This window comes from Symphodus melops, assembly GCF_947650265.1.
Source record: "Symphodus melops genome assembly, chromosome: 3".
Classification (NCBI taxonomy): Eukaryota; Metazoa; Chordata; class Actinopteri; order Labriformes; family Labridae; genus Symphodus; species Symphodus melops.
In genome coordinates, this window is record NC_136693.1 from 12,078,793 (window position 1) to 12,367,150 (window position 288,358).

Genomic DNA, 288,358 nt, shown 5'->3' on the forward strand with positions numbered 1-288,358 from the left:
AAAGAGACAAAAAGTCAGTGAAAAAAAAGAGACAGACAGACAGACAGACAGACAGACAGACAGACAGACAGACAGACAGACAGACAGACAGACAGACAGACAGACAGACAGACAGACAGACAGACAGACAGACAGACAGACAGACAGACAGACAGACAGACAGACAGACAGACAGACAGACAGACAGACAAAGTTAGTCAGTCAAAAAAAGAGACAAAAAGTCAGTCAAAAAAAGAGAGAAAAAGTCAATCGGAAAAAAAAGAGAAAAAGTCAGTCAAAAAAAGAGACAAAAAGTCAGTGAAAAAAAAGAGACAAAAAGTCAGTGAAAAAAAAGAGACAGACAGACAGACAGACAGACAGACAGACAGACAGACAGACAGACAGACAGACAGACAGACAGACAGACAGACAGACAGACAGACAGACAGACAGACAGACAGACAGACAGACAGACAGACAGACAGACAGACAGACAGACAGACAGACAGACAGACAGACAGACAGACAGACAGACAGACAGACAGACAGACAGACAGACAGACAGACAGACAGACAGACAGACAGACAGACAGACAGACAGACAGACAAAGTTAGTCAGTCAAAAAAAGAGACAAAAAGTCAGTCAAAAAAAGAGAGAAAAAGTCAATCAAAAAAAAAAGAGAAAAAGTCAGTCAAAAAAAGAGACAAAAAGTCAGTGAAAAAAAAGAGACAAAAAGTCAGTGAAAAAAAAGAGAGAAAAAGTCAGTGGAAAAAAAGAGAGAAAAAGTCAGTGGAAAAAAAGAGAGAAAAAGTCAGTGGAAAAAAAAAAGAGAAAAAGTCAGTCAGTCAGTCAGTCAGTCAGTCAGTCCACTGACTTTTTCTCTTTTTTTTTCACTGACTTTTTCTCTCTTTTTTTTCACTGACTTTTTGTCTCTTTTTTTGACTGACTTTTTCTCTTTTTTTTTCGATTGACTTTTTCTCTTTTTTTTTCGATTGACTTTTTCTCTCTTTTTTTGACTGACTTTTTGTCTCTTTTTTTGACTGACTAACTTTGTCAGTCAGTCAGTCAGTCAGTCAGTCAGTCAGTCAGTCAGTCAGTCAGTCAGTCAGTCAGTCAGTCAGTCAGTCAGTCAGTCAGTCAGTCAGTCAGTCAGACAGACAGACAGACAGACAGACAGACAGACAGACAGACAGACAGACAGACAGACAGACAGACAGACAGACAGACAGACAGACAGACAGACAGACAGACAGACAGACAGACAGACAGACAGACAGACAGACAGACAGACAGACAGACAGACAGACAGACAGACAGACAGACAGACAGACAGACAGACAGACAGACAGACAGACAGAAAAAGTTAGTCAGTCAAAAAAAGAGACAAAAAGTCAGTCAAAAAAAGAGACAAAAAGTCAGTGAAAAAAAAGAGAGAAAAAGTCAGTGAAAAAAAAGAGACAAAAAGTCATTGAAAAAAAAGAGACAAAAAGTCTGTGAAATAAGAGAGAAAAAGTCAGTCGAAAAAAAAAGAGAAAAAGTCAGTTAAAAAAAAGAGAGAAAAAGTCAGTCAAAAAAAAGAGAGAAAAAGTCAGTCAAAAAAAAGAGAGAAAAAGTCATTGAAAAAAAAGAGACAAAAAGTCCGTGAAATAAGAGAGAAAAAGTCAGTCGAAAAAAAAAGAGAAAAAGTCAGTTAAAAAAAGAGAGAAAAAGTCAGTCAAAAAAAGAGACAAAAAGTCAGTGAAAAAAAAGAGACAAAAAGTCAGTGAAAAAAAAGAGAGAAAAAGTCAGTGAAAAAAAAGAGAGAAAAAGTCAGTGAAAAAAAAGAGACAAAAAGTCAGTGAAATAAGAGAGAAAAAGTCAGTGAAATAAGAGAGAAAAAGTCAGTGGAAAAAAAAAAGAGAAAAAGTCAGTCAAAAAAAAGAGAAAAAGTCAGTCAGTCAGTCAGTCAGTCAGTCAGTCAGTCAGACAGTCAGACAGACAGACAGACAGACAGACAGAAAAAGTTAGTCAGTCAAAAAAAGAGACAAAAAGTCAGTCAAAAAAAGAGACAAAAAGTCAGTGAAAAAAAAGAGAGAAAAAGTCAGTGAAAAAAAAGAGACAAAAAGTCATAGAAAAAAAAGAGACAAAAAGTCATAGAAAAAAAAGAGACAAAAAGTCATAGAAAAAAAAGAGAGAAAAAGTCAGTGAAATAAGAGAGAAAAAGTCAGTGAAATAAGAGAAAAAAAGTCAGTCGGAAAAAAAAAGAGAAAAAGTCAGTCAAAAAAGAGAGAAAAAGTCAGACAGACAGACAGACAGACAGACAGACAGACAGACAGACAAAGTTAGTCAGTCAAAAAAAGAGAAAAAGTCAGTGAAAAAAAAGACAAAAAGTCAGTCAAAAAAAGAGAGAAAAAGTCAGTCGAAAAAAAAAGAGAAAAAGTCAGTCAAAAAAAGAGACAAGTCAGTGAAAAAAAAGAGACAAAAAGTCAGTGAAAAAAAAGAGACAAAAAGTCATTGAAAAAAAAGAGACAAAAAGTCAGTGAAATAAGAGAGAAAAAGTCAGTGAAATAAGAGAGAAAAAGTCAGTCGAAAAAAAAAAGAGAAAAAGTCAGTCAAAAAAGAGAGAAAAAGTCAGTCAAAAAAAGAGAGAAAAAGTCAGTCGAAAAAAAAAGAGAAAAAGTCAGTCAAAAAAAGAGACAAAAAGTCAGTGAAAAAAAAGAGACAAAAAGTCATTGAAAAAAAAGAGACAAAACGTCAGTGAAAAAAAAGAGACAAAAAGTCAGTGAAAAAAAAGACAAAAAGTCAGTCAAAAAAATAGACAAAAAGTCAGTCGAAAAAAAAGAGAAAACGTCAGTGAAAAAAAGAGAGAAAACGTCAGTGAAAAAAAAGAGAGAAAAAGTCATTGAAAAAAAAGAGAGAAAAAGTCATTGAAAAAAAAGAGACAAAAAGTCCGTGAAATAAGAGAGAAAAAGTCAGTCGAAAAAAAAAGAGAAAAAGTCAGTTAAAAAAAAGAGAGAAAAAGTCAGTTAAAAAAAAGAGAGAAAAAGTCAGTCAAAAAAAAGAGAGAAAAAGTCAGTCAGTCAGTCAGTCAGTCAGTCAGTCAGTCAGTCAGTCAGTCAGTCAGTCAGTCAGTCAGTCAGTCAGTCAGTCAGTCAGTCAGTCAGTCAGTCAGACAGTCAGACAGACAGACAGACAGAAAAAGTTAGTCAGTCAAAAAAAGAGACAAAAAGTCAGTCAAAAAAAGAGACAAAAAGTCAGTGAAAAAAAAGAGAGAAAAAGTCAGTGAAAAAAAAGAGACAAAAAGTCATTGAAAAAAAAGAGACAAAAAGTCCGTGAAATAAGAGAGAAAAAGTCAGTCGAAAAAAAAAAGAGAAAAAGTCAGTCAAAAAAAAGAGACAAAAAGTCAGTCAAAAAAAAGAGAGAAAAAGTCAGTCAAAAAAAAAGAGAAAAAGTCAGTCAGTCAGTCAGTCAGTCAGACAGTCAGACAGACAGACAGAAAAAGTTAGTCAGTCAAAAAAAGAGACAAAAAGTCAGTCAAAAAAAGAGACAAAAAGTCAGTGAAAAAAAAGAGACAAAAAGTCATTGAAAAAAAAGAGACAAAAAGTCCGTGAAATAAGAGACAAAAAGTCCGTGAAATAAGAGAGAAAAAGTCAGTCGAAAAAAAAAGAGAAAAAGTCAGTTAAAAAAAAGAGAGAAAAAGTCAGTCAAAAAAAAGAGAGAAAAAGAGAGAAAAAGTCAGTCAGTCAGTCAGTCAGTCAGTCAGTCAGTCAGTCAGTCAGTCAGTCAGTCAGTCAGTCAGTCAGTCAGTCAGACAGACAGACAGACAGACAGACAGACAGACAGACAGACAGACAGACAGACAGACAGACAGACAGACAGACAGACAGACAGACAGACAGACAGACAGACAGACAGACAGACAGACAGACAGACAGACAGACAGACAGACAGACAGACAGACAGACAGACAGACAGACAGACAGACAGACAGACAGACAGACAGACAGACAGACAGACAAAGTTAGTCAGTCAAAAAAAGAGACAAAAAGTCAGTCAAAAAAAGAGACAAAAAGTCAGACAGACAGACAGACAGACAGACAGACAGACAGACAGACAGACAGACAGACAGACAGACAGACAGACAGACAGACAGACAGACAGACAGACAGACAGACAGACAGACAGACAGACAGACAGACAGACAGACAGACAGACAGACAGACAGACAGACAGACAGACAGAAAAAGTTAGTCAGTCAAATAAAGAGACAAAAAGTCAGTCAAAAAAAGAGAGAAAAAGTCAATCGGAAAAAAAAGAGAAAAAGTCAGTCAAAAAAAGAGACAAAAAGTCAGTGAAAAAAAAGAGACAAAAAGTCCGTGAAATAAGAGAGAAAAAGTCAGTCGAAAAAAAAAGAGAAAAAGTCAGTTAAAAAAAAGAAAGAAAAAGTCAGTCAAAAAAAAGAGAGAAAAAGTCAGTCAAAAAAAAGAGAGAAAAAGTCATTGAAAAAAAAGAGACAAAAAGTCCGTGAAATAAGAGAGAAAAAGTCAGTCGAAAAAAAAAGAGAAAAAGTCAGTTAAAAAAAAGAGAGAAAAAGTCAGTCAAAAAAAGAGAGAAAAAGTCAGTCAAAAAAAGAGACAAAAAGTCAGTGAAAAAAAAGAGACAAAAAGTCAGTGAAAAAAAAGAGAGAAAAAGTCAGTGAAAAAAAAGAGAGAAAAAGTCAGTGAAAAAAAAGAGACAAAAAGTCAGTGAAATAAGAGAGAAAAAGTCAGTGAAATAAGAGAGAAAAAGTCAGTGGAAAAAAAAAAGAGAAAAAGTCAGTCAAAAAAAAGAGAAAAAGTCAGTCAGTCAGTCAGTCAGTCAGTCAGTCAGTCAGACAGTCAGACAGACAGACAGACAGACAGACAGAAAAAGTTAGTCAGTCAAAAAAAGAGACAAAAAGTCAGTCAAAAAAAGAGACAAAAAGTCAGTGAAAAAAAAGAGAGAAAAAGTCAGTGAAAAAAAAGAGACAAAAAGTCATTGAAAAAAAAGAGACAAAAAGTCCGTGAAATAAGAGAGAAAAAGTCAGTCGAAAAAAAAAGAGAAAAAGTCAGTTAAAAAAAAGAGAGAAAAAGTCAGTCAAAAAAAAGAGAGAAAAAGTCAGTCAAAAAAAAGAGAGAAAAAGTCAGTCAGTCAGTCAGTCAGTCAGTCAGTCAGTCAGTCAGTCAGTCAGTCAGTCAGTCAGTCAGTCAGTCAGTCAGTCAGTCAGTCAGTCAGTCAGTCAGTCAGACAGACAGACAGACAGACAGACAGACAGACAGACAGACAGACAGACAGACAGACAGACAGACAGACAGACAGACAGACAGACAGACAGACAGACAGACAGACAGACAGACAGACAGACAGACAGACAGACAGACAGACAGACAGACAGACAGACAGACAGACAGACAGACAGACAGACAGACAGACAGACAGACAGACAGACAGACAGACAGACAGACAGACAAAGTTAGTCAGTCAAAAAAAGAGAAAAAGTCAGTGAAAAAAAAGACAAAAAGTCAGTCAAAAAAAGAGAGAAAAAGTCAGTCGAAAAAAAAAGAGACAAGTCAGTGAAAAAAAAGAGACAAGTCAGTGAAAAAAAAGAGACAAAAAGTCAGTGAAAAAAAAGAGACAAAAAGTCATTGAAAAAAAAGAGACAAAAAGTCAGTGAAATAAGAGAGAAAAAGTCAGTGAAATAAGAGAAAAAAAGTCAGTCGAAAAAAAAAAGAGAAAAAGTCAGTCAAAAAAAAGAGAAAAAGTCAGTGAAAAAAAAGACAAAAAGTCAGTCAAAAAAAGAGAGAAAAAGTCAGTCGAAAAAAAAGAGAAAACGTCAGTGAAAAAAAGAGACAAAAAGTCAGTGAAAAAAAAGAGACAAAAAGTCAGTGAAAAAAAAGAGACAAAAAGTCAGTGAAAAAAAAGAGACAAAAAGTCAGTGAAATAAGAGCGAAAAAGTCAGTGAAATAAGAGAGAAAAAGTCAGTCAAAAAAAGAGAGAAAAAGTTAGTCAAAAAAAGAGAGAAAAAGTCAGTCGAAAAAAAAAGAGAAAAAGTCAGTGAAAAAAAGAGACAAAACGTCAGTGAAAAAAAAGAGACAAAACGTCAGTGAAAAAAAAGAGACAAAAAGTCATAGAAAAAAAAGAGACAAAAAGTCATAGAAAAAAAAGAGAGAAAAAGTCAGTGAAATAAGAGAAAAAAAGTCAGTCGAAAAAAAAAAGAGAAAAAGTCAGTCAAAAAAGAGAGAAAAAGTCAGACAGACAGACAGACAGACAGACAGACAGACAGACAGACAGACAGACAGACAGACAGACAGACAGACAGACAGACAGACAGACAGACAGACAGACAGACAGACAGACAGACAGACAGACAGACAGACAGACAGACAGACAGACAGACAGACAGACAGACAGACAGACAGACAGACAGACAGACAGACAGAAAAAGTTAGTCAGTCAAAAAAAGAGACAAAAAGTCAGTCAAAAAAAGAGACAAAAAGTCAGTGAAAAAAAAGAGAGAAAAAGTCAGTGAAAAAAAAGAGACAAAAAGTCATTGAAAAAAAAGAGACAAAAAGTCCGTGAAATAAGAGAGAAAAAGTCAGTCGAAAAAAAAAGAGAAAAAGTCAGTTAAAAAAAAGAGAGAAAAAGTCAGTCAAAAAAAAGAGAGAAAAAGTCAGTCAAAAAAAAGAGAGAAAAAGTCATTGAAAAAAAAGAGACAAAAAGTCCGTGAAATAAGAGAGAAAAAGTCAGTCGAAAAAAAAAGAGAAAAAGTCAGTTAAAAAAAAGAGAGAAAAAGTCAGTCAAAAAAAGAGAGAAAAAGTCAGTCAAAAAAAGAGACAAAAAGTCAGTGAAAAAAAAGAGAGAAAAAGTCAGTGAAAAAAAAGAGAGAAAAAGTCAGTGAAAAAAAAGAGACAAAAAGTCAGTGAAATAAGAGAGAAAAAGTCAGTGAAATAAGAGAGAAAAAGTCAGTGGAAAAAAAAAAGAGAAAAAGTCAGTCAAAAAAAAGAGAAAAAGTCAGTCAGTCAGTCAGTCAGTCAGTCAGTCAGTCAGACAGTCAGACAGACAGACAGACAGACAGACAGACAGAAAAAGTTAGTCAGTCAAAAAAAGAGACAAAAAGTCAGTCAAAAAAAGAGACAAAAAGTCAGTGAAAAAAAAGAGAGAAAAAGTCAGTGAAAAAAAAGAGACAAAAAGTCATTGAAAAAAAAGAGACAAAAAGTCCGTGAAATAAGAGAGAAAAAGTCAGTCGAAAAAAAAAAGAGAAAAAGTCAGTCAAAAAAAAGAGACAAAAAGTCAGTCAAAAAAAAGAGAGAAAAAGTCAGTCAAAAAAAAAGAGAAAAAGTCAGTCAGTCAGTCAGTCAGTCAGACAGTCAGACAGACAGAAAAAGTTAGTCAGTCAAAAAAAGAGACAAAAAGTCAGTCAAAAAAAGAGACAAAAAGTCAGTGAAAAAAAAGAGACAAAAAGTCAGTGAAAAAAAAGAGACAAAAAGTCCGTGAAATAAGAGAGAAAAAGTCAGTCGAAAAAAAAAGAGAAAAAGTCAGTTAAAAAAAAGAGAGAAAAAGTCAGTCAAAAAAAAGAGAGAAAAAGTCAGTCAAAAAAAAGAGAGAAAAAGTCAGTCAGTCAGTCAGTCAGTCAGTCAGTCAGTCAGTCAGTCAGTCAGTCAGTCAGTCAGTCAGTCAGTCAGTCAGTCAGTCAGACAGACAGACAGACAGACAGACAGACAGACAGACAGACAGACAGACAGACAGACAGACAGACAGACAGACAGACAGACAGACAGACAGACAGACAGACAGACAGACAGACAGACAGACAGACAGACAGACAGACAGACAGACAGACAGACAGACAGACAGACAGACAGACAGACAGACAGACAAAGTTAGTCAGTCAAAAAAAGAGAAAAAGTCAGTGAAAAAAAAGACAAAAAGTCAGTCAAAAAAAGAGAGAAAAAGTCAGTCGAAAAAAAAAGAGACAAGTCAGTGAAAAAAAAGAGACAAGTCAGTGAAAAAAAAGAGACAAAAAGTCAGTGAAAAAAAAGAGACAAAAAGTCATTGAAAAAAAAGAGACAAAAAGTCAGTGAAATAAGAGAGAAAAAGTCAGTGAAATAAGAGAAAAAAAGTCAGTCGAAAAAAAAAAGAGAAAAAGTCAGTCAAAAAAAAGAGAAAAAGTCAGTGAAAAAAAAGACAAAAAGTCAGTCAAAAAAAGAGAGAAAAAGTCAGTCGAAAAAAAAGAGAAAACGTCAGTGAAAAAAAGAGACAAAAAGTCAGTGAAAAAAAAGAGACAAAAAGTCAGTGAAAAAAAAGAGACAAAAAGTCAGTGAAAAAAAAGAGACAAAAAGTCAGTGAAATAAGAGAGAAAAAGTCAGTGAAATAAGAGAGAAAAAGTCAGTCAAAAAAAGAGAGAAAAAGTCAGTCAAAAAAAGAGAGAAAAAGTCAGTCGAAAAAAAAAGAGAAAAAGTCAGTGAAAAAAAGAGACAAAAAGTCAGTGAAAAAAAAGAGACAAAACGTCAGTGAAAAAAAAGAGACAAAAAGTCATAGAAAAAAAAGAGACAAAAAGTCATAGAAAAAAAAGAGAGAAAAAGTCAGTGAAATAAGAGAGAAAAAGTCAGTGAAATAAGAGAGAAAAAGTCAGTGAAATAAGAGAAAAAAAGTCAGTCAAAAAAGAGAGAAAAAGTCAGACAGACAGACAGACAGACAGACAGACAGACAGACAGACAGACAGACAGACAGACAGACAGACAGACAGACAGACAGACAGACAGACAGACAGACAGACAGACAGACAGACAGACAGACAGACAGACAGACAGACAGACAGACAGACAGACAGACAGACAGACAGACAGACAGACAGACAGACAGACAGACAGACAGACAAAGTTAGTCAGTCAAAAAAAGAGAAAAAGTCAGTGAAAAAAAAGACAAAAAGTCAGTCAAAAAAAGAGAGAAAAAGTCAGTCGAAAAAAAAAGAGACAAGTCAGTGAAAAAAAAGAGACAAGTCAGTGAAAAAAAAGAGACAAAAAGTCAGTGAAAAAAAAGAGACAAAAAGTCATTGAAAAAAAAGAGACAAAAAGTCAGTGAAATAAGAGAGAAAAAGTCAGTGAAATAAGAGAAAAAAAGTCAGTCGAAAAAAAAAAGAGAAAAAGTCAGTCAAAAAAAAGAGAAAAAGTCAGTGAAAAAAAAGACAAAAAATCAGTCAAAAAAAGAGAGAAAAAGTCAGTCGAAAAAAAAGAGACAAAAAGTCAGTGAAAAAAAAGAGACAAAAAGTCAGTGAAATAAGAGAGAAAAAGTCAGTGAAATAAGAGAGAAAAAGTCAGTCAAAAAAAGAGAGAAAAAGTCAGTCAAAAAAAGAGAGAAAAAGTCAGTCGAAAAAAAAAGAGAAAAAGTCAGTGAAAAAAAGAGACAAAAAGTCAGTGAAAAAAAAGAGACAAAACGTCAGTGAAAAAAAAGAGACAAAAAGTCATAGAAAAAAAAGAGACAAAAAGTCATAGAAAAAAAAGAGAGAAAAAGTCAGTGAAATAAGAGAGAAAAAGTCAGTGAAATAAGAGAAAAAAAGTCAGTCGAAAAAAAAAAGAGAAAAAGTCAGTCAAAAAAGAGAGAAAAAGTCAGACAGACAGACAGACAGACAGACAGACAGACAGACAGACAGACAGACAGACAGACAGACAGACAGAAAAAGTTAGTCAGTCAAAAAAAGAGACAAAAAGTCAGTCAAAAAAAGAGACAAAAAGTCAGTGAAAAAAAAGAGAGAAAAAGTCAGTGAAAAAAAAGAGACAAAAAGTCATTGAAAAAAAAGAGACAAAAAGTCCGTGAAATAAGAGAGAAAAAGTCAGTCGAAAAAAAAAGAGAAAAAGTCAGTTAAAAAAAAGAGAGAAAAAGTCAGTCAAAAAAAAGAGAGAAAAAGTCAGTCAAAAAAAAGAGAGAAAAAGTCATTGAAAAAAAAGAGACAAAAAGTCCGTGAAATAAGAGAGAAAAAGTCAGTCGAAAAAAAAAGAGAAAAAGTCAGTTAAAAAAAAGAGAGAAAAAGTCAGTCAAAAAAAGAGAGAAAAAGTCAGTCAAAAAAAGAGACAAAAAGTCAGTGAAAAAAAAGAGACAAAAAGTCAGTGAAAAAAAAGAGAGAAAAAGTCAGTGAAAAAAAAGAGAGAAAAAGTCAGTGAAAAAAAAGAGACAAAAAGTCAGTGAAATAAGAGAGAAAAAGTCAGTGAAATAAGAGAGAAAAAGTCAGTGGAAAAAAAAAAGAGAAAAAGTCAGTCAAAAAAAAGAGAAAAAGTCAGTCAGTCAGTCAGTCAGTCAGTCAGTCAGTCAGACAGTCAGACAGACAGACAGACAGACAGACAGAAAAAGTTAGTCAGTCAAAAAAAGAGACAAAAAGTCAGTCAAAAAAAGAGACAAAAAGTCAGTGAAAAAAAAGAGAGAAAAAGTCAGTGAAAAAAAAGAGACAAAAAGTCATTGAAAAAAAAGAGACAAAAAGTCCGTGAAATAAGAGAGAAAAAGTCAGTCGAAAAAAAAAAGAGAAAAAGTCAGTCAAAAAAAAGAGACAAAAAGTCAGTCAAAAAAAAGAGAGAAAAAGTCAGTCAAAAAAAAAGAGAAAAAGTCAGTCAGTCAGTCAGTCAGTCAGACAGTCAGACAGACAGAAAAAGTTAGTCAGTCAAAAAAAGAGACAAAAAGTCAGTCAAAAAAAGAGACAAAAAGTCAGTGAAAAAAAAGAGACAAAAAGTCATTGAAAAAAAAGAGACAAAAAGTCCGTGAAATAAGAGAAAAAGTCAGTCGAAAAAAAAAGAGAAAAAGTCAGTTAAAAAAAAGAGAGAAAAAGTCAGTCAAAAAAAAGAGAGAAAAAGTCAGTCAAAAAAAGAGACAAAAAGTCAGTGAAAAAAAAGAGACAAAAAGTCAGTGAAAAAAAAGAGAGAAAAAGTCAGTGAAAAAAAAGAGAGAAAAAGTCAGTGAAAAAAAAGAGACAAAAAGTCAGTGAAATAAGAGAGAAAAAGTCAGTGAAATAAGAGAGAAAAAGTCAGTGGAAAAAAAAAAGAGAAAAAGTCAGTCAAAAAAAAGAGAAAAAGTCAGTCAGTCAGTCAGTCAGTCAGTCAGACAGTCAGACAGACAGACAGACAGAAAAAGTTAGTCAGTCAAAAAAAGAGACAAAAAGTCAGTAAAAAAAAGAGAGAAAAAGTCAGTGAAAAAAAAGAGACAAAAAGTCATTGAAAAAAAAGAGACAAAAAGTCCGTGAAATAAGAGAGAAAAAGTCAGTCGAAAAAAAAAGAGAAAAAGTCAGTTAAAAAAAAGAGAGAAAAAGTCAGTCAAAAAAAAGAGAGAAAAAGTCAGTCAAAAAAAAGAGAGAAAAAGTCAGTCAGTCAGTCAGTCAGTCAGTCAGTCAGTCAGTCAGTCAGTCAGTCAGTCAGTCAGTCAGTCAGTCAGTCAGTCAGTCAGTCAGTCAGTCAGACAGACAGACAGACAGACAGACAGACAGACAGACAGACAGACAGACAGACAGACAGACAGACAGACAGACAGACAGACAGACAGACAGACAGACAGACAGACAGACAGACAGACAGACAGACAGACAGACAGACAGACAGACAGACAGACAGACAGACAGACAGACAGACAGACAGACAGACAGACAGACAGACAGACAGACAGAAAAAGTTAGTCAGTCAAAAAAAGAGACAAAAAGTCAGTCAAAAAAAGAGACAAAAAGTCAGTGAAAAAAAAGAGAGAAAAAGTCAGTGAAAAAAAAGAGACAAAAAGTCATTGAAAAAAAAGAGACAAAAAGTCCGTGAAATAAGAGAGAAAAAGTCAGTCGAAAAAAAAAGAGAAAAAGTCAGTTAAAAAAAAGAGAGAAAAAGTCAGTCAAAAAAAAGAGAGAAAAAGTCAGTCAAAAAAAAGAGAGAAAAAGTCATTGAAAAAAAAGAGACAAAAAGTCCGTGAAATAAGAGAGAAAAAGTCAGTCGAAAAAAAAAGAGAAAAAGTCAGTTAAAAAAAAGAGAGAAAAAGTCAGTCAAAAAAAGAGAGAAAAAGTCAGTCAAAAAAAGAGACAAAAAGTCAGTGAAAAAAAAGAGACAAAAAGTCAGTGAAAAAAAAGAGAGAAAAAGTCAGTGAAAAAAAAGAGAGAAAAAGTCAGTGAAAAAAAAGAGACAAAAAGTCAGTGAAATAAGAGAGAAAAAGTCAGTGAAATAAGAGAGAAAAAGTCAGTGGAAAAAAAAAAGAGAAAAAGTCAGTCAAAAAAAAGAGAAAAAGTCAGTCAGTCAGTCAGTCAGTCAGTCAGTCAGTCAGACAGTCAGACAGACAGACAGACAGACAGACAGAAAAAGTTAGTCAGTCAAAAAAAGAGACAAAAAGTCAGTCAAAAAAAGAGACAAAAAGTCAGTGAAAAAAAAGAGAGAAAAAGTCAGTGAAAAAAAAGAGACAAAAAGTCATTGAAAAAAAAGAGACAAAAAGTCCGTGAAATAAGAGAGAAAAAGTCAGTCGAAAAAAAAAAGAGAAAAAGTCAGTCAAAAAAAAGAGACAAAAAGTCAGTCAAAAAAAAGAGAGAAAAAGTCAGTCAAAAAAAAAGAGAAAAAGTCAGTCAGTCAGTCAGTCAGTCAGACAGTCAGACAGACAGAAAAAGTTAGTCAGTCAAAAAAAGAGACAAAAAGTCAGTCAAAAAAAGAGACAAAAAGTCAGTGAAAAAAAAGAGACAAAAAGTCATTGAAAAAAAAGAGACAAAAAGTCCGTGAAATAAGAGAGAAAAAGTCAGTCGAAAAAAAAAGAGAAAAAGTCAGTTAAAAAAAAGAGAGAAAAAGTCAGTCAAAAAAAAGAGAGAAAAAGTCAGTCAAAAAAAAGAGAGAAAAAGTCAGTCAGTCAGTCAGTCAGTCAGTCAGTCAGTCAGTCAGTCAGTCAGTCAGTCAGTCAGTCAGTCAGTCAGTCAGTCAGTCAGTCAGTCAGTCAGTCAGTCAGTCAGTCAGTCAGTCAGTCAGTCAGTCAGTCAGACAGACAGACAGACAGACAGACAGACAGACAGACAGACAGACAGACAGACAGACAGACAGACAGACAGACAGACAGACAGACAGACAGACAGACAGACAGACAGACAGACAGACAGACAGACAGACAGACAGACAGACAGACAGACAGACAGACAGACAGACAGACAGACAGACAGACAGACAGACAGACAGACAGACAGACAGAAAAAGTTAGTCAGTCAAAAAAAGAGACAAAAAGTCAGTCAAAAAAAGAGACAAAAAGTCAGTGAAAAAAAAGAGAGAAAAAGTCAGTGAAAAAAAAGAGACAAAAAGTCATTGAAAAAAAAGAGACAAAAAGTCCGTGAAATAAGAGAGAAAAAGTCAGTCGAAAAAAAAAGAGAAAAAGTCAGTTAAAAAAAAGAGAGAAAAAGTCAGTCAAAAAAAAGAGAGAAAAAGTCAGTCAAAAAAAAGAGAGAAAAAGTCATTGAAAAAAAAGAGACAAAAAGTCCGTGAAATAAGAGAGAAAAAGTCAGTCGAAAAAAAAAGAGAAAAAGTCAGTTAAAAAAAAGAGAGAAAAAGTCAGTCAAAAAAAGAGAGAAAAAGTCAGTCAAAAAAAGAGACAAAAAGTCAGTGAAAAAAAAGAGACAAAAAGTCAGTGAAAAAAAAGAGAGAAAAAGTCAGTGAAAAAAAAGAGAGAAAAAGTCAGTGAAAAAAAAGAGACAAAAAGTCAGTGAAATAAGAGAGAAAAAGTCAGTGAAATAAGAGAGAAAAAGTCAGTGGAAAAAAAAAAGAGAAAAAGTCAGTCAAAAAAAAGAGAAAAAGTCAGTCAGTCAGTCAGTCAGTCAGTCAGTCAGTCAGACAGTCAGACAGACAGACAGACAGACAGACAGAAAAAGTTAGTCAGTCAAAAAAAGAGACAAAAAGTCAGTCAAAAAAAGAGACAAAAAGTCAGTGAAAAAAAAGAGAGAAAAAGTCAGTGAAAAAAAAGAGACAAAAAGTCATTGAAAAAAAAGAGACAAAAAGTCCGTGAAATAAGAGAGAAAAAGTCAGTCGAAAAAAAAAAGAGAAAAAGTCAGTCAAAAAAAAGAGACAAAAAGTCAGTCAAAAAAAAGAGAGAAAAAGTCAGTCAAAAAAAAAGAGAAAAAGTCAGTCAGTCAGTCAGTCAGTCAGACAGTCAGACAGACAGAAAAAGTTAGTCAGTCAAAAAAAGAGACAAAAAGTCAGTCAAAAAAAGAGACAAAAAGTCAGTGAAAAAAAAGAGACAAAAAGTCATTGAAAAAAAAGAGACAAAAAGTCCGTGAAATAAGAGAGAAAAAGTCAGTCGAAAAAAAAAGAGAAAAAGTCAGTTAAAAAAAAGAGAGAAAAAGTCAGTCAAAAAAAAGAGAGAAAAAGTCAGTCAAAAAAAAGAGAGAAAAAGTCAGTCAGTCAGTCAGTCAGTCAGTCAGTCAGTCAGTCAGTCAGTCAGTCAGTCAGTCAGTCAGTCAGTCAGTCAGTCAGTCAGACAGACAGACAGACAGACAGACAGACAGACAGACAGACAGACAGACAGACAGACAGACAGACAGACAGACAGACAGACAGACAGACAGACAGACAGACAGACAGACAGACAGACAGACAGACAGACAGACAGACAGACAGACAGACAGACAGACAGACAGACAGACAGACAGACAGACAGACAGACAGACAGACAGACAGACAGACAGACAGACAGACAGACAGACAGACAGACAGACAGACAGACAGACAGACAGACAAAGTTAGTCAGTCAAAAAAAGAGAAAAAGTCAGTGAAAAAAAAGACAAAAAGTCAGTCAAAAAAAGAGAGAAAAAGTCAGTCGAAAAAAAAAGAGACAAGTCAGTGAAAAAAAAGAGACAAGTCAGTGAAAAAAAAGAGACAAAAAGTCAGTGAAAAAAAAGAGACAAAAAGTCATTGAAAAAAAAGAGACAAAAAGTCAGTGAAATAAGAGAGAAAAAGTCAGTGAAATAAGAGAAAAAAAGTCAGTCGAAAAAAAAAAGAGAAAAAGTCAGTCAAAAAAAAGAGAAAAAGTCAGTGAAAAAAAAGACAAAAAGTCAGTCAAAAAAAGAGAGAAAAAGTCAGTCGAAAAAAAAGAGAAAACGTCAGTGAAAAAAAGAGACAAAAAGTCAGTGAAAAAAAAGAGACAAAAAGTCAGTGAAAAAAAAGAGACAAAAAGTCAGTGAAAAAAAAGAGACAAAAAGTCAGTGAAATAAGAGAGAAAAAGTCAGTGAAATAAGAGAGAAAAAGTCAGTCAAAAAAAGAGAGAAAAAGTCAGTCAAAAAAAGAGAGAAAAAGTCAGTCGAAAAAAAAAGAGAAAAAGTCAGTGAAAAAAAGAGACAAAAAGTCAGTGAAAAAAAAGAGACAAAACGTCAGTGAAAAAAAAGAGACAAAAAGTCATAGAAAAAAAAGAGACAAAAAGTCATAGAAAAAAAAGAGAGAAAAAGTCAGTGAAATAAGAGAGAAAAAGTCAGTGAAATAAGAGAAAAAAAGTCAGTCGAAAAAAAAAAGAGAAAAAGTCAGTCAAAAAAGAGAGAAAAAGTCAGACAGACAGACAGACAGACAGACAGACAGACAGACAGACAGACAGACAGACAGACAGACAGACAGACAGACAGACAGACAGACAGACAGACAGACAGACAGACAGACAGACAGACAGACAGACAGACAGACAGACAGACAGACAGACAGACAGACAGACAGACAGACAGACAGACAGACAGACAAAGTTAGTCAGTCAAAAAAAGAGAAAAAGTCAGTGAAAAAAAAGACAAAAAGTCAGTCGAAAAAAAAAGAGACAAGTCAGTGAAAAAAAAGAGACAAGTCAGTGAAAAAAAAGAGACAAAAAGTCATTGAAAAAAAAGAGACAAAAAGTCATTGAAAAAAAAGAGACAAAAAGTCAGTGAAATAAGAGAGAAAAAGTCAGTGAAATAAGAGAAAAAAAGTCAGTCGAAAAAAAAAAGAGAAAAAGTCAGTCAAAAAAAAGAGAAAAAGTCAGTGAAAAAAAAGACAAAAAGTCAGTGAAAAAAAGAGAGAAAAAGTCAGTCGAAAAAAAAGAGAAAACGTCAGTGAAAAAAAGAGACAAAAAGTCAGTGAAAAAAAAGAGACAAAAAGTCAGTGAAAAAAAAGAGACAAAAAGTCAGTGAAATAAGAGAGAAAAAGTCAGTGAAATAAGAGAGAAAAAGTCAGTCAAAAAAAGAGAGAAAAAGTCAGTCAAAAAAAGAGAGAAAAAGTCAGTCGAAAAAAAAAGAGAAAAAGTCAGTGAAAAAAAGAGACAAAAAGTCAGTGAAAAAAAAGAGACAAAACGTCAGTGAAAAAAAAGAGACAAAAAGTCATAGAAAAAAAAGAGACAAAAAGTCATAGAAAAAAAAGAGACAAAAAGTCATAGAAAAAAAAGAGACAAAAAGTCATAGAAAAAAAAGAGAGAAAAAGTCAGTGAAATAAGAGAGAAAAAGTCAGTGAAATAAGAGAGAAAAAGTCAGTGAAATAAGAGAAAAAAAGTCAGTCGACAAAAAAAAGAGAAAAAGTCAGTCAAAAAAGAGAGAAAAAGTCAGGCAGGCAGGCAGGCAGGCAGGCAGGCAGGCAGGCAGGCAGGCAGGCAGGCAGGCAGGCAGGCAGGCAGGCAGGCAGGCAGGCAGGCAGGCAGGCAGGCAGGCAGGCAGGCAGGCAGGCAGGCAGGCAGGCAGGCAGGCAGGCAGGCAGGCAGGCAGGCAGGCAGGCAGGCAGGCAGGCAGGCAGGCAGGCAGGCAGGCAGGCAGGCAGGCAGGCAGGCAGGCAGGCAGGCAGGCAGGCAGGCAGGCAGGCAGGCAGGCAGGCAGGCAGGCAGGCAGGCAGGCAGGCAGGCAGGCAGGCAGGCAGGCAGGCAGGCAGGCAGGCAGGCAGGCAGGCAGGCAGGCAGGCAGGCAGGCAGGCAGGCAGGCAGGCAGGCAGGCAGGCAGGCAGGCAGGCAGGCAGGCAGGCAGGCAGGCAGGCAGGCAGGCAGGCAGGCAGGCAGGCAGGCAGGCAGGCAGGCAGGCAGGCAGGCAGGCAGGCAGGCAGGCAGGCAGGCAGGCAGGCAGGCAGGCAGGCAGGCAGGCAGGCAGGCAGGCAGGCAGGCAGGCAGGCAGGCAGGCAGGCAGGCAGGCAGGCAGGCAGGCAGGCAGGCAGGCAGGCAGGCAGGCAGGCAGGCAGGCAGGCAGGCAGGCAGGCAGGCAGGCAGGCAGGCAGGCAGGCAGGCAGGCAGGCAGGCAGGCAGGCAGGCAGGCAGGCAGGCAGGCAGGCAGGCAGGCAGGCAGGCAGGCAGGCAGGCAGGCAGGCAGGCAGGCAGGCAGGCAGGCAGGCAGGCAGGCAGGCAGGCAGGCAGGCAGGCAGGCAGGCAGGCAGGCAGGCAGGCAGGCAGGCAGGCAGGCAGGCAGGCAGGCAGGCAGGCAGGCAGGCAGGCAGGCAGGCAGGCAGGCAGGCAGGCAGGCAGGCAGGCAGGCAGGCAGGCAGGCAGGCAGGCAGGCAGGCAGGCAGGCAGGCAGGCAGGCAGGCAGGCAGGCAGGCAGGCAGGCAGGCAGGCAGGCAGGCAGGCAGGCAGGCAGGCAGGCAGGCAGGCAGGCAGGCAGGCAGGCAGGCAGGCAGGCAGGCAGGCAGGCAGGCAGGCAGGCAGGCAGGCAGGCAGGCAGGCAGGCAGGCAGGCAGGCAGGCAGGCAGGCAGGCAGGCAGGCAGGCAGGCAGGCAGGCAGGCAGGCAGGCAGGCAGGCAGGCAGGCAGGCAGGCAGGCAGGCAGGCAGGCAGGCAGGCAGGCAGGCAGGCAGGCAGGCAGGCAGGCAGGCAGGCAGGCAGGCAGGCAGGCAGGCAGGCAGGCAGGCAGGCAGGCAGGCAGGCAGGCAGGCAGGCAGGCAGGCAGGCAGGCAGGCAGGCAGGCAGGCAGGCAGGCAGGCAGGCAGGCAGGCAGGCAGGCAGGCAGGCAGGCAGACAGACAGACAGACAGACAGACAGACAGACAGACAGACAGACAGACAGACAGACAGACAGACAGACAGACAGACAGACAGACAGACAGACAGACAGACAGACAGACAGACAGACAGACAGACAGACAGACAGACAAAGTTAGTCAGTCAAAAAAAGAGAAAAAGTCAGTGAAAAAAAGACAAAAAGTCAGTCAAAAAAAGAGAGAAAAAGTCAGTCGAAAAAAAAAGAGACAAGTCAGTGAAAAAAAAGAGACAAGTCAGTGAAAAAAAAGAGACAAAAAGTCAGTGAAAAAAAAGAGACAAAAAGTCATTGAAAAAAAAGAGACAAAAAGTCAGTGAAATAAGAGAGAAAAAGTCAGTGAAATAAGAGAAAAAAAGTCAGTCGAAAAAAAAAAGAGAAAAAGTCAGTCAAAAAAAAGAGAAAAAGTCAGTGAAAAAAAAGACAAAAAGTCAGTCAAAAAAAGAGAGAAAAAGTCAGTCGAAAAAAAAGAGAAAACGTCAGTGAAAAAAAGAGACAAAAAGTCAGTGAAAAAAAAGAGACAAAAAGTCAGTGAAAAAAAAGAGACAAAAAGTCAGTGAAAAAAAAGAGACAAAAAGTCAGTGAAATAAGAGAGAAAAAGTCAGTGAAATAAGAGAGAAAAAGTCAGTCAAAAAAAGAGAGAAAAAGTCAGTCAAAAAAAGAGAGAAAAAGTCAGTCGAAAAAAAAAGAGAAAAAGTCAGTGAAAAAAAGAGACAAAAAGTCAGTGAAAAAAAAGAGACAAAACGTCAGTGAAAAAAAAGAGACAAAAAGTCATAGAAAAAAAAGAGACAAAAAGTCATAGAAAAAAAAGAGAGAAAAAGTCAGTGAAATAAGAGAGAAAAAGTCAGTGAAATAAGAGAAAAAAAGTCAGTCGAAAAAAAAAAGAGAAAAAGTCAGTCAAAAAAGAGAGAAAAAGACAGACAGACAGACAGACAGACAGACAGACAGACAGACAGACAGACAGACAGACAGACAGACAGACAGACAGACAGACAGACAGACAGACAGACAGACAGACAGACAGACAGACAGACAGACAGACAGACAGACAGACAGACAGACAGACAGACAGACAGACAGACAGACAGACAGACAGACAGACAGACAGACAGACAGACAGACAGACAGACAGACAGACAGACAGACAGACAGACAGACAGACAGACAGACAGACAGACAGACAGACAGACAGACAGACAGACAGACAGACAGACAGAGAAAAAAATAGAAAGAAAAGAAAGAAAGAAAAAGTCAGTCAGTTAGTCAAAAAAAGAGAGAAAAAGTCAGTCAGTCAAAAAAAGAGAAAAAGTCAGTCAGTCAAAAAGAGAAAAGTCAGTCAGTCAGTCGGTCGGTCGGACGGACGGACAGACGGACAGATGGACAGACGGACAGACAGACAGACAAAAAGAAAGAGAGAAAAAAGACAGTCAGTAAGTAAGTGAAAGTCAGTCAAAAAGAGAGAAAAAGTAAGTCAGTCAAAAAAAGAGAGAAAAAGTCAGTCAAAAAAAGAAAGAGAGTCAGTCAGTCAGTCAGACAGTCAGACAGTCAGACAGACAGACAAAGAAAGAAAAAAGTACAAAGAAAAAAATAGAAAGAAAAGAAAGAGAGAAAAAGTCAGTCAGTTAGTCAAAAAAAGAGAGAAAGTCAGTCAGTCAGTCAAAAAAAGAGAGAAAAAGTCAGTCAAAAAAAAGAGAGAAAAAGTCAGTCAGTCAAAAAGAGAAAAAAAGAAAGAGTCAGTAAGTAAGTGAAAGTCAGTCAGTCAAAGAAAGAGAGAAAAAGTCAGTCAGTCAGTCAGTCAGTCAGACAGACAGAAAAAAAGAAAAAAAGAAAGAGAAAAAAAGACAGAGTCAGTAAGTAAGTGAAAGTCAGTCAAAAAAAGAGAGAAAAAGTCAGTCAGTCAAAAAAAGAGAGAAAAAGTCAGTCAGTCAAAAAGAGAGAAAAGTCAGTCAGTCGGTCGGTCGGTCGGACGGACGGACGGACGGACAGACGGACAGACGGACAGACGGACAGACAGACATCATCGTCAAAGGAGGAGAACTTAAGAAACAACATTAATGGCACTGCGAGCAGGGTCAGTTTGGAGTGTTTTTGCAGCTACAAGCTTCTTCAATTCTGCAGCATTTTGGGTGAGTGAACAAATGTCAGAGTGCTGATTTTTTTGTTGAGGTAGTTGTGCTGGCTCCACTGTCAAAGGACTTGGAGTGAAAAGAGATGATGTGTTAATGTTTGAAGTAATTTCTGTCTAAATTGGGGATTTATGGGGTTTAAAATTAAAAATTAAAAGGGATTTATGGGGTTTAAAATTAAAAATTAAAAGGGGTTCAGAATAAAGGGTTGAAACATGGGGGTTTTTGGGATTTAAAATATGCTTTGATGTTGTTTTTGGGGTTCAAAAAGGGATTTTAAACAGGCTCTAGTGCTGTTTATGGGGTTTAAAATATGCTGTTTAAGAAATTAAATATGCAGTTTTTGGGGTTTAAATATGGAGTTACAAAGGGGTTGAAGAAGAAGAAGAAGTAGAAGAAGAAGAAGAAGAAGAAGAAGAAGAAGTAGAAGTAGAAGTAGAAGAAGAAGTAGAAGAAGAAGAAGAAGAAGAAGAAGTAGAAGTAGAAGTAGAAGTAGAAGTAGAAGAAGAAGAAGAAGAAGAAGAAGAAGAAGTCTGTGGGTCTGTGGAGATGATGTGAAAGGCTGATGGTAGTACTCTAAGATCTGCTACTCTGATGATTCAGAAGGCACATGATTAGTTCATGTGCATGGGGGGAAGTTAAAGATTACAATCTGTTTAAAATAATTTTGAAGAATGTTCAGTCTGTTGATAAGTTTTCTGTTGTTAAATGGTTAAGTTTTAGTTTCTGTTGATAAGTTTTTGTTTTATGAAGTTACAAGCAGGTGAAATGGTGAAGAGTTTTTGAATAAAATTCAATAGAGAATAACATAGAGAATAAAACAAGAGGATAAAAATAGAAATAATAAAATAGAGAAATAATATCATCTGCAAAGCCAAGGTGTTGGTGAAAAATGACTGGTGTGTTAAAATTGTATTGTTAAAAAATGTATGGGATTGAATTGAATAGTGACTGCATGGATAAAGGGGGGACACTGAAATATGTTAATCATACATTGAGGACATCTAAAATATGATATGAAATGGTTATATTGTTGATGTTTTGTTTGTGCAAAGATACTGGTTTGTGATTTCTCTCCTAGGATAGTATTGGGGAGACCAGTGTGAACATGATGGACTGTCCAGAGATTCCTTCTGCCTAAAGGACGTGAATATTCAAATGTAGGCGAGTGGAGGATATCCTGATGGACAGTGGACTGAATGAGGAGATCATGATGAAAGTTCTTCAATGAAAAATCTTTGCAGTCCAATGGAAGAAGCTGACACTCCTACAAAGCAATATTTTAATGTCTTTTCTCTACTCTCATCTATTCTTCTTTTCTTTTATTATTTTACAGTAGATGTTTAGTGTGATATATTATTTAGATTTAGTATTGATGTTTTTGGAAACTGTGTAAGATGTATGTATTAAGACCTCAGGTGTTTTATTTCTTTTCTCGATCCTTAGGGAAAGTGGTGTTAGGTAAGGACAGGTTCATTGAAAGGTGCGATGGGTCGACCAGCCTGACTTTGAACAATTTTTGATTTTATTTCTGAGGTTCTTAATGTATGCATTTGTATATCATTTAATAAAGTAATTTGATTTTGTTTGTAATTTAATTGTTTTAAGAGTACTGAAAAGTGGTCGCCATGGGCAGTGGGGCCGTGAGAGAATTTTCCTATCTAGATTGTTTGATGGTATTTGAAAGATGTCTGCTTGATGGGTTTTTCGCTCTCACACTCTAAAAAATTTTAAGGTTAGTCATGGTCAGAGGGTTATGTTATAAGTATTTTGTGTGTTAGTCTTTTTCGAGACTAAAGTCTCGAAGGGGGGAATATGTAGTGTATAATACATGCAATACTATGTGATATAAACATTTGTGTGAACTGTAAGTGTACTGCTAAAGTGTGATCTTATGTTAAAGTAATTAGTGGTCTCAAGAAGAGCTTGGTTTAACATCAACAAGCATGCAGTGGTTTATTAGGGGTCGTTTCTTTAGGACTGATTAGGATAACATTTGGGTCTGAACATGAGTAAACAGGTGTTGATCCCGAGAAAGAGATCATAAAAGTCATCCCTGCATGGAATTGTAAATCTTAAGGCCCTAAGTTCAGAATAAGTTTAAGGAGTTTAACAGTTGTTGTCCTAAGTCCAAATATGGACATGGATGGTTTTCTGTTTTCTTTGACCAATGCTGTATAAGTATGAGTGTCTTTCTTTGTTCGAGAGAGCTCACATTTGGCTGGTGACTCTCCCAGGTACCATGGCAAACCTGGACTGATGCTGTTTCTTGACTTTGTAAATAAATGTCTTACATTACAAGCAAGTCAGTGTCAGTGGATTTTTCTTCATCATCTACACATCATCAAGAGAACTTAAGAAACAACCAAAGAAAGAAAGAAACAACGAAAGAACGACAGAACGACAGAAAGAAAGAAAGAAAGAAAGAAAGAAAGAAAGAAAGAAAGAAAGAAAGAAAGAAAGAAAGAAAGAAAGAAAGAAAGAAAGAAAGAAAGAAAGAAAGAAAGAAAGAAAGAAAGAAAATACAAAGACTTACATATCCATTTTTGGAGAACGGATCTTGAAGATATGGGAAGAGTGTCACGATCCCTTGTGCGTAACTGGCCCGAACACTTGTTGGTGGAACTCTCCTATTGAAAGAAAATATTCATTAGGCTTTGTTTACAATTCATCCAATCAATTTAAATTGTGGACTTTTATTGATTTTTACCCGTATAAATCTGTCATTTCTGCCACCAAAATGTTAACCATCTGCCTGCGTGCTGCATCTGACAGAGTTTTAGTTTTGTCATACTCTTCGAAGATTTCTTCACCCTTTGGATTTGACCTCAGAACAGTTTCAACTCACTGCAATTAACAATTGTAAACATTTCTTTCAAAACTTGTATGAGCAAATGAAATATTATTTGTGTAAGCATTTTAAGTATATACTGATTTTTAAATATGCACAGGTTTTGGAAGAAAAATAGTTCAAGAACTGGTGAGCCAACAATATATTTCTATAGTTGGTTTACCTGTTTTGCTTCATCATGATCAAGTGCTCTCAAGCCCCTCTTCCTGTTCTTTGTGGATGCGCGAATAAAAATTGAATCTGAACGGGAAGAAGCTGGTGATGCTGATGGGTCAGATGTTGAAGCTGATGATGCTGATGGGTCTGGCAATACTGATGACTCTGATTCCTCAGCAACCAAATTAATTTCTAGATGTAAAAATTGAAATCAAAATCCAAATAAATACTTTATATACTAACTGAAGTCCTCAAAACAATGACATGATAAATAAAAAAACCCTTTAAGGTCTGTTGTAAAAAAAACCCTATAGGTAAATAATTAGAAGTTAGCTTTACGAGATTTTTTAGCCTATTGTTACTAGCCAGAAATAAAATAATCAGTGTTAGCCATTATCATACTATTTGTATATCTACTGTACCATGACAAATTCAAGGATTATACTCGTTTAAGTTTGTTGCTTTTACACACACGCATGCACGCACCTTGAAATTCGACCAAAAACACTTTAACAAAGCAGACATTCATCACCATTATCTGTTTTAGTCCTGCTAAAGCGACACACTAGCATAAATTATTTTTCTACTTTTTCTTACCCACCAAAAAAAACCGTGTCTTATCGTTGCCGCTCGGTATGGAAAATCAACCGAGCAAGGCACAGACAAACTGCTGTTTGTCTGTCTTCGCTTTCTGTGGTTTAACAACAACAAAAATACCTGCAACATTATGAGTCGTATGCTATCACAGTGAGGTTTGGCTTAAAGCAAGCTAAATAAACCTGTAAGCTACTTGCGATATCTGGTTCGGTTAGCATAACGTTAGCCTACAGTGCTACAGTGGCTTATCAGTAATACAATAACTTAAAACAATTCGAAAAGTAGTAACGCACGCCACGGTCTGACGCAGTTTCTCTTTCGGTCTGGACATGTGGGCATGTCTAAGCATGTTGGGGGCGGGATAACTAACACTTGATAAGTGTCACATCCAGGTTCAGAGTTCAGAGTGGTTAACATACAAAAAAAATTGTCATGCATGAAGGACAAAAAAACCTCAATGGGGAGGCCTTTTTGAAAATTTCAAAGGGGCGCCACAGTCATTTAGCCACGCCCACTTTTTATACCAACATGGTGAGTTTTATCTTTCCACTGGGATCATGTGTGTGATGTTTGATGAATGTATGACTATGGGTGCATCCCAAGTGTCTTATTTGCACCGAGTGTCCTCCGAGTTGTCTCCTCCACTTGCGTCTTAGCCCCGCCCACCAGAGATGCACGGAGGAAACGAAGCCGAGGAGAGAGGACCGAGGAAAACAGCTTTAAGACACATGAGACGTCGCTTCCTCGACAGCGTCACATGACGCGACATCAGCTGATCACGTTCAGCTGTCAATCAGCCTAACAGCTGTTTATGTCCACACAAACACGCACTGTATTGTCTCTCATCAAACACACACACTGTATTATTTCTAATCAAACACACACAGTTACAGTGTTTAGTGTCTTTACCTGAGAAAAAAAAACCCACCTGAAGAACAACCTGCAGTCTACTCATAACCAAAAGCAAAGTTTCTACTGACTAAAAGATTTCATTTTGAATTGTCTATAATTATTTATTATTATTAAACAGTTTTGACTTAACCTAGCCTGTATTTAGACAACGAACTCTGTATTTTATAAACAGATATTTATGTGTCAGGATACTGAAAATGATTGATTAGAATCTAAATGATGAAACGTTCAGAAGATAAATAAGTGAGAATATAAAACGGAATCCTCTTCGTCAGACTCTTTTTAATCCCAGCTCATCACAGACCGACTCTTTACAAACTCACTGATGTTCATCATCTGTTTAAATGTCCCACGCTCCGTTTAGCGTCTTTTTAATGTCCGTCTTTTCTCCGGTATTAAACTCTGCTCATGTTGAGAAGTTTCACTGAAGTCTGATCCTGTACAGCGTCCAATCAGTGAGTGATATACGAGAAGGGGGCGTGTATGTCAGTGAAAAGACTTCCGTGAAGTCAGCTCGCGTGTCTCCTCGGTCATCGCTCCTCGGATCAGCCTCCTCTCTCCTCGATCCTCTCTCCTCCGTTCGCTATAAGAGCTTTGGGACGATCCTCAACATGGCGGCTTTGGAACTACTTCCGGTTCGGTCGAGGACCGAGGAGACTGCAAATAAGACACTTGGGATCCACCCTATGGGTGTAAGAGGATTTTATGTGAGATTTTGCATGCTTAATGTGCATAAAAATTTTCATGCACGTACGATGAAAAAACCTCAATGAGGAGGCCCTATTGAAAATTTGAGGGGGGCACCACTGAGTCATTTTGCACATTTTTTTTACGAAATGGTGAAAATATCAAATTTTTCGCCAGACCTGATGACGTTGGAGATTTTGATGAGTTTTCATTCACGTTCAAGCCGTCAAAAGTGGCTCCAAAGTGGCGGAAGAAAAAAAAAAAGGTGAAAAAAAAATAATTCGAAAAACAATAGGGTCCTTCGCACTGGTCAGTGCTTCGGTCCCTCAATCATTTGAAAAACAATAGGGTCCTTCACACTGGTCAGTGCTTCGGTCCCTAATAAAAGTACTAAATATTTGTATAGGTTTTTTTTTTCTCCACAATTTTCTTCTAAACGAGAGAGTGAACGAGAAATGTCTGTGTACATATACAAATGTCCTTTTTTAAAATTTATTTATTTATTTTTACAATTCGATTTCCCTAAAACATGTCTGCATTACTAACTGCTTTCGTGCAAAAAGCAATGAATTCAATAGGATATTTGAAAATACTGATTTAGATGCACAGCTCTCTTGTAAGTTCAGGGGCATGGGCTGTATGGTACTGTCACGAGTTAGCAGGTAGGAAGCAGGAGGAGGATCCAAGTGCAGAATAACTTAATTTATTTGAACAAAAAGGGCAAAAACTTACTTAAATAACAGAAATCCAAAAATCACGATGAGAAACACAGGGAGCAGGGAGATGAGACACATTCCAGGACAACGACAAACCATGAGACAATGACAATGAACCAACAAGAAACTCAGGCAAACACAGAGACTAAATAGACAGGGGATAATCAGACACAGGTGATACTAACGAGACAGGTGAGGAACATCAGGGTAATCACAAAGGCGGGAAACATAAGGAACAAAGAACACAAGACCAGAACACTGAGGACAAGTACAAAGTAAACCCTAACACTGACACCACCACCAAAACCAGATCTACAAAATAAAACAGGAAACACTAAAGACTAGACTTAAAACACAAGACAGGAAATAAACTAACAGGCAACATAGGAGGACACAGGGAAACACACTCAAGACTAAAGTAAACACAAGACTTACTTTACAGGTACAGCAGAGATGGAAAGTTGGTAAACTTAACTGCTTGTCCTCAATCACATGACTTATGGGCAGCTTACAGTAGGTTAAAAACAACCCACACAGTGGCCAATTAATCATTGTTTGGCTGTGGCTCTGGAGTCACAGTGGGTCATCCACTTATCGCAGACTTGACGATTCAATCCCACGTCAAGGAACCAGGACACTAAGCTCTGGACTGCTGCTTTGTGACTGTGTAAGAGTGCAAACGAGATGCTTATTGTTCAGCACTGAAGATCACATGATAGAAATGTTTTACGATGCTGGAGGAAAGGTAATAATTTATGCCTGATTAAGACCAACTAAAACCTGTTTATTAACCTAGTTGTTCTGTTCATTGAGTTTTATTATAACCCACACATTTTAAGAAGATATAAACTGTTTTAATGGGATCACCACTTGTTTCAGCAGCTGCTTGGATGGAGGGCATAAAATTGCTGCAAGAGTTATAAAAACGTTGGAGTTCTGCTGGAACTGTGAGTGCTAAAGATCCAAAAAAAGACTTTATGAGGCTTGGCACCTGCAGAAAGACAGGTTTTTTTTAAATCTGGATCAGTTTGCTTCCAACTAAAATATAACATCCTTGCCCTGTAGGTGTCAGTGTGATAGTTCAATGAGCTCGAAGGCAATTAATCACTGTCAAAGATTACAACTAAGAGGAAGTGAAAGGAAGCTAGAGCAGGCGGAAAAATCTGACCTTTCTTTTAATCAACAACTATATGATAACATATGCTGGATAATTAACAGGAGGCTATTTTCTTAATATTGCTGAGTATTGTATAGGTACTCAGACAATTGTAGGTGTGCACACTCATTTTCGTATCCATTACCCTGCTCAGGTTAAGAGGTCGCTTGGGGAGATTTTTTTAAATTTATTTTAGAAAAGATCGTAATGATTTTATGTGGGCATCTGACCGGCAGATTAGGACACAAACTGTTCTAAGCTGAAGAGATGAAAGACTGAAGAAAATACAACAATCTTTATTACAGTTTCAGCACCTTCAGTAAGCTGTGATTCAGCAGGAGGAGGCTCTCTGAGGAGGAGACAATAACATTGAGTCACCTTGCTGCATTGTGAGCCTCTGGCAGCCGAGAGGCAGAATTCAGCAGCAGCAGAGACCGTACCGCAGAGCTGCACTGGACTGCATCAACTATAGTATGTGTGTGTTTGTGTGTAAATTAGAATTAGAAGTGTGTGTGTGTTGTTGTTGTGTGAGAAGTGGGGATGATAATAAATCATAGCAAGGTCAAATAACGGCAATTGTTAGGGGATAAGAAATGATTACACTGCAGTATGTGTGATGTGCTTCATTTTTACTAGTTGCAGAATACACACCTAGTTAATAACGCACCAAATTACTCCAAATATAAGTTGAGCGATATCAATAAAACAGCTGTATTATTGATTAATCCAGAAAGTATTTATGTATGACTGTTGTAGATCTCTATTGTCTGCTTTACCCTATAATGTAAAACACTGATTGCAAAAAATGCAGCCTATAGTAAGCATGTGCTCATTCTATGTGACGCATGTATAGCTGCTTGGCATAGACTGATGGTGTCTTCTTTAGGTTGTCAATTGAGATAAGCCAGTGATATCATTCAAATGAATCCCATCATTTTAAGACTCATCAAACCAATCTGTGCCTCCCTGTGCCATGTAGAAACAGGCTGTTATTTAAAATATGTCTACCAACTTATTTATTCTGTTTTGCATTCCTTTGAAGCATATAAACTTAATTATTCATTCCTTATTCTGAGTCCATATGAACAGAGGCATGTTCATGCACTGTAAGAAACATATTGAAGCTGGGGAAATCCTTTCATTCTTTGTCTCTTCTGTCGGGTACATACAGCTTTGGAGGGTTCGGTGTCTGAGCAGCATCTCACGCCAGTGTTTTTTTTTTGAGGGGGGGAAATGTCTTATCTCTCACTGTGTTTGAAGAGCGCTGCCTTAAACCACAGGAGAATGTTAAAACAAAGCCTCCCAAAAGGGAATCACAGATCAAATATTTATTATGTTGACAGAGTTTTGTTGCTCCATGCTCACTGATGTAAACCACATAGTGTTGTCTTTTCAGAGAGGTTAAAACATTGTAAAAAGATACTCTCCTGTTACAGCATTATGTTTCACTGAAATAAATGACATATTTATAGAAGAGTGCATGACATGTCAAAGTGAGGTTGCTTTTTGCGTCTCATGCAAAGTAACCCCTGTGTCAACATTACTGTGACTTTGAACACAAAGCACAAGTGAAATTTATGGGCAGCATCGGTAAATTGGGCAGGTCCGTTCGATGCTGTGTAAGCATTATTGTAATGTGTCATGGTCAGACAGGCCTTCTGTCCTCAAAGCCTGACTGCAATCAAGGTTAAAAACTTCATCAAAAGCTTCCGTTACAATTCATGACTAGACAGCATCTCATACATGCTGCCATGCTCCGCTTGAAGAACACTTCAGTGACACTTTGTCTGACACACCCACCCACACACACACACACACACACACACAAGCTGCTTTACAGAGCCCCTGTAACACTGACATGCTTTTAATTTACTTGTAATCTGCTTAAGCTTGAAACATGAATTCGATATACAAAGATTTGTTGCTTGCTTTTTGGTTCTCAACTGTGGTTGTACGGTTCATTTTTTAATCAAACCCATGTTAGGTCAGGAATACATTCTGAATAGAGTTGTGGTTGATTCTGCATTTTTCAGAGAGAGACAAATCTGATCATGTAATATCACATGACAAAAAATGTTACTTATGGCACTTGCATAGGAGGTTATTATTGCAAAGGCAGGAGATATCTGCATCATCACACAACTTTGAAGCTTATGCCTCTTAAAACTGGTTTAAAAACATAATTGAAGGAGAGTATTTTGCAATGTTAATCTATAATTCTTTTGAATAATTGGTCTTTGGTAGGTTAGGTGTTTTTAAATAAAAAAAAAACATTTGACATCATTACTAAATTCAATTAACACATTCCAAGTAATTGAATATTGGTCTGGGTTAAAATGTAGCAATGCCTAATAGCCTAACACAAATATGTGAAAATATTTAAATGATCTACACCAGACTGACTGCTCCTCGGAAGTATAGGCTAGTGTTAGAGAGGTGTTTTCTTCAGCTGAAATTCATTAAAAGCATAGTTGTGTAAATGGTCTGAGCTTTGGCATTCTTCCCCTTTAAATAAACTATGCAGCCCTAGCGGCGGTGGTATTAACTGAGCTCCCAGGGAAAGTCTGCGGAGAGAGGGAGAGGGGGGGGACAAGCCAAGCCGGAGACGAGAGATCATGGCGGCACCTCTCGGACGGGACACCCTACCTGACTACTGGTCATACGGAGTTTGTAGAGATGGCCGCGTCTTCTTTATAAAGTGAGCCGGGTTAAACTACTTTGCGTTTCACTTGGAATTATTACCGTACGTTTTTGTTTTTTGTTGTTGCTTTATTTTCTTTCAGTAACAGGTGTCTTTCTTGCAGCGATAAAACTCATAGCACTACTTGGCTACATCCACGCACTGGTGAACCTGTTAACTCGGGACACATGATACGGTCAGGTACGCGACAAATAATCTGATTTGGAGGATACCGAAGGGACATTTCTGTGCTGCAGTGTGCTTCCCTGTCGGTGGCGGGCTCGCTCAATGTGTTTCTGCTCGTGTTATAGATTTGCCAAGAGGATGGGAAGAGGGCTTCACGGACGAAGGAGCCAGCTACTTCATCAAGTGAGTCGACTCGTGAGCGCATTTGCGTACTATGACCGTGCAGACTTTTGATCCCTTTGCTTTTCCATTTCTCTCTTTTTCTTTCTTTCACTCTGCAGTGCTGACACGATTCTTTGCACTGAGTTGCAGTCAAATAGTGGCACTCAAACTAGATCAAAAGGCTGTACTTTCAACAAAACATAAGGTTAGGGTTGACACAGAAACACACCGGCATATGGATTAACACACTGGGGTCCCATCGGATAGGTGAAACCAATTACCTCTGCCTGCATTGAGAATGGAAAGTGGCAGTGCCTTGCAGGACAGGAAGAAGCCTATTAAAATTCTCCTCACATCCTTCTTGCAGGACCTCTACTCTCTCCATTAGATAGGTGTACAGCCTTGTTGTGTGTGTGAGAGTGTGTGCGTTAGAGAGACTGTAAAGGTTGCAGGAGAGGGGTGTGACCATGTATTGACAGAGATGTATGACATGATTACATTATTGAAGCAGAGAGGAGAGCCTTTCCAAAGTCACAGACAGCAGCGAGAAGTTTTTTTGGATAGATTTGAACATGTCCTTCACACATTAAAATGTGAAGAAATCAGGTTAATGGAAGACACAACAAAATCAATGCAGCACAGACACCTCAAGTCTGTTATGTTTAACTATTTAACTCAAGGTCTATGTGCATTACACCAGGGCTTTAACAATAACTGTTCTGATTGAGTAAACTGCCCATTGTTATGATTAATTTATTAATACTTTAGTCATTTACCTGTCAAAAAGTTTTTAAAAAAAGAAGGTCACTACAGTTTGTTTTTTTTAGTTTTCTGTAGCTTTGTCTCCAAGTATTGTCTTTTCATTGCATCATTTTTCTGCAATCATTTCAAAACTTTAATGTTCAGAAATGACAAAAAGCAGTTCATCACATTTGGGAAACTGCAACAAGAACATGTTGACTTCTTTAAACAAAGAAATTCTGCATTTGCTTATTTGCATTTTTTTTCACAATTTGATTGAATTCTTTTACTTGAAATTAGAACATTTAGAAAATCTCCAGGAAACTCATGAAAAAGAGATTTTTAATCTCAATGAGTTTTCTCTTCCTGGTTAAATAAAGGTTTAATAATAATAATAATTATAATAATAAAAGAAAATAAGAGAAATTCAAGGACACGTGCAACAAGTAAATGTTGTAAGTAAGCTGATAAGTAAGCATAATGATGAAAATAGAAAGTCTTTATTAGTGTTACGTTACGACAATGACTCCTCCCACTGTGGCTTGATTAGGGTTTTGTTGTTCCACCACCAGTTGTCCAGTCATGGATCTTTTAGTTTGCCCCATTTGTTCCAGACAGAGGACCATGGAGACCTGCTGTAGCTGCAGTCTCTCTGAGGTCCGAGTTACTGAGAGGATGTCTTTGCTCAACAACCTGCAGAGCTCTGCAGACACACCTTTGAAGCAGGTTTATTCTATACAGACACTTTCACAATTAAGCAACGTCTGCACTCTGAAATAAGCATAAATCGATAAATCATCAAAGGGGTACTATAAGTGTTGTTTTGGGAGAAAATAAAAACCGACATGGATCACAGGTTGTACTGAGCCAATCAGATGATGGCCCACACATTGGAGTCTTTAAAAGACATTTTGGCTTCAAAAAAACGTGGTTTCAATAACACTTTTGTAGTGACTGACATTTATATTGTGCGTATAATGAAGGCAGCCTTTGTGTTTCTCTCCTTTACACTCTTTTTCTCAGTATGAAGCAAGAACAATGTTACATTGAAGTTATGTGATATATGGTTGCCTAATGTCAAGGCTGTTAAATCAGTCAACCACTTGTCTCCCAGTTGGACTGGTTGAAGAATCCTGTTTTTGCTCGAGCCCACGTCTTGTTTCTTTGTTTTTGAGGGCTCATTTGTTGGAGTCAAACAGTGGACAGGAACAGCTTATCTAGAGCTCAGCAGGCGTTTCTCAATGTTGCTCTGGTGCATGAAGGAAAGTCAAATCATTGACTGGTTGCCTGAGAAAGTAGAACTGCAGGGTGATCATTTTCAATCAACTCATTCAGTGTTAATGAGGACAAATAAGAGCTTTAACAATGACTTTGATTATGGAACTATCTAACTCTAAACTGTAGCATATTCATGATGAGATAGTACCTAAATAATAATCAGTAGTTATGCCGTCTATCTGAGATACCTCGATCAAGGTGTCTCGAAAAAAAGCACTGACAGATAGATTTCTTTGTTTTATTCTTGAAACACATCAACTATGAAACTGTTCTATATGGATCTTTTACTTTGACACAAATCTGAGTGTAGCGTAGCTCAGTGGGGACATTTCAGTCGCAAACATTGATTATCTTCTTGTGATGGAGTGCTGACATTTTCTCCTCGTGGAGGAGTTTATCTCTGGTGCTTTACTTGATATATTGCAGGATGATGCCAGGTTTCTGTATGTGTCCCATGTGTGTTCGGGGTAATTACAGGAAGCGTGACTTGTGTCGAGCTTACCTGGCTTCTCACTCCAGCACACAGCTAATTAGGCTATAAGTGGATCCACAGGCCTTATTAATTTATTACTAAACCCATGTCTTTAAAAACGTTTGGCAGATTTAAGGTTAAAAACAGCTTGCTCTCTCAGAATATCTGAACAGCTCTGGTGCAAATCGGCTCTGCTTTGGTTATTAATGTAAACAGGCAAACCTCAAAGCAAAGATGGCTCCTGCTCATCTGTCTAACTCCTGAAAAAAACATGGACTCAACTGCTTAGACTGTTGCCCTATTTTGGAACAATCAATCAATCAATCCAAGATCTTCACAAGTGTTAGTTTTTGACTCAGCATTTTAAAACGTATTCGAATATGACAGGGGACCCCTCTTATGCCCCATTTATTATAATGCTGCAGAGTCATGGCGTCTTTAAACATCAGTCTAAGCACAAGTGGGTAGTTCTGTTTTCAGTTCTGCTCCTTTTGTCAGAAACAAACTCAAGCAGGAGTGAAGTTGACATGGTGCTGCCCGGACAACCGTCAGTAGATTGGGTTGTGTGTTGATGTTGGTATTTTGATGAGGTGGAGAACAAAGGACGGACTGTTCACATGTTGCTGCTGTTTGAAAACTCAACATTGATTTAGACCTGGCTGTAGGCCGGCCCGAGAACCTGAACTTTGAGTATGATGTGGGCATTTTTGGATGCTTCAGAGTGAAGGCTGAAGCTTTGTCTCATATTTTGAGGAGTTACAAGCGAAGGAAAACAGTCAGAACCATGTTCTTTGAAAAAAAAAAACCCAACAACTTTATATTTAGTTTCATGTTCACTTTGGTTAAAATGCTCTGAGTACAATGTTATTAAACTGTCAGGGGGACTAACTTGGAAAGTTTTGACTAGAGGAGGAGAGTTTTTAAAAACTGTCGTGCAAAGCTGTTGTCCTCCATGGCAGCAAATTGAAATAGAAAGTCTGTGCTTGTCATACTTCTGGCAGCTCTCCAAGGGTCTGACCCAATTTGAAAATCATCTTCCAAAATCGTTGCATTTCAGTCCCAGCAGATATTATAACAGAGATGAAGGTCTATGAGCAGAAATTAACACGTGTCAGGGATGTGTAACAATTAATGCAAGATATTGGACCGCAAAAGAAGGTTGAACTCATGAACTTTATGCAGCCCTAATGTGGTAAAATTGGTCTATTTGTCACAGATGGCCTGCTTGGAAACATGGTTGAAAAGAATGTAATCAATTAGATTAATTAGTTTCAGATCCATTGTCAGTGAGGGAGCAAGGACTAAGAGCAAATGGGATAACTTGAAATATGATCAGTAGATGTCATATTTATGGTTCTCAATAAGTAAAAACATGGGTTCAATTAAGTTAAGCCTTCACCACAATACTGGCACTCACTGAGCATATAGGAAAGTGTGAAATTCTATAGCGTCCTTCGGGAAGAAATGACCCCACTGAGGTACAATGATGTCTTGTTGAGGACAAAGTTCACATTGTTTAGTGAGCTAACAATGCTGTGGGACAATTCAGGAAGTCGTGTTTGATGTGAAAGTCACAGATCTGTCACCCAAATTCTTCTGTCTCACGTTCATTTACTCATACCATAACCTATGAAAACGTCAATATTTTCTTGATTGTATTTCACATTTAAAGGTGTTTTTTCTTCTTCTAGTACTCCTGCTGTTTTTTTAAATGTGAGATAGTGCTTGCATTTTTTTAACTAGCTGAATCTTTTTGACTAGGGTAGTATGAGTTAATGAACCATGTGGCGCTATGGGGTTTTGAAAGCACAGCTTTTTAACAGGGGATGAATAAGAAGTTTAGTATCCCTACAGGCTCTTATCTTATGACTGTGTTAATGAAGCTCTATTTTTCTGCAAACACAGCAAATCCATACCTGCTTGCTGACTTCAAAACATCAGTGCCAAAAAAAGTTTGGGTACAAATTGGCCCCAAGGAACTTTTTTTTTTTTTTTTAGGATTTTCATTATTTTTGACATTAAATGTACGTTTGTGTAGTTCAGCACCATTAAAATCTGAGCTATTTGTCAGTATTGTGTCTCTTTGTCAGCTGTCGAACGTCACCTGAAAGTGGACTTTTGATTTTTAAACTTTATAGTGCAGGTCTTTGCGGTATCATTTTGTACGAGTCAACAAGACCACACGAAAATTCATCCCACTTTCTCTTCCAGCCTGTCTTCCTTTGGGCCCAGGCAGGAAGCCTGTTCAAACATTTTTACTTTTTTCAGAGAGGCTAAAAACTCCAGAAACTCACTCGTGAGAAATGTTCAATGCTCCGACTGAGACTTTAATCCATAGGTACTGTCCTAAAACTTCAGCACTGATTTTCAACTTCACCTTTATCTTTTCAAATACAATGTAATACATTAAAGCGCCTAACGTTGTTGCTGAAGATCTGCACACATGTGTAAAGCTTGACACCGTTCAATCATTTTGTTACCTTCGCTGTCATTGCAGGCGCACATGGACAGGGATGGTGGCCCTAAAGCAAAAACAAGCAAAGTTAATTAACTTGGACTTATCTATAGTCCGAGCCTTTTTCATTCTAGCTACAAACTACACTCCTTAAAGCGAACCGGCATCTGAAAGTACGTTTTCAGAAGATGTTATGAACAAGGATGTACTTTTCTGTCTTGAATATTCACCTGTTTAATTATAACTATGACTGACTGATTACCAATCAGGTGGAGCTGTGTCACTCCGCACAGCAGACATGGAGAAAGAATAAGTGAGGCAGCTGTTCACCATTACTGATGAACACTGCAGACCTCTGTGTCATTGATAAATAAATCCATACATCTATTCTCTTATCTGAGAGAGTGCCCATGTACTGTATGAAGTTGGCTGTTACAAACAAGAAGGTAAGGCTGTAATTTGATAAGCCAATAGGTTCATTCAGTTGAAATGGATACTGTATGATTACTGATTTACATGTCTGCCATAATGTGGCTCATCTCTCATCTATAGACACTTAAATTTCCCCTTTAGAAATGTACACCCCTTCCTTCACTTGCCCAGTTTATTTTTTGGTGCCTGGTTATTATGATAAACTGCGCTGACACACCTTGCAGAATGTTTGTTTTATACCTTCATTTTCCTCTCCCTCAATGGCAAGTTGACTTGTTGAGCTTTCTGTGTAGAACTCCACAGAGTTTCGGAGCGGCCGTATCTCTACACGCAGTGACTTAAACCTATGATAGCATCACTTTCAGTGTCGCACATTCACCTTTGGAGTGCAACACTTCTTTGGATCCACTTTATATAAAGATAACAAAGCAAACGTGCTTCAACCAAGGCATCCTTTACTTTGCAAAAGAAATCACAGTTTAACTTAAGAAACAGGCGGTTTCTTGGATCGTTGGGTCTTCACTGGGTCTGTTCTGTGGCTGCAGGTTTTTTTTATTTTGTGTCAAGGTGCTTAATGATTTGATTTCATGGGTGATTGAGCACATTATTATAGCACAGGCTTGCTGTCTCAGGGGTCAAGGTCATAACCCTTTTGCTTCATTATGATTTATTTAATGCACACACGTATTTCATGGTAGAAAGAACATTATTACTAGAGTAATACACATATGTTGAAATGTAATTAACATGTGAACATTTGGAGATTTGACTCCAAAGTGGGCCTATATACAGTATATAGTATATTACTTATATTACAATTCTGATGAATCAAGGACATTCATCACCAGATCAAGGTTACTATTTTTTCCCCATGATTTTATAATAATGTAGTGTGGGCATGGAGGCATCTCTTTTGGCTCAGCTCTACAGGACTGCTGCAGATTCTCCTGTGTGAGGTAGTGTGTGAACACAGTTTACTCTCTCTCCTCTATACCTTCCCTAAAGCTAGACTGTGACCTTCAGCTGGAAATGGATATTCTGAAATCGTGATGTCATTCTTGACAGACAAAATCCTGATGGATCAGATGACTCTGCTTTGCAAGATAAATAAAAATACTTTGAGGCCATTACGATTGATGGGACAAAAAAAACCTAAACCCTTGTCCCTGTGAGTTCAGACCGAGCGTTGTAGAGAGTAACTTATTTTAAAGACTCTTTGTTGTAATGCTCTTTGACTGTGCCCCTTTTTATTTAGACGAGGCTGATAGAGTTGGTAAATTAATCATTAGGAGGCTATGTTCATTGTCCTTGACTGTCTTACTGTTGCATCAAATGTTTTATTTTTTAACATCCAACCTTTATCTTTGCTTGCATTGCCTCATTTGAATTCAACTCAATTGTTGCACCTGTCTTCCCAGCGTTGCACCATGTCGCTGTGCAGGGAATAGAAATAGTGAATGAGCAGGCTAAATACATTTCAAGGTGAAAGGAGTGTCAACATGACGTATCACTCTCTTGTCAGGTTTTGCATCATCACAAGAATAGCTTTCAAAATACATACGGGTATTTTTTTTTTTTTTTTTTTTGAACAGTCATGAAGAGTGATGGTTTTGGCAAATCCACTGAACCATCACGCACACTTTATTTTCCTGATACAGACATGCAAAGACACACAACCTTACCTTGAAGCATGCATCATTAATCGCCTTACTCCTGTAGAGGGATTTCTGCTGACGGTTGTCATTATTAGTAGATCCTTGTATCGTGTTTAAATTGTGTCCAGTTGTAATTTTAAGTTGTTGGTGCATCAGTGTCATCTCTTCGATTATGAGGTGGTCTGAACTTTCACTGGCGGCCAGAGTATTTTCTAAACAGACATATTTTCGTCTTTATTGTCTTCATGGTGATTTATAATGAGGCTTGTCACACTTAAAACAATACATATTGTACAGTACTGTGGGGCCTTCAAATAGAGTCCGAGGTTTAAGCAGCGGACTGAATAGAGACAATGAAAACAAAGACGAGATTGAAAAATCTGCTACAGTGCTCCTTTGTGTGGAAGAATAGGAAGGAAGCTTTCCATCAGGCCTCGTTTGGACTTCTGATATTTAACCCTGCAACGATGGAATACATTAAGAGCCGCGAGTCTGAGGTGTGCACTGTGTGATGATTTGCCTTATCTAGAATGAGTCATTTACTGTCCACACAGCTCAGGCAGGTTTAGTAGTCAGAGCTGGAGCAGGCAACAGAGCAGGAACAGAGCAGGGGAGATGCCCGAGCCGGGATGGGGACCTGCTGTTGCAGCTGCCTGCCTCTCGGCCAGGGGACTGACTCGGCCGGTCATGAAACAGTGGTTGCTCAGCACGCCAGTCTGGAGAAGGAGGAGAGGCAGATTGAGACAAGGTAACTCTGGTATAATGGTATACTGTATTTACAGTTAGTATATGTATTTGAATTTAAATTCAAAATGATTGGCAGTGTTTGTACGTTCAAACTTTTACAATCTGTAAACCTTTAATTATTTTAATGGGCTTAGCATGCAGAAATTGCAAAGAACCCCCCCCCCCCACCAAATTAAAAAGGAAAATAAAAGAGTTTCTTTATGTTCTCAGTGTTTACTATTCTTCTATGTAGTTAAGAAGTAATCTAAGCCTAAGTCATTTCAGCTGCCCCTCAGGAGGAAAGTAAATTTTTGTATGGCTGCCCTCCCTCTGATTGAATTCAGATGACAGTTCTTTCTGCCGCATTCTGTCAGAGCCCGTGTGCGACTGGAGCCACTGCGGAGAAGCCGGTCCCACACTGTTCTCATTTCAGCAGACGGGAGAGAAGAAAAGTGATTAGTTAGCAGCCACAGAGGTGAAAGATGGATGTTTGATAGAAAGAGAAAGTCTTTCTGGAGAGCAAAACGGAGACAGACGTAACCCTCTAAAGATTTGTTATCCAAACTATTCCAGTGTTTCCTGTCAAAGTGGTGAGCAGCAAAAACAGGAGAAGCGCACATTGCCACCAGTGATACATTGAACACAGGATAGTGTTATGGCATTGATTTTCTACAAGCATAGAAAAAATTAGCATTTAGATCAAACACCCTTCAATTCAGTGAAGGTTTCCATCTTATATACTGCATGGAAAGTATTTTTCTTTGATCCACAATGGAAATGCCTCTAAAAGTTAAAACTATCACATGGAGTAATGTCACACACCAAGTGGAATCAATAAGATGTTTTCTATCTGAATGAATAGAACTTTAAAAGGTGTTGAAGATAAAGAAATCAATATTTAATATGAAAGGTGTCATTAGTATTGACACTCCTCAGCTCTGTACACTCTGGCTCTGACTGTGCCAGCATTTTTCAGGTTACTGAGGGGGTTTCACTTTTTTTGACGTTAAGGTCTTATTTCCAGCTTATAAAGAAGCCGTTTGCAGCAAACCAGCTCTAATGAACCCATTGTGCAACCCTGCCTCGCACCTAAACAACGACAGCAACTACATCTGGTGAACTTATCGACTCACTGAGCACCTAAAGAGAAGAGCATTTCCCTCAGGAATAGTTGAGGACAAGAAACAGCGACACAGAGAGTGAATATTGGACTTAAATTCTAAAGGTGTCCTTAAACACGACTCCCAATTACTACTTTTGTTTTCTGTGTCTGCTGCTGGAATTTCTGCATTGGCAACTGCATTGCTGGAGAGTTCAACACAAACTGTAAAGGACGACAACATATTCGTGTTGTTTCATAATTGGCTTGGTCTGTTGACTCACATGTCTAAAAAATAACAGAGCTGCTTTAAACAAGCGATCAGTTATCAGAAGACTGTACTTAATTGTGCTTAAATGCCACAAAGAAACAATGTCAATGTGGAAAATCAGAGGAAAAAAGAGCAGTTAAAACAACAACCTCATCTCATATGGGAGCAGGAAATTGTGCTATACTGTACTGGTCAGAGATGAATTAGGTTTTTTAGGACTGTAGGCATTTAAAAATAATGAATCTGTGCGTGTCAAGCTAGCACCTGGAGGATCTGCTTAATCTGACATTTATTGACAACATTTTAGGATTTGTCACAAAGCAGGGACCGAGCAGTATTTTACTCGATACATATTGCTTAAGGTATTCCATCTGAAGTCTGAATAACCTAACACTTCAATAAGCACATGTTCAGCAGCAGATTGAATGTACGAGCTCTGAAAAATGTTTCTCGTTGTGGATTACTCAGTTGAATATTGCCGTTCCCATTAATGGAATATTGAGCTTGAAAAAGATAAATGAAAAGGACCATCTGGCCAAAGCTACTGAGAGAGCAGATTTGGTGCTTAGGGCAATTTCACCCACTGCAGCATTTATTGAACACATTGACCACACAGCTGTGTGAGTTCTCACAATCCAATCCAATTTGATTTGCTTTAGTGCAAAGATATGAGGCTAATTCCTTATTCATGATCTGATTCATTCTCCTTTGAACTGAATCCTTGTGATATGTTCATTTTAGTTGTCGTCACTGCCATGTGTCTTTACTTTCAGGATCCATTATCTGTAATTTTCATATTGAAACAAAACTTGGGTTGGCAGCAAAGATGTTGGCAGCAAAGATGAAGTGCTGATGATGATGCTGATTTGAAAGCAGAGTTAAATATATTGAAGTTTTATTGAATGCTTGACTCACTCAGTTTGACAAGCGCACCCTTGAGGGATGATGGACCATATGTATGTAGTGTGTTTGTTGTGAAGTGCTGTTCTATAGGTAACCACTAGATATCACTGTTTAGTCTCTGCCTATTTACAGTCTGGGACTGTTTCACATTTCTGCCTTCGTTTTTTTTTTTTTATCAAGTTAGACAAAACATGAAGTGTTAATCATTTGGGTTTCTTGTTTTTACCACCTACAATGTAAATAGCCAATTGCTTTAATAAACGTTGAACTTTATAACTTAGTTTAACTCATGATTGGTTTTGAGGGATGTATATAAACTGGATTCTGATTAAACTTCAATGTGAAGTTGTGAAAATGGTTGCATATAAATATGTAGATTAAAGATATAAAAGACTATTAGATAGCACTTTTGTAAATGCAGAATAATAGAATATATGAAAATAATATAAGATGAAATGTAAAAACAAGATTTAATCTAATGCAATGGAAGAGCTTTACAGTTGTGCAGGTATGTGCATGATTAAGGTTGAGTGCAAATATCTTAGAGGACATTTATTATTCCTCTTTTCCACCTTTTCAAATAGTGTCCTGTGGTCTGAATGACTGAAAATGAAAACATATGTGCTGTGCCCCCCCCACCAAGTTTTCCCAGTAGACATCACTTCTTTGTTAGTGATAATAAAAATGGCGGACCTGCACAAAAGTTTTGTTCTAGGCTGGGGGTGGAGTCCATGGTAGGAGATACCAGGGGAGGTTTTTTTTCCTACTGTGACATCACAAGGAGAGCAAATTTGAAACTGAGCATTTTTTCTAATGTGAGTTAATGTAATACATAACATCTGATTACTGCATCGGTTGTGCATTGCATTCTTGCTTGATGATCATTTTTGCCTGTCTTAGTTGATAAATCAACGGGTATATATTTTGAAATCCTGCCTTCATGGGTCATTAACCTACTTAGCACAACTGGCTGGGTTAGATAAAGTGCTGTCATAGCTTTATATTATAAAGCAGTAGACAGGAGGACATCAGTGGAAGTAGGTGATATAGTGAGGAATGAATGTTGACCTGGCAGTCCATCCTATGTATCGACCGACGCCACCCGCGTCCAGCCCTCTGCTCTTATCTATATGTCTGTCTGTGGATTATTGAACCGACGCTGCAGCAGCCTGAGCCGGCCACTCAGCTTAAGTCTACCCTCCATCCTGCATCCTCTCTCCCTGGCTGACGGGGATGTGATCTGATAAAGAGGACTCGGGGCAAGACAGAAGGCTCTGGTTGCAGTCAGAGTCCAAGGTCAGCATTTTACATTGACTGGACAACACATTGAGGTGAATGTTTTAATCTGTGGTCACTACACAATTAAAAACTTCAGATTTTCTTAGCAAGTCAGGCACTTCCTTTTTCCTCCTTCGTCTTCTATACAGGGACAAAACAATGGAGCGTTATTGTTTTATTCCTCCCTGGTGAGGCTAAGTGGAGCTACATACTGTAAGTGCTGGCAGTGTTACTGAGTGATCAGGAGTAAAGAAGAGAGGGCTGAAACAGCAGTTATACTCCAATCTGACACCACTCTTTGTGCCCTTTTAGCACACCCACATAGCACTGTGCACACAATTCATACAGGCTCAGCTACCATATGCTCACAGAACAGAGAGGGGGACAAACTTAATTGGTGGTCCCAAGAATCAGTTCGGACATTTCACACCTCTGAATTGGATTTACTGCTTTCCACTTCTGATAACAAACTGGTAAGTGGCAATGGAGAAAAATGTACAATCAAGATAACTCATTCGCTTTAAGTAACAAACAGGTAGCATGCTAAATAGAAAAAAGAGATAGGGATTCAGCTTACAGATATTCTACTTCAGTAAAAGAAACAGTATCCTAGATTTCAAATAGTGGCAAATCCTACTTTCCAAATCTTAAATAAATCCAATCATAAAAAAATGCACGTATTAATTGTGTATCAAAGCGCCCTTTCGGTGTTACATCATGATATACATGTTATAGTTTGTAACTGTATAGGCCTAGGTTGATAGTGCTTTAAATGTTGTTGTTGCTTAATGGATGAACAGTGCATTTTATTATCTGATCAAATTATGTGATCGACGTCAACCTCCAGCTTTGGAGGTGAACTAGTCAAGTAGCAGTGTGAAGAAACATGTGATTGCAATACTTACATGAAGTACGAAGATGTTTACAGGAAAGGTACCATGCGTCTACCCACCGCTGGCTGAGGTGGGTGTTCTTTTCTTCTTCATTGTTGTCACGTGTGGATAAATAGTTTAGGGCAACATTTTGTATTGGTGACATCATTTAGTTCCTAAGTTCATCTTTTCTTCACTGCAGAACTATTCAGATTTTCTGGCAGCTCAATAGTTTAGCACTCCCATTCCCCCCCTACTGTTTCACTTTTTTATGTTGCAGTTTTTCCACGCAGTGAAATTAATGATCTTAAGAGAGCGCAAGGAAAAATCCATTGATCATTGCAGGTGGTAAGACCCAGATCTCAACTGCTTTAAACAGGTCTTTACTTGCAGGGCAAGTGCCTTCTTCTCCTGGGGTATGCTAACGAGTTGTGAAGGAGAGTGTAGATGGATGAGAACGAGCAGCAGAGGATGAAACTCAGGGGATGAGGCATACAGAAACTGGCTGCATAACCTGCATGTGTTTGTGTGTAGCTACTGCACTGTCACTTTAATGCGTGAGTTGACTTCCTGAGCACTTAGCTGGTGTGGAAAACATTTTTCACCTGGGCACCTGGCAGACAGATAGAAGGTGTTTGTAGCATGGCGTGGTCATCAGTCTCCTCAGCTGTTCTGCTCACTTTTATTCCTCATGCGGTGAAGGATTTCACTGTACCCGAGAGATGGCTGATGTTACAGAATCTCCTATTTAAGCTGTTTCCAGTAATCCTATGGAACAGTGTGTGCAGTATTGAGCTGAGATGTAGCCTGTAACTGTCGTCCCACAGTGTAGTCTGTGTTGTAAACTAACGAAGCTGTTGGCTTCAAGAGCATTGGTGGGTACGACACCGTCTTCATTTGAAATGAAGTTGTACAAATTCTACATTTCTCCCATACTAACTGCCATAAAAGTGTGGGGGGTAAATGATGTAAACATAAGCTCACAGTATGTATCGATAGATACTTTATTGATCCCGAGGGAAATTCTTTTGCAATGGTCAAAACATAATAGGTAGGGTTAAAGTTCCAACATACTGAACTTCACTTCTCTTCACATCTTCAGCACTTTTGCTTTCCCACAACTGCAATTCCTCCTTCTCCCTCCTCATTCCTGTCTCTCCTCTTCTTGCTCGCCTGCATGACTGCAGAGGGAATGGCAGGAGAGAGGGCGTCCAGGGCGAGCGCTGCTGAGGAATGCACACGTTGTAGGAGAGCAGAGGAGAGGTGAGGAGAGAGGAGAGTACCACCACAGGGAGGGAATATGAAGGAGGAGAATATGATCATATGGGTTATATGGCTAATGCTTTGTACCTGTGTTCATACGTGGTGCTCTGGGGCCTCTTACATGATGCATCGGTAAGCTTGGCTGGCTTTAATAATATCCGTCACAAGCCTAATGCTCTCGGAGACAGGGGACAGTTCAGCGATTGCATGTATTTTTAGCTCCACCTCAGCAGCAGAAGCGGGAAAGAGGATGTTTTGAATGAATCAACGCCTGGGTACACAGCAAAGGACGTCAGCAGCAGCAGCGGCAGCGCTACCAGCTGAGAGGAGTACACACACACACAGGCACCACTGAGAGGAGCAGAGCACAGCGAATCATTGATCTGCAGCAGGCATGTTGGGCCAACCAGGACAGTCAACCTTACACGTCCCTTACAAGAGGCAGCCAGTGTATCGTGCGACTCACAGGTGTGTATCCCGGCCCTGCTCACGGCACAAAATGTGGGATTGCGTTGCTACGTAGCTACTCAGGAGGTGTGTCTGTCTGCTGGAGCGTTCTATCAACCGCAGGAGAGAAAGTGCTTTGATTGCATACCATTTAAGTGTCTGCAAAGTATTTGTGCAGGCAAGATAGTTGGATGTTGAAATGCGTGAGGTGTTGATGTTGAATGTTGGTGTAGCAGAGAAGGCATGCTGACATGCATTTACAGACCTTTTTAATGCCTTTTGAAGTGCATGGATCAACGTACACTAATCGAGCAGAATGAGAGAGACAGAAAAAGAGAGAGAGGGAGAGATGCTCACTGCAGTGCCTCATGATCACAGGTCATTGACTGTTGTGTTGATGTCAGCAGAACTGTGATCTCTCAGGCTGATTGTGATGCTCCTCCGTATGGTAAATGTGGAACACCTGCAGTCCTAGTTAGTTAATGCAGTACTTCGCACTTCTTAGAAAGCCACAGATTCTCAAAGGAATGTACATGTTTACACAGGTTTCTGTCTTAATCCGTGGCACAGCTGCTATAGGCCCCAGCGCACACAGACAGAACAACAGACATATACAGTAATACATGCGCTCACATATAATGTCATATCTGCTGCTTATGACCTTTTCCATGCATTGGCCGACTGTCTGTATTTTTGTATTTTTTTTCGTTTGATTAACTTTAGCGAACACATTGTGAGCTCTCGAGTCAAAGTGTGCGCATAAACATTTCATTTTTAAGTTTCATAATCGACTTGAACTTTAATGTGTATTGTGCTGTACACTGACAGCTGAATATCAAGACATCAAGCTTATCGTTTTCAGAGGTATTGACTCGTAGCAAACCGTTTTTTTTTCTTCAGATGTTTTCTAGATTATTCTGTCACTTTTAATTGAGTAGTGACGATGGCAACCATGCTATTGATCCAATCACCTAAATGTCTGCGCACAAGGTATCGAGATTATTATCATTCTGTCACGGCCTCAGTGTCAGCCGCAGCGGTAAGGTTACTTAGCCTATTTATCATTCCTACATGTGCTCCCTCATCGCTCAGCCCCCCTGCTGTGTCCTCAGCCACAGAGGCAGCAGGCTGCTAACACCAGACCACAAATTACTCCTGCCGTTTGAATAAGCATGAGAGTTGGCCTGCTTTGAATCAATATTATTCTCATTTCAAGGTATATAGCTACATTTAAGACTTAGCTCATTTTTAAATGAGCGAGCCTCATGTGAGTTTGTTTGGCGGTCTGTTTCTAATGCGTTATGCAATGCTGGGCTTCGGCCTCGGCCTGGTTCTACTCAGGAGAGCTGGATAACATCTGATTTGATGTTACAGTTCAACCAGTCAGTTCCAGTAATGTTGAGTCCCACCCAACACAGCTCGGCTTTTTACTTTTATCCCTCAGCTACAGGGTGAAATGTAGCCAAAAGACACAGCGCCTCATTGGTATGCTGGGCTGATGTGGAGGTCATATCCTCGTTAAGTGCTGCTGGTAATGGCTGGACCAGTTCAGTCTGAAAAACGACACACCTAAAATTGGTCATGGAGAGGAGGCGACCTCTCCCTAACTACTGACATTCTGGCCATTTCCAGAGAGACGCGACATTTCTAAGAATAGCCATGATGATGACAATGCCTAACAGGGTTGAGCTATTTGGAAAGGGACTACATTCTCTCTGTATTAAGACCGTGACCTTTAAATTCCCCAGGCTGTGATTTAGATCAGCCCTTTTGAGAGGGATGAAAATCAAGGGGAAGGACCGTTCTAGTAAAATCTCAATCCTGCCGGACAGTGAGAGTTTCAGAGCTCTGCACCAGATGTGGCCCACCTCCCTTCACTGATGGCTGACTTAATAAGCCTCCTAAGTCTCGACAAGCTCTCGCCACACTTGCAGGATACAGGGATCTAAAAATAGCTTCGTAATTGAGTTACTCTCTCCCAGCCAAGCCTCACCTAATGCATTTAATCCATCTGTTTAAGTTGTTGATAAAATAAAATAAAAGATGATAGTCTGAGAGATGGGAGTGGACTTCAGCCAAATTATTAAAGGATTTTTTTTAAAGTTATGTTCAGACGTTGCTTGATATCTAGTGATGAAATTGGCTGCTCAGGTTTTTGATCTGTCAACCGTTTTGAAAATGTGTGCACCTGCGATAAAAGTATAGATAGATAGATAGATAGATAGATAGATAGATAGATAGATAGATACTTTATTGATCCCGAGGGAAATTCAAGTAATAGCAGAGAAGAAATATGCACTTTACAGGGCACAGATAGGAGATAGTTTTGATAGCTTTGTGTACAGAATGTTATTGCAGAAAATCCACTATAACAAAGATATCATTTTGCATCCCACAAGAGGTGTTTTTTTTTTTTTTTAGCCAATAGGCCCTCTGGGTGTGCAGCTTTAAGGTTGTTCACTTCCACTGAGCACTGCAGTCATGAAGTAGCTGTGTTGTCTTAACCCTGTGTATCATTGTAACACAGCTCCCCAGTGGGGATGTGTTCACACGCTGCCTTTGCACTGCGGTTTGGTGTCTATTCAGGTTCTGTAATGAGAAGTGCAGGAGAGAGGTCCTCAAAGCCTGCAGCCAGTCTGGAGTTAGATCCCAGCAGAGAACAGATGTCACACGAGCACGCACACAAAAACACACACACACACACACACACATACACACATACACACACATACATACACACACAAACGCTGACTGAGTCTGCTTGTCCTGCAAAGAGCTGATTGTGAGTGTAAGAGAAGTTTTTGTTGCTCATCTTGATAAGAAGTCAGAAATATCTTTGTTTTCCTCCTCATAAATACTGAGCACACACTGAAGCTAACACTCTTTTAAGGACAGGCCCGCTGCAGTAAAGTGTGCTGCAATCTGTCTTTCTGAGTACCCTCAGGGCCCAGATTCTCTGCAGCAAAATATACCAGACTAATCAAATTTGCCTCATAGAGCAGCATCTGTTCTTCTGCTTACAAAGTACGACTTTATTATTTACCTCTGTAACAAATCTGAAAGTGTAATGTTATGTAAGCATACTATAGATTTGTCTTTTCTTCACATTGTATTTTTAATGCAGGTTGGATAATTTGATACTAACTTTCAATGTCATTTTGCTGATAACCAGCGAACCAGTGTTAGAATAAATACATATGTCGGTGTGTGGGCTCAAAAAAAGGAGGAGTGTGTTTAGTGGTGTAATGACATCGTAATGCCTCTGACAAAATTGTGTAAGGGATTTAGACATGCTCCACAGCACTGGGGTGAACTGAATGTGATTGTTGGAAGAGCTGATGGCTGGTTCTTTCCGCTTGCTAATAACCTGGACGTGGTTTTGGAAAACAGAGATTAATCTGATTCAGATCATGTAATCCTGCAGGATACATTATTAGTGGTATGTTGAAATGGTGAAAGAGGAGGACACGATTACAAATTGCTTCCACCCATAATGACAGGATAAGCTGCTGTGTCATGTTTTTCTGTGTGTTGGCGCTCATCAGAACATGTATCTGCAGCTTTGACATGTCTCCTCACATGCCAATTCTTTCACAAACCTGTGACATCAAAGGGCTACATAGCTGCTACCTGTTCACCTAGTTAGCAGCCCGCTAGCTCCGTAGACATTAGAAATAACATTCATTATACTCTCATCAGGAATGCCTCATAACCCATTCAGAAATTTGTCGCTAATATGTAGTCCTGATTTTTTTTTTTATTACCTCAAAGTTATTAAGAGAGGGTTTCTACTATTTCTACCTACTTTTTCTGTGCCCGTTTGTTACAATTTCTTTTCTTTTTTTTTTAGATTTATTTTTGATGTTGCAGGACATCAGAGATCAGATGGATAATCTGAACGTCAACATATGCAAACTGTGTGTCTGCGTGTGCGCGCGATGGAATGTGTATGTAGGAGGACAGATTGCTTACCTATGGCTGAATCACACAGTCATGCTGCAAATCATTCATTTGCTGCTGTAAAAAACCTTTGAGGGTAGATTATTGAGATATAGACGAGTCAAATGCTCGCTGCAGCAAAAGAAAACTGCTGCTGCATGGGAACCACAGAAAACTGCAGGTAGGCTTCCTTGGTTTGATACATTCACTCTATGCGTTGTTTTTGTTTTTGTTATGAAAGCACCTATTGTTCTGGCCCGTCTGCTGCACAATAACTTAAGTTGAAGGGTAGGCTCAGTTTTGGTCTGTTCTTGTGTTGTTTTTTTTGACAATTTGGTCTAATTACCAAGAAGTAGAATAGAACAACTGACTTTAGTTTTTCACTTTTTATGACTATTTATATGTTATTAGTTTTATTGTCTTTTTCATAACTGCTGAGTGTAATTTTTTTTTGTTTTTAAGACAAAGTTATCTTAGATCAGCTTCTGCTGCAGCATTGATGCAGAATCCAGGATAAGCTGCCTCACCATAAATTCTCTTATAGCCCCTCAACAGCAGCATAAGGAGGCACTTCGCATACACGTGCACATGCATCTTGTAGGAAGGTATAGCTAGAAGGCTTGCAGCTTCCCCATTAGAATGCAGGACTCGTTTTTATCACTGGGAAGATGCTGTGACAGTTCTGACAGTTTCCTCTGTATGCATATCAGATGATAAATGCATTGAAATGCAACTACAGTATAGTGCCTGTTTTCCCCCAGAATTCTCCCCTGTCTCTTATGTTTCTTTGACACTGATGAGAGAAATGGTGGAGAGACATATTTAATCTCTCAGTGTAAATGCATGTGTATGTGCCCATGTGATTGTGGATAGTTGCATATGTTGAGTGGCAGTCACATGGTGCCAAGGGGAGAGGGTAGGATCGCTGCTTCTCTATATATCTTTGAAAAGAAATAACAGAGCATACTACAACTGTTCTTTAGCATCAGGTTTACTTGAATATTGTGAGGTATTCAGTTATCGATTTGTGTAAAGAGAATTATCTAAAACTCCACCTCTGTTCCTGACCTATAAAATCTTAATGACATGTTTCCATCTGGATGTGAAACTTGTTATTCTGGTTGTAAAGGGCTTCAGTTTATATGGCATGGACATTCCAGCTGCATTTAAAGAATTTTGACTGAATATTTGACAGAAACCAACTCTTTCGAACGTTTAAACCGTAAACAGATCTAGATTTATTCATGACACTCTCCAGGACACGGTACACCATTAGTTCTTCAAAGCTCCGCCCATTAAAACATAAATAAACTCCTCAAACATTACAGTGAACGTTATACTTCAACCTAAAGTGCGCTCCCAGTATGAAAAGCTAAAGTACTGAAACAATAACTTTTGTTACATTTTTCCTCTTGACTCACATGACGTCATGTGACATGATGAAAAAACCAATAGAACCACGGCAAAAATCTGTCATCATTGGCCTTGTCTTTGCTTTTTGTTTTGAGTTTTTAAATGAGGATTCTGATGTAATCCTGAGCCCTGCTTCTGTTGAGTGTGTTGATGTGTTTCTGTTGGTTAAAATTAGACAGAAACATGGGGTGTGTACAGGATGTCTCTGACCTGGGAGGAATTTCATTTTTTCCTGCTGTTTTGTACTGCATTTATGTCTGTTCATTAGTTCATCAGATGGGAGCTTATGAGTAAGATGAATAATGTGAAGAAGAAGAACAAGAGGGACCAATCTCTTTATCTCGTCTGATTTTCTCTTTGTAATTGTTCATGACCTCGAGCACTTTAAAATTATTCATTCAAAATGATTGTTTCTGCTGACAGTGTAATGATCATCATTTTGTTAGCTAACCCTCCCACACATGGGTGGAGCTCCCTGAAGGAATTTAAGGGTGAGTGGGTCAAATTATACAGAACTGAAGTCTCTCTCCTGAGAATATGATAAAAGATGAATCAGTTACCAGCATTTCACTGCGAGAATAGTCGTCTTTAAAATATCTGAATAAACATGGACAAATGGTTTTTTAAAAGGTGGTCATTTTATTTTCTGTAACAGACTTTTATTTCAGTTTCATACATGCGGTAGGATTTCCTTCTGCTCCATTATGAAGGTTTAATTAGATCTTTCTGATTTGGATTTGTAAAGCTAGCCACCATATCAACATGGCTTGCTGCATATCATTCCCACTGGTCTCTAATGCTTGAAGCTTCTCTGGTAAGCCATCTCTTACCAGAGATTTTCAGTTTTAGCACACCCCCACACTTAACATCTCCTTCTGCCCTACATTGCACAGCTAAGTGATTAGCTGTGTTTGGTATTGCACTGTGGGTTTGACTTAGCAGCTGAGTTACAGTATGCAACATTCAAGCAGATGCTCTTGTTCAGTAGCCCGGGCCAAAAAGTATTTCACTCTGTCTTTAGTGTAGGTCAGACGTCATTAGTCTTCACAAATGAAGACAAATGGAGCTTGACTGAGCCAGATCATATCCCATATATCCCAATCCCATGTTGGAAAATCTTCCATGAGGAAGATGCAGTGAACAAAAAAAACCAAAACTATATTCCTGTCATGCCTGCCCATCATTTAATTATGTCAGTTAAAGTGGAGCAGTGACAGAGGGGGAAAGGTAGGGCAAAAACAATTTAAGCTCGAGATGAAATATAATTGCACACATTTGGTTATATTCATTCTTGTCAGGAACTGTTGCCGATTATCAAGCATGCTATGCTGTTGCTCTTAATGCATCACTCTTATCAGATTACATCAGTGTGCGTTTCAATGTGAGACACTGAGTTCGTCCAGATTTTCTACTGCAGGCGTAGGGTCTACCTTTTACCTGGTATCATTTACTTGGATCAAAACACCAAACACATCTGCTCGGTACACCTGGCTTTGCGTTGATGGTTAAGTGCACACAAAGTTTCCAACAGAATATTGAAACCCCGTGTTAAACGCAATACGAATGATCCATTCGAGTATCTTCAGCTAAAAAAGGGATGACGAGCACAAAGGATTCTGGTCAATAATTACTATAGGGCCCTAGAGGACGTGAGCTCATGACCTCAATAAAGCAAAAAAACAAAACAAAAAAAACTATGAAAAAATGTTTATAACTTTAGAGTTGCTGTACTCACAATAACATATAATGATGTATTGTAAGAAAGTGGAGCCGGTGCATGTCTTATCTTTGACTCTAGAGGCCAAGGTGATAAACATAAATCACAGATTATTGAGATTACACACAAGTAACATAGTTCATGGTTATGCATCATTATTATAACCCGCTCAATAACAAGCACGTTGCCATCTTCATCTTCATTAAATGTTTGTTCACCTACTTTCGTGTGAGGTGTCTCTCGAGCTAACAAGTTATTCTTCCTTCATTTCACATTTTTTGGCCCATAGAAGATTCAATTGTATAGGGTTTGTCTACTCAATGTTCCTCTCTATTTCTTCTGTGTAATTTTCGATCCATCACAGTAAAGTCTTTGCTGTCGGACCCAATTTATGACCTCATATTTTCACACAGTAGAGCCTTAGGTATCATAGCTTTTGAAAATGAGCTAGTGTGGTGACGTTATTAGCAGGTATAAAATACATGAAGGAAAGCTATTAAAAACAAATGTCATGCTTCCTGTGTAATAAAGTGTTTGATGGACTTTATGGATCCATCTACTGTATAGTATAAAATGACATGTAGGCAATCTAAAATGAATTTTTTTTTTAAATGTAGTGCAAATGTAGTGTTTTTTTTTAGATCAGCTATAACCTCATAACTGTGTTCTTATAGACTGGTATAGTGATGACGTATTTTTGGAAGCCAACCCAATAGAAATGGCGCCAGTGGTTCCTACGAAAATTCGCCTATGGAATTTTTGCATTGGATTTTGGATCTTTGCAGAAAACAAGCTCTGTGTCAAACACACGTTTTCGAGTTCCCGGTGGGATGACGTTTAATGTCTCAGATAACCACTGTAGTTTCAGTTAGCTTCTCGTTAGCAAACACCATTTAAAGTACACCTAAAAACTTTAATATTCACAAATATGAGTCTTAGCTAACGTAGTTTATCTCGTCTAACAAAAACTCACTTCCTGGTTTTAGGACTCTATATTGTGCATCGCCTAATGATTACAACTTTTATATACTAATTTCAAGCAATAAACAAACTAAGGGTGAAACCTTTGTTTGCTGTGCCGAGCATTACTCAGACATAGTGTCCTTTAGTTTACGCCAGCCACACAGATGGAGTACTCTCAGATGTTGCTGTGGTCCTTCTGAGTGCTGACAAATTATGTTCACTATGCAGTCATGTTCACTGTTATAACCTACTTAAATTTTTTTTATGGTCAAATTGTCATTTGTAAGTCACTAATTTTCATTTTTTTCGGACCCAAAATAAAAAAATGCTATTCATATAGCCCATGGCACCTCTGAATCATGGCAGTCAAGTGTCAGGGTATTATCCCTTATTAACCTGGGGTTTCCTGGTTTCTTTTATTCCTGGCTCAGACCTTAGATAATAAAGGTTGACTCAGTGCCTTTGAACCTCCCATATTGATGTGCTGATCACACGGGGGGTAAAGGCTGATGATGAGAGAGAAAAGAGACATCAGCTGTTCTCCTTTCATTTCTTTCAGAGTCTGCTAGATTTCAGTTCAGCTTATCTATTATCCTCAAAAATAAGAAGTTTTATGACTTTCTTGTGTTTGGCAAATTTGTCAATTAGCCAAGAGCAACTTGAATTAAGGGCAAGATTAACAGCATCCCCTGCTGTGCTTTGTATCCAATCTGTTTTGCACTGTCAGGTATTTGATAGTATTGCTGAATGTGTATTTTTGTCTCGGTCAGAGATGATCTGCTTACAAAATCTTCCCTCCTGTAGCTCGTCAGGAGAGATCTGCCAAGTTGGATCAAATGTCAGAACATTCATACCAAACAGTTCTGCAGTGAGTTACATATTCAATTCAATTCAATTTTATTTGTATAGCACATTTCATACAAACGTAAACTCAATGTGCTTTACAGACACAATAAAACGTAATTTAAGATATTAAACAAAACAATGTTTAGAGCGCTTACCGGAACCATACACCAATCAGATGTACACGCTCTCATACAAAGATAAACTCAACCACAAGAAAAAAGCAATGTCTTAAGATCGCTTTTAAAGGCGGAATTATTTGGATCTTATTAATATCTTGAATTTTTTAATTCAATTCTGTAGTGAACTTGAAGCCAATTAAGGTTTTTTAGGATTGGTGTTATGTGTTCTATATTCTAGTTTCTTTATTGACATTTTGGTCCAGCATAGAGGGACTTACACCACTTACCTCTAGTCTTCTGGATATGAACGCACAGATCAGTTGTTCAGAGTCAGATTGGGTCATAAAGCAGCTGAGTTTGATATGTTCTGAAGATGACAGAAAGCTGTCATTGTAATAGCTGTAATGTGCTTTGGAAAGTTTAGATGTGAATCAGTGATGACACCTAGGTTTAGGAAAAGATGATTATATGGACATGAGCTCTTTCCTTTGTCTTGGTGGGCCTATAATCAGAATTTAGTTATTTGCTAAGCTGTAGAACATTTTCTAACAACCAGAAGCTAATTTCCTCAGTGCATTTGGACATTTTATTTATGGGACTTTGAAGTTGTGTATCATCGCATAGGAGTGATAGGAGATATTGTGTTTCTGTGTGATGGAACCAAGAGCTAGCATTGAAAGATTGATAGTGAATGCTGAGATAATCTGATCTAAAGTTGCCAAGTGAGACTGAGAATGTTCTGTTTTGTAGGCAGGAGCAGAAATGTTTCCACGTTTACCAGATTAATTTAAAACACAGAGTTGCAATGGAGAAGAACATCACCAACCAGCTCTCTATTATAATTTGTCTGGTGCAGTTTTCATTGTGTTTAAAAAGAGGGTTACAGCTGATGCTATTCAGTGTATCTCATGCTCTTTGACATTTAGTAGGTTGTTTTAAGTATATCTAGGAATGATACTATAAAGAAAGGATGGTTTGCTCACTTTATGAGTAGAGCGTAAAAGACTTGTTTAGCTGTGGCCTCCACAGTGGACTGTATTAAAACCAACAGAAAAGCAGCAGCAGATGGCTCTGCTGTGTTGGAAATGGATATGCTCTCTAATAAATAAGCAGACGTTTTAGTAATGTCTCGGGGTTAAAAACAAGTGAGGCTTTACTTTACATAATTTAAAATGCGATTAAGTGTGCAAAACTATCAAACAGTTTATGGCCCTTTTCCCTACTCCGTTCCCCCAAACACACACTCACTCCACATTTTGACAACCCTTGTTAACATAAATGAGAAGATGAAATAAATAAAACTCCAGGTTGCTCGGGGTCGTCATTATTCATCAAGTCGAGTGCATGGTAAATCTGTGGTATTAGATATTGACCCGGAGCTGCAGGGACCCTTCATTGATATTCTCCCCTGGGTAACCTTAGCTTTAGAAAACATCCAAACTTTTTCTTTGTCACAGCATATCCCTGACTATTGATCCCTGGGCTTTAAGAAGTCATATTGTCATGGTTGGAGGCGTTGGAAACCCATAATGTCTTTGATGAGTTACTTCAAATGAACCTTTATAAATATTTATCAGTCAGCTTAATCTGTGCCAATGGAGCAAAAGAAGTGCTGATGTGCTCACAGTCTTGTACAATCAGTATCAATCTCTCACCAGGGTACATTTTTCTCTCCCTGCTGGCAGCTACTGGACTGATTTCAGTTTCAGAAAAGTCAATAAAAGTGCAACCCAGATCAAACCTCTTGTGTATCAGATATTGATAAGAGTATGTGACTCTTTGTGAAGCCTATTAGGCCAGCACAATTTGAGTTACATATGATCACATAGTTTAATAATGGGATGGTTAAATATGTGATTTAAAAAAACAGATTGTTTATTAGCCCTGATGTTAAAGTGCATGTCTTTCAAAATGTTAATGCACAACAGCCATGTTTGTGAGTTTTCTCTATAGTCCACCTGGTCAGCAAAATGTTCACTTGCTGGGTATCACTGCACGGTGTGTGACTATCCTTGTTCATTGGATTTCAGGTAGCCGTTTGTGATGTTTTTATTAAGCGGGTTCTTATCTTGATGGTGATAAAAATGCGATCTATAGTGCTGCCCTAGTTTGAACATAATAGATAAGCGCCATCATTTTTCCTTGTTGTCCTCCAAGTGTTTGAAAATATAATTTCCACTTGAGCAGGCATGAAATGAGATGTGACTGATGAACACAATCTATTTTTTGAACATGATTCAGGTCAAAACTTTCCCCCCCAGTTTCTGTGCAGGGATAGAAGTGTTTCTTGCCTCCTAATTAATTCTTCTTTTCTTTTTTTTTTCTTCTTTTTTTTCTTTTTTACTATTGGCTCAACAAAGGCCTGTCTAACATTCACTGCAGTCTAATTAGCTTTGCTTTTGTTTAGGAACAGCATGGCCTAAAGGACCAGTGTGACTGCAATGAAATGTGCTGTGTCAGAACAGTGTGTGTGTTGAATGTTAATAAGGTGACAGCTCTTTCAATTTCTGCCAAAGCATCTGTCTTACAGGGCTACGGACACCGACAAGTCCTTCCACCTCTGTTCAGCTCTTCTTAGAGCCTGTTTGGATGTGATTGTACCAGACTTTGCTCAGTGTTGCGTGAGCGGTTTGCTGGATGGCTACAGACTTTGTAAAAGCAGAGCTTAGACCTGAGTGTTCCCGTTTTATTGATGCCATGTTAGAACAATCAAATCAGTTCTCCTGTGTCACACTGCCCACTCCGTTTGGAGTCTGTGCTGCTGTAAACAATGAACGTCATCATGATTATGATGGAGGGGAATGGGTGCAATGGCAGTTAGTGTGAAATGTGTTTGGGTGGAGCACCTCATTTGCATACTGAGTGATAGAGGAATCTCCCAATAACTCTTTGGGGACCCTGCTGGTATTATTACTCCAAATGTCAGGGAAATGAACCCGAGTGAGGCTGCTTCAACGCTCTGCTGTGAAACTGATAAAAGGTCAGTCACCACGTGCAGATCCTGCTGCAGAACGCTTATCTCCTTAATGGCTTGCCGTGTCTAGATACTATGCACCTAGCACTATTATTACAGCTTAATTAATTTTGCCTGCTTGTGATGCTACAGGGTGTTTCTGGTTGTCCATGAAATCGTTCTCTCTCTATGTAAAGTCCTGTCACCCATTCACCCTGCCTATGTGTGTGTGTGTGTGTGTGTGTGTGTGTGGGGTAGTCTTTAGGGTTCAATCCTGGTTCATGGCACCTAATTTGACCTCTCGTGTGTACACATCAGCAGCATTTGTAACGTTATGTGTTTGTTTTTATTATGCGTTGGATTCTGCAGAAGCATTTCACATGTGCAATAATTGCTCCTGATATTAATTATTAAATTTTTGCAGCTAATTGAATGAATCTAGACTGAAGTCAGCAGCACAGCTTAATTAAATGATTGACAGTTAGTGTTCTTCTGTGTTTAGATGCACAGCATTGATTTGTGTTTTACTCAGAACTACAATGTTAAGCTAAATACAAGCGACATATTTATATATATATCTTTTTTTTTCACTCTTAATGGATTATTTCCTGTTTTTTTTTTGCATTGACTCATTTAGCTTTCCTCTTCTGCTGCTTAGATGTGGGTTTTTTTCAGGCAGATTCTGTAATGCGTGTTATGAAGGCTGCAGAGATGGAGACAAGTGGCTCTTCTGGCTCGTGTTGACAGCACTGAAATAATTGCTTTACTTAGGAGTTCTTATTCCTGTAGGTTGGAAAGTTGTACTGCCCCCCCCCCCCCACCTCCCCCCCTTAATTAAAACTAAAGAGAGTTGTTATTGAATTCAAAGTCTAACATGTGGTGAAACATCACACACAAGGGGCTGAGGTCCTGAAGTAAGAGATGCTTGGTTGTCAGTCAGATTCAACATTTACAGCTGGCCTACAGTATGCTCGTACCACCTGCTCCTCTGCCCCACATTCCTCAGGATTAGTTTAAATTCCCTCGTAGAGCAGGTCAACATTACATTTAAACCAGTGCTCAAAAAGTAAACACTGCCGACCTTGAAGTGCCCTTGAAGGGGCCCAAGAAGAGTGATAATCTGTTTGACAATCTGTGGTATATTTCTGGATCCTGATTTAGTTACTCAATTGTCTATTTTTCTTGTTTTTCCCTGGAAGTTGTTGTGGTCTTTAAAAAAAAAAAAAAAAGATTATAAAGCAAGGCCCAAACAATAAAAGCGCTACTCTGCAGATATTAAACAAAAGCTGGTGTGAATGCTACAAGAGAGTGAGAGTGTGTCCACTGTCTTCTGTTTATTGGTTTACACAACATTTTAATGTATACTGTAGATTACTTGTTCTGCCTAATGACAAAAACGTTGTCTTCCCTGATTTAGCTGTGATGCTGCCACTTAGAGATGACAGTCTCATACTGAGCACACTATGAGGAGTGACAATGACCATTTGACTGTTATCAAGACTTCATGTGTTACATGTTACAAGCATCATGATTTACTAGTTTTCTAGAATGCCTATTTTCTAGAGGAATGGAGGGTAACTTTAATTCCCGGCGAAGAGGGAGTGAGGCAGTGTAGAGAGGAGAGCAGAACAGAATGGGAGGAGGATCTGATAAGCAACTGAGGTATTCCACTGATGGGAGGGAGTTAGATCTCTACCATCCACTCAGGAAGTGTGGGGTGAAACTCTCTGACAGCACGCCTGAGCAGGAGAAAGCAAAGATAAAGCGCTCACGCTCTCGCCCCGCTGGCATCACTTTGGTCTGCTCTTTGTGGATGCCAGCCGCTGCAAGGAGACACTCTGCGTCTTCCACCTGCCCTGGCAATGCCAGAGGGATTTCCGTGACCTGCAGCACCACAGCGAGTACAACAGCTGATTTATGATGATTCACTATCTGACAGCATGTGACTTTGTCTCCAGTGGCACAGCAGAGAATAGTAAGTGGCTTTTTATTTGCCGGGATTTCCCCTTGAGGTGGGAGTGTTTTAGGTAAGGGGTTGATACAGTTAGCAGATAGTGACGTCCCTGTCTTTGATGTGCATGTGTGTTGTGGAACAGTTATCAGCCTCAGTGGTTTTCTATCTCTGAGAGGTGTGTAAAGCACAGAGCTGTGCCTCTGTTAGCCTGCTGCCAAGACTTAGCCCTTGTGTTGGACAGGGATTAGCCTGAGCCTCTTGTTTCTGCTGAAAGTAGAATGGGTAGCACATGCCAGCGAAGACGCGTGGTTTACAGTTGTTGCAGCATTTAGGGACAGAAGGGATTTGAGCTGCACTGATGCTGTTTTTACACCGTTCTGTGAAAAAGCTTTGGCTGGAAGAAGAAAAAAAAAAACAAGTTGCCTGTGGACTCAGGTCCCACACAGCTGCTGTATGGGTCATAACATTATGATAAAGTTTGTTTCACATGACGGGTGGATTCCCTTTTTTTTTTTTTTTTACCTGACTGACACCTTTTTGTCGGCTATGATTCAGTCTTGTTAACACTGTGGTAACAACTCAACTTTGCAGTGTTCCACATTGAGAGCAGCTCTCTCGAGGCTCTCAGTAATCAGAGATGCCTTTGTTTTCTCTTCTTAACCAGATCACTGGAAGCACAAACCCTTTTTGATTTGATGGTCTGTGTTTTGGGTAGGTTTCAATGTATGCGACCAACAAAACAATATTTACAACAAAACCTTGGGCTTCCATTCTTTGCTACTATATTAAGCTCAACAATATGTACGTTTTCATTTACATTTCTTATATTAAAGAGTGTATGGCAGTAATTTAACAAGCTGGAATAAAATTTGACTAATAACTGTTTGTTTTTTACGTTGATCATACTTATTTTAAGTTTGAAGATGAATTGAGTAACAGCTTGTATGTTACAGCCAAGAGTCATGTCAAATCAAAACACAGAGTCGTATTTCTTACAGGAAAGTCTATAGCATCTGCGTCTGAGTTACACTCAAAACAATTTATTACTCTGCACAGAGTGCTACAGCTCCTCAGCAGCAGTTCATCTGCTCCTATGGGACAACGTTGTCACGGGCATTGATGAAAGCTAGTTCTGTGCAAACAAATAGACCCTCTGTGCTGCAGAGTTTGTAGACCAAGCGGAGATGCTGCAAAAAAAAAAAAAAAAAAAAAATTCCATGACAAATAGTTCAGAAGTAATGCGGCTAAAACAAAGCCTCAAAGAATGCAGATTCCTAATTAACAGGGGATGCTGGTGCAGAGCTGTGCGTGCCCTGTGTAGCTCAGCAAATTATGAGCAGTTACAAGACAACATGCGTGGCAAAGCCTCTATCTGTCTTTGTGCGTGTCATGTTTGAGTGATCCTTCTTTTAGCATGTATGTTTGGCAGGATTTATGGATTGTTTATATTTGCTGTCTTTTTCTCTGTGTGTGTGTGTGTGTGTGTTTGTGTGTGTGTACAGTATCACTGAGCATCACTCCTTTTCAACACACACGCTGAACTTTTTCTGAAATGTCAACTCATAAATCTTTGCCCCCTGCTCCGTTTCTCTCTCCACCCTCTGCTGCAGGCTGATGCAGTGAGGCCCCCGCTCTCTGTTTACATCATTCTTTGCCTCATGTCGCTGGAAAGCTTTGCAGCTGCTCCTCAGAGGATTCATCTCTGATGGCTGGATATATAGACACTTATTTACCCTTGATGTACTTCAGATAAGATACTACTGTAAACATGTTTATCTTAGACAGATTTATTTTTTATCTGGCGCCCTGTTTATCTTTATGAGAAGTAGCATATGAATTCAGCCTCTGCATATCATTTACTCTCGGATTTTATTGCCAGCTGATGCAAAGTATTTTACAGCTTCTGTTGAAGAACAGTGTTATGGTCCTAATGCTGTTATAGGCTGTGCATGATGGTGATGGGAAATAATAAGAAAGGTTTTAAGAGAGTAAGATAGAAAATTTACAAAAGCAGGCTTTAAAAAGGGGTTGCAGTTCAGTACATTATCACAAAGGGTCACTCTGCTCTCAGTTTTTCAGTCAGCCTGAATGTGACAAATACTTTACGCCACTTTATAGCCAATGTCCTCATTATTTGAAGAGAAGCTGTTTCCACACACACACAGGCCTTTGCAGCTGGTACTGACAAAGATGTTGCCTCAATGGAAAAGAAGTCCATCAGAAAACATTTTATGTTGACTCTCGATGCGGCAAAGATCCAACGCAGAAGGCAAAAAAAGAAAGAAAAAGAAGGCCGCAGCATCTCAAGGAACTGTGTCGCAAATTTTATGTGAGTGGCAACTGGATAATCCTGCGTATACCTAAAAGAGCGTCTGCAGCAATGTGATTTGTGTAAATGGTTGGGAAATGATTGTCACATGTACAACAGAGAACACAAATGCAAACAGAGTCAGAGCACAATAATAAATCGTTTCACACCAGCACCTCGAGCCACTTATCTATTCCTTATTCTCTCTTGTGGCAGTAACATACATTCATGCTCCAGTTAAAGCAATGAATGGCCCCATGCAACTGAAATCAATAAAGCCTGGCGAGCTGGCTAAAGGAGAGTGCTGAGCCTCACACTTTGAGTAAGAGAACATGAGCTGTGGTTCCTGACCCGAGTGCAGAGCTAACGTGCATCTTTACTGATGATTGCGGTCTTCAATGTAAGCTAAGCTTTTAGTCAACGCACGGCTGTTTTGGGAAATGATGAGGCAGGAAAGGGATTTGCACGACCATACCATTAATTTTTTTTATCTCTCCATATTGTGTGTTGTGCATCCTTGTCTGTCTTACAGCCACAACCTGAGGGCTACATCTTTCCGGCATCCTGTTACTGGGCAGATTTCCCCTGAAAACACAGAATACACACTACAGGACAGGTGAGTGGGCTTCCCTGTCCTAGAAAGGATGCATTTAACGCATGCTAAAATGTATATATGGGTTAGTCCAAGGTCACGCAATGGGAGGCCAAAAATAGACTTGTAAAAAGCTTGTCACCCTCACTGATGAAGCATATCACAGAGGAGGGGGGGGGGGTACTATTCCTTAAATTACTGCCTTAATTGGATTTATGGTAATACATTAGCTGGCTCTAACATATGCTTTTGATCGTGTTACGAGAACATTTAGCTCACAAATCTCTCTTCGTCAATCAGCCGATTTATAGTCATCTTTGTTTTTCTTACTGGTCTGTCATGGATGTATTCCTAAATGTAGCTGGATCGCAAAATCAGATTTTTTCATTCTGGTTGAAGCAATAATGGCATTTCCTGAACTACTCTGTGCATAGTTCTCTTTTTCTTATAGGGAATGAGATTTCTGACATCGTAATTGTGCCAGACGTTGCCGCACTGCGTGTTGACATCTACTACTTTACTCGTTGCCATTCACGGCAATGTGTTGTTGTTTCTTATTCCTTGTCTGAATGTCATCCTGCAGAACCATCAAAGCTGAATGACAGAGTTAGAGCACAACATAAAGAAGCAGGTGTTTGATCAACTATAAGCTGGGTGGTGTAAGATGATCATGCACAGCTCAGACTTCACTATAGGCTGAAAACAGGTTGAGAGACAAGCATGTGACTGCCACATTCTTCCCAATTAAAAGAATCTCTGTCAAAGAATGCAAACTAATTGTGATTCAACTGCTTGTATGAAACTCTCCATTATCCTTCCTGAAGTTCTGTTGAGCCGGGGATTTGAGGGCTTTAGGACATGGTCGCCTGACTTGCATATTTGTAACAGTGATAGAATGATTCTTTAACTTTGAAATGCCAGTCGTAATTTCTTTGAGCTAAGAATAGTATAGCCCCTCTAACAGCAAAATGACCAAGATGTCATTATGAAGGCAGAACAAGGTTGAACAAATAAATGAACAAGCATATGGAGAAGGCAACTAAAAAGTCCTCCATAAATAACTTGACACTGCGTGTCCCAGAGTCTGTACTAAATGTTACAGCTGCAGAACTCACCTGTGTGTTCAACATATAGATGGAAGGAGCTCAACCAAAATCAGGACACGGTTTCTCTTAAACAGCATGTGCAAGACGGATACTGTCGTTAGCTATGCTCCATGTTTTAAGGAATAAAAGATCAAAGCAAACACTACAATGTTTACAATGAATGTTCTCCGTTCTAAGTCTTGTGTGGATTGTTCTAATTTAAGCTCCAAACTAATACCAGACAAACGTTTCTGTGAGAGGAGAGGGGAGGGGTGAAAAACAGCTTTCGTTCAGACTAGGGCTGCACAATATGGGAAACTTCTGTGATGTGAGATAACATTGTTCAGTATTGCAGTAAAGATACGAAGTGGGACAAATAAACTAATATTAAAGAGTACATGTGGGCTAGAGCTCACTGTGTTCTCTCTTTCTGCTGCACTATCTGTGTCTGCAGCATGTTCCCCCTGAATCTAAAATAGATCTTTAAACCAACCTCAATTCTCAGGAATACATTGTGGATTGTTGTACACAATCCAATTTGATGAGGCCAGACCATGAGCTGAATCTGTGCCTGTTTGAAAGGTCTGACTCTGTAGTCAGAGACGTCAGAGCACTGTAACACTGGTAGGTACGCAGAGCAGATAACTTATCATTATTGCCCCATCTGAGGATCTTTTGTCATATTATTGTACGGTCTTATATTTTTTAAAGGTATTTTTGAATGTCTTATATTTTGCTCAATGAATGATCGTAATGATATGAATCATTTGTGTTTAACTCTGTAAGGCCCTTTGACTTGCACCATGTATGAATGGTGATCTATAAATAATATACCACTCCTTTTTTTAACCACCATATTGGCACCGATTCATGTAATGCTTTGAAAGTATGCATCAATGAGCCCAGGTCTACAACCAGTAGTAAGATCAATAAGGTAACGTTATAAGTTGTACAAGGAGAGTTCGAACTCTGTCTAACACGAGCTGTAATGTTTTACGGTACACACTCACCGTTAACTGAATCTTAAAGATTTCTCTCGTTCTAAAACATCCTCTCTTTACTTTCATGTTTCACTTTAGCTCTTCTTTTCGTCGTCCTTTTCCCAACCCTGCTGTAGAGTGTCGTAGAGTATAGATGCTGCAGTCTGGATATTGAACGTTTGCAACACAGGCGTGACCTCACTGTTCCTGCAAAATGTAGCTTCTGTTCACTGTCACGGTGATGTTGTGGGATTCATTCCACGTACAGTGATATCTGAAAAGGAAGCTGGTTTCTTCTATGAATCACTGGCTCCCTTCCAGGCATGAAGAACCTCAGTGTGTCCCCCTGAGACCCGTATCAAATTGAGGACAGAGCAGGAAAAAAGGGCTTTAGGAGGCCCTCGCCCATGGAGAGGTCGATCAGCCTCTGCTTTGCTAGACTGAAAGCTTTGACTTTTTCTATAGATCGCCACGCTTTGATCAATTCGTCAATGCTCCTCGTGTTCACCTACAGCCTGACAGGATTAAATAATGTCAAATATGCCCTCATTTTCATCACAGCAGGAGTAGCAGTGAGGGACGGGGCTTAGTATATTTACCCTTCTTGCACTTCGTAATGTGAAATATCACTCCTCTTCACCGCATGTCACAACAAATCTCATGGGGGAACGCTTCCAATGACAGAGGTGGTAAACAGTATGAAAGCTTCACATAAAACAGCGCAGTCCCATTGATAGAACAGAAACATCCTGTAAAAAAGTCTGGCTGCAGTCCAGGCTGTGAAAGCAGATACTGTAAGTTTTGTTCTACTGTTTCTCTCTCTCTCTCTCTCTTTCTCTCTCTCTCTCTTACTCGCCCCCCCTGTGCATTTTGTTTTTGGTTGTAGTCTCTGACAGCCATCTCTGGCTTATCTCCTTTTCCTTACGTTTGGTGTAGTGCAGCACAAAAAGCAGTAAAAAAACAACAGGGTTCGTGCAGCTTTCAACCCCGCTGTGTTGAACAACGCAGGCGGCAGGGGCAGCGTCACCAATTCTATGCTCTCCCTTCACTTCTCGTGAGGCAGAGTTGAGACACGTTAATTGGACTGGTAGACTGGCTGCAGAGATGTTAAGGCTGTTTCTCTAACGTAAACCCTCTTATGAGGTAATAGACCATTTTAAAGGCCTTGGAGAGGAACTATTGGCAAATAAGTGTTTAAGTAAACACTGTAGACAAGAGTCACATTGTTGGACTGTTTATGCCAGGTGGCCTCTTCTTTGTACTTTTACTTAAGAGTTGTGCATTTCATCATCTTTATTTTAACACGTACCTTTAGTCTACAGGAGTAAGAGCATGACTGAACATTAAAGTTGATCTTCACCATGTGTTCCCACCTTGGGTTCTAGGGGGGTGTAAACACTTACCTAATAGTTTATGGAAAGGTCATTTGGTAGGAATGAGTGTGTAGACCTTTTCTCTTGGGATTTTATAAATGGAAACAATTAAGATTGATGTTTTTTTATGGATTAGTTTTTCATGTGGCTCATTTTTTCTTAAGGACAAGGGGCTCCAGAACCATTTGTCTGCAGCATCGAAAGATTGTGTCCGGTTTAAACTGGTATTTATCTTAACAAGAGGAGGTGGTAAAATAATGCGTGATCACCATAGCATGAGGAAAACCATATATATCTTTTTTTTAATTAATCCTCAAAAATGCAACATGCATTAACCAAGAAGAAGACTTATGAGGGTCATGACTTTGTTTTAATCCAAACGTTTGCAACCTGCAGAGCAGCTTTCCAATGAGATGTAGAAGGACGTCTACCATGATTTACTGGAAATCTGCAGGATCTGCATGTTATTACTTAAATAGCACAAACGTTAATCAAATTCATTTCTCGCTGTCTCCAGTCTTTCCTCGTTATCTATGATGTATCTCCCTCTAAGCACGTAAGACAAATCAAATCAAAAAGCTGCAGCTGCCTGAAATCATTTGTTGACAATATAGGGGTGCATACTAAGCAAAAGAAAAGAAAAAAAAAACACATCTATAAATGATCACTATACATGCAGAGGCAGCCAACATGCCCCCAACCTTAATAACCCCAGTAAGAGGTTTAAGAAAGATAGTTATATTTCTCATTTAAAGATATTGATTACCAGGTCACTGGAGTATCTTTTAACATTTATATAAATAACTGATGTTTCTTATGTTCACTGTCCTATTATTAATGTACATGTCCCTGTCCCCTGTAGTTGTTTTTACACAGTCCATGTGAAGCACAGTGTGTAGGTCCACAGTGAGTTGTGCTTATTAAAGCCCGGCCTTGTTTCTCAGTGTTGAATAGTTCAGAAAAAAATCTCCACACTTGAACCAAGTTATCTGTTGAGAAGTCGATGATGCAACGCTTTGAAAAAGCATCTTGTGTCTGCTAATTATTCTTTTATCTTTTCTATGGACTATATTGTGTTAATATTTTATGATTTATTTGTTTAATTAATCAGTTTCTCAGTTGCTGCTTATTGTGTTTTTATTGAGTAACGTGTATTATTTTCCACATCTGATGGATATTTTTCAGAAATCCCATCAATGTGAACTGAATGTCTGTGGCAGGTTGTATTGGACAGCAGGAGTTCATATGTACGAGTCACTGATAATAACATGGTGATGATTATTGGTGCAGTGTTCGTCAGTATTGTTTTTATAACTGGACTTTAAGGAGTGACAGCTCAAAGGGAGATTTTCTGAGAACTGTCCAGTGTTAATATTTAGAAACCTATTGATACACGTAAAAACAAGTGTTTCTGATGTTGTTGTTACGATAATCTCCTTATATATATGTCAACATGCACCATGTGTCTTTACATTCTTACAAAAAGGCACTTTGGTGTATATGCAAGATGTTATGTTCTCTTAAACAATACCAGCATACCCTCTGGATGATGTTTTATAGAGGGCACTTTTGCTTATTGTACCAGAACAGTGATTAACTGTGTATTCTGGGGATTGTAAAGGCTCCAGGAATATTGTTTAAATCTTAAATAAATGTGTCTGTATTTAAAATAAATCTTTATTGGACACCAGCGTGTCACTAAACCCCCCCCCAAAAAAGGATTTGCTTTATTTGCAGTATGTTCATTTTTTTGTTCTTGAAAATTTGCTGATGTCATAAGAAAATGTGATGTGGGACTTTCACTCAGAGTAATTGAATGTGTGTGTGTGTGTGTGTGTGTGTGTGTGTGTGTGTGTGTGTGTGTGTGTGTGTGTGTGTGTGTGTGTGTGTGTGTGTGTGTGTGTGTGTGTGTGTGTGTGTGTGTGTGTGTGTGTGTGTGTGTGTGTGTGTGTGTGTGTGTGTGTGTGTGTGTGTGTGTGTGTGTGTGTGTGTGTGTGTGTGTGTGTGTGTGTGTGTGTGTGTGTGTGTGTGTGTGTGTGTGTGCTCCTCCATATGGCTTTAGCACCTGGCTGAGGTTATTTTTTGTTTGTTTTGCTTGTTAGCTGTGTGTACAAGATGTGTCTTCTGGTGTGTGTGTGTGTGTGTGTGTGTGTGTGTGTGTGTGTGTGTGTGTGAGACAAAGTGTCACTGAAGTGTTTGGAACACAAGGCTTACACTATGAACACATCCACTTAAACCATTGGCTGTGACGGGTCTCGTGGGGGTGTCAGGAAATCGTCATATCCTTAATATGTGAAAGCTCAGCACAGGGCAGCGCTCTGTTTCCCTGCACGCCTGTGTCTGACAGGACACAAAGGCTATCAGTATCAGTGCTTCTCATCCTCGGCGTTGCACTGATCCTCTCCTTAACTGCCTTCTCAACTGCAGGTTAGAAGCCCGTATGTCCAAGTCAGCGGCCAATCAGAGATCCCCTAGCATGGTCACAGACTCCTCCAAGGTTGTGACCGCAGCAGCAGTGGATGGCACATCAGGGTCAAAGGTGACTATCAGTGGGGGGGTTTTTTTCTCTCATAGCCTTAATGTTTTTGTCAAGCCTACCTTATAAAGTTTTACTGAAGAACAATGATTGGTAAACATGTTTCACACTTCATTTTCTTTAAAAGGCACTCTAAATAACTGTGATGCTCACTTTGACATATTGATTTAATTCACTCCAGATGACGTTGTCTCTGAAAAGTATGTTTAAACATACATCCTGTGGGACTGGAAAGAGGTGTGGTGTAGGGTGTGCATCGTTGTGATAGACTGTCTATTGTTCACACGGTGATGTTGGAAAGTTTCGCTGCAGACATGTTTTTTACAGTGAATATTGGACACACCAGAGTAATCTTAATCTTTTATAGAAATACAATATGAATAAGTTGCTCCATGTAATATTTTAAATTCTGATAGTCCTGTAAAATAATGTGTTTTTACACTTGTCTAAGTAGAATGTCAAACATTTAGTGGTTATAACTGCTTTTGTTCTCAATGTAAAGTAAAGAAGAATTTGAATAGACATGACAGCCTTGCTAACATCAGAAGACTTTTTTTTGTGTATTTTTCTTGTAAACTTTAATTTATCCATTTTCACCTTCAATGGATCTACCATCGTAGACACAATATTGTAATATATTCATTTGTTGACTGTACGTTGGGCAAGCCAGGGAAATGTGTTTAAATGGATTCAGCAAGGTCAGCTCAAAATGAACTCGGTCTTCTCTTTTTCAGGGTTCAAGAGGTCCGGGGAAAGTACACAGTTTTGGCAAGAGGGATCATTCTATTAAAAGAAACCTCAACATCCCTGTGGTGGTGAGGGGCTGGCTCTACAAACAGGTGAGCAGGGGTTCTTCTTCTTTAACACATGTCACAATGAGTCTTATTGTAGAAACTATGTTGTAGAATCTACATGTTCGGATACAATTGACTTTGCAGAAGTGAGATTACTGTGAACAAACTACAGGTGTACCGACAGTATGTGTACAAGCTCATGCTTAATTAGCTGTTAAACTGTTTCCATTAAATTCTCTGACTGCCCTGCAATCCTTTTTAATCTGGGTTCAAGGGTCTCGTGAGAGCATATAACAAATATAAGTAATTAGGTGAGTCGAAAAGCAGAGTTACTGAGTTGAATGTTGAGGCTGCAGCTTTTGCTGAATACTTCAATAAAACCAATGCTCTTAAATGAAACTTAATTATTGTTTTAATGGCATGCACAAAGCCCCCAAGCCCACCCACTGCTCCCTGCTTATGAGTAGTGTCTATACCCAAACTACACTTTTTAATTAAACTGTGAATTAAAAAAGTGTTCCTGCCGAGAGGATTTTTAAATGTGTGTTGCTTTTCCCCCTTTCACCTCCAGGACAGCTCTGGAATGCGATTGTGGAAAAGGAAGTGGTTTGTTTTGTCAGACTACTGCTTGTTTTACTACAAAGGTGAGTCCATGGAAAGTGGCCACACTTCGCTGTGTAAACCGATCTTGATTGTTGTATCAGATGTAAGAACCTCTGACGAGCTCATCAAAGGAGCGATACAGTTCTTGATTAACTTCATCCTATAATTAGATGTACTGTGTGACAGATCCTGCTCTTCCTCCCACTTCTCCTTCCTTATTAACTTGAATGTTATATTATGGGATGTAATCTGTGCTTGTGTTACCAGAGCATCTTCCTCCTCTCCTCCAATAAGCATACTGAATAATAGATGGTGCATATGCCACCTCTTGCCACATGCTGCACCATGGTCTCGTCCAGACAAGAGTCACACATGAATTATGCCTGACTAATGTCCCTGCTGTTCATAAATCTGCAGCCTCACGGAAAGATCGTAAAAAAAAAGTATTGGCAGAATTAGTGTTTGTTGTTTTGGATTCTTGTAATGAATTACTGTGTGTTGTGTTTGCTCTGTTCACAGACAGCCGAGAGGAGACGGTTCTTGGAAGTATCCCTCTTCCCAGCTACGTCATTGCACCAGTTGAGCCTGATGATCACATAAACCGCAAATACGCTTTCAAGGTAACACTGGAGTAGCCCTGAATCAGATCTATTAAAGAGGGTATCACCTCCATGTGAAGTCCACGGGACATGTTACTTGTTCCTAAGAGTAATCATTGCTACAGTGTTGTGTTATTATCACACACAAGAAGTTTAATTAACCCCTGCGTTCTTTTTCTTTCTTTCATTATTTGAGCAGGCTTTTTTTTTTTATGTTTAAAATCATTATCCTTTGGTTGTTTTGCAGAGTCTCTCAAAAGTGTCTGAACATCTGTGCAAAACATATTTAGATAATGCTTTTATATTAACATGGCTATTTCAGTTCAAGTCGAATTTTAGATGTTCTGATTTTATTCATCTATTTCAAGCTGAGACAGAAATTAAAGTTGATCTACTCCACGTGTTCCCAACTTGGGGGTTTAGGAGGTGTTTAAACACTTACCTTGTCATTTGTATTAGAAAGGTCTTCTGGTAGGAAAGAGTATGTAGGCCTTTTCTGCCTCATCTATTGCAAGCTGAGGCAGAAGGGATTTTTTTTTGTCATAATGTTTCGGAGCCCCACTTGTGTGCTAAGAAAGCTGCAGCAGAGCAGTGTCAACATAACGTGCAGAGTGCAGCAGGTTTGTTCTTTCACTGAAATCTGTACAGCCCATACTCTTCTTGTTATACAGACGCTGGGAGAGGCAGCCAGAATGTGGTTATAGTGCCATTTTTTATTTAAGTGTGTGAAGCAGAATCCTTTGTATGCAGCACAATATTGTAGTTTTCCTTCTGTGAAATCTTTTTTTTTTTTTTTTTTGGGGGGGGGGGGGGTTAAAAGTAAGAGTTTTAACATTATCCAGCTCCTCCTTTGTGGAAACACAGCGCTTGCTGCAAACGACAATAGTGCCTGAATGTTTGATGCACCACTGCAGCTTCAGGGCATTCTGTTGCAATCCTTTCAGCTCCTTTGTACTCTGGCTTTTGTTCTTGGATTCTGTGTGTGTTGAGTGTATTTCTGTGTGAGTATGAATGGTACGGATCTCCTGGGTTTTTATGATCATATTACATACAAAGGATTTGTGTGATAATTGTGCTGCTGGGAAATATTAATTATACATTCAGCCTTTTTCTGCATCTCCTCCCACCACTTGCTGGGGGAGTCAATGTAAGGTGAGGTGAAACGAGCTGCGCTCTGCTGCTGTATTTAAAGCCATCCTTATTCCCTTTCAGCGCTCCCTGAGCCATCGTGCATTAAGGAGCAGGTTTCATTATGTGTTCCTGAGGTGCTAAGCAAGCATGACAACAGCTTAGCAGATGTCAGGTGTTGTTGAACAATGAGATGTTTCAGACTCTTTGAGCTGCTGATGTGTCGGGTGAATCACAAACTACACTTTAAATAACAGGCTTGAGAAAGTGACAATCTATTCTCAAAATCAGTGTGATTAGCATTACATTCAGTTTGGAATGCAGCAGCTAAAATAATAGTGGTTTTTTTGGGTCAGTATATTTACTTCTTAGACCTTGTTTTACCTTCACTAAAGCACTGTACAGTTTCAGGGATGTCTCCGATAACAGTTGTGTCTAAGTATCAAAACATATTTGCTGTGTTCTCTCTTGTTTGTTATGACTGCCACAAGTCCACTTTCTGATTGAGTCTGTACTGATCAGCTATAACTTCCTGTGGTTTTTCTGTTTTCTTATTTTTGTTCATCCCACTGTGTTTCTCTCATTCCCTGTTGGTCAATTGCCTTCCATTGTGACCCGGTGTGTGTGCGCGCGTGTGCGGAGTGAGTACTGTTCTCTGTGGGAGACCGTCCTGAATCAAGCAGGTTTTCTGTCTTGCATGAATAGGTATTTGATTTCACTCAAGCCTCATCAGCGAAACACCATCCTCAGCTCATTTTGTTTCATATCATGTCAGCTGCTGCAGAATGCACATTTTGAGAAATGTGCATTGAAGTTGTAGCAGTGCAGACATCTTAGGACAATGCCAGAGCACATAGGACTGCAGATAGATTGAATTTAAACATTTTTCTGTTCATTTGAGGTAAGGAAATGTGAAGGTTTACTTTTAGTTAGATAGTGATACCAAGAGGTATTTGGGCAGTGACACATTTTTTTTTTTTTTTTTTGGCTCTTTACTCCAGCCAATAGGGTTCGAGGATCAAAAGTCTTAGCATTTTTTTCTACGATGTAAACCATGTCAGTGTACATAAATCAAAGTGAAAGTCAACACTTACAAAAAAACATTTGTGTAATGTTCAGATAGTTTAAAACAGCCCATGGCTGATTTAAAATGCATGATATTACTGTGGAATTAGATTCAGAAGTTTCCAGGTGAATTATTGAGTTTGACATAAATGATCGGTTGCTCTGGTATTTGTCCTGTCAGGCTACATATAACTTTTCAAATTCTCATCATCGTCGAAGAAAAAGGATCTGATGTCATTGCTTTTTTGTGGGTGTTTGATGCCATCAGCAGTTCACCTTCACCCCCCCCCCCCCCCCCCCCCCCCCCACCGACACATTTATTATTTGTATTTTTTATAAACATGTTTTAGCGGGTCTGTTGCAGGGGTTTTCCTACAGAAAGAATACGTTATTTTTGATTAATTGGTGTATTTACTTCACTGCCTTCAGACGAGGTTGGCCTTTTAAGGTCTTAGGATGGTATCATGACACTTAACGTCCCAATTTGGTGGAATAAGTTGGGAAGGTTGGAAGACACATGGTTTAAAGCTCCCACCTTTTCACTTGACTTAAAAACATGTTTATAAAGCGTGTTTTCATGATACTGCAGATATATTCAGGAGTGTACATACAGTAGGAAGCAGGACACTTTTTTTCTGTCATTCCATGGATGTCATAATTGTGTTATAGAGTGTAAGCAGCCATATTGTTTGTTATAATGAAGTAAAGATTTGCATCAAATAAAACTATGTTTTCCATCAAACATTAACGATGGATAAAACAGTGTTGTTGAACATTACCACTTTATCCTTTGCACCTTTGTAAAGGTTTTTGAAGTAGGTCAGTACAATTTGGCCGGGAAAAACAATACAGGGACAGAGACAACAGAAGATTAATTACTAAATATCTGTGAGGCTGCACAAACATTTGCTGACTGAATGTGTGCATCAATTTTTCCTGACTAAAATGCTAACAACTGCCAGTAATCACCCGTTTGTTTCTCCTGTGTGGTATGCTGCAGTTTCTTTCTTGGCTTTATCAGTTAAGAATATATATCTGTATATGTATGTGTGTGTGTGTGTGTGTGTGTGTGTGTGTGTGTGTGTATATATATATATATATATATATATTATATATATATTATTTTTCCTTTCCAGAAGTCTTTCCTTTTTTTAAAACAGTTGGAAGATATAACCTTTATTATTCATTTTTTGATGGCCAGAAACAGCACAATGTTCACATTGTTTTTGCTGCAGGACTGTTCTCCCTCCTCTTTTCGTTCTCAGTTAAATGTTGCTGTACACTTTGTCCTCACTGTGCTGACAGCTGTCAGACTCAGTAAACAAGAGAGTAAAGTTTTCTATTCATCAACTTCTTTGTCAGCTTTCTTTCATCCATTGAAAGAAGTTTCAAATCTGCCCTCTGTCTCCCTTCCTCTTTATCTCTCTCTTTGATAGGCGAGCCATACGGGAATGCGCTCCTACATTTACAATAAGAACTCTGTGATTGGCTCACAGGCAGAACACTGCGGGATGCGGACATATTTCTTCAGTGCGGACACACAGGAGGACATGAATGGCTGGATCCGGGCCATGAACCAGGCTGCACTGATGCAGCAGAGTCACACTATAAAGAGGTTGGTCTCTGCTTTACTGAGTAACATTCACATCTCTTATCGGTTGGATTTCTGATAATCACAACATCTGGCCTCCCAGCAAGAGCAGCATACTTTGTCACTGGATATGTCTTTAGATACTGCCATTAAGGAACCATAGAATCAAAACATCAATATCTAGAAGTGCACTCACTGTACAGGTTTGTGTGTACTGTATCAACTACAGTGATTAACTGCAAGTGTAAATTGTTCAACATCAATTTTAATCGCTCAAAGTTGCCAATATTTCTTGCTGCTATTTTACAGCATGAACTTTCTTCCACAGCCGGTCCTACCCTGCCCGTCTGTTCAGGCACATTAGGATGTGTGCAGTTTTTCTGCGTGTGTGAGTGTGTGTTTGTGTGTGTGTGTGTGTGTTACATCTGGGTTTTGTGTACGTGATTCGCATCCAATCCTATTGCTTGTTTAGCCCAAGCCCCATGCAAGACACTGCAGCAGCTCTGAAAGCAAAATGTGTCATCAAACAAATCTTCAAAATATTTTCACAATAGTTAACAGGAATATTCTGCCTTAAAGTCTATAATCTGATCTCTTTAATGCACTCTAATACTGTATCTGAACATCGAAAACCGCAACCTGCAAGCCTCAGATAGGTTGACTGAAGAGCAGCATTTGAATTGTCTGTGCAATTATGCCACCTAGAGGCCTACATAAGTCAATAGAGGTGTTTTTTTAGTGACTCAATGAATCAGTGAAATGTTTTGCACTATTGACATTATTACAAAGATAACACGAATGTTCATCTCCTGAGTTCTGTGTGAGGCCGCCTCACTCTTCCTGCTCTCATTTAAGCTTATGAAGTGTGTAAAACTATCAATGAGGCATTGAATTAGGCTTTGAAAATTAGACTGTCATTTTATATTCCCTGAGTTGGAAAATTGTGAATGGGGCACTTTATGAATTTCAATTCTTATCAAGGGAACACATTGATCAGTGTGGCTACTTGATTATGACAAAGCACATCTGTCAAAATTTTAAAAAATTCAAAAGAGTGGAAAGTTATTGAAAAGTCCCAATGACAGAGAAACTAAATAATGTTTTGGTTTTTTTTAACCATATTTACCAGTGTTTTAGAAAATGGAATTCCTTTTTAGTAAGACATATTTACATTTACTGTATATATCCATTATCATGTTCTTTATGCCTCTTTATTAAGAGATGGGAAGTTAGGTGAATGTTAAATAACTGTGTGAGTGCAGCTGTGTGTAAGACTTGAGAAATGGAGTACTTAAACATTCCAATGCACATTGTTTATTTAAGATAAAATCATATGTACATTCACAGGCAGAATTCTGATGATACAATGAACCATCTTGTCTCACTTTTTCACAGAGAGGTAGAGAAGCAAAAGAAGGCAGTGCAGCATGCCGTCCCACAGACAAACCACGTCCACATCAACCAGCACTCATCTCATTCAGAAAGCCACCGCAGGACAGACAAAGAGGAACCTCACGGTAATGGTATCCATCCGTCGCATGGGGACGAGGTGAGATACGGAATTGAGATCCAGGGGAGGCCCAGCCATTTGGCCACAGAGGAAAGAGCAGAGAGACTCTCTCCAGACTCACTTGATGGTGTCCTCCACAAGAGTGGACAGCAAACTGTGATCCAGGTGGCTCTGCCGCCACAACAGAATGGAAATCTTGTCTATCAGAAGGGGCTTGTTTTGCAGAAAGACTCGGAAAAACATGTAAAGAGGAAGAATACACTGGCTCAGGTGGAGCAGTGGGTCAAAGTTCAGAAAGGGGACCCACCGAAAAGGTCAGTTGGATTAAACACAGTCAGTAAGAAACAACGAACAGCAGCAAAAAAAGATGATTAAATAACCTTTGAGTAAACACCTCCCTCTAGTGGCTGATATTAGAACTAGTAGGTTATTCCAATTGTTTAATGGTTATTTCTAATTTATTATCTTTTGTGGAGAGAAGTAATTGTGGACAGATAACACCAAATTCTTTAACATACAGTTAAGCCCTGATGTGTTTTTCTGTCTCAGTGCTCCCTCTGCCGAGTTCAACCTCCCTCGGCGGACTCCTCCTTTAAAGCCAAAAGCCAGCACAGCAGAGTCAACCTATCATTCACTACCAAAGTCTCCCCGTCTCCCATCCGGCAGCAGCTCTCCTCCGGGAACATTCAACCTGCCCAGCGACTACAAGTACGCCCATGATCGACTCAGCCACTTCCGCATGTCCACTGATGAGCGCATGGCCACCAAGGAGGGGATGGTGTGGCAGCTGTATGAGTGGCAGCAGCGACAGCAGTTCCGTCACGGTAGCCCCACCGCTCCTATTTACACCGGCCCTAATTTCACAGACTCTTCATCGTTTAGAGTAACTGTGGAGATGCCACGCTCCATCTCTGTCCCTCCGTCCCCGTGTGAAGTCCCACCATCACTCCCCTCCTTCAAACCCTTGTCCCCTCGCAGGCCGCACACTCCCTCAGATAGACGTACAGTCCGGCCGCTGGATGAAGTGTTACCTGGGGACAGCACAAGATCCAGCTCCCCTGGCCATATTTGTGCCCAACTGTCACAGGTAGGACACATACTCAGGAACAGTTTAAGTAGTGTTGGTGCATTTCACAGGCGCTGCCTTTCTAAAAATAGAACACCGACAACAATTATACCATAAGTCTATAAAATATGTAAAGACAGCCTTTTCATTTAAACTGCTTCAATTATGTGCAATTTACATCAGTGTCTTTCATACTCAGAGGAATGTTACACTAATAACAACTAGTTTAAATCAATCCCGTTTGTGTTTCATGTCAGCTGAGATGTTACTTTAGTTAGAATCATTATCTATTACAGCTTGATTACAAAACAGAAAGCAAAGTCTAAAAAATGCTCGTCCATGTATGAATAAGAGAGCAATAAGGAGAAGCCTTGGGGTATTATGTGGTTATCATTTATAACTGTAGGACTTACAGTACGTCAGTATCTCTCCCTATGGAGTATAGGGATGACTCGAAGCATAGCTAGAGGGCCAACGAATGAACGATGATCAATGCAATTAAAATGCTAACATTCTATGTATTCATATTTCTAGGATTATTTATTGGTTGTATTATTGTTACATCACTTTAAACCAAAGGTTTTGTTGGACACAATCCATATTTGTTTTCAATCATATACAGCTCAGGGGAATTATACAATGAAAAATTCATTTTGTTGACTGTTTTAGGTAAACCTGCACAGGATAAAAGAAAACAAATACGTTACATAAGTCCCACCCCTTGATGATGTTATGTTCAGTTACTCAGTCTCTGCTGCTGTAAAACTGTATTTCAGAAACACAGTAAAAGTCAGAAGCGTGTCATCGCCATGAGACTGAGGTTGTAATAGATCATTTACTTGTAGTGAACCAAAGACAAAGGTCTCATTCTCACGGTAGCTTTGCCCGTAGGATGTGGGGTATCTATTGATGTTAACTTGAGGGATGTTTGCTCACTAGGACACCATGGGAAGATTAGCATGAGGAGTATGAGAAAGCTCAGACTTCTCAGCGCGCACACATTTTTTATAGTCATGTGAATCACTTACAGATTCACACAGTCCACACCCAAGCTTGTTTCACAGGTGGGGTAAACATGTGTCAGCGAAAGCGTGCTTCTCCGGCATTCCCCAAACCATAGTAGCGCTCAGACAACACCACCACTGCCGCAGGAGACAGAGCGAGGGGCCGTCCTGTCATCCACACCCTGCGCTGTCTGCCAACCACACCCTCCACATGTGAAACACTCTCCCTCCATACCATCGCCACATTGGCCAACACACACAAGCCTCATAACCAATCCTTTGACCTTACAGAAGTTAACAAAGTGTTGCTGTTGCTCTGTTTCCTCCGCCAGTGTCAAGTCACTAATTATAATCATTAAAAGAATGACTCACAATTATGGAAATGATTTTAAAGAAGAATCTGTTTGAACAAAAGGAGCCAAAGTAACTGTCTTCAAGAGAGGGATGTTTATGGGAACTAAAGTCTATCTGGGATGTACTTAGTTTTGGTGCACCCAGCATCTCTGAGGCTCTCCCTGACTGGAGTGCGCTTTAGTCAAAGCGAAAATGTGTATACCTCTGTGGAATATCATTAATAAGTATGTTTTATTAGCAGCTAATCCAATTTGCCCTGGGCTCCTCAGCACCCTATAAACATCTCGACTCTATCTCAAACATCAGCAGCGGTCTCTTTCTTCTGATCTCGCATTTAAATAAAAAACCTATTATACAGCAAAAAAAATAGTGGCATGGGAATCTCAGAGGGAATGGCTTACAGTGCTTCTCTTGCTGGTAGCAAACAAATGTTATTTTAAGAAAGCAGGTTCAGTGTAATTTATGTGTAGTTAATTAAATCTCTTGTTGTTTGTGTCCTTTTAAGGTTCTGTAGTGGGCCTGGTTTTTTGCTAATTCTGTGTGTTAAGCAAAAACGTCAAATTTTCTAAGGCCTGTAGCGTCTGAAACCCGGGGCACACCTTGTTTCAAGTGAGAGAAGCAGCGATGAAAGGGAGAAAGGGATAGATGAAAAATAAATATGCTGTGTAGTCAAATTTGTTCGTAGACTTGGAGGCAATGTTTCAACTTTGTGCCAGTGAAATAGAGTGGTCTATCTATTGAAGAGCCCTCGGTGAATTAGACATTCTGTTTGATTTGACTTTATTAGAGCAGTGATAACAAGCTAAGGAATTTGTTTCTTTGCAGACTTCCCAAATTGAGAGAAGGTCCATGCCAGCCATGGGCTACATCACACACACTGTCAGTGCTCCCAGCTTGCATGGAAAAACGGTATGTCCCTCTTACTTACATTGACATGACAGAAATAACTCGGTCCAACACTTGATTTATGTCCTCTTTGTGACAGTTCAAAGAATCAAGAATTTTGACCCAATTTAGGCAACTGACTTTGTGAAACATTTTTATTCCATTGAAGTATTATCAGTTCTTATAGTCCTTATCTTTGGAAGGTACCTGATAGCGCTGTAAAATAACCCTCCCAAGTTTGAACATTTAAAGCTCTTACTTTACTGGCGTACTGGCTTCTCATCCTTTATGAGCTTTATGAGTTTCTATACTACCCATATGGTTCTGAAGTATTTTCTCTCATCCCTCTGCGCTTTCTGCCCCTAAACCTCGGGCTTGGCTACAGCCGGAGGAGCTGACTCTGCTCCTCATTCAGCTTCGAAGGCACCAGGCCAAGATGGCTGGTGTGCATAGCCCCAGTGATGCATTCGCTCACCTGCAGCGACACCAGCACAATGGCATTCTGGGCCCCGTCATGCAGGTCAGGGGCATTTGTACCTCCCTAACCTCCTCTGCAGCAGTCTGCAACCCCAGTCAGTGCACAATGGTCCCGCTCTCCCCAGCCAATCCCTTACATTTAATCCATGTCATTCATAGTAGTGTGCAGTCTATGAGTTTGGCTTGGTTGTGTTGTTTATTTAACAATTTGGCCGTATTGCACTTCATTCTGTCCAGATTGCTAGCTTAGCATCAGTGTCTTTCATTGTCAGTGTCACTCATTCCATTTGTTAAAAAACTTAAAAGAACTTCCAAAAGCTGGTAAAGTTGTTTATCAAAAGTAACATACTGTTTTTGAAGCATGTTTATGGTAGACTGTGCTTGCATTTTATCTCTACTTTGATCGATGTGTAACCTTGCACATAAACACTCAGTTTGACCACACTTCAGGTACCAGACAATTGTTGTTCAGTTGTTTATGAGGTCAGACATGAGATATTGAACAAGTTCCAAACTTAAAGGTCACATAGTATGAAAGATATACTTGTTTTTCAATACTGATATGTTTCCCTAGCCGGTCTACAAACCCCTTCAACTATGAGAAAAGTCCATTTTCTCTGTCTTTCGCCTGCTCCACTTTTCAGGTGTTTATTCTGCCTTCTGCCTTAAATAATTGGGAATGGTGCAAGAAAGCCACCAAAGAAAGCGACCCAAGCCCCTCCAGAGAGGTGATGTCAAACACAGCTCAATTGCATTTAAAGCTATAAAAACAGCTTGTTCTGAGCAAAGCTCACATGCAGGGGTTTATAGGCATGAAAAAAATAAAACAGGCTTGGGTTGAATTTTGGCCAGAAACTTAACAGGCATGTTTAAGCTCTGAGACTTATTTAAACTTGTTGAAAATAAGAATACTATGTGACTTTTAAATGATTGCTAAATTAAAGTTTGGCTTTAGATAAACAATAACTCGAAGGTAGAAGAAAACTGCTATGAAACCAAGCTAATGAAAAATGTCATCAAGGCTGGAAACAGCAGATAAAGGTCTAGAGTCATCTGGTCACCCATTATCAGCTTCCCTTCAAATGATTTGTCTCTCCACTGCTCATTTCAAGGCTGATGATACATACATACAACTGAAGAAGGACCTGGAGTATCTAGATCTGAAGGTGGGCCCCAAAGAAATATATCACTTTTTTATCTTTTTCATCTCTCCATCTTCCTGCTGTGATCTTGTTCTTCTGCTGCTGTCTCCATGTTTCCCCTTTTCTCTGTCTTTTCGATGATCTGTGCTTTGCTTTCTGCTGTCTCCTTATGATGGAATCATCATGTCTATCAAATGTCTTATTACTCTGAGAATTAATTATTTAATAAGAGAAAGGCTTTTAGGTATACAAAGGTAAGACAAATCCAACAGGTATTGATAGAAGATTAAAATACTGTGGCTTTTTTTCTTGGACTATAGCACTGTGCACCAGGATGCAGAAGGTTAATGCTGTTGTTTCATTTAAATCCTGTGTTGACACCACCTAGAACAAGTGATCTTACTTACACTGCGGATTGTACTCGCTAAAGCCACACTTTTGATTTGTTTTTTTTGTTGTTTTTTTTTTGTTGTTTAAAAAAGGTAGATTAATTTTTACTTTTTATTTTTTAATATTCAATCTGTTGGCATGGTCTTTAGCCTTTTTATTATTATTTTTTCCACTGTATCTATGAATTACTAATGAAATGTAAGCCTTAAACAACTGTATACATCATTCTTGGAGAAAAAAAAGCAAAAATAGATAGAATGATCTTACATGTCAGAAATAACTGCTCTGAATACAACCTTTTGCTGCTTTGCCTTTTAAAAAATCAAAAACCAAATGCTGGCATAGGCTTCTCTTCATTGTCCTTTGTCGGTGATGTACTGTTTTTAGTATAAATATGGCTTACCACAGACTCCAATAAAAAGTAGACATACTGCACTGTAGCCTCTGGGTCTCAAAGTAAATCTATGGTCCTATTCAGTGGATATGGAAATTAAAGCAGGATATGAATAAGGGCATGGCAGCCATTGATTGGCATTCTCCAAAAAAAACCTTTCAATCAAGATAGGTGCACACTGCACAGCAACGCCTATCCACCATAGACTTTATAAAATATGCATGTAGTGCCAGTGATGTCACCCACTGGTTTCTGAAGCGCAGTTTAAGAGGCTAGTGATGGCAGCTGTTGTCGGTCAAAGACAACAGGGCAAAGAGCTATAGCTGAAGCAGGCTTAAGTCTTGGCATCGGCTACATTGGGCCTGCTTGCAGTCACATCAGTCATGCCCCTAAATAAGCATGACTCTTAATAAGAATAAGTAATAAAACATGTATTTGGACCTTAATCTTTTTTTGTACCAGGCTGTTGTGTGTTAATGGAACTTCCGAGGCATTTCGTGCCGCATACTCAAGAAACTGCCGTTTTTTGGCACTTCAACATTTGCTTTATTTTCCAACACTAAGAGTTTACTGCTTGGTATTCACCATGTTGTCCAAATTGGGTCACTTGTGGCTCAGTTGAACCAAGATGGTTACCACAAAAATATTAGCTCAAGGCCTCAAAACACTTGTCCATTAACAAATAGGTGACATAGTGGTTATGCTTTATTATTAACTGTCTGTGAGGATAACGCATGTTGATGTTAATCTTCTTCTTATCAGACTGCAGTTTCTGGACACTTTTTAGGACATCGCTTATTTTAAAAATGTAACATATACTGTGTTCCGAATTAAAAGTATTCTGGTGAAGGTCCGTTAGTGCTGTTTCAAAGAGGTCTGTTGTATTGAGCTACATCTTGGTGCATATACCATAATATATCTGTGCAGCCTTTCAAGCTAATTGTTTTGTATGTTTAACACCACAATACATTGATTAGAAATCTAAGTTGTGTTTCGGAATGGAGGGGGGTCATCCAAGGATGCCGACCTATAACACCTATCCATTTCCTGTGTCAAAACAGATCCAAAGTATTGACCCGATGATCGTTTCAGTACACAATGTGTTTGAAAACTCCTCTCCGAGTTTTGGGTACTCTTGGAATGTAAGGATGGTGTGCATACAAAGTAAAAAAAAAAAAAAAACATGGCACTGCTTTTTGAAAGGAATGTGATGCATCCCTGAAAGTTATGCAGGATATCACACATGGACACCTTGATCAAGTCATCCAATCATGTGTGATAATCAAACACTGCTATGACATTTGAGATGTTTGAAAGGAAGCTGTTTTGCAAGAGGGCTTCCTTGCATGTTGTCTATCATTTCTGTACGTGTTGATCGTTTGCTGGTTTTTTTCTTTTTGTTTTGCTTGTTTGCGAATAAGTGATGACCCAGTGGTGCTCTTACAAATATACTGGTAATGTAATGACAAGTTCACATTTAAGGGTCTCTCGTTTCATTTTGGTGACTTGTAGAAACAGATTTTAGTCTTGACCGAGCAAACATAGTATTGCACTACTGTATATTTCATTTGTTAAGTAACAAAATATAGTGAAGACAAGAAAAGAGGTTAATTAATTTGGTATTTTCCATTATTCCTTTTTTTTTCGAACTCCACTTTTAAATATTTACCGCCTTACTACACCAGTATGAAACAAGAGGCCTTACTTAACCAAAAGTTTAAGATTATCCCAGCTGACTGAAGCTTTTTGATGCAGAAATACAAAAATAAGAGTCTACATTAACCTTAAACCTTTCCAATATAAACAAATGTTTCTGTATCAAATGAGGCCAGTAAAGAGCAACTTTGGGTTGTTGTTTTTTTCGGGGGGTTTCCCAACAACAAAGACAGTCTTCATCGTCTTCTTTCAGCATACATGGTTTTGCTCATCCTTCTTAACATCTTTATCTCAGCTGAAGCTCGTGCTTTTTTTGGATGTGTTGTTGTTTTCCTCGTTATCTTTTCCCAATCCATCCAGCTTGATTGAAATAACTGTCTTGATCTCTGTTGGAACTCTATACAGTTACTGATATTTATTTACTGCTAGTTTAAAGAAACGGCGTGATTGCTTACAGTAAACTTTTTATTTTATGTGTGACTGTTTTGAATTCCAGGTAACTGGACGTGAGAGTTTCCAAACAGAGAGATCGTCGAGGCCTGTGAGAATAGCAGAAAGTGATGCAGATGTAAGTGACTCATTCTGTTCTCAGGATGTGAAGACAGACTGTGAGCATATCTTCCTTTTCTTTAAGATCATCATTTCTGACTTCTTATCATCCACTACAAAAAAGCAGCTGACTTTAGTCTGACTTTCTTGTGTGGTTTGGGGTGTGTGTGTGTGTGTGTGTGTTTGTGTGTGTGTTTGTCTTCATAAGTTGTGGTAAACAGAGGTTGTAGAGGGAAGGGAACGTTTGTACATTGCAACACTTCAGGGGACACCCATCTGCACTGCACAGTGAGGGCCTGTGTGTATCGACCACAGCTTTTATTTTCCTCCCTGCAATTTAAAGGGAAAAATACATGTAATGGGAGTTTTAGATGATGAGCTGTTAAATTTTTCAGTTTGATTTGCCTGATAGTGCTTTTCTCACTCTTTGTTTTCTGCTGAATAGAGGTACATGGGATGGATGTCCTGGCTTTTCATCATTAGCATTGTTCCCCTTTAACAATTTATAAGAAATTGCCAGTAAATTTGTCTGAACAATGAATATTTCATGCAATTAAAAATAACAATATATGGCAGCAAAATAAAAAACAACTTAATAATTAATTGAACAGAATGATAAATAGATCTGAGAAAAAAGACTGTGTGTGAGAAAGACTGTGAACTAGGCAATCTCATGTTGTTTTCATAAACACATAACCCATTTGTGGGAAAACAAATCTGTCATTCTCAGTCAACACGCTTCTCTCCAAAAAGCGAATGTGAAAATATGGATTTTTGATTATGATTACTCATAATGGGCATTACCAGATCTCTCCCCCAAACTAGACAGTATAGAGCCTTTTGATATTTCTCACTGTGCTGATGAGAGGAAATCCTCGGGGCTTTGCACATAGACGAGCCTTATTGACATATTTACAGACAGCAAAGACAACGATAGATGATCAATTCATCTTTTCTGGCCGCTTGTTGTGGATGCAATTGAACAAAGAAAAGTATGGAACAGAACACCAGAAACTGTCTATCACAAACCGAGTCAATATTTTGTCCCTGTTCTGTAATTGTATTTGAATATGTCAATGCACTCTGAAAAATACAGAGCTAGTAAGATGGTGAAGCAAATGTATGCGATCTTTTATGTCGACATGTTTCTTCTTCTTCAGGTGAAATTAAGTCGGCTTTGTGAGCAAGACAAGATCCTACAGGAGCTGGAGGCCAGAATACGCACTTTAAAAGAAGACAAGGTTTTAGTTTTTAACATACAGTATATATTGCTTGGACCTTTTTTTTATATGTACACCATTCGTTTGTTTGTAGGTGTAAATGCTTCTAGTGTTAAAGCATTTTGAATTGCCTTATTTATGAATGGTTCCCCATAAATAAACTTGCCTTCCCTTTTATGTCCCTATGTAGGACAAGCTGGAGTCTGTGCTGGATATTTCCCACCAGCAGATGGAGCAGTACAGAGATCAGCCGGCACATGCTGAGAAGATAGCCTATCAGCAGAAATTATTGCAGGAGGATGTGGTGCACATCAGGGCTGAAATATCCCAAGCTTCTACAGTAAGACACAGGCAGAACTAGTCTTGACACGTTTCAGTTGAAAACATGACGTTTACCTCTGTTAGTTGTTCCCTTTGTTTCAGGTTGACTGTTAGTATCAAAATGAGTATTCGGGGATAAACCCGAGGCTGCAAAGAAACCCAAAGCACAGCTCTTCACCAGTCTGAAAAATGATGTAGGCAAAATGTTTGTCGATATTCAAAATAACATAATGAAATGAGAAACGATGAGTTTCAATAGAACATTTATAAATAATCCACAAGATGATGCAACAGTAAACAACGGCTCTCAGTATCGAATACACTTTCAATCACATTGGTTATATTCATTTTTGAATCCCTTAACTAGGTTTTATTGGACTGTCTGAAGAATGGCAACAACAGATTTGAGTTTTTAAACACTTGATTACCAAGTGAGGAAGCATAATCAGATGAGTATAAATCGATGCACGGGCTCTCCACTACTCCCAACTGCATCTCCCTGCACACGGCCTTACTGTTAGACTGTGACGAAGGAAAGTAGAGAAACATTTTACACTGAGTGTGTCCTGTGTTATTTTGCAGGAGATGGAAAACGCATGGAACGATTACAGCCAGCTGGAGAGAGATGTGGACTGGTTGAAGTCAGCACTGCAGGGACGGATGACCCGCGCTGATCTCTGTCAGGTCTGTGGCTCAGTGAGTTCTAATCACTTTCAGAAATGAGCGTGTTTAATACTTTTTAACTGACTACATGTATACTGTACAGTCAAAGTAGAGAATTCTATTTTTGCTATGAGTTTGCTTCTCATGTTAGCCTGAGATGAATAGCTATATTTGTCCAAATTGATCACTTGTAATTAGTCTTATAAGGCTTTGCTTGTCATTTTACAGTGTAAAGAAACATGCCTTTATGTTTGTCTATGTGTGTCTGGTTCTGTGTGTGCAGCAAGAGAAAATCCAGATCAGGAAAGAGCTGTGGAGGATCGAGGATGTGATCGCAGGTCTCAGTACCAGCAAAGCCAACTACAAAGTCACTGTCTCCTCTGTTACCAACCCAGGTTAGTCAAACTTGCAGGTTTCATATGTAACAAAAACACATGCTTTTAGTACAAAGGCATGACACGCCACATGCTCACGCTACTGTAACTTGCTATTAAAGCTCGTAATCGCAAACACTCTTCTAATGCCTCGATTATTTCACATGGGAAACAAAGCACTGTCTTACAGCGTGGTTGTGTATTCATCTTACATGTGCATATACACCAAATTCCCCAGAGAGGAAATTTGTGCCTTCAGTGTCGGCATCATCAGTGCCTTCTGTGTCTGGGAGCCCGTCTGCTATGGAGATGAGATTGTCGCAGCACAGCCCCCACCTCAGCCCCAGCATCCACACCCCCACCGCGTTCTCCAGCCCCAGCCAGCAGCCCTTACAACACTCTGCAACTATCACAAGTGGGCTTAACTGGGTGAGTGACCCCTGTAATGAAAGTAATATAAGCATCCTAGATTTTGGTTTGAAATATCCTGCAATGCCCAAGAGAATGAATGATTTCTTCTTTTCTCTTTTTGGAATTTGTCTCCATTTACCCTCCCCCCAAATTAAGATAGAACTTTTCTAAGTCTTTCTATTATTAAAACATTTGTAGTTAAAGTTTTCAAATTGGGAGAAATAAGTAGCACAAAGATATTGAATTTTCAAGGATGTAAAACAATGAGAAAAAATGAAAATCAGCACTTTTTATTTTTTTTATTTAGCAAAGTTACGTTACTTACTGTTTGTAACTTTTCATTTGAATCAATAGTTACCAGTTGTTCTATGTGTAGGGTGAGGATGATGTGCCTCCCAGACCTCCTCTACCTCAGCTCTACAGTCCAGATGAGCATCCCCCCGCCGTGCCCCCCCTGCCCCGAGAGACAACAGTCATCAGACACACCTCTGTGCGTGGCCTCAAACGACAGTCAGATGAACGCAAAAGGGACAGGGAGATTGGCCAGTACACTAATGGAGACAGTAAGGTACAGTACATGGGGTTCCTGTGACTTTTTGTTTGTATGTGGTGCTTAAATGTCTACATTTCTGTGTGTTGTCTGTTTCTAATGTCTGTCTGTGTGACTCAGGTGGAACTTAGACCTTTCCTGAGCGATCCAGAGCTTATGGGTGCTGGAGATGGCTCCAGCCACATCACTGTAGTAACATCATCTGGACCTGAGGGTTACCAGACATTACCGAGCAGAGGTAAACTGACAAAAGAGACAGGAAATCACATATGTGTAAACATACGTTTGACGTCAAGGAAATGAATCAAAAGTGTCTGCATTACCCAGTTCATTTTGATTAACTAAGGTCTAACAAGAATACGGTACGTTTTTTTTTTTTATTGCGATTAATCGCCTGCTGTTTTGTCCATTTGGGTGCAGTGTGGATAAGCCTTTGCAGTGTCTCCTTGTAGTCAAAGTGAAGGAAAAGAACAACATTCATGCATCTTTAAATGGTTTATTTCACTTTAAAACTCTCAGACTGCTCAGCTGAAGAGTCAAGTATAATATCCACCTGATATTACTGGTCCTTTGAGCTGTCTTCATTTAGTTTGTGATATGTAACAAGTTCCTTTTCCATGCTTAAGTCAATGTTTTATCCTTCAATCTACCAGAAGGTCATTTCTTTATTTTGGAGTAAAAGGTGTTGAATTCAAACAGCAAGTACATACTTTCAGCTTAAAGCGGAGCATAAATTCAACACAAAGCTTAAACATTGACATTTTTGAATGTGAAATGATGTCATTACATACACGCGATCAAAAAAGGGATCGGTCGTGTTAAAAGTATCCTATCCTTTGAACGTCCTCGTGTCAATGTGTGTTTGCTTCCCCTCAGGAGTGGCTGGTTCCTCCCTAAGACTGAATCAGTCTTCAAGCATCTCTTCATACGTGACCCTCCGAAGATCAGCCTCGGCTGCAGGCGTAAAGGTGAGACGAAGACTCTGATAGTAAAGTTAGATCAAAAGTATGAACTCACTAGTATTTACTTCAAGTTGACATTAGTGATATTTATGTGTCTAATGAGCAACATTTAAATTGTTTAGTTACTGTAGGTAACATTGACTCTTTTGGTGCTCATGTGGCGAGTCAGCAAGGGATTTATCTTTTATGGATGCAATAATGCTCGTGTGAAATTTCTTGAATTGTAAATTATGATGATTTTTTTCCGTGGTTGGAATTAATAATTTACACAAAAACATATTTGTTCATTTCTATTATGACCACCATTACTGCATTACCATAAGAAGCTGCTATATATTATTCTTCAACATTCATTAAAAAAAAAAAAAAAAACAACACGTGGCAAAAATTTATTTTAATATACTGATTTTTTTAACTTTTTCACTAGAATTGATTTCCTTATTTAAGAATCTTCCATCTTCTGTCTCATCTCGATGTGAGAACTCCAGATGTTCTTCAGTTGTAGTCGAGAATAAAAAAATGCATTATTACCTTCACCTTATAACCGTCCATCATATTTCTTTTAATAAAGATGTGGGATTCTCAGGTAGAAAAAAAATGGGGATTTTTACGCCTTAGATGTTTATTTTTTTCTGTTCCTTTCAGTTGCTCTTCCCCACTGACTATGCTTTCACATTATAGCAGAGGTCTATTTTTATTTTCATCCCCATCTTTACCTTTTGCTGCACCTTTTGCTCATGTTATCAACTCTCTTTCCTCCCACTCTTCTCAGGAGAGACCAAAAAGTGCCTTGGAGCGTCTGTACTCTGAGGACTCCGTGCAGCAGCAGCAGCAGAGGGGGAAGATGAGCGCTGATGAGCAATTGGAGAGGATGAAGAGGCACCAGAAGGCTCTTGTCCGCCAGCGCAAACGCACCCTGAGTCACGGAGACCGACACGCCTCTCCTTCGCCACGCCCCTCATCCTCACGCCCGCTCTCAGCAGACATTGGATCAGTACGTCACTAGAACGATTTTAGACCACACCCTTTCATGCATGACGGCAACGAAACCAAGAGTGGCGGTCTTCAGTAGACATGCATGCCTTTAGTCTGTCTTTTCTCTACAACAGTTGTTAGGACTATAATTCAATTAGTGCAGTATGGTTATTCACCATGTGCCTCTAACAGTGTGTAGTTCATGCTTGTTGTTTAAAGACTTGAGTAGGCCTTTTTCACTGCAGACATTTGACTCGTCAGAGCTTAAAAAAAAAAAATAGCACAATTGTTAATATCAGGAATGCAGCCACCAATCTTTGTCTTTTTATTCCTGTGCTTCTTTCTCCTGTGACATGTCAAATTGTTTTCTCTGAAAAGGCTTTTATAGATAAGTGGATAACAGTCCGCGCTCTACACATAGCACTGAACCTTAGCACAAAACAGTACTGACTGTATGTAATTGTCAAAAAAGTTTTATTCTGAAGTGGAAATATTTACAATTACTTTGAATAGTGATAACATCTTTGCTTTGTCCCTTCTACTAATCTTATAACACTTTTCACCTCAGACACGGGCCTTTAAGCCTTTGACAGCTAATAGTTACACATTTTCTGGAGTTTCCATAATTCCCTCTAAAAGACACTAACACTTCTTGGTATTTTGCTTCTCATCCATCCTAACTAGTCTTTCCATTTCATGGCTGTGGTTGCTATCACTGTCAGAACATTTCCAACCTCCTGGCATGCTGTTTTCTACCCTACAACACTGTCTTGTGCTCTCTGTGAATGTATGTGGTCATCACTGTTTTCTCTCCTAATTTAGATATTAAAGCCTACTCTTCTTTAATAAATGACATTGTGCACAGTACTGTGTGTGTGTGTGTGTGTGTGTGTGTGTGTGTGTGTGTGTGTGTGTGTGTGTGTGTGTGTGTGTGTGTGTGTGTGTGTGTGTGTGTGTGTGTGTGTGTGTGTGTGTGTGTGTGTGTGTGTGTGTGTGTGTGTGTGTGTGTGTGTGTGTGTGTGTGTGTGTGTGTGTGTGTGTGTGTGTGTGTGTGTGTGTGTGTGTGTGTGTGTGTGTGTGTGTGTGTGTGTGTGTGTGTGTGTGCGTGCGTGCGTGTGTGTGTGTGTGTGTCCGAGAGAAAGTGCCTTCTTATTTTCCACTGACCAAAACATTGACATACTTTTAGTAATGTGCGATGCATATTTGAGCGTATTCACTGACACCTAATCATCATTACTTTTCATTGCTGTAATGTCTTTATTTAGATAAAGATTAATTATCATGTAGAGAGTCTGAGTTGCAACGGCTTTGTAAGAAGAACTCTTTGATTTTGGTAACACTAATGTGTTCATCCAGTTTATATCAAAGCAGAGGGTAAATGATTTCAGTGTTAATCTGCTGATTGACTAATTAAGTTGTGAGACCAATGTTACAAATGTGAATGTTTGCAAATAAACATTATTTTCTCATGAACACCTATGCCCATGTTTTCTTACAGTACTAGAATGATGCAGTGACGTTAGGTGAAACTGTCATCAGTGTGACTGAATCGATCCCTCCTGTTTGTCTCAATGTTGTTGTGCTGTCTTCTGCATCTCAAAGCAGAGAATTGCAGTATGTTGTGATCTGAAAGCATGCGTGCATGCTCTCCCATTTTTCACACCTGTGTACACACACCTGCACATACATGTTCTCTCTGCAGACAGTAACAACTACAGTGTACAGGACTTGTTATCACATACATGTTTGTGTGAACAAAGTGATACAAGTCACTGATGACGATCAACACAACCTGACGACAGTATTCCATGGCGTGTTTTTCAGTAATTCTTCCCTTTGTTTGCTGTCCAGTGGAAGAGAGAGCAGGAGTTTGACCTGCAGTTGCTGGAGAGGGCTGTTCAGGGAGAGGAGGCACAGGCAGTACGGAGCATTCAAGGGGAGGAAAGACCCCCCGAGCACAAAGAGAGACCGCGCCCGCATTCTGACGAATGGCTGACCTTCCGCTCCACAGTAACAACTCCTCCTGTGCATGAACCTGACCTGGAACCACTAGACTATGACCTGGACCTGAAGAAAGAGGTGAGTTGTTATCTATCTCGGTGAAGGAAGCCATTATGAGTTGCAAAAAGGCTACAGCCAGAAAGGTAAAAAATGTGTGTTGACAGGAAAGTTCAATGAAGATTTTATACGACAAAATATCATATTTCATATGATCATTTTCTTTTCTGTGTTGTTAAGAACAAATATTATCCACTGTTTTAAACAAGAAGCTAAACCTTTCAGAAGTATTAAGATTCTTGTTTGCTTTGCTTGGAGATCATTAAAGATACCGGTAGTTTACTTTTTTTAACCTCATATCCTTCAGCCGTGTGATTGGATAGATTCTTCTCTGTGACTCAGTGTCAAGGATGACGAGAGGAAACTGGGTGATGTAAAAACACAACATGTCTGTTTTGTGCAGCTTTCCAAGCCTCAGAAAGTGTTGATACCTGAGCGCTATGTGGATTCAGAGCCTGAGGAGCCTCTCAGTCCACAGGAGGTGGAGGAACGCCATCGCAAGGTGGAGCGCATTAAGAGCATCTTAGCAAAGTCCAGGTAAAAAAAATAAAATCATACAGTGTTGCTGATAAATGACTGATTCTGGGATGTTAAGAAGGCTGTGCGGTGAAACAACCAGTTACACAATAATACAGAGGTTCAACTAGGCTTAATTGGAACTGGACTCAGGCTTATCATCACATTCCAAGGGAAAGCCATCAGAGCATTCAAGGCATTTTCACATTATTACCATTGCATCACGTTGTCTTAATTTGCTGCTGTATGTCTTTGTGCATGTGACAGTGTGCAGAACCTCGCAGCTACAGTGTCTGTGGACAAGCCAGATGTGGGGCTGGTGGCCCTTGACTCAGCTCTGCAGGAGCAGGAAAGGATCATCACCATGTCCTACGCGCTCGCCTCAGAGGCTTCACTCAAGAGCAAGCTGGTCGCAGGTCTGTCATTTCTATAAGATACAATTATTTTCCATTTCTTTGAGCCTGTTGGATATTGTGGGTTTGTACATCTTTGCTTTATAAAAGAGTGTAAAAATCTGCTCTCCACAGAAACACTTGCGGAAGTAATTACTATATCTGCCATGTTAATAGAAGAAAAAAAGCAGCGCCAGTTTCTGTAAATTTCCTCCCAGCTTCAAATTGACGTCTTTTGGTTTCAGATGGGATAATGGGGAAACTCCTGGATTGACGCAGTGGAGATGAGAAGGGCGTAAGGTGCAAAACCAAGCAATAAGGCTGTTCATTTTCTAATAACTGAACATTATTCCTTCTTAGGAGTGCAGATAGCCTCTAATTGCAAATGTAGAATCTTTCAGATAGGGGAGGAATCGCTTGATGAGGCCGTTTTGTGTGCTGATCAATGACCCAGTCAAACCCCACTCTCCTTCTGCATACCGTTGCTGCTGCTTTGAACGTAGCTCTGAACCTGCATAAAAGACGCCGCGCTCACTTTTCATCTCTTTCATACTCTACAGCAGAGAGGCAAGTTCATTTTCACTGTAGCTGCAGCAGGTTGTCAGTCTGCCTCCCTCACACACACACACACACACACACACACACACGCATATCTGTCACACACAGTACCACTCAAGCTGTCAGCGCGTGTGGAAGCTTAATATGCACAGTGAGGCAAAATCAACAATTATAACATTATTTCCAGCACTGACAAATGTCAGAGAATATAACTGGTGGCATGTTGTCACTAGAGACTGAATCACTGCCTCTCTCTCCCTTTGGTGTTAAAGGAAGGTACGCTGGTGCACTTTCAAACCCCTGAATTAAAAGAAGTGTCTTTTTTTTTTACCATATTATGCATGAGAGACTTCAATAAGAACTGGAACACGGGCAGGAATATGCAGCACTTACATTAAAGGGTCGTTGTTATTTTTTTTTTCTTTTTCTTAATCCTGAAATATTTGGGTGTTTTGAAGTGAAAAATCTGGATTTTTATTTGTTTTGTGCTGAAAGATGATCTGAAAAGTATTAACCTTCTATTACATGAAGATCTTCTTGTTGTGGCTCCGTATTATTGAGGGCTGATTTTTTTCTTCTTAAGATGATGAAATGTTTAAAGTGGTGGGTCTTTTCACTAACAACCACTGTTGTTTTCTCCTTCTCTGTCTGTGGTCCGCTCCTCCGTAGATCCTCCACAGGCTAACCTCCCCATCCCTCCCCCCCCACCCCCTCCTCCCCCACCTCCTCCTCTTCCTCCTCTTCCTCCTGTTTCTGCTGCGTCTGTGGCGCCTCCCTCTCCTCTAAGCAACGGAATTCACTACACGTTTGTCTAATACAAGAAATAAAGTAAGGCCTAACTGCATGTTTAATGGTGCTAATTTTTTCAAGGCTTCACTAATCCTTCGTAACGCGGCGCTCCTGCGCCTCTCTGCATGCTCTTTGCTCTGCTGTGATTGAAGGAAACAGGTTAGGGAAGCCCTGCCTCTGCTCCCATTATCATCCAAACAAACATCTGCAGGCAGTCTGCTCATCCCACTGTGATAATTGTCTGTAAATTGTTTTTTTTTTTTTTCTTTTTGTACCGCTGCCAAAATATTTATGGATGGTTGAGGGAAGAAAAGGCTTCAACAAACAAGACTGTTTGTAGCATTGTGTATAATTAACAAAAGAGACACCTTTTGATTTAGCACCTTGACAGTTCAGTAGTCAGCACAGCTGTATTCCTCGGCACCAATTAGCTCCCCATCTGTAGCTGGCAGAGATAAGCCTGAAAAAAATGAAGATATTACTGTTGTTACTGTAAATGCAGAAAGAAGGTGTCAATTTTGCCTAATTAAAAGAAAATGCATCCATTAGCCATTATTCGGTTACTAAAGTTGTTTCTGATTTATTTATTTTTTTAAATTTGACCTGATGATCTCCATGGACACACTAGTGCCAAATAAAATTAACAAAAAATGAAAGCACGGGGCCGCAGATCGCTCAGCGGTTAGGTGGCACATATAAATAGGATATAGTACTCCAAGCAGGCAGCCCAAGTTTGAGTCGGACCTGTGGCTCTTTTTTTCAGCAGGTCATTCCCCACTCACTCTCTCTCCCCCCAGTATTCCTTTTCTATCCACTGTCCAGTCTTTAATAGATAAGATCCACCTTAAAAAAAGGAAGAAAGTGCAGCACAAAGGCACACAGACAATAAATGAACAGATTGTTTTTTTTTTAGTTGTGTCAGAGGAAGCATGTCTTGAATGTGTTGTTAACTGGAGAAGGGACCTCATCTCTACAGAACGCGTGTGTCTGCATGCTTTCTATTGTGCTGTGTGTGACACATACTTTCCCCACACTTTCTTTTCTTTGGCTTTCTCATCCCATGCTCAGGTTGGCTGTTAGAGTTTGGACGAACTGTTTGTTGCTCTGCCATTAACCCTTTCATGTCTATAGGGAAAGATCAGAAGGAAAAACGGGCTCTACCTACGAGATTTATATGACAGTACAGAACTGTAATGAAAAGTCAAGGACAACTCCAAGATTAGTAATGAACACATTAATGCTGCATTCAGGAACAAGCTCTTAAAGGACAACAAGAGCCTTGATACTATGAATACAACTTTATGTATCTTCTTTCTAAAATAACGCCGGACGTAAACGACAAAAAAGTGACCACATTTTTTTTGTGAGACAGTTTTCGCCTTGATGAATTCTGCTGTTTTTGTTCTAACTCCGTCCTCCTCTCTCCCTTTCCAGCTCAAGCAATTTCTGGACACTGAGGTGCTATCCTACAATGAAAAAAACACCAACTGGGTTCTACAAGAAACAAGATTTAGTTTTGACTTCCACGCAGTACACAAACTGAACTAAACTTTTAAGCTGCTCTCTACGGCTCGATCGCGTGTTTCTAGTTTCTAAAAGCAACGGGACATTAAGACGTGAGCTGCTGTGCTTATTAACTATGGCATTGTCTAACAAATGTAAATCTCATGGTAATAAAACCATATTTTCTACATGTCATTGCACTTTGATTGTACACTGTTTATAAGGAATGAATGGCTTTTCATTGCAGTATGTTCTCAGCTGGGAATTGTGTTTGTCTCTTTGTTTTGTCAGGTACAGATGTAGGTACTAAAGCATCATGATGGTAGTGTTTTTGTCAAAAATAATATTTACACCAAACCACTTGAAATGTCATCTGTATGTACCTGTAGCACTGCCAGTCTCCTTTTAGCTTGCCCGAAAGAGTTTTATTTTTGCTTACATCAGGATGAGAATAACCTTTAACATATTTTCTGAGTGACTCGCGAAGGTTGCACAATGGAAATTTATAAAAATGTAAAAATTAAAGATATTCGAACTAAATCTGCTTTATCATGCTTGTCTTTTTTTTTATTTGAATATGCCAAAAATGTACAGCTGAATGGCACTTAAAATAAGCAAAAATACATATTTTCCGAAAAAATTCAATATTCTCTGATTGCATAAGTAAGTAAAAAAAAATGTTGCCGACTTAGATTCAATGTTCTCATTGCATTCCTCATTGACAGTCACTTTTTTTTCTAGTAACAAATCATTTGTTGCTGCCAGTGAAGAGTAAAAGGAGAAACAATCCTTCGCTACCAAGATCAAAATGTTTCACTTAACTCTTTAGCCTCCCTCCATTACTTATGCTGAGAACGGCACCTCCAGCACCCAACAGAAGTAACATGTCTCAGTCAGCCCGAAAGTGGATTGTCAATCATCAGCTGCCAAAATTATCCTAAAATTAAGGGATTATTACTCTATTGGATTCAGATATTAGACAGAAAAGAGCAACTTCTAAATCACATGTTACCTTAAAGAGCCTTCATTCCTCCATATATCTCATTGATGTATTTATTCAGTGCATCTTTATTCTAATCATGTTCAAAGAAGAAAGTACAAATGTGCACTCATCGTAGCTCCAAGATTCTGTTTGAACTCCTCCATTGATTGCCTTGACCCATTAAACTTCATGCTATTATTTGAAAAAGGAACCAAACTATGGCATGCTCAAAGGAGGTGAACTTTCAATACAAAAAGAGAGAGAGAGAGAGAGACAGGCATCTTGAAAATCTCTTCAGTTCAAAGCTTTTTCCAGCTCAAAAGGGCATTTTTAATTCCTTGTATTTTCAAGCACGAAGGTGGATACTAATAACTCTGGATTCTGAAGTACAGAATTCATATCTTTAAATCATGAACTATGTCTCCATTGCAATTGTACAAAGAAACCTCTGAGAAATTCATGGAATGAACTTCTGATTCAAAAAGAAAAGAATATAAGGGAAATGCTTTTTTAAGGCAGCTATTAAAGCTAAATTATATTCCAAATGTAATCCAAACATAAAAAAAAAAAGATATATATCGCCCTCCATTGCTTTTCTTAGTGGTTGTGTTTGGATTCTTCCCAAGTGACATCTTCATCTTTAAGTGGAGTGTAATCACTTTCCCTTGCCTGCATCATGGTGTGTTTTGAGAGCACCTGAGAGAGAGGAGGCTGCACCTCCCTGAGCAGCCTCCTCGTCCTCCTCCTCCTACTCTTCCTCCTCAGAGGCCCCACAGCACCTGATGGCCCTAGTGGCAAGAAGAAGACCCATCACATCCTCTGTTGTGCTTATTTTGCAATAAAAATGGGATGTTTTTCATTCCCCCCTGCAAAAATAAATTCACCCAGGACATTCCACTAAGGATTGTGGGATTTCCATATATTGACGTTTGGCTGCTGGTTCATATACATCTGTAATTCTCTGCTTTGGACTTCAAAGAGAATGAAAAAGGGCCTATTATGCTAATTGGTCCTGTTCTGTTAAATGCAATCAAGGCCTCCCGCGTTAATCCTTTACTAAACACTCACTAGCTTCAGAAATGCATTTTCAAATGAGACACATAGAGCTCAGTTTCCTGACAGGGATGTTTGTTACACAGTCTTTTTTGTAGAAGTAAATATAAGATGATAAGAAAGTAGCTGTCAATAAAATATCTTCTTTTGAATCACATGAGTCAAAGGGTCTTATGTCGTTGTTTAAAATTTGATTAAAAAGATAGTGGTCAAGTTAAAGCTTTGACTTTTGCTCCTTGGTATGTTAGGTTTTTTTTCCCCCCTCTATGCTTGAAAGGAAGTGTCTGCTGAGACCGTGCTGAGCAGTCTGACCTTGTTCTCAGGTCTATATTGTTCACTGCACGGCACACTGCATTTGTAACATATTCACACTTTTCCCTAGATAGCAGAAGAGAAAGAAAGAAATCCTACACTGATTCCCAGTGATACCTATTTCCATCACATAAATATTATTGTTCCACCCCGTGAATGTCTCATGATAAGACTACAGTGGAGACACAGCCGGCGCCCCCTTTGCACACTGTGGGGATCCGGATTGTAGTCCGATTGTACAAATACAAAACCAAGGAAGCCCATGCAATAGGTGCTTTGATTTCAAAAGAGTATTTTATGCTGTTTTATCATTTCCAGGCTCCCCATATGGTACATTTTTTAATATGTAAGAAATGGAATGGTGATTTGTTAAATAATTAAAGAGTTAGGAACCACTGTATATTCTTTTCAGCATGCGTGCACGCAAAAAAAAAAAAAAAAGAGTAGAGGGAAGGCTGAATAACAGTCATGCTGCTTCACATTCACCTAACGTTGAGTAAGTCAAACAGTGCATCTTGTGTTTGTTTTATTTCAAATCCATTCAAACTCAGCTATTCTAATAGTTTGGGTAATTACACAAAAGAAAAAGATATTAAATATTGACCGGAAAATTTACTGATTTAATATATCAAACAGCGAGAAGACCCAACTCCTTCATCATTAATGATTAAGGTTGTGTTGAGAAGGTGCTGTGTTACATTAAACAATGAATTAATCTCATGTCCCTTAAACGGAAGGATTTTACAATACCTACAGTGAATTAGGATTTTTGTACATAAAAGCAATTGCTTTGTAAATGAACTAAATGCCTTTGGGCATCCTCTTTAATCTAACAGCAACACACACACACACACACACACACACACACACACACACACACACACACACACACACACACACACACACACACACACACAGAGAGATCAGTGTGAAATTAACTACATGAAACAACACAAATGAAAAGGCTGCATATACATTTCAGTTCACAGCGATGTATCAGTTCAATTTTTAGGTTCATCAGTGCATGCTCTTTCTCGGCCATAAATACACCAGACATGTCCAGATGAAATACTCTAAATTATCTATGTTTCGATCAATAAAACACAAAGGTTGTTCGTGAGGAACAAGAAGCCCTATACACATTTGTTTTATGTGTACACTACAGAGCTGATATTTATAGTAGTGTTGGCTCTGTATGTGTAATAGTGTGCCTGATAAGTATATAATTAGAATTGGCATGTTGTACTCCTTATTTCAACATGATTAATCACTGCTTCTCTGTTAACTTGAAAGGAAATATTAGATCCTGACTAAACTTTGATGAAATCCAGAGTTACAAGTAAGAGATTTGGGTCAACTAATGAGAACAGAGCGCCCCACTTTGCAAGTCCAATTGGGAGAGAGACCATTTGCATGTATGCAAATAGTGTTTGACTTAATTACATAACTTGGCATTCCATAATGACTAAGTTGTATTGATATGGGGATCTCGATTGTTTAGAACTGGACTATGTCATAAAAAAGGGTCATTTTTACTGATTACAAAAAATGAACCACAAAATCAAGACAAATTATAACATATTATTTAGAGATGAACAAATTAAAGGCTTCCCTCATTTTAATTTAATTATTTTTGATATTGTAATCATGGAGTTCTTTTACATCTTAGGGTTAAATTTAAATTAAATAATAATGAATTTCAACACATATGCACACACAAACACACACACACACACACACACACACACACACACACACACACACACACACACAAATGATAGCTTGGATATTATTGGTTGTTCACATAGATATGCTTAATAGAAAATAGCATAATAATATATTATTACAGTTATTAGGTGTCTGAATGCTTTGTAAAATGAGATCCATTTGTAATGAAGATTTCCACATTCAGCTAAGTTTTTTCTAAATAATAAATATAATAAAACTGCATCAAAATGTGTCATTTATGCATGTTTATTGTGTATAAACTGAACTTAAGGGTTACTGTATAAGGGGATCATCCCATGTTTCAAAAGATTTATAAGTAAAGGATTTTTTTTTAAATCTTCTACTTGAATGTAGATAATTGTGACTCCTTGTGAGTAATACATACCAGTGTATTCCTAAGAATATACCAGCTGCACACCTTGAAACCTGCTCTGGCTGCACTGTAATCAAAGAAAGACCCCACCTCGCTGCCTTCATCCTCACTCACTGACTGTATGGTGTTCTCTAATTAACCATGCACAACAGGAGGAGAACACATGTTAATTTAATGTAACAAAAATGTTGATTTTCATGCACTCTCCTTTTCAAATATTTATGGGCTAGACTTGAATTTCCAGATGCATCAAAGACTCACAGGGTATGCAAATATGTCTGCTTTACTCCCCAACAAGTTGGACTGTCTTTTGCTCTTTATGCCGGCTTTGTGCTCCACAATCTAAGCTCTAAAAAGAAAGCCATAACAGACATTTATCTCAAAACAGTAGGCTAGATTAGTGTTTTTAGAACCCTCCAACACACACTGGCTCTGCTGCGACCAAAGTAATCTGTTAAAGTCTGGTAATAAATACCAGGATGAAAATATTCTATGAATGTGTTTTTCTTCTAAATTCAGAAACAATTCAGTCCAAGCAGCAGGCTCAGGAGGATTTTGAAGGAAACTATTTGACTGCTAATACATTTCTACATCATTAAAAGCAGGAGGTTTTTTTCCCCCAAATTCTCAGATTTTATCTCTGACAGTCATCTGATTTTTTGCGGGTGATAGGATTTGTGGAGGTGATTCCCACAGTGTCCAAAAGGTGGCGCATGACACACGTGAAACACGTCAGTCGCGGTTAGTCCGTTCCTGTAGAGACTCCCCACACAGAGCAGATATCACATCTGAATCATCATGCATAGATGTGACAAATACACAGCCTGGCTCTTAAAGGACTGTTATGATTCAAGCAACTAAGGTGTTTCACTGTCAGTCTGTTTTTGTTGTTGCCAAAACAGACGACACGTTCTATGTTCCTATAGTTGAACATTGTTGAGTGCTTGGAGGCGTTCAAGAGCAAAGTTTTCGCCAAAGTGAAGAGGAAGTTTCCTCCAGAAAGGTAAGTCTCTCTTTTTCCTTTTTCGTCTTTAACTCTATTTTCCTTGTGAGCTGGAACATTTACTTACAAACCCTGCTCACAAAAAAAATTGGCGGTTTAAAACTTACAAGAGTAAAGTCATTTTGTGAAACGTAGATGATGTGTGGTGTGCTCGGTGATGGAGATGTGAGGTGTTTTTCATCACCTTGATCAAAAAAAAAAAAAAAAAAAAGAAAAAAAAAAGAAAAAGAAAGAGGGACAGTCAGGCGCACAGGGGTCTTAGCTGATGTTATGACTTTTGAAGCCACTCTCTCGCTTTCTCTCTCTCTCTCTCTTCCTCCTTCAGCTCAGTGTGACTGCAGTTAACAATCTGAATTTGCTCCTGCTGTCTCCTGTCCTTGTAAGTAAATTTCCTATTTCTATTGTGTGCGAAGTGATAGTCCTCCGTAATGTCACTGTTTAACTTATACAGAGGATGGGGTGAGTGTTGTAATATGTGTTGGGTTTTTTGTCTGCCGTTTATCCTGCTGCAGATTTATAGATTACAACTTTTCCATCAGTTGTCACGCTCCGGTCTTTTTTTTAAATCGTTGTTTCTAACTGATTGTGTGATTGTGTGACATCTGTAGGACACTCCCAAACTGCGCTGATCATCTCAACCACATGTTCAGTAAACACACATAATTATATGATTTTTGATTTTAAAAAGCCTTCTGTTTTTGGCTGATAGTCGAAAAATGTCTTTAGTTTAGATGAGTCAAACTACACACTGATCGGACCCTTGCTTAAATGTAGGTGTTTAATCCTGTTCCTGGATATGTTATAAAAAATAACCATTATAAAAAAAATTTCTTTAAGTAGGCTACAAATTAATCGGGAGCCTATAAATGTAATAAACTGTCTACATTGACGTGCTGATGCAGCTTAATTGTTTTAAAGATCTACCTTGTGTTTTAAAACCCTGAAGGAATTTCATATACAACAAAATAGATCTTAGACGTCCATCTAAATTCATTACCTTTGTTACATATAGAAGAAAATATGAACACACTTCAATTTCTATTCCTGAAAATCGATGTGTTAAATTCATTGGCTCTCAAAAACGACCAAATTATGAATTTCAGATGTTTTTACGTTCTTTGAAGTTTATTTGACGATTCATAATTATCTTATAATAAAGAGAGCGTTAGAATAACTGCTTATTTTCACACTTACTAGGCGGGAAGAATAGGAGCCAACCTTTGCCTAACTTTGTGGGATAATAATCTGTCAAAATGAGTGTTTAGTGTCAATCTAAAGCATCAGAGGTGCAGGGTGTTAACCCCTGTCTATCAAATGTTCATACGTGAAAAAACCAAAACAATTTGTTAAATTATAAATCCAAATTTATTTTTGAGATCAAACAATTAGACAAAAACAACAACAAAGGCTCAAGCAAGCTTATGTACAATTAAAGTGCGTTTTTCAATTTATGAAACCGAAAGCTTTTATAGCACACAAGTCTGAACTTGTCCTTTAGCAACATGTCTTTGCCTCACAGATTTCTCTCACCTCTATGATGATTTGAGCGTATTTTCTTCTATTCAAACGGGGATTTTAATACTGTTACACAAAAGTTGAATGGGTCAGCGCGTAATTTGGCTTCAAATGAAAAAGGAGCCTATAGCTCATTTACAAAGGGGAAAAGTCAACGTTACAACTCTACAGTCGCGGTGCCTATGAGTGATGTTCATTTTGGGCTTATTAAAATGACTAAAATACGGACAGTTACAACCATCTTCCCTGACTCTACCTTTACTTCACCACAAATCTCTCTCTCCCTCTCTCTCTCTCTCTCTCTCTCTCTCTCTCTCTCTCACTCACTCTCTCTCGCATCTCTTGTCTGGGAGGAGGATGGGGGGGGGGGGGGGGGGGTAGTCCTGCCTCTTTGCCTTCCTCAGATCAATGCCCTGGCCACTCACTTTCTGATGTTGCACGACGGGAAATGCTTTGAATACTTGCGACATGGCTGCGCACATTGATTGCCAAGATTGACAGCGGCTCTACCCATCGTATTCTCTTGTCAGAGTGAGATAGAAAGAGAGAGAGAGGGAGAGAAAGAGAGAGAGGGAGAGATAAAGAAGAGATAGGCGAACAACAAAAGGTACTTGTAGTTTTGGACAGCTGAAGTTCACAGACAGCAAACGGGATCCCCTCATATGGCCCCGTGTGCGCACACTTAAGTTTTCGCTCAACAGATAGCTCAGTGATCGTTTTCTACCAAACGCAGTGTAGTGTAAAAGTCTTTACGCACGGGAAAGGACGCAGGCATATTACCTCCACGGCTCAGATCCTCAAGGTAAACAACACGTTAACTGTACTTTACGACATGCTTGTCTTGATATTTTCCTCTGCTGCTCTTCTCTCTTCTGATTCTTAAAAGTCGAGCGCGCTGTCACTGAAATGTTCTGGGACAGCGCGCGCACTTTGCTTTGCAACCATTTGAAAAGTTCTCTGTCTTTAGATTACAATGGTGGGAGCATTTCGTATATGGGAGAATGGTTGACAAACTTTTCAGCTGCGATTATTTGATGCGTCGCTTTTACCAAAACAAGCCGGAGTGCACGCGAGACGAGCGATAGGCGCGGAGCTGGCTCTCGGATTGCCCACAGAACTGCCTCTATCCGCGCGAAATTCAACATTAAACCTCACCAGACCTAAAGTCTGCACCATTGTAAAAGCCTTGTTTGAAGTTTTAAATCTTCTTATTTTGACATTTGTTTATCTCAGCAGCGTCAAGCCGTGCGAGCGGATACAGGCTACTTTGTTGAAATGCAGCCTGATGATCATTACAGACCGTTGTAACCGAGAGCAGTTTGGTTAAACATCACCAATTAGAGGTGATTATTATTTACAGCTTAACTTTAAAAGGCTGAACGCACTTTAGGGTTTGTGTTTACATGTTCCGTAACTTCCTCGGGCTTGTGGCAGTTTCTCTCATGTCCACACAGCGGTACTATTCATTGTCCCTGACGCGCGTGCAGTGAGGTTTGCTCGCTGTGTGTGTGAGTGTGTGTGTGTGTGCGAGTGTCAGTGTGTGTGTGTGTGTGTGTGTGTGTGTGTGTGTGTGTGTGGTGCTAAACAAGTTGATAAGAAGCTTTCGTTCAGTCTCATTACAACTTAATACATACACAATGACTTCTCACGTGTTTAGTCTAATTGTCTAACGTTAGAGACCCCCAGTTTCTGGACGCCGTGTAGCCTGGGAAATGTCTCTTCCTTAACTTTCTGGAGAGGTCAGGGGAATTGACTTCTAAAGAATGCATAAGCCATAAATTAAATTCAACAATCGCGAGGCTTGTCCATTTAGAGAAGATGTACTTGAACAGACAGTTTTCCATTTAAGCCGAAGGCTCTGAAGCTCGGCGCTCCCGGACACAGCACACTGAGGATCTCTTGTCAAAAGTGAAAATTTGCTTCAGAAGCTTTCTTTGTTGTCATTCCTTTATATAATAAAAATAATAATCTGGCCTTTACATGGTAGAGATATGTTGGTATATTTCTAGAGCTTAAATAGGCGTTTAAAATGTTTCCAAATATCTTTAAACGTGTACTTTCTACGTTAGTATGTATTTTTTTTGCATCAACTCAAATACTTTTTCAGGTGCGTCATTAATACGAATAAGTGATAAATTGACTGAGTTGGAAAATGACAGTGTATTGCCAGAGATGACCTTTCATTTTCAGATGTTTAAAAAATAAAATAGAGAGACTGCTAGTCGTGATAACATTTACAGATAGGAAAAGCTGAAACGTTTTTGTTTTCAAACATAATTTTTGTTTTGATCATTTTCTGCTATGACCAAACGCTGAGCACGTGCGTTTTGTATTACAAAAATAACACACCTGTAGATAATTTAAGAAAGTATAATTTTCTGTCTTGGTCCTTTTTTAAAAAAACGTCTCAAACAATGACACATTGTTCAGTGATTATCCTCAGTGGAACAGAGAAAGTGTTTGGAGAAAAGTTTTTTTTAAATCCTCGTACTATTTTGTCCTGGACAGTTGCTCGTCGTGCAGCTGTGTACGCAGGTCTCCTCATAAGGTAAGACGGTTCTGAAGACCAAATGCGAGTCTAAATGGCACATTTATAATTAGACTGCCCATTCAGCACATTGTCCTGGTGTCTATACAGGGACTCTCGGCTCTGTCTGTGTTACAGTTTGTGTGCCGGCTGCTGCAGCTCAGCGTGACGCTCCCAAAAAGCGCGAGAGGGGAAAGAGTGAGAAGCGGCGTTTGAGCGCTTTGATGCCTCACAGCCGCCGCTCTTGGCTCTTATTTAACATATCTCACTTCTTTATGTGCACACAAACTAGCGGTGTCTGAATTCACCACCTACTTCCTTTATACACTTCTCTTATTATTATTTAATAAATGTAGAAATGTTATCATGACTCTCTAAAATCATTTATGCCATTTGAAGACATTGCTGTGGACAGACAAGCTCTTAGTTCACCTTAATTACAACTGATTTAAAGATTGATTAAAAAAACATGACTTTCAGTTTATAAGTAAGCCTAACTTCTGGGCAATGATATCTTTTATAAGTAGCCTACTGGCTTTTTAAATTGTTTGTATTTTTAAGACAAAAACGTGCATGTGCATCTCGAGCTGGTTTCAGCTTTTTGCATGACAGAGAAATGCAGCTTTTCCCACCTGAACTCAGGGTAAGATAGAGACTTGCTCACTCTGACTTGCCAGTATGTTGAAAGATTTTAGGACTTTCATTTTGGCATGAAGGGAGAAGCCACCTGGCTTGTCTAAACACACCCTGCACTCTGTCCAAGTCCAATGTATCCCGTGTTGCAGGAGAGTCTCTGCAATTATTTCATTCTTATACACTTTTGTGATACACAAATTGTTTACACCAAGTTCTATCCATCTATACCATCTAAATGTATCTGTATAGCTTTTTTTTTGTTGTTGCTCCATCTAAATGTAGAATGGTTCAAACTGAACTCTTGTGCCAGCAATTAGTGAGATCAAAGAAAAGGCAGGAGAGAAAGAGGACGAGAGAGGAGGGGAGGGAGACTGAAGGGAGTAGTGATCTAGAGAGAAACCTGCCTCATATGAAATTGTTAGAATATTTTTTATATAACGTACTTTTATATTGATTATTGTTTTTGCTTTAAGTTGAATCCAGAAGAATCCTTAAGGTCAATCTGGTCTTAAATAGTTTTTTTTTTTTTTTTTTTAATCTAGGAACACGACTGACTTTATCGAAAACAAAATACAAAAATGTCTTCAACATTGCTTAGCTCGTTTATTAATTGACACAGATATAATGCAGGTTTGTGTGGGTTTTATAGTCCCAGTGTTCTGCTTTCAGTTTTACACAGCACAAATGTCTGACAGAATTCTTACAAAATTCCAAAGAAATTATTTTACATTTGGTGAATGAAAAATAAAACATTCTTCTATTGACTTAATCATGTTCAATGGGATGATAAATGATATGATTACCATTTGCAGATACCATACGGCAGCACTAATAATACGGTAAATATGTTTCAAACAGTCTGAAAAATATTTGAGATAGATGAAAAGGCTGCGTTTCTCGCTCTCTGGTCCTCGGTATCTTTAATTCTCATTAAACTTTAATTGCGTGTGTGTATGTGATGGAGAATGAGAGTGCTCTTAAATTCCCTGGAATGTGTGCATGCAGGAGTGACACTTTTCATCTTCCTGATATTTGGCAGAGAATGTCTTTACTCCTTGCACAGATAGCCACAACAGTTGATTTAGATATCGAGACGTCAAAATCCAAAAAGCCCCCTGCCTCTCCCCAGGTGTCACCTAAGGCCATGGGAGACTTTAAACAGCGCACTCTTTCAGTGCATACTGTGTTTTGCAGAAAGACGACTACTTGTTCAAAGTGAAAGGATGTTGCTGCTGGATTGCGAGCTGGATAGAGTGGAGCGAGAGAATGAGGAGGGTCAGCTGAAGGGGAGGGTGGGGGGAGGGGGGGTTACTAGTCTCCCAGTCTTTGTGGTTTTGGAGGGAGCTGATAATAAACAAGGAGGTAAACAACAGCAGGCCTAGTAAAGGTGGAGGAGAGGGACAGCAGATGTTGTGACATCTGTCTATCTAAGTGTTATCTAATGTGCTGCAGGATATCTCCACAACGATCACAACCAAAAGTGCCAAAATATTTTTTAATTTCTCCCCTTTTAAGAAGCCTGATCTGTCATGATGCTAAGTTTTCTTTCCCGGAATGTGTCATTATGTATTGCGTAGCTTTTTGTAAGAGAAATGCATGCATGTGAAGAGAAGTGGCCCTCTGTTCACACAAGTAGCTTTTGGTAGTGTACTGCCTGTGTGGATATTGTCTGTTGTGACACAATGCAAATGCCTTCTGTTTGGACGATGTGGATTAGTGTTTCTACTTAAGGACATTGTGTCTTTTTTTAGTTTGCACCTTTTTTTCTTCTTAAGTAGATCAGCAATGGTGATGAAAATCATTCAGTTCGTACAGAGCAGACCAAGAGGTATCATCTTCTAAAAAAATCCACATTTCACATGAAAAGCGAAGAAAGTGATGCCAGACCAATTAATAGAAGAAGGTTTTGTACAGCATGAGAGCAAAAGAGCAACTCCTATTAACGAAAGCTTTTACTTTTTAAGTTTCACCCAGCTTTTTTAAATGTTTTTACCACCATCCAACTAAGAGGGTATTCATTGAATGCAGGTTTCTCTAATATGAAAGATTTAACTGCAGTGTGTTATTTTTTTTAATTCAGAGTCACACAGAGCACCTACGTGTGCCAACACTGACTGAACATCGGCTGTTTTTTACTGCTCTTTTACATCTCCGTGTCCCTCTGGCTGCTGTAAGTGAACAGTATTGCTGACATTAAAGGATTACAGATGAAAAAAAAAAAAAAATCTAAATATGTGTATCTTCACAGGAACTGCATAATTGCACAAGTAACCTAAGTGGCCCATTTTGATCTGTATCATTCACTCTCCCACTGAAAATGTTTTTCTTAAAATAATTGGACATTTTCTTTTAGTCCATAGTATAGTTGTGCATAATTAACTTTGATTTAAAAAAGCAACACTCCCAGTGTCTGTTGATTTATTTTTTTAAGAATCACACATTAATATGTAGAGTTAATTGAAAGGGGCCTTGGTGGCCGTATGTTTCTGACACAGGTCTGAGACTGTAATCAGGTGCAGGAATTAGTCGGCCTCATTGTTTTTTATGACTCACATGAAGATTTGTACTGTGGCTGTGAAGATGCTTGCGTTTATTTCCATATCAAAGAGGCACACAGTGCAGTCGGGCAGTAATTAAAATGTGCTGGATTTTGGAGTCCTCACACACACACACACACACACATACGCACGCACGCTCTTTCCCTCACATGGGGAAACAGAAACAGAGCATAAGTGTATTAGAACGGACACACATATGCTCACTTTCCATACACATACACACACATACACAAACACTGCATGTGGACCAAGGCTGAGGACTGTCAGGTTGTGTGAAAAGAGTGCAGGTGGTGGAAACTGAATTTTAAACGAACACTCAAGTCGTTCTGTTTTCCTTTTAGAGACACTTGCTTGCAGAATCCAAAGCTTTATTTGTGTGTGTGTGTGTGTGTGGCAACCATTTTGTTAGCCACAGTTTGTGAGGGCTGTTTATTAATTATTTTTTTCACTTTGACTCAGTAACAGCTTTTACTGACTGCAGTCAAAGTAACCTTTAATTAAAGTCACAGAAAATGAAGCCTATTTAAAAATGTGTTAACGTTTCATAGATAGATTGATTTACAGTCTTTATACATGTGTATAAATGACCTTGCTACAGAATGTCGGGATTAATTAAAAAACGGAGAAAGAAAGGGAAGCTGTGATCTTTTTCCCAGAGTGATTTCTGTTCTGCTAGAATTGGAGAAGCTCTGAAGACTTGAGATTGAGTCTTGTGAGTGAACAAGGGAAAAGAGATTAGTGTAATGTGGGCTTTTGCACTGCTTACACACAAAAGAGTCACAACAAGGCTTTTTTTCTTGTGATCCCCCCATTGTGTTTGGATCAAGTCTATTCGGGTGAGCCACTGCCTTGGAAGACATTTGACAGTGAGTCCTATTTTTATGGGGCTCATTGTCGAATGTTTCCCAAAATGTCAACAAGGAGAACAGTGACAAGTAGCGTGTTGCTGTAAAATTAAAGATTTTGACATTGGGCACACACTTAATATGAACTCCTTGTGTGTTATGGATAACAAAACACATGAATTATTAAGAATTATTCATATTGTAATCATTCACCCATTGTGATGAACATATAATCCTTCTGCTTACATAGAGTTTATGTTCTCATTAGCAGTAGTTACCTTTGTTCAGGTCTCCACTGTCTGTAAAAGCTTCGCTTTTCACAACTTAACCAGTCGGAGGATGCCGATGTTGAAAACCAGTTATGATTCTGACAGCCTGATCTCTTTTGAGATGTGAAAATGCTCCATTGCTTGTGCAAATTAACAAATATACCCAGGTCCTTCACTGCGCAGTGCAGTCCTAAGAATGCTGGGAGCCTGATTGATTTAAGATCAGATTGGAAAGTTTGTTTCTGTGTGCATATTGTAGATAGCGCCTCTGTGCATATGTGGATACTCTTGATAAATATGTGATTTCAACATGATAATATGCCACTGAAGCGACAGGGCCTCAATGAGCAATAAGATCTTATGTGAATTTGTCACTTTGATCATTGTTGAGATCTATGTATTTCACATGTGAAGTCAGATTTTAGATCAGATTGAAACAATTGCTTCTTTTTTTTTTTTAAACGTCAGACAAATAAAAACACATTTTCTTCGTTTGCCAACGAATTTGACACACAATTTTGTGCGTGCGCTCTCGAATGGAAACAAACACAGCTCATCAACCACTTCATCATGGAGCAGCTACTGTCACATCTACAACAGGCGAGGACATTGTGGAAAGAGAGAACGTATTAGGCCAGAAATCGGATTCCCAACAGTTTTTCCTTTGGAAAAATGCTGATGTTCGATGCCAAAAATAAATCAGAGTGACAAAGAGCGAGGGTGGGGGGGATCGATGGAAAGGATCTTGCGGCTCAAGTTTTGATGAAGTTAACCATTGCGTATCCCCCAGCCCAGGCCTTTTGTTTCCTTTCTGAAAAATGTCTTTTTACACCGACTTGGACAGGCTACAAGACTTTACCCTTAATGTACATTATGAGAAAATGGATTCAGCAGACCTGACCACAAGCTTTCACTTGGACTCTGTCTGTCTTTGTTAGCCTTCTCTCTCTCTCTCTCTCTCTCTCTCTCTCTCTCTCTCTCTCTGAATACAGGGAGGAGGTGTTCAGACCATATTGGTGAAAAGATGAGCCAAAACCAAATGTTCTGAGACACTGTGGAAGACTCTGCACAAAGAATAACTTTGGCGTTAATGTTCCTAATGTCCCTTCTGATGAGGCGTTAGTCGAGTAAACTCTGCCCATTCTGGTCCTTTCACCTGACCTGCACATGTTAAATTTTCATGGTGGTTGAGAATACTTGTACTTATTGGGTGGGAGTATACTGTATGTATTGGCATCAAAGCTTTGGGTGACCTTTCCACTTTTAATTGCTTACAAAGGGAAGTTGTCTTCATTCAAAAAAAAAAAAAATACGTTGGAGATGGATTTTTTTATGCAGAAGTAACAACTGTTGAAAACAATTTGCCAAGTCTAAAACAATTCTTAAGAAACCTCGAATGGTTTAGCCGCTAGAGTAAGAAAAGCCCCAAAAGGCAGACTAAGGACTCAGAGAATAAAGTCAAAGAAAGTTTGTCTCTGATAATCACTTTCTTGAATGGGGCTGAAAGAGAGAAATCGGCTGAAATGATAGAGAAAGCTTGTGGTCTGGTGCAAGCACTAAATTTCCCATGAGCCTCTTTGACCATCCAAGGGGATAGCCACTCTGGCACACGCCAGCCGCCCACATACAACGCGCACACACACGCACGCACACACACACACACACACACACACACACACACACACACACACACACACACACACACACACACACACACACACACACACACACTCACACACACACACACACACACACACACACACAGTGTTTATTCTGCCAGGGAGTTACGTTGTTGAAATCTTTGGGAGGAGGTTTGATTGACAGGTGGTGGGTGTGGACTAAACTGAAGAGGGGAAGAGTACGAGAGGTGGTGTCCTGAGGAACAGGCACACTCCTTTCTTATACTTTACACTACATTCTTTAAGATTGATAAAATCTTTGCTGAGTACAGTGAAATGATAAGTATTAAGAACCAAAATCACAGATCCTTAGCTTATAATCGGAACGTTTCATGACTACAATTATAGAGACCAAACCAATATACACAAATGACTTCAAAACCCTCCAGCCTACGCTGTATTTTCATATGCAACTAATTTGCAACAGCGATTTACGTTTGCTGTCAAAGCTTGTTCGCAGAGTTCGGTTCATTCACCGCAGTGGAGTCAGAGTGAAGAGTGGGGGTGGATTGCTAGGCACATGACTTCTTGGGGTGTTTCTCTCATCCTAGTCGATGTTTTGAATATTTACCATGCTGTGATGTTTCTGCAAACCTTGACAAAGTGTTTAAATTCCCAAACCATAACCATAATCTCCTAACCATAACCACAGTGTTTCCTTAACTCCAACCAAGTGCTTTGAACTGCCGAAACGTACAAAAATGCGATTATGCTTTAGTTGTCAGGAGTGGATGAATGAATATTGACAGACTCTTGACACTGCTATTTTTAAGTAATAAACAACTGAAAATACCCCCTAAGAGGCATTTTATTTGATGTCAATTCATGTTCTTTATTGCAAATGAGATGAACATAAACTGCAGAGGATGCTCATGCAGCAGGACTGAGGTCGAGTTTTTGTGTTAGCGAGGAGAAAGGCTTTATGTCCTTGGTTAGGGGTGGGGTTGAGGGAAAAAAAAACTGGGGAGGTACAATGTTCCTCCTCATCCTCAGCAAAGCTAAATTTATTGGTCACCATCTGCAGGGTGGAGGAGTTTGGGTTGTGGCCAGGCCAAAGAAAGGCTTCTAATTAAACAGTCATCATTATCAACCTGTGGTCAGTGATCATCATCCCCAACACTGGTTCCCCCAAGATGAACATGGAACCATTGAGGCTTTCCATGAAGCCAATCTTGGACTGAATTGGAGCAGAAGAGGAGAACAGAAGAGAAAAGTGCTAGCAGAACATTTTTTTTTATCTTCTCTTGGCAGAACAGGCAGTGTTGCGGCCCCGTGCCATACCCACTCAGGTTTAAACAATTACCAGACATCAGAAAACCCAGTCGAGCTTCAGTGCTGGCACTACTGTCGCTCTTTTGACTGCCATACTTCAGGACACGGCTTCAGACATGGCCAAGTGTCTCATGTAAGCAGAGCTTTCGATAATTTCAATTAGTGTAAGAGGGTGTAGCCTGCAGTATCTGTATCGCTGCTGCCTAAGGAACTCTCCTTTGAGGGTGACAGCCCCTTAATTCACTATTTCTTGGTTTGATGTGTGAGTGACACAGAGGCGCTCCAAGAGGCTGGCAAAATGGTTTATTAGGACCTAATTAGAGCCATGTGATTAAAGGGGAAGTGACTGTGATTAGGAGACCTGCAGATGATGTGCAAACATGGATGAATATTCAAAGGAGTAAGAGCATAGTACATATTAGCTTGTGGGTGTTTGCTTTCATAGAATGTGTGAGCATTTGAGAGTCCAGGCTGCCTCGGAGAAGGCATATTTTGATATCATCTTGACAACATCTCTACAGGCAAAGGGCTTTAAAATGTTTAGCTTAAAGACAGAAACATGAACATGCAATTTAAAACTTTACAACTGGGAAAATATGTGCACCGTTAGAAATCTAATAGTTTTGAAAATGGAAAAGCAGTTGTTGCGCTGACAATATTAACAAAGAATGAAGAAGACCTGTTTGATGCCTTTGTCTTAATAGTTTTAGTCCGGCATGGAAGAGTTATGCTGAGGACTTTCACAGCCAATTGAACATGAAACCTTGAGGAATGTTCTGCAGAGCCAGGTTTGCCTCGCGAAGCTTAGGGCACTTGCAAAGAATCACACATTCTTGTGAACTTCAGAGTAAGTGCTGTTTAATCAAAGAGATAAATGGTCCTATTATTGTAAGTCTCCGTCAATAGAGAGATTAACATTGGGCTTGCCTCACAAACTTCTGATTTTTTCAGATATGTGATAGCTCTCACTATTAGAAATCATTTATGGGAGTGTTCTGAGGGCAGGAGATTGTCAGCAGGTCCCTGCGATTTTTTACAATTTCACAACTGACTTCCTCCTTAAAATGACACAGGCTTACCTGCCTATTACTCCCTTTGATTTCTACAGTACATGCCTCTGCGCTCTGAGAGGTATTCATAATAAGCTTAGACTTCACTGGCTTCATTGCTAAAGGGTGCTTATCTCTTGGCTATTCAACAGAAAGAAGGGTAATATTTTTCCAATTTCAACATTTTACTGGCAGGCCACATTTTGTCCAAACCCACAAGAGCAGGCATGCGGACACATGGATATATGGACACATACATGCACGACATATGCACATGTACACACACGCGCACACACCTCGGCTCTTCTTTGAAGAAAAAAACAAACTATTTTGCCCTTTAAAATTTGAAATGCACAACTGAGGATTTTGTTTGGGCTAGATAGAAGTCCCATATTTCTGCACATTTATTTTGAATCACTCAACATTTTAACATACATTTCTAAAGCTTTTGGGAACTCGTCATTTTTATTTAACGTTGTGCACGGCTCATTCAATTTAAACCCTGATTAGTGTTTTTCTTTTATTACGTAGATCATACTTAGCTCGCAGCACTCACTGCACGTTCAGACAGGGAATTTAATCTATGTACATTTTCATTTTGTCCCAATGGAATGTTCAGAGCACACTTTAAACTCTTTAAAATGTAGACTCACATGAAATGTAAGATGTACTTGAGCGTTGGTGGACGTGGAGGGCTTTTTCTCTTTTGCTTGGAGCAATGTCATTTTTTCTTGTAGAATAATGAGAAGCATGTGCAGGGAAAGTGAAAACAACATCTTTCATGTGACCCACCTGTCGTTCTTTCAGCACAGTTAAACCGAACTCATGCTACTATTGTCTTGACAGCCACACTGAAGGGCCTCTTCCTCCTGGTCTTCTCCAGACTCCTCGTCTTTATTATGATTATTCTTTACAAGCTTCTAATAGTAGCAAACAGAAGCCATCTAAACACGTTAAGGCAAAAGCTAAACCTTAATGACTAACAGAATTTAAATACACATAATCTGTAGGTGCAAAGTGTTTGTTTGAACTCCATATTTCTCCAACAGTTTACAAAGTGCAGTGTTGGTTTGTACCATGAGTCTAAGTGCTCCACAGCACTGCATGTTGCCCCAGCCTGCTGGCTTTCTCAGTTTTACCACTGCTTGTGCCATGCTGTAATGGGCTCCCAAGACATGATGGGAATAAAATAACTGCTTGACAGTGTTTTTCTTACCCCCCCCCCCCCATCCCCCTCCCCCACACCCCCCATTCTCCATAAATGTGAAATGTGCCCAGAAACATGGGATATATTGTATGGTGTAGGTTGTGATGTCAGTTGTTATTGCTGGATGTGGGAACCAGTAAATTTTGGATTATTTTCCACAATCTGCTGTGCAGAGTGCATTATGTCACAAAGGCCACATTGTAGCTGGTTGGGTGTAGAGAGCAGTGTTGTCTCTCTCTCTCTCTCTCTCTCTCTCTCTCTCTCTCTCTCTCTCCTCTCTCTCTCTCTCTCTCTCTCTTGTTCTGTGCATTGCTGGGCCACCTTCTGTGCCTCCAGTCCAGACTGCAGCTCTGCTTTGCCCACTTTTCTTTTCTTGTGCAGTGATCAATTGACAATAAGCCCATAGGGTACTTTGCAGAATGGGCTGGCTATGAATATCCAGATTTCTTTTTTTTCTTGTGCAATTTGATCAATTACATAATGTTAATGTCATTAACATTATGTTTAGCTCATGCATTTGAAGATAGAGTTAGTTGAAGTGTTTTTTTGTGATCCAAAGCTTTAATGATCAATTAATTAAGGTTTGATAAATTAATGATTCCCATTTCAGTACAATTGGGACGCAGACACTGCTTTTGTTCATTTAAGTAAATACTAAAAGAGCCTGCTGTTTTCTTGCTAATTAAATTTGCCACTAACATATGCTGGCAGGAACCTCTTACCTTGTTTGACTTATTTATTGCCTGACTGTGGAGGTAATTTGACCTTTCATTTCAAAGGCTCTTTTTTTTTAATCCAGAAAAGGAGTGTTAAACTCAATTATACCAGTGATCAGTGGCTCAAACACTACATTTGTTTCCTCTGGGGGGACAATCCAAGTACACGTCCCTGCTCTCAGCTCCTGGTCTCATACTCCTGGCCCTTCCACCCCCACAGGGCAACAAGGGGGGGAGAGGTAAAGTAGTAGGAGGGTGAAATGGGGATGGGGCGGGTGGGAGACATGAGTGAGATGAGAAAGGGAGAATGGAGAAAGAGAGAGAGGAAAGTGCCCCACAGTTCCTGCCATGTCACTGGAGATTTGTGTCCTCCTTTTAAATCATTTCCCTCTTAAGAAGATTAAGAAGGCTGAAATATTCTCAAACTGATCATTTTCCCTCCCCCTAAATGAACTCATTTGCATTTGCAAACGCTGCTATTAATTATGGATTTAAAAAAAAAAGACAAATGACCTATGCAACTGTAAATAAAAAGAAAAAATGGAGGTTATAATGTTAATTGTTAAAATGGCTGTTCAGGGGCCAGTGAAGCCAAAGCAAAGCATATGCTCTTATCAGTATTAGAATAACAGCGAGGCCAAATACTGCACAGTTCATGCAGTCTTTTTTTTTTTTTTTAATTAAATGAGCTGGAAAGATCTGTCATTCTGCTTCTCAGGTAAACCAACTTCATTCTTTTGGTTTCCATGAAAATAAAACCATTAATATGCTATTTTTGAAGAGCATTTAGAGAATCATGCTCGAGTGTGTTCTTACACTGTAGAGTATTGAAATACATGAGCGGGAGTGAGGGAGTTAAGAGAGATTTTCCAACATGAAATATGATTGTTGAACTGCCGTCCTTCCCAGTTTTTAGAAACTTATGACCCATTTTTGAGTCTCTTTACACTGTGCCATACTACAGAGAGCTGAGTTTCAGCTGCACTGTGCTGACCACCCTGCTAAAATGTTTTTTTTTTGGGTTTTTTTGTCAACTTAAGCTTGCCTTTGCAAATCAAAAAATGCACACCAGTAATAGGAGTCATTGGTGGAAAAAGGCCACTATCAAATACTGCATCTCTGCCTGCTTCTTTTTGAAACAAGGCAAACACTGAATAATTTGTGGACACCAATGCCTTGCAGTAACCTGATCATTTATGGATCAGTTGTTTCCTTTCTGGTTTAATTCACCATGTGATTGATTTTCAGTGCAAATACTGTTGGAAAATATCCACGCTAAACCGTGCCTGAAATAGGGGATCATTTGAATACAGATGCTTACGGCTTCGGCCTTGTCACGGGAAACCACTCGCAGCCAGGAGACAATTGCAGGTTGATTATGTTGCTTCTGACAGAAGTTGCAACTCCTTTGTATGAGGCAGCGATATTTGCATCTAAATGCTTATTGTAGACATCTAAACAGCATAAAGACTGATTGTAAATGCCAGCTGTTGGGTTGTAATCGGGAATAAAAAGAAGAATTTCAATAAGGAAAATTGGATGGAAATGAGGAATTTATTTTCAAACAGTGGAGATGAAATCAATAAGGAAATGGCAACGTTTGTTGTGCTAGTTGTATTTGTCATTTTTTTTATTGAGCATGTTTGTTCAATCACATATGAATCTATTTACAGTTAGCTACTGTATGATGTATTTTAACTGGTGGGTTTATATTCAGATAAATTCTGTCTCATTCTTTTGTTACTGCTGCAGGATTTGTGTGGTACGGCTGCAGCGCAGGTGTTAGAGCTTTTGGAAATTGCTATTGGATAATTTAATATTCTAATACAACTACTAAAATACAATCTACCCTTGGTTTTGTGTTTAGAGGGGTTTGAGGTGGTTGGAGCATGCCATTCCATCCTTTGTAATGCTGCTGTGAGAATGCATGTGTTTGTATGTACACTATGTGCAGTTTTACAGTATATGTGGGTGTACACTTGTGTGTCTGCTTGGTGCCCAAAGCAGAGTGATGCCCCTGCTGATTCTGCTCCTCTAGCTCTTTGTCCTGCTGCACTCAGTGTGTCTGCCTCCTCAGGAGACTGGCAGCCTTCTCTAGTGTGTCTCCACAAAGGCCTCAGCTTCCTTTGAGGTGTTAAAAACTTCCATTTATGCATCTCCCTGGACAAAAAAAAAAGCACCAAGCCCATTTGAGTCCAGTAGCAACACAGGCAGACATTGTGGCCACGCTTCTCGAGCACTCATTTCACAGATTCTAAAACCAGTATGTGGTGAACAGGATTTGAGGGGCTAAAGTGCCCCATGAGGGCCAGGCGATAAGAGGGGAGAAACGCCACCACGCAGTAAACTAGAAGATGGGTCCAGGAAAATAAACACATTACCTGGGAGAAAGGAGATGTTGTTTTCATGCCCCTGCCCCCAACATAACACAAATAGGACACAACCAACACTAAGGAGAAAAGAAAAGGAGAAAGGAAAAAAAAAGTGTATTTCTTAGAAGTTAGGAAAAGAGAAAGACAAGCCTATTTTGTGCAGTAGGCAGAGGGTATTAAAGCAAATTGATAGGTTGCACATCTTCCAGTTCAGGGATACTGAGTATCAGCCATCAAGGAGGAAATACATTGTATTTACATTCACCCTCAGTCCATCGGCTTGTAAAGAGAGTTTATTCTCGTTCTTTGACTCCGAGCAAACGGCAGATAATGTATTTGCCATGCAGCACGCAAACGCTTTGTTCAGCCGTAGCACTGTACAGTATCTTTATCAGCCCAGTGCTTAAACAACTTCTGAGTAGGATAGCTACTCGTCAATGGTAGATTTTTTTTTCAACTGCCTTGACACTTTAGTGCGTTACTTTTTCACTCAAAACAAAGACAGCTCAACAGAGGTGACGCTCTGGTAGTCATTCCTGACACATCGGTGCGAGACATTTTGTGAGTGTCTCTCGTCTGCAGCAGTTCAGTGTCAGGACAGATTCAGCCCGAGACACAAAAAACGGGCTGTTTGAGAGAGACAGAGGGGGAAGATAAAAAGAGGAGAAAAGAGCGTTGCAAAGCTGTGACAGTTAACGGTGTACTGGAGCATGAAGCAGCTGTTTGCACGTGATTGACCTGTTTCCTACACCAAATAATTCAATGATATGGTGGATCTCCTGTAGAAGTACAGCTTGTTCGTCCAAAGACAGCACTGGACTTATTTTTTCATGCACGGTTGTCAGAAGTTAATCCCACATGTAGGTATTGGGTAAAATAAGGTTAACAACGACTCCACGAATACCACATCCTTTAAATGACCTCTTTACCTAATTCTACCTGAATATTAAAAGTTGGACCAGCATTCCTTGCTGAGACGATTACTCTGTGCATGGAAGCTGTCAATTCATATTTCACACATGAACCCACTGCAGAAGGGGTGGACTTTATGGAGCTGGATATTTAACAGACAATCACATGTGTTCGATTACTAAATCAGACATTTCGTGCTGGAATGCCCTGCTTCTGCCTATTTCCCTATTTCCCCTGGGACCACTGTTACATTCCAAAGTCCCTCATGCAGTCCCCGGCCTGACTGCCTAACTGTGTGGCTGCTGCTTCTGCAGAGATAACCACACAGCACCCAGGTGGGGAGCAGCCTGCTGATGGCATAGATTACCTCTGTTGTCAAAATAACTCACTCGGCAGAATTCCTACTTTAGCATGTTTGGACACAGGAGAGGGTGAGGATTTGGGATGGAGGATTGGAAGGTTTTTTTTTTTTTCTTTTACATGTTGCATATCTGGATGAATTCCAAACAGAAGTTGAAGTACAAGTTTTAGCTTGCCTATGCATACACACTCAAAACTACATAAGGTTAAATGTACATTAAGATCAGACACGTACAAAACACCAACATACTTCGTAGTTTTGATGCAATTAAGAGTGCATGAAATATAAAACCTGTATTTTGCTCAGAGCAGCAGTGTAGTGGTTTGTTCCCCCTCTGCTGTATACAGTTGTGGCGATGTTGTGTATTGACACTGAGCGACCATCACATGATGGTTGAAAAACGCAACTCTCTGTTATGGTCAGTGGAAATTAAATTAAGCATAGCCCACACCGAACAAGAGCACATGTCAGGAATTTTAAGGTTCAGCAGATTTGAGAGTGAATCATCCCAAGGTTTCTCCGGAAGGAACACGGTTAGTATGATGTGAAAAATAAAGATACTCAAACGGTTTTTATAGGACTTTTACCAACCTTGTATTTTACCCACTTCAATCAATTCTCTTGACTCTCGTACTGTTCTCAGACAAAGTGTAAAAAAGAAGTGTGAATGAAAACAGTAATTGGGATTTTTTTTTTTTTTTAACATGTTACCAGAACTATTACATTTTTGAGATACATCCTGGATGTTCCATCAAGTTCAGGACAGATTAACTGCAGTTACTTTATCTTTGTTCAGTTTAAGTACTGGAAGACCGGCCGTGTGTGTGTGTCTGTGTGTGTTTCAGCCCTGGAAATTGACACTACATCATTTGTAGCAACAGAAAACAATTTCAATGCATTTTTATGTATCTGTATTGTATGCGTGTAGATGTGTGTTTGTGTGTTTAAGTGAGTGTATGACGTAGCTATGACGTAGCCATCCTTTGACAGAAATGCCACAGGGAGCCATGAGCTCTCTGTCCCTGCCCCTTTGATGCCAGCTTCAGCACTCGGGATTTTTATTTCGGAGCGTTTAACCTAATGAAACAATATTCTTTGTGCCTCACTCTGGCTGTTCACTTGTGGTGTAATGGGGCTTATTTTTCTAACAACAGTCTTCAACTTAAATATGACATATTGGATAACATATACTGGTAAAGCACACTGCCAGTTTGTGTTTAAGACTGTGGTTAAACCAGTCATTTGTATTCTGTTTAGACTGGAATTGTTTAATAAGCTCCTGATCCTCTAATTAGGACTGGGGAGTGCATGCCTGTTTTATGTTTCCTGCCTGTAGGTCTAACTCACAGCAGGAAAAAGCTGCTGCATGCAGTTACAATAGGCCAGTTGACATAAACTCTTATTACACCACAGGGATTATTACATTAGCATCATTAGAATATCATTTGGGTTCGCTTATTATTTGCAATTATAAATTCCTTTGTTTTTTCTCCCACAGACAAATAATTGACTTAAATAACCAATGAATAAGGAATGCATTTCCCCCATTCATTATATGACTCATTGTTCTCAATTTACATCAGATTATGAAATCAAAGGACGTTAATGTCATCTCTGTGTAATTATTAGAGCTCTCATTTAGGAATTAAGCCTTTAGTCAGATGTTTGACAAAGACTTTATTATAACCATCCTTGTAATATGTGGTTATTCAGCAGGCAGGGATTGTTGTGTAGACTGAATAGCTACTAATATAAGTTAATCGTGTATGTGTGTGTGTGTGTGTGTGTGTGTGTGTGCGAGAGTTTTTATTTTGTGTTAATACAGAAATGGGAGGCTGCAGCCAAAGCACAGTTCAGAACAGAGAAAAAATGTGTGTTTAGCATCTTTTAAGAGGCAGCAATAGACTTTAAACTCGAAGTTACTATTTATGCACCAGCTTCCCATTCATCAGGGGTCACCTGGGTACCCTCTCCCGTGCCATTACCTTTAGCCTCAAGGCTAACATTCAAGCCCATCTGCCTCTATCTTAGCAGACTACACAATGTGCTCCTACAACAATGTAGTGGTAGTGGGCACTTTAGGTCTTGTTGTTGGTGGCTTACTGGCCCCTACGATAGGAGACTGGGGGGGGGGTCTGCAAATTAGAGACAGATCAGTTAAGCGTGACCTTAAAAAACCCTTGGCCCTGTTTAATTGGCAGTGCTGAGGCGGACTAATTGTATAAATTAGCTGGTAATGACATCTTGGTTTATTATGAAACACAAGATAATGTGAGAAAATGAACACCAATGAGCTTACAGGATTATTATCCCTCAGGATAGATGGTCTGATCATTGATTTGTCATTATCTACTGTAGGTGGGCTCAAGTTGGAATTTGGCTTTGATGACACCTCAAGCTAGAAGTACTTCTATTGTACCCGAGTTTCCAGGACATTTGTGTTGTTTAAAAAGGCTATGCAATGTCAGCGGACATACTAAAACCAGCAGCATGGCGTATAAATAAATCATCAGAAGGCAGAGCTCGAAGACGAAAAATGAAATTTAATGAAACAACTGCTTTATAGAGAAGCGGTTTCTTAGGAGAATATATATATTTACTTCAGACGGATTAATGAGGTAGATGAGATGTAGATTTCTAACCAGCTCCAGGATGGATTTTCATTGGTGGGGACTGGAGGTCAGACTCTTACAAAGCTGTGGTACAGTAGCTCTGCTGTGGAGACTCTGACCCTGAGCAAACAGTCACCATGGCCCCAATTTCCTTCCTCTTGTTCTTTCACTATTTGTTCCCATGTAGGTAAACTCAGTTATCTAAGAGCCGTGTTGAGCTGAACCATGTTGCAAATTCACAAATCAAATAAAAGCCATTTACATGGATCATTACTATTATATAAATGTTGCATTTTTTTCATGCAGTATTTTTTCCATATATAAGCTGTAAGAAATGGCACATAATGACAATGTCTATTTTGTCGTTGTTGCTTACATTTCAGATATTTACATGAATTCAAAATCAGCCAAGCAGTGATCGCTGGAAGCTGGGGATTGAGTCTTTCAGTTTTTGTAAGTATCAATTTACCCTGTCAGCTTTTTCTGTCTTGCCACACGTCTCACACACCCCTGCTGTCTTTCACCCACACAGAGCACCTGCATCAAATGAAGTGGACAGTCAGATAGTCACACAATGTGTGCATAATTAGGCACAGTAACTGTAAATAGGCATAGTGACTGACAGACCTTTGAAATACACAATCCTCCTACTTATTCATTCTTTGTCATTTTTGTCTCATGTTCATTTTATTCTGTCTTTGTTTTCACATTGGATTGCCACATTTTGGTATGTTGCCGTGTTTGTGTGTAGTTGCACTGTTAAGTGGAAACATTGTCTTTCTTCTATTCTTAAAATATTTTTGATGGTGAGAAAGAATGACAAGGAAAAAAACAGTTGTGTCAGTGTAAAGTCTTGTGTTTGTAAAGATCACCTCTTGGTTATAGGAATATATTATGCTGACAGACTAAATTCATTTTAGGTTGTTCAAATAACTTTTATAATATATAAATAACTAATTTTTGTATATGAATATCAGTTCTACATTTAACCCAGGTCGGGTTAATAGAGTAAGGTGTGTACGCGAAAAAACCCCCCTGATATTGTTGATATGGGATGAGTCATTTCGCTTTTAAAAGAAGAGTATAATATAATATTATCAGCATGAATAAAAATATACACTGTAACAATCTTTACTCAGCTGCTGCCATCGCAGGTTTTCTAATAAAGACGTATTTTAGATATTAAGCAAACAAAGGTGAGGAACCTGGTTGATAATATTCTTTTCCTCCAAATGTCAGTAGTAGATATCATGGGAGTCATATTAATGTGGCGGAGATGCTCTTCAATAACAGCTTGGAAAATGTCTCCCTGAATTCAAAGTTCACGACCATTTACCATTGTTTAATCATGCCATTTCACGCCACACATCAACTTCTGCTCAGGGGAGCATGCACCTGTCTCCCGGAGAGCTGCCTCTGCTTCTGCATGCTAATTTTCACAAGTTAGATGTAAAGTGGTGGTTACGTGTGTGTAGTGTGACCTCATTGGTGAGCATTAATAGCGAATAGAATTACTCCAACAATGTTAAAATCAATGTACTGTATACACACCACTAAAGGAAATTTCTGGATTGATAGCAGACAAAACATTAAAAATGAATGTTTGATGTTTATTGGACATTGCCAACTATTAATATGAGTTAACCTTAACATGTGGAGTGAGCAGGCGCTTGGAAATAAATATTAATAAAATCTGATACGTAACTGAAGGAGGTTCAGTTAAGAAGGTTAGATGATAAAAGTCTCCCGTGTTTGCTACTGCCCTCCTATTGGTCAAGCTAAAAACACTGAGACTTAGCAAGTACAGTGTGAATTGTTCAGTTTTTGGGTTAGAAAAAATCTGCACCTCTTAGGGTTATTTGTTATAATAGAAAACTTCACAATTGGCCCTGCCCACATTTAACGCAGTTCTACATTCTGAGACATGAACCGGGTCCTCATACAATCAAACCCACAGCTATCTTCACCTACAGGTCTAATTAATCTCAAACATAACAGGAAGTAATTAAGTTTGTCTGGAGTGTTTGTGCAACAAGTTTATTTACACTTGTGCAATTCCATTCATAAACACCTGAGGATACATTAGACCATTAGAACAAACCACAAACACACACACTCTTTGTCAGTGTGCGCCTTTTTATCTAATAAGCAAAGAGCCACAGTCTCACAGCTCTCAGCCTGGTATCGATGGATCCACTCAAGGGGAGGATGCCATTTTGTCAGAAATTAAATAAACAGTGCATCACCATAAAATGAAAATGAATAACCTTTGAATGCTTATTCGTTTTCTATTATTTCTCAAATGGGCCTCTTCAGTCCACTGACCACAGTGATTATGGTCAACAAGTTGCTGAACAGAGAGTGCTTGACAAAGACCGCACAACAAAGATTTTAATTTCATCAGCCTCAATTACAAGCTAGGATCCCAGTGAGGATAAGAAAAAAGTAATTGTTGCACATGTCATTACGTGTCGAGAATGCGGAGAAGCTGCCAGAACTTTACCCATCTTCATAAACTCGCCAAACAATTAATTACTGCTCTCTGTATTACTCATGAATGACCTCTTTTTAAAGTGCCTAAACTAAAATATGCATGTCGGCATTTTAAAAGGTGGGCTGTTGTCTGGGTTCTTTTTGCAGCTGGTGATTAAGTACGGACCGTGTTTAATCACATGGAAAGGACCTAACCTCACAATTTTCTATTATAATTCTTTGATGGTTTGGTGGGCTTCATTTCAAACAAGAATAAAATCCTAATATGTACTTGGCTGCTGTCCTACTTCTAAAGATATGTTCACATGTACTGTAGGACAGAGTCTCACCTAGCTGCTATAAACTGCAGAAAACAGGACTAAAGCAAATGCCATTAATCATCTTGCTATCCCAGCTGTGGAAAGTAATGCATAACTAAAAGTCCAGTAAAATGAATTAATGATTTCAACCATGAACTTTTCTCCCAAAACGCCATGAATCGTCTCCCGCTGATAATGCAGCGCGACCCTGAAGTGTGAAATCCCTGTTGCGTTCGGAGTAGCCAGTTAATTGATTCACAAATTATTTAAAGTTTGTGGTGCCCAGGGGAGTGCTAAGGCTGTAATGACAGCCCATTTCGTACGAGTTCAAAAACTCTTCCCTGGAAAGCCATACTTAAATGTAACTGTCAGACAACAAATCTAATCGGATAACAAGGAAGATGGGCGGTATCTTCAGTATTGTTTTTGCACAAGTTCACCAGAATATTTGCTTTATTGCACATTATGTCATTGTAAAAAATATTGATCCAATTTGATTCTCCTTTATTTTTTAGAAGATACCCAGGGATATCTTAAATTAAGGATAGTTCACTTCAAACTACAGAAATATCAGTAAACTTTTTTTTTTTAAAGTTCTTACTCTGCATTCGAGCCATTTTTCCATCACTCCATATTTGTCTGCTGCATGTGTGATATTTCAAGGAAAAGAAAATATAAGCCATAAATTAGTGGTAAAGGTAGATTAAATAAATTTAGACGATTTGTTGTGATAAGACCGAGATCAAGAGATGGCTGGTCATTCTGAGCTGAATGCTACGAGGCTCATCTGGCAGCACACACCGAGGTTGTTTCAGCTTTTTAGCAGAAGTTATTTGATCTCTGTTTTAATATCAAGGAGCCTCTAATCTCGACCCATTAGCAAATGCTGTCATTCAGACACACAGTGTCGGCCTGATTTAAATAAAATGAAATGAAGATAGTTGTTTCTGGTCCCTTGGCTTCACTCATTGCCATAAACATATGCTCTGTGCCCCGCTTCTTTCCATCTTATTTATGACTTTAATTTGTTGTGTGGGCTGCGCAAGAAATCAAATTTAATCCAATCCTCCCAGGGACCCTGTCATATAATAACATGGTAATTTCTATGTATCCTTTTGAAAAATGAGGAAATTAATTCTTCCTGACATGTTCTAATTATTCCAGTGTGAACGGTGGATGGGCTCCCCTCCTTCCTCCCCTCCCCCCTCAGCCCCCTAAGTGTCAGTTGCCGACGGGTGGCGAGGTGCTAATGCTGACCAGCAGCGCGTTTAATTTGAAACATGAGCAGACACCTTTCAACACACCTTCTTAATGTTGGAGTGGCTCACACAAATTAATTCACTACTCATCTGGCAACCCTGACTGAGGTGTGTGTGTGTGCCTGCATGCAAGACTATGTGTGTGTGTGTGTGTGTGTGTGTGTGTTAGGCAATGGGGGAGGGGGTCAATTGGACACATGTGCCATCAGTAAAGGTAACATAAGGTGTGTGTTTGTGGATTACACTGTAGGTGTAAATGCATACAAGTCAGTGTGTGTGGACATTTGCTGGACAGGTAACACCATACTTCATGTGACTTGGTGTCTAGTATGTGTAGTAGTCCGCTGGGATGTCGGGATTGATTGGACAGCGTTTTTCCTCTTTTCTCAAACCAACAGCCCCTTTTCACACTTCCTGATTCTCCACTGAGAGCATAGAAGCTCATTTAATTAGTCCGTCATCAGCCAGTCTTTAGCTTATCACTAGAGCATCCATAGGGTGACTATATGCAGACGTGTGGAACAAATATCTTATCTTGCTTGTTAAGGGGTGACATTTTTATAACATAGATTTTGATCAGAAAATGGTAAAAATAATAAAATAAAAAATAATTTGTTAACTGTCTGGTAAAAAAAACAAAAAACAAAAAAAACATGAAGAACTTTTGTTGACCTGAATTTGGTTTATAATTAGAAGGTTGAATTTTAAACCAAAAGGAAATTGTTTTTGTTTTTTCCCCAACATATTTTAGTCTGTTCGCTCACAGATTCACTCACATTCAGATTTCTGGCAAAAGAATTGTGTCTCAATTATGAACAGTATTCTGAAGCAGCTCAGACAGGAGACAAGATAAACAAACATTTACTGAACATTGGAATCGGGTTCAAATCGTAGAACTGCAATTGATTTAGTGTGTGTGTGTGTGTGTTGTCTCTGAGTTGTAAAACAGACAGTTTAAAGCTGTTGCGTCATGGTCCAGGAGAAGAGAGCATGGCTTTGTGAACAGTGGGTGGGTCCCCTCATGACTCAGTGAGGGGAGAGGCGTCAACATGGCCGCCTGACCCTCGAGGATTAAATTGCCCCCCCACAGACACAGACACCCTGTAGGGTTAATCACTTGCATTTTGGATCCATGCAGAGGAGCCAATGTACTCTCCATCACAGTGGAAGAACTAAGACATAAGCCACAACTGCAGCAGCTCTGTGGGCCGATGTGCATCATAAGCCTGTTTCCCATAGAATGTTTTAAGAGCTGGTTTACTTGTTTTAACAATGTTTAAATTCTGGATCAATACAGACTCTTTGGATTTTGCTGCTAATTCTCATATGGATCGGGTTTAGGGATATATACTAAGTAACCTAGGGTGTAGTTACTGTTGGGATCCTTGCAGCTTACTTCTGTGTCTCGCTGTGTGCTGATCTCTACGTGAGCTTGTTAATGACTGAAGGCTGAGGCGGCCGTCTCGTGCCAAGACCCACATGGCTGCTGGCGGTGCATTAAATCAGCAGTCAATTTGACTGGAAGTTAGAAATCTGGGCTAGGTTAAGGGGATGTGCTGAAGCCGTGTTAATAGCTAGCTTGTTGTCCATATGGTACTGCTTTAATAGAGCACATTTGTTGCAGATGGTGGGAGACTTGGTTTAGGCAGAGGCAGCTTTTGGCAGAGCCTGATTCTTCGAAAGGGCCGCCGTGCTGCTCGGACTGGTCCAGGCCAACTCAGTGATGTCTGTCCTCCCTGCTTCTCCTCCACTATAAAGCCTACCCTTGAATTGTGGCTTAGTCTTGATTTAAAGATTTTTTTTTTTGTTTTAAGGAGCAAATACAATGTGGCTCAGTCACTTTTTCCTGAGTTTGGTTATTTGCTCTCCAAACCGCAGCTTTGGAGGCTAAGTTCAGTTGTTCCTCACCACAATGGGACTTTAGACAGCAGGCACAGCTGAGGAAACACAAGCACACAAAGTGAAAGAACAAGGTTTGTGGACTAGGACCAGAGATAAAGATAGAAACTAAGCATGGCTTAATATATTTCATTTTTTTCTTCTTCGTTTGTGCTTTTAGCCTGCCTGCTGAAGGATAAAACAACAAACACTCATTGAGATAAATTAAACTTTCTCATTTTAACCTTTCAGGACTATGAGTAAAATGTAGTTTCTATATTACATTTACATTCCTCTCCCTAATTTCTGAGCAAAGGTTTGCAGGTTTGTGCAATAGCTATAATTTGTTTGCATGTCTACTGTGAGTTCAGAGAGATTTACGTTTGTGTCAGTGATTGTTTTGGTTTACTGTGGGCCTGCCTCAGAGTATGTGTGCTTTTTGCACTCAGAGAAGTGAGGAGACACGCTTGATCTGCTCTGCACTGTTTGACGGTTGTTTTCTCACGTTGTCACTGGCACGGTGTGCTGTGGCGTGGTGATGGTATTATGTGCACTGGGCTCAGCTGAGTGCAGAAAAGAGCAGAGTTGCAGCGCCCCCAGCTCTGCCACTCCCGCCTCCCCAGACACCTTATTGTGAGAAAAGTCTCGGCTGAGCCCTCTGGGCCTCGTGGATCCGCTGCTTGCTAAGTGCTGGCCAGACTGAAAGGCACAGTGTCCTTGGGCCCAGCTCATTCTTTCCATTCTCTCAGAGGTTTTGTCTCAAAAGCCACAAGAGCAAGGGGAGAAAATGCCAAATTAAACCCATGTCACAAAAACTTAAGGTGTTTAAGGCCTGTCATTTTCTGTCACATTTTGTGTTTTTATGATGATGTGAATAAGGGTGTAAAACACAGGATATGTTGCGTATGACTATTTTTCTTTCCATTTGTGTTGAAAGTAAAGTAGCGATTTTCACAGCAGGAATATTTGATATGCAGTCTTTAAAGCTCTTGAATTCAAAGTTATGAAATTGAATGATGGTGGGGTGCTAAAATGCTGAGGTGAAATAACTTATCATAATGCAGAATATATTTTTGCGTGATATCAACGCTATATTTCAGTGGCTGAGCATCTTTAAAAGGCTCGTTGAGAAATCTAAGAGACGTTCACAGTCAGCCACAGAGAAAAGTTCCATTCACAAGTCCTTTCCCTGTGGAACCGCTGCTCATTTTTTACCACTCACATGGGAGCCCTGATCAACGTTCAACCAATCTTAACGCAATAAAACCATATCTTATACAGACCAATAACATCCACTAATGAAAACCTGTTGGAAGACATTTTTAGCCAAGTTTCTTTACTATTTTGTGGGTAAGGCTTCTGAACGACCCCTACAAGTGGTGACATCATGACCACATCCTTTTGCCTCATTGACGCTGTGAGTCCCAGCTTGGGTCCCCTGCGGCCGGGCTCCCAGAAGCCACAGCACCCATTGCCACACATGGGCTGCAGCTGGACCACCGTTAGCTAGTCTGAAAAGGACTGGGGCTGCAGCGGGATCTGTGGTCACAGTGCCGTATGTACATGTATATATCTGCGCACGGCTGTGGAAAAACACTGTATACTGTAGAGATCGGTAGGCAGAGTTTATTTGATGCAAACATATCATCAGGCTCTCTGTGCAAAACCAATGTTGTATGCAAATCCACTCCCTCAATGGAAAGAGGTATAATTAATGATGTCAGTTCATAAAAAGAGAGGATAAGTTGCTAGCCATATTTCTGCTTTAATTAAAGACATGCCTTATTATGGGAGGAAGATGTATGCTCTGTGTTTTTCTTTTTTCCTCTTTCTTTCTCTGCCCCTCTTTCTTCTTCTTCTTCTTCTTGATTATTACTCGTTTCAAAGTGAAAATGGTTCTCTGTGATTTCTCCTGCCAGAACCCCCACACGCTGACATGGAGGGCTTTCTTCGTAGCAGCTTTTTACTGAGGTTAGTTTCATTTCTGTTGTTGCCATTAAGGATCACAGGTTGTGCTAACAGGGGTGGTAGTGGGCTAACAGGGGTTAAGCTTTCCGACATGTTGTTACCTTTAGACTTTGTTCTGTTTTGTGAGTGAGTGTGTGTGTGTGTGTGTGTGTGTGTGTGTGTGTGTGTGTGTGTGTGTGTGTGTGTGTGTCTGTCTGTATATTTGAACAATGTCAAACATGGATTATGACATATTTACCCAAGCTGTGTGTTGTGATTGTGTTCATGTGGCTGTCAGCCATGCTCACCCTGATAGAAGACAGTCCGACTGTAAGCACACATCAACAACTTAAAAGCCTACTGTTTTTATTCCTCCTTTCACTTCACCACAAGATCAGGCTTTCTGTGTCTTCACCCAGGATGCTTTTGTCTGACCAATCCCTTTAAGAACAATATGAAGGGATGTTGGGTGGCTATACTATCTTATGATGTTTTCTGTGTTTGTATTCAACCTTCTATAAAGATTTACATTTTGGTCTTAACCCTTCCGATGATTCTAATTAAAAACTTGTGCTGTCATTACACACAGAGAAAGTAAATAAGAGAGTGTATTTATCATTGGCTCCTTTCCTAGTCAACCACCTTCTCTAGGCTCCAGTGTTGCTCCCTAATTAGGGTTGGCTCATTAGAAGCCAGAGCAGCAGCATCTGCCTTTCAAAGCTGCTGTCAGCCAAACTTTACTAAAGCTAATGAATCCTCTTTGATTTCTTTTTCAAAAGGTCACTTATTTGATTAAATTAACAGCATTTTTTCCCCCTTTCTGAACTGATGGGAACATTTTAAAATGAAAGGACAATTTGAAACCAATACGATGTGGAGAATTTCATTCAGGAATGCAATAAGGAAAATCTCGTAGGCTTTTTTAAAATTTAGCTTAAGAATTGAATGATGTTTGTTTGTTTGTTTTCTTGAGGCATGGTACTTATCTTGTTGCTGCGATATATCTGCTATGATTTTACAGAAATGATTCTATGCTTATTTCTGCATTTGCTTTGGGAGTAATTGTACAGAGTGTATGACTGCATTAGCTCTCAGCACCTGTCCAAACTAGAAAGGAGGATTAAAAAACTACACTTAGGGATGCACTTTAAACTGCGTGCTAAAATGGGATGTTAGACAGAAGCACATTTCAATTCCATTTATATTTTCCAGACATCTTCAAAAGACAGGAAAATGACAGAAACATGACCTTTGGCCTTGGATGTCCTTTAAACAATTTATTTGTGTTCTCATGGCAGTAAGAAACACAGTGATTATTTTAAGTAAAGACATTATTGCACTGCTAATCCACAATCCCTCTGTCCGTTTTAATTAAAGGAGTCGAGCCAGTAGAAAGATATCAAGCACACTGGCTGCAGATTGGACGCCTCAACAATCAGGCCGAGATTAAAGGCAGGCTTTGCTTCAGGGTTAGCCCTTTTGCTTGGATAACACTTGTGTCCTGGAGTGGGCTGTGGGGTGGGGGGAGGGGGTGGCGAAAGGGGAGAAAAGGATAGAAACAAGGGTTGGATGTGACAGATTGACATTCCTCCTCTGAAGAATCCCCGTGTCTTTTCTCAAGGAACTGAAATAGGTCAAATGGTTTTTTAAACATGCTTATGCATTTATGATCCAATGAGCAGATGTTATTGACTTTTAGAGCTATACAGCATATTTCACTTGCACACCGGATGGGCTTTTCTTTATTGTATTGACTCATGAGTTTTGTTTTGAGTCATACAGACAGTGCACTTAGTTTTTAAAGCTTTCTAACAGCACCTGACACATGGCCAACATTAAAAATACATCAAGTGTGCATTTCATATTTTATGTACAAGTCAAGCCTTTGTACTGCTGTATAAAAATAATGCCAGTTTGTTTAAAATTCCCAAACAAAGGCAGAAGTTCTCTGAACCAAAGTTTACAAATGTGTCTGTAACATGTCTGCATTCCTGCTGCTATTGTAAGCCTCTCTGAAAATGTTTTCATTTAACATCAATTTTTGATATGTTTACGCAAGACTTTTAACAGGTTTTTGTTTGTGTATAAAAAAAAAACCACTGAGAAAATGAGAGTGAGTGTGGATAGAAAGGGGAAGGAAGAGATGATACAGTAATGTGAACAGAGAGAGAGAGAGAGAGAGAGAGAGAGAGAGAGAGAGAGAGAGAGAGAGAGAGAGAGAGAGAGAGATCTTCAGTCTCTGTCTGCTCCCAGTGGGCAGGACCTCCCCCTACATTTCTGCCATTATTTGATGTAATGAAAGGAGAAAGTGTGTAACATTGAGATTGTTAATTAATTTAGTCTAACAAGATGAAGATAAATGAAACCCACCGAAGGTTGACTAGGCTAAGGGGCCCACTTAGCATTTTCCTGCCCTCGAGCTCAGTCTTCTCTCTCGCTCTCCTTTACAATGGAGCACAGCTAATAGGTGCAGCACAGTATTTGTACAAACCTGCCAAGCTCTCACACAGTAGGTTTAGGTGTGGAACTTTTGGGAACATTTGTGATTTCCCCCCGTGTATTGAACATCATTTTCTCTCTGGGATGTTTTCATTCCCAAATGGATGGGCTGGGTTTTTAATGAAGTTAGTTTTGGAGCACAGATATGCAATTATCTAATTAAGTTATCTTGACACGATAGATAAAGCTCAGTTGACAAACATGTCTGGTGAAGTAAATTGTCTTTTTTAATGCATGTATGAAAGCACTGTTGAGAGCTTTATGAATTTATTTCATCCTTGGGTACAGATCATTTATATTTCATATCAAAAGGGCATTATTATAAACGCCCATTCTCTCCATAAACTCTGTGGCCCCTTCATAGGAGCCTGTGTGACTCCCAGCCTTTCACCAAATGAATGCTTCTTTTCTAATGCAGCTCGGGGGCTGTTTGAGCGCCACGACAGACAAAAAGCAGAAAAGACTTTTTTTTTTTCTTTTTTTTTTTTTTTTCTACAAAGCCAGACAGTCGTCTTCATCTGGAGCCCTCACAAGCAAATCAGTAGTCTATCGAGGTCCCTCCTCAGTGGACACTTTGTACAAGATCTTCTTGGCAGCACAGACCAATCATTATGGCCCCCATTCTTTAGTTCCATAGTTCTCAAGTCATCAACAATGAGTTGTTGATTGTATGGAAAACACCAGAACAATTATGCCCTCTGTTTTGGTGGCCGGGCAGTGTTTTAAAGTGCAAACCTCGATAATGGCCTCATTATTGTTATTCTTGGCGCAAGGCTCAGGAGAGAGAAGTAGCTGATCGCAGTACGTCATTATTTCGTACGTTTTCGATTAGCTCATCATGCTGTCTCCTGGAAAACAGAATCACAGCTAATTAAAAGTGAGCGAGCGCTCTCGCCTGTGACTTAAAAGGTAGCACTCGATAGGCTGCTAATACGAAAAAAGTGGTAAAAAAGGAGGATTAGAGCTGTTACCCTGGTAACTCCAACTTCCATCTGCGAGGGGAACAATGAACTTGTGTTCCACCACCACCTATGCTTGAAAAAACAGAAAGCAAGGAAGTGAGTGTTTCTGAAAGGACAAGACCCTTTTTAACAACAAAGTGGGATCTGGGCCTAATAGGCTCTCTGGTGTGAGTTGTTAGGCGAGATCACTGGGGGATAGAGGAGCACACAGGTCAACGTGTATTAGGACAGTGAAGGTCGTTTATGGTTTTTACAATAGCACGTTGTTTCCCGGATCAGATTGTCAGCAGAGAAAACATAACCTCAACTTTGTCCATCTGACAGAATCTAAAAGAAAACTAGATTGACAGAAAAAGGCTGCTGGTAACATGTCTTCTTGCGATCAAGGGGGCAACATGCCCCACAGCCAAAATGTACACATTCCCTCAGCTGATTAAATAAAAGCAAAGAAGATTCCAAAGAGTTGGACCAATTAGGCAGAGCTGTCAGAAGCTGTTGGAATTGTCTCTTGCATCTCTTTTACTTATACAACCAAAGTCTGCATCGAGTTCTGGCATCTCAGCTCGACTGAAAAACAAAATTAATCCCCCTCCTTAATATTTAACCAATGCAGCCTTGTGTTTTTTTTTGCTTGTTTTTGATTGTTGGCATTTTTATCTAACAGGGAAGGATATTATATTTATATTGATAACCAAAACAATTCTTAATCATTGTTAAAAAGTTTGATGGGCTTAAAGTTAAGCGCTGCTAGACAGAAAAGAAATGCTCCTGCACTTAAACACTGCTGACTTCATATGATCCATGGCTATAGAGGAAGAGTATGTGTTTCTCTTTGAGTTTTATGTCCCTTATTACAGCTGCAATACGTCCGCTCACATTAAGCTAATTTATGGCTGAGGCCAGCGTAACAGCAGTACAGGTTAATGAATTTGGCATTACTAATTAAACGTTATTGAGGGATGAATATGAATCCTGTGGGTAGGAGGGAGTGCAGTGAGATGACGGGGAGTGGGGGTAGAGAGGAGAATGGGACAGGAGACAGGCTGTCTCTTTCCTGAGGGTCTAACTTTGGGTAGCGATCACTGGGTGTAAAACATGGGGGGAGAATGTGAGGACAGCGCAGACTTTTGAGGTGAAATGGAGGACAGATTTCTATTAGAGTAATGTCCGGACAACACAATGCGTGTACAGAAACTCCTCCTGTCACCAATACAATAATGTAGCAGTCTACTCAATCCAATAGGGATAATTATGCGGAATATATAGAGCTATTATTGAGCTGCACCCTGATGCAAAATCTCCACTACCAAGGAGCCATGAGGAAAATAAGAAACATATTTTCCCTGGAAAGGTATTGTATGCTCTTTCTTGTTAGAACAGACTAACTAAAATGGAAGGGTTTTTCAAAGGATTGAGCACATTATTCTTTCAGAAATAAGCCACTAGAAAGGACATCTAGGGGTCACTCCACAGTTCAGGCAACGCTAGTAAAATCACCAGTTACAAATGATTGTTAACTATATTGTTTGGTTAGAACGTTGCAGACAGCTTCCCAGCATCCTTTGCGCTAGCAGCTTGTTTGAGCTGCTGACTGAATTACTGACACATTTCTGGTGCTTGTTGTAAATTTTCATCTGTGCGTTGTTCGTTAATTGTATACTACATGAACAGTTTACATGTTGTTTGTTCTGCTAGTCTTTCCCTCTTTTTTTCCCCTCTCACTAGCACCTCTACACTCCATGTCTGACACACTCTCCCTGAGAGCTAAGCCTTTCAATTTGGATTTCAATTATCATGTTAGTTTTGTGATTAGACTTTAGTCCTCCAGGAATCAGACCTCTCTGCTCCTCTCTATTCCACTCTATTCCACTTCCCCTGCAATCACATCCCATCTGATGAATTGCGCATATAATTACGGAAGATATTGAATATGCAGATCACTGTTGACTCTTGGTGTGTGGTTCATAATGCATCAACTCTAACTGTATCAAACAAGGGTCTCTGATAAAGACCCACTCTGTTAATGAGAGAGGGCCAACGTGTGCTATTAGTCAGAGATAACAGACACCACAAAGCCTGGGGCTCAATTAAAACAAGGCCAGGCTATAATCTGTGTGGGTGTGTGTGTGCGCCCCAGAACAGCACTTGCCTTGGGATTTGGCACTGGGCACAGTACAGCTACCATTACAACCAGTCCAGTGCAGTCCTGCCAGCCAGTGCACAAGGTGTTTATGAATCAACCGACATGAGGTATTTCCTCCATGTTACAGTATGTTGCTACCATCGTCTTACACCCTGTCCCATGATGCAATCCCTTAGAGTTTTTCGAGAGCAAGGAGTGAAGCACTTTACAGGCACACCCACAGGAGGAGAGAGTTGTGGGAAATTTTGAAACTTTTGATTGCTTTTAGAGAGCTTTCTTAAAATCTGGCTCGCAAAGGAAAGAAAAAAAGGTCTCTACTGCTGTAACTTCTGCATTTTTCTGTCAGAATGAAGGAGATTTGTTATAGGCCCTTCAACAGGTCCAAAACCAATACTCCCTTTTTTTCCTCAAATAAAACTAGTCATGGTTCTCAACTAAAGTTTCACACACAATAGAAAATAAAGGGAAATTGCGTCCCGTATTTTCAGTCTGTGCTGTAATAATGGAGCTTCCACTTGCAGATGATACGCAGGCTGATGCTGGAGGGCCGAGTGTGGACTGAAAAACGTTTGCACAACATAATTTCACATACACAGACATAAGAAAATAAATCACAACATGCATTTTCTCTTTTATGTAGTTTTTAGTTTTTGCTACATGTGCACATGAAAGTATTCATTCAGATACTCTTTTTATCATTTTGGTGTTACGCAAAATACCTCCTGCCTCACACCATTTTACTTCTTATTGACCTCCACTCTTTGTCTGATCAAAGCTTTTACTTTAGTAAGATCTGTAAACTCTGTAAATGATGATCCCACGACCAAAACATTTGTATAATAATATAACCATGTGAATATGTAATAGTTTGATTCCCCTTGTTATGAAGCTGCATGAAGCAACATATTTTTTGTATAATTTTTTTATACAGGAAAGCTGTTTTGCTTTTATTGTGGGGGCTTCACACACCTGCCACCTCTTCTTCATGCTTAATGCAGAGTCCAGAGTGACAACTTCAATCGAGGCACCTTTCCAAACTACATGTCATTTATTTTGAAAAGGAAACTTTGAAATGATTTCATAACTGAATTAAATGTCCATAAATCAGCTAAACAGTATCAACTGAGGCTGATGGTGACATATAACAAACTAAACCATTTGCTGCCCCCACATCCTGTGGTCACAGTTGCAGGTATTAGAGAGCATGGCTGATGCTGGATCTCTTTCACTGTCATGGCTGTCTGTTGTAATTAAGATTCAGGGTGGCGTTTAGCACATGACAGTGAGGCGCTTCCCCCTGTACCCGGTCCTTTGAATATACGAGGTTAATAGGATTGAACATGTTTACACCAACTGTTAGCTTAACAAGAGGTCAAAAGGGTGGCATAAACTTAGTTAAGAAGCTTACACAGGAGCTCAAAAAGCATAATAGTGGCAGACTTATGGGTTAGGGTTATACACACAAACACAAACAGACACAAACAGAAAATAAGCAATTTATTTATGCATTTATGCTGTGTTAGATCCCCTGACCTTCTTTAGAGTAAAAGAAAGTTAAAGAGCGTATGATATGATGGCCTTTTACTGTAAAAAGTGTGTTGCAAGTGCTGTGACCTTTTCGAGTTCGAACTATTGTTTACAGATTGGTTACACACTCTGCAGGCTGTGAAAGACACATCTGCTGCCTTTAGCACAGTGCAGCGCTGATAGACAGTCAAGACTGAGAGGTGTGTGTGTCAAACAGCTCAGCTACAGTCACTTATCAAATATTTGTCTGGCCTTCACTCTCTATTTACCTTTCATTCTGTTTGCTTTTGTTTATTGAGATCTATCGCTGGCAGATTGAAGTGTCCAAAAAGTCTTTTTCAGATTTTGTTTCTGACACAATGTCTAGGAGTGCCTCTCTCTCGGTATGGTTCTGTGTCTGTAAATGACTTCGATGAAAACATATTACTGTACTTAAAATGTATTTTCATAGATAGACTGATATGGATATGTTCCACATGATTTCAGTTTGTTAGTATTTTGACAAGTCACAGCAGGAACTGTTGTTTTGGTATAACATCATAGGTCAGTTCCATAGAATTCCCATCAAGCTTTAAACATAATATGTAAAACCACATTTGTTTAATGTGTTTTTGATTGATTCCCTGATTGAGATTTAAAGAGTGGTCATAAATGTTTCAGGACAAAGAATCTCTTTGTGTGAAAGGGGCCCCGGTTGAAATGGAGGAGTAGTTTGAGATTACCAGATTATTTCCTACTCACCCAGTGAGCGAGCCGAGGTGAGCCGCAGCCCTGCGATGTGCTGAGCTGCGCTGAGGCTGAGCATAATGACTGTGGTGGCAGGGAACCACAACAGAGCCGGGCCAGAAGCTGGCTGGGAACCAGAGTCCTGTGGCCCACAGCCAAACACACACACACACACACACACACACACACACACACACAAATCCTGTCGCACACTTGTGGCTTTTTAAGAAAGCAATTTAGTTAATGATTTCATTTTGGAGCACTGTCATGATGCATCTGTCCTCTGAGCGCACCAGAAGAAGAATAAAAGAAAAACTAACAGAAAGGAAAAGGTAAACACAAGCTACCCTGACAACCACAGAGAAAAATAACATGTAACCCGGCCTCATTCACTATGTGTTGTGAACACTGCATAAAAATCTGGTACTAGTTTGGTGTATGTGTATGTCTTTTAACTCTTGGTATGTCATGCATTGCTCTAGACAAATGCAGAAGAGCTGAAGCACAGTATGAGTGACACATGGAAAGCAGCCAGCTGCTGACCCATTTTGAGTTTTGGTCAACGTCTTATCCACTACAGTGCCCACACCCCTGGAGTGGAAGTACAGCACATTTTTCTGTTCAGCCATGTCAGTCAGCTCTGTGATTTTATGAGGACTGTGTTTCACATTCATTTACTCTGGTTTTCTCAGTGCCGGCCCATGAATGAAACTGTCTTAGCATTGCTGAAACAGTCGCTCATACATATCTTCTGTGAACCAAATTTTGGGGCAATTACCCAGATCAGTGGCTAGCGTTTCGGGGTTTTGCTTCTCGGGTCTCGTTTTTCTCCAGTCTCTCTCCCTTTTTTTTGTATCAGCTGTCAATCACTAGAGGTAACTTTTAACCACCTCCAAACAGAGCTGGGTACCAGACATTCATTTAGTCCTTCACTTTGGTTCTGCTTCCCCCTGTCTGACCTGTCAGAATGACACACACTGTTGACCATGCTTTCTATTCAGGACTGGCAAATTAATTGGTTTCAGTGGGTTAAATCAGCAATCAATGTCAGTTTCCCAACATAATAAGCCTTAATCATAAATCTTTGAGGTGTGGCTTGCCTGACCCCTATTCATCATGGCTCTGCTACATGGCCTCATCTGGGTGGAGCAAATGAACTACCCCTGTTTTGATTTTCCAATTGACGTGTCACATGAAACATAGCTACTCGTTCTCCCCTCCCTCAGTCTATCCTGGCCCTTCTTCTTCTCACAGTCCTTAAAAAAACACACACAAGGGTTCAAAGACAAAAAGGGAAAGAAGTCCAGTTGTCACAAGGGAGGGAGACATTTGTGTGCCTCCCCTTGTGTGAGAGTGCTCATTCAAAAGCATTAATTTATTCAGAATGTGAGATAATAAGGACAAAAAAAGCATAGGCATTAGAGGTGGGTCTCACAGTAGTTAATGAGCTGTTGTCCTTTATACCTCTCTAAAAACAACTGAGCAGCTTAATTACGACAGTGTTGGAGATATTTGACACTATTTTCCATCAGCTACAGAATCCTATGTATGGGAACAAAATTGCTTTTCTTCCCAGCAGATTTGCCAATTTGTTGACCAGAACTTGTTCTACATTTGAAAAAAAAAAAGGAAAAAAAAAAGAAAGAAAGAAAGGTGCAAAGACACTGACAGAAAACATGGACCACTATTTGTTGTTGTTCCAGTGTACCAAACCCATTTCTGTTGGCCAATAAAGTTGCCAATGATGACCTCATGATGGCAAGACCAGTGACTGAAGCCTATAATTTTACTGCCATAGAGTAAAATAACCTCCTCCCAACTTTGGTAAACTGTTCCCAGTTACCAATGTTCATAATTATTTATCTTTATGCAAAATGTCTTCTACATAATTAGCCATTGTGCTTATAGTATTTGACAATAGTATTTTATTATAATATTATATATATTTTTTTTTTTTAATTTTTTAGCTTTCTATGTGACCCTATAGACTTATTGTGCATCTCTTTAGTAACTTGGGATGCGTGCTTTCCCTTATGTTTGGCACCCTCCAGCTAGCTCCTCAACTCACTTTTCTGGCAACTGTGAGAGATGTTACACTCGATTTTGTTGAAGTGCACCCATTCGCTGCACAGAAGAAGTTATCTTTATAAATGACAGAAAGGACCAGGCCCTGAATAGCGCTTTGTTTACTGATTTACAAAAAAGGGGGGCCCCACTCTATATTTCATCTGTCACCGTTGCTTTTCTTTCTTTCAACAATGCTCGATTGTGTCAGTGAAAATTTCAGGTTCCGTGAACAGGAGAATTCTGTATTATTATGTTCCTGCCAAATTCCAATCTCTGTTTTCCTTCTCCTGCTTACAAAGGGCTCATAACTTACTGTCAAGTACGAGGCGAGCCACAAAGGTCCACTGTTGCTCAGCAAATAGGGTTGTGTTGGTTGATGACCTGACTCACTGTGAGGTTTGTCTAAGTGCAGCAGCACAGTCCCTGTATTTTTTCTCTCTCTGCTCAATTAGAAGAACTGTTTGAATGCTGAAGTTGTCGACCCGCTGCTGTTCTAGTCTTCTGCTGTTTTATTCTCTAAATATGAAACTCACAACATCCCATTTGCTTCTCTGGTGGATGTTTTATAAGCATTGTACCAGTCCAGATTATAAAAGGCAAAGAGTATTTTTTTTTCTTTTCTTTTTTTTGGGGGGGGGGGCATCCTTCAATCCTTCATTTGTGAAAGCACACGCATGAGTTAACTTGTGTGTGTCCTGGGGAACTGAGAGGCTGTTATGCCATCCAGCCCTGAGCCTGCGTCCTGGGATCAGGAAAAGGGCCAATAGCACAGGGGACTGAAGGAGAGGGAGGAGGAGGAGGAGAAGGAGGAGAAGGAGGAGGAGAAGAGGGAGGAGAGGGAGGAGGAAGGGCAGAAGGGGCAACGAGGGATTCAGTGTGTGAGTGCTCATCGACCCTTCCTGACTAGACAGACAGAGACACTTAAGCACTCTCACACCTGCATCTCCCTTTGCCTTGCATGGGGGGCAAGGACAGCAAGCACGCTGTCATGGCAGCTGAGTGTTTAAAGTGAGACTCAAGGCAGTTCTTCTAGCAGCATATTATTGCAAATAATTTACCCTGAAAAGTAATTATCGATGCTCTGCTCAATATGTAAAGTGTGCACTTCAGGTGGCTGGCTTAATTTGCTCTGGGCGGCTATCATTTGAGTGTGGGTTTTAGCTGTGGTAACTGTGGCAGTTTCTAATAGAGAAGGCATCAGGAGAGAGTGTGAAGTGAGGATGAAGTGGCCCTGTAATTGAGTTGACTTTTTGCAAGGGAAGGTCAACAATAATGGAGGAACAATTTAAACAAATTCATTTAGACAAATCTCCAGTGACTGTACAGTAGGCTACCTTGTTGAAAAACCATCCCCCCCCCCAACCATTTACTATATTTTAATATCATTATCTGTAACTACTTTGTCGGCTGAGGTTTAAGACATTAAAATTAATTTGCGTGATACTGACTCAAACTGGCTGTCCAAAAAAAAGAAAGAAAGAAACAGGGGGGAAAAAAAAATAGTCCAAGAAATCTTTTTTCTTCGGTGCCTCCCTTTAAAGATGCAGGAATATTACAATAGACAAACATAGGTGCACACACCATCTCTGTGCTGTTATCTGTGGGTGTGTGTGTGTGTGATTAACTATCCAGAAAGCTGGCTTCTGCACAGCGTGGCACAATCACAATGGAGGGTGATAATTTAATTGTGCTAAACGGTGGATTCCGTGTCAATGCTCCTCCAGCTGGGAGCTGTCAGGTAGTAATATCTCATTATGGCAGGTGAAGAACCCAGAGGAACCCTACCACGACACCTGTTAGAACAGGAGGAACCCCTGAAGGGAAACACACAGATCATTTTCTCTCGCTCTAACTTTCTCTCTCACACATGCACACACTCCCACAGGGGAAAAAAAAAGAGAGGTTTTGACTATCTTTATTTAGCTCTTCTACAAATTACTGTATTTTAAAGATAGCTCTTCTTCAATATGCTAATGCTGATGATATTAATTATTGTTTAAATTGATTCAATTAAACAAATTAGAAAGACAAGCCCCCATATTACTTAAACTCAAGCGTTCAATTTGGCGCACACATAATGTAGCTCCTTCCTTTGAATTGGATGGTAGATGACAGCAAAGACCAGTCAGTGCAATATTATAAAATAATATTAAAAAGACATCATGCTGTCAGAAACCTTAAGTGCTATGACATTCCAACTTTTTTCTTTATTATTTTTAACTGTTGTTTCTTATTCTTTGGATAAATTATTTGTACGTTTGACAACATTTGAATCTATGTATTTCTGTATGTAAATACAAACTGTGCATGAGACCAAAAACAACAACCTTTTTGTCTTTAATTATTCATTTAATTTGACTGTGTAAAAAGGAGCAAGGCGTAAGCTTCTCAGAGGAAAATAAAAGGCGCTCATAACTTCCATGAAGTAGACGAGTGGGCATGCGGGTGGGTCAGTTTTAGACGGGTGCGTAGTTACTTATCCCCATTGTCTATATAAGGTAAACAAAGTGACAGAGCAGATACAGCGTGAGGGTGAAAGTCAGCCAAACCTTTTTACGATGAAAGAGGAAATGGGATAGCCGAGGACATATGGCCCAGCAGTCACAAGACCCTTGAGATGAGCAGAGCACAACACTCTCCTAGTGCTCTCCAATTAAGCAGAGGTTGTTTTGCACGCTGATGAAACATTATCTCAGGGAACAATTCATGACTCAAAGCATTCCAGGCTATATGAGCCCGCGCCTGCAGAACTTAAATCCTAATCCTTCAAATGCGTGCAATATTGTCAGCTATATATAGAGCAGTTTGCTTTTCTATCAGACCGTCCCTCTTCTCTCCAGGCTTCAAAGTCACTGGAGCTTTGTCTTTAAAAAAAAAAAAAAAAAAGTAGGCAGGAAAGCAACATTTCATGCTCTTATTGATTACTCTGGTATGTTAGTTGTCCATTGTTGTTGTGTAATCAAGCATGAGGGAGGGCAGCTTGTCAAGAATTTATGAGCTACCCCCCCCCCCCCCCCCCCCCCCAGTTCACCATTTTCTCAATGTTTGGTTTGTTAAAGCATATTTTGGCCTTATTTTATTCCCCACATAGACTGATTTAATTATTAATGTGTATAAAAGTTATTCAACAGCACCAGAATACACTGCAGTTGTACAAACTCGGCTGTTTTGCTGATTTGAACTCCAAGGCTGTAAACGGTGAAATTCTATCAGAAAATATAATCCGATTCTGCATGCTTTCTGCTGAATTCTGCTCCTCATCATATGCCTTTGTTGTGTCTCTGCTGATCTGTAGCACACACACCTCCCTTAGATCTCAGAGCTGTGTGCTCCCCACTTCAAATAAGAGGAATCAAATACCTTACGGTTGATATTTTCAGAGAATTACCACCACTCCTACCCCCTTTCCCCTTTCGATAATATGAGGTAGTATTGTATGGGGCCTGTCGAAGGTGGGGGTGGGGCAGAGGGGGCTCTCCGCACTCTTAAGCTGCCTGAGCGCAGCCCTCCCAGCACTGCTAATAAATTATTAACTCCTGCTGACAAATACTGTTACGGAGCCTGCCGCAGATCTGTTGCATTCTTTAACAAGATTGCTGTAGACACATGTTACAGGAGGATGGAGGCTCCATCGCTCCTTTTCTCTCTCCCTCTCTTTCCCCTTCTCTCACTCACGCCTCAGCAGTTTGACTGATGGCTGGAGACCAAAGTAAAAGTGCCTGAGAGACTGAATATTTTAGTGGTAAAATAATACCACTTGATTTACTGTGTAAGACAAAAGCAGTGCTTTGTTTCGCTCTCACCCTCCATTGAGGACGAGGTGCTTGTTGCGCTTCGGGCTCATGCTTTTTGGGTTCATGAATAAAAAATATGTCAGAATCTACATGCCTGACCTGCTCCCAACACACACACACACAGACCCACAGTGTGCCCACTACATGAATGCTCTGAACTTTGGTCTGACTTTTGATTTTTAATTAACTGTACCCAATTTAATGATCACTTTCTATTTGATATAATTACAGGAAACAATTTAATGGCTAATGAAAATTGAGGGCTTAGCCGCACTAAAGACACAGCCGACACAACACAGATGATTACAGACAGACAGACAGACAGACAGACAGACAGACAGACAGACAGACAGACAGACAGACAGACAGACAGACAGACAGACAGACAGACAGACAGACAGACAGACAGACAGACAGACAGAGGATTCACACTTCTGCCCTTTATCTACCTGATTGGCTGGGTTTGTGTGTGCAGCTGCTATGAGATTCACTTAATGCTGCCATTGTGTCGGCCCAACTTCACTGAACAGCTTCTTCTGTGACCATGTGCCAGTGTCACAATGTGTGTGTGTGTGTGTGTGTGTGTGTGTGTGTGTGTGTGTGTGTGTGTGTGTGATAAAGACAGAGTAAAAATGGTAATGGTTAGAACAGTTGCTCATATTAGTATTTTGAAAGTTAAAGAAAACAGAAACAACAGCTGCAGTGTTTTAGTTTCTCAATATAATTGCTCATTTTGTCTTTTCTTACTCTAGTCTGCTGCCTTTGACAAATAAGTTGTTCAAATCTTCCCCCTGATGATAATAAACATTCAGCAGTGTTTGTTACTAGTTACCACCTTTGTTTTATTTTAAATACTCCTGCATAAATACCATGATTCGAAATCAGAACGTTTCTTCTTTCAAAAAATGCTTCCATTCTTAAACAGAAGAAGCATTCCTTTATATCTCTGTGCCTAATTCTGAGCAGTGCAAGAACACCATCACAGCACAACCTCCCTCAACCTTGACCCCCACCACACACACACACACACACACACACACACACACCCCAGACACTTCTCATACCACCCAGGCAGGCTGGGGGTAGAACTAAAATGCTGTCACACTGACCCCTGTGGATAGAGCAGCAGAACGAGGCAGAAGCCAATCAGTGATCAGATGTGAAATAAAAAGTTTGTGGAACATTCTGTCACGTACCTACACAGGCTCATACCGTCAAACCCCCAGTCTGTCTTCCTCATGTGCACACAGGTAAATACACACATCTTTTAGAGACGATAGAGCCCTCAGTAGGCACATCTAGAATGCATTGTCAATAATCTTCTCTCCACTTTGCATCAGCAGGAAGGCCATATCATCCTCTTTTTAATTTAATGGCAACGGTATAATTACATTTTGTTGAACAGTGTTTTAGTTCATTAATTGTAGCACTCAGCAATGAATGTGACCTCATTAATAGTGAGGGAAAAACAATGAATTGGCAATATAGGTAATGGTAATTAATAAAATATATCCGTAAAAATGTGAAAGAAGAAAAAATGAAATTACATTTAAGGTGTGTTTACTTTGCATCTGATGCTTCAAGGACTTGTAAAGTATTGGCCCAAGCAGGTAAAGATCCAGTTCTAGATCAAGCCATCCATCCACATAAAACACCAGATTAGAGAATCCGACAACCTGTTCCAAATTCAACAGGCTGCCAGCAGCGACAGGTGACATTCAGGTGTAGCATCCCGTTCATCATCTATAATCCCAGATACAGTACAGCTCCCAAAAATGCACGTAACTGCAGGAGGTCCAAAAAAGGAGAAAGCCCTCTTTTAATGCTATGCTGATGGTCTTGGTGATGTCATTTCTCTATCTTGACTGCCTGTTCTGTCTTTTTGTGCTCTGCAGCAGAGTCATGTCTTCCAAACAAGCCACGTCTCCTTTTGCCTCCGTGGTTGACGGGGACGACGCCATGAGTCAGGAGCACTTGTCCTGGGAGAAAGAGGAGAGCGCAGAGGCCCACGGCACGCCACAGCTGCCCCTGCACAGCCTGCTGCATGGAAAAACCCATCCCGATGAGATGCAGCCACTCAGCAGTGTACCGCCAGAGAGCGACTGGGACAGCCTGGTGTCAGCCCAGCAGCGCATGGTGAGACTCGTACACATGACAAAAGGTTTTGATCCCATGCTGCAGCTCAAAAAAAGAAAAGAAGTGTGTAACATTTTCACACACACACAAAAAAAAAGTGCGATGTAGTTGAATGACCTTACAGGTGACTTGCAGTGCAGCCCAATTATTGCAGGTCAAATAGAAAAGTGCTGACAAATTTACCAAGTATAATGTGGCAGATTGTTAATTGTTTTGTTCTTCCTTGCACCTTAGCAGCTTAGTACACTTTACAGATTGACTGAAAAGTAAACATAGACATTGGCTTCCAAAGAAAGTGCTTTTTGCCTGACTTTGTTGAAATTTTTTATTTTTTTTTGCAAACTTTTTTACTTTTATTTGAGGTCCTGAAGTGAGAATGGAATAAAAGACAACTTTGTGAATAGCTGAGAGGGGGAAGCATAACAGTAGTAATTACAAAAGTAGTTTCTTTTCAGATTAAACCTGGTAAAGCAGAAAACATTCAAACAAAAGCTTTCCATTATTATTAGGTCGAAAGTCGACCTCGAACTCTCACTTGAAAACATTGGCACATCACGTTACATTATGGCCATATGGGAGGGAATAATGTCTGTTTTGCTTCCTAAATTATTCTTGTTAATGCCACGATGCAAGTGGGTTGTTTTTCTTGTTCGGTATGAGATACATTTGCAGCCAGACCCCAAATGCTGCACATTCTAAGTGCAAAGCTGTTTTAATGTGAGTACAGCGAGGAAGAGCACGAGCACTTGTGTGCCATAGACATGGGAGGCAGTCGGTTGTGTGTGACAGACGGCTCTGTGGTAAAGAGACCCAGAGGGCCTCTGAAGTAGCACTGCAGCCGCCCACCGAGAGCCTCAACACCTCGGCAGTGCAGTGCAACACACACTCGCAGACACTAAATCTTTACAGTATTTTATGAACACTGGGATGGAGAGTTAGGAAACCAAAAGAATAAAAAAAGTCATAAGTAAAAACGTGAGAGAACGCAAACAAAACCAAACATTTATTTATTTGATTATGATACTTTTTTTTTGAAAAACTGTGAAGATAAGTAATTTTATCCAATGCAGAGCTTTAACTTTGGTGTGCTTATATGCATTCTCTGATGAATCCAGGCAATCACACCATGAACGGATGGATGATGGCTAATATCAAAGATATTCTGTAATAATTACAGGGTTTTTGTCTCTTTAGCAGAGGTGATATTTAGAGGTCATGTAAAAAGGAATAAATGGTTAAAGGTGTAAAAGGAAGAAGGAAAAAAACGAGCAAAGGAGAAAAGAAAAGAAGGCAAAAATGAGGAAGAAAGGGATCAATTGAGATAATAAAAAAAGGGGAAGGCATAAGGGGAGAGGAATGAGAGTGTTGCCGTCACTGATTACCTGACTCCACTGCTGTGCCATGCGTCTGTGTGGGGCTGTGCCCTGAACCTATGCCAGCTGATTAACCCAGCACTGCTCCACTCCCCTCAAGCACTCTCCACTGTCTCTGCCACGCTGCATAATCATCCAACACCCGGAGCCGGGGAGGTGTGGAGTCGGCGAGTAGGTCGTGCCACCCTGGCGCTTGGTACTAAACCATCATACACACTAACTCTGCCTGCAGCTCGACATGTAACGCAGCTATGAGAGTTTGGCACTCTCCACATTCCTGTTCCATTTATTGCATTCCTGACTTTTTATTCAGGATTGTCAGAGGCTCCAGACGTGCTCACCTTGGCGTTGCTACACTCTGTTATCATGCTGCTGTTGATTAAAGCTTGCTTTTCAATCATAGTCGTGTTGGATACAGATGTGTGTCATGTTTATTCTCTTCACTGTGAGGGCCAAAGTTTAAATCAGAGTTAAGTGTTCCCCCGTTAAAGGCTACAAACTCCTGGCTGCTTAGCTACCTTCTGCTTTCTCAGACTGCACAAACCATAATTAACACCACCTTCTGTCAGGCCTGTGTGGATACACTCCCATTTGCAGAGTATTCTCCCTCTCTGTCTCTCTTTCTCTCCCCCTCATTCTTCTCCCCTGTTTCCTTCATGTCTCTGTTTGTGCACAGGGAGCACTCAGCCAGTCAGCCAGAGACAGGACCCTTAGTTAAATACTAAACCATACACAGGTGGGACTGAAAAACAACAACAGCTTGAGACAGGACACAGATTTACGATGGTTCGAGGCACTCAGCTGAGAATAGGTCTCCACTAGAAAATGAACAAATTACACAGCAGTCACCCTAACACAAATGCACACTCAAAAGCAATTTGAGAAATTACAGTTGGTAGGTTTCTCTGTGTAGTCTCTGCAGATGAAAAGTAAAGCCTGAGCACATTATGGATATGCCCTATGAAAGTGTACCTCATCATTTCATCTCAGTTTTTCGCTTGTCATGTCTCATTTACCAGCGCAGCTAGCTCTGTTGAAAACACATACGCCGCTGTGTGAAAGCCAGAGTGGAGCCATTTTATACGGCCAAATCGCCCCTGAGCTGAAGAAACCCAGCAATCAAAGCATTTGAATGAAAAAACTGTCAAAAAGCTCAATGGAGCCCTGACAGAACACAGAATCACACTCATCATTTAATATAAATCCCATCCCCTGTTACCCCCCCCCCCCCCCCCCCCCCCCTTCCCCTCTGTTTGTCTTACAGGAGTCTGACAGCAATAAAGTATGTTCCCTGTACTCCTTCCGGAACAATTCCACTTCTCCACACAAGCCGGAGGAGGGGGCCCGGGAGCGGAGTGACCTGCTGAGCGGATCAGCGTTTGGAACTCCTGAGCGCCGCAAAGGAAGCCTGGCAGACGTAGTGGACACACTGAAGCAGAAGAAGCTGGAGGAGATGACAAAGACAGAGCAAGATGGTATGACTCTCTACGTGTGCGCGCGTTTGTCTGTGTGTCCGTCTTTCCTCAAACTTGTTGCCACACAAGCCGGCGGTACTGACGCTACTGTCTCTCCACGACAGAGACCGTGTGTTAATGCACATCAGCATAAGTGTGGTCTTCTTCCATGCCAAGCAAAACTTTTGGACTATAAAACTCAAAGTTCTGACCTGATGCCAGGAACATTACCTCTCATTATTTTTCTGCTAAGAACATTTTTCACTCAACACGGGTATTCATCAAACCTCGCTACGTTCATTTTAGAGCTCTTATTTTCTAATAGTTAAAATCTTTTTCGTGCTGTGAGACTGTTGGGTTTATGTCATATCTGCACCCCATTTCACCCCGCTTGGCTCTGCCTTCTACAGCCTGCAGTCTATCAAGAGTATGGCGGAAAAACAAATATTTGAAAGAGCTGCCGAAACACATCCCCCTTCTTAATTAGGGCTGTAGTAATATAACTACATCCAATCAAATGTTAAACCCCCTTGGGAATGCATGTGTCTCATTTAGTATCTAGGGAGCTCTTAGCTTAAGCACTTCATCAGACGAATAAATTAGACCTCTGTTAGCTTAAAAATAATTTGCCACTTCTTTTTTTAAGTGTTCATTCAGTGGTCTCTGTATCAGAGCATCACAGGACTCTCACAAGACAATCGTTCAGTCGCCTCCTTATATGGTAATCGGTTATTTAAGGTGTCATTCAGGAAATTAGACTAAAGAAAAGATTGAAATAGCTTGCATGAAAAAAATGGAAAAAAAAATTAGGAGTCAAGATATATTTGAAATACTTACAATGCAATACTACCTTTATATTATTTCACATACATTAAACAATTGCTGCCCTTTAGGTTTCATAATCTTTAGATATGGAAGATGCATTTGCAACTATTGGTATTTTTCTTGCACACCAACATAAAATAATATTAGTAGCATGCACATATTAGGACAGATGAGGACACAAAAATGTAATGTGCTGTATAGTGTGTTACTCTATAGGACCCATTTTGTAGTAGAGAAGCTAAGAGATTCTGCGGCTGAGGGAAGAAAATATTATTATTGTGTCTTATTTCTCTCAGAGTAGATTTTTCAGGGCGAGACTGGTGGGTCTCTGCGGCGGCGGAGAGCAAGCGTTGTGGTAATGAGCCCCAGCTGGTGAAGGCTGGTTGTTGCAGTAATTTAAATGGTCAAGTGCTGCTTGTAATCCAAGGCCGTATGTTAGCACAGGTTGGAGAGGATGCTTTAGAGTGCCATACAGCTGTTTTAATCTCCTGTTAATAATAGAGACTGGGTCTGCTTCATGTGCTGTGTATCATCGCCACCTAAATAAAGTCCCTTGTCGGAGGAAATTAGTTTCCGAGCAGGGAACACAGCAGAAGACAAGAGCCTCACAAAGTTCAGTCTGCTGTCCCTTAGCTGCAGGAACTGAGAGATTCTCTGTTGTCGAGAGCACTCGAGGAAGCTTCAGCGGTGATGATCAGTGATTACTGTAAAACGGAATGAGAGGGAGTCTTAGAAACTACAACAGGAAAGAAATCTTGGGAGTAATCATAATCGTACGTCTTTGTTTATGGAGAGAGACACAGTCAGAAAAGGAAAAGGGTTGGATGAACCTACTAAAGAACAGGCAAGACAGTGGGAGAAGCCATTTGTTGTCTTAATGATGTTGCTAATGTGACACACGCAACAGATGAGCTAAATATATCGCTTATCTAAGCATGACAACTGTTGTGTCTAATTTTGCTGCTTTGGTGCCTGACTGGTCGGGATCACCAGGATCCTCAGAGACTCTGAACCATCTGCTACCATTCTTCTCTGGGCTCCCTTGTCTGGTCATCACGGATCATTGTCCTGATGGGCTAAGGCTGAACGCATTGACCTTAATTGCAGAGGGGAAACAAATGGTGTGCAATGGATTTTACACACAGTACCGTGGTCACCATTGGTCACGATGAAAACGTAAATCCCGATAACAGAGGTGTAAACATTGAGGATCCTTTTGGGTTAAAAAGCTTCCTGATATAGTATACTAAAGTGATACCTTCGAATTTGTAATTGTGATTACAATTTAGAATTATTGATATTTCAGCTTTTCAATTACACTGCAAACTCAAACTAGAAATAATTAAAATGTTATGGGCAAAGGGAAAAATGTGATTGTGTTCAACTAACCTTTCAGCAGGAGTAAGCAGTGTGAAATATAATTAGGGTTAGGGTTATATATATATATATATATATATATATATATATATATATATGACAGAGAATCATTGACCATGGTTCCTCATTCTAACAATAGGGTCTGTCTCTGTGTTATTGGTATTACTCCTCCATTCTTCCATCTCTTTATATTTGTACCCTTTCACCCTCTCCATTTCTGGTCCTCAAAGTGCTTTAAGTGCTTGTGACTGTGCTAATGAATGAAAATGTCCTCCTAGCAGCAAGCAGCGCATTTAGCTGAATAGTCACCTTTGCTGTAAAAGCTCTATTAGGCCCGGTTGCCAGCAGGGCTAACGATTGTGCCCCATGTTTATTTACTAGGTATTGTAAATGCATTATTTATGGATAGGTCTCCAGACAGCACTTGTCAAGAGTTAAAAATGTCAGTATAAAGTATGAGGGGAGAAAAGAAAAATAGCCAGCATTATAAAAGGCCAAGGTGACCTTGATTTGATTCACATGCAATTAGAACAGTTTTATATAATGCACTAAAGTATGAATCAATACAGTGCAAGTCAACAGAGAAATACTCTGTGTGTTGGGCCTTTATGATCATCCCTAAGACAAGGACGGGTAATTGAGTTTTAGCTTCCTGTGTTGGCTTTCAGGGATTATCGCTGGACCCACTATATGTATGTTTAGACCTTGTCAGTAAAAGCTGCACTGAAAGGGATGCACTTCTGTATCCATCCGGCGTCTTTGTGTTTTAGCGTGGTTGCTTTCTTTTTGGACTGGTGAGTGTAATAAGTGTCTGAATGAAACAAACAAATGGTGTCCCTTGAGCTGTGTGCCATACATTAAAACATTACAATCATTTAGTGTTACGGTGACATTTGTGGTTGCTGAAAAAAAAAATGTTCTAACCAATATGTTACTTTGATATCTTTTTAAAATGTAATTGGCCTAACAAACACAATTTACCAATATGATTCAGTTTAGTGGACTGCCTGTGAGCCAGTAACTTGTGGATAGCAGATGCAGCTGTTCAAATGGTACTGGAGACATCAAGTTTAAACTCGATGGATGTAATCTATAAATAGATAAAAATAAGGATCCTTAGCTCCATTTGAAAAAACCCAACAGGAAGACGGATTACTATACAAGCATAATTCTGCTTTTTCGGAGCAGTTTGAAAAATTACAATAGCGCAGTGCTTAGGCAGAATACTCCACACCTGGAGCCCTTTGACAGAGTAATGACTAATTAACTTAGCAAAGGGGTGCCGTAGCACCATTAAGCCAAACTGTGAGTGGCTTTGTAATCTCAGGTAGAAGGTTATTTACAGAGAAAAGAGTTCCTGTGTAACAGTGGCAGGTAACCTAAGCATTGCTTGTGACATAAATCAGCACAACATGAAGTGCCACTGTGAACTAATTGTGTTTGGGGCACAGGGTCATACAGTATTTGTGAACTGTATGTGTTATATTTTAGACCTTTCTTCCCTCTCCTGCCTTTATCACCTCTCCTCTATTTAGAAGTGTAATCCCCTGGTGAGGCTGTGTATTATCACTGTATAATGACTGTGCAGTAGTTTGAGTGTGGGGGGAGTGATCAGCATTGTGTGCGTAGCCCCAGGTCATTATCCCCTATTACAAGAGACTATGTAATGAGATTCAGGGATGGGTGAAAGCTTTGGAAGAGAATAGGATCAGTTCTAAGCCTGAGCTCTGATTAGCACTGATGAACTCTTGACTCTGTTGTAACACTGTCCCCTGTCAGTTATAGCCCCTGCTGACTCCAAACGCAGGCTCACTAAAAACTGCTTCCAGGTGCTTATAAGAACTGAGGTTTTTTTTGTCATTTATTTACTTTAAATGTAGTATTGAAAATGTTTTTAAAAGTTAAATTATATATAATCAGTCAATAAAATACATACTTCCCTTCCCCCAACAGACTGATGCACTTTCTCCCCTCCTCTTTCACTTCCCTCCCTTCTCCCCTCTCCTCTCATCCCAGCTGCCATGTCATCTGGTTCTGCTTTATCCCACCTAATTAATAGGAATCTTTGTTATAATGATCTGAGCATGAGCCTCTGACTCTATGCATATGCAATGAGGGTTGGAAATCCAGTTGCCTTGGTTGCAGTTTTTTTTTGTGTGTGTGTGTGTGGCAATCTTCACACATAGCTCTGCACTGCCTCTGAGTGCAGCTTCCTACCGGACAGCGCGAGGCCGGGACCCTCCTGGCAGGACACACAACCATACACGGGCCAGACATCAGTCGAGCAGCAGCCTCTCTCCTGTGCACCACCTCCTTTAATAATCTCTTCTTTATTCTGTATAGATGATTTCAGCAAGCTACTTAACTTGATGCAAGTAATCTATTTGATCAAATAGCCAATATAGCTCTTAGTGTGTGTGTGTGTGTGTGTGTGTGTATGTGTGTGTGTGTGTGTGTGTGCGTGTGCGTGTGCGTGCGCTTGCATGTACTGTATGTGTCAGTGGGGGCCTTCCTGTGTGTGTGTGTGTGTGTGTGTGTGTGTGTGTGTGTGTGTGTGTGTGTGTGTGTTCTCTCCTGGCCTGTGGCGTGGTGTAGCAGCCCAGCGGAGCAGTGCTCTGGTCTGTCACTTTTGTTTGAATAGGTAATGTAGATCTGTTCAGGCTGAAGAGACATGAGTTGGAATCGCTTGTTAGGACACATGATCAAAAGCGGCTCTCTGCTCTCTGCCAATCAACCCTCTTGTCACCCTGTGAAGCAGACGTTAAATAGATTTTTCGGCTGTATGCCGCGGGCAGCCTGCCAGCCTGACATGTGAACTTTCACCAAAAAAAAAAAAAAAAAAATGGCACCCTGCCCCTCTCTGCTTCCTAATCTCACCTTTTCATCCCTTTCCTTCCTGTTCACTTTTTTTGCTTTACCCTTTTTTTTAACTTTGCCCCCCCCCTTCCTAAACCTTTCTCTAAACTGGATCAACAGTACCTGATTCACATCAACCTTTCCCTCCTCTTATTATTTCCATCTCCCACCCCATCTTACTCTCCAGTGGCGAAGTTGCTCCTTTGCCAGGCTGAGATCAGAGCCCAGGGCTAAATGGAGTGGCAATATGAGGGGAAACAGGGAGCAAAAGTGTCTGGTCTCCTCCTGCTGAATTATGTATTTACTATCTGCTCCAAAACAAGAGCCCCCACACAACACAGGCATGTCCCCCCAGGACGCTGGAGGGGGGCTGACACAGGTCTCACTTTACACCGTCTAAGATATAGATTTTGTTGCCCCTTTACAAAACGGGAACCCTTTCTGCTGTCTTGGTCATTCACATGACAAAACAAGCAGCTGCTTCTTCAATGTGCCATTCTTTGCATTCAAGATCACCTTCCCTACTTCTCATATTCCGATTAGTCAACAGTAGCAACTGCTGCGGAGCATTCCAGGGGCCATCTTCCCGGGTTTCAGCTGTTGAGCGTGTCCCCCTGCACCGACGCAGCACAAAACTCCCATTGTGATCCTGGCTTACTGGCTGCACAGGAACCCCTTGATAGGAGGAAACGGGTGTCTGTGAGAGACAAATCACAGCCAGGGCTGCACAGAGGCTTGTTTGTCTTTACAAACTCTTGCTGGTTGTAGGTGTGCCTCCCTTAGTGACGTCACTCCTTGTACAGATGAAAAGCAAAATGATCTTATTTGTGAGAGGAAATAAACAATTGATTCCTCTTAGTGCTGTTTAAAGATAGCCGGGTGTTTCAATCAAGTGCAGCTTAAAATGTTCGGACTGCTTCCACTGTAGAGGGGGACAGAGATGGTAAAATGCTGACACATTAGAAGGCTGAAGTCATTAATGGTTCTATATCTGTCATTGGGCAGGGATGCCAAGAATTGGAATTGCACCCCGATAGAACATGAAGAGAGACAAACAGCATTCTGACAGACTTCATATACATGTAGTGAGGAAAGTGGAGGAGGAGGGGGAGGGGGTAAGATGATCAGAAAGGGCAGGAAAGAGACCATTCCACAATGGGATGGGGTGAAGAGGGAGGGAAATTGTTCCCTCTTGTGCAAGTGCGTGCGTGTGTGTGTGTGTGTGTGTGTGCGTGTGTGTGTGTGTGTGTGTGTGTGTGTGTGTGTGTGTGTGTGTGTGTGTGTGTGTGTGTGTGTGTGTGTGTGCGCGCGCGTTAGAGGGAAGATTTGTTTGCCAGCTAAGTATCACTGTCCTAGCTTCATCTCCTGAGCAATCTCCACACATATCTTGACAAAAGAGCTGGTGTCATCTGACCAAGGATCAAAATAGTGAGAGTGTTACTCACACCCTGGGCACAGTCAGCCTCTGTGGCCTGCTAATGATTTCAGAGCACATTGCAGGCTTGTTCTTGGAGTCAGACATACGTCAGCAATCCAGCAAAAAAGATCTGCCTCAAAAACATGCAAACATGACAGCTGGAGTGGGTGCATTCTATTAACATATTTGCATTGTTTTTTTTATTTTTATATATATTTACCCAAACAGAAAGCTTGAATGTCTAACACCAAACTTTGATGAACAAAGAGACTATTTAATAAGCAGTGATGAAACAAATGTTTCCTCCCACTCGATGCTTCCCTTTCTCCTTGTTCAATAACATTACAAGTGCCAGGAGATGAGATGAGGATGTCAGAAGAAACGAATAGAAGTGTGTTTTATTGCTCTGCGCAGCCTGAGTGCCAATGATTATAATTATTTGACAAACGCTATCTCTCTTTGGAAGTACCTCCAGGATCATATTTTTAAAAGGCTACACCAGACGAGTAGTTAACACGCTGTAAGATTATGTTGTCGTATGCATATCTGAAAGTTGAATTAGTTGAGAGTATTTGAAATAAGATTTTGTTGTTTTGTTATCATATTGATTTAAAAAGTTAATTCTAGTCTCAGATCATTGAATCATGTAAGTTCCTAAACGCCTGCCATGATCCCCTCATCTTCCTATTCGTCTTTTTTTTTTTTTTTTTAAATCTCGGGTCGGTGGCTTTTTGCTCCACAAAACAAATACTGTGAGCCACGATGGCTGTCCAGCATTTACCAATGAGTTTTGTTGGTCATCAGAAGTATTTTTCACCTTCTTCGCCTAGCAGGTCTGTACAGCTCTGTACCCAACAGAAGGAGGAAAAAGGAAATGCATTTTTCTTTTTGTAGCTACAACAACCTGCACGGCAGCAAATTGAGTCAGTAAGCTGTGGGTAGATGTCTTTGTCTTTTAATCACAGACAAAGAGCTGGCGTCCTCAGCCTTAAGAAGAAGCTGTTTTCTTTACTATATCTTTAACCAGTCAGTAGGAAAGAGTGATAATAGTGAACAAAGGTTGAAGAATCTTGTGTTTCACTTTTTGTGTTGATAAATTGGATTGGTAAAACTTTTATACAGCTATGACTACACTATAAACTTTTAAATGGTAAGAGTTGTTGTTTTTTTTTTTTTTGATGTGTGCAAACGTCTTCTCTCTTTTTTTTTATTCCTCCAAGAATGAATAACATAATCTAAAATTAGTGGCCTTTGGTTTCACAGTCCAGTAAGCAGCATGGTTGCATCCTGAACTCTGGCATCTTAGTAAACAAAGTTGGTTGTGAGATTACATAAACGACTTTAATTACTATTGGAAAATGAGAACGCCGAGCTGCAGATGTAAAAACGTAAAATATCTTCACAGTGAGTCTGGAATTGCTAGTTCCTTTCCTGAAAAATTTTAATAAACTGCAAATTAACATAGAATATAGTGTAGACGTGGAGGATATTCTTATACACACTTCAGCAAAATTCAACATGGTACATTATGCTGTATAATTCACTATAGGATCCAGCTTATTTTTGTAAATTGTGTTCTTGTTAATGTCACATCCTGTGGTTCAACCTCTGAAGCGCAGCGCTGTCGTCCAGCGTTTATGATGAAATAAAGTTTCCATGTCTATTGCATACACTTGGCTTCACTGCAAATTGTAATGCATTCATGTGGATCCTATTAGTCTCTTTTTGTCCTTGTAGAGTCAGACACCCATTAATTTACTAAATCACACTGAACAGCCATGATCACAGTACTCCACCTTTTCTTTCACACATCTATTAATTTAACATAGATGAATAAATGTGAAATGTTTCCCAGCATTGATTAGCAGGCAAGTCTATATCTGACAGTTAAATTGTAGGGTACCCAAAAAAAAATCCCCCCGATGCAAAGTACCCAGTAATTTAATTTTTTGCGTGAAATTATTATAATTTATTACAGTGTGTGGACCCTAATGATTACAGACATCAAATGGAAATTATAAATTGAAATTAAATCCACATATTTCTCCTCATATTTCACAAGTGCTGATCCCATCATCAGCATCATTTAGTCTCCAGAAGTAGTGTCTACTTTTTTTTACTTTCAAGCAAACCAAACACACGTGCGTTATGATAGCTTTATCTTTTTTCTTTGTCTGACTTACCTACCTTTGTTGTCTACTTAAAAGGAGTTATCAACCAAAGTCGCACTTAAGATACCTTCAGGCTGTGCTTCATTAAAGACTTAAATAGGCTTTGAACATTAACAATTGTGAAACAAAAACAGATTAAAATGTTTCTGTTTCATTTTTCTCCATTTCTATAAACGCTCCACTTCTCTTTGACCTTGTCTGGCTCTTAACACACATCTTTTTAATCTTCCCTTTATTCAATCAAATTAGTAGCTGTTTGTTTCCTTGATGAATGGAAGAGTGCATTGTATTGATGGTTCATTTTCAACAAACTCACTCGGCTGCCAGAGAAGAGGCTTTAAAGTAAAAGAAGGGGAAAGTAGAGGGAATAAAAAGTTCATTTTGCTATCCAAGCATTTAATGGTCCGAGTTCTTAAAAGTGACCTTGTGGGGTAGAAAGCAGAGCAGCGCAGCAGCTCCTTCCAGATGCACACATGGCATCCATCGGGGGCACAATCACGCACAGTCCCACCACCTCAGGCTCGGACATATGTTGAGTTTTATTTCATTCTTCTGACATTAATCCTATTCACCAGCTGTTCTGCCAGCTGCCACTCTCCGGCTTAAGGGGAGATTGCAGTTTTGGGGGCTCTGAGTACTGGTTTATCTTGGCTCCTCATCTGCTCCTCACAAAGTTTTGATTGGATTTTTTTTCTTTGCCCTCTTCCTACTTCCAGGTTCCTTGAGTTGCATACTTTCCTAAAATATTTCTATGACTTTGCTGTTGTTGTTTTTTCCCCTCTCTGACATCAGAAGGTTTTAGAGAAATTGAAGCAATTTGACTTTGAATCTTGCCTTTTTACAGCCAATGCTCACTATAAGACCTCGAAATTTGAGAGAGTAGTTATGCATTTACAAATATTCATAGCTATTGCACTCCCATAAAAAGAAAAATACAGAAGTTGGAGATCCCCAGCACTTAATATCATGCTGCGCCTTGTCTGAAGGCCCCCCCCCTCTTTTCTTAAGAAACCCTTTGGAAGGGACCCAGCGCTGAAACCCGCTCACCCCACAGTCATCTAACGGCATTTCTGCGGGATTAGCCTGGACATGGCCTCAGCCTGTACAGTTATGATTATTGACATATTGGGTCTGACATATTTCACATTTATGTGCATTGTCTGGAAGCATACTCAAGTGTTCTCAATGTCATTTCTGCTGAAGTACGGCCGGGCGGTCTGCGAGCAGGGGCCGCAATGAATTGATCATTGCTCACTGCTCACTTTAATAATTCAAGCCTGATTGCCACAGAGTGCCGCAGTAAAATGGATTGGGAGAGGTCACATGCTGCTCAGCTCAGGAGGTGAAGCCTCTTGGGGATGGTTAATTCATATATGCTTGATAGACACGTGTCCTATTTAGAGAGGTCAGGGTGCTGTGTGTGTAGACGTCTTCTCAGAATGGCCAGGTCAAAGCTGTGGGATTAACACGCTGGTCAGTGCAGATAATGACGAGGGGATAAGGGGGACGTTTTCCGGTCTATGTTTAGCTGCCTGAAAAAAAGTTATATATTCAAAAAGTTTACGGCAAAATCTAATTTTACAACTTTAGGCTGCACAGTATTTAATAGTTTTGACCTGTGGTTGTATGGGTCAATGTCTTTTCAGTCCACTTTGAATTGAACTGTGGAACCCTCCAGCTAATGGGATAAATACAGGGGTTTGAATTAAATTAGCTGGAAGCAAAAAAACATATACCGTAAATTCCGGACTATAAGCCGCTACTTTTTTCTCACACTTCGAGCACTGCGGCTTCTACTCCGGTGCGGCTAATGCATGGATTTTTTTATGGGGGACAATGAGCTTCTGCCGCAAAAACATTTGACTTCGTCACGTCGGATCTTAATATCAGTCATTTTGCGCTTCATGCACGCACCCTCATGATGGAAAACACACGGAGAAATACATATGATGCAGCTTTCAAGTTAAAGGCGATCGACCTGGCTGTCAAAGAAGCTAACAGAGCTGCTGCACGTTAAGATGACACTGACAGCGACAACAGAGACTGAGGAAGTGAGTAATGAAGTCATTCTGAGGCAGTGAATGGATGGACTTTTTCTTGTGAAATATATTACGGTCATCTTTTTCATCAGCCGTGTTACAGACACCGTCGGCTAGGCTTCGTATTGTAACAGTTCATGTTGTAAAGTCAGTAGTTGATAATGTGTTCATAATTCCGATTATGTGGAGAGTCAGTGAATGCACCAGCGAGAACGCGTTGAGTGGCTGTATGAGAGAACGCTGGGGGAGAGAGTTGGATTGTTACGGCAAGTTATGTGTTGCTCTCTGCTGTAAACAGCGTGGTCACGGCCGACAGTGATCGGGTTATTAAAAGTTATTATTTGAACGCTCTCGTCGTCCTTTAACGTCCGTACGGACGCTACAGTATTTGCGGATGTTACCGGTAGCCTACGTCTGTGTAAATAGCTCTTGTTATAGCGTGGACACCTGCGGCTTATAATCAAGTGCGGCTTATATATGTACAAATACATTTATTTACTTATTTTTAGCCGGTGCGGCTTATATCCAGGTGCGCTCAATAGTACGGAATTTACGGTATATAATCCAAGTATCAATGAAACATAGCAGCAGAAAAATACCACTGAATAGAAATGCATTCATTCCCCGAATACAACCTTTGTATACGAAGACATGGGACATGTTGGGTTATCAGGTGTGAAGGTGTGAGCTATGAGCTCCCGACTCAAACTCTGGTAGAGTAAACCAGAACTGTAGAAGAATCAAATCTTGTCTCTACAATTTATTTATAGCAACTGTTTACATGAGCAAACAGGATGGTCTAAAGGTGACTAACAGAGATGTTCACTAAGTGGAATAATGATAAGGTGTCAGCTAAAGAAAGCCCACCATGAGGTGCAGGTGCTGCACAATACACTGCCATGGTTGGACCTTTTTATTTATGCATGCCAGCACTTGTAATTACATATTAAAAAGCTGGAATGATTTAACTGCACCCAAAAAAAGTCTTCTGAAAATGGTGGAGGTTATTAAAACCGTCGACAACGAGGAAAGGTAATTGCCTGAAAATGAGCGACAACGCACTGTTGTGCTTAGAATGTTTTTCCCCCCGGCTCCCTCTTTAGCGTTTGCATTGTGCGGCATCACCCGGGTGTGTAACCTATTGCGTTCCGATTGCTCCCTTGCAATTAGTGCCCTTTTTGTCCTCACTTCAATAACGGCATGATTATGGAGACTTCAGGAGTATTTCTGCAGCATCCAGCAGCTGTTGTCTCAGGGACTACCGGCTGAATGACAAAAACATGTTTTCTCTCGGCATTTCACTTCCCTGCCTGCCTCTTGTAATTATTATGTTTTATTTGGTGTGATGATGGGGTCTTGTTTTTTAGTGTGTCTGTGATTAAGATATTCAAAGGACTTCTCGGAGTGTGTCGCAGTCATTTTCCTTTTTATCAATCTCGACTTTGGATTTGTTTCCCGTGCAGTGCAGAGTGGATGGGAAATTAGATGTAAGCCTGTCATTGTCTGACTGAGATTCAGAGAGTTTGTCTTTGAGAGAGAAAATGATGCATGAATTAAAGAAATATTCTGTAAGTAACACTGAACTCAGGAGTGAAATGTAAGGGTTCTTTTCAAGGAAATTTCTAACATTTCCATTTATCTTGATTTTTTTTACAGTTCAGACACATCATTTTACATGTCTAATCACATGACACCGCCAGTATAATGAAGTCAGTCAAAAACACTAATATCATATAGACAAGTCTTTCAATGTATAATTTAGAACTGTATAAATCATTACCAAGCGGCAGTGATTTGTGTGATTTTTAAAATGACTTTCGGTGAATATTCCTCATCACATTGCTCCCTTCATTACACCTTTAAGCCAAGCGTCAGCAGGCAGCAATCATTAACATATCATAATATAGAACTATATTTCCACATGTGGGGAAATGATAACTGATTTTTGGTAGTGTCGAGTATCTCACATGTTTATTATTTGTGATACATTATTTCTGGATAATGTGTAAGATTTAAACTTTAAGCTTAACATTTTCGGCTTGTTTAAATGAATTCAGAAAGCATAGCCCAGAAGCTTGTAAGCTTTTGGACATTGAGCCCACATAGTGCAGAGAAGGACAGCTTTTCTTACTGCTCTCTGTTATATGATATTATGTATAGTCGCATTACAGTCCCATCTCTAAATCTTTGATTTTGTAAAAATTACATCTATATTTTTTTATAATATGTAATTTTGGCCCATTTTAATTTGCGCCTATATCCTCTCTTCATTACATACTGGAATGTTTTGCTAGGAAATTCTCATTTCTCAGTTTCATAACTGTTTTTGTGTGTTTCTCAGCTCAGCATTGTTTTCCTCACTGTAGAGGTCTCTGCATTCTGGGGAGGAAATTATTTATATGGTCAGTGTCAGTTGATCATTGATTTGGTAATTACATGTTTCCCCTTGAGGCTGGGCTAACTGATATACAAGGCCAATGCTAAAGGGGAGGTCTCTCAGTCTGTTATCCATGACTTATGGCTAATTTGACTCTCCTCGATAGCCCTCTTTTCTCTGCCAACGGCTGTTCAACACAACAAACACTCAAACGTGAGTATCATCTTTCTCCCTGGAGAAATAGCACACACAGAGGAGCCCTGAATGTGGTGGCAGAACGTTGAAACAATTTCATTGCTGACAACAGAGTAATAAAATACTGATTTCAGCATGTTGTAACAACCATTTCTGTGCTCTGGGCAGTGAAACATAATTGGTGTTTGGGGTTTCTTTTACGACAACTTTGATATGTAAAAGTGGCTCTTCTGCCCATGCAATGCTTTGATATTCTTACTTTTATTTACACACTGGACTTGATATCTGCATGGCAATCTGGAGAGCAATCTGAAAATGAGGGTGCCATGAATTTTTAAGATCTGCTTTATTGCACTCCAATCCAATTTTTAAAGTGACAAGATTTGATTTGTTTGAATCTTGTTTATTAGTCTTATTTTGTGTTTTACTCGGTGAGTGGAGCCTTTCTACAGTCAGCAATGATCGTTTGAATGAACTACCCTATTTAGACAAGCAATAAAAACATAATTTAGCAAACGACTTTCCCCTTCCTCATCCACAGGCATGTATCGCTAACTAGCACTCAATTGCCCCAAAGTATTTTGTCTTTCAGCCTGAACAATAACAATAAATTCAGATTATTAAATGTTGCATTAAATCACAGGAGAGTAACTAAGTAAGAGCATGAAGGGGGTAAGTCAGTTTAGCTTCTCTGTTGTTCAGACTGAACATGATCTAAGAGCCCTGACTGCCAGGTGCTGAGAGCTTTGTTTACATCAGAGACAAACTGGGAAACAGTGCTTTGTTGAGATGTATGCAGATCATTAGCTTTGTTTTTTTTAAGACTGTAGAAGTATAAAAGGTATAAAACTTAATCTAACCAGCTCATCGTGGCTTTAGGTGTCTCATGTGCGCCCACATCAATGCGATCACAGCGAGATGATAGCATTGATAGGAGGTAAACAAGCCAAGTGTGGCTGCATTAAATCGGTAGTGACTCTTTACTTTATTCTTTGTGCTACTTGGAAACACTTTGAACAAATATCTGGAAAGGGTTAAGGTTGTTTTTCCAGCTATTCAGCAGCAGCCTCACAGAGGACACGATGAGTCCCAGACAGGCTTAATAGTCCAGAAACCATTCCTCCCTCAATGGGAACACGTCTTGGACACACACTCCAGTAGTTTTGTCTTGTATGTTACTATCTGTGCTAGCTGCAGAGTGCAGTGGGTCTGTGCCAGGCAAGGGTCCGCAGGGACCGTTGGAATCGCTGGGGCTGGAGGAAGTTGGTCTGAGTCCAGTGGGGCGATCTGGGTTTGGTGACAAGCCAAGCTGTCTACTGCAGGGACGCTGGGAAAATGTAAATAAGAGCCTGATAAGGGCTATTGTTTTCATTCCATTCTCATCCCAGCTGAATGGCCTGCTCCCCAGCCACAGTGCGTTTTATCTCGAGAGGGAGAGGGAAAGAAATGGAAGGGGTGGGGGTGCAAGAGATTTAAGAGCCCCCAAAGGAAAATAAAAATAAACTCACTGGACTCTTCTGTTGTTTAAGCTAATTCCCCAGTATGTGATGTCCTACTTTGAAAGGAAAAGAGCAGCTTCAAACTTCAGAAGTTTTTCACTTCCAGTCTTTAATAATGATGTTTGCCTTTCACTCGCAAATCCAACAGCAATTACTTCACCAGTGAAATTAGTGTTAACCTTTTTCAAGAACATTGTTCTTTAAAGAGTGCAGTGTATCAATTTTGGACAGTTGGTGTCGTAATTTGACAGTCATTGTAACGCTGATACAAGCAGTGTTTCCATTGGCATGACTCATTTTTTCAAAAATAAATGATACTCTATTTGAGACACTGAAATAGCATTAATCCAGAGTCTGACAAAAGGGGGGAAGGGGTCTTTGAAGAAAGCCAGACATGGGACTAATTTACTCTTTTCTTCAACAACATCTGCGCTAAACTTGCTCAGCTTTCACCAAAAATAATTTTGGTTGCCGTTTTTCGGAAACACTGAAAGATATCTGAGAGTTACCGTATAGCCTAATCCAGGTCATTATTCACTGCTCCCAGGTGGAAGGCAGGGAGGACAGCGGTGCATTCCAGCTGTAGTCTCTCCGGGTGGAGGACTTGGCAGGTCGTGTCTGGCCCGGCAGAGGGGATGGAGAAGTGAGGGAGCGCCGGCTCTCCTGGGAGGGAGGTGGAAGGAAGGGGGAGGACTGGAGTAGAATGGAAGCTGGCACCACATTATCTCCAACAGTTGGTGCATTCCTTAATGATCAAGTGCAAGAGAAGCATCTGTGATGAAATAGTGTGCGTGTGTGTGTGTGTGTGTGTGTGTGTGTGTGTGTGTGAAAGGGAGGGGGAGCATATGTGAGCATATTAACATATGCTCCCTGTGTTTGTTTAATTCCCCTTAAAACAACTTTCAAAATGAGCTTTTTTTGTGCTTTAGGGGAGGAAATATCACACACTGATGTTGCTTTTTCTGTCTGTCTGTCTGAAGATTATGATTGGAGGGGAGTTTGTTGTTCAGCAAGAGGAAGCTGTCTCACCCAGGGGTGAGTCTCAGGGTAGAGCTGTGGTCTCCCCCTGCCCTTAACCTCTGTTTAAAGACGGGTGATCTCTGCGCCAGGGAGGGAGTTAACACACACAAACACACAAAGCCTTTCCTCTCTCCCTCTCTTAGGGTCAAGGTGACAAACTGTGAGTTGGGAATTGAAAAGTCAATAAAGTAGAAGTAATGTTATAATGACCCCGAGCTGGAGATGTCCTGTCGACCTCCATCACACTAGAGGAAGTGGACAATCAAACAAAATGGATACTCGGCTTGGTCTCTCTGAAAGCCATCTTTAAACAAGGCAACAAGAAGAGGGGACTGTCTGGTACTCCTCGATCCTCTGAAGTCAGTGTGATTGTCAGAGGGAGTCAGGGGTGTTTGCTTTGTGAAACCAGAGGGCGACAGATGTAGGAAACATCACTTGTGTACAAGCTGAACACGAGAACTGTCTGGTGTTGGATAAAAGTGAACCTGGCTGAGACAAAAAACTCCATAACAAATAGCTTCATTGGAAAAGTACAGCCGCTTATTAATTGTGTCCTTTTGTTGCCAGAACTATATTAATAAACAAGCAAATTGTAGTATATGATTGGACTATTTCCCATGTCAATAGAAATCAGAGAAGCAGCGTTATAATCATCTAAAAAGAACTGTGCATCAACGGTCATCATTTGATTGTACAATGTTGCAGCCTGCTTAATGAGCTTAAACAGGAATGGACTCTGCGTGACTCTATCTGGTTCATTTTGGAGACAGCTGCTCAAGGTGGAGGCTTTCTTGTGCTGCTGGTGTTTGATGGGAACAGGCTGACCCCTGAGCGGTGCAGGGATGGTGGAGGCCCGGGTCAGACGGCCCAGTGTGTTCTTTATCTGCTACCCCAGAGACAGCGTGGCAGATTGCGGCCATTCCTCCTCTGATTCATTGTCTGCTGGACAAATGTTAATTGTTTTCATCATTGGCAGCCATGTGAACGCTCGGACGTACCCAGCCTCACTCCTTGCCTCCCGGTTAATGTCTGCCTCTGCCCTTATATGCTTTCCCTACAATGCCTGCTTTCCTCCTCACTCCAACCTGAGCTCATCTCTTTACTGTCAGGCTGAGTCTCTTTTAATGTTTGCTGGGTAATACCATCAAATAAAATACCTCTATTTCATGTGATACACTTACTTTCTTTAATTCTCATCCAAGTAATACATTTAGTGTTTTATAACATCCACAAAATTATAAAAACACTTTAACTATATTCGATACACCCTAAAACACAATCCCTAAATGTGTTTGTCATTCACATTTGTTTGTTTTTTTTCCTTTTTTTTCCCTCCAGATTCCTCATGCATGGAGAAACTTCTTTCAAAAGACTGGAATGAGAAGATGGAGAGGCTGAACACGAGTGAGCTGCTTGCAGAAGTAAAAGGTAGGAAACCTGGGGATGCACTGAAGTGAGCCGACTCACCACACAAATACCCCTTTAAGCAGCGTTAACAAGACGCTCATTCCTATCAGAGGTGCATTATCTTAGCACTGTATAATCTCAGAACCGCCTTGTACTGTGACATTAAACAAAGGCCTCGGCTGCCCTCCTCATTCATTTCTCTCCTTCCTTATCTACTGTTGGAATGCTCGACTCTGTCCAAAGTGCTGTCTTCAAAATTCGAGCCCATTTAGACCTAAAAGCCTCCACTCTTTGTGCTTGTCAGGGGTTTATTGTTGTTGTCCCTGGGCCTCGCTCCTCCGCTGTGGCACATGCAGTATACTCATGCTGCTTGGGTAATTGTTGAACCCAAAGTGTGCCTGATGTAAACAGCAAACAACTGAGCAGAGAGGAGGGGGAGCTGTTAAAAGAGAGCAGAAGAACAGAGTTGTCTCCTCAGTCAGTCTGCGTTTGAGTGGAATGTCTCGACTCTGACAGTGAACGCCCTGCGCGGCGTATCAAGAGCCGCACGGCAACTCAACACTCCTCCAAAATCTGTGTTTACGACAGGGTGAAGGTGGGCCGAGGAAGGGGCAGGGCTGCTGCTCAGTCCTTAGCACTGACTGTTACAGAGAGCTGCCGTGTTTATACAGCACAGGGAAGCACAATACCAGCTGGCTGATAACACCAGGCTGTCACTGGCTCCTTCTCTCTCCCTTCATTAGAAAACTTCCCGTCTATCATGAAGACCATTCACCGACCTGTAAAGATAGCTTATTTCATTCTCTATGTGATATTGAACATTTGCCTAAAGCCTCACTTTATAAACATTGGTGTACAACACTGATGCCAGTATCAATATTGGCCTACCTTACTTCCTGAAATCTGGTGTCCAGCATGAGGAGGTACAGTATGCCAGGCCATGTATGAATCATGTTCGAACCTTAACCTTTTGCAGGTAAATGATCATGTGACAATAACAAACAACAACAAATTTAGTCATAGCAGAGGCTTTTATGCTATTTAAAGTTAGCATGATGCCATCAATCAGTGCTTTTCTACAAATCTTACATCTAATTTGGTATCAGAAGGCTATTCTTTGAACATATCTGGGAGGTATACTTAAATACAACAAGCGCTTGGTTTTAATTATTGATTAACAGTTAAAGAGCGAAAAAAAAATACTGCTGAATGTTCTATTAGGTATATTCATTGGCAATAACCTTAATGAACTAAAGGGTAAATCACTGCTTGGTAAACTAGATTCATTGTACCTGCCCTGGAGTACTGTATGCCACCGTAGATCAAAGAGCACAGGGTGAAATGTTTCAAATGATTTAGCCTTTTGAATGGCGGTCTGTTAAATTACAGGCAGGGCATTTCTGCTGTTTGATGAATGGGAACAAGAAGGTTACACTGTGGTCTGTAAACAGGTAGGGAGTCTGATAATAAACACTTTGGCCTCTGTCTGTCGACGAGTTATGGAGACAGTCTATACCACAGTTACTAATATAAATGCTTCTCCTATCACAGTGGCAGCCTTAGATTTTTAATTAGCATGCCATTTCATATGACTGTAGACATTTCAAAGGGCTGCTTTGTGCTCCCCCTTACAAATGTCTCTCTCTCTCTCTCTGCGTTTGATGTCTGCCTGATGTAAATACGGGCAATTAAAAAGAAGCCCAGGGTTGGAGACTCACAAGGTCCGCCTAATTAAAACATAAACAAAGGTACTGAGCAGAAAACACCTTGTGATTAAGATCTAAAGTGTTATGATGAATCAGAGGTTCCATTAATTGTTAGGTTAAAATCAGTACAAAAGGCAAACATGCCTGTTGGTTTTAAAGGACTAAAAGAAAGCAGAGACTAAAAGCTGACGTGCAAATAAAGACTACAGTACCGACTGGCACATTGGCCTTGCTTCTTTAATGCTGAACGCTCACTAATTCCTCAAGTTATTATACTGAGCACCTCTTTGGCTTTGAGAAAACTGAAGTGTACCGCTTTTAAAAGACAAATGAACATGTAAAACAATAGGTTTGACCGGATTTGACCTGAGGCTTGAACTATGTAAAGAAAGACATGCTTTGACTGCAGTTGTGTTCAAACACGCCCTGAATACATGATCCTGTTGAGGTTGAGCGTGCATGTACAGTAAACAAACAAACAATTGTATCACCAACATCAGACATTTGCTTTTCAGAGTTTGCGAAACAAACCAAACATTTAACTGTTAGAAATCTCTAATTATAGTGTATTGAAATGTAGGCGTTTGTCTTCATGATGTGCAGATTCATAGGTTTCACAGTCAGTAGAAATAAGGACAATAATCCAGCTGAGGTGTTGTGCTTAAGCTAGACATGTAGAAAGATGTTATGAAGGGTTAATGATATCAAATCTCAAACTGCCTTTTCTTGTTTGCTGTTAGGGGCTTAGCGCTAGCAGGTAAAGGTAAGAAAAGGAGAGTTTGTGAAGGAGCATTAGTGGCGGATTTCTTTTCAGCAGTCAATTCCAGAGCTAACTGTTTGTTTTCATACCTGAGCTTAGCTGTCAATCTGCAGGAACGATGAGGAGGGAGATGAAATCTCTCGAACAAAACCACAGAGCAAGAAAGGGAGGCCGGCTGGAAGGGCTCCAAACCACAGAAAGTAGCAGATAATGGGAGGCTAGGTGGAAGCAGGAGTGCTAGGAGGAGAGAAAATAGAAACGATTTTCGACGTGGATACTAAGACTTGACATTTATAATTATACCTGAAAAAGAATTTCTGTCATAAACATTCAAAGCCCTCCATTCACCACATGATTTATTAAGCTTTTAAGCACATACATTTTTTTCCGTTCCATGTATGCATATACACACATCGAGTCAAATGTAAATATAGCACACTGTATCCAATGGCAGATAAGGTTGCTCTGTGTTGCATGCTTGCTCTGTGCAGGGTCTTAGAGCCTCATACTCAATAGAGCTGTTTAAGTTTCCCCGCTGAGGGCTAGTCTCCTGGGATGGGGGGGGAAAAAAGGAATATGTTCAAGCATTTTCTCAAACTGAAGGAAATTGGAACACAAGCTGTATTCATTCTGTTGGAATTTGCAAGAAAATAAATAAATAAATAAAACCTTAGCATTGTATGCTAGAAATGGCCGCTGAGATTCTGAAGCAGGAAAATCGGGCTCTTGCACAGTCACAATCAATTTGAGAACGGTGTCTACATGACAGTGGTCGGCTGTGCACAGACAGTCCTGTGGCAGGCAGATAAGTGGAAGCTGTTTAGGAGGAGAACACAGGGCAGGGCGACCAGGGCGGGAGCTGAAACTGATTTGATGCTGGCCCTACCTGTGATGACTTTACCACCGCACACACAGACAACTGTGTGAACACAGAACCCGCATTGTTCAGCTTTAAAAGAAAAAAAGATCATTCACTGTAAACTGCTACTTTATTCTCTATAGCTTCCATACTGTGTTGCTGTCACAGGAGTTATGTGTGCCAGCAGAAAAAAAAAAAAAAAACATTACAGAAATAAGTAGGGAAAGAATTGTGTAGAGTTTACTTCAAATTGCTCGGGTGTGAAACATATTGCATATAAATATTATGTATATCCTATTTACCCAAACATAAAAAAAAAATACCAGCACAAACAGCACAAAACTGTATCTGTCCACTTGCTCCAGTCAAAAAATGCCTCAGTTAGCATTTTCTCCACAACACTTCAGTCAACTGTTTGCCCTGTGCACTCAGGTGAAATATGAGCCACAGTAAATCATTATTCCTCAGGCCACATTTGCCAGATGAATGTATGAGAGTGTTGGACTGTGTGTTTTTCTCCTCTAATGAATTGAGGAATTTAGCTTGTGGCAATGGAGGTAAAAAAGGAAGTGCTGTCTTTACGCATGGGTGTGAGTGTGTGTGTGTGTGTGTGTGTGTGTGTGAGTGTGTGCTGTGATAGAATTCTGTTTGTGCTTTGAATTTTATTGCACTGGTTTGTTTTGGTTTGTTTAACTTCTGGCTTTTTTTAGATGCATCATGTACAGTATCTTATGGTATTGAGCATTTTAATTTCATTTGAAAAAATTGTAAAACATTAAGCAGTAAAAGACCATGTCAATAAAACGACACTAACTCCACAAACTCAACAAACTCAACAAAGCAAACTGTGAATGTGAATGAAAATATGATCGGCACATGTGAACACGTGAACAACAGTTAAATGTGAAGGACTGTCTAAAAGTAACAACTTTACATTCTTCAGGTGCCTTCACATATTCGATGCAGCTTACAAATGTTCAAAGTTAATGTGACCAAATTCCTTTATATTGAATAAAATTAAATCGAAAATACATCGTTATGATTTCTGATAACCTTCAGTATACGACTGGCTCATTCCTTTTTATTCAACTTAACATAATGTCTTTACATAAAGAGATGCATATGGCTTTGCACTGTTAATAAGTGGCTGGCATGTACAGTACATGTGATTTTAATTTGAAGTGATTTCCTCTTTATCAGCCCACCTGCTTCACTCTGAGTGGACCACCGGTTCTCAGTTTGAAGCTCAAGGTGCTCTCCTGACCGCCTGAATACGCTCTACTACCCAAAGCCACTCTAACATAGAAAACGTAAAGTCATTGATGATCTCTAGCTAAATTTAATGAAGACAACTTCCATGACAGCTCAAAAACAAAGCAGGTGTTCTACTGTACTTTGTAAATATGTGTACTTGTATGTGTACACATATTGTACTAATATGAGCTGTCATTGGGTTTAGTCATTTGGATTAAACCCAAACTAAAGACATACATTTGTTAATTAAAAAAAAAATACTTATCCACAAAAGACAAAACATCTTTTCAGTCCAAAGAATCAAGCACATCTTCCTTTAATTCTCAGATGTAAAGGCAATAAATGAATGCTCTGTGAAAAGAATGAGAGTAAATCGCCCTCCTAATTCACTGCCAAGGTTCTTCAGCTTTTGCCTTCAACTCCGTCTTACATGTTTTAAGAGCTTTGTATAAGCGAGACCTTGAAAACTGTGTATGCTTTTTTTGTATTTTAAGGGCACAGGGGTCAGACTCTTCGTCATAAAGGCCACAAGAGATGAATTAAAGAACCCGGAGACAGTCTTTGTTTTTCTGTTATGATCTCTCCTACGTTCAGCCTTGCACATATTCATCATCCCCTATGGTGCTGCACTGCATTGTACAGTGAAAGAATGATGCATTCGAGCACAGACAGAAGTAAAGTTTCCGTGTTGTTGTGAGTTGTTTTTCTGCCTTCAGTATACATTTCAGGGTCCCTGGCATTCCCTGTGGAGCAGCACATTCAGGTCGAGCGTCTGTCTCGTCTTTGATGAAGTACCTTGTCCAGTGTCATGTGTAGACAGTGAAGTGCTGAGGCTTTTAAATTAGCATAATTGTACTGAAGAGTGAATCTTCCTCTTTCATCAAAATATTAGTCTCCATCAGTGTTCAGCATGAGCAGCAAAGTTAGCGTAGATTAAGTGTCCTTTCATAAATAACCTCACCATATGCCAATCAAAATACTCAAATCAGAAAATCGTCTGCTGAGCCATTAAAATGATTTAGATTCTGTGCAAGTGTCTCAAAATCACTTCTGTCAATACAACAATACACATCATCTCACACACACACACGCACACACACACACACACACACACACACACACACACACACACACACACACAAATCTAATCAAATGAAGATAAGAATCCACATGCAAAGATGAGAAAATATGCAATATGATGCAAAAATAAAGGATATCATACAAATTAAAAATACAGGATAAGATGTGATCGTGTATCACAAATTTACTAATTACAACATGTGCTTGAGACATGTTAAGAGGAAATAAAAATGTAACCAGGATTTATACGATAATAACAACAGAAGCAGTAAAAACACAAATAAGTGTCATTTTAATGGTCTGATTTGTTTTTTATAAGACAACCAGCAGCCTCAGTGTGAACTTGCAAGTCTATTCTATAACATAGGAAAGCTTCGGGGCTGAAGAGTCAATGCTGCCAATGGATGACATGTGCTTGTGAGTCATCGCGCATGCTTGTTAATGGGGTTTTATTGGCAACATTATCAGCTTTTATATCATGGCAGAGGCAGCAAGCCAGGTGAAGCAGCTGTTGATCATATTGTCTTGGTTGTAGGGCATGGAGACGCGTTAACACCATATTACTGGAAACACATATGGCCGAGTAGCATTGCTGAACAAGTGTAGAAGGGGTCAAAAGCAAAGAGATCCTGTAAAAAAAGCTTTTCTGTTTTTTTTGGTTTGTTTGTTTTTTTTTCAGTATATGTTTACTGTACTGTTTTTGTACTGTTTAAAAAGTAAAAAGACAATAAAAACTGAGTAGTTTCTGCCATTGCAGATCACAAATATGACTCCTTTTCCATACAGTAAATAACATTTCTGTTATAATTTAGTGCAAAGATTAACTTCGTGCCTGGTTTTTCACACAGTTTTATTTATTTGTAAGCTAGGCTGAAAAATTCTATTTTAAACACTTAACAAGCTACCAATAGAAGTCAATATCTGCTACTCGGTTGGTTCTTTGTGTTTTTCACAGAAAGATTGGACAAAGGGTCAGATGACGGCAGAGTTCACACACGTTTGCATTGACTCAAGGCATGTACCTATTATTGATTTTAGCAGCATGCAACACACATCTGTACATACTCATGTCCACACGTACACACTTCAGGAGAGAGCAGAGAGCCTGAGCAAGCAAAGTATTCAAGCTATGTGCAGTCTCGTGTTTAGACACAGCTTGGTACAATCGTAGCATTTAGAAAAGTTTTGATTTACTTAGGATGGGCTTGCAGCATATGGAAGCATCCACAATAGCTGACTGGTGGAGAGACAAAGACATTCCAGTCTTCTGATGGTTAAAAAAAAAAAAAAAAATCAATTCAGATCTGCTCATAATGGCTCAGCTGTCGAAACCAAAGCAAGAGAAGAGAATAGGGTGCCTTGTGATTTTCCCCCTTTTCACCCTCACCCTCCCTTGCTTTTCTTCTTTCTGTTGCCTAAATCTTTTATCTGTGTTATTCACTCGGGACTCTTCAAAGTAACAAGCCTCCTTCTTTTTCCCCGGTACTGGACTTGGAACCCAAATTAGAGACTGCTTGATTAGAGCAGAGAGGAGCGAGCCAAAAGAGAGGGAGATGTGGGTATTGGACAGAACAAATCGCACCCCTACAAAGTGCCTTTTATCCAAAGACCCCAAGGCTCAAATACCCCCATCCCTCCCCAAGCAACCATGGCTCTGCTTGTTTTCCTCTTATCATTTATTTAGTCACACGTTGATGTTTTCTGCCCTACTTTGTGACGTTTAAAAGAGGGCAGAAATCTCAAAAGGTGAATGCTGTATGGGCTGAAGCTGAACAACACAGCTTTAACATCTTCTCCTCCTATGTGTCAATCTAACATCTCTGAACTTAACACCAGAGCCTGAGAAAAATAACAAGAAAAGTGCTAGAACAGCTTGACCGCTCGCTCCTGGGATTCTCCTCTTGTGTCAGGCGGGTATTGTCCTACCGAGCTTCAGTCTTCTAACAGGAGGATGTCACAACATGTTAGGTCTGGGCTGACTGCTGGGGTTTATGTAGCGCCAAGGCATCTCTGGGCTGTCTGTCTGCAATCGGAAGCGCAATGTGAGGAGACATGTTAACAGGCAGACCCCAGCCCCACCGCTGTTAAAAGCCATGCAATATGCAGGAAACAGCCTCCTTTGTCAGCAGGCTGGTCAGACACAGACCACGACTCTCCTCTTCCGCACCACCCAATAAAAGTTTTATCTGCATTTTAAAGCTGATCCATAATTTAAAGCAGGAAGAAAGAGATTTTTTACACTCAGCAACCAACAAAAAACATATGCCCCGATTTTCTACAAAGGTTTGTGCAGCATCTAAGTGGGGGGAAAAGTTGTGTTTAAATCATTTTAGCATTCAGCACTAATTGGAATAATTTCAGATTTGATTTAAAACAGAAATAGACAAAACATGTAAAATAAAGTATTTAGTTGGTCTAAAAATAGAGAAAAAGATGGCCTAAAATTGTGGGACGGAGGGCAGTTAGGACTCCCCAAACTTCAGCTCAGCATCAAAACAATGGACCCTCTGTTAGTATTCTTTTGGTGTCCGGGCAGGACCAAGTCCTCCACACTCAGACGAGTCCATCATTTCATTCTGTGGACTTTAAAGGCAGCAGCCTGACTGCAAATTCAAGCACACACACAGAAAAGTGCTTTACTGTACATTCCTGTAACAATTCCATTGTTATTTTGTATTTGTACAGTGTAAACACACTGAACCTACTGAGTAATCAACAGAAATGTGTAATTAGACAAGCTGACGGGCATTAGTGAGTCCAGATGTTTAGTTTCCAACTCAAGATTATCTCCTTCAGCCTTGATGCCTCATCTCTATCGTCTTCATCTGTGTGATGATTTTCTTTCATTGTGTATTACCTTCCTCTGGTCCTCCCTCTTTACACAGTATCGACAGCAGTTATTTATTGTGACTACTGCTGATTAATCTTGCTGGTGACCTGTAAAAGGCAGGCCCTTCATGGACACACCAAAGGTTAATAAAAGTGGTGCAGATTATATCAATTTTACACATAAGCCATTCACAACAAGTGTAGTGGGTTGAATAAGAAGTCAATTCAGGCCTCGGAAACTGCACGCAGGCCCAATGAATGGCTGCTTTTAGGTGCTTTTTTTTTTTTTTTTAGTTAGTAGGATAAATGGAGAATTGCAGCTCTCTTCCATTGCAGCAGGCAGCGGAGGCAGAGCGAGGCGAGCCGAGGTTCAGACAAGCCTGCCAGTAAATTGCCCTGAATGGGTTCTGGAGGTTGACAAGCCCTATTAAGACAAACGGCTTTCCTCATCGGAGAGATAAAATAAATCATGTGTTTAGTCAAATTAAAATAGTTTGAGTGGAGAGGGCCCCTGGGAGCTCTCGGAGAAACTCAAGACAGATGTGGCCAAAGACGAGGGGAAGACACCCAGGAAAGAATTCAGCTCCTGCTGGCCTCAGGCCAAACTTCACTGTACTGTTGTCTGGATCTTTAGGCTTTTATCCTTCTCTCGCCCGTTCTCTCTGTCATTTCTGTCGGTTTTTCCATCTCTTTTTCTTTCATGTTCTCTGGGATCAGCTTGTCACACAGGAGTGCTGTGGGAGGAGAGTGAGTTACTGTCTAGCCTCTCACTGGCAATTATGTTGGCGGTGTAAGTCAATGGTAGGATCACTTAGCATTGATTAGGAGGAGGGAGAGAGCAGTGCAGCCGAGCCGCTCTCTCTATCATACACAGCATCTACATGCAACCATAGAGAGAAGGATGCCCATTGGTTCGTTGCTGCTTTTTTTTCTCTCTTTAAGCTTTGCATAAAGTAACTAATAATAATGAGAATACTTTTTTTGTAATGAGCTCTGCATTTGTAACACATCTAAATGAGCTACAGAATTAAAAACCATGATCAATAAGAGCCATTAAGAAGCCGGAGTATTAAAAGACAACATCTCTCAGGACTCTTAAAAAGAAGCAAAGATGCAGATGAGAGTCAGAGCATATTTTTGGTGCATGTAGTGCATGTAGTTTTTTTTGGCACTCCTTTCAGAAGTTAGTTAGAGGTTTCCTCATTTCCTGTGTTACTATAACAGCCATACGATGACAAACTTGAGTCCTGTGCAAACACTGACTCTCAACACTTTTCTTTGTATCCCCCCCCCCCAACAGTCTGACATAAGCTGCCATCTCAGTTTGACAGCTCCCCGCAGCTCTTTGTCTGAGCGCCGGGAACAATTCCTTCCCTTTCCTCCTGTGAGAGCTATGAACAGCAGCTTCAGAAAACAGGCAACTCCAGGCTGTGTGTGACCTTAACACTTTCTTGTGAATTCTCCGCAGTGGGTTGAAGCCTGTGTGGTTTTCTTTGTGGAATGTATTGTGTACAGTACTAAAGCACAAAATGAAGATCAGTGTGTGCAGTACAGTCACATTGCTATATTTAGCTGTATACAATAATCAAGGCCTTCTGCAGGCTTTCTTAGAAAAACATAAGTCCTGGTAATGTTGTTGAAGCATCTTTCTTCTGGTGTCTTTTCACACATACCTGTGTCTCCTTCTCTCCCCCTGATGTTCATCCTTTACACTCCTGACATTGCTCCTTTTCTTGCTCTCTCTCTCTCAATTTCCTATCACCAGGTACTCCAGAGAGCCTGGCAGAAAAGGAGCACCAGCTCTCCACGATGATCAGCCAGCTGATCAGCCTGCGTGAACAGCTCCTGGCTGCCCACGATGAACAGAAGAAGCTCGCTGCTTCGCAGATGGAGAAACAGAGACAGCAAATGGAGTTAGCTCGGCAGCAGCAGGAGCAGGTACCCGCTAACTCTTTTCTTTACTCAGAAAGTTGATCTCTGTCTGCTGCAGGTATTGGCCTTTAATTAATCCGTTATTTACCCGTAAGTCTTTAATCAGCCCAAATGAATACATTTGTGAGAGAATTTCACTGGACTTTATTTCCTTTACATGTTCATGCCTGACATAGCTCGTAAATTCTTAGTCCTTGGCACCAAGTTGGAATAATATTGGATTTATGCAATTTATATTCTATATTGCATCAAATATTTCTGTCATGCTCTCTCGCCCACATTTGTGCTGTGTGGTAGAAAAATGTTATTATGACTTGTACTAACAAATGCCTGGCAATGTGTGAATTAAACGTTATATTAAACATGGAAGTCTTCTATATCTTATAAATGGACTCCTATTAGAACAAGACTGGCATTAGATTTGCAGCGCGAATCAGGCCAATGAGCCATATTGTACAAATCAGCAAATTAGCAGGGGCCATGAAGTGTGTTAATGTGTGGGAAGAAATAAGGACACAAACTATCCACATGGGCGACACTTTTATTATCAGCAGCCAGCCTAATGGCTATGAGTCAATTATCAGCGAGGAGTTCACTCAGAGTTTTCTCAGCACACTCTCAGACCTCCATGTACTAAATGAACAGATAGAGCGTATACCTTGGAGTGATGCATTTGGTCATAGTACACTAATAATACATTAACAGTATTGATTTCGTTTTCAATCAATGGCGTTCATTTGCAAACTACACTCAACTCTGTAGGCTTTGTAGACATCGCTGCATAAATGACCAGTGATGTAAGCTGTTTTATTATTTGATCTTGTTTTAAAATGGAACAATATTAATAAAAGGGAAGAGAGAGAGGGAGCGAGAGAGAGAGAGGGAGCCCGCTGAGAGGGAGAATGTCATCGAGCCATCAAGATACAACACAGTAATTAACTGTTGACACTCGTGAGGAAGCCAGCACAAATTAATCTTGACACATTTGCAGACGACCGATATCTTACAGTGAACACTTTGTAATTATATTTAAAAATGAAAATTAAATGACACTTAAAACTAGGTTGTCATGCTCAATGAAGTGGGCATGTTCAGAAGGGGGACTGCTGGAATGAGAAGGGTTGCGGTGGGCCTCGCTTGTCGCTCTGGGGCGGCAGGGACCTCTGCCACCCGCACGCTGCCTGCACCAGTTATCGCCATCTTAGCCACAGTCGTCTGACTTGTAAATTATTCATTCGTTTTTACCACAGTGTTTAGCTGTGCTGTCCAGAATTATTTGAAGTTACACTTAGGTTGCTGAATTTATCCTTTTGTTATATTTTGCAGAAATGTGACTATGTGACCATATTTTGTAAAAAGGAATGGACAAGTTATATAATGCTGTATTATAAATATACCACTTTGAACGAAATTAAACTCTTTGTGACTGCCATCTTTGAAAATGTTCTCATCAACTGTAACTGGCCAGCTAAACTCTGAGGAGTAAGGTGTCGCTCATGCAGTTGCAGCACACTTCCTTTATGATGTTATTTAATCGGGATGTATTGATTTTCCCGTCTTTGCTTCTGTTTCTGACCAGATTGCAAGACAACAGCAGCAACTTCTGCAGCAGCAGCACAAAATCAACCTCCTCCAGCAGCAGATCCAGGTCAGTGAAAGTGTTTCTGTTGGCCCTCTGACACTCAGCAGCTTACACCTCTCACTTCTTCCACGCTTATCATTACAACATTCCTCCCTCTTCAGTGTACGGCTGGTGTCGCCATGAGCCAAATTTCTCGATTTAATGACAAAGACCAATAACTTAGACAATATAGTGTTGGTTACTTCTGTTAACCTTTCCGACTTATCTTTTTTTTTTTATCTTTAATTTTTGTGTCACACTAACATTCATCACTCTCATCCAATATTAATTGCCTGTTGGTAATTGGGTGGGCTTTAAAATATGGAGGAGAATAATTAGCACATCTTAATGAACAAAAAAAGAGACGAGTGGGGGTGAGGGTGGGGGGGTTGTAACAACAGCTAATGAGTCCTGTTGATGGAGAAGAGCCTGGAGGTGGGGGACATGAAAGAGGCTGGTAAATGCCTCTGAAACGAGATGGTCCCCGGACGGGCAACGTGGCATGCTTTCACAAATACTGAAACTCACATTGTCTATTTCTTAAAGCTCTTTTTTTTTCTCCTTTTGATATACATTAACGTGCTGTTCTAGTTTTATAACGACGACACAGCATCATCACTCTCATTAGGAAGTGTTTTGTGCAGTCCTGATTTGATACACTACATAGCAGTGCGCAGTGCAGAGACCACCCAGGCTGCATTTAGTCAGAGATGGTCAGGCAGTTCAGGGTAATCCAGGGTTTGTTCCTTGCAGTGGTCAAGGCTGTGAGCCTGACTGCCTGTGTGAAGCTTACATTACAGTGGTGGGTGTGCTCAGTGTCAGGCACATACTTCTCCACTCACCTCCTCCACTTGTTCTTCTTACCGACAACTCCCTATCATCTCCTTTACTCCCTCCCCCCAGAGATTTTTTTTTCTTCTATAGAGACATTTTACTATGGGCATTATACAGGGCACCAAACCCCTCCCCAAATACAGTATTAGCGTGTTCCTTAATGAATATGTAAAACTTCTACGCTCTCACAGCTATAAATAAAAGACCCAGATTTATTGCTTATATCAAGAGCTCGTTTTAAAAAAAGTAATCGCAAGTCGTCCTGTTTTTAAAAAACCACTATCTTGGACATTTCACTTCAGCAGTGGACTCTATATTTGAAACGAACTTTACTCCACTACAGAAAGGCACGGAAAATGACATCCTGTCTGGAAAACACTCTAAAATGAAGAACCTTATACACCAACAAGGGGCTAGTTATACTCATATCATTGAGGGCTCTTTGCCGATGCTCATTGAGCATAAGGGCAAAGCCCTAATGCATCTCACTTTTCGAGACTCTTGCTTTCATCACAACGTTAAAGGCAAATGACACCTGAAAATTCCTCTTGATGCTTAGTTTCAAGAGAGGGTTGGGGGGGGTCAAGTGTGTATGGGATCGTACTTCTAAATATCCATTTCAAATACTTGAACAGAGATACGAGTAAAGTCATCTCTTGCAGGACTCAGTTAGCCTGCTTCTCCCTTGACCAATTGTGCCAGATCTTCCATGAAAAAAGACCAAGCCACATCCACAATTAAACAAAAGAGTCTCAGACCATCTGTTCCAGTGCCCATCTAGAGCATCATCAAATAATTAACAAGGACTACTTGGAAAAGTTCAAGTAGGTTTGATCATTTGATCATTGCTAATCCAACATTTAGACCTTTCAGGCAGAATAAGTTCCTTCTCCATCGCCTAGTTCCTGCAGATGTATTTCGTTCAGTGATGGCCGCTCCTCTTGAGTTGGAGTACCAAAGAGAGCAGATAAAAGAGAGTCAGGGCAAAGTTAGTGAAGCATTTTTTGCCACTCTGTTTTCATTACTGCTGCCTCTTAAAAATGCCTTGGCCATCTTAATATATAACAGCTTTGACTTAATTAGGTCTGTAAACAAGCTCCCAGCCTGTATGTCACACTCTTTCAGCAAAGTGGTGAGCAGTGTTGGGGGATCAAGTTCCTATGCTATTAGCATGAAGAGCGCTAAACTTTATGAGAGACCCCACCGGCCATCAAAGTCCTTCTGTTTTGGCTTCAGGGAGAAAATCCAAGAGAAAGCCTCTTTCTAAGGTCTCGTATTGATGATGTAACTGATCACATCAATGGACATGGTGAACTGTCCAAACAATAAAAACCATGGGGACTGCAACTGGAGCCTGTTGTTGGCACGCTATATGTGGGAAGTGTGTAGTTATTGGAGGTTTAGTTAGCAAGGTTTAAAGCAAGGCAGCATGCAGTTTAATCAGGTTTTCCTTTTGAATAGCCATCTCTTCTTTTATCCTTCTCTCATCATGCTTACAAGAGAGGGAAAGAGATTAAGTCTTTGTCCTTTAGGATCACAATGTCACTTGTTTTAAGATAGCAGATGTTTTGATTGCAGTGTTAGGGGCTTATCAAAAGTTTAAGGCTCAAGGCTTTGTGTGTTTTTCCCTCAGCTTGTTTGTATTTCGACAGTCCATCGTTTCGCCGTTGAAATCAAGTTGGCACTAATTCAATCCCAGGATGAGATTAACTCTTTGATTTAGATTTAAATGTGAAACACAACAAAAGTGCATGTGACGATTCAATGTGTACATTAGCAGAGAAATATCCCACTCCCTAGTATCTCTCTCTGAGTTTGTGTGTTATGAGAGACGGCAGAAAAGGCCTAATGAGCATTACGTGAAGCAAGGCAAGACAGATTTAAGAGTTGAACTGTAGAATAGTACTGTGAAACAAAGTCAATCAATCTCAATCACTCTTCATTGGTAAAGCACCAATGCATAACAAATGTTATCCCAACATTTTACAACAAAAAGCAGGTCGAGTCGTGACTTTTTATTATATTATTTACAGAGAGATTAATCCATGAGCACAGCGCTAAACAAAATAAAGCAAAGTAACAGAAGCAAGAAGATGTGTTTCCTGATGCTAAGTAAAACAAATAAAGGGAGCTGATTACATGGGGCGCACCATGAACCTTCAATGAAAGCTCCCCTACATGTTCATATCACATAGTAAAGACCCCCGCTCACGTATTCCTCAAAATGGTTCCAATCCTGGTTTGACTTGTACATGCAGATAATCATACACATGCACAGAGGCGATGGCGTACAGTAAACAGGCACACAGGGACCCACGCATGGACACATCAAGAGAATAAATATTGGTGGAAAGGTCAGGGTGAACTTTATCTTCACAAACAAGCTGGAGAAAGCAAGGCTCCCAAGATGAAACAGAAAGACACTTTTAATTAAAAACATTTAATTTAAATGTTGGCGTATATTTAGAAATAGGACAATATTGTCATATTTAACCTATTGAGGCGTTGATATAAACTCTGGTACACTTTGAGATCCAAGATCCCACAATTTATTCATTGTCTGGATCTCTCTCTCTTTTTACCTGTCGTTTTCTCCTTGTACAGTATTATCTGCACCCTTGAAACACACCTTTAACTCGTGATATGAAAACAAACATGCATACAGAATGTGTGCATCACTACCATGTGAGAAAAAATAAAATAAACCAGAGATTAGAGAGAGGAAAAGGCCAGTGCATTGTCGTCCACCGCACACTTCAAAGTCCTGGAGGCGTTGTCATGTGTCTTTAATGGTGTGAAGAAACAGTGGGGGACATGCAGCGGTCCAATGGTGGCATGCAAAAAGGTCCAAAGATTAAAGATGGAATTCGGCGCCGATAGCGCAGTGGCAGCGCGCGCGCACCATGTTGCGAGGCTTTGCTCCTCGGGCGGCCCGGGTTCGCGTCCGGCCTGTGGCCACTTTCCCGCATGTCTCTCCCCACTCTCTCCCTGTTTCCGACTCTATCCACTGTCCTATCAATAAAGGCAAAAAGGCCAAAAATAAACCTTTAAAAAAAAGAAAAAAAAAGATGGAATTCAATTATGCAAGCATTTAGCCGCTAGCAGTTTGGCAGGTGGGCTATCCAGTTTTGTTCTATTATGACAAAACTGTCTTGAAAATGAAAGTGGTCCATGGTATCCCATTTACCCGTGTTACAAAGAAAGCAGAGAATCCACAGGTGGAGCTCTGCGTGAGTATCTTCTGAGTTCAGTGGCTCTACAGTTGAAACACTGTAAACACTTACTTTTTATATGTATTACAAAAACACTTGTTTTTGTTTTTTTGTTTTTTAAATCTTGGAAGCAAAAAAGGAAGCAATTGTAATCTATTGATTGCTTTCTCAACAATGCCATTTTACAGCTTGATACAGCTTTGACAGTAGCTGAATTAAAAAAAGATCAAGCTGTATAAACTGGGCATATTAGGATAGGATCTATAGATAAGAAAATATAACATCAGTCAAGCAACAGTTCATCTTCCATTCACTGTAACTTACTCGTCCAGCAGATGTAAGTCAAGTTATCTCACTGATTTTCAACAGAATCCTGTCTTGTTTTATCTATGTCCCTCAAGGACTTTCACATTCTTGTTGTGCTGCCAGTCCAGTTTGAGTCTGCTGTATGCTGTTGGGGATGTTTGGGGTCACGGTCCTATTTGAACATAAATCATCCAATGTTTTTTTTTTGTTTTTTTTTTTAACTGAGAAGCAGTGTCCGCCTTATAATTAGCCTGTTTCCTCCAATCCTCATGCCCCACACAGTCTACTGCGTCTACCAGCATGCTTTACAAAGGCAGCTGCGTTACAATTATTATTATTTTTTTAGAGCTTTTAACTTTGACCAAAGCATTAAACTTTTGTGCTGAACAAACAGTTGTCAAAATAGATATCCTGGCGAGAACAAACAAATTCTGTCAAACTGGTGTTCGTCTTGAGTGTTAAATTGGCTGTTAGCGGTACTGGTTTGTCTTCGCTTCTTTATCATGAAATAATATGCATGTTTTCCAACCCAGTGTAGTTATTTAATGAACTGATTCTGTTTGGTTACCAATTTAGAGAAGAAAAGGCAGCACGACTTTAACATTATGGAAAGTATTTTAAATCAATCAGAAGAGTTTAAATGAACACAGCCCTGTATGGTAATTGCACAAAAATAATAGGGCTAATTTGTGTATTCTTAGACTCTTTTGTTGTCTCCCTGACACAAATGATTTTCCCAGTATGAGACTCTTATTAATGCACTGGAGAAAAAAAGCACACACACACAAAAAAAAATAAACATTGTTAAAGAGAATGTGTAAGTCCGCCAATTAGCACAGCTTGATGGAACTGTTAGCATGATAATAAGAGAATAATAGAGCAGGGAAATGATTATGTGAGTAAGTGTGTGTGTGTGTGTGTGTGTGTGCGCGCGCGCATGTGCGTGCTTGCGTGTGTGCGATTAAGTGTGTGCGTGTGTGCTGCTGTGTGCACATGCAAGTGTTGCAGTGCTGCCAGCGCTTTCCCTTGTGTTGAAGAGATATGTGTTAGCCTGTGTGCTAGAAGGATTATGTTGGGGCATTAACAGCCCAGTCAGACTGGCTTGGCTCCCGCCCAGGGAGGCTCAGTCCAGCATGTTCATCCTCCATTTAAGGAGACTGTTAGCTGATGAAGATGTGCACATGCAAGACTGAAGATAAAAGAAAGCGGTGACCCAACTCATTAGCCCCTGTGATTTAATATATTGACACTTGGATACAAATAATTCCATTTAGTGGACTCTATCGGAGGGGAGGGGGGGGAAGGGATCAATTTAATTAGTTATGAAATGTGACTTCTTGTCAGGAAGCAGAAGAAATGCTGACGTTAAACAAAGTCATGTGCAATTTACACAATAAAGCCATCGTGGCCCTGTTAAAACTTAATGATGCGCTAAAAGGTGAGATAGATACAACCTCAGCATGGCAGTGATGGTTTGGAAATGAAGCTAAGTAGATGAACACTTGGTGTTTAATGCCATTTGCCTATTAAAACTAATTCTTGCTTAAGGAATTCAAACAGTACATGATGTTTGAATGGTCTGTGGTATCTGTGGGTTTTGGGCCAATTAGGATGAAACGCACCATCTCTCGTTTAAAGTTGTGGTTCTCAGGCATCCAACCACTCGAAGTGTAACAGCTGATTCCCGTTCTTTGATCGGGTCTCTTTAAACACAGTCAAATGAAACATATGTTTGCTTGTAGTGCTTGTGCCAATGAGGCAGGAATGTAGACAAACATAGATCCATTATTGATGCAAATTACACAATAAAGCAATGCTTTTGTGTAATTGGCCTTTGTATTCAGACACCTCAGCAGTTTAAGCAGCGATAATTAAGAGGCTCCATCGGAGAGGTGCCACATGAACGCCTGTGATGTGTGAAATCACACGAGGGTCTACTTTAAATTAGTCACCTGAGGGGTTGGGTTTGTAAAGCAGCCATGGGACTGTTTAATTTGTAGTAGAAACTTCTAGCCTTGTATCAGATCTTACAGCTGACGAGAGTAATCAGCACAACACAGAAGATTACCAGGCACTCAGGTATGATACCAGGATTTGCCTTCTTTTTTATGAATCCTTGCGCTAAATAATCCTGATAACTGAATTTAGTCTTTACATATATGGAAGATGAATGAAGCCGGTATGTGTTCAGTTTACATTTCAGCATAAAGCACCTGTTCAGGGTTCAGAGTGCCGACACTTAACATCCATTGTTCTCAGAACCTGGTAAGGAAAATATCAGTTGAGGGAGAACACATCCTCCAGTGTGATGTGGATTTAGTTTCCTCTCCCTCTTTGCATGGACTGTGTTTTTTCTGCTAATGCTGAGCAAACTGTTTTGTCTTTGCGTTGGCTTTGCATGGCCATCGTCTTCGGCGGTGGGCACACTCGCAGGGAGAAAGAGCTGCATTAATAGGCCCTACTGTGTACAAGCAGCCGGCAGGGAGAAAGGGGCGCGTGTTTTCTTAGGGCTGGGGTGGCAAAGCAAAGCATTCAGCCCAGGACCAACGCAGAAAGGGAGCTTTTTGTTTTTTGGGGCGGAGGAGAGTCCAAGCATTCCTCAACACAACACATTGAATGAGCTTTTTTGTTCGGCAAAGTTTTACACAGAAGCATGATTGTAGGATGTGTTTGTTTGTTTTTGTTTTCTCTCTCAAAAAAATGTCCTTCAATAAACTGCAAATCCCAACAGTATATTTCAAGATATGACTTTTGTATGATCTTTAAGTAATACTATGGTTTCACACAGACAGTATAGGTGATATTGGAGCATGTTTGAAAGTCCCAGTACACTTGTGTCTTGCCCCTCCTAACAGGCCTCCTCCCTGTTGAACAACAGAATGGGTTATGTTGTTTTCAGTGGCCAGCTGGGAGGTAAAAGTGACAGAGCCTCAGTCGATGATAAGAGGACAGGACAGAGGGGCAAACCCATGCAGTCCCAGAGTGGACAATAACAACACAGAGAAGAGATGTCCTTCTTCTCAGAAAGAATTAAACATTTCTCTTATTATTAACTTTGGAGCTGCAAAAAAAAGGGTTTTTCTCAAAATGTTTTAAATGTGCATAAAAGGTATAGAATGTTTTGGAATATAAAACACTCAATTCAAGTTTGAAGCAGAACTAATATTTGAAGCTTATCTAATAAACACAGAACAGTCAACAGTTGAACAGCATATATATATCTGTTGGCCTGCTCTTTAGTGTTAAAGATTATAACCAACATTGATTCCTAAGCCTCACATACTGCACCCCTCGAGTTCCCATTCCCCCTGCTCTGTTCACATCACATGCATGTAGCAAGCTATCTGACTCACCCGTGTCCAATGTTCTTTAGAACCTCATTCGCCCCCCTGCAATAAGGGTCAGAGGCATTTCACTTATTCCCATTTCCATACAGTGAGGTTATATATGCAAGATAATGATACCAGCCTCAAGCCCACTTGTGGGTTTGTTTATGTCTCTTCTCTTCTATCCCGTCATTACACATGCTGTTTGAGGGAGTCCCTGTGGATATGGCCAGTTTACTGCAAGCCTTAATTTTACAGCCAGGCCTTGAAAGAAAAATCTGTTTCCCTTCCATGGAAACCCTCCACCTCCTCAAGAAAAAAAAGACAAAAAGAGAGAAAAGAGAAAAAAAAAAGAGACAATTAACTGTATGAAAAGCATGTAATGTAAGACTGTCCTGTGGTACACACATATTCATCACATACATTATATTGGTTGTTTACTTCAATCCAGGACTGTAGCATAAAACAATTAAAGGCTTAAAAAACAAATAGTCTTTGATTTTTTTAGACCAGTTTTATTTCAAGACTTCGCACAGGTTGCTTCATTGTGCACATAGTTGAGCACACACAGATCAAATAACGTGATGCGTTTTAGCCTCTTTACTTCACCGCATGTCTTAAATCCTCTTGTACATGCACATACTTGATATTTATTGTTTTTGCTTAATTTGAAAGCCAGTTAAATGCAACAATTAATGCAAAGCTTTTGTTTTTGTCTTTAAACTGAGCTGTGAAAATCATCAAACAAGAGCAGTGTGCTTAACATCTTTAACTGCAGTGCATTTAAGCAAACAGAAGCCTACAGTTTAATCACGAAATGAAAGGATGTAAGGAGGAGCAATGTGATGGAGAAGAACTGGAGAGGAAGGATTTGGAGTCAGGGGGTGGGGCTAACCTGTCTTCAAGCCTCCATTGACTTAGATTGGGATGGCTGTTATCCAAGAAGGCTTGTTTTACTGTGTAAGGATTTAGTGGAACAAGAATTCATCTATTGGTTATTCCCTCTGGATGGCCTGAATTTACCCAAGGGTACAGCACAGGCATGACTGATGTGAGGAGCAAACAGCCTCTGCAGTCACAGTAAAACTTGTACCTGACAATTGAAAGAAAATATTATGGGAGATTTTATTTTTCAAACTGCTGCTCGTACACTGTTGGTCTTTGACTTCTGAGCTCAGTATTTGACTTCTCTAGGCAAGGGTGCTGTTCAAAGGATTTCAGATGCAGGAAGCAAGTGAGTACAAAGGTCAGAGACTTGACCCAGACAAGAGCCCTTTGTTGGTGACCCGATCCTCTCCAGTGTACGTATCAGTGTATGTATTCTCCTGCCCACGTCAAATATGGGACAAAAGCAGGAATAATCAATATACAGAAGGCTACTGGGTGGTAATATGAAGACTTTGATTCAAAGGCTGAAAAGGTCTGGAGCATCAAAGTCTTGTTAAAAACTATTGATCCATTTGTCAGATTACCATTGGCTACAGACAAATCCAAACACCATCGTATCTCTGTTCAATCAATGTGTGTGTCTGCAATGTGATGAACCTGTTCAACTGTAGTACAACCAACTGACCTGCAAAACATGTTGATTGTTTAATGAGGGAATAAAACCCGAAGTGATAGAGAAGATCCAACAGGCCAAAAGTGCTTCCACTGAGTGATTTTCCTCCTGGTTCCGCTCCAGTATGATGTACACCCAGCGGGCAGAGTACACATTGACGGGTGTTAAGCATATCCCGCTGTCTAGTGTCAGTTTGACTGTGTCTGCTGCTGTTGTTGGGATGCATCCAGCTTCCTAAAAATCACTTTCTCTTTAAATAGATCACAAAAGGTGATTTCTACCCCGCTCGGTGGAGAGCAGAGAGGGGGAACGAGGTGTGAACTATCAGGTCTTACATCAACAGCTGGAGTCTCAGCTCCATGGGTGAAATTACAGAACTCCTCCTATAGAAAATGTGAAAGAGGAGGTTAGCGAGAGCTGCGGATCTGACAGCTACTTAAGTGTGGAAGTATTTTATTAAAACGAGGTGTCAGAGAAAAACGAGTCCTCTTCTAAACGATTACTGGTGATTGTGATCTTTCCTAATGAGAAAGGTGTCTTTTATAATCTAAATGACTCAGCAGAGTAAAGAGAATCCCTCTGAATTTTCCTTCTTCTTTGTGCAGTATTGTTATCAGTATTTAATGAAGCACTTAAAAGAGTTTCTAACTTTCACAAGTCTCTTTAAGGCAAATTAATGCAGATCATATCCAGGATAAGCACATGCGTGAGAGGTGTGTTAAAAGGTGTCAAGTAGCAATTAATCCGGATTTTAGACCCAGGATCTCACAGGTCCTCTTCAGCTAATAACCATATAGCACGGTGAGAAAGAGGTGGATGTAGGTCTCTGCTGAACTTTTTTTTATCTTCTTCTTCTTATCTTGTTAATACTTAATGATTCTGTCAGCAGAAACAAAGACTCTATCCGGTTAGTTGACAGAGCGCATTATGGTCCATGGTAAGCAGCAAACCCGTGTGTATAGATCAGATCAGGAAGTGTGAGGAGTTTCAGAGGAAAAGCCAGCAGGAGGTTTCAGGCCTCCCGGGTGCTTTGTAAAGGCTCGAACAGACAGTGAGGAACATGAGTGTTGACAGGGGCCCAAGTGAGTGCTGTAATACGCTGTACATCTCCATTTGCACTTAGTGTTTTGGAGCTGCCTGCTCGTGGGTTGTAGGTGGATCCTTACATGCCAATAAAAAATAACTCAACTCACAGGCGTGTCTCGTAGCTGCAGTCAGTTCTTGATGCAGAGCTAGAATTTGAAGGAGAACAGTTTCAAATCAAACAACGAGTAGCACATAAAAGTTGAACTAAATATTGCCAAAAACAAAAAGTTCTCCAGTAATTAGCTCTTCTGTAAGATGGTATCTATATGGTATTCTACTCACAGTTGAGCAGCAAGTTGGTTCTATTCATCAAACACCAGCGTCTCCTTGAGAGGGAAACAGATTGCGTGCTGGCCTGATACAGACTTCATCAGGTCATCTGAATTGATGATGCATGTTGCAAGGCGGCTGCGTTCCCCCAGAAACCGCTGTTGGAGTGCTTGCTGGCAGAGACGGGGGCCTCGGCCAAGTCTGTCTGACTGATCACTACAGATGCTCCTCTTCAAGTATTCCGAGTCAGATCCTTAGTGCCGGGTCTTGAGGGACAAACAATAGCACCTGTTCCTCATAAGATAGCCCATTCATGTATCTTTAATGAAGCCTGGGGGCAGATGGTGTGAAATGCCATTATCCAGTACTTAGCTGTGCCATAAGACAAAGGAAGAGCAGTGCCAGCACAACAATGCAGACGCATTTACGAGGAGAAGGGAGGACGCTGCCGGAGTGCCGCGCTCACATCTGCTCCACTTCATTCTCCAGCTCCTCAAGATCATCTTGGCAATCGAAGGATCCTGGGCACTCAGCCCACACATAGATGAACTTGAGGGTAACTTTTGAAGTGAGGGAGGCGGAGCTTACAGGCGGGAGTGGAAGCCACACATACATACTCCATTAAAAAAATATATATATATATATATATATATATATATATATATATCTTTATGTGTTTCTTCTACTTTACTTTGACAGTCAAATTAAAAAAGACAGCACTTGTGAAAATGTAATAGAACCTGCTCAGCCACTGTGCCAGCTGTTAATTGACAGCTCAACTAACCTCCGCTATTTGTTGCCACCTTGAAGCTCCTCAAAATTTGATTTGCCTTTCTCTGACATTAGTTGCCGTAAATTAAACTTTAATGCACGGAGCTCATTACTGCAAATCACGGCCATTCGAACTCAATGTAGTTATTTCCCCTTCAGCACACATTCACACTCTGTCTTACCTCAGTGAATCTTGTATATTCTGCTCCATATTTTAGAATAATAATAGCAATAAAAGCCGATATCCCGGATGAAATCACATCCTTTACATTCAGTGTTGGATGAAAAATGCCTAAAGTGCCTAGTGTACTTTCCCTTAGTAGATCTGTATTTTCCCCATTGTCCATTATTAAATTAATTCATCAATAAAGTATTTTTTTTATGAGAATTCAGAACATGTTATTGGATTGTGTCAACTCTTAAACTCTTTTTCATGGTGTCAATCATAACATTCTTATCTCCTGATGAGCGGCTATTTTTCTATTCGTGGCTCAGTTGGATTAGTTGACTATTAATAGAGGAAAACATCATAATTATATTTTGTTATTTCTTTTACAAAAGACTGCAGAATTGCGGTTTCACTTTACACCGATGTTTTGACTTTGCCGGGTGTAGGGAGTCCTGTGAATGATTTGCCAGATTTGGTGAAACACAACTCTTTTTAATTCACAGCTCATGCATGTGAGTTAATTCATGAAAACGGTATAAACATTGCATCTAGCTTGCCACACATTTGTAACACACTTGGACCTGAAGGAGACCCTTTCTTCCCGCACATTCAGCAACGGCCTCCATCTGGTTTTACAGTCCAAATACAGAGACAGAGAAAAGCTCTGTTCCCTAGTGCCCCCCTCCTGCCTGTCACTGGCTCTACCTCATGTTGTGACATTAATTATTGTGTTTTTCCATATGTTCCATACATGCAAGGCCAAGATCCATCTTTCATCCATTCAGCCTGGAAACTTGGAACAGTAATCCCTATAAAGTAATGTTTTATTTAAGGTCATTTGTCGCAGTCTCCTCAGCCATTTATTTTTTCTTCGACAACAGCACTTTTTACAAAATTACTTTTGGAGGAATTACATACTTTTCTATTCTTCCATAATGCACTTTCTGCCCTTGCACTTCTGTAAAAGCTCAGTAGACATAAAATGCCTCTATTTATTTGGGTTTCAGTCTAGCTTTGCACCTCTGGACCGATCAATAAAGTTTAGAAGGTTTAGCTTTCGAGAAAGTGGGTGCGTCCACTCCAGTGAAGGGTCTACGGGGGAGCAGAGCCGGCTGAAAAAGAGGAGATCGTAGCAAACCTCAGCCAGAACACAGGGGTTGGTGGTGGTGTGTGTGTGTGTGTGTGTTTGTGTGTGTGTGTGTGTGTGTGTGTGTGTGTGTGTGCGTGCATTGGGGGGGGCTTGGAGCAGGTTGATTTCATGCCCCAATGCAGCGGCGGTAATTGCACCCAGACCAGTTTTATTGCAAGTTGATTTTAAGGAGGGATGAATGGAGAAACATTCTGTAAAGTGTTTATTTTGGGGGATGACCTTTATTAACCCATTTTCCAGGCAGGTTCCCCTGAGGTGGCCTGGCTCATTGCTAGATTAACCCTTGCAGGTCTGTGGTAGCAGAGCTGCTCCTCATCACAGAGTTTCAGGAAGCAGAGGATGACAGTAAAATTGGAGCTTGCAACATCTGTGCAAAAACCCCTCACACACATGCACACTGCTTCTTTGAGACGTAAGGTACTCAGCCACCCTAAGCACACACAAGCAGAACGTTTGTGCTGGTGTTTCCAGTAGACGGGTCTGCAACAGAATGGCTAGGGAGGGTTAACATGTGAGGGGGGAGACAGATAATTATATTAAAATGATTATCCAAAATCATGGAAGTGGTGGAGGTAAAAGGCTAATCAATTATGTCCTTGTAATACCAACTAAAAACTATCTCGCTAACATCCTGTATATGCCACAACTGGAAGGGTGTTTACGAATGCATCTTTCACCGTGTACAGTACTTCTCCTGTTCTCTGTCCTGCATGTCACTTCCTCTAACTGATGTTGTAACAATGTGCGTACGCGGGGCCTTTGATGTGCTGAGGTGAAATTGTGGTTTGGATTAAGAGCAGGCGTAGCTCGGCCAGGTATTGTGCGAGCACACGAGGGCCGTCATTGCCGCAAAGCCCCCTGTCAGCACGCGTTAGGGAGAGCTGTGATCTGGCCTCCTCCCCCCCCCCCCCCTGAGTGGGCTCTGTGTTTCTGTGTACCATGACCGTGCTTAGGCCTCTCTCTGATCTCCGCTCTCTATCTGTTCAGCAGGTCCAGGGTCACATGCCTCCGCTCATGATCCCCATTTTTCCACACGACCAACGCACTCTGGCAGCAGCCGCCGCCGCCCAGCAAGGCTTTCTCTTCCCCCCGGGAATGTCTTATAAGCCAGGTATGCTTGCAACTTTAAGTCCTCATTTTCTCCTTCCCCCTTTTGTCTCTGCTTTTTAAAATTCCTTTTGTTGATGACTTATCAAGGTAATCATTTTAAGTCTAAAGGTTGTTACACTTGCATGACAAACATACAGCAACAAATAAATGCGTCTTTCAAACTTGCAGCTTGTCTGAACTTGGATTTGAGACAAAGCTTAAGAATGTTCTAGGCCATGTGGAACAATAGATATGGCTGGAGAAGCAGAGGAATGTAAACATATATTCAACATGAAAGTATCTCTCAAGAGAGTGGTGGCTGTAATTGTTTTTCAAGTATTTGCTGTGTCAGATCCAATAACACAAGAGATAAACCTCTAACGAAACCTCATTCTATTGTTATATCGATACAAATGTGACGCCTGTTTAAACAATTGTGTTCCCAAAATTAAATAATTAATGTGGATGATGCAAAGAACAGGTTTCCAGCAAGTATAACTCTTTTCATTGCCAGTTACAGCTTCACATTTGGTTTTCTACGCGGACTACAAGAGAAGCCCTTCACAGCCTTCAAAATAAAATATGAATGTTTTTGAAAGTCATTGTGTTCGTTTTAAAGCAGCACCAGAAAAAAAGGAATATAACTACAAAAAAAAGAGAGAGAGAAAAAAGAAACACTGAGAAGTCAGCAGGTTCACAGCAGAACATTAAAAGGTGTGGTAATGCAGTGAATGAATTAACTATAAAACCACAGGATGAAAAAGAAAGTCAGCTATTTTGGAACTATGGAGCCATGACAGCTTAAACAAAGTGCCTGAGGGGGGAGACTTTTACCAGTGTGTTTTTTTGCAATAGGTTTGACACGGAAAATCTTTTAGTTCAAATAACAGGAGCTGTTATGGAATTATGGTCAGGGGTCGCCATGTGTACCCTTCCTGCATAATTCATGAGTTCATGAAGAAAAAAAAGCAAATGGGGTCTTGAAAATGACTCTTGCAGTCAGGAGTGGTATGTTGAAAACTGCTATTATTTCCTCCTGTTCAACACAATATGCACAATATAGCCACAGACTACAATGTTATCACCACCCCCTGCAGGGTATATACAGGATGCTACCGTGTCTTTTCTCCATGACGTGATTTGCCAAGCATTCACTTCCAAGACTAAGGCATACTAATCTGATGTTATCATTATGAGACAGCTCCCAAGGACCACTGCTTATGACCCCCCGCCCTGTGGTGCTCACATGGCAACAGAGTCATTCTGGCACCATGGTAGTAAGTCATCACTCTATCTACTGGCTGTGCTCAATGACCCAGGGTTGCATGGTAGACAAGCACAGTTGAAAAACCCCCAAAAAACTAATCTTTTAAACAAATAGATTTGAGTTGGACTTCCCTGTCTGTTTGCACTGTTTACACAGACATGTCAGTATTCAGTGTGATGGACCTCTAATGGAACAGGTCCTTAGGTTCCTTCATGGACATCCTGCTAAAAGTTTTAAGGATCCCTGATCATTCAAATTGGACACCTTCTGCTATAAACAAACCTTTGATGATGTATATATTGTTTTCTGAAAGACCTTATGTGATCCCCTTTTGAATTAACAATATATAATATTAATATAAAATGATGTCTTTTAATATGTATTGTCATGTTAGCTTGTTTTCTTTTGTCAACAGCTTTGGTATTTCAATCAAATTTAAAAGAAAAGATCAAGTTAGAGGGTTGCAGTAACACATTTGTCTATTTGTCATCATCTGTTCTGCTCTTAGAAAAGTCTGAGCTTCATCTGTCAACTCTGCAGATCTATGACTAGTATTTCATTGCACCACATGAGGGGGGAAATATAGACTGTTGTGGCCATGGCGTCACCTGCATTGCTCCCCCCTCCCTAACATCCAGAGTGGCGGCTCTGGGCATGGGACCAGCTTGAGCCAGTTAAAAAAAACACGGTTTAAACTTAATTCCCTAGTGATGCTTACTTGGCACTGTGCCATCCTGGTGGAGTCTGGGGCCTCTACATAGACTCTTGCGCACCCGAGACCCAAAACCTTGGAGCCCAGGACCCCCCAGCAGTGATAGTGTGCTCACTTAGCACATGACCGCTCCCAGGTTTCACATGACATCTTAAAACATCCAGCCATTTATTATTCCCAAATCCTACGTCACAGACAGCACAGAGACAGAGAGAAAGCGATACCAAAAAGAGGTGTAGAAATAACCACAGTACCCCCCCGCGCCCTCCCCCCCTTCCCGCACATCCAACCCAGCACTATTTGAAACCACTTCTGCTGTGTGATTTTATTTGCTACTAAATGGGGATTGAATTTCCATGGCCTGTATAACATTGTGCTGTGCTGTACAAGATTGCAAAGTGAGGCGAACAGAGCGGGCGAGGGCAAAGTGAAAGAGAAGGTATATACATTTACCTTGTCTGTGGCTTAATGGCTCCATATGTTTGTGAGAAGAAGTGACAGGCAGAAGTGGGGTCTGAGCGAAGGCCAACTACCCCCTCCCCGCTCCCACTGTGCGCCCCACCTCCTCTCTTCCACACACACACGCTTCAAACCAACCTCCCCTCCATGAACGCTGGTCCACCCTGTCTCACTGGGGCTGTTTTGTCCGTCTCCACACACTGGCCTGAGTGTGTAAAAATGTCTGGTACTCAGTTATACACCCCCAATGGATATCACTCATACAGCAGCCGTTTTTATACCCCTGTGACAAACATGCTGATGGCAGGCCAACAGTAGTGAATAGTAATAAATACAGCTGCTATCCAGACATCAATTCTTTGTTGTTGATCACTATGATATATGAGGTAAGAAAATGTGGGATTTTTTTTTTCACCTTGTTATTGTGACTGCACACTTGTTCTAACCAGTCTGCATACAAGTGCTTTCACTCTACAGCCAAAAGCTATCACTCAGGAACAAACAATGTAGTGTTGAACAATAGCCAGACAAGTCTTCAGCTGTATGAGCTGCCTGAGAGAACAAGCTGTTCCTTGTCCATAACCGCTAGCTGAATGACAGGGAAGATATTAAACAGTTCCCAGAAACCTTGATGATATCTACAGCTTGTTGAACTCGGTAGTAATTGTTGTGGTGGTGCAGCAGTACTGTGCAGGTGGAGGAAGGAGGGAATGGTGTGAAGCATTCCTTAGCAATCCCTCTCCAGTCAATACCAGCTTAGCCTTTTGTTAATGCAGATGTTTGGGCATGAAGCCGAGCGCACGTTGCAATGTGCCACATTGCAGTGGCAAACTATCCCAGGGCTCTGGGATCTGTGTTGGCACTTGCCTGGTCGCTTTGGGCCGACTCATTGTCTGAACCTGCATGCATTGTCGTCTTTCTCCTTCTCTGACAGGTGATAACTACCCAGTGCAGTTCATTCCATCCACAATGGCAGCTGCAGCAGCGTCAGGACTCAGCCCTCTCCAGCTTCAGGTATGTGCAGTACTATGACAAAGAATGCTAGGGACGCCCGCCAAGCCCAGGGCAGAAAGGATGGCTAAGCAGCTGTACGCTAAGTAATGAGCTGCACACTAAATAATCCTGGAGGCCCCCCGGCTCACACACGCTTATCACCTTACATGTGTAATTTATCCTGTTTTATAGAGGATTTATCCCCACTCGCTCTGCCAGACAGAGGAGCTAGGAAGATAATAGTTATTAGAGGGAATGAGAATCACTTTGGTTGCCTTAATCGCCTGCCAGTGAATTTATCAGAAGACAATTGACTGTGTAAGCAAAGAATCTCCTTTCCTATGCTTTTGTCCTGTCGAGCCTCAGTGATTTCTTTCATGAGGAAAACAATTTGGGAGAAAAAAATTGACATAAATCTGAGTAATTATAATGTATGTCATACAGTATATGCGATAAGTAATAGAAGCAAATTCATGGCATGTTATACAGAGTGAGGTTGAATGGGGGTTTGAAGCCACAGAAAATATTGGGATAGGCTCCAAGCCCTTCAGGCTCCTGCAAGACTTTTCTCACACAGCATTAAAAAAAGAGCTGAACCCAGGTCAGGGCGTCACCTGAGGCGGTAATGCTTACTCTTGATAATAATCGGCTTTCTCCCTTCAAGTCGTTGCAATTACAAATACTAGTGTTACCAGGACTTCTGTAAGCCTGTGCATGATCTTTGTTGCAACATTAACAATTATTTCCTCACTCTAACTTTATACAGACTCGTAACGAGGGAGGAAATCATTGAAATGACAACAAAAATCAGAATAAAACCGACATCTATTCAGCTGCTCGACTACTGGTTGCTTCTCTAAAAAATCCCTTGCAGTTTGGAGTAACTGTAGATCTTGAGAATATTTGAAACTTAAAATCTGAACTTTTTTTTATTTGGAAACAAAACAAAAAAACCCCAATATGATTCAAAAGCATGCCTTCTTAAATTTGGTAAAGTGGCCTTTGCTGTTTCATCAACAATTACGAAAAATGTTATTTAAAGCTGCAACATGTGACGCTCAACAGCAGAAATAAGAGCTTCAAGATTGAACAAGAGAGCTCGAGACAGAGAAGGGAACTCTTTGCACACTGATATATGTGGCATTTGTCCTACGGAGGCTACCACTGTCAGTGTTAACGAGCCTTGGCAAGTTGGAACAATGCATGCAGCTGGGTCTGAAGAGCTGTGCGTCATTATGCTGCCACGACAAGAGCTATCAGAAGCATGTGAGGTGTTAAATGAGTCTGCTCATGTCTGAAGACGTGCGTCTGTGAGAGGAAAAGATCTGTTCTGTGCTTCTGGAGCGCGTATGTGTTGTGTATCAAAGAGAGGCCCATTGGGAAAGAGTGGTAGTTCAGACAGGCACACAGTCTATTTATAGTGGAGCATGAGGTCAGATGAGACAGTCATATATCTGAAGGTTGGGGTGAGCAGTGGAGACAGATCTAAAGAGATTAATTCTGATTATGTATCTAACCCTGGGAATGAGCAAAAACAGTGCCTCCAAGACCATGACTTGGCTGACCTTTACAGAATACAGTAAACAAAAAAAAGGTGCATTTTCCATTAATTGAAGTCTGTCAGCCTGTCACATATTCTGCCTGCTGGCTGCTATTTACCCTGCACAGAGACTCCCCTTAAAACAGCAAGGGAAGTCAAACATGCCCTTTTCTACATGGCTGGGATCAACAAACCATGTGACTGCCACCACTTCCTCTACAAAGCACTAGGTGCCGGCGATGATTAAAAACATCATAAGGCAGACATGGAATTAGGTTTGAGATGTCTGCCTCCTCCGCCATGCTTCTGGAGCAATAACAGGACCCCGACCCCCCCCCCCCCCCCCCGAATCGTCTTCAAAATGAGAAATGATACGTAAATATATGTGTGTGCACTAGAGAAAATGGATTGATGAGTATAAAAAATATATATATCTCAAGAATTGGAAAAAAAAAAAACACCCTGTCTCTGCAGATGGCTGTTCACCTCTTGAGTTTAGTTCAGCTCAAGATATCTGCCTGTTTAGAGAAAGTTCTTCCCTGTGGCCACGTGCTTACTGATGATTGTTATCTCTCAATGATAGAACAGAAAGAGTAGAAGAGATAATAGAAAGAGTATGGTTGAGATCTTCTCTTTTCTCAGTTATGGGACAACTTTGGTTTTGGGGATCTATAACTAGAAATTAATTTATTTATATTGATTGGTTAATATTTATAGTAATTAAGTTCCTTTTCAATATTCTGTCATGTCTTCAGGCATCTGGATTAAAACAAAAATAACACAAATGATTTGGAATATACACATCATTCATCCATTTTTAAGACGCCTCTTGTAATTTCAACACCACTCGCAAAATCATTTGGTGTTGAAACAGGATCAAACTAAACTGCTGTAAGGTGCCCATGCAAATATTGCTAGTGTTTCTCTTCAGTTTAATCTTCACACATTATTAAGCAGGACACAGAACTGACCCTTTAAACGGTCCTGCACTTCTCTAGTTTCATCCCCACGCTCATTCTTAATTTCCCCCTCACACACACTCTTATAAATACCACACACATACAGTATCTGAAATGCGCCCCCCCCCCCCCCCCCCCCCCCCCAATTAAAATATCTGTCTTGTCAGGTGCATGGCATGGTATAATTTTCCCCTATTTACTTGGTTTAGATTGTGCAATATATGAGCCTTAAAAATGAGCTTATTGAAAAAATTAATTCCCACAATGCTGCAGAGGTAATGTGATCAGCCATCCAGTCGGGGAGGCTAGCTGCGCTGTCAGTCTTAATGTTAGCCATGCAGCCTCCTCACATTCTACTCTGTCATAACAGTCTGGGATCCTCCCCTCATTTCTCCACCCTTTCCCTCTAAGAGAGGAAAATCCAACAAGGTAACAAAGGCTTAGGGCTGATGGATGTAAATGAATCCACCACGATGCGTTTGAGTGTTGGAGACTGTAATTTGCTTGTCAATACAGGGTGGTAGCATCACTCTGGTGGCTGGCAGTCTGCAAGTGGCTGTCAGCAGGCATTGCTGTACCACGGGGCAATTTCACTCAATGTTTTTTCCTGACAGATTGGCTCTCGTCCTCAACTCGCAGGAGAGGAGGCGGGTAAACTATCCCAACGCGACATGCCCCTCTTCATTAGTGCCCACACAGAGCCAGGATGAGTCCGGGACCGGCAGGAAACAATGGCTCCGTCCCTGCCTGTCCTTTCTCGATTACAACTGACACCTCTCAGTGAACAGAGGAAATTGTGCTCAGATTGTACCCCAATCTGCCCGCTCACCTACTATGTTCAATCAAGTGAGAGGGGAATTTCCCTGATTCTACAAAAGAATCTTCTAAAACTTAAATTGCTGTTTGTACACTACACCTTGCATCAATGGCAGAGTGAAAAACACATTTACTTAGGGATTTAATATATTTCACCCAGCTTTTTACAGAACCACTAAACAGTAGGAGGACCTTTGAGAATGTCTTATGTTCTATTATTGGAAGCAGACTTTAGGGTTAAAGCCATTTTAAAGCAAGCATTATTGGATAAAACCAAACATCTGGGCCTCTGTGTGCAGTAACACAGTTAGGACCAAAGAAATAGAAACCTTCTGCTTTCACTCAGTCAAAGCTCAGTTTTCTCCGTTTCTTTTCAAATTTACCATCCAGATCTTGAACCTTCTATTAGTATCTTAGTTTGTGCATTTCAACTTGAATTCCCCTTGCCTGTGTAACTTTTCACCCTGAAAAGTCCAGGTACTTCTCATCCTTATGCCACTTTGCTGTACAGTATTGGCTGTGAAGGTGCTCCATTCCATTAGAAATAATGCTGCTGCCTTTTGCAATGGCATCTTCCGAGGCCCAGGAAGACTTAGGCCCAGCTTCAACTCAAGCTCCCACTGTAAAGATGAAAGCAGCCCACACTCTCAGCGACAACCTTGACCAGATCTCCAGCAGACGGACACATCTGAAGGAGTGCTCAGAGGCTCAGACAACTGGAGCGATAAGAAAGAGTGTAACACAGTCAGGGACAAACAGGAAGAAAGTGGGAGAGCAGCTAACCCGCACATTATCTTTTGTTTGGATGTAAATGCCTGTGTTGTACAGATGTGAGGAAACGGCTTCCATCATTAACAAGTGAAGCACTTTTGACTTTGAAACAGAGAGGAGGAGGAGGAGGAGGAGGGGAGAGACGAGAGAACAGACGTACTGTAGAGAGCAGCTGTTTCTGTGTTTATGAGCAGAGGAGCTTGGTCTTTGAAGGTAACCCAGAGCAGAGCAGCAATGCTAGCTGTGTGAAAAGATGGCTAATAGGACGGCTAGGTGAGCAGCTGGATGGAGGCAGTGGTGAACAGAGGGACAGATGGACAGATAGAGTGGATAATGCAGTGAGCTGCACTGAATGGGAGGGCTGGCTCTTGGGCCCGTGGGCCTGGAGAACCTACACACATACACACACTTACAGAAGATGGGTTTGTAGGCCTCTGTGTATGTACCAGAGAGAGAAGCCGATGGAGAAGAATTTCACATATATACTGTTTATGTAAGATGGCGAAATAGGGGAAGGCATGAGGAGGAGTTGGAGCGGAGCAGGTTGGGTGCCAGCAGATGAGACAGATGTTGGGCCATACTGGAAAGCATCGGCACAGTGCACCAGGACGCCTTCCTTCACTCCTGACATCTGGGCCTAGCCTGGGTCAGACTGCCTGCTCGCCCTGGGCAATGAGCCTGTACAAGCCTTGTGGCTAACGGGGGCTGGCGCTGTGCTGCCTTTTAAATGGTGTGGTGCACTGAAGCACAGTTAATGCCCTCATATCCAGCCCAGTGCTCAGCGCCTAGGCCAGGCAGAGGTGAATGAGACATTGACAGACAGACAAAGAGACACACTTGCACACAAAGAAGCGAGGGTGTGATTAGGAGAGTGTGGCATTTATCAGATAACACTCTGCTTATGTTTAAATGCATAAGCAGCTAATTGGTATAAGGAATCATTACTGTATTAAGACTTGTTAAGCTTGTTGTTATTTTATAGTTTTGTGGGCCCAGTTGTAAATGTGCACAGCAGCGTCAATGCTGGCAGCAATAGATATGACAAATATCTGGCGCTGTATTTTCCAGCAAACATTGTCATGCTGCAAGTCTAAAAAACAAGATGTTCATATGTTTTTTTTCCACAGACAGTAATTTTGCTTTATACTACAATGATTACACTCTGTTCCATTAAAAACAAATGTGTGAGATGTCAGCCTCCATCATTAAGAGTGTGTAGTTTGAATTTAATGTCGCAGGCAGAAAAGTGAACCTCCCTGTTTAACCTCTGCTGCCTCCAGAGGGCTTGTTTTTAATTACCAGAGGCTAACAGGCTGACCTTGGGCGTGCTGCACTCACTTTGAATCCATGCTTGCTGAGATCTGCTCCGCTCTACAGGGAAACAGGGAATGATTGGGTCAAAAGGAAGACCTTACATGTTGTGTTTGTGTGTCTTCTCTTACATGTGTGCGCAGAACACTCCAAAGCACTAAGCAAAAAAAAAACAAAAAAAAAAACAGCATATAGTGTATCTACCAGTAAGTTCACTCTGCACTTTTGATCATAAAAAAAGGCATGAAGTTTTTCCTGCCTACACATTCACACATATTACTTTTGTTAGTTTTCTTCATCACTCGCATAGGAAAGCCATTAGCTATTATGCTCATGTTGCTATTTTCTACCTCGCTGGATGCTGTTCAATGTTCTTCATGAACCTAAGTATTATGTTTGTCCTAGAATACTGTTTTTTTTTTCAAATCGAATAAAGGGGGAAAAAAAGTTAAAAGTGTAAAGGGCAAAATAGAAAAACTGAACAGAGGCTTCCAGAGCTCTACTTATAATTTTCAGCTACATCTGCAACACCAAAGAGTGGGAACACTGACTTTCAGCTTGACCTTTAATACCATGAACCTTTTGCTGCCCCCACCTGGCAAGTAGATATGAAAAAGAGGCTAATAAATGTGAAAGAATCATTTGGGGAAAGCAAGCAGATGTCTGCTGCTTAGGGAGACCAGCCTTGGCAAGCTGCATCATCACTAAGTGTGTGTTAGGAAAAAAAAACAACCGTACGGAAGTTTTCAACACAATAAAAAATGTAGAGGATATCAAACAGTTTTTTTTTATTGTATACACTTGGCTTTATTTCTTTAAAGCTGTTATACTCAAATGCTAAGAAAAAAGCCTACAGAGTACATCTGTATTTAATGTGTGCTTGAGCTGTGTGCATTGGCTTAGCACACCTTTCAAATGGCTTTCCATCTGATTGTATTTATTGTTCTTTGCTCATACAGGCAGATTTTTCTTTGTTAATAGGGGTAAGAACTGATTCTCACCCCGTGGCACTGGCTTGTTAATCAGGACTGAAAAAGGACACCCTGACTGGGCCTAATTTGAGGCATCGTCTAATTGCGCTCTTTTTTTCCTGACAATAATTTTCTTGAGTACAGCCATCAACAGTCCTGTTAGCAAACATATGTCCCACACACTGAGCTTCCCTCCTCTCCTCTACTTTGACTTTGTAGCCTGGAGTGACAAGGCAGAGAATGGACACTTTCCTCTCTCTCTCTCTTTTCTCTGTTACTCTTTTTCTATTTCCTTCTCTAAACTCCCCACAGACACAAACACACACAGAAGGCCTTTACTACTGACATTAAGTAAGTCGCGCTCAGATGAGAGGAAAAAAAGAGTTGGGCCTGCTCCTGTGTCCATTCCTGTCCGAGACAAAAGACTGTTTGTGAGGGAGGTGGGCGCAGTGCTATCTTTGTGGGAACATAATCAGTCTGTCATTTCCGCTGCCCATGTGCTGTTGTTATCCCCAGGTCCTTTGGAAGAATGGACCTTTTGTACGGACACTTATGTGGCAGCGATAAAGTTTCTTACAGGAGAACATATGTGTTTATATCTGGAGATATGTGCATGGACATAAAGCACTTTGTTTGGCTTTCGTCTGCGTTCACGTTGCTGAAGGGGAGGCCAGCGGGCCAGAGTTTATTTTTCCCAACAATAGCAGCCTGTATGCGACCAGTTATACTAGGAAATGAGACGGGGTTTGCTGATTGGTCGGAGGAAGAGAAAATTAGATTCTGTTTGACAGCAACATCTAACTGAACACAACAAACACAGAGAATGACCCAGTCTGAGGATAGCAGGCCAGTGGGGGAGTTAAAAGGTGCTATCTGTCTGATGAAGTGAGGGCTAAAGCTGCATGGAGTAACACTATTTCTTAGACAGCAGCACCATTTGAAAAACTCCAGTCTGGTCCAGCAGGAGACAAAAGCCAATTTCATCACTTACCTGGTGGCCACTCAATGAAGACCTAGGGAAGAAAGAAGTCTCAGCAGTGCAGGATTGTTGGGCTCTGGAAAACACTGAAAAAGAAACACAAAAAAAATAATGAGACTTGTGTGATTATGGACAAATGATCATTTGTTTTAGTTTCTATATATAGAAAATAGGCTAACAATTCAGCTGCAGGCCATTACCTGTAACATAATCCTGGATAAAGAAGGAATTATTGCATCAAAAAATCTGATCCAGTAGACACTTAACAGTCTGTGGTTGACCAAATTTTTAGAAAGTTATTTCCAAAACCTCAGATCAAAATCTTCCTAGTTTACTCCACATAATCAGCCCAGTGGTGGAAATGTAAATTGAGCTTTCAGTGTTTAACCCAGCTACAGACACAACTGTTACAGAGTACTTCACCAGTCATTTGAACCGTCCTCTTGTGTGGTAATGTCACCGACAGTCAGACCATGATTTAACTGATTTAACGCCAAGGAAAATAATGGTGATTACCTCAGCGTTCTCTGTGCAGGTTCCTAAGCCTTAATAATGCTCGTGTTTAACATATTCTGTGATGGCCGTCCAACTGAGGTTGGGTTTGAAACATTGTGGAGTAGGGCTGTCTCACACGGCTGTGTGGAGACAAATCACAGGCCAGAAACTTCAATAGGAAGCAGAGTAGATGTAGAGAAATTGAGAGATCTTTGCTAACACACTTGCATCCAGTCGGCAAACTTTTCCCTGTGATGAGTGGAAAATAGGGGCTCCAAGTATTTTGAATGAAAGCCATCTCTGTGTGGTTTTTAAGACTGCTGTCTCTCTCTGGGTTCTGCCTTTGAAATACAGTTAAGACCTTTGATGGAGGTTCTCTGCCAGCCTCATGGAAAGAGAGGAAAGACGTAAAAGAGAGAGAAACAGAGAGAGAGAGAGAGAGAGAGAGAGAGAGAGAGAGAGAGAGAGTGGGGGGAGATGAAGGCAGACACAGAAGCAAAGAGAGTTCTAGGGAGAGGAAAAGACAGAATATAAAACTTTGAATGTTCACTGGATTTGGATGGTAACGCCTTGCGGGTTTTCTCCATCTCCCTACAGCAACTGTATGCCGCCCAGCTTGCCAGCATGCAGGTCTCTCCTGGAGCCAAGATGCCTCCACTCCCCCAGTCCCTCAATGCAAGTGGGCCCATTTCTCCCTCCTCCCTGAAGAATGACAAGAGTTCCTCCAGCCCCATCACTCAAGTCAAGGTACGAACCTGAACTCGTCCACCCTGCACACCCGTCACCCCAGGTTTCGAGTGCTACTTGACCTAGCCCAGCCTAGATGGTGTAGTTTGAATAAAAAGCCACTTCGGGTTACAGGGTCCAGTCTTTAACAGGCTATCACTCTGTTGAGCTTTAATAAGGAGCTTTGTTGAAACCAGAACTCTGTGGACATGGTTGCTATTGCGGAAGATGCTCCAAAACAGTCATTTGTGGAACACATGGTTTCTTTTTCTTTTCTTTTTTTCACAATTGAAGGTTTATTTCTTTCTTTTTTGTGTGTGACATAAATGGTATAACACCATTACAACAGTGCTACACAAAGCTGACAAAAGGAAAGTAAGATGTAGGATTGACCACTGTTTCTGGCTTTAAAACAAACCAAATGCAGGATGTGTGTTTTCTGCTGCCGTATGGCACGACTCCACCAGACCTCCGTGCAGAGGAAAGGCTGCATACATCATCCCCTCTCAGTAAAGCCATAATCAGAAACATACGCCCATTTGGAGTAGCTTAGCTTAATAATATCACAATTGAAAGAGATCATAAATCATGTCCTGAACGGTAGTAAGGCACTCTGGCTTTCTCTTCACACACACACACACACACACACACACACACACACACACACACACACAGACACACACACACACACACACACACACACACACACACACACACACACATACATATACAGACAGACAGACAGACAGACTATCATTCGGGCCTCTTGAGATTTCAATTGAAAGTTTGCCATCAAACTGACATTTCATAGCTCAAATGCAGCTCTCCATTCATCAGATTACAATGATGCCAGTCAGGCCAATATTATTAATACAATAATTGCAGTCATAATATCACAAAGGTTGTCAATGATTAAACAGTTAAGGATTTTAAATGAAATGAATTAACCATAACTGGAAAGCAAACATAAACTGGCATCGTCCCATCTGGGTCTACAGTCCAATGGAATGAGATTGCCTTTAGTTTTGTTCGTGTTCTTTCAGCTTCACTGCATGACAAACTGTTATTGGCACAGCAATAACAAGGCCTCGGGGCAGTCTTTGCTTGAGCCATATGTTTGGACAAGGAGACACTTGGGCTTTGAAAAAGACTCTTAATGATAATCTGATGTGTACACATGGCACCTTATAACGTGCAAAGTGACATTTCTCCACAGGGATGTACATATTGGAGATTTTGTTCATATTTATAAACATTCAGTGTTGTTTGTATTTATTTACACATTGGTTTTGGTGGAGTTTATCTTACAGGCAGTGTATTCAGAATCATCTCATAATTTAAAAAAATGATTAGCAATCTAATGTTGCATTAAATGGAATGTTAATGAATGTAATTTACATTATATTCAAAACTGTTTCATTTAAATGTTCCAAAGATAAGAAAATAAGACATCTATTAGCTTTACACAAATCAATGATCACATTAATCCTTCGTTTCAACACTTATAATATTACAGATGTCAAGGTTGTTTATTGTCACTCTGGAACTTGCAAGAACATGAAGGGAATAAAATGTACTTTGATCAAGGTATGAGGTTTCGCAAGATTAGGAAATACAACAATTATTTTAAAATATATCTATATATATATACTCAGAAAACTTTGAACAATAAATAAAAGCTATACCTTAACATGCGTACTTAACTGAGAAGCAGGAGTCTTCCAGTAGTTTATCTGCAGGTTAACCATAGATTAAATATATTTTATTGCTGGTGAAAAACCGCTGAGCATAGCACCTTGGCAAACGGTGCTCTTTTCTTCTCTAAAAGATGCAACCAGCCCTGAAAATGCAGCACCAAACACACGTATCCTGCTCTGACCTGCCCTCAGAACTGACCTTTAAAAAAAATCACATCACATTATACTTTTTTAGAAATAGGAATATCAAAGCATATGATAAAACAGAGTATGCACAAATGAGGAATCAAATTAGAAAACAAGTTAATGAAGTAGATAATGCAAGTCGACATCTGATGAATGGAACAGCTGTCTTTGATCATTGGCACCGCCGTTATCTGGTCATTATTTATTCTTCCAACCAGAGTGCAGACACAGAGTGCGGGGAGGAGGAGAGCGAGAACAGATGAAGATGTACAGAGAGACAGAATCTGCTTTAATTAGTGTGAACAAAGGCGCTGGGCAACTGTGAGGAAGATCACAGTGGCACAGCTCCTGACGATGGATGGATGGATGGATGAGGAGGAGAGGGGAGAGGAGAGGAGAGGAGGTAAAAAGCAAGGAAGGAGGTGTGGGTCAAGACAGGGATCCTATAATTAACCAAGAACAGAGTAGAAACTGTGCTGTCTGGGAACCCTGGGAAGGAGGGGGGGGGGGGGAGACACACACCTTTTCACATCTGCCTGCTCTCACACTTCTCTCTCTGCTGCCGTAGGAGGAGGGCACACAGCCACTCAACCTGTCTGCTCGGCCAAAGACGACAGATCTGGTGAAATCCCCGACTTCCCCGACGCAAAACCTGTTCCTCGGCAGTAAAAGCAGTCCGAACAGTTTCCTGAACAAGGGTGGGATCCACAGTCCACTCGGAGGAGGCCTGAGCCGGGGCTCATCTCTTGGTAAGAACTCAGAGTGTCTTTACAAAACACAAGCATCTCACCCCCCTAATAAACTTGTTTTCAAAAAAAATCGTCATGTAACAGTTTGTAGAAGCACGTTTCATTCCTCAAAGCGAGCAAAATGTCTTTTTTCACCAATAATACATTTTGGATTGTTGATCTGATATTGTTTTCTGTGCTTGTATCCCTGTAGATATACTGTCCAGCCTCAACTCCACTGCGCTGTTCGGGGATCAGGACACCGTGTTGAAGGCAATCCAGGAGGCTCGGAAAATGAGGGAGCAGATCCAGAGGGAACAGCTGCAACATCACCAGCAGGGCATGGAGGCCAAGCTGTCCGCCCTCAGCTCAGTGGGCCTCAACAACTGCAGAGTTGACAAGGTTAGGACTACTATCACACAGACTGTCTCTGTTACAGGTCTTCTCCATTGCAAGATTTTTCCATAAAACAGGACAAAAGAGCTGTTGACCACAAAGAGTGTGCAGCTCCTCCTGCACGTTGGTTCAGGAAAGAAACCGTTAAAGAAAGTGGAACATGGTAATGTGGATATAAAAGTAATTCTCAAGATTGATATTTTTCTCTAATCCAAGTCCATGACGTTGGTATTGATAAGAGCTGGCATAGTTCAGCGTGAAGAGTATTTAATTAAATGAGTATATGTGTTTGTGTGTGTGTGTACGCTTGTGTGTGTTCAGAGGGCTTGGCCTTGTTGATGCTGGTGTGAGGGCCGTGACAGGCCATGGCGCTGCCCGGTGTGGGTTAAGAAGACTCTGAAGTCTTTGCCCAATTAAGGCAGACTCGCAGCCCTCTTCGTCCCCTGACATGGGACGGGGCTGCTTTGTACCAGGAGCACACACACTCCCAGGGATTCCCTTTAAAAATATCTTCAATCGATGAGTCAATCAAGGAGGGAAAAAAAAAAAAAAAAAAAAGCTGTCCTCTCTTCAGCTTGATGCCGTGTTGCCAGTTGGCTGCGAGGAGCAGGCAGGAACTGGGAGCGATGCTCATTAATATTTCAGCAGCTGACACTTTCAACCAAAAGCTTCAACTAGGTCAATGTATATGTAAAAAAGTCAATGAATATCTATTTTGATTTCCCTTTCATTTGGTGTTTTGGAAGAGATCACTGGCTATGCAGGTGGCAATCAACTATGCTCTGACAAGAGGAATACATTAGTTCAGCCAATGAAGAGGACAGAGACTCCGCCTGCTCTGCAGATAGCCCCTACTCACCTGAACAAACAGACACACAATCTGTCTATCATATCGTTGATGTAATGTTACAAATTTATCCCTAAAAGATAATACAAAAAGTAAAATGGAGCAAAATGAAATCTTTAATTGCACAAGCATTCAAAGCTTTTAGTAAGAGTATACCAGCACTGCTCTGTTCAGTCACAGGAGCCGCTGCAGCTGTCTCCCTACATCCCAAAGAAAGCGAGCCAGTGGTCACCCAAGCAGTGGAATCTGCCATGACATGAAAGAAGTAACTGAACACTGTTCATGGAGAGCTGTTTTCAACAGGCAGCACACGCCTCGTCTGCATTGTCCTTAGTAGGTAGAGCTTAACGCATTTTTCACTCCCTGCTTCTTAGGATTTAGTTTTGTTTCCTCCTGAATTCTTGGGCTCATTTGTTCAACCTTTGTTGGAGTGATCTTCCCGATTAAGTAGAGGGAGAAAAAGCAAAGGGATCTTCTGCTTAAATAAGTCACTTATCACATGCAGTCTACATTTTTGTTGACATTTAGCTCATTTAGGAGAGAGGGAGAGAGAGAGAGAGAGACTTTAAGAAAGTGGGAGACGACGACAAAAAAGAGCGAGTGTGTGTGTGTGTGTGTGGGGGGGAGTGATGGAAGTATAAAAGGGACATGAAGTAAAATTACTATTTAAGAAATGAGAATTCTAATAGGACCAACATATTGACCAAGCATTGATATGCAGCATTGATATTACAGCCGGCTAAGGTGGAGAAGGTGAAATGTAAAGCATTACCTCTGGTTATATTTTCTGTTTTTAGTTGAACATAATTTATAGTGTCGTTGAATGAAACCTTAACCAGGCTCATGCTTGACTCTGGCTCGTGCAAATCATAGTGAAATATCAGCACCTCTTAGTTTCTGTGACACTGGCCCTATTAGGATAGTGTGAAATGAGAGGCCCCCTTTATCAAGTCAGCTAAAAGAATCGCCCCATCATCTTCATCCTTCGGCCGCAATAAAGAACAGTGGGTAGTAATTCAGCGGCGAAATGAGCGAGAAGGAGAGAGAGTCTTTTGCTGATACAAGCCAACGAAGTAGAAAGGTTTGAACGCCCCAGATAAAAGCTTTCACTTTGGTCAGTTTCAGAATATTAATATTTCACGAAAGCACCTCACCTGACATAAATATGGCGTGGTCTTTAATAGCTCCTCTCCCAGTCTCTTGTTTGGAAGTTTATCATAGTGAGAGCTTACACGAAGAAGATTCTGGAAAGGTAACATAAATGGGATTAAGGAGAGGTTAAGATCATCCAGCGTGGCTGTTAGAGGGGGATATTAAATATTGATTTATCCCAGTGTGATGACCGGGCAGAGGAGTGGGTCTAAGTGCTGCTTACAGATGAATCAATTCATCTTTTCATACAAAGTGTGTCTGAAGAGTACAATGCATTCCTCCCTAACCTTTATCACTAAGGTCTCTAACTATCTCTCTGCCTCGAGCTCCCTCTCTCTCCTTGCCAAGCCGTTGACCTAGGAGAACATGGTGTAGAGCAGACTCTCTGTCCAACAGTAAACAAGCCTTTAACCTGAGGACATGTCAAATATTTATGCTTTACACAAGCATATTTTCTCGTCTTTTTTGTCTGTTTTTACTATATCCCATCAGTACAATAAAACCTTTTTACAAACCTTCTGCAATTTACCTTTTTGAAATATTTATCTAACGGTATTATTGTCTGCAGAGGGCAATTACTTTGTTCCATTATTTATCCATCTCCTCCTAACCCATTGGAAGCTTTTACCTAGAATGTGCCAGTATGCCTTCAGTCAAATACACTACAGTACATCTGAATCCATTTGTAACCATTTGAATTGTTTCCCTCTATTATTCACTGCAGCTATATCTGGACACGCTGTTTTTCAGGGTCACGGGTGAATAACTATCAAGTGTCTGTCCATTAGCTCTCGGATGGTGCATTCAGAAATTCAACCACGTTACCATCTTGTTATCAACAATTTTGGCCATATGAAATACAGAGCCAATAGATCAGAGATGTATTACTTAACTGTAAGGGGTTCAGCCAAATGTCCCTAATGCTAATCATTAATCAACCAAAACATTCAAAATACATTTATGGGAACTTCAAGAATATTAAAGCTCTATTGTCTCTAAATTAAAAATATAAAAGGTTCACTACATGTTGCCACATGGCTGCTTTTTTAGATTGTGTAAACTGTAAGTTAATGTAAATGTCTACCTTGTTACCGAGACTGTCCCAATTATAATGCTACAATGATAAACTATACTTATATACCTTTATGGTGGCTAGTAAGCATAAGACAGAGGTCAAGGTGGTTGGAATAGTCAATCTAATATTGGACTTCCACATAGAAGTCTGGGTCAAGACCTAGTCAAAGAGCAACTCTGTCTTATCCATATTTTCCACATACGTGAGCTCCACATGTGGCCAGAACATTCTTGTTGTTAGGATGGAGGCACTGATAAAGGGAATCCTTTGGTGGGTTGGGCCAGAAGGTAGGGACTAAAAACTATTGTGCTGATATGGCTGACTTCTTATGTACCACAAGTTTAAGTTTCAGCAATAGGAAGCTAATTCAATTTTCAGCCTTAGCAAAATGTTTCCACAATGTTTCTTCCTCAGACAAAGCCTCCAGAAACATTTCCAGTTGTCTTTATTCGCCATGCAACTTTACAGCTTGCCTTTATAGCTTCTGCACCTGCATCTCTATTAAGAACTACCTGATAAGTTAATGTGGGACGCTTGTGTGTAAGCTACATTCACGTAGGTTTAGCTTTTAGTCTTAATCTGACGAAGTAAAGTTCAATGTAAGCCATCAAAAAAAAAATGCATATCATAGATAAGGGACAATTCAAGAATATTTGGGCATCTGATGTACATTCAACTTTGTATCATCAGATGGGACACTGTTGTCCACTGACAGCTCAGCTTCTTTTAATTTAGAGGCCACAGACATTGTAAAGTGATGCCCATGAGGTTGTGTGAGATAAAATATATTCCTCTGCTGACATGTGCCTAACTGGAATCAAAAGGTGAAAGGCCAGTGTATTAACCTATTGAACTGCCCTTTTGTGCCCCAGCCACACCTCCTCTCCTCAGTATTGATGACTACAATTGTCCATTTCCCGTTTCCCAAAGCTCAGCCTGTAAATATTCAAATGGAGCTTACACAGGTGCTCCACAAAATCGAGACTCCTAACCTATTGGTTGTAGTGGTTATACTATGTCCTGTGTGCGCACGTATTTGTGTGTACACATGTGTGTGTGTGTGTGTGTGTGTGTGTGTGTGTGTGTGTGTGTGCGTGCATGTGCATGTGTGTGTGTACATGCATGTGTGTGTGTGTGAGTGTGTGTTGCCAGGGTTCTTTTCAGGCAAAGCCCTCACAAAGACTTTGAACGTAATCTTGTCTGGTCTGCAGCCCTGGAAGCAATTTTCTGCTCCTTTTCGACTGCTGTCTTGGAAATTGCAAACCAAGGCGTTTTGGCTGCAATGTAAATCCTTGGCATACAAGGCTTTGCCCATCCAAATTAGATTATGCCCAGCTCCTAGACACTAGCTGTAGCCAGCAAGTGCTATTGTGAAGATTGCTTACATTAATGCTTTGTCCAATTGTTCATGTTTGCCAAAGAATAAAAATAATGTGCGACTCTGGATAATATGTGTTCATGTGTGTGTGTGTGTGTGTGTGTGTGTGTGTGTGTGTATTTGTGTGTCCACGGGCTCCTTTCCCAGGTCAGGCCCAGAAAGACATCAACACAGCATCTTGGTAGGGTCATTTGGCAGTAGTGGCTCCATTATTTTCTACAGTTGTCAGTTAACATGGTGGATTTCTGGCCTGCTGCAGGTGCTGGCCACAGTGACTGAGACCTGTGATACAGCACTCACCACGAGGCACACACAACAAAGCAGGAGGGAAAGAATAGGCCACAAAGGACCATTTATAATCTATAGTATTGTTGCAAAAGGAATAATGGCTCCACTGTCCAACAAGTCTTCGAGGTTTTTGTCCGTATGTGAAAGGGTTTTTTGTAATACTACAGTTCCTAGTACCCTGCTGTTTACAACCTGAAAGGGTTTGATAAGGAACTAGACTCCGGGCCCAACTGAATGTAAGATTCCCCAGAGGGCACAGTGAACAGGTCTGAATCAGAGGAGACTTGGAACTCTTAAAAAAAAGACGTCAACACAAGTGATCTCAGTGAACACCGTTGTCGCAGCCATTACATGGTTGTGTATCACACGCTCTAAAAATACTAATATTTTGTGCATGTGATTCTTATTGCAAAACATGTAGAGGAAAACTATTTATTAAGACGAAAAGGACATTTCTTAAAGGTCACATTTTGTTGGTTCCCCCTGCAACAAAAAGCAACTCATCTTAAATAATGAAGCATATCCTTTTATTACAGACAAACGATAAACACTAAGTTGGCACAAAGCCCAGAGAACAGTTACCCCACCATTTTTATTATTATTTTTCCATAGTTGAGGCTCCTTAATTTAATGAAATGACTTTTTAGCCTCTGTTATAAACAAATGAGGTGATGCCCTAGCATTACAAATGAGACTCGAATGCTGGCCATCTCCGCTCTGTGTGATGTTGAGGATGACTTCCACAGAACAGACGGCAGCCTTTTGTGGGCTGCTACTGTTGATTCTGCTGCTGCCTGCATTAGCCTGAGCAAAAGGAGAGCTCAGGGTAAAAAGAGACCAACAGCCTGCTTGAAAGGAGCTGTGGGTTCACCGCATGGCTGGGTGTACTTAACATTTAAATGGTACAAAACTAGCAGAAACTACTGCAGAGCTGCAGACTTATAAATAACACTGCAACTGGTTACAGTAAAAATATAAAACAGATGAGGCGCTGAGCTGTGAGGAGCTGCCCTCATGTTCAGAAGTCTTTGTCTACATCAGGGCTGGGACACATGCTCAGGGAAAATATGGAGGGTTATGACTGACACTTAATACACAAAGCTTTGTATTGCGGTCAGAGAGTCACTGCCTTTAACTTGCCACATTCCAGGTGTGTGAAATAACCAGAGCCACTTCAGCACATTATCAAACATCAGTGTCTGGTTAGGAGTCTGCAGCTGGTAAAGATCCCAATGATGACAATTTAAAAAAAACATGTCATCAAATACTTTCTAATATGGATGGGATTTTATGGTTCAGTGATTCTGGAAAGGAAAGCAGTTACTGTCAGGTTGTATATACAATACATTCATACACAGCCATATAATAATCACACTGCTATACGGCTTCAAGTTGGCAACTGGTACGTTTTAGAAGGAACAAAATGCCTGCCAACTGCATGAAAGAAATCAAGCAGTTTTCTTTCTAAATAATCATTTGAGTTTCCAAATGTTTGGAAAGCAGGAGCGTCAGCCTAATCTGTGCTCGTGTCATCTGGTTCAACTTAATCTTTGTCTTTCAACACAGAGTTCATGGCAGAATCCTCTAGAAAACTAAATGGTAAATAAATATCACTAATATCAGTTATTCATTCAATGCTGAATTTAATTTTATAACAATATTCACTTCAGTACGTTGGGGCCCCGGTCTGTATTCAACCATCAAATATATCCATTACCAAAAGGGAACTGTCCTGATGACAAACAGAGTTTGAGCTGTAGGAAGGCAGTCCAAACTGAAATACGAGGCACTCTGATGTCTTATAAAAATTCTTTATTTACACTAAAGATTGCCGTTCTTTCACTTTGGCGGCACCTATGGCCATGAAGTGTAATTGCCGTTTTCCTCACTATATCTGTTTTGTAATGTTGGCCTTCATGTGAGCATGAAACTTAACTTCCTTAAATTGTTTAGCTTCTTTTCTGGCATAGCAACAGTTTCCAGCATCGCTAGCAGAGAAAATAAAATGTAGCTCTGTAACAACTTTTCTTAGGCTGCCACGGGCTGAATTACTACGTTAATTACTGTGATATTTCAATCAGCAGTTGTTAATGACTCAAAAGATATCGTAGAGAAACTCTATTTTGAAGTTTTTAGACAGGAAGATTTTTTTGAATTTCTCTACCTGATTCAAAAACTCAGCTATCACCCCAAAAATGAACTGCACTCTTATATGTGCACCTGACCCTACCTTCATCTTCTGGCCATTTCTTTCTTTTCATTTATTTTTTGAACAATCTGATGCCATGAGGCTTTGCCTATAGCCTGGAGCTATTTAAAAAGGAGCGAGTGAAGGAGTGTTAGCACTGGCAGCGCTTTGCCTAAATATAGGGCAGGAGGAGGCACAATGCACAGGGCCGTCAGCCACCCGCCTCTGCCCAGAATACACCCTGTGGGCAGAGCAGCAGGCCTCCGGCACATGTTCTGTGGCTGGCCAGATTAAAGCTCTCTTTACAGCACTGACAAGAGCTCTTTTGGTTTTCCTCGCCCAAGAAGTTGTACAGACTCTGCTATCATCTTTCTACTTCTCAGTCTTCCTCAGTGACTCACTGCTTCAGTTGACTGGCTGAAAACTATACTGCGGAGCCACATGCATCTCAACATCGATGTGTTAATAAAGTTTTCAGACAAAAAACTGCATAGGCAGGGCAGATGAGATTATTGTGGGTGGCAGTTTTCCACTACGGCTCACAGTGCATTGCTATTATTATAGTTGCAGGGTGGAGAGACGCATGTTGAAGTCATTTAAGGCTGGTTGCTTGCCAGCAGCGGTGGTCAGAGTAGAAAATGTATACTGCAACATCCTAATGTTTCTTGTGTCTTTGTCTTTCACACCATCCCAACAACCTTAAATGAATGCACTCGATGTGTTTTAAAGTCTTCCACTGTTCCTGTTGTAGTGCACTTTGTAAATACCTTTTATAACAGCGATCCACTCCCTCTCTCTTTCTGGCAGCGTGGCAGGTTTACCAAGATACTGCATGTCCTTTGCTTCCACTCTGTGTCAGAGTGATCAGTAAAAATTTAATGACACTATAAAATAATAAAAGTGCCATTAATTTATCACAGCACTTGATGCGTATAGGCAGTAAAGCAGCATTAGTTCACTGAATATTTTCAAACCCTAAAACAAAACCACAACGCTGTGAAGATGATTTATGGCCCTAATTTCAACTATGATTCTAATTTGCTGATATAAATTACAAAACTTATAACCAATAAGTACATTAAGCCCAGTGTATAAAATGTTATGAAGATGTGTGGTAGCATATTGCATGGATAGTCGGACTTTAATTAGCATAGCCAACATAAGGCAGGAAGGAGTACTTCGTGTGACAACCCCCTTTATATAAAGTGTGTATAATGCACTCTCAGTCAGAGTATGTATGCATGTTTGGATCCTTACATGTCAAACGAAGTGAGGTGACCTCAAAGAACAAGAGTCTCATTCAGTCTCTTTTCCACACTGTCTAATGCGCTAATGTTCTCTAATCACATGACTTTGTGCGCTGGAGAAAGAAATTCAACGCTGCGCTGGTTATTAATGAAATTCATTGATGGATGGCCCCTGTTCTCCTTCCACCTCAGCCCAACGTGATGCTTAATGATCATGAGTTTATAAAAGGACTTGATTGATCAGGAGGGACCACCGAAGTGCAGAAGAGGGACGAGATGACTACTTTATCACAGGCGCACGAGCGCAAACTGTGTCTTCTTACCGGACTGTCCAAGCAGCATCCGAAACAGCACCATTGCCCCTGCAGCTAATCGCACATCAGTCACTTTGTCATCGGGCTGCTAGCTTCTTTCATTAACAGCAATAATGTAGCTGGGTGATGAATACGACTACGTGTGTGAGTGGGCTCGTGTCAGTGCGTTGTATGTGTGTTTCTTAACGCAGAATGTGGGACAGAGAAAGGCCCCACACTCCATCTTCTCTTTACAAAGCGTCCTCTTGCCCAGCAGGGACCAGTACATATGTCATAATTAGAAAACACTTAAGTAAGCAAAGGGCCGTCAGATAGACAGGCTCTAATCACAGGCCATAAGCAGGTAGTGCCTAATTGTATATCAGAATCACTCAGCTGGCCATAAATAATGACTGTCTCTTCAAGTATGATGGTAAATTGCGGCGCTCTTTTCTATCTCTCTCACAGTCCTTTCTTTTGAGGAATAGTTCTTGAATAAATAAAAGCATGAGGCAAATCAAAATACTGTGAAAGGCCTCAAATGGACTTGAACTATCTCCATCCTTCATCTTGTCATCTTTTTTTTTTTAACCCTTAAGAAAAAAAAAGGTTAAAGAAAAACAAGTAAAGAAAAAAGGAATCGGACATCCACAATGATTCTTTTTTTGTTTTTGGATCAAACACCCGTCTGAACTACTGTCGGCTAAATAAATTACAATATTTGTATTCACAACAAGTGTGCTTAATTTTTCAGCACCTTCTCTTGTAACAACACACTTCCCTGAGGGGAACAAGTGCAAAACAACAACAAAATGGTACAATGCATTTCAAAGAAGGGGGCTAAAAGATTCATGTGTGTTTTGGTGTCTGCGTATGTGGCAGGGGAGCTGTTAGCATTGTGTTGGGACTCTACCTGAGTGTCGGTTCAGACTGCATGTGATAGGCATGTTTAGAAAAGAAAGAGGCAGAGGTCAGAGTAGACGGTACATCTTTGGCAGAGATTGAATGCTCACCCTGGGAGTAAAACAAATGCTTTTTTTTTTGAATGGTGGCAACATGCCCGCTTTTAGTGTCATCCAGGCGAAACCTAGGGGGGAGAGATTATTTGTATCATGCCGAGGCAAAGTGTCCATCTCCTAGTTGAGTCTTTAGAGAGGAAGACAGCCCTTTGCTAATGCCCTGTGTATTCACTGAGGAAGTAGGTCATTCAACAATGGAGCCAGCAGCAGTCGGCACTCTCTCCTTGCATAATACATTAAGTGTAATGTGCAGCAACTATTCAGAGGCCCCCCGAAAGCTGTTATTTTATTCTGTAAATGCACACGGACATGACATTTAATATTGTCACAGAGCGCTGAATGACAGGGTTTCATTGTGCGTCAAGTACAACATGATGCCAAGTTTAATCTGAGCACAAAGCAACACGACAAACGGGAAAACACGGTGTGTTCTCTAAAGCATGAACTCTGAATAAATGATGGCCGCTGAGCTCTGGGCGCTGCAGACTGCAAGGGTGGATGTAAGGAGAAGATTACAGAGGAAAATCTGAGCGCTGCAAAGAGGGCCACGGCCCCATTGTGTGGCTCAGATCACAAAGTATCCTTCTGTAAATCTATTTACAGCACCCCTGGCCCTCACTGTCTCGCTGCCTCCTGTCATCCATTATAGCAGCTGCTGAATAGAGAGATGAGAGAGGAAAAAGCTACATCCAGCTCATGTCAAAAGAGCAGCTCTTCAAAAGAACCTCCATTTATCAAAGACACTTTTTTTTTTTTTTCCCCTTTTCAAAATTTCAGATTCCTGATGGGGTTATTTTTACAATTCTATCATGGTAAAAGAAAAAAGTGTACATGTGTTTATTTCTGATCCTGACTGTTTGTATTTCTCTGTAGGAGAGGGCGCATTTTGAGGGCATCGGGCACCACCTCAGTAAGCTGGGCGAGGAAGGAAAGATTGGCCACAGAGTAATTGATCTCACCAGGCCAGAGGATCTAGATGGTAAGCCATGTTGGTTGTCTTTCTTCTGTGACATTATTCTCAGTGAACACAAGGATATGGTTTTGTTTCTTCACAACCCAGAGAAAACTCCCTGCAAGTTTCTTCAAAATCAGTTTCATCGGGTTATTTGTGTTGACTTGATTTTCCTACACCAGAACTTCTTTCATTTTGCTGCCTGAGGTCCAAATCAATGGAGCTCTTTATTAGTTAAAACGACAATATTCAAATGAAGAAAGTATTTAAGATAATCCCTTCTTGGAATAAGAGACATCACCTCTAATAATAACGACGCAGAAACACAGAGTTAATGTATATTTTATTCAGCACATTGTTTGATCATTAAAAGATTATTATGTTTTGAACAGGCTATTTAGAACACATCTGTCTCCTCTCAGTACATACATACATTTAAATTCTTAGGATTAAAGGTCTAAGCGGTAGGAAATGTAAATATTCGTCTCCTTTGGACTCCACTCTTTTTCAACTCTTGCCCTTCTTAGAAAGTAGCTGAATGGGCCTGCCCTATGAATTTTCTCGCTTGAAAGCAAAAGGTGTTTTGATGGCTGGAAAAAGTCCGCTTCAGAATGTAGCTGTGCGTCTCCGTTGTAGATGTGAGTGGTTTGTAAGGGTGTGTGGAAGCATGTGCGTGTGTGTGTGTGTGTAAGAGAGAAGTGAGGGTTGAGGGGTGAACGCCGTTTGAAATGAACCGAGGTTTTCACACGTAGGTGAGTGAAAGACAAGGGTTCCTGAGGACAAAGTTGGCTTCTTTCCAAGCTCGGCTCCTGTTGCCGTTGTTGCTTGTTTGAGGTCCCGGGCACAGGGGTGTAAATTCGAGTTGCACCGGAGTGACAAAGCGTCATCTCCCTTTGTGGTGCTGGCTGCTACACAGGAGCAAGGAGTACCTCAGTGCTCCAGTGTTTGTCTGACATAAATATTTGTGGCAGTTTCCATGGCACTTCAGAGCCAGAGCAAAGAGGAAAATGGTTGTGACTCATCTTTGATGCCTCCAACAGTCTCAAGGCAGAAGGACAGATATTTCTCAGGACAATGTAAGCCATCAACAGCTTCAAATAGCATCTTCGACACATTCCCATCAATTTGGAAAAAAGCAAAAAAAAAAAAAAAAGCACTGCATTGTTGGCTCACATAGATGTTCCTTAAAACGCTTTCTCACTTCATTTAAAAATGTTTACCAACTGAAATGCAAATGTTGTTTTTACTCATGTCTACTTTCACATCACACCCAATTCCTGAGGATGAGAATTAGAGGTGCATTTAGTGGATTCATTGACATGTTTCCCATGTGAGCCGCAGCAGCAGATCCCATCCCACCCGTCTGACTCCACGCACAGATGTCGCTGCCACTGCTCATTCTCCCAGTGGGAACTTTCCCTCTGTGGCTACTGTGGAGTCAGGACGAAAATGAGCGCACACCAGGGCAGTTGTGTCCTTTTAAGTCCCGCGCAGGACCGAGGGAAAGGCTCGCGCCAGACGCCTCACATCAGTGTTCCCAGTGGGCTATGGATTAGGAGCAGGCAGAGGTTAGAGAAGAGGAGAGGTCCTCTTCCCAGGGGGGGAGATGGCTGGAAGCCAGGGCAGCACACATAACTCAGAACACACAGTTACAATTTCTTCTCCTTCGCCACAAATATATCTGTCCGTCTGCTTCAGCTTCACCAACAGGAAAACACACACAGGGCTGAATGATGTGAAGCCGAGTTTTATGATGTGAACCGTACTCTTCTGAGAACATGTTTACTGGTGAAATCCTGGTTTCTACTCTCTGAACCAGCTGAAGCTGGGCTCTTAGGTGTTCCTGAAACAGGATGGATATAATTGCAGCTAATGTTCTCTTCATTTTGTTTTTCAGACAGAACCAACTTGCTCACTTGCAGGTTAAAGGTGATGCAGATATCAGGGTTAAACAAGGCTCAACATGTATTTACCACATGCTTCCTTTCTCCTGCTAGATGGTCGCTAAGATGTCGAAACAATGTCTGGTTTACAGCCATACTTTGCTCAGTATTAGATCAGGCATTTCCATATCCTTTGAGCGTTAAAATGTCAAATTAACTCTCTTGATACTTGATTTTAAATTGACTCATGAATGAAATTGCTTTTTTGGCCCTAATACACGACAGGGAACAAAATTCGATTTTGTACATAATTGCACTCTTGCTCAGAAATTTACAACGCACTTCAAATACTTTGGTTGTTTCCCTAAAAAAGGAAAATTACTGGGTGTTCGTCCCCGCCCTTACATCGGGCGTGAAAGCCCCTCGCTGTGTAGCAGCTTTACCTCCAGAACAGAGCAGCCACATTGAGCAGGCCCAGTGTACAGCCGACTTCTGTCACCACAGCAGCTCGCAGAAAGCTTTAGGTTACTTAAGCTAATATTTGCAAATCATGCAGCAACCAAAGCCCTAACTACTTGGGAAAAAAAAGAAAAAAAACAGCAAAGGAATGGAAATAGATAGGATTTCCTCCATTTTAGAAAAAAAAAAAAAAAAAGCCAAGAGCCTAATGCATCAACCCACCGCAAATTCATTAGGTCTTTTTAAGCTCTGACGTAAACATAACCAAATACCACAAAGGCCTCAGCCCAGCCAGGCCCCTTTGTTCATTCACATGTGGCAGTATGGAGCTAGTGTGTAGCTGAGATTGTGTGTTTGTCTTAAGCGCCCTCATCACGGAGGGTCTGCAAAGAACAAAGAGGTTGTTGAGAGATGTGGGGAAGCAGGAAACAGAATTAATCTAAACGCCAAGTGTGATATTATCAACTATAGAGTGAGAACAGATTAGGCTTTAGCTGAGCAGTGTCTCTAACTAAGTCCTCATGGAATAGGAGGAGAAGAACAGCAGTGTTGCGTTGCTGTTACAGATCGTCGGTGAGGAGCTTCTTGCCATCGGTAGCTTGCAGCTGTTATCAACGTTCATACGAGCTGATTGTTTAAAAAGGGGTTTTTGTTGTTGTTTTTCTTCCACTTCGAGGCCGTGGGAATCAAGCTGGGGCTTTTCTTGCAGAGGAGTTTTACTAGAAGAAAGCTCAGACACGACGATTTATCGAGGGCACAACAACAATGGGTCAAACACAATCAATAAGACAGATCCTTTTTTTTTTTTTTCTTCAGTTGGCACATTGAAATGTAACCCCAATAGGACCGATTCCTATGTGGTTTTGTTTCTGTGATGTTGTGAAAGATTAGACTCCTCATTTAGCCTTAGGAAGGGACAGAGGAGACAAAAGTAAAAGCCACGGCCTGCATGTTGAAACAGGTTGGCATTTTGTTCCCAAGCTCACACAGTAACACATAAATATCTTTACTTAAAGAAAAAAGGATTGGCATGTTCTAAAAGGGCTTATATCACTTGTAATTTGTAATGGTTTAATTAGCCTGCTATGAGCTCAGGCACTGAGCGTCGTGTCCTGTCCATCCACACACATTGAAACTAGCCTGATCCTGCTCCGAGGGAGAGGCTCTATTGTCAGCAGTAAATACCTTCAGTCAGAGGTGTTAGATTTGATCCCAACAGGGAGGGCTTGGCAGGTTTGCGTGATTGTTGCCTGCTCACTGAGGCTCATCCTCTTGAGCGGATTCCTAGGTGACATTATGTGTCTGCCCGCAGAACAAAGATGAGTAAGGGGGGGGGGGGGGGGGCTTGGTGCATGGTCGAGTCTGAGCCTGCAGCGCACAGGTGGGATAGGCTTTTAGGCCTAACTACTTTTTCTCTCTCTTTATCTCTACCCCCCCTTTTTTTCCTGCAACGTCCTCATTTGCTCTCACTTGTTCATTTTTTATAGACCCTCCCCTCACTCACACACACACACACACACACACACACACACACACACACACACACACACACACACACACACACACACACACACACACACACACACACACACACACACACACACAATAATCCTTTCTCCCTGTAATTCATGCTTCTCATCAGCAGTGTTTCCAGGAGAGACAAAATTAAAAGGGGATTCTCATATCGCTCTGTCACACTTGAGCTGCAGCCCTCATGAATCACAATAAATTCTATTAAGCAGCACTCCCTCTGTTTTGCCCCCCCCCCCCACTTCTCCCCAGCTACCACCCAGGGGGGCTGCCCTGTCACTTCTAAACATCTGTTTATTTACACAATCACACACCTAACTAACTGATTCCTAAATGCCCTGCACCTCCTGGAAAGAATAGTTAAAGCTCATTTCGGAAATGTCAGAGCAGTGTCGTGATTTTCGATGAAAAGATTGAAACAATGTTGCAGTAAATTGGATGCTGCAATTTCAGGGGATTTGCTGAGGTATATGTCTAATACACAGGATGTCACTGATTAAGTCATGCCACATTAATGTTAGTGTTTTATGAAACTGTTATTTCAGGTTAAAAGGCACCTAACTGTGAGAGATTTTTGGTTTATTTAAACAGCTCTCTGTAGCATCCGACAGAGCAGACAGGCACTTTTCTATGTGCCATCATGTGAGTAAAAAACCATGTCTCATCTGGCTTCCCTCCAATGAACCAGGTCCCCGTGGCTGGTTTCCTGGCTAACTACGGATGTGGCACGAGTTGATGGCGGGGGGCTTGTTTTGTCCCCCTCCCTGTAAGAAGCTCACCTCTGCCCGTATGCATGCACACCAGTATATAAATTGCTGAATCAGTGTCAGTGATAGAGTAATGGTACGGGAGGCATCGTAAATTACAGCAAGCGATCCCGGGGCGCAGACACTGGCTGTCGTGTCTGAGTGAGCGCTGCGCTCCTGAGCTAATGAATACCTTCATCTGGCCCCGGCAGTCAGCAGATTGCCCCGCGTTGATGGATACTGTCAGCCCTCCGCCACACCACATTTCATTGCACAATAAACATGGTTGTCAAAACCAAACAAAGTGAAATCAATTCATCCTGTACAGTGAGTGCATGCTAAATGAAATTAACGTACTGTGTGGCCGATGGCAGCAAAGGTAGTGTATTATTTCTGAATTCATGATGACTTAAGGGGCCTACAGCATTCTAGGAGGGAAAGGCAAACACACAGAACAAGACATTTAGACGAGCAGCATTTTTAAAAAAAAGTGTTGAGCAAGTAAAACCTTTTTTTTCTTTTTTACGTAATTGCTGAATTAAATAATAACCAAACTGAATATTTCACAGATGAGGTTTACTCTAAATGTCTGTATCTAATTAGACGTCTACCAAAAATGAATGAGGAAAAGAGATCTAGGTTAAATGTGAAAATTACTCATCAGGTTGTATTTAGTTCTACATTTGAATATTTTACTTTTTTAAAAATCACAACTATTAAATTTTAACATGATTTTAAGCATAAAAATCAAGAAAGTTTTCGATCATTTCTCTTCATGTTTTTCATCTTTTCATATTTTCTACAAACAGAGAAAAAAAAGGATTTAGCGATAAAACAGTTTGAAAAACCTTAATTAAGGAGTACAAATGTTATTTATGTCCATCTGCCAGGATACACGTGACGGTAGAAAATAAAAAGTCAACTTTGTTTTACTAAAGCACAGTAGATGTGGCTGCTGTGTGTTAATCAAGAGCTGTTTAAGATCCATTCAGAAGACTGTGACGAAACAAAACCAAACTTTAACAACTCCGCCATCTGTTATAGAAAGTCATGCTACTTGTCTCTTATAATACCATCTCCGAAGAAGACAGGCGTTTTCAAAGTGAAGCCACTTAAACTCTCGAGGCTGAAAGTGGTGCCGCAGCAGCATCCTCTGTGAGGTTTCTGCGGATTTGGAATTAATGCGTCTGCACAGTCCTCCATTACTCATTAAGAGTTTGATTTTGTTTATCAACTGAAATAATAATAGAAATCAAACCCCAGGTAACGTGTGCCAAGGCTGCTAGAGGAACGGTCTAATGAGAAGGCTTCACATGTGGATGATGAAATATGCATGAGTCATCCCGAGCTTTCTTTTCCAGATTTGAGATCATTAAAGATGTATCGTAGCATATGGAGGGCTTTTTTTGTCTTATTTTTCAAGCCTTGTTTATCAACATGTTTTTGTTTGTTTAAATATTCATACTGCTTTTATTTAATTCTTTCACATCTCACATATAAAAGGAAGCAAATGCGCATGCAAACAGAAATCATTATCAGCCTGATGTACAGTTTAATACGGAGGGAAACTGTCTTATGCTGATTGTGAATGCCCTGATTGAGAAACAGCACTTTGCAGAATCGGCACGGTCTCTCATCGTAAATGTGTGCCTGGTTTGTTTGTTTATGTGTGTGTGTGTGTGTGTGTGTGTGTGTGTGTGTGTGTGTGTGTGTGTGTGTGTGTGCGCTTGAAGGAGAAGGATTGAGAAAGAGGAAGGAAGGAAAAAAGAGAGAAAGCATGCCTGGATGTATTTGTGCAGAAGTGTTCAAATGTACTTTGGCTCAACACTTTATTCAAAGTTCCCGGAGTTTTGAACTTTCCTCCTTAATTTCCAATTTTGAGGAGACTGCCTCAAGCCCCGTATTTGTTATTAATGCTGGCACTCTTCTTCTTTTTATTGACACTATGAATGTTAAATTGTAAATATGTGTCTGGGGAAGTACAGAGAAAATAACCATGTCCATGGGTATGAAATAGAGTGAATTTAGAAACAACAGAAGTGTATGCATTGTATTACTTTCACATTTATAGCACATCAAAATTCAAGCCTGTCAAGTCAGTCAAAGTCCCCCCCCCCCTCCCACGAGGAGGGTGTGTTGCCCTGCACTCATCTGAAACAACGTTCATGATGATGACAGCGGTGATGACAGTCGATACAAGAGAGTTTAAACTTGGCTCGTCATTTAATCAATGTCCTGCCTCGCTCTCTCTTCTCGTTTCCTGTTCTGGCTAAACCAGGGTCCAGCAATGTAAATGGCTCTGCAGATAAACCCCAACCCTATTATTGTTGGCCAACAGGAGGCGCTGGATCTGCCGAGGCGCGAGTCTTCAGGGAAGCCCGAGGGAGGAACAACAACGAGCCGCACATTAAAAGGCCCATGAATGCCTTCATGGTGTGGGCCAAAGACGAGCGGCGCAAGATCCTCCAAGCTTTCCCCGACATGCACAACTCCAACATAAGCAAGATTCTGGGTAAGATATTTCAAATCAAGCTGATTACACTTTTCATATTTCATTCAATATTTTAACTGGGTTTTAAAGTCGCCTGTTAAATATGGTTGTAGGGCTTATAGCTGCACTCATTTCAATGCGATAAACCCAACAGAATTCTTTCATGACACACTGTGAAGGTGAAGAAATGCTCTGTAAAATTGAACTGACTATCATTTTCTGCCCATGTTACGTACGTCCAGATATGGGTGTAGTATCTAAGAGGGGAGGTTGTGTTATCTCATACTGTAGGCGACCGTGCATCAAGCCCCCTCAGCACACAGATGGATTTATCGCCCATCGCTACCATAAGTGTTTGTCATGAAAAATGACAGAGGCTAAATGGGTCTTGTCCCCTCAGCATTGGAGTCCATACATCAGAGCTGTTAAAAGTGCTGTCATCCAATACCGAGCAGGACACTTCACAGAGCCGCAGTATTTACTACACACACATGTAGCCCCTCCGTTTGACATGTCCCAGATAACGTGCGTAGGCTAAATCGAGGTAACAGCACAGGTTTGCTAGAAAAGCTCAAATGGTAAAAAGCACAGTTCAATGTAACAGAAAGCTTCAGCCCCCATGTGGTCAAATGTATTCAGCTTTGAATGTTACATGATTTTTGTGTGGCTGAATTTAAAGTGAAAGCTTTCTGAATGTATGACATATGATGCTTGATCATTTTAGGATGACATGTTTGTTAAGATTAGGCTTAAATGTCAGAATATTAAACAGCTTTTTCTTGTGATCATGTCCACGTCTATCCAGGGGAGAAAAAAAAACCCAACTTTTAAAACTGCTTTTATTCCTGTTCAAACACATTAATCTCAAATTTGGTATGGCTCTGGTATGGTTTAGGTTCTCGGTGGAAGTCCATGTCCAACCAGGACAAGCAGCCATTCTACGAGGAGCAGGCCCGTCTGAGCAAGCTCCACCTAGAGAAGTACCCAAACTACAAGTACAAGCCTCGGCCTAAGAGGACCTGCATCATTGACGGAAAGAAACTTCGCATTGGAGAGTACAAGCAGATGATGCGCTCACGTCGTCAAGAGATGAGGCAGTTCTTTACGGTGGGGTAGGTTCACAGTCACAAATGACCATAAAACTAAACAAAGACAATTTTTACAACAGAATCTAGGCGCCACTTCCAAAAGTGAGTGTTGAGTTAAACGTAACTGTCTTAGCTAAGTGACAAAGCTCCGGCAGGCTCATTAAAATCAAGTGTTTCTCAATAGCTGTGATGAAACAATTTCAGACAATAGCAGTCTACAAATGGAGCGTGAAGTGCCGACATTATTACAGGATATAAGCTGTACGTATACACTTACAGAAGCCTGGAGGGCAGCAGTCTGCAGCTTAACACTTTAATTTACTGTGTGTGGTTAGCAGGAAAGCCCTTCTCCAGGTGTTCCCATGTCAGTCATAAGCTTCAGCGGCTGGAGTATCAATCATCCAGCTCAGCGGCAGACAAGAGCAGCAGTAACCACGCATTGGTTTTATGTCACCAATAAAGTGGCTAGTGTTTCTGAGCAGCTCAAGACAGGAGCTGTCAGGAGAACCTCTCTTTTCCCAAATCATTTTCGCAGAGCTGCTGGCTTCAAGTGAACTGCTGAAGGAAAACCCCTCATCCAACCATTTAAGTTTAAGGGCCACAACTAAGAAAAAACATGCACACATGATATTTGTCAATACCAGAAGCAACACTGGCATCAGCAGCAGTTTGAGGATTATTTTTATTTGACTGTTAAAAAAAAAAAAGATTTTTAATAAAGTGTAGTTCACAAGAGAAAAGTTTGATCATTTTTATTTGTCTCCTTCCACATTCAGACAACCACCACAGCTTCCCATCACCACCAGCGCCAGTATGGTCTATCCCGGGGCAATCACTATGGCGACCACCACACCGTCACCTCAGATGACATCAGAGTGCTCGAGTGCCTCAGTGAGTCCTGAGCCATCCATTCCCGTCATCCAGAGCACCTACAACATGAAGCTAGAGCTCAACCCCATGGCCAACAACAGCGTGCCGGTCAACGGCGTGGACGAGATGGACATGTACGAAGATTTTGAGGACGAGCCAAAATCAGACTATAGTAGTGAAAATGACACACAAGAGCCAGTCAGCGCCAACTGAGAACACCCTTTTGAAATGAGGAGGTCGATGCAGACACTAGACTCGTACAGGAAGACGCCCTCAGGACTGGCCGAAGCCGAGGGAGCGACGGAGCAAAAAGAAAACAAAAATTGAAAAAATTCTGAAAAAAAAATTACAATGATGTATCATTTAGGAGCCAGCATGACAATGTGGCTTCATCAGAATCAAAAGCTATTTGGTCTTAAGTGTTTCTTCAAGTGTGTGAAGGAGTTTTGGTTGTGGTTGTTTAGAATTTTTGTTTTCTGTCATTGTTTATTTTTCATCATGATCATGGACATTTTCACAATAAGGTCATTGCCTAGGACAAAGAGACAGAACTTGAAATTGAACGTTTGATAAGAACCAGTAATTCTTACAGTTGTTGTCTTGTTTGCCTCTTCAATTAGGTGATTTTAATATTTTGCAAAAACTGTTGTAGATGGGATAAATATTCTCACTCAGGTAAAGTGTGCCAGCCAACAGCTCGTGAATGTTTTTAATCAAGAATTAATTAATATCAGTACAAATTATCTCAAATTCACAAGGAGTGATTTCAGCTAATAACAGAGGGAAATTACTTCATATCATTATTATTATTAATATTGCTGTTATTATAATTATTATAATTATTATTTGTTTTTGTTATTTCACCAATGGCAAGTGCAGAAGTGCCAAACATTTCAAGTAGTTCCTAAAATGTGTAAAGTCTTTTGGGAGGGGCTTCGTGACTCCTGGACAATCTCTTGTTCTCTTTATACATTTTTATTATCCGGTCATTCTCGAATTCACTCTGACAGAATAAACAAATGACACTCAGGAACTTTGAGGCAGCAGGCTCTGCAGGGTGTTACACTATGGGACATCTTACATCTTAGACTGTTAGCTTGTGATGCTAGCTGTTCTCCAGGGAGCCCAATGCAGTGATCATCAATGAACCCGGCCAGCCCCTTTCATTTCCCCGCCCCGGTCCCACATAGAGCACCAAGGCTTCCTTAACTCGTTTCCAGCTCTGCAACCTAGTCTGACTCACCAAGTTCTTAATCAGAGTGATTGTAATCAGGCCAGAATGCTAAAGGGCCAAAGGCCTCCAATCTGTGGGATTGGAACAGCAGCAAAAGGCAGCTTTGGGGGCATTACAATCTTAAATTGATGTTGTACAATGTGCAGCTACAGTACTTTCTGTTAAACGCTTTAGCCCTACTTGGATGGCAAGTCTAAAGTCTTAGGTCTTAGAACTTCACTTTTTTTTCAATCTTAATTCTTTTTAGACATTGTAAATCTTAAATTGACACTAAGAAGTCTTAAAGCAGAGCATGGACATTGGGTTGATGCAATGACTTGATTACTGCCGTAGTCTTAAGAGGAGTGAAAGTTTATGAGGATATTTACAGAGAAAGGCTGAAATCTTATGTTTGTTTCTTACATTAACTTGCCAAATACACAGCTGGGGTAACTTAAAACACTGTTTTTTTTTCTGCATTGGTGCACTTATACAAATCTTATTCTGTCACCCTCTAGCCTTATGTTGTTTTTTCCAATAATCTTATCAGCTTTTAGGATGCACTTAGCTCTCGCGTTTAAAACAGGACAACATGCAATGACTCAGAAACAAGAGGCACAAAGTCTTTATCCTCATTTCAGCTCAAAAGCTGACAAGCTGTGACCTTCTGGAGGCTGCAGCTAGATAAAGCAGGGCCTTGATGTTGAGACTCAGATCCTCTTTACAGGGCAGAAGGTCTAAGTGGCTCCCCTCCCTGCCATGCCCTGCTCTGACCCCTGCCACAAGGCAACCTCAGCACCCAGGGGGCGCCATCTGGCTCAGAGAAGGAGAAAAACACCAGGGAAGGGAAAGGGAAACAATAAAAACGGGATGTGTGTCCCTCATTGTGCTCTCCATCAAAGTGCTGGTGGTAAGGCCTCAACAGGCCTCTCACCCCGGCCCAATCACTAGGCAGTGGCGAGCAGATGGAACAAGTACATCAAGCTGTGGGGGATTATTAAAATGACTGACGACTGGGTATCATCTGAAATACAGCATTATTAATGCATGAGTCCAGCTATTCCCCTCCCTTGCCCTTGAACCTGTCCACTGCAGTAAGAGAGAGTATTTTTGAAGAATTTGAGTGGTTAGGAACTGGTTCTAACTTGACAAGATCCATTCTGCTGGCCACTGCATTTTTCTCCTCCAATAGGTACGGATGGCTATTTCTTCTTCTCACCTACTTTACTTATGTTGTCTTATTGCATTGATTTTATTTTATTTTTTGAACGTATTTCTATTAAGTCTTGAAAGTTTTAAACCATCCCATTAATTATTCATTTTCCTTTCCCCATCACATTCTTCCTAAATTGTTCACAGTATGAGGAATTAAGACCTTTTGAAGACGCTCTCCTTCTAACAAACCCAATCAGATTTCCCTCTAAGTCAACCTGTTTGGTATTTTGAAGCTGTTTGCTCCTGTTTGCTGTTGGTTAGGATTGATTTGTATGTGATTGTAAATATTTTCATGACCATGCCACCCTGCTTAAGTCGGCTGGTTTTTCAAAAGGACTCTCTCCACGGAACTGAAACTTGACTGTACTTATACAGCGGGAAAAAAGACACAAAAAAATAGAAAAAAAGACAAAAACTCACATGGAGACGATGTTTCATAAGTGTTATAAGCACTGGATATAAATTGTATTTTTAGCAATTCTGATAAATGTGAAGCTGTTTGCAGAAAAACACCATGAATGAACAAAATCTCCCCGGTTGGACTCAAGTGGGTTTGCTATAAAAGTTGCCAGATTTGAGAATTTTTTTTATTTTTTTTTTAATTTTGTTTATTTATGCAGAGACACGTGTGATGAATGAACACTTTGTTTAAGCTTCAGGGCTGCCTAGGGGAGAGACTCAGCACAAGAAAATTCAACAGCAGGCTCAAATAGCCGTCAAACAGCAGACTTCAGACTTTAGTGCATTGTATATTGTATCTGAAACTGTAGAGAACACACATATTGTATTTATTACTAGCCACTGCTGGCTCTAAAACATGTCAGTGAAAAAACAACCTGGACAATCAGTGGAATTTAAAACAATGATTAATTTGAGCGAAGAATAAAAAAAGAAAAGGTATTCAGAGAATTCACCATCTCATTTAGACTTCATTGTAAATATAACATAGGAAATATATTTTTGTTCATTCGTGATGTATAAGTTATGTATGTGGCTGTTCAGTTTTTTGTTTAATGCTTGTACATGGTTTCATGTTTTTCAAAGCTGACAAGTCACTGTATCTCACGTAGATGCTGATTCTTTTTCTGCTTATCGGTGGAGAGCGTGTGGACCTGAGACAAAGAGAAGCTCCTCACTCACATATGTTTAGATAATCTTTCCCTCAGCTATCTAAAAAAAACAATCAAAATGAAATCTTTACTTATTAGACGTGTAAAGTAAGGTACTTATTCAAACAACAAGCACTTGGTGTAAAATAACTATTTAGTCATTTGCTTTCATCCTGATTCAATATTAAGTCGAATGCTGTTTATGCTCACGTATGTTTCGTGGTTGTTGCAGCACTCATGATGTTTGCCGAAGTTCTTTTTTTTTTTTTACAAAGAGCTGACTTCTTCATTAAAACTGATGATTGCATGCATTTGGCTTGCATATACATTATCATTATCAAGAGAAGTGTTATTTTGTGAATGACTGTTTCACGAACAAGTAATGTTTTCTTTTGTGTTTTCTTTATTTTGAAAGGTGGGAGTGTGCAAATATTTATTTAATTTTGTGGCAAAATGCACGCACATTTTGCATCTTCTTAAATAATTCAAAGTCATCTTTTTGTATGTTGATGATTTTTGTATGTACATGTTCATGACTATCAAGCCATCTGCAAATGTAGCCCTCACCATTGTTTTCATCTTAATCCGCTTGTGAACCACGCAAATGGTTTGACAACTGAAGACAAAAGCTGGTATGCTGTTTCAACATTACTTACTGTAATTTCATTTTTTTTCTCTCTCTGGACTTTGTGATGTATATGGTGGGAATGTTCTCTGTATTAATTTAATCAGCACAATTCACTGAAATGCTGGACTGACATGCTAGCTGCTGTTCAGGAGTGTACAATTTGTTGCTTGGGGCAACATTTATGGTTGTCGTTGGTACTTTTTTTGCTTTTTAGACTCGTCTCTCAAGCAACACTGTGTGTGGCTCTTCTATCACTGGAGCCATCTTTTGAAATTGCTGGCAGCCTGATACAGATTTCTGCGTAGATTGTTTTTTTGTTTTTGTTTTTGTTTTTTCCTGGCAGGTACCTAGGCCCACGGCAAGTATTGCTTGGGTGTTATTAGAGAAAATGAAATACATAGTCTGTTGCTGCTTAAAAAAATGTTTATGTCTGAATATGTAAATAGTTTATCATAATATCTTGTACAGTTCAATGTAAAGTTTTTAATTCAACTTAAAAAAAAAAATTGTTGCCATCACATTTGTGTTCACATTCTTCTTCATACAGTACAAAAGATCAATTATTTGCTAGGGGTATTATTGCTATAAAAGAAAAAAAAGGAAATGATACTAATTTTTTTTTAATGTTTGTTTTGTTTTTTGCTTGGCTTCAAAGTGTACACCAGCAAGTCTTTGGTTTCCATGTGCAGTATTGACGTGAGGTAAACTTAAGGTGAATCATTTTAAAGTGATGTGTGTGAGAGCGATCTCCTCGGCTTTGGTAGTTTTAATACACTATATCGAATCAAAACAAACCAATGAGTGACACATTCAGGTGCGCCTAAGCACTGTAGAAGTGTGTATACTGTATATGAAGAAATTATCCCCACAAGATCGATTCAGGCATATTAAAATGTAACACCATTTTTCTGTATGTCTCAGTCCATTGTAACGATGCCACAGTGGGATGAATAACTGCCTGTTAAGCTCATTTACCTCAAGAATTTCCTCCTTTTCTGTAAAAGAAACAGAAATTGTGTTACAGAAAACTTCTCCCATCACTCCATCTTTTGTACTGCTGTTGACACTTACAAATTAAAGAGACATTTTGTTTTAACTTTGGATGTATTGTTTTTTTTCTATCAGAGATGTTCATTTTGTTGTTCTGATAAGCAGCATAAGAAAAGGTCTTTAACTTATCGCCTACAGAGTACTGCACAATGAACACAGAGTTTAACAGTATTATAAAATCTCATATTTGACTCTGTTGCAACTAATTTATGAATATTTATTTAATCAGACAGAAGATTAAAAAATGATTAACATTGGGTATGTGTTAATTAAATTAATCTAACTTGGCTTTTTTAAAAAGAAGAATGTGCAACTTTTTGATCCAGTCGATGTCGCCCTTGAGCACCACCATTAAACCAAAACAAACTGCTGTTTGGCGACACCTCCGCTTCTGAAGCCTCCGCTCTCCTCCTGCGGCACTCTCATCTCGCAAGGAGTTATGAATTGCAACACATCATAATTGAGTACTATCACACGCAAGAGGTGGACATGATTGTCGAGCTGCAGTTGCCTGTGGGCTGCGTTGTTGTGTTAGCAGGCTAATGTTAGCACCCTTTGTTGACTCACATGAGTTGCATTATGAATGGAATATTAGTTATTCCATTCATAATTAGGTACCTCTGATGGTCTTATTACAGAGTGACCAATGCCATCAGTGTGTGAATGGGTGAGTGTGCTCAAGTCCACAGCTTCAGATTGCACATAATGTCCGAAACAGACTGAAGTGACATCCCAATAAGCAGCAAGTACGCCGTGATTTTTCTCTAGTCCTTGACTAAAACAGTTTCATACGCCAGGCCGTCCCATCCATGTTAATATGATGCTGACATAATGTAAACATGGCTCTGACAACAATACAGCTGACAGGACTCACACTTCTCACTCATGGCTCAGAGAAAGGATTTACTGAGGATACATGACTTCTGTTGTATTTATATGTAAAATATTGCACATTCTGCCTTCAAGAGTTTAGCATTTTATAAAGTGTTCCTTAGAATCCAAATATAGCTTCTTTCAATAATTCCCAACGACTTGATCATCAATCACTTTTTACATTACCAGGAAATGTTAAAGCACCATTTAAATATTTTAAAGCACATGATTCATAAAGTATGAACACTGTAGCATTTACGGCTTGTACTATGTGATACACTTAACCCACACCTGAAACTTGTATGAATTGCTAATTATTTTTTTCTTACATATTTGTAGCTGGTAGTACATGACCTTAAGGTACACTTCACTTATTTCTGCTTTCTATTTTTATAAATAAAAGGCCTTACACTGTAAATCAGCTTCAAAATGATTATACTTTATGAATCCACCGGAACGGGAAGGATTGCAGATGTCAGAGTGACTTTTTATCTGCCTGTATCTGCATGTACCCAAAATATGTCTGACTGTGTGGACTGTATGTAAAAACATACGCGTTAGCGTGGAATTATTTCAGAGTTGAAAGACCCATGTCCCATATTATTTTTACTGCTGTAGACAGTTGTAGCTGCCTACAGCTTATTTTAGACATTTACTGTTTCAGACAAAAAAAATCAATTTAATTTACAAAAGATTGAACCATACTTCCTCTTTTGAAAGGACCAGGATTTTAAGGGCTTTTCAGAAGACAAAACCTGATCCGGTGGTTTGAATAATGTGCTGAAGGATTTTGTATTTCTGAAAAGTTATCAAAATTATTAAAATGTTATTATCATCCTAAGAATGTGAGGCATGCATATAAATGTGTTTAAAGGTCTTTTAACAGATGTCCAAACAGTGGGTGGTTTTTTTATTTATGTGTGTATATATATATATATATATATATATATATATATATATATATATATATATATATATATATATATATATATATATATATATACATACATACATATATATATACATACATATATATAAAGTGCAATTTTTGCCTTTATTTGATAGGACAGCTAAAGAATGACAGGAAACGCTGTTAGGAGAGCGTGTGGGATGACATGCAGCAAAGGGCTGAGGTCGGATTTGAAACTCACGGCCACTGCAACGGGGAATTGAACATGAGGTGCAAAATGTGACCACTAGGCCATCTGAGGCTGTTAGGAGGCTGCATTTTTAACTGTGTGTATCCAAATTCAGACTGTCGTTTCAAGGCGCAATATTCATGTCCCTCTAACATTTCACCTTCTATATGAATGTTGCAGAGATGGGGTTTTTTGGGGGGGGATGAAGTTCACTCTGTGTGTCTGCCAGAGGTCACCTTGAGAATTGTAGGCCAAACTATGTCCATCATTCTTCTCTGGATCTCTGCCATCCATTGCTCATTATCATCATTATAATTATGAGTTCTACAACATGCTTCCTTTTAAAATAGTGTCTTACTTATGCAAGAATTAAAACAAAATGTAACCAGGAAGTATAGTTTAATTGTTGATCTTCAGAAATCACCTTTTTTCTTTTACATTTACAGTCCTGCATGCTCCCTGCCCAGCAGCAGACGAAAGCTACAGTTTAAATGACGTGTCTGCATGCTCTCCAGCAGGAGATGGGAAACAAGACAAATACCTCCATTCAACAAATCTATATTTTCCAACAACAACAAACAGCATGAAGAAATGCTCTGTGCTTTAAGCAGTTTGCCTACTATTGTAGCAGACATTTGTTTTATCTTAGAGCTGTTTTTGCGTTGCATAGTACAAAGGCATTTTTGTGTGAACCAAACAGGAGGCCGGGGTGAATAATTGGGGGTCTGGTGAGCTATGGGAAGTAATACTGCTGTTTTTAAGTGGCCTGTTTGGATGAACTGTCATCGTTTGTACAAAGATGTGTATGTTTGAACAGCGGATAATAATTAATACAGCAATGCTGTCGTGTAGCGGCAGGGCTGCTATTTCACAACTCTGATGACTAAACACTGGAGGGAAGGGGAGCAGTGAGGGGCGCCTGGAACAATATTTTACTCATTTGGATCTGCTCAATGCTACAGCCGCTGTAGCCAATGAATCTGTCAGACAGCACCATTTCCCCAAGAACAGCTGCAATCTATCTGATTTTCTCATTAGAGTTGACTCATGACTTCATTGTACTGGCTCTGGCAGAGGAACGGCAGTGCCTCAGTAGGGCTCTTTAAAACAGACTCCCCTGATGTTACTGGATGTAGGACTGTGTTACACCTGGTTTCTGATTTTTAGCCATCAGTTAAAATCAAGCTAAACAATATTTGTGTCCATATCGAGAAACACCTCTGAACCAGATGTTCAGCTTTTTAACAGGCATGTTTCTTTCAGTCTTTTTTTAATTCAAGAAAAGGATTGGAAGATTGATCGCCAGACTCATCAAACATGTACACAAGAGCAGCGTGTGAGAAGTGTAAGAACAGCCGAGACCCTTAGCAATGTTTTAATCCTTGGAGGTGAAGGACTTAGGAAATCTTGCTAATTTCACAGATGGTTTAAAATAGATTAGTGTGGAGTAGCAGCTCCCAGAGAAGGGCTGACCCACCAGGCTCCCTGTGCAGCTGCCAAAACCCTGCGCCTGATGCTCAGAAGTGCCTTCCAAAAGTCCTGCAAGGTTAAACTCAAACTTAAGCATCCTGAAATGTCATCCTTGTTGTTAGCTTTACTGCATCTTTGATTAACCCCACCTGTGTTTCTTTCACTGTATTTATCTTCTTTACGTTTGATCTTCCCTTGCTTGAAAGCTGTTAAGACTGGTTGTTGGTTTTCTGGTTTTACTGTCTTTTAATTTTTGAAGTGTCCTTGTCCATTACCTTTTTTTCCCAGTAAAACCACAATGTGCTTGTTAAGTCAAAAAGGTTTTGAAATACAGCTTCCTGATTTGGATTTAAACAATACCACTCAGGATAAAGGACAGAGGGTTGTTTTTTTTTGGCTTTGGCTTCTCTATCATTAGAGTGGCTGGACAATGCATATGAAAGCCATTTTTGTAAAAGAATAAAGGACTGAATCAGACTCTGCATGGTATTTTGAAGAGGCCAAGCCTACTGTTGGAGCTGGGCAGTGTCCGAGTGAGCCTGACAAAACTCTGGCCCGGCTGAAAAGGCCCAGCTTGGAGTTAATGTGCAAAGACAATGGCACAGGGTGAAGAACTCGACATGGTTTTGTTGGACTTGTCATTCTTTGGTGCATTGCTGTGAGGGAAGCCTAGGAACCATCTGAATGTTATTTGTGCTTTTTCAACCCATATTTGGGACAGCTTTCACAAAGCCTTTGTGAGGAGATTGAAACAATGGAGGAGCGCTTTGAGAAGAGGGACAGGCCTCGACTCCAGCCAAACCATCTTGGACATGCTTCACTGAAATGGTTTGACTCCAAAAGGCTGACATCATAGCAAAGCTATTGGTTGAGTTTAACTGTCCTAAAAAAAAAAACAAAGGTCAGAGAAAAAAACAACAATGGGGGCACGAATATGTGAACACAGCAGATAATTGTAATGCTTGCATCAAATAATCAAACATTTTATGTTCCAAAACCGCTTTCTTTTTTTGCCAATTATGAAAGGAATGTGTAATTGGATTACTTTAATCAAGCTTTCATTGCTTATAACCTTACTAGACCAAATGATCATGAAACTATTTGTATGTCTATGTGAATCATTCAGATTTTCTGAGCACAGTTGTTGCGAACACTGGGTAGCTAAATGAACTTTTGAAAATCCACACGGGACAATATTTCAGAAAATGTAATTTTGCATACTGTTTCACATCATTGCATCTCCTCGGTACATTTGTCTCCCAAAGCATTTGACTGCATTTCTGTGGGGAAGAATGAATGCGTAATGTTTTTTTAAAAGCATCTCTGCTCCCTCAGCTTTTTGAAGAATTAAACAAAATAAAAGGTTGCTTTCTTGGAATATATGTTATTCTCTCAAAGCTATCACTCAGCTCTCTCATGCATATGTGAATTACACACCTTTATGAATATGTAAATGTTGCAGAATGCCTCATTAATTAGTAATTCATGCATTTTTCACAAGCCCAATACTTTGCCAGTGAAGTCTGATGAATTATCAGGCAGAAGTAGAAAAAAAGGGGGGGATTCATCATCATGTTTTCAGAGGGGTTTGAGCTACATCTGTAATTTGTGTAATTCAATGAATATGATTTGCTTGGCTTTTTCTGACGGGATCGTTGCAGCTGTCTCATAATAAGATCTATGGATTTCTACTCAAAATCTGCAAGCGCACATATAAAAATGTTAACATTTCTCAGTGTAGATGTTTGCTTACATTATTATATTCCTGTTAAAATATTAAGATTCAAGCCTCTCAAATTGTTTTTATCGGTATGTTCTGTTTGATATAGTCACAGTTTGGTACTTTTGTAGATAGACATGAAGAAAAAGAATGAGTTTTAAAAGGAACATTTTATGCAACATACTGCAGAATAGTGAATACACCCAGCACAAGTGCTACAATTTAAAAAAAAAAAAAAAAAAGCCTTACAGAAGTGTCTGCGTTCACAGCTGTTTTACATATCACCCCTCGAGTGAAAATATTAAAAATCTGAGAATTGTCGAGTACGAGGGGTGAGGAGCAGAGCAAAAGCTTAAAGTGATAACACATAAAATATTTTAGACAGATGTGAAGGCATTCTTGGTGTGTGTGTGTGTGTGTGTGTGTGTGTGTTCTTTTATGATTGTGAATTCTAGCAGGTATTACTATCTACATCTACATCAGTCTATAGCTTTTAAGAATTTTAAGAAGTAGCTGCAATAGTTTCTTGTTCACATTTAACTACACTACATCAACTTAAATCATTCAACCAAAACATTTCTCAAATGTCCATGTCAGTATTTAGTGTTGATCTTTGATTATTTTCCAAACCAAATGAGCATTAAATTATGTGCCTATTATATTGTTTTTTTTAAAACACATGAAATTCCTCTACATCACTAAATGCACAGATTGGTTTTATTTTTTGGATCTGAGTTTCCTATGTAATCTGGATGTTCCCTTTAATTAAATACGCTACTGTACACAATAGTATGACTATATGTGAAGCCTTCTGTTAAATCAGTCAGCAGGGTTACACACCCACAAAGAATAAGAGCGAACACATTGTATCAGTGTGTCCAGCGTACATATCTGAAACATGAATTTAACATGAAGGTGTAGCGGCAGAAGCTCTTGGTGATGTTGCCTTTCCTGTTGGGGATTAAAGAGTGCTACTTTACAGATGCAGCCACTTTGTTCCCCCCATACTATTGGTGCAGGGGCACACTTATGTAAATGGGGGGGGGGGGTTTCGTTGTAAACATGAGTGTACTCTGAGAACAGGGCGCCTGGGGACCTTCAATATGCTATTGAAGGTGGAGTTGAAAGAAACAAATGTGTCATCATAATAAATACTACTTTACAATTCAAAAGTGCAATATGAAATCATTTATCTGGAGTCTATATTTGAATAAAACTGTTTACGTTGGAATAATGGGTTGTGTTTGTGGGAGGGTGATTAAGTGTCTTTGCTTTCACTCAAGGTGCTCTCCGAGGAATGACAGTGAATCAATGGACGTATGGATCAGGCACTGAAAGTGCCAATTGCTCATTGCCTCTTGGTTACTGTGTGAGGTCAAATGACAGAATGTTTCAACAGTAAATTGATATTTCAGTTATGGATATCAACACAACGTATTTTATCTATTTATTATCAAAACAGTTGGAAGACAGCATATCATACATGTAATTCTTGACATTAAAGATTATTAAAATAAACTGTGATCTGTTCCTGATGACAGTGGACAAAAAAAGAGCCCTATGATTGTATCAAACATTAAAAATAGAAAAATACATCTTTATCCTGGCACAAGTTCACATAAACAGCCACACATACAAACTATATACTGTCAACTTGAGGGTAAAATGAAAGGACATTATGGGGTTGCTCTCAGCAGGTAATAAGCAAAGTAATTTGGATTATTATGGGTAATGAATAATGATTAATAGATTTCTACTTGACTGAGTAATGATGTCAACACTGGCAGGTAGCAGGAGGAACCAGCCTTTGAACATACCTATTGGGGCTTCAGCAGCGTGGTGTTGTTGTCAGTCAGGCTTTAAACGCAGCTTCTTGAATCTCTGTTTGAATTTAATTGTTTTCATCATTACACAAAATACCTCAAGTACTCTAGTATATTATGAAATCTGTTCGTGATTCTGCAAATGACTTAATGGCAGGTCTACAAGCTCCATACCCTTTATACCCGTATAGCTATGTGACCACTATGCTTCAACATCAAACGGTCGCTTAGTAATATCGAACATACCAAGAAACTACAGTACTGTTTCATACCATCCACCACCTGACAACCAGCCACCCCATTGTACTGTGGCATCCCATGTTGTTTATATCATCCCATATGCTCTTTTGTAAAGCAACACTGGAGAACACTTGTTATGAATTGGCACTATACAAAAAATAATAACTTTATTTCACCTTTCAAAACACAGGTTTACAAAGTGCTTGACAGTCATAAAAAACAAGAACAACAGCAAGAACATGACAAATGCGAAAAAACTAAAACTCAACAGATGATATGGTACAACCCGACCATTACAAGAACCATCGTAAGAACCCAACAACACGAGCTGAGACCAAGAAGGCAGAAGATAACAAAAAGGATTGAGTCACTGACATTTGATTCCCATTTGTCATTTGATGTTTAATAAGGCATCATAAAAACTGCACTGCCATAGCTATTTATTGAACTGCACAACATGTGTAGAACATCATAAGACAGAAACATTTTTGGTGTAAAAGGTATAAATATAAAGCTCATCTTTCTTTATGTTATACATTCTTGCTCAGTGTCCTGTTGTAATCATTTTAGGAGTTTTGACGACATCCTGGAACTTAATAAAGAATTAAAATGTACGTAAAACCATTTCTAGGCTAGTATTCTCTGCATGTGGTTTGGTTAGAAGAAACCTGTTAAGTGCTCCTGTTGCCCAACGCGTTGATTTGTGATACTTTCAAATTTGCTCCTCTCTGTTGGGGACATTTCTTCTCCCTGCAGACGCGTCGCTGATGATGAAAAACTAACATAGGATTGAAACATGGCGTCTGCAGATTTCCACATTGTCTCCCCTGCAAATTTTACATATTACAAATTACATTACACCAAGCTTGTCAAGCATTTGATTTCTGATAATTACTATGCAATCATATAGATGCAAGTGATATCAAATATTCATTTACTGGTTCCTTGAGGAATAATGGTGATGGAAAAATCTTGTTTTCTATTTTTAATGATTTTTCAACAAAGCTTAAAAAGCTAAGCAGGGAAGAGATTCATATTTTTTTTCTGGCTTTAACAAGGTACAGACATGTTGAAGGTTTATTCTGTGTGTGGAGGATGGGTTATGACTTTCATATTTACCTAAGGATTGAAGTGTAGTTCTGTATATATATGAGCAACGCAGTCCTATGCGTCTAAACCCTACCCTCATTCATGCTGCAGCCAGGGAGATTGACATAGTAATAAACTGATGTTAATTAGACGCACTTTGAAATCCTCCATTCTGCTCGTCTGCATGCCCTCGTGGAGCTGGTGGCTTATTAAATCATTTGCTGCTCTTGGGTGATCTTCTTTTGAATCTTGGCCTTACCCTCCGGGCACAATTTATTTTTATTTCAAAAAAATTTTACCAGCAAATTTTGCATTAGTTCAAGAGAATTATAAATCATTATTACACAGGCAGACACTTCAAACATTTTGTTTAAGAGCGTTCTACTCGATGAGGCATCAAAGGAGATGTTCACACTCACGACTGTACCATCGCCATGTCCATTCATTAGCATCCTGAAGTTGGAGCAATCATGTTGTGTACATGGACCTGAAAACACTTTCTAAGACCATATTTGAGAACTTTTGTTTGTGTACATGAGGTGAAGTCCAAGTCTGAAACTGAAAGCATGATTTTTTTTATATTCCCCTTTAAATAGACAGAATATCCAACATGCATTTGACCGGTGTTATTGTAAAACCTAAGAGGAGTTATGAATAATAGTAGCGTTAATGTTGCCTGTGGCATGACCAATGGCCCAGAAAGTGGTCTTTGTAATAATTATATACAGTAATTCTTAATAATTAACAAGGCTCTGCGTCCTAGTGCAACAGAACACCATCAGCCCCCTCAATTAGCCTTCACCCAGAGGTGTCGCAGCCTTCTGAACCCTGCCTTTTAAATATCTACATTTCAAATGTCTCATTATGTACCACTGCGTCTGTACTGGCCAGCACATCCTAAACACTGAGAAAGATCATAGGATTGTCCAGAATACCAAATCTGAATTTTCTGAGTGTAACCTAATTTACTTTAAGGCTGGATTTGTAATTAGTCTATAGTGGCAGATAGTGGAAGAGGGAATAGCAAAAAATGAAAGCGGTTAAGACAAAGACAACATCTTAATAATGAAGTAAGCAACGTCACACTTTTATTTGGCCACTGGCATTCGTACTGTATACCTAACATGTCTTAAACATGAAAGGTGAATGGTAGAAAGTATGAATTTATCAGTTCATAAATTTTCGGTTCACAGTATTACATCTAAGAATCTGGCAGCTATCTTTACTGTGGTTTTAGACTTAAAAGATGTAAAGCCCCTGTCTGAAAAAATGATCCGACTCTGAGGGTTTTTTTAAGATTAACTCTGCTCTTGAAAAAAAAGTCTTAAATGAAATATTACAGTCAATTTAGTTGTTAATTCAGGGGATAAATGCAGTTGGAGCCCTGGATATCGTAGTTGCCAGAAATTTGGCAACTTGTTAGACACATGTTCGCTTCTAGACTCGCTGTTGCCGTCTGTTTCATATTAAGCCTCTGGTTTTAAAAGCTTGCAACTAGTCTGCTAAATTGTAATGACATTTTTCCAGAGCCTGTGTTCCCTATGAGACTCCTCCACAGTTAAGGATGTAATGATGTGTGGTTTGAAATATAATGTTGTCATCTGGTTTCTTGTGCCTCGCTGTGCTATCCAAGGCCTCACATAGAGGTTTGATTATGAGTGAACATTCAGAAAGTGAAAAGTAGAGGGCAAATAAAAGTTTTTTGATGCAGATTTCACCACCGTGTAAATATTCTTTTATTTTTTTTGTCACCATACAAGTCTTTTATTTAAAAAGAAGAGAGAGCTGCGCCTTTCAATCTTTCCGAAGACAATTAACACAACCAGTGGCACTTTGATTACAGAATATAAACAACTAATTCATGCTACAGTGTATGGCATGTCTCTGAACCACACAAACGCATATGGATTCTCTCTGACTCAGTGGACATAAGGGTGTCTTCTAAAATAACTGAAAGTCAATGTTAAGTTTTCCCGACAAGAACAGGTTTTCTCTCTGTATTTGACAATGAGGATATTCTGGCATCTAGGCAGCAAAAGTTTTGCGAGAGTTTGCTCTTCATCTAATATTTAAGAAGATAACTTGTTCTTGAATTGATAGGTCATGTCCTTGTGACTTGGAAGCTTTTTTGCTTGTTGTTCCCATATAAGGGCATGACACTTCAGGGCATTGTACACAAACTGAAGTCACACGTAAATGAAATCTATCGACGTGTCAGGAACTCTAAACGTTGCATAATTTAAATTAGGACTACATATAAATCATATATACGTCAGTTACTAATATAGTTGTGCAAAATTAAGGAAAACAAGAATAAACGTGAATTAACACAATATGTGCTGGCCAATCAGCACTCAATTGTGCGTCAGTGTAGTAGAATTGATTTTGCTAAGAACAAATCCCAGATAAGAAAACTATATGAATGGGTTTTTACAAACAAGTTTCCTTGTGCTTACGTCAATGGCATCATCGACAGTAAAATCTGACTGCTTAGTCCCTCTTCTCTTTCCAAAGTGTTAGTATTCATTAACGTGGACAAACTGTCATCAGCCTGTTTAATGGCTCTGAGTATCTTTTACATTTCCTCCACACACGCTGAAAACGAGTCCCAGTTGAGCAGCTCAGACACCGAGGGAAGTGACGAGGGACACTCAGAGTAGGGGGGTGGGTAAAACAGTGTGGGTTGGAGGGTAAAGGGTGGAGTGACAGGCTATTTAGCCGTGCGATTCACTTTGCATTAAAGTGTACAATATCAAGGATGAAAGCCTGAGTGAGGCCAGATTCCAGGCAATACTGTTCAGGTCCTGGAGCGATGGATCACTTACCTCGAGAAATCAAAGTCAATGGCAAAAGATCCGATCTGGACTCTGGACCACGGCAGTACAGAGGGAAAAGTGTGAAACCTGGGGAAAGAGAGACACTCATTGAGGAAATCCATTACCACAGGAGAAGCCAAAAAGCATGAAAGGAGCTGTCTTTTTAAATTGGCTGCTTGATAAAGCAGGTCTTTGGCTGGGGAGCCACTCAGAGTCACCACTAGTGAAACCAGACAGAGGAAAGAGAGAGGCCCTTATTGATACGGCTGAATGTTGAGTCACTACGGTCCTCCCTCTGTGCTTCACTTAAAGAAAGAGTTCAGAGAGAAGAGTGCACCCCACAGTGTTCTTTAATATTTTTAAACTATACAGTAGAGCACCAACACACCAACAAAGCACTTTTTTCTGCAGCCATGGCAGGCATTCTGGCAATTGTTTTTTTTTTTTTCCAAACTTGTTGGTTATGCAGCACATGATATTCATAACTAATTATTTTTCTCTTTCTGTTACCAGTAGGGGTAACTTCAGTTGTCAGATTTGAGCAAAGGCAAATGCTCAAGACGACGTATCAGGAATGTAAAATAAGAAATAGGACGATAGGTTGTCAAACGTCCAGTTAGAATGAGGTGGAGTTCAGGGGGGGTTGTGGGCTCATGGGTCAAGGGGTCTGATCCCCAGCTCCTGCAGACAGGAAACTCGGACTCTGGGTCCTGGGCCCCAAAGTTCTGTTGTGCCATCAGCATGTAAATGTCTAAAAAGCGACCCTTTACATGACAGTGTCCTGAGTTACAGACCATTTAAACAACTGCACACTCAGGAATTTCTGATTGCATTCCATTCTTTGAAGGAATAGTTCAGATTTTTTAAGTATATAGTAGGCCCTACATGTAAATAGTGTAATAGGCATATTAGCCATAGGAGTTGACAGTCAGCTTGTATTGTGAAACCAATCAGAGTGCTGGAACAGAAGCTTGGCTGTACAGGGCTGTTGACAGAGCCATTTGTACCATACCATGAAGCTAAATGCCACTGTTTCACAGACCTTCTTCCTTTTACATAAATTAAATTGGAAAACGAGAAAAGACGAATGGAAAGTTGTCTTCAAAGTATGTTATGAGTCGCAAATGTTTTTAATGCATTATGACGCAACCCCTGGTCAGCAGCATAGGTTTACAGATCCAAACACACGGTGTCTGTTGTTGATACAGTACCTACAGCCATGAAGATGCTGCGTCAACAGGAAGTGTAAAACACTTTGGGATGTGGTCAAATCAAAAGTCACAAGCAGATTTCAAGGCAAAATTGAAGTTGATTGGCACACTATAGACCCAGTCATTTCTAAAGACACATCTTTATTGATTTATTTTTAAGTTGTCAAGGGAACTCTGTATGATGTGTACTGCAGGCATGCTGTATATGGGTTTTCTGGTTTTCTCTAAACAGTTTCTCAATAATGAGGCAAAGCAGACCTGTGGCTCACACACTTGCTATTAACATGAAACTTATAAAAGCCCACTTTAAAAATACTGAACCTTCACTTTCAGACCAAGCAGTCAACCATGTCAACTTTATTATTTCACATTTCGTAGGTCCGTGCGTTAACAATCAGCATGTACATTACAGTACAAATGTGTACAACTAACAGACTAAAAGTCCAAAGTACTTCAGAAGACTTGTATAGTAAGAGTGACTGAGCAAGCCCATAGATCTGCTGAGCTAGTTGTCATTACCTACAGCAACTTTGAATTGACCTTCAGTGTGTCTCCTGTGTATGCTTTTGATTTTGAGAGATTGGTTTTGGCAACCCCTCCAGTGGACCAAGGTTATAGGCATCAGGTACGTTCAACCTGCAGTCTATGACCGCTGACCCTTTAATCGTCTTGGCTCACTTAAGCTGCTGGTGGATCCCCCAGTAGATTTGTTTTTAATGCGCTGTGATTTTTTTTTTCTTCCTCTAAAGCCCCCCTTTTTATCTTCTTCCTGCTGTGTGGCTGAAACCCCAATGAAGCCACGGAAAGCCTCAAATCCCCCACATCAGGACCAGCAGGAAACGACAGCTCAATCAAATCCTAAACTCAAATCAACTGTTTAGTTTATGTAACACTTGTTTCTTTTTGTCCTTTGGATTGCTAAAATATATACATCAGATCAATATTTTACTGAAACAGAACTTCAGATGAATGCTTTTCCGCTTCTTGCAGCGATACACTAAGTAAAAGAAAGAGCCTCGAGGTATCTGGAATGGAGAATAATTACACACACAGATTTCTTAATATGTTGCTTTAAGCCAGAAGGCTGATATTAGAATCAGAGCCGAGGTATTTAACAGTTTTGGCCATACAGAATTGATCATTTAAAGAGAAAATGTTCCACTTATAGTGACTTTAAATAAAACCTGCACAACCATTTTGATGTCAGTGCTCAAAAAAAAAAAAAAAACTCATTTGGAAGTGACTGATGCAATTCAAGTTTACATAGAAGGAAGATTGGTCTTCAAACCCCATGCAGCTGGCAGAGTGTCAGATGTACCGACCTCCAATCTAAACCTCTTTACAGAGGAAAAGAAAAAAAAAAAAAAAGGTATTGGAGCAAATCATTTCTAAGTTGGAAAAACACATAAACGTCAATTAGAATCTAATTCTGAGCAGTACTTTAGTGCAAGGCACGACTTGTGGCAATAAGATTGTATCTGAAATACTTTGATCCAAAATAAAACCTCTTAAAGATTTATTAAATCAGGTCCAACAAATTGATCCCTTGAAATTATATTGTTTTGCCTGCTATTAATGATGACAATATTAACGACAGTGGTTTACTTTAATGGTGCCTGATTGTCAAATTAATTTCCATTTATTTATAAATGCACTTTAACAGATGTTTCACACTGAATAATTACATTTGTAAGATGTCTTTTATCTATAATTCTGAAACGTTATTCTAGTTTTTAAAAACTGCTCTGATGTCTTATTTTTATGTCTAAATAAAAACAAGACACCCCCCCCCCCCCCCCACACACACACACACACACACCCTTTTGGTTTACCAATCAATATCTATTCTCAATCCATTCATTTTGGCTGGGAGGTACTGCAGCATGCTGTACTTGTTAATCCCTGTAAATAGAGAAGATTGTGCCATTCCCTCGAGCGCTCTGAATTGTGCAAAAGAACAATGACTTCATGTCTTTTATTTGTGCCAGTAAAATAAAAACATAAAAACAAGCACTTTACAGAGCAGCACACCTGCATTTTCAGAGTGGAGCTGAACTTTTGAGAGAGAAGCAGGACAAAAAGAAGTATTGTTGATGGGTGTAGGTCGGTGCTGCTGGGCTGCTGCCTTCGAGAACATTCCATGGTGTCACATAATACTGTCAGTTTCCTGTTGGAAGTGCCAGCCCAGAAAGATTGAGTGTGCTCGCAAACTCAGAGAATTGTGTATGTGTGTCTGACTGAACAGAAAATGTTGGCATGAACATGCATGTATCCTTTTGCTTTTATTTCAGTTATGAATTTCAAATATGGAAGACCTACTTTGTCTTTTATGTGCTAGACCTATCGTGAATACACTTCTTTGAGGAAAAGACTGCTCTTCTGAGGTGTGAACGACCAAAAATGTGTGTTTATGTGTCAGAAAAGTTGGAACATGGTACGATACATCTCCTGAGCAGGGAAGTGGGCCTGCACTTTAAACTTTATAGGTTGCTTTACGGTAGTATGCACGAACACAGTCATGTGTAAAACACCGCCAAAAAAATAACTCACCTGCGCTGTACTTGGAATTGTAAAAAGAATTGTTCCCTCTGGATGCGACTAATAGAAAGGCCTTGGAAGGAGTGAACAATTTGGTTCGCATTATGCTGCAGCCTACACTGAACTGTGCAGTGAATCAAGAAAGGATTCGTTATAAAAGACATGTGCTTTTGTGATCACTGGGGAGGTCAAGTAAAGAAATCACTTTTTTACTGCATAATAACACTAACATTCAGAAATAGAGGTTGAATGAATCTGAGGTCTAAGGACTACGAGTAGAAATAATTACCATATTTCATGTTTATGACTAATATAGAGAGTACTTTAAATTATCTCTTTTGTTCTTTTTGACTTGATCTGTTTTACCTGATCACTTTTATTTTCATTTTCTGAGCTTATAATTGAAATTTGTTGATTTTATCTTCATTACTTTTTTTTAAGAGCATCTGCTAACTTTCTTTAACAAAGTTCTATTTCTTCGCAAATGCTAAACTTGCTGCTACAGTTAAACGTTAAAGTTTTTCATTATCCTCACATAAAACCGTACATTTCCGAGCATATATTGCCATTTTGCAACATTCAAATGAAATAAAACACAAAACATTCAGTCCAAGTCAAACTATTTTTCCGCAGAAAGCAACAAGAGATCGGTATTTGATTTTAAGCCTTATCCGAGTGTCAGCACCATCCTTGATTTTCTCAGCAGATATAAAAACACAGCAGCTACACTGTAGTAAGGAGGAGGGTATGGGGGGGGGCTTACACTTAATGCCTGTGAAAATGTGTAAATGAGACTTGGCCCTGTGCAGCTCTGGAGCTCGGCTCGCAGACTGAGGAGACTTTAACGAGGAAGGGGAGACTCAGTGATTTAGAAGAAAGCAGCCTAACACTACAGAGGGGAAATAAACCAAAATAATAGATCTCAAGGATGTAATTAAGAGAATTGTGATTCAACAATGAGGTAACTATTGAGTCGTTCAGCTGAGACAGACTGTTAAAAGTCACATTCAGATGTGTGATGACATCATTTATGTTAAACTGGGTTTTCCCTCTCAGGATTCATTGTTGTGGCTCTATAGAAACCTGCGATCAACTGGGAAAAGCCCAGTGTGTGTGGTGTGGTGTGTCGGTCTACCTGGCAGAGGTGGCTCAGATGCCGTTCGGATTGAACAGATACAAAGACAATCCAAAGATGTAGTCATTCATACTTTAGAGATCTTTTATTGTTATTTTCTTTTTTGAAACATTTGGCTAACTGATTCATGTTTGGAAGAACTTTTTTTTTTAATTCCTTAATGGTATTTTCAGTGTGAATTCGGATCTTTGTGAGGCATGTTAACCTGGTCTGAGTGACGGTTCAGCTAATATGTGATTCACCAGGGTTGTGAGAAGTCCAGGTCTGATGCACGCGTCTCCTCATGAATCACAAAACAGCAGACAACTCACTTACACTCCCCTGTATTGCTTGATTAACTGCAAATCATAACATTGTCCCAGAGCACGCCACGAGTAAATACGGGGAGCGACAAGCAGCAAACATTTATTTCCTTATGCATCTGCCTCAGAATTTAATTAGCCTTTTTTTTTCTAACCTGTGAACTCAAAGCCTCACCCCTGCTGTAAGACGCAGAATTCATTAAGCTGTTTTCTGCCCTCAGATTTTCACACCCCAGCTTTGAACATCTGCACCCTGTCATGTATCATCCCATTCATTTCTACTTAATTTGATCCTAATAAGCGCCTACACGAGGAGCCAGATGTTGCTGCTTCGGCTGTGGCACTGAAAGTTTTGTTTGAGGGGAGTTGTGCTCTGTGCCTGGTGGGCAGGGAGGTGCATTCAGTGCAGGCATAGCCTGTTTGAAATCGCTCATTAATATGTAGAATAGTTTTGTGATTTCCTGTTTTTCTAGATATTTGTTTTTACTTGTCAGTGCACACAGAAATCCATCAACATTTGACAAGGTCCCTCAGGGTAAGCCTCAGCACTCGCTTTTTTAATTTTCATTAATTCCAAAAGACCCGTTGACGAAAAAAAAATCATCAAACCCATATCTGTATCAGCCAAGCAAGACCCAATATGAGAGACACAACTTCGATGTTTCCTTTTGGGGCAATAGTTGAAAATAAAGGCATTTCTTTTTCAGAGGGATCTTTGGGGAAGCAGAGTGTGTGGGATGACGTTCAGTGGGCAGGATGCTTGGAGTCGGTCTGATTATGTTTTGTGGATAGAGAACCCCTGTAAAACTTGACTGCTAATCAGCACCATATGCCAGCCTCTGGCCCTCATTCTCATCATGTCATTTCGAGTGGCTCCTAGACATGGCTCCTGACATGCCCTGGATTCAGCCACAGCAACTAGCAGCCTGGCATGTGCTAATGAGAGAAGTGCTGGATGCCGAGGAGCCTCACGTACCCCTGAGATGCACCAGAGTACGGGCAGAGAAGCCAAAGGCTGAGTCATATGACCCCATGGAGTGGGCCTCTTCACCTGTAGTGGAGGCGGTGGTGATTCTGCCTCCACACCCATGGGACAGAGAGTGTGTCTGAGTGTGTATCTGGGACAATTGAGCATGACGCTTTTGGATTTACCTAGTTCACTGACATAAAATGTGTGAAAACAGAATCGTCACAAAAATGTTCTTTTTGGACAACAGATGAACAATCATGGAGCCTTGTTATGTTTTGTAATGTAGTTTAATTGCCAACCGACTGTTCACAATTCATAGCGCAGGGTGACCTTTTTAAATCTCAATCATACTCAATCACTCCTTTGGCAGAAATCTGATCCTGAAGCTGGCTGTAAACAGGAAAGGGTCAACTAGGGACTGACACAGAGCAGAGGAGCTTTTCCATCAGCTGAGCATCAAATCAGGTCAATCTAAATAACTCCCTTGATTATAATTTCTATAGCCTTGTGGGTCATAGGGGGTCAAACGTGTCGCCTTGCCGTGGATCATTATTACACAGGAGGAAAACTGAACTGGGATGTTGGAGAGGGGGCCTGGAGCTGAGGAGAGTCACTCATCTGCTCCTGTTTAACCCCGTGCCACAACAGCACTCTGGGTAATCACTGAGTGGACACTGTGTTTTCTCTGCTGCTTTACAGTGAAAAACGACATGCCAGTGTCACACACGCGAGCTTCTGTTTCCTTCTACAGGCTGCTGTTCCTGCAGGATAGAATGCTGTCACCAGACAATGCGATCAGCAATGAAACTACCCGAGTGTGATATAAGACGCTCTGACGGATCGCTGTGATTGAGCCCTCTGTCTACTCTCAGAGCTGTTTGTACGGAGTCCCAGACTACGGGCTGCCACAGCTCCTCTGATGCACTGTTGTCATTTAAAGTGACTGCAGCTTAGTGTATCTGTCAGCTGACTGGTTTCTCATTGTTTTACACGCTCGCAGACTATGCCTGTGAGAGAGAGAGTGAGTGCAGGCCCCTCAGGCAAACATCGTGTCAGCCAGCTTTGTTCTACAGGATGCCGGGACTCCCTCAGCTGCTGCTTGGCTCCTCTGCTAACTGGGGAAGTCAAGGAGATTAAATGAAACATCCTGAATCTCATACTTCCTAATGCTTTGTGACATCCACACTCTGCTGAGACTGCAGGCGTGCCGACACAAAGGAGCAGCGACAAAACAAACAGAGCCTCTTTGAAAGGGATTCTTATGCCACAAGACATGTGTACATCACTTACAGTGATGTAGTCTGACAGAGAGGGGAATTTTCACAATGCTACCTTCAATAAATTATGGAGAATGTTTTGAGTGGCATCCTGAGACTCAACCCGACACTAGGCCTGAAATATGACAACAGAGTTGTACATTTGAAATAAAATGTTTTTTTCTCAGATCAGGATTGTGCTGAATGTTTAAAAATATACAAACAACTTAACCCAAGATACTGCACTTATACGATACATAGCTTGTTTTTGACATGGCGTGTAATACTATATTAATGATGAACTCCTGAATTATTGAAGACAAGTTCTAGTCCCTAGTCAGTCAGTCAGTCAGTCAGTCCAGTCAACGCATGATCTCTGACGTTGGGGAATTTGTCCCACGAGAGACGGTTTGTTGCTCAGCTCTGTCAGAGGCTACAGTTGAAGATTTTTAGTCAGCGCATCATTATGAATCAGAAGAATGCTGAGGTGTCATTTCGCCTTATGCTGCATACAAGGAATGGCAAAAACACAAACTCTAAGTTGAAAAAAAAAAAAACATCTTCAAGCAACGACAGCTGGAGCATCTAAACAGATTTCTGTTGGAGATGTGGACAGGAGGTCTGGGATACTGTGGTGGACACAGAGAAAGGAAAGGAGACGGAAAGACAGTCGGATGGGGAAAATATAAATGTCTGAAATGGTCATTATTATTTCATAAAAATGCCTTTTCTTTGCCTGAAAAATTTAAGCCGCAAAAGGCAGCACAAACGCTGCACACGTCAAAAAGAAAGCCCAGGGACCGCATGTGATTTAAGTGGGAGCGGAGAGCATATGCAAAAACCACATGTGTAACGGCCATCAGTAAACAGTGAATATGTGGTAAACTTGGCAGAACACTGACATTTTTTGAGGGCTTAGCCAGCGCGTTAAAATAAAGAGAAGGCCCGGCTTACTCCCTTTATTATGTCAAGAGAAGGACAGGCCAAAGTGTGTGCACCGTGATCTATATGAACATTTTTTAATTATTTTGTGTAGTAAGTGTTGAGTTTAAAAAGGATTCATTAAAAAAATTATAATAATAAAAAAGGTGTTAAAAAAAAAACAACTATTGCAAAATAATTCAGATCTGTCAACATTTGAAGTGATAAGGTGAAACACTGTGTTCCTTTCGGTTACTCTGAGTAAATTGATTCTGTATCTGTGGGACGGTTTCACAAGGTGTTAATTGTTCTCTTCGCTGATTTCCTCTTCTTATGTTACTACGGTTCCACCGGCGTCGCCCTTTAGCTGCAGGCCAAAAAAAACCAAACAATCACCTTGATGCAGCTTTGACTGAGAAGCGGGACAAAAACAAACTGTGTAACACAGAGCTTTCTAATGATCATATCGATCACATCCCAGTTTAGATATCGATGATAAACTGCTGAACTACAAATAGAAGCTTAATTCAAAGCACACACTTTACACACACATTATGCTAATGTCAGAATTATGTTTTTCCCCAAACGTGGAATTTTCAACGAGCTTTAAAAATGTCAGTCTTGATATTTAAAAAAACACACTGCCAATTAGACATGCTCATTGGTGAACCAACTACACGGCATCTTTCGGCCAATAAGCAATAAACAAATTTGCGTATATTGCTGTATTCTTTAGTCATTAGTTCACAGGCCATCTGTACATAGAAATAAACAAGAAACCTTTTGCTTGCCTGTGTAGGATCCTAACAGTGGTGCTGCCTTTGATGTGTGGTCCTTGATCTATTGGGCTCATGGTGTCATATCCCCCTGTGATGTGCTGGATTAATTAGGTGGAACGGGTATTTATCCCTTAAAATCATAATACTAATTTACCCAATGCAATGGGGTGGCTCTGTGGGAGTGCAGCAGTGGGTCCAACTTCTATTAAAAACGCTTAGCCTTCACATCATCTGATGAGCTCCAGCACTGAATGGATCGCAAATGAGTGGAGACATTCGGCATGCAGAAATGCCAATTATTAACGAGAAACAATTATATGCATCTCAACATTGTTTTGCTGTTTGTTTTAGAAGATGTGCGGCACAAACTTTTATCCACACGATTTCACAGGGAATGGAAAAAAAGGCAGAATTTTGCAGCGGAAAAGCCTTTTATAAATCTTTCCTTTTTTCTTTGAACAAAAAAACATAAAAAGGCATTTACTTTGCGCCAGATTTTATTTATTTTTTTCTTTCCAAATTCAATGATAAGAGATTTGGCAGTGGCTGAAAACATGGATGGAAAGTGAATGGTTGGGAATGTGTGTGTGAAAAAAAGTCATAAATATTTAGGAAAATGGTGAGTGTGTGTGTGAGAGAGTAACTACCGGTCTCTCATAGCCAACTAGTCATGTAAAATAATTATTCATACGTAATGAAATTTCTGCAAGAAGACGGCAAAACATAAAAAGAAGACCAAGCAGGAAATAAAGACAGTCTGTAGAGAAGACCTGCCAAAGCTTACAATCAAATCTTTCCTTGGTTCTTTGTGTCCGAACCAAAGATAGTGTACATTGTCCATCCCTGTGTACGATTCTGCAGCGTAGGGCCCCTGGTTCCTCCGTCTGAATGCAGCCCGTTCTCCTGCTCTGGTCTGTGAATGCTATCTCAGAGCAGCAGTGCCCAGAATGCTGCCTATTCCCACACCCTGCAAATGCCACCGAGGGATAAGGAAAAACACAATTGATAGAAAGTGTATTCTTTTCCATAGGTTCCCACCAGCATGTCGCTAACTGTTTCCGCTACCTTATCAAAGAACAAATGCCTTTGAAAATGGGGAAACAAAGCACTGGACCGTATTGTTGACTGCTTTATGACAGGAATTATCTGGCTTTTCCATCACCCTGCCGAAGTGACCTCTACCTAACAGTCCTGCTGACGGGGCCATGCAGGGAGCCATCTGCTGTTGTCTGTTACACACAACACTGGACACCCATCATTACCTCGACATAATCTATGTCTCAACTTCACTCTGTGTTATCTCTTTAATTAAGACTTTTTTATTGACCATGATATCTAAAGCAAATCAGAACTATGTGATGTGGGCTCGAGCAGTGGTTCTTTCTTAAACGTGCTTTATCTGACGACTTCGGGGAAGTTAATACAACTAAGAATCTCCTGTCTTTCTTTATTCACACCCACAGAGTACACTACCATGCTCCTGCTTGGCCCCACAGTAGAGTACCATCTACTGGCAGTCTGTGGTAGTGTCACACAGCGTACAGCCTCTTCTTAGTCACCTGTGCACAATCAGATCTCATCTGCTCCTCAAGGTCTTAAGATAGCAGCCTCTTCAGGTGAGCACATGGGAACAAAATACAGCATTTGTGACCCGTTAACTTCATCCTCTTAAGAAAGGTCTTTCCAATTAATCTGAAAATGTGACTTACAGAGAGTTAAAAAAAAAAGAAAAAAAAAAAGTGCTTCTTTATAAATCAAAGAGGCGTTGAACTTTAACTTTCAACAAACACGTTTTGTTTGGTTGAAAGAACTCAGATCAAAGCTTTATTCATTCACTGAAATTAAAATGTTGAAGAAGAACAAAATATGCGGCGTTATGAGGGAGACGATACAGGATGAAATGAATGTCAGATTTTTTTTTAAACTACACTGCAATAAGGCAAAACAAAGATGTTTTAACTCGCTGGTGGAGGGGTTATTAGCACCCAAAGATAACGGAAATACTTCAAATAGTTTTCACATTTTCAGAAATGTTCAATAAAAGGAAGTGATACTAAAGAAGCAGCCAAAAATGCTGCAGCTCAGACAAAAAAAAACAAAACACCAATTAGTATCATAGTATTGAATCTGACAACTATTGATTTAAAGAAAGTCCAGCTCACTAACTTTTTAGCTTTATAAGAAAGGACAGCTGAAGGAGAAAGTGAGAGATTACTGTACATGCAGCAAAGCACCCAGGCGGGATTCGAACCCACAGTTCCAGCGACAATCATTAGGTTATATGGTGCCTCTCGCACATTATTTTATGTAATCGTAAAAACAGTAGTTCAGTTATTGTCACTGGCGTGATGTGTTTTAACATTGTCCGTTCCATCTTAATTGCCATCAATTAGGTGGTGACTTTGCCGTGAAAAGCGGTAAAGCCTGTTTTCACTTTCACCTATTTTGCTGAATATGAAACACATACTAATAGCACATGTGTTGTCTGTCTGTTGGATTGAGGAGGTGAAAACTTGTTTCCAAAAGCTGGGGGGGGGGGGGGGGGGGGAATGTCATCGACACTAAAAGATGAATAGATCAGTAGAAGTGTCACTATCCTTCCTGCCTTATGACACACAGTCCTATGATAATTTCTCACTCGATGACAGCCACTGTGAAAAAAAAGAGAAAAGCAGGAACCTTGTCTAGATTTCAAAAACTAAATGGATTGCAATCAGTTGAGAAATGAAGCATTACTATCACTAATCAATTACACTATCACTCATATTTGACTTTGTTTCGCCATCTTGCCTTTAAAAAAAAACAAAAAACCTGCTGCACACTCTTAATACTTCAGAGTTAATGAAGCGACGGAAAAAATAAATGATTGTGCTGAAAAACTGGAAGAAGTGTCCTGAATTTCTACATCTCACTCTTTGAAACTGATTTGACAGTCTTCACAGCACGCACGGTTTTCGTGAATCCTGTGAAAGAGACTGATATGGGACTGAAAGTGCAGCTGACCATACGCAGAGAGAGAAAATGAGAACGAGGACAAAACAACGTACATGTTAAAACCATACACAAAATCAATAAGCTCTCCAAAATATGAATTTGCTACATTTCAGAATGTCAAAATATGATTGAATATATTCATGGTTATTAAATTCTACTACAGACAAGAGACCACCAACCAATTAAAGGAATCAACTCTGACTTTGAGCCACAGTGTCCTTTGTTTTTGATTGTTTATACATTCTGTTCATTTGAGTTCATTTGCAAAAGTAGGTCCATGAAAAACACACCGACAGTGCCATTGTGCCGCTGTACTGTTGTTGGTATCCGCTGAGCCTCGGTGTGGGCTGTTCTGCATCCTCACTGCCCGAAGGCTGTTTTCCTAATCATATTAATGAGGCAGCAATGCTCCAACCTGTGCTGCGGAGCCGCCGCCTATGCTCAAGGAGCAGTCCTGTTTACACTGTACCTATACTAATCTGACAGCCTTGATCAAGGAACAGAAAATAAAACCCCTAAGGCCTCTATTGATCAACCTTGAGTCTTACTCTAACACCGTTGTGAGGGGCTGGTTAGCTATTACAAATGTTAGTGTGTTCAATGAATTATTTCATCAGAAAAAGCACACTGCATGAAGTATTTATTTTGAATTAAACTATTTCAAAGGGGTGTCCATACCAATGCATCCCTGTTGAGATCAAGGTCCAGCAGTGCAGCCTATTCTTCGTGCATATCTGAGGTACGCGTGTTTGTATTTGTGTCTGAGGATGTCAATAGAACGAAGCGTCCGCCAGGACGTGGGGGCTCGGAGGTCGACTCCTCAGTTGAGACAGTGTCAATCCCCCCGAGTGCATGATCACACTGCTGCAATCTCGGGGAAGATCAACATCATTTTATTATTAATGTCTTTCAAAAGCAAGACACAGGAGTCTCTGTTTCGGTTAGAAGTGTGAAGGCTCAGCCTGGACTTTTATTTATGACCTCCTGGTTCATTAGTGTGAACCTGCAAATGGTATGAGAACAAACAAAAAAAAAAAACGATCATGAAAAAGATAAAGGTGGAAAATATAATCAAGAGCAGTGTGTGTTTGTTATAAATAATCAGTAATATAATTACCCATGGAGACCTGCCTGCTCTCTGATTTCCTAAATGTTTACTAATGGACTCCCTCTGTTAGCCATTCTATTACAGAGAATTGTTGAGTGTTGCCCTGGAGGCTTATTTCTCTCCCTGGGCCCTGGGCCTGGTTAATGGATGACCCACTTGTTAGCTAATTGCCGTGGCGTCCCTGAACACAAAGGAAACGTTAAATTATGTTATGTGGCTGATAAATAATGAACTGGAGCAGACACAGCACTCCTGCATGCTGTATGCAGTCCATACACCCAGTATTACTTTTTCACACCTTTTTACACCCAGGAGCATATTCAAAGATTGCTGTGCCAATCTAATATCCTCTTTTGTTTGTGGATCTATTTCTTCAGTGAATTGTGGATTTCCATTGATGAATAAGAAGTTGTTTGAGACCAGTGCAGCAAATTAAAAATTGAGAAAAAGAGTTACAAGTTGTCTTAGAAATACGCAAACTGAAAAGATTCCTGGACTCGACTTTTCGAGGTCACGTCATGCTGTGAGAGATCAAAACGAGGAAGCCGGCTTCACATACAGACAGTTATTAGATCCGCGCTCCAATGGCGAAAACATGTAAAAGGTGACCTCGTAAAGAAGCAGGGTCACACACATCTTAAACAAGGACCCATCAGGCAGACTCCAGTCTCTGTACTTTCTTATAAAAGTCCACAGCTCACAAAGCCACACGACGCAGAAAGAGGAGCTCACAAGTTTTAGACGTACAGTTGTCTAAGCGCTGGGCAAGAGCAGAAAAATTCAAGTCAAATGGACAGCGTACGTCCTGCAAGACCTGCAATAATTAAAAAAAAAAAAAAAGAAAGAAATCCTAAAAAATGTGCACTGAGTATTCATGCAGAACGGCAAAATCTTGTTTTTTTTTTCTTTATCTTGTTGTGCCAAGATTTTTTTGTTAATCAAAGTGTTAATGTAATTTTAATCAAAGGACTGATGAAAATGCATATGGTGATGTGACTTAGTCAGAAAGCTTTTTTGTGACTATATTTGAGACTCCCTGAAGTTCAGACCGCCTCCTCACCTCTTGGACCTGAAGCCAGCAGTGGAGAGGCCAAGCCTGCCCAAAGAGTCTCTTTCACTCTCCTCTGAGGATTTGTTTTCACTGGAGGACACGCTGGAGCACAGTGCCATGTTTGAATTCTACTGGCCCTATTTTCAAATAGTAGCCACAGCCAATTGGAAAGGCCTGGCTGATGATTTTATCCAATATTTAACATCCTAGTGTAGAATCACTGGCAGCATGGGATAAATAGCCAGGGCTGTGCTGAAATTAAAAACACATCTAAAGCGTCATTTCTTAGTTACCTTACAATTGAGAGCTACAAAAATCCCAGAAATGACATTTTTCAAGCCCTTTTCATGCCCATGGTTTTGTTACTGCTTTATCATCAGTATCAGAAGCCTGTGTTTATTCAACCCTCAATTACCAAAGGCTCAGCCGGCAGGCCTTTAATTGATTACTTTAATTGATTGGTTGGGGGGGTAACCATGGCTGAAAAGCAGTTTATCTTAATCAGTTGAGAGGAAATTTAGAGAGGGGCTTGATTTCCTCCAGCTGATCACCCCTGTGTGGCATGAAAGTGCAGAGCTGGAGGAGGTGTGTGAACATTTCTAGTTACACATCGAACACTAAGCCGGGGATGGAAATGTACCAAATTTAGACAGATGTGAAATTTGAGGAATGTCCTCTTTCTTTCTCGTAATAATGATGATGATGATGATGATGATGAGCTCTTGCATTTTCTTAAAACATTTCAGGAGGTCAGCTATAAAGATGTGTATCACAGAAATCCTGCATGGACCATCTGAAAAAAATAAACTGACTTTACTACGTTATTAAAATAGTTGAGTAATGTGGCAAAGTGTAAAATAAAATTGCAGAAAATGAATTGTAATATGTAAAATAATGAAGTGTATGTTATATAATTGAAATGACTTTTTCTGCCTTTATTAGAGAAGCAGGATAGTGGATGCAAACAGATATCGGGACGAGAGAGTGGGGAATGAAATGCTGGAAAGGAGCAGCAGGACGGACTTGAACCCCGACCATCTGCTACGAGGACAAAAACCTCTGTACACGAGGGAGAACTATCCACTAGGACAACGGTGCCACACATCTACGATTATTTCAGACTTTTCAAGTAACTGCTTCTGTGGAGCCCTTGGAATTCTGGTATATTTTTTATGCTTTGCAGTTAAAATATGTAGTTTTTTTATTGCAATTTACAAACTACTGGGACAAGCATACACAATATTTTACATTTGAGATATATTTTGAAATAACATAATCCAATTGAATCCTTTCAGACTGAGCTCTTTCATGACACTTTTTTTTCCTTTCAAATTAAAAAAAAAAAAAAGAACATGTGTGAGTGCTGCTCTACTTGTGTGAATTCTATTGAATTGTCTGCAGCCAAATGGCTTCAGGAGATTTAAAATAAAGGCCATGAAGTCTGTAAAGTCTTTGTTTTAATGCTTATTGTGAAGCACTTTGTCAAGAGATTTGTACGGTAACAATAAATTCAAACAGTATTGATGACCCTTCTGCTGTTTGATGAGTGTGATGAGAGCGTTATCACTGTCACTGATGGTTTACAAGTGTGAACAAATCACACTATCAGAGGGCTAAAAATAACCAAAGAGGTGTAAGGTTTTTTTGTGAAAGGACACTTAATTGTGCTTCCTTCTTGTCATTCTTTCTGTTGATTGTCTACATGGGAGTGCTTATCCATCAACAGTTAACAAAGTGTGTACCTATGTCTGTTATAAATATCTCATCTCATCAGGAATGTAAATGAGCAAAGAATTAAAAATCTAAATCTGTCACAGCCCTAATAATGCATAACTTGCATTCTTCATAAAATGAAAAGGTTGGAGTTATAATAAAATGCATCTCCTAAACAGTGTGTGATGAAAGAGAAATGTTTAAATGGACATTTTAATATGGGATGTGTACTGTATGTGACTTCCAGCCTTAAGTGAACACTTATGAAACTGCAGTTTTTGTACTCCCGCGTTGGCTTCTTTTTTTAACTGGAGGTTGTCACATGATATAAATAATGTTCAATTTGAAAAAGAAAAAAAGAAAAAAAAAATTATTTTTCCCCGGAGGGCAATTCAAATTCATGTTGGCTTGTTGAGTCACCTGTGCCAGTTATTTCTAAGTAATTCAGTGTGTTTACTTAAGAGAACTTATGACTGTTGAGAACTGGAGGAAGGTTTCGACCTTGTCTTCATAATAAAGGCCTCTATTGATTTACATCTGCTTAGTGTCTGATAAATTACCGATGTAAACGATTTTTGTAAAGACGTTAAGAGTAGGACGATTCAGATAATGACATTATTGCTTTTCTACAGAGGTCAAGATTCCTAATGGACAACATTTATAGCACTCAGGGAATGTGGACTTGAGCTTACCGATATTGTTGATGTATTTATCTAACTTTAACTTGTCTGAAATTATGACAACACTGACCTTTGCTTTGTATGACCAATCTGACCCTTCTGGCTTCATTCACGTTCGCTTACTGTTTGCCCTTTGCCTGTTAGTAATTGGTCTCTGCCTGGCACTAATGGTCCCTTGAAAAGGAATGCTTTTCCCTGGTCTGTTCGGAGGATAATGACAAGAGGCCGCCGTGACCTTGTCTGGGGGGGAGCAGCTCTCCTCCTTCTGAGAGAGGCCACTCCAGCAGGCTCCCACTAGGCTCTGGTGTCTGTCAGCATCTGAAGATCCAGTGCTGAAGCACCGCAGCAGGCCAGCCAAGCACAACCAAATGCTGCTGGGAGAAAGAGTATGATGAACAGTATTTCCCATGATCCTTTGCCCACAGTCGTTTCTGTAAACGCACTGGTTTTCTCTGGTCAAGCACGAACAATAATCAAGCTAAAATGAAGATGCTTTGTTGAAGCATGCAACAAAAAAAAAACAAAAAAACATTAAATCTTCCCTTATGATTGATAAACAGCAAAAAACAAACAAACAGTAAATGCCTTTTGCAGGTTTAAAGCGGCAAAGTTCACATCTGGGGCTAGCTTATGATGAGTTTAAACAGCTAATATATACATTTAAAAATACAATTGTAAACCATTTTAATTCAGGAAAAAGCCACAAATTGAAATTTTCAATTATTTGATATTTTTATGGGAGTAAAATATTCAAGCAGTTAATTAATCACTGGCAGTATGGCCAGGAGGACGTCCTAATGTTGTAGATTCCTGTAAATTACTCTGCTTGAAAGTTTGCACTGTACGATGTATAACTCACTCTTTTCTATGAGAGCAAAGTCTGAGTTCAGCAGGAGTCACACATGTCCATTTATCATCCATACAAACGTCTCACAATAACGTATAGAGAGTAAAATAACAGGAGTATAACTTTGCATAGATGTTTTTTCTATAAGTCAGTGAGACATTCTTAAATGACTACAACATCCTAAGATCTCCCCACGCAGTCCGAGAGTGAGAGGAGTGACTTAAGGACAGAATCTGTGGAGAGCTTCTTTTGACTGCTCAGTGATGTAGCTGCGTTGGACCCGGGGAACACAGGGCCAGATTATGGGCTTTGTGTCAGAGCTCAGCCTCAGGGTTTTTGTTAGGAGTTATCACGCTCAAAGCCTCTCTAAGCTCTCAGCACACGCTTCAAACTATGTCTGTGTCTAATGTGTATATTTTTGTATCATCTGTTGATGTATATATATATATATATATATATATATATATATATATACACATACACACACACACACTGAGTTTCCACTGGTTGTTTTCGGTGTTCATTTTTTCTATGTAAATTATGTTAAAATTAGCAGAAATCTAGACGTTTCAGCAGTTTCTCTTTCTTTACCAGGCACAGGGAATGACAGGGAGTCAGACACACATACAAACACTTTCCTTGTTATTCTCTCCTCTCTACCTCATTCCATTCTGTCACTCCATCTCTCTGCCATCGCTGTGCTACTCTCCCCAGATAAATGTTTCATGAGACAGCCCCCGTATCCTCTCCTGGAATAACGTCCTCTCGATATGTCCAAGAGATTATATGACACATCACTCAGTCACATTTACCTCAGGCTGCACATTTCGAGCACATCTCTCGGCCTCGCGGAGCAGCATCTCCAACTGAACTAAGACAGGAGGGGGCAAAAAAAAAAAACAGGGGAGAAGCATATTTTATTACCCAAAACTGACTGTCAAATAGTGTCTGCAGTCAAAGAATTATCAAAGGGTTTATCCTTCTCAGATGTGAAAGTCTAAAGTGGGTCACACGCTACATTCACTGTAATATAACAGTAAATATTCACAAGCTTATCATTATTTAATCATCCCCTAATGGAAAAGATCCCCACCCCAAATAAAGACCCACCTCCAAACTTAATCATTTTCAGATATGTTAACAGCTGTAACTGTAAACTTCATACACTCAGTCCGCCTCTTCTGCCTTTTCACTTAGCGAGTGTACTCAGGGCAGAGACTCCTGCTTTTTTTTTTTTTAGATCTCACGTTATATCTGTTTCATTGCTAGAGATTTACATAGATAGAAAAATGCTGCCAAAGGACCCTGTACAAATAAGACCAAACTGCTTCCTGAAAATGTGTACCAATCAAATTGCAGAAAAGCATTGTTTAAAAAAAATAAAAATAAATCGGCACTGAAGAGTGAAGTGAATATGAAACATTAAACGCATGTGTTACAAAATTTTCCTCTGTGGTTGTGCTGTTATATAAGACTTTAATTTTCTTCAACGTTGTTCTCTGTTTGGACTGATTTACACTCCAGGATAAATAAAGACACCCTCTTGTCTTATATTACCTTGGAGAGCATTGGCACATCTTTGCACATTTCCTAATTGTTTTTGTTATGATCATTGCAACATATACTTTATCACTTTGACAGAACAAGGAGTCGTATTTACTTGTCTTTGCAGCCGGGGCATGCCACCCGTGTAAGGTAATAAAATATGCTTGCATAAAGATGAGTTGTGTTGACTGTTTGAACCTTGGCTCTCTGTTAAGAGCCCTGCTGTTTAATCAGTGGTAAATTATACTGTCCTGCCTGCCATGGTCACTTGTCAGCACATATTGATGCCTGTTGAAAACCGCAGACGTAAGAACATTGTAGCTTGTATAGCTTCTGCGGAAAGTATAAATTGAAGGTTAAACCAATACTCTTTTGTTAGACTATATTCAATGTAGACCAATTAAACCTCACTGCAATACAACATTCTCAAAGTTTCACATCTATCAACATTTAGACTCACTTCTCAGCACCCTGAGGCAAATCTGTCTCCGACTGATACCTGGTTTTATTGAAGTTTGCCTTCTCCTGCGTAACTCTACAATATTCTTTTCAATACACCAGTTTCTCTACAGTATTCTATTTTCAAGTCCAGTTCTTAAATTTTAATGCGACGTAAGTTCATTGCATTCAAAGTGAGATCAAAGTCTCCTTCTCTGTTTGATGTATCCTCTATTTGAAGTTTTCCCAAAGACAGAGAGTGTAAAACAAAAGTTTACATATTCTTGCCTTTGTGGGAGCAACTTCTGCCCAGTATATTGATCCCACTTTCTAAAAAAAAAATAAGAGAAAAGCAGAAAGAGTCTTGGGGTTTTTTGTTTGAATCATGTTGTCAAATCATTGTCAATACAGGCCAGCAGCCTATATTCCTGACCAGTCGGAGCTGAGCTGCAGTGAAGAGGAGAGAGGAAAAAAAAATTGAATCTGAAAGGCCAGCCAGGTTTGTGTGGCATCAATCTGAAAGAAGTTGATGGGCTGCATGTGAACATGGTGACCAGACGTTGCCTGATGGACAGCCACACCCGAGGGAAAGTATCACCCACTGACAGTGAGTGACAGAGAGGAGAAGCAGTGTTGTTACAATGTTGAATGGCTAGTGCCCACAACACAAGAGGTGTGATTAGGAGCTGTCAAAGCAACACAAGGTAGCTGACAATGACATCACTCACAGCCAGAGTGGGCGACACTGTTGATGTGTTTCCATTTGAACCTGAAACTGCAGAGAGGTAGCCTTTAGAGAGCACCGTATCTTTATATTCCAGTATGTGTGGACAGATGCAAAAAGTTCACTCTGATTGTCTGAATGAATGTATCGAGGTTTCACTTTGTTAAAAAGGGAAACTTTGCTTTTGTCTACAGTAGTGTCTCAAACGTGTGGTCTATGATTACAGCGTAAACTGTGGAGATCGTCTGTTTCAACACAGACTCTCTTTGTAACAAGCAAAAAAAGTGGTGTGTTACTGTTTAACACTGTGGCTGATGTTGTGTTGCAGAGCTGTGTCCAGTACAATATAGTATATACCAGATTATGCACTAATATAAGTGCTTCAGTCTGTGAATACATCAGTTTAGAAGAGTCAGCAGTGTAAGATAAAAGTACATAACAGCTCTTTATTATAGTATTTTCTGTATAAATTTCACATTTCAAGAGAGTCGCTAAACAACTAATTATTCTCAGCACCTTTGATTAGGTAGAGGAAATTCTGAACCATAATCAGCATATGTGATCGAAATGCCATCAAAAGGGTTTTTTTGTTTTTTTTTAAAGTGTGTGTGCATTCAATTAAAAGCCAAATTTACTACATTTTCTTACAAATGTGAAATATGTTTAAGTCCAGTTGCAACCACAAACAGCCATAAGCCCCTAAACTGTATGAGTGTTATTATATTTTCCTCCATCATCAATCAGATCAAATGTTCATGTATGCCTTCCAATTTATTTTGACTACTTTTCCTCTACATAGCTTGAGTTAAGAGAGAGAGAGAGGGGGGGCATAACTATGATGGATATGCTGCATGAGTTGTGCCAACTCAAACATTTGAGAAGGCCAGGCAGGGGCAGGTACAGTGGGAAGGGGTTGACTTGTTCTCTGTGCTTTAGATCTCATGAGGCAGACAAAGATGGAAAAGATCCAAGGATTTTAAAACGCTTAGTTGCACAGGAACACGTAACAAATGCAAAACTACATTTCTTTTAAAACGAGTGCACTGTTGGTTTACATGAACAAAACGGTCACCAATTCCAACCTGCACAGTAAATGCATGCGACAACGGAAGGCCAAAATATTTCTTTAGATTACTCTAAATACACTGACCTTGGCTTAAGTGCATGGTGCTTTACGGACAAAACATATCTGACACACTAGAAAGTGTTTACTGTAATTCTAAAAGTTTCAGAACCAGGGTGAAAGAAATGTTTTCATATTGTAATCACACTAAGCATTTAGTAAGAGAAGGACTGCACTGTGCTGCACACAGGCTGAGTGTTGTCGTGAAATTCTGCCCTGCATCCAACACAAACAGTCCCGTACATACCTGGCAGGTTTCTGTCTAAGGACGTTATTCACTGTTTGAGTTTGGTCAGGGTGTAACTCCTGACTCACACCATACAATAACATGAGATCTGACTGCTCAGCTGTCGGAGAAGTCGCTTACTACACCAGACACAGTTTGAAGTTGAATGTCCTGCAGAGATGTGTAAAAAAAAAAAAAAAAAAGACCACATTGATAGGGGGAAGTTAACAGAGAAGACTGTGATCATTAGAAGTAATGCTAATCACCAACTAGAATGTTTTCTTTCATCACACAACAGTCTGTTTTTTATTTCTTTGTGCATGACATCATAATATTAGAAATATTTCCTTTCTAGTTATATAAACTAAACTACATAAGCTCATGAATGAAATGAGAACTGAATTATTGCTTTAAATGAAACTTTTCCTCTTTTCACTAATCATTAATCAATCAATTAAATATACAGGTATGTGAATAGAAACTAGCACTAATATCATCATTCAAGTTTTACCTTACTGAGTATTATTTATTATGATTGAGTACAGTGCTTCCTTAAACATGTACATCTAGCAGTATGTGAAACCCACCATGCATTTGTTTTATTTGAAGGATTTATTAGAACTGTAGCTTAGTTTTCATAAATATTCAATTCAATTAAAAAAAAAAACTTTATTCGTCCCCAGGGGGCAATTTAAGGGCACACAGAGCCATAAATGAAGGACAGTGCAGGTATACTAAAATTTAACAAAAGATAAAGTTTCAAAATGTAAGTACAAAAGTTAAAAAACAAAACGACAAATAGAAATATAAAAAATTAAATAGATCAAGAAAAGAGTGGAGGTATAAGTGGATTGTGATCGACCTAAGGATGTAAAAACAGCTAATATATGCAGTAGTGAACATATAATGCAGTGATATTTCTACGCTGTATTAAAAAAAACAATATTAGTATTATATGTAGAAGCAATAATCAAAACAGTATCATGATCTATTAACTATTCCAGTTGTTCCTGGTACCCGTTTGTGAATTAAATGGGACTAAAGATACATGGGGGGAAAAAAAATGTATGTATTGTGGCTCAGCATCATGAGCCAGTCTTTCTCGTTCCTCCATTTCTGCACAGAAAGGTTCAGGATGATAAGTCCTCAGTAATAATGAAGCCGATTGCCTGTTATGCGTCATTGCCAATCAAAAAACGTGAAGTATTTGGCAGTGGTAAGTGGAGAGTGTTGGCATGAGGCCAGTGTGTAACGCTGTACAGATGAACAGGTGCACCAACAACATGGATCCAGAACAAACAGACAGAATCTGCTAACCTCTGTGTACAGCAGTTGTTTGGACTCGACACATGTTTGCGTTAAAGTTGTTTCACCTTAAGTTTTTTGCTGCTTTCAGTTTGCCTGGTTATATTGGAGTGCTCGTGACCCCCCCCCCCCCCCCCTAAACTAAAATAGAACATCTCTACATTTCTGGCACGCTTCTTTGTTGTGCATTCTGACATATCGGGACTCATCACATGTAATCAGCACTCACACTTGTTTATAAATAAGATTAAATAGTTCTGCTACTTTTTATGTTGCCTTGATATTGTCAACTTTCGCTGTGTTTACCATTACTGCAGTTGTTTGTTTGCCACAGTTTTGTTTATCCCTTGAATTCCAGAATATTTCCAGGCTATTGGATGTTGTTTGGTTGTCATCAAAAGGAGCTTATCTATGAAAGTTCTTCTGTTTTGAAGGAGAACTGAATTTGGGCATTAAAAATTTAATGGTATATTGCAAAACATCACTTCTTAGATTTGGGGCAAGTGTTGGAGCAGATGTTCCTCCAGTGATCTGTAAATAAGTGGAATTGTAGATAAAGACACTGAGGAGGCTGTAAGATATTCAGGAAGCAGCCCAGCCCCACTTCAAATCCTCTTGAAGAAAATAGTGCAAAAGCAGTCAAAAACTGTTAAAGCGTATTTGATTCTAGCGTCTTGTTTTAGTTCTTCTTCCTCTCCCCTTTCTCCTCAGACCCGTGCTCATTTTCTGTTAGAACTGGGAGAGGGGGGGATAGAGAAGAAAAATACGCTCAAGAAGGCTCTGGGATTAAATTAATCGTTGGTGGGAGGAAAAAATATCACTAAAGTATGCATAAGTGTAATAGAAATGAAAACAAACATATGTTAAAGAATATGGTGAACTGCTGATAGAAGTCTTTGAATAAAACAGGATGAGGCTTCGGGAGATGTTTCCTCGCTGCGATGCGTTTTCAGAGGGAGTGCGCCGTCCTCTGCCAGGCTCACATTTGATCAAATATAACAATCGTTCCTCAATCAGAACAAGTGCTTGTTTAAAATGCAAATACGCTCTTGTCTGTGACATGCTGTAATTAGACACAACAATGATGTATTATTTCTGCCATCTTTCCCGGTGCTCATCAAGGCCTTTGAGAATGGGACAATGATTGACCACCTGGTCCTGCTACTGTAGCTAAATTTATTAAACACGCTCGCTTTAGAAAATCAATGTGTGATTGTAAGAGCTGAACAGGGTCAGGCTTATCGTTCAGAAGAAGACATAATTAGCCTGACCTGTGACTTGCAAGTGCTAAGGATTGTTCTGCTCATCTCCTTTAAACATACGTTTAAAACTGGATGAAATCTCTGAGAAGATGTGAAGACAGCCTATACTTTGTCAGCGTGAATGTTCCACTACATAACAGGAAAAGGGTCACGCAAGATTTTTTACAAAAAGTAGGAGTACAAACACATAACCGTGTTCTGTGTGGATAAGGAGTATGTGTTAAAGGCTGACATAACAGAGGGAACTTGCATTATTATACATTTATCTCTCAGGTTACAGAAGAAGAAAAAAACGCAGCTATATACAGAATAAAAAGGATCAAAAAAACATTTCTTTGAATATCTGTAGTATGTGTTTATTGTAAAGCATTTGTATGCCTGATCATCTGATCGGTTCCCTTTTTAATCAGTTCATCTCCTACTATTGATTTCAGATGTAACTTTTCTACTCTGCGCTGGAAATCTTTCACAAATGAATACAAATCACAGTAGACTGATTTAGAAAATGAATTGAATCTGTGTTTAAATATATTCCAGTATTTACAAGTTTTGATTCTCTTATCAATCGTAAATTGTGAACTTCTAACCAAGACATTCTTAAACTAAGTTCACTTACTTTATCACTGTCTTACAGCATGAACGATAATAAAGTAAAGTCTTCATGCAAGTATCCTCTACTTACAATTCTTCCAAATGTTGTATACCAAATCAAACAGCTGGCATTATTTAATATTAAACAAAATAAAAATACAACATTTGATAAAGTTTTTGTACAATGTCAATTTTTTGTCTTTCCAGTCATCTTTTGTTGAACTCATAAGTGTATGGTGCCTTTGCCCAAATGTACAAATAAGGCTGGCCCCAATTAAGCAGACATAAAGATGTAGCAAATGTCAGGTCCCAAAGTAAGAAATCCGGCTAATAATAAAGGCTGATGTGATGCTCTGCTAGTTCGAAAAAGACATAGTGTGCTAAACTTACTTTCTGAGACTGTTATCCTAACATGAAAATCTCATACTGTTGAAACTCTAAAGCAGAGCTGAGTTTATGTGACGGTGAAAAACTATTTGAACAGGGCCTGATGGATTTACCTTCCAAAAGCCAGTGAGCAAAGCTGGAGGCAAATCTGCGTGCCTACTTATCCAGCAAGTCGTGATTAAGAAAACAGGCTGTTTCTCAGAAGAATGGCGCTTGGAGAAATGAACCCTGCCTTGTCTCCCGAGTCAGTTTATAATTATTATATTGTGTCTTAATTGAACTGCGTCACAGCGCTCTCAGCAGCACAGCCCCACGACCACAGCCGCCTGATGTATTCAGCTCATTCTGCTGCTCGCGTGGAGTAATTGGATTAAAGATTTGATTATCAGTTCCTTTGTGCAGCCATGCTTGAATCTTTGACGTAAAAACATTGGTATAAATACAAACATATGTTTCCAACTCTCCAACTCCTACAAACACACACACACACACACACACACACACACACACACACACACACACACGCACACACACAGCGGACTAAATAGAAGACATGCGTTTTCATGGCATGTAAACCACAAACCACAGTCTATTCAGTTTTTACATGTTGCACTAGGAGTTTCTTCCTCATCACACGACAAAGATGGGACAAGTTGTGAATGATGAAAGTAGTTTTAAAGTGTGTGTGTGTGTGTGTGTGTGTGTGTGTGGGTGTGTGGGTGTGTGTGTGTCTTGGAGGGGCTTGTGACTGGTACAAGGGTGTCAGGAGCAGATGCAAATGAGTCGAGTGCAGCCGTGTAAAACCAAATCAGAGAAAAAGGAAAATAAATGAGTGGGAAAGGAAGTGAGAGAGGATGAGGGAGTGTGTGGAGTTCACAGCCTGGGCTACTTTCACACCTGCAGCCACTGAGCCTGTTTTACACTCGAACACACAACACACACACACACACACACACACACACACACACACACACACACACACAGAGTTTACATTCTCTCTCTCTCTCTCTCTCTCTCTCTCTCTCTCTGTGTCTCTCTCACACACACGCGCGCGCACCGGATGACAACCTCATGACACTGCAACAACACACCACAGCATGCCACTCGTGTATCCACTCAATCACAGTCTCGCTAATCACATGCAAATTAATATCCTGTTGTCTTCGGTGAACATCCATCACGTTAACAAAATCCACCACTCTGCTCAACTTCTTCACCATTTCTGAAATCTGGAGAAAGTATAAAAAAAAAAAAAAAGGTTCCTGCCGGGGACAGCGTGACTTGTGTCCAGCATTGTCAGGTTTTTATACGGATCACTTTTGATGGAGCACTTTAACAAATTGCTAAAATGGTAGCATGCGTTTAATTAAAGAATAAAAATCAAAGCCTTAAGTCCCTACCTCTCATTGAACATACTCATTTTTAATCATGATTTCTCGGTTTTATGTCCTTTGGGGCGGAAACTTTGTGCATCATTTGAATGTAATGAGTGCAGAAAAACAAACTGCCATCTGCTTTTCCTTTTAGCAAAACATTCTGGGAAAAATCTGTCATCGAACTCAGAGATTAGATTGCTTCACAGCATAATGCAAACATATCCTTTTGATCCTAGATTGAAATGTGATTGATATTGTAAGCGTAAAGCGTACCTTTGAATTAAAGCAATTATTATTCCTTTGTGTGTGACATCAAAAGTAGCTCGGAGTGAGTCGACAGTGTTCCTGGAAGCTTCTGGAAAATGATTGATGCGCTTGAGTTAGTCACAGTGACTTGCATCACACTGTTAAAGATTTAATTTAATTTGAATACATCCATAATCATTATCACCATTTTGCAAAGGAAGCCATTACAACCATTTGCTGAGACTTCAAAATGTTTTACAACAGGCCTGAAACATCAAATATGAGCGTAGCTGAAAAGTCTTTAAATGCACTCATTAAGGCAATTGAATGATGTTGTGGTGTAGTGATCAGAAAGCAGCTTGTGTTCAACGACTGGTTAAATTATGAGCTGTACCACCTTGAATACAGATTGCTTTTTTAGGTTTCCGGATGTTTTCTTAATAGTTTTGCTATGTGTGACACATAGTGCGACGCACGTAAAAAAAACACTTTAAAAAAAAGTTCATCCAAGAATTTAACAAAGAAAGATTTTGGATGTGTTGACAATGAAAAATGAAAAGTATTGTGTTTTTCATCATAACAGTGTACGATACAAAACATACAGTTAAATGACCTCAGTAGTTTTATCCTCTTGTAACATCTTAACTCTTTCTTTAGAGTCCAAAAGCTAAATGTTTCAGTTCATTAAAGGAGCACTTTATAGTGCTGCAACACCATGAAGGAAAAGACTACATTCTGGAGCTATTCAAGAAGAGGACAAATAAATTGTACACTGGATTAAGTCAGACATATTGTTTGCTGCAGGTGAAAAGGGCATTTCCTTAATGTCTCTTCAGAAAGCCCACTCATCTCATGTTTCTATCCAAATGTGTTTCTGACTGTAATGGTTCAACTTGTCATTCATGACTCAAAATATATTTATTACTCTCTCCTACATCGTTTATCATTTTAGAAATGCTGTAAAAGCTTTTTAAACTAGTGCTTTAAGTCAACACAATACAAGAGAAATGTGTCAACAACTGAAGTTACAAATGAACCAAAAAACAGAGTGGAGACATCATAATGTAGATGAGATAATTAAAGTGAATATGTGTTTCTTATAAGCTTGCTCATAATTAAAGGCAGCAAATGATATGCAGGCCGTGACAAAAGTACCTCTAAAAAAACTTTTCATCAAAAGAAGAATTGTTTTTTCGTAAGATTTTTTTTTATTTATTTTTTTTAATTAAAAATTGTATACGTGTATCTGCATTTACCTTCCTGTTCGGGGAAACATTTCTGTAGACGTAAAGCCTCTGTCGTCTTTTCTGTTCAAAGACACTTTAAATCAATTGTGTGCAGAGTCAAAGTGTGCAGTATTCTTCTGCCCCTGAACGCTTCATCTTGTAAAATAAATTGATCAGAAGCCTAATGAAAAAAAAATCCTGTTTACATCTTGATGACCGGTGCATTGGCACAAAGCTCTATCGAATTTTATTTTGTTTTTTTTACCTTTGCATGAGTTTCAAATGTACCATTTATTCTTGAAAGAAAGAAATGTTGTCCTAACGTCCTCGCACCATTATTTGCATTTGAGTTCATTTTTCAGGTAGCAAATGTCGCGATGACCCGTCCCTCACATGAACCTTTATTGAGCTCCCTCACTGAATGCAAGAGAGAGAGAGAAAGTTTCTCATAACTTCAGCAGTAAAATGAAGAGGCTGTTCATTAGAACATAAGAAAAATCTAGCCATTAACCCTTTTCCGTGTACATGCTGCAGTAATTTGAGCCTTTCAGCAGTGAAAAATCACATAGTTTAGAAGTTGTTCTACAACGCATGCACTATATTGATATTCAGGCCGGAATAGAATTCAATATGTCATTCCCAAACATTTCCTCCAGAGAATCACTCCTTTCTCTGTAATTTCCATAGAAATTTTGTGTGCAAATGCGGTAATAGACACATTTGTAACATCAAAAGGATTCAATTTTCTTTTCAATCACATAACAGTATGAATAGCTTTTTCCATTGAATCTAACAACGAGAGGCCATTACCACATGCTAAAGGATGGGCTGCCGCCACTTGCTTTTTATGAAAGTGTGTCAAACAATTTCTCATGTCTCCCATTTGTTCTAAGCAAAAGGGGGCCTGTCAAACAGGTTTATTTCTAATATGTCAGGCGGAGGTCATTTTCATCTTCAATTGGTGTGCGCAATCATCAGCGAAGCATATATGGCTACAGACTATATGTACATATAGGCTTCCTAATGAAGACTTGTATTTTAGCCTCTTTAAGACATTAACTCCCCTCCTAAAGAGTTCACAAAGCACCGTGATGACAACTAGAGCCGGCTAATTGCGGCTGGTAAATTATTTGGAAAAGATGAAATGCAAAGCGAGCTTGTGATTGCTACAGTACACACTGAGTATTTTTCTGGCTGCTGATGTGGCCAGTGTTCAGATAGACGAGTGATAAAGCAAATATTTTCACCTCAGTCGCGTAATGGCTCCGTTTGGAGCACTTTGTAGAAAAGGTTTGCAGTAAATGGCTGGAAATGGGTGACTTCCTCATCTTTCAGGCATATTGTAGCTGGACGGTTCCGCTCTGGCTTTTTGTGCTGCGGCACTGGAATCAATTCACACCAAGCGATGTAAGAGCTCGATCAACCTGTAAAAGAGAAAAGACAGGAAGAAAGTGTGGAAATCAACTTTTCTACTATGAACTCAGTCTGGAACAGTTTGTCTAATGAATAAATATAAATGTAGCCCTTTACAAATATATGTCATGCCTTTTCATTTTCTGTTAAATTCAATAATGGATTTAAAATGACAACTCCTTTTAATGAGAACAAAAGTCAAACACAAGATTAAATATACATAAATATTATCAGTTAACTTTCTATTATCAGTAATAAATGACTAACAAATTAGAGGGGTCCAAAAATGTGACAAAAAGAGTCATATACAGTATAATAGCTTTAAAATTGCCTTTTATATTTTTGCACGTGACTATCAAATGTGATCCCCTCTAATAGATTTCACTTAAGTTATATGAAAGGATTTCTACCACCTGGACATCCTAATCGAATGGACTGCTGACCGAATACTACAGAAAGGTAAGTATAAGGTACCTTTCATTTGTCTGCTTGTTTCAGAAAGTATCCAAAGCTACACTGCAGATGTGCGTGAGTGGCAGTGTGAACATTGTCTTCTCCTTAATAAGTTGAGTCTCTACAGTCAGGACATGTGATCATGTAATGTGTTTGTGAAGGGGTTGATATATACAAATCATATAGTCATTGTTTAGTGTCTGGCAACATTAGCCTGGAGCAGCTGGTAACAGCTGAACCCCTCTTAAGGTAGAGCAACAGATTTAAAAACAGATTTTAACATTTGCACTCACATATTGATTGTGTTTGTCCATCCTCATATTTTTTTGTTTAGATTGGCATAATTATACAATATGGCTATTTATTCCATTGCTCAAAACAAGTCAATATCCAGGAGTATGGATTCTATGAATTCTGCAGAGACCTGACTTGATAAGGGAATATCATTGTATCCCAATTATGCAGTTGGAGCCGATTTACTCATTTATTTATGCGTCCCAGAGTGGCCCAGACACCAAGTCTCCTTCATCCTCGGTGGATGTCTTTGCTTCGATATTATTCCTGACTATTCTTTTTCAATCAAACAAACTCATGCATGGCATGCCCCGATGCATTGATGTAGTGCAACAAAACCTAAAGACAGACTGTGATTGAATTTATGGATGTTTTATGGGAGCAATGAGGTTTTCATAATTGCATGAAACATCTCAATATCCAAACGCAATGCTTTGGGACTTGAGTCTTCCAACTGAAGCATGGAACCACGATCTACTGAGAGCCAATCTGAGAAACAGCTGCACTTGTTAGATGTACTTAAAAGAGACTTTATCCTTTGTGAAAGATAAAGCAGATAGTAATGAATTATGAGTGTAATAGTGGGAAATATTAACCCTTCATCCATCCTAGTGTTTAAAGTTACTGGATGATGGAGTTAAGGACTTTTTATATTGTTACTTGTTAGTATGTTGCCTTTATGCTGACATGTGTTTAGATTTTTGTTGAAATGGAAGAACATGTTTTAAACACTCTCAGGACACTTATTACATTTCCAAAAGGCTGAATGTTTTGCAACAGCAACAGTGTTATTTCCAGGCTACTTGGTCCTATTTCCCATGAGACCGGCTCACTGCAGTGACGGGGAAACATGGAAGCCATTGCACCTGACAGCATGTTAACTTTAATTCTCATTGTAGCGACAGAGAGGTACTTCAGAGTGGATAATTGTATCTCAGGTCTCTCCTGCATGCTGCTTATTACTCATTCATAGGGAACAGTATGAACTCCTTGTAAACGTGTAAAAATGCATTCAAGTGTCCATTCTCCTCTTCTAAAATCGCAGCTGCAGCTATCTGCTTTTGTCACTTCCAGTCCTGCGCTCTGCCAGCTCAGCTTTTAAGGCTCTGGCAGGCTGGATGGAGCTTATACTCAACAAAGCTGACAGGTTGGACAGTAATGCAGTTGTCTAGGCTTTTATTTCTTACTAGGGATTGGATTTTGAAAACCACAGCACATTAAAATGAAGTGCTCTCAGACATGCCCCACATGTAACGTTGAAGTGCAGCAGCAGCAGCAACCTGCTGTAAGTAGGCTTGAAGTGAATAACCTGCCTGACTTATAAGCAGTAAATAAGTCTTATGAAGTCTAAAAGAGGTCCCCTTCTTAATACTAAGCAGGATAACTTTTTCAGTTTCTTATTGCTTTAATTATGATATGCACGATAACCTTTATATTCTTTACACGTCAATTACGCATTATTTCAAAAGTACATTTTGATAAGACAGAAGGATTAAAAGTTTTAAATTACAGAAGAAGTAAAAGGGAGATGCTTTTTAGATAGAGGGCTCTAAAGAGGGAGCGACCCGAGGCCAGAATGAGGAACAAACTCTGGCTTTGCAGGGTTTTAGCTCCCCTCTTCAGAGTCCTTTACTTTATATTTCATGTGGACTTTCACAACAGTGTAAACCAGCGCTCCCTGTCTTCCTGTGAAGGTCAGATATTGACAAGTCAGGGACAAGTCTAGTTACGGTGTTCTGACATCAAGTAGGCCGTAGCCAGAAGGAGAAATATTTTCACGGTGTGCGCAGAGTAAGAGTATAGGCTTCTTTAATTGTATGCAATAGATTCCAATACATAGTACCCATAGGTCTATATGTTATTGTTTCAGACATCACAGTTTTTGTTTTTTTATTTCAAATGTCATAAATTGAATTCTGAGATTCTCTTTGTTACTAATCCTGTCATTTCTGGTCATCTTTGCGTATTGGTATATTTAAGCTCGTGAAACCGAAAAGCGGGCTGTGAGGTGACCTTCGAATAAAAGCACGGGGGTTTTTACTGGTAAACCAAAGCTGGGGGCATAGAGAACCCGGCTGCCAGGCAGCTGGTCCTTTTCACATTCACTCGTGGGGACACCCGCAAAAGCGAGCTGAAACTCCAGCTGTAAACCATCAGGATGAAAAGTTGAGACTATGGGCCTTCCCTCCCTGTGCCCAAACACTTTTGGCACGCTTTGCTATTTGCGCCATTAAATGTCATTCTCTATTTATTCCTATTTATTGAGGATAAAGGAGGACACAAAGCTGCTCTCTTTCTGGAAAACCTGTTTATTTGATTCAGTTGTTTCATTGATCAGTCATGAAAATACACGTGTCACTCCATTGATCTTTTCCTCTAGACAATTTCACTTCCTTTGATTATTTGATTTTGCTTGAGGCTACAGTTCATCACAGCCCAGCTCTGTGACAAATGATAGAGCTCCATTCTAAAATATGCAATCCTCAAATCTCACACTGCTCTTTTTCTTACCTGACTGACCAAAAGAAAAGACCAGTAAAAGATACCAATACTAGATTTATAGAGCAAAGCATGAGAAAGAAGGAAACAACCACTACAGAAACAAGAAACAGATAATGATCCAATTTCTGGGGGGCAACGATGAATGAGAATAGCCAACAACAATTGCTTCAATAGGGAAATAGGAAATTACTAAGTATCCTCTGCCTAGTCCATTAATGTGGCTGGGACATGAACCAAGACTTCCTCAATTGACAGGAAGCCATACACATGTTGCCACTGAGGGATGGAGTGTGTACAGGAAAGGGGTGGGGCCGGTGAAGGCTTGCGGACCTGGCATACCCAGACAAAAACATTGTGTGATGAGCGCTACTCAGTGTGTTCAGAGGCTGCGATGGCCATTCATCCACACCAGTTAGGCCTCCATGGCAGTGATTAGCATTGTCATCCTCATTTCCAGGCCCTCTTTGCAGATGGCCCACATGCTGCAGGAGCCAGCACAAAAGTGGCTGTTCTCTCTCACATAATCACTCTGGCCTCTGCTCTCATCGGCCCTCTTATTCCCCCCCCCCCAAAAAAAAAAAAAGGGATTCTAGGAGAATTTCTATGCCGCTTTTATGTTCCTTCATTATCGGGGACAGACTTGCCAGCGCCTGTGCGTCGATGGGTGTTTCTGTGGAACAGTGACGCAATAGTGACATTTTTGTTGAGTTACTTATACTGGTCCAGCTAATATTTGATCTTTTTACTCAAGTAAAGTCAGTTTTATGCTGCAATATAAAACACATAGCTGTAGAAGATGACAGTTTAGCACAGCAAAGGGAGAGGTCTGATCAGCACGCTGCCTGGGGCACTACAGGGCTGCCGTGGGCTCTTTGCGGCCTCTGTAGATATACACGGCAATTAGACCCCACTACGAGGAGCGCGCAGAAGAAAGTACTGCAGACAAACAGGATATGGCAGATCAGTTTGATACCACATCACCATGCAACCAAGTATCAGATAAACTCATTTAGAACCTTTGACAACAACCTTCGACTGGTCTCGCACGGCCTCCTTTTTTTTTTTTTTTCTTCCCCTCGTCTATACGTCTAGCATCTCCCCTCTCTTCTCCTCACCCCTCCTCTCATCTCAAAGCCAACATGATAGGCCTAATAATTAAAGCAATTCTGTATGGGGTGGAGAGCTCCAGAGCATCTGTGTGTGTCAGACTCCTGACATGATACAGAGGGACAGCACAACTATTAAATATCCATCATGCCACGCCACATCAGTTCTAATGCAATCAGAAACACATGAGTACGTCGGCTAAGTCCCTTTCCATCCACAATGATTAAAGAAGTCTTTAATTTCAAAGACAAATAAAAAATGCAGGATCATTTTATCAAAAATGTAAATGACCTGTCTCCTTGCATGACACTTACCGCTGACAGAGCTCGGGCTAATACGAAAGTGTGTATACGACTGTGACAAGCGCTACAGGCGCGCGCTTCTCTGGATGGCCATTATTCTAATAAGATGTAAGTCTCTTTTTGTCATCCAATATGTTTAAAAGACAAAAGGTCTGAGGTCCCAGGGCACAACAGGACAGCAGAGAGAACAAATACTGACTAGTAGTCAGTTTGATACAGAAGAAAAAGAAAAAAAAACAGGATGAAATGAAGTCCGTTTAACAGGACTGAATGATTAATTTGTTTATGACAAATTGGATCGCAGAAGAGTTTGTAGAATTTGTTAGTTTCTTTTTTTCCCTCAATAAAATGAAGTGCGGAAAAATACTGATTAATTTGTTCCTGACCATGAGGAAGGTCCTGTGTGTGAAATAAAGATTCTTTTATTTACTGGAGGAACAGCAATACAGAGAATATTTTCTATTTACGATCAGAGAAACAGTGTTCAGGGTTCTTTTCTAATTATCCTCAATCATTTGAAATGGGTTCAAATGTGACCTTTCATGTCCCTTCATGGATTGTAATTATTGACTGTTTTTAATGAGTTCAATTTAATTTTCCTAATCGTATTCATGATTTCACAAAAGAAAAAAATCTTCAGTCAAATTCAAAAACTACTAATAACCTTTCTCTGCACAGTCTAACGCCCTGTTCTTTTGTATAGTATACTTTAGGATAGGATATAACTTTATTGATTCGGGCGTAACAGCAGCAGTAGCATAACCAAAAAAAAAAATCCAAAACCGAATAAAAATAACATAAATACAATGTCAAGTAGTAAGGGGGGGATATATATACAGATGACTATAATGTGGTGGACTCAACAGGACAATAAAAATAATACTAATAGTGTGCAGTGAGTGTATGCATAGTGTTTATGGGACCATTCTGAAAAATATCATCCAGGTCAGTCAGTTCAGAAAAAACATTTCAGATCCTGAAGTGAAAAACTGAAGTTTGAGGAAATGAAATTGTAAAAGTATGTCATACAATGATTTGTGTGGGACATAACAGAATTTTTACTTGGTTTAAAAATGACATTTGTGTTTGACAGCAAAGGAAGAAGGATATACACAGTAAGTGAGCAGGAACTACTGCAGGATGTCAAAATTGGCTCACATTCAGCGCAGCCTACCACCTCCATTGCTCTCATGTTTATGCAGAGAAAGACTGAAATCTTTTGATTCTACAGAGGAGCTTTTGATTTGGTGCGGAGTGTCTGCTGGCAGCCTTTCAACGCTGCACTTCAGGTTCAGGATTTCGCTAATCAAGCTCAGGTGGGGCAGGGCACGGGTGTGAGTGTGGATGACAAACGTATGGATCAGGTTTGGGAGGCTCAGTAACCTTTTACAGGTTTCCATGGTCCCTTTGTTTGTCCCTGTGTCCCCCCCTGCCATCATGATGTCAGTGCAGCCTCGAACACACCAGGCTACTTTTTCAACAGCTGGCTCATTCAGACATTTAAAACTCTAATGTTTTAAAGTGCATCTTTTTGTACAGGAGATCAAGACGCACCTTGTCAAAAACCCAATACTGACCTTGAAGAAAGTTTCTCTCTCCCCACCCATGAGTTTAAGAAACCAAACTCAACTTTAACAAAGACTGAACTCTGGATCAATAGTTATTTTAACGATGAACATTCACTTTTTGGAGGAATGCATGAACGTCTTCAGCAGAAAGTCTAAATATGATCAATTAACCATCATAACATTTAAGCCTACTTTCTCATCACTGCTTGTCTTTCAGTTACTTTGTAAAAACAGAAACAACATTTATAATTGCTATACAGCATAGAAGTAATAAGTATTTGGTTTTGTTCGTGTTGAATACGGTTTAAAGTTTCCTCTAATGTTAGATACTGAAAAAATAAAGTGTCTTTCTCGGGTGGTTTATATTTCAAAGGACTTCCAGTCCTGACATTATTTTGTGAACGTCGTCCCCCACTTTCTCTCCCCATTTTTCCTGCTTTTCTTCAGCTGTCCGTTCTAACACAGGCATACAACTCTCGTCGTTCCGTCGATCTTTACAGCCTGTTTGTTCTTTTTTGCGATGTCTCTTGATGTCCTTTTATCCACTTTTAACTTCTGCTGCCAATAAGAACCGTCAGTAAATGTTTCTTTCTTTTCTTTTTTTTTTCTGCAATTCTTTCATGGATGAATGAAACTGTAAAGAGCAGAAGGAGCACCAGAACTTAACCTCAATTATTCCTCATTCCTCGAGACGCGATAACTTTAAATGTGACAATTTAATGAGAGACTCCCATGCATACGTTTTGTACTGTTTGAAAGCTCACTGCTTGAAACCAAATACTGCACATAACATTAGCCCTGCATATAATAGCAGGGGTGTCATAAAGTATTGATAAGAGATGTGAAGCAATGAAAAGAAACAATTTCATGAACGGGGGGGGGCATCTGGGGTCAAACACAGGGGTACTGTTATTCAGGAGGGTCTCAGACTACATTAGCCGGCAGCTCACCTACAGATCCCCCAAATGATCTACTGAGCCTGTCAACTGCAGGGTGGGGTGGGGTGGGGTGGGGGGGGGGGGGGGGGGGGGGGGGGGCGTTGGTGGGGGGGCATGGGTAGCAAGTCAGTTAACATGACGAGGGAGCCATACAGATAAATCACAATTCACTCAGGGAGCAGTCACACTCAATGACATATTCACTGGCTGGCTCTACAGCTCATTTGATAACGCTCTTGCCACGTCATTCATTTCTCTGAAGGATGAAAGGGAGGCTGAAAATGTCATCAGCTCACTGAGGCAGGGACGCCACCGACACAGAATAAAGAGGGAGGGAGGTGCCTCATAATTAATTAAGTTTTTTAACCCTGCTCCAGCTACAGAGACATCCCACTATGTTCTGGGGGTCTTTCAATTAGACATGCGTTGTAATTAAATGCTGTGTCACAGTGCTATTGGGGCTTGCCAGATTTATATCCTGGGATGAGTTACTGCCATTCATTATCATGATGGATAGCACTGCGTTGTAGGAATATTGTTAGGGTCCCTTTAGGAAAAGCTGTAGCAATTGCATAATAATAGAAATATCTCTTACTCCTTTCACCTCTTACGTTTACCACATTGTTTATTTCCAATACGCAGGATGGCAGCTTCTAGAGCTCAGTAACCTCAGTCCTAAAAACTGACTCAAATATGTGAAACCATATATTTATGACATCTAGTGAACAAATTTTAAAAATGTGAGTTATGTACACTTATTCATTAAAGGGGCGATAGTTTATTAAAAGACAGTGCATGAAATAAAAATGAATACATTCACAATGGCTGCCTCTTCGATGTGACACTGTGTAACACACAGCACTTTATTTTATTTATTTTATTTTTTTTACCCCTGAGAAAAAACAAACAGGCCGAGAGCGAGAGGTACTCGAGCTCACTGTGAAGTCACAGAGGTCTGAACATGTGCCAGGACAACAGAGGCGAGGCAGAGACACTCATCTTCGGACTTGTCTTGAGGACATGGTGTTGTCATCTTGAAAGTACATCTAACACAAAAGTTGTGCTGTCAAGTCCAGAACGCCCCACCTCGCTTCAGAAAAGCCGGCGCTCTCCATCGTCCTTTAGTCTGGGATCACAGGCGCGCGCTGTGTTGTTTTACTTTTCTTGATCTTTGAGATCACAGACAACACTGTGTGACTTCATCACAGATGTTTATCTTTACGTTAAAGTGCATTTGCTTTTATTTTCACAATGAAGTGAATTGTTATTGATGATGAATAAAATAAAAATGATCTTCTTTTAGTAGTGTTTCAAACATAAACTGCAGTTATTATGCAGTTTAAGTGAACCAACGGCACCGATTGTTTATTCGTTGGCTCTTTCAAGCATGTCAGTGGTTTGGATTTAGTTGACGTTGTGTAAACTAACTTATCCTCTGCTTCTTTTAAGTAGGTCAGACAAATTTTATATCATAACATAAACACCAGACATTGGTTTAGTAATACCTAAATCCTCTGGTGCATTTTTCTGTAGCACTGAGGGTAAAGTCACTAAAGTGTGTATTAACGGGTTTTACTGCTTTAAAGTCGCCTGTGAGCTGTAAGTGTAACCAAAGATGGTCTCACTTTACAACAAATCAGAGCCAGGATTCAGTTCATCTGTCCAAAGTTTTTAATCAATATATGTTCTGACCGACAGAACTTACAATCCTTATTTTTAAAGTGAATCTACATCATGATTTTCTTGACATTGTATCTACAATGCCCGTCCCAAAACAGTTAAAAAAAACAACAAACTATTTCATAAAAAAAAAAAAAGAAAAAGCAGTTATTGCCATCATATGATTTGAAAGTTATTTTGGTCCAATGAGGGGGAGCCTGATAATTATAGTCAATAATATAAGAGAACAAACTATAGCAGCCATAAACGGCTGTCTCATCGGTCCCATTCTTGTGGGCTTATGTTCGTCATTCTTGCCGAGCTGACGCAACATAGAACATGTCAAAAAAAAAATATAAATTAGGGGCCGGCGAATCAAAAGGTTTTTTTTCCCATACAACACCTCTGGGTGGTAAAAAGACAAAAAAAAAAAAAAAAAAAAAAGCCAAACGCTATGATTTAAAAAAACCAGCAGAACTTCTCCACCCAAAAAAAGCATTAGTAACAGGAGGTCTGACCCCTATTTCCTCTTTATTTGAATGCTGCTTGGTTAAAAAGCACTGTGGGAGTGTTTTCTGTCATTGCTTTTTCTTGCTGTCCATCTTCCTGCTTGGATTCTCCCTGAAATTGCTGTACACTAATAGACTCGGCCATTTGGGGCTCCACACAATGAATGTTGTTGTAATTCCTCCTGTCATGGGGCAATAAATGTTCCATGTTTTCCCTTTCTTTTCTTTTTTTTTCTTTTGCTTGTTTCCTACATGTAGACAGCAATTTACATGGGGACATTAATGTAACTGTCATGTTGTATCCAAGCGCGCTGAAGCAGAACTGCTAAAAGACAGCCAAGCCACAGCACTGATGCTCAGGGCACCAAAGATTGAGCAGCTATACAAAGTTAATGGAATTAAGGAAAGAATTCAGAGAGAAGAGAAGACGAAAAATACATTTAAAAAAGCCTCTGCCTGGAAATAAATGGTGAAAATAAGGGACTCAAAAGCATTTGTGAACTTAATGTGTTTGGGGCAGTGGAGGGCTGGAAAGTGAAAAAATGTGGTGTGTCATATTTACTGTGATAGTGCTGCAGCATTCGCCTTTTCATTATTTCTCACCTTGGCTTATTGTTGTCTAAATAAGAGGACAGGCAAATACTACATCATAGAAACTGCAATAACATTGTTCCAATAAGCCCTGTCACGCTGACATGCTGCATTTCCTGCTGAATGCCACACTTGTCCAGATCATTATATGTCTGAGAATGAGAGGTGGCAGGGGAGCTGGACAAACAGAGAAAAGGCTTTAGCAGACTCTGTAGAGACACTACATGTTCAATATGTGTCTTATATTCATCAGGGATTCTGCCAGCTCAAGCAAACACTAAATAGAAGGAGGCCTGTGTGGAGTCACTTTAAAACGCTTCCACCTCTAAATTCAACCAGTCTACAACCAAAGCGTCTCCTCTCTCTCGTTGCTATAGGCTCTGCCGTAATTGGTGTAATTTAGATTAAAATATATATATATATATATATATATTAAATAATGCTTACAATATAGTACACTAAATTTTAATGAGAAAAGAAAACCTACTTTGAAAAAATTTTCATTAGAGGAATTTCAAGGGTCTTCACGGCGTTCATGTAAAAATCATTTTAAAGGTGGTTTCTGAAAGAGCAAATGACTGTGAAGCATGGACTCACCTCATGGCTTGTCTTCAGTTTATTGTAGATTCTCTTCTTTATAAACTGTTCTTGAGCCCGTCCTTATTGAATGATCACTCGTGCTTCCTTTTCCTGCACAACCGTCCATCAACAATGAGTCGACCATGTGACTCTTTTGTCAATGAATTCAAGTCTTATTCACTGATGCATTTGAGTTTGTTGTGGTTTGATCCCGATTTGCTTACTGTCATTTGATTTTGGATCGCAGCCTGGGATCACTTTAAGTGATCAGTTTACTTAATGAGAAGTGAAAGCTGTTTGTGCTTGTTTTCAAGGACAGAAATAAGAAAGGTTTCCATCAGCCTTTAGCAGCACGTTCACTATAAAAAAAAAGAAAAACTCATCTCTTTTGATCACCTGAACAGTTATCATCAATTTAACAAAATGTGCATTGTCTCTTTTGAAACAGGCTGTAGCTAAAGCCCCCCTTCTTTTCCTGCATCAGAGACACTATCATCAGAATCAGAGGGTGAGGAGAGAGCAGCTGCAGAAACATGCCTCACTCTTCACATACTTGATGGTTATCTGATTGTACTTTGTCAGTGTGTGTGTGTGTGTGTGGTCAGTGACTCAGGCTGTATAATAGTCTGGTGACAAACAAAACACTTGTACAACATTTCAGGATTTTTGTTGTGGGAGGTCACCATCAGGACTTTGGAGGAGCAATACGATCGATAGGTGAGAAAAAAAAAAAAGTCATACAGGATTTCTCTTTTCCATGTCATCCCTCGCCATTTCTCAGAATAATGATGTTTACATTCTATTTGTAAATTTGCATCATGTATTTTGTGTCACTGGTTTTCACTTCCATGCGATCAAATTAACACAGTCAAACGGGCTCCATTACTGTAGACGACGTACATTCATTTATAAGAAAGCTAAAAACTGAAAAAAAAAAAAAAACTAAAAAGCAAAATGAAGCCTCCATCTTCATCTTCTTTCAAATGAGCTTCTTTGAACACATCACTTAGGTGTAATTTATGTTGCATTTTAGATTTATTCAAAATAAGCCAGGATAAACAAAGCATACTTTTTCTATGAAATCTAATAAAAGGGAGTGCGTGTCAAAGAGCTCCGACAGCCTTGACTTCAAAAGCACATGGTTGGAGATGAATGCTGGAGTAAGGGGGTGGAGAGCATGATTAGCAGCCCACTTGGCTTCTCTCCCAGCCGTATGTGCTATACTGTATATACATAGCATCAGTCACCTTCCCATCTCCTAATTAACTCCTTCACCTTTACACAACAAAGTTGCATCGACTTCAAACTGCTCTGTTTGACTGATTTGACACGAATGCTTTATGAGTATTTTAAAATGAAAGATGATTTTGAAGATGCAACGCACATTGCTAATAGCCATCAAATGCCTCATCGGCTACTTCTTTTTTTTTCTTTTTCCCCCAGGTGATTAAAGCTGCTGGTGGGTTCAAGAGGCTTACCTGACCCAAATGCTCCTATCTTTTTATTTTTATTTTCCTTCAGCACACAGTGTAGCACACTCTAGCTGAGCTTTGTCTTCTTCACACTTGTGTTCAGTCTAAGCCAGCAGCAGGTAAAACTTCTGCAAATGATAGCCTCAGGGCTGCCCTTGCTGCTCAGTGTTCGATGCTGTTTGATACTGTGTTTGTGAAATCCCACGTTTCTCTTATTGAGATTTTGTGTCATTATTCCATTCCCACTTCTCGCTCTCCACCAGCATTTACATAAAACAATGATTCTTACAGACAATTAACATAGAGTCGAAATGTAAATTTGAAAAAAAATTATGCTTAAAAATAACATGATCGTAGTCTTGTAATCCACGTTGTAGGACTACGGTTAATGAAAAGGTTTGTATTATGTTTATTATCAGCTATTAATTATCTTTATTTGCATTTTCATCCCAGAATAAATTGTACCCCTCAAACTGTCAGATTTATTCTTGGCTTGTTCGGCCTTTGTACTTTGACTCCATTTCACGCAAAATCTTAAATCAAGGTTCAGGCCATCGTGATATGTTCTGAGAAACTTAAGCAATAAAACATTGTTCCTTATGTCAAGCAGCCCAAATGAAAGAAAGAGGACGGTCTGGCCTCCTTGTGGGTGGCACAGCCAACATGAGGAGACCTCAGGGTAGGCTTGAAACATGCTATAGTAGGATTAAATATCGCACCTGAGCTCAGGATCAACCACTTTAAATTGCCCAGATGTTTTTTTTTTTGTTTGTTCGTTTGTTTTTTCTGGTCATCTTTGCCACCACCATGGAGCAGAAAAGTGATTGTCTTGAATGATGCATGGCTCGCTATGAAGCAGCACAATAAATAGTTTACAGATTTTATTTTTTTAATTTTTATTTTATTTTATTTTTTGAAGCTGCAGGCTGTTCTGTTAGAGGTCATTGTCCAATCAAAGTCCAGAGTAGTATTGCAGTCGGACAACATCTGCTATGACAGAGCAGAGTTCATCACAGCCTCTGTTAAAAGATAACAAAACATACAGTGGATGTTCCATTCATGGCTGCACACAGCGTACTACATTTAATGTCAGAATTCAATGCACCACTGCCATTTGTTTCAAGTCAGATCTTTGCATTATTTTCTAAAGCCACACATATTTCCTATAGTGAGATGTACAGCGCATTAAAGAGGGCAGAGAAACCTGTTTACTCATATAGCATATCTATAATATGAGAGACAGACACTGCAGGTGAAAATAAAGTCCATGATTCGAAGTTGCTAATAAAATTGCACAAATTATATTCCACACAGGTCCCTAAAAGGTTAGTGTTGACCCTGAGCTATAAATAAACACATTATGCTAACTCAGCAATGCAAAGATGCAAAAAGGCCTACAGGTCCCAAACAAACAGCCAACATCAACAGTACTTGATTAATACACACAAGACTAGGCAGGAGGGTAGTTTGAGCAGGAGCATTGCGTCTGCAGGATGTAGCTTTAAAGCAGGTGAATTAGACTGAAAAATGCATCTGTATCATCGAACTCGTAAATAAAGTGTCGTGTACAACAGAGGTCGTGTATTTCACATACAGATTTGTGTAAACAGTGTATACATGACTCCTATGTGCACATGTCTGTGAGTGTTGTGTGTGTTTTGGGTAGAGGGTGGGGGGTCTGTGGGTTATGCCGGTGATCTGGAGCTGATTTCTTGCTCTTAGTGTGCTGGATCTGCTTGGCATGCTCTGCGTCTCCTCTCTCTCTCTCGCTGCTATAGGCTCTGTTGGCTATAGCTTGTGGCGCTCCCGGTGGAGTAAGTTCTTTCCACTAACAAAATGCAAAATACAAAATTAATAAAAACACCCTTTGAAACTGACAAATATGCCTCAGGCAAACTATCGGCCCGCCAGCTGCTTAAAATTTAATCAGTATTTTTCTTTATTTATTTATTTTCCACGGCCATGCTCATCTTTTTAATAACATGTTGCTGAGAGTGTCTGTATACAAAGTTTTCCTCTGTCAAGAATTACATAGGGCCTGTCAGTTCATGGTCTCTCTCCCTCAGGGGGTTGCCAGAAAATAAACTAAGCAGATTTTGTTTTATCTTCCAACCTTAGTCCTTGTCGTCTTCTGAACTGGATTTCTCGTCGGTTCTTAAAGTGACGTTCAATCTCTTCGGGGCTAAGTGAGGACATAAAGAACGACTCACGTTCTCATCTCTGCCATGAACCGGGTGCTTGAATTGTCCTTCAGCAACGGAGAAGGATGAAAATGACTAAAATGGTGGAATTGTTGATGTAGGAAAGCAACACTGAATTCCCCGATAGCTCACCCAAGCTGATATAATATTCATGCACTCATTTATAATTTAATTAGATTAACACAGGGTTTCGGTGTGAGTGATGACAGAGTGCCAGGCTGTCATCTAAGTGTCAATCAAGCTCTCAAGAAGCCCGATCTCGGCACTAACAGAACACAGGGATAATAGACAAAGAGCAGAACAATATTTACAAGCTAGCTCTAGACTCCTGCGGGATTTGTAATGTACACTGTCCCGAACTTGCTCCTCCTGTTGGGACCATTTTTACAGAAAAAAACAAAACAAAAACGGAGATCAGAGTGCCACTCTTTGACTCAATTATTAGTTAAATTTGGAGGTTTGTTATAAATTGGAAGTGATATTGTGTTGTTGTTTTCTTCCTTTTGTCATTGGAGAAACATATCGATGTTTGTAGAAATGAGAATTGTGTTTTGAATTTATTCTGCTGGAGGGAGGGACAGCATTTCTGTCTGTCAGTGCTCACTTTTGCCACTGGGGGCCCCCAAATTCAGACAATTCTCCATGAAGGGGCTTTACAGTGTTTAGACATTTTTACAGCTCCATAATTAAGCTCTCATTTGATGACAACAATTACATTTACACTGAAGCAAACAGCACTGTCAGATTGCTGTCCCGCTGTGTGCATGTACGCAGCCTTATAGGTCATAGCATGGACGCAAACGGGTGCAACACGAAAACGAACAGTGTGAGCTTCACATCCACACACAACGCTGTCCTGCTGTGTCCTGCTCGCTACGACGGTTACGAAGCGTCTTCTACTATCTTCAATGCTGACTCAGGGTCGAACGACTTCACCACTGTTTACGTTTACGCAAAACAACTCAAGGCTCAATAGAGGGAGTCAAGGTTTTTTTTTACTTCAAATACTCTACTTCAACATCCACATTCTCCACAAATGTAAAAATGGTGACTTATTCGAACAAGCATAAAACGACAGCTGTATTTGAATGAGGGCTTCCTCTTGGGTAAGGACTGAATAGGATCTAACTTGACACAGTTTTAAAAGCTCTTTAGTTATGTTTGCATAGTTTTGTGAAACTCTGATCTGTTTTATACATCGAGCTGCTAACGGCTACGGTTGTACCCTAACCTTGACTTTTTTTTACCACTGTCATCTCAAACAAGACGTGCCTTTATCCTACTCTTTTTAGAAAGAAAATGTATGTAAGGATTAATGCATTAATCCACGAATGCTGTACTAGAGACTTGGTGGTGATGACAGGGTCATTAAATTTCCGTTGTACGATCATAATGTTCTGCTTCCATGTAAAGATTTGAGCAGTAACCTTAAACTCATTTTCTCCCCATCCACAGCACAGTGTTCTTCTGCTTGATTACATCGAACATTGACTCAACAGTAATATGTCTTTTGAAAGCTGCCATCAAAAAAAAAAAAGGGGGGGGGGGGGGGGGGGGGGGGTTTCTGCTGGGCTTTTCCTGAATTTCATTCTGAAGAAGGCCGGCCTCTTGTTCTTACACATAAGTGAATCTGAATCTGAGATAAATTCCCCTTGGCAGGTTTTTCTCCTCTGTGTAAAAAGCTTCCAGTTTTGTGCTGCTTCTCCCTTTTCTTACTTTCTTAGTTATTAATTGAGATCATGAGAGTCAGTGCTTTCAGCAGAGGACTAGCTCAAGACAAGAAATGCTTGAACTTCTTTGCCATAAATATTAACAAGCAATATATTATGCATATTATTCTTAAATACCATATAAAATGTGTTTTTTTGTGACTAAATCTTAATTTTGCATATGCTTTTAAGTAGTAAGCATTAAATAGTAATTACCATTAAATTGATGGCAGAGGCAGCTTTGGTACTGTCAATCAAATGTGTGCAAACCCCCTCTGACACTTTCTGTCTCTCATCACTTCCAGCTGCCGGGCCATTATTGTTCACGCCAGCGTCTCAGAGTGCAGCAGAATCAGCACATACTGTACTCTCCAGCACTTTCCCATCCCTTCACTTAATAAAGGTCATAAAGGTCATTAAATGTAGGGTAGATATTTTTTTTAACCAAGAGAGAGAGAGAGGAATTAATATTAAGCCATTGCAATATCCACTGTGTTGTGTAACTGCGAGGAAAAGGGAAAAAGGAGAAGCGCAAGATGTTTATTTTTTCTGTGACTTGTGGCGACTTAGTTAGTTCAAACACAGCTGTAAAGGGTGAAGAAATATCCAAAGAATTATTCACGTTAAAAGCAACTATTTGCACAACAGTTACTAACAACTTTCTGTATGCACAAGGCCCACATATGCTTGAATTTCCCTCAGAATTAATAAAGCAACTATCTGTCTATCTATCTATCTCTGTCTATCTATCTTCCATGCATCCATCTGCATGATGTGACAGAAATGATTGGCAATGTGTGACACCGTCAATATTGAGGACATGATAAAAAGTGTGAGGAATAAGCAAAATGAAAGAGTGAATGTTATCGATAACTCCTGGATTCTTCTTCATATCGCAGCACCTGCTGATTCATGTCTCTCCTGAATCCAAAATAAATCCAGAAAGAATTTTTTTTTTTTACTACTAAGTTGGAACAAGTTAAATCGAAGGTAGCTCATATCATGGCCCGAAAGCATAGGTAACATCTACACACACTGCTCGTTTAGCTCAGACATAAATTCAGATTTTCGTGATGTATTTATGATGGATGTTCATATTGCGATAACAATAAAGCTGCTATTAATTGTGCAATCAGAGGCATCACAGTGTATACACTAGATTGAGCAATCCTCCTCCTCAAGTCCTTGTGGAGAAACGTGTTTCCTGCAATCACATTGTCATACACTTTTTCAACAATCCTTGTGTTTAGCCAGAAGGCTTTTCACCGAACAGTCGAGTGTGGCTCCTCAAAATCCTCTGATGCCCTGTAGAAGCTCAACATGTCTCAATGGGGAGGGGGGGGGGGCACAGCTGCCCCCTCCCCACTCCTTTCTCCTCTTCTCGAAGAAGAGGCATGGAACTATTTCAAGGGACAGGGTCTTTGATGTGAGCGTTTTATAATGCTAATTATACAAACAGGATAATAACAATGGAGACGACAAGCTGCCTGTGTGTTTACCCTCCCTGTGTTTACATCACAGTCAGGTCCTTAAGCCATAAGAAAACATGCGCGCGCACACACACACACACACACACAATTATTTGTTAAAACAGCTTGGGTAATTCTCAGTTGTTCTTGGTGCAGATCATAATAACAACAAACAATGAAAAAATGCCTGAGATCAAAGAAGGATATGATTATGTATTTAAAAATCCTTTAAAGTTTGAAGAAAGAGGCGATAGATTGTTGATGCACTGACTTCCTCCCAGAGTTAATTGATAGCAGTTCTGGCTGGGTGTGCTACATAGCTGCAGGACAATGCTTGCATTATCATGTGAGCCCCTGGCCCTTGGGTAATTCTCAGTTGTTTGCATATATTTATTGTGCGTTTGTGTATTTGGGCCCTGTCTGTATCTTATCACCTAAATTGGCTCATGTGTCATTATTTCCTGTGTGGGTGGTTGATTGTGCAGTGGCAGTTCCAGTAACAGAGCTCCTGAGAAGTCTCTTGCTTTCACAGAGGATTCTTTTTTTTTTAAAAAGGAGGCTTCAGATAACAAGCTTCTTTTCGCTGACATTTGTTCGAAACCATGTACCGTCGGTGAATACAAAACCTCAGATGTTCTTCAAAAAAGTCTGGACAACTGTTGTAAATTTTTCATTTGAGACATGGATTCTTTTTACCTGTTCGACTGAGAAAGAATGGATATGACTGTACGCATTCACCTTTCATCATGCAGTCTAGCTATTAGGCGTTGCCTTATCGCCCCATGCATTAGAAGCACATTAAATGTGGAATCACAGCACTCTTCAGGTTCAAATAATGAGCATTTAATTATTGACAGGGGATGAATATTTAACAAAGACACTGGTGGTTCACTGGGTTGGCCTCATATGGAGTAGTATTAAGGAGGACATGAGGTCCTCATGACCCAGAAACCCACCCCCACTCGAGATGGATTTCCACCACCGCTGTCAGAGTGCCTTGCAAGGCAGGGTATAAGTGCGGGTCAATACTAGCAAGTGGTGCAACGGATCAGGGATATTTGCCACTGATCTGACTGATCTTTTGGGATCTGCAAAAAAAAAAAAGGATTGACAGTCTTAAACTCCTGAAACACACACACACGCCCCATTAACTTAGTGGATGTGTGTGTCTTCATGGCTGCACATGCAGAACTTTGTTACAAACTCCATCTTCCAGTTTTTGGAGCCAACAAAGAGCTCTGTTAAGGATTTGGTTTTCCAGCTGCATTGTACAACATGATGTAAAGTTACTGACTTTAGTGACTGACTAACCCTGACCCCAAATAGTCTCATTCATCTGCCAATATCACAGTCAAACGCCACTTACAAAACAAGGATCTTTCCATTACAGATAAATGGATAATGAATCATTTACTTTGTCCTATACAATGAACATCAGAGGATGTTACTTTATTTAATTTGAAGGCTAAAATGATGTTCTACAAAAATGTCTCGTCCTACATACGTACCATTTCCGTCTAAATCAATGTGTTTTGAAGTTTGAGGTGAGTTGGTCTTTTTTCCTGGCTGCCACGGATGAATTTTGTGAACCCAACCTTTTAACTGAATCCAGTCAGTCAGAGAGAACCGTGGCAGAGCTTCTTCTTCTTCTTCTTTTTACTGGGATCACATCTTCGGTACAATCAAACTGAAGATAGACCAACAGACACACAGATAGAGAGGAGTGGCAGGAAAAGATTTACATCCAGCCTCCGGGGAATGAACCATTTAACTGTGTCAGTCACCCTTTTTCCTTTTCTCAGCCCCCACATCCCATCGACTTATCCTCCCTTCTCTCTGCAGATGAGTGGCCCTTCAGATCTTATCTGTTGTGATATACACAAAGTCTCTACAGCGAACGTGATGA

The 288,358-nt window shown here is 40.1% G+C and overlaps 2 protein-coding genes across 18 annotated transcripts; both read left to right on the forward strand.

The window, feature by feature from the left end:
- The first annotated feature begins 29,690 nt into the window (after positions 1–29,690).
- On the forward strand, positions 29,691–93,828 carry plekha7b (pleckstrin homology domain containing, family A member 7b). Of its 12 annotated transcripts, XM_079339899.1 has the most exons (31): positions 29,691–29,800; positions 29,907–29,983; positions 30,094–30,151; positions 60,767–60,850; positions 66,692–66,803; positions 67,535–67,639; positions 68,166–68,238; positions 68,717–68,817; positions 72,426–72,604; positions 73,976–74,404; positions 74,640–74,914; positions 75,026–75,177; positions 77,340–77,423; positions 77,785–77,919; positions 78,989–79,042; positions 80,864–80,944; positions 81,955–82,026; positions 83,168–83,248; positions 83,418–83,567; positions 84,131–84,232; positions 84,495–84,606; positions 84,824–85,014; positions 85,373–85,564; positions 85,667–85,784; positions 86,423–86,514; positions 87,281–87,502; positions 89,335–89,562; positions 89,945–90,078; positions 90,325–90,473; positions 91,677–91,835; positions 93,231–93,828. In XM_079339899.1, exons 1-30 carry the CDS (start codon positions 29,718–29,720, stop codon positions 91,820–91,822), a joined length of 4,071 nt encoding a protein of 1,356 aa, XP_079196025.1. In that variant the 5' UTR covers positions 29,691–29,717; the 3' UTR covers positions 91,823–91,835; positions 93,231–93,828. The 12 variants fall into 12 exon arrangements, with proteins under 12 accessions (XP_079196025.1, XP_079196018.1, XP_079196022.1 ...); XM_079339892.1 differs by having other exon boundaries at positions 74,640–75,177; XM_079339896.1 differs by having other exon boundaries at positions 72,486–72,604; positions 74,640–75,177.
- A 4,744-nt stretch (positions 93,829–98,572) lies between these two features.
- sox6 (SRY-box transcription factor 6) lies at positions 98,573–228,608 on the forward strand. Of its 6 annotated transcripts, XM_079339336.1 has the most exons (18): positions 98,573–98,750; positions 99,076–99,129; positions 119,664–119,733; positions 127,129–127,180; positions 142,770–143,010; positions 145,648–145,858; positions 162,952–163,041; positions 173,274–173,446; positions 175,020–175,088; positions 188,734–188,857; positions 192,208–192,287; positions 200,706–200,855; positions 203,286–203,466; positions 203,660–203,847; positions 214,202–214,307; positions 221,237–221,410; positions 222,285–222,501; positions 223,254–228,608. In XM_079339336.1, exons 4-18 carry the CDS (start codon positions 127,146–127,148, stop codon positions 223,558–223,560), a joined length of 2,346 nt encoding a protein of 781 aa, XP_079195462.1. In that variant the 5' UTR covers positions 98,573–98,750; positions 99,076–99,129; positions 119,664–119,733; positions 127,129–127,145; the 3' UTR covers positions 223,561–228,608. The 6 variants fall into 6 exon arrangements, with proteins under 6 accessions (XP_079195462.1, XP_079195463.1, XP_079195461.1 ...); XM_079339337.1 differs by lacking the exon at positions 98,573–98,750 and having other exon boundaries at positions 99,041–99,129; XM_079339335.1 differs by lacking the exons at positions 98,573–98,750; positions 99,076–99,129 and adding an exon at positions 100,654–101,067.
- Positions 228,609–288,358: the final 59,750 nt, after the last annotated feature.

Coding starts and splice junctions, on each gene's coding strand:
- plekha7b (XM_079339892.1), top strand. CDS start 29,718: ATGGCGGCACCTCTCGGACGGGACACCCTACCTGACTACTGGTCATAC. Junction 80,945..81,954: donor GTTTTGGGTACTCTTGGAAT/GTAAGGATGGTG, acceptor TTTGAATTCCAG/GTAACTGGACGTGAGAGTTT. Junction 85,565..85,666: donor ACACTAATGGAGACAGTAAG/GTACAGTACATG, acceptor TGTGTGACTCAG/GTGGAACTTAGACCTTTCCT.
- sox6 (XM_079339336.1), top strand. CDS start 127,146: ATGGAGGGCTTTCTTCGTAGCAGCTTTTTACTGAG. Junction 203,467..203,659: donor GAGCCGGGGCTCATCTCTTG/GTAAGAACTCAG, acceptor GTATCCCTGTAG/ATATACTGTCCAGCCTCAAC. Junction 221,411..222,284: donor CAACATAAGCAAGATTCTGG/GTAAGATATTTC, acceptor GGTATGGTTTAG/GTTCTCGGTGGAAGTCCATG.